Source organism: Epinephelus fuscoguttatus, linkage group LG6 (assembly GCF_011397635.1).
Source record: "Epinephelus fuscoguttatus linkage group LG6, E.fuscoguttatus.final_Chr_v1".
Lineage (NCBI taxonomy): Eukaryota > Metazoa > Chordata > Actinopteri > Perciformes > Serranidae > Epinephelus > Epinephelus fuscoguttatus.
The window spans coordinates 33,169,356-33,431,190 of record NC_064757.1 but is presented as its reverse complement, the minus strand read 5'-3'; the positions used below and the strand labels follow the sequence as shown (position 1 = coordinate 33,431,190).

At 40.9% G+C, this 261,835-nt stretch overlaps 13 protein-coding genes across 20 annotated transcripts; 5 read left to right on the top strand and 8 right to left on the bottom strand.

Annotated features, from left to right (window-relative positions):
- Positions 1 to 3,258: 3,258 nt before the first annotated feature.
- Positions 3,259 to 25,926, bottom strand: mccc2 (methylcrotonyl-CoA carboxylase subunit 2). Its single transcript, XM_049579257.1, has 17 exons — positions 25,711 to 25,926; positions 23,700 to 23,766; positions 23,115 to 23,199; positions 22,714 to 22,815; positions 22,340 to 22,467; positions 21,807 to 21,919; positions 20,600 to 20,713; positions 20,257 to 20,321; positions 18,664 to 18,763; positions 18,468 to 18,563; positions 14,981 to 15,053; positions 14,793 to 14,869; positions 12,893 to 12,959; positions 10,550 to 10,706; positions 9,545 to 9,659; positions 5,955 to 6,040; positions 3,259 to 3,997 (listed from the first exon to the last, which is right to left on the bottom strand). Exons 1-17 carry the CDS (start codon positions 25,840 to 25,842, stop codon positions 3,880 to 3,882), a joined length of 1,695 nt encoding a protein of 564 aa, XP_049435214.1. The 5' UTR covers positions 25,843 to 25,926; the 3' UTR covers positions 3,259 to 3,879.
- An 18,164-nt stretch (positions 25,927 to 44,090) lies between these two features.
- LOC125890692 (transducin-like enhancer protein 4) lies at positions 44,091 to 103,480 on the bottom strand. Of its 3 annotated transcripts, none has more exons than XM_049579448.1 (20): positions 102,951 to 103,480; positions 102,492 to 102,589; positions 100,703 to 100,766; positions 100,519 to 100,563; positions 81,018 to 81,080; positions 74,838 to 74,912; positions 72,386 to 72,587; positions 69,209 to 69,225; positions 59,417 to 59,539; positions 57,068 to 57,121; positions 56,815 to 56,967; positions 56,207 to 56,339; positions 55,377 to 55,564; positions 54,114 to 54,190; positions 53,728 to 53,977; positions 53,318 to 53,565; positions 51,261 to 51,408; positions 48,920 to 49,070; positions 46,660 to 46,736; positions 44,091 to 46,175 (listed from the first exon to the last, which is right to left on the bottom strand). In XM_049579448.1, the coding sequence occupies exons 1-20, from the start codon at positions 102,993 to 102,995 to the stop codon at positions 46,068 to 46,070; spliced, it is 2,319 nt and encodes a 772-aa protein (XP_049435405.1). In that variant the 5' UTR covers positions 102,996 to 103,480; the 3' UTR covers positions 44,091 to 46,067. The 3 variants fall into 3 exon arrangements, with proteins under 3 accessions (XP_049435405.1, XP_049435406.1, XP_049435407.1); XM_049579449.1 differs by having other exon boundaries at positions 72,386 to 72,584; XM_049579450.1 differs by having other exon boundaries at positions 102,492 to 102,577.
- A 40,557-nt stretch (positions 103,481 to 144,037) lies between these two features.
- On the bottom strand, positions 144,038 to 155,688 carry psat1 (phosphoserine aminotransferase 1). Its single transcript, XM_049578700.1, has 9 exons — positions 155,494 to 155,688; positions 151,607 to 151,667; positions 150,895 to 150,964; positions 149,814 to 150,019; positions 148,168 to 148,340; positions 147,762 to 147,931; positions 146,766 to 146,894; positions 145,239 to 145,376; positions 144,038 to 145,049 (listed from the first exon to the last, which is right to left on the bottom strand). Exons 1-9 carry the CDS (start codon positions 155,548 to 155,550, stop codon positions 144,947 to 144,949), a joined length of 1,107 nt encoding a protein of 368 aa, XP_049434657.1. The 5' UTR covers positions 155,551 to 155,688; the 3' UTR covers positions 144,038 to 144,946.
- A 4,281-nt stretch (positions 155,689 to 159,969) lies between these two features.
- kiss1rb (KISS1 receptor b) lies at positions 159,970 to 165,829 on the bottom strand. Its single transcript, XM_049578712.1, has 6 exons — positions 165,610 to 165,829; positions 163,306 to 163,430; positions 162,861 to 162,996; positions 160,790 to 161,028; positions 160,551 to 160,703; positions 159,970 to 160,394 (listed from the first exon to the last, which is right to left on the bottom strand). Exons 1-6 carry the CDS (start codon positions 165,827 to 165,829, stop codon positions 160,158 to 160,160), a joined length of 1,110 nt encoding a protein of 369 aa, XP_049434669.1. The 3' UTR covers positions 159,970 to 160,157.
- A 4,532-nt stretch (positions 165,830 to 170,361) lies between these two features.
- On the bottom strand, positions 170,362 to 175,807 carry isca1 (iron-sulfur cluster assembly 1). The gene is made up of 4 exons (XM_049579047.1): positions 175,692 to 175,807; positions 173,230 to 173,283; positions 172,662 to 172,767; positions 170,362 to 171,391 (listed from the first exon to the last, which is right to left on the bottom strand). Exons 1-4 carry the CDS (start codon positions 175,770 to 175,772, stop codon positions 171,243 to 171,245), a joined length of 390 nt encoding a protein of 129 aa, XP_049435004.1. The 5' UTR covers positions 175,773 to 175,807; the 3' UTR covers positions 170,362 to 171,242.
- Positions 175,808 to 176,373: 566 nt separating this feature from the next.
- On the bottom strand, positions 176,374 to 192,228 carry tut7 (terminal uridylyl transferase 7). Its single transcript, XM_049579025.1, has 29 exons — positions 192,082 to 192,228; positions 190,670 to 191,105; positions 190,114 to 190,268; positions 189,723 to 189,839; positions 189,395 to 189,572; positions 189,194 to 189,282; positions 188,760 to 188,811; positions 188,553 to 188,622; positions 188,218 to 188,344; positions 187,972 to 188,091; positions 187,740 to 187,862; positions 186,671 to 186,848; positions 185,651 to 186,348; positions 185,290 to 185,440; positions 182,940 to 183,026; positions 182,696 to 182,796; positions 182,402 to 182,459; positions 181,801 to 181,904; positions 181,625 to 181,714; positions 181,404 to 181,517; positions 181,190 to 181,267; positions 180,290 to 180,467; positions 179,906 to 179,953; positions 179,702 to 179,793; positions 179,497 to 179,612; positions 179,203 to 179,393; positions 178,981 to 179,054; positions 178,823 to 178,889; positions 176,374 to 178,078 (listed from the first exon to the last, which is right to left on the bottom strand). The coding sequence occupies exons 2-29, from the start codon at positions 191,085 to 191,087 to the stop codon at positions 178,020 to 178,022; spliced, it is 3,933 nt and encodes a 1,310-aa protein (XP_049434982.1). The 5' UTR covers positions 191,088 to 191,105; positions 192,082 to 192,228; the 3' UTR covers positions 176,374 to 178,019.
- Positions 192,229 to 193,527: 1,299 nt separating this feature from the next.
- Positions 193,528 to 195,626, top strand: LOC125890412 (cyclin-O). Its single transcript, XM_049579035.1, has 3 exons — positions 193,528 to 194,020; positions 194,753 to 194,938; positions 195,024 to 195,626. Exons 1-3 carry the CDS (start codon positions 193,667 to 193,669, stop codon positions 195,624 to 195,626), a joined length of 1,143 nt encoding a protein of 380 aa, XP_049434992.1. The 5' UTR covers positions 193,528 to 193,666.
- Positions 195,627 to 197,179: 1,553 nt separating this feature from the next.
- Positions 197,180 to 200,421, top strand: LOC125890413 (multicilin). 2 transcript variants are annotated; one of them, XM_049579036.1, is made up of 7 exons: positions 197,180 to 197,276; positions 197,354 to 197,423; positions 197,533 to 197,612; positions 198,094 to 198,154; positions 198,287 to 198,513; positions 199,466 to 199,576; positions 199,672 to 200,421. In XM_049579036.1, exons 1-7 carry the CDS (start codon positions 197,187 to 197,189, stop codon positions 200,110 to 200,112), a joined length of 1,080 nt encoding a protein of 359 aa, XP_049434993.1. In that variant the 5' UTR covers positions 197,180 to 197,186; the 3' UTR covers positions 200,113 to 200,421. The 2 variants fall into 2 exon arrangements, with proteins under 2 accessions (XP_049434993.1, XP_049434994.1); XM_049579037.1 differs by lacking the exons at positions 197,180 to 197,276; positions 197,354 to 197,423; positions 197,533 to 197,612 and adding an exon at positions 197,950 to 198,012.
- Positions 200,422 to 202,428: 2,007 nt separating this feature from the next.
- Positions 202,429 to 221,382, top strand: LOC125890409 (cell division cycle protein 20 homolog B-like). The gene is made up of 13 exons (XM_049579033.1): positions 202,429 to 202,527; positions 204,402 to 204,670; positions 205,008 to 205,067; positions 213,900 to 214,122; positions 214,936 to 215,024; positions 215,507 to 215,558; positions 215,641 to 215,757; positions 216,727 to 216,944; positions 217,101 to 217,192; positions 217,412 to 217,640; positions 219,295 to 219,420; positions 219,504 to 219,627; positions 220,410 to 221,382. Exons 3-13 carry the CDS (start codon positions 205,014 to 205,016, stop codon positions 220,505 to 220,507), a joined length of 1,422 nt encoding a protein of 473 aa, XP_049434990.1. The 5' UTR covers positions 202,429 to 202,527; positions 204,402 to 204,670; positions 205,008 to 205,013; the 3' UTR covers positions 220,508 to 221,382.
- gpx8 (glutathione peroxidase 8 (putative)) lies at positions 207,827 to 212,403 on the bottom strand. Its single transcript, XM_049579044.1, has 3 exons — positions 212,145 to 212,403; positions 211,722 to 211,983; positions 207,827 to 208,460 (listed from the first exon to the last, which is right to left on the bottom strand). The coding sequence occupies exons 1-3, from the start codon at positions 212,349 to 212,351 to the stop codon at positions 208,297 to 208,299; spliced, it is 633 nt and encodes a 210-aa protein (XP_049435001.1). The 5' UTR covers positions 212,352 to 212,403; the 3' UTR covers positions 207,827 to 208,296.
- A 2,900-nt stretch (positions 221,383 to 224,282) lies between the features above and the next one.
- LOC125890415 (uncharacterized) lies at positions 224,283 to 230,667 on the top strand. Its single transcript, XM_049579040.1, has 5 exons — positions 224,283 to 224,397; positions 225,738 to 226,106; positions 226,682 to 226,990; positions 227,611 to 227,718; positions 227,825 to 230,667. Exons 1-5 carry the CDS (start codon positions 224,352 to 224,354, stop codon positions 227,923 to 227,925), a joined length of 933 nt encoding a protein of 310 aa, XP_049434997.1. The 5' UTR covers positions 224,283 to 224,351; the 3' UTR covers positions 227,926 to 230,667.
- A 1,540-nt stretch (positions 230,668 to 232,207) lies between these two features.
- LOC125890416 (granzyme A-like) lies at positions 232,208 to 244,976 on the top strand. 5 transcript variants are annotated; one of them, XR_007449554.1, is made up of 6 exons: positions 232,208 to 232,494; positions 232,687 to 232,822; positions 233,949 to 234,087; positions 234,795 to 235,070; positions 235,166 to 235,917; positions 244,111 to 244,976. XR_007449554.1 is itself a non-coding variant. In XM_049579042.1 (5 exons), exons 1-5 carry the CDS (start codon positions 232,431 to 232,433, stop codon positions 243,518 to 243,520), a joined length of 777 nt encoding a protein of 258 aa, XP_049434999.1. In that variant the 5' UTR covers positions 232,209 to 232,430; the 3' UTR covers positions 243,521 to 244,976. The 5 variants fall into 5 exon arrangements, 2 of the variants coding, with proteins under 2 accessions (XP_049434999.1, XP_049434998.1); XR_007449553.1 differs by having other exon boundaries at positions 235,166 to 236,061; positions 244,255 to 244,976; XR_007449552.1 differs by having other exon boundaries at positions 235,166 to 236,468; positions 244,715 to 244,976.
- A 6,730-nt stretch (positions 244,977 to 251,706) lies between these two features.
- On the bottom strand, positions 251,707 to 260,447 carry areg (amphiregulin). The gene is made up of 6 exons (XM_049579043.1): positions 260,295 to 260,447; positions 259,357 to 259,533; positions 258,157 to 258,379; positions 257,811 to 257,981; positions 255,767 to 255,880; positions 251,707 to 252,024 (listed from the first exon to the last, which is right to left on the bottom strand). The coding sequence occupies exons 1-5, from the start codon at positions 260,329 to 260,331 to the stop codon at positions 255,787 to 255,789; spliced, it is 702 nt and encodes a 233-aa protein (XP_049435000.1). The 5' UTR covers positions 260,332 to 260,447; the 3' UTR covers positions 251,707 to 252,024; positions 255,767 to 255,786.
- Positions 260,448 to 261,835: the final 1,388 nt, after the last annotated feature.

Genomic DNA, 261,835 nt, shown 5'->3' with positions numbered 1-261,835 from the left:
GCTGACACATAGAGACAGACAACCATTCACAGTCACATTCACACCAACGGACAATTTAGAGTCACCAATTAACCTGCATGTCTTTGGACTGTGGGAGGAAGCTGGAGTACCCGGAGAAAACCCACGCTGACACGTGGAGAACATGCAAACTCCGCACAGAAAGGCTTCCACACCCACGATCAAACCAGGCACCTGCTTGCTATGAGGTGATGTGCTAACCACCACACCACTGTGCCTTGATGCCACTAAATGCCCCTAAATCTTACACACTGTTCCTTTAAGTAATGTCACTATGCTCAATACTATACTGTGTATTCCTGTCTGTTTAGCAAAACAAGAGTAATACACATTTGTTTATGAACAGCCCATATAACATATAGTTCTTATTTGGTGTTTTAACAATGCTCATGGCCTTTTATTTTCAATATTTCATCACCTTCATCAAATATTCCACTCCAGTTTGCAGCCAATTGTTCCACGGGTCAGTAATGATATTAACACTGTTGCACTGTACTGAAAACAAGAGTGAATTCAAATGACTAAATTTCTATTATTAAGTCTGATTCAAATTGAAAAACAAGGCATATCTTTTCTTCCTAAATTAATGCACAATTAGTTCTCCTGGACTTTGAATAATTAATTTTAAGCCTCTCTCTCACGTTCAGCTGGGGATTGCAGACTCATTGGGGGGAAAAAATGAATTTTTCACCAGTGTCCCCATCAGACAATAAACCATTCCCCTCCAGGAGCTGGACATTAAGACTGACTCAGTCATGATTATTTTTAGGCTGTGGGGTGACTTCAACATGAGTCATAACTGTCCAAGCAGATCTGTCAGCAGAGTGAGCGAGCTCCTGAATCAGGTTGGCTATAATTTATTTGACATAAATGAATCATTAAAGTGAATTGTTGGCACTGAACTACGGACAAATGTCGAGCAGGTTGAGAATGATACATAGGCTGAGTTTCACTTTTTGACAAATTTATTGCTGACCTCCAACTAACCCGACTCACAACACACATTTTTTGGGGAGTAAATTAGTTCGCAGTTAAGTCGCCCTAACTGCCTGGAGTGTTTTCCACAACGACTGCCTACAGAACAGTCGGCTATAAATTCATCTCTGTATTTCAGTGAATGTTTGAGGAGTAAACAGCCACAATGAGCCACCTAACAGGAGCCTGCTTTGCTCTTTGCAGACTGACAGGAACGTTTTGATACTTTATTGATCTGAAATGGGGAAAATGTTCGACTTGTCCTCCACAGGAAGGTCAGCGAGAAAGAATCCATATTCAAGTCAAAGAGTCTGTATTTTGTTGTTTGCCTTAACAAGAAGAAGACGCAGTTTACACCGTTTCAGACAGTCATTCATTCGGATCCTATCTGGAACTACAAAGCACATGAAGCACATTTCAGGGACCAAGTAAGAAGAAATGAGGCGGATTATGAGAAAACTTGTAAGATGCGTGGAACACTACATTCCCGTCACTTTGATGAGGACACGAAACAGCACTGCAAGAATGTTGATAGCATATAGTTGGCTGCAGTCAAAGTTTGCTCTGAAGTTTCCTTCAAAGTTGTATAGATTGTCAGATGCCCTGGATACCACGACCCACGCGTAGCAATCCATCGTGTACAGCTGGCCTCGCCATTAAATGCAGCAATCATCAGCTCAGCTAGAATACAACTCCACTGTGTCTGATTGAAGCGGCCTGGTGTGTCCTTCTTTGGCTGTAGACACTATTTGTCCCTATAATGCAGTGGCACTTTAAAGATACACAGCGTTGATGCAACAGGGACACAGTATGGGTTTCTAAGGGGAAAAGTCTTGTGGTGCTCTGAGGGTTAGTGCCAGGTTTAACACTTGACCCTCTTGAATCGAGACTTTATGCATTTGGGGTTTTAGTCCTAATACCAGCTGGCACATTTGTTAATTTCTTATAAGGAGGAAGAATGGCAGGTTAACAACAAGGGCACATTTTGGTCATTTTGCTAACAAGGAGGATAATGGGATTTTGCTAACAAGCGGGATGAAGTCCCTCCTCACCCCCCCCCTCAAATCACCTAATGCCTAAGACATCCAAGTTTGGACACACTGACTGCACATAGCTGTTAATGAGAGCATCTGTCTCTGTGTCTGGCAACCTGATTGCCATTTAATCCAGTGCATGCTGGAGAGGGCTGTCATCCTCTAGGTTGTGAATGTTGTGAAGCGTACAACCTCAAAGCCAAAATACCTGACATCAAATCAAAAGTTTGCTAGATAGTGTGACAAGACAAAAGGACGCCCTCGTCCTTCTGTAAAAAGGAGGCCACCCAGTGAGTGATTACTACTGCAATTAAGAGCGGCCACAGTCAGAGAGAAAGGTTAGGCCATAAATCTTGAGTTGAATTATAAATCTTTATAAACACCCCTGATTGCTCGACATGCTACGTTTCTGCCGCCTGTTTCTTTTATAATGTAGCTTAAAAACTGTGACACAACACTGAGAAAAGACTTTTCTGAATCAGAGGAGCTCAGTCTCTTTGGCCAGTTTTTCCTACTTCAATAAAATCCAAACTTTTAAAACTGGTTCATGCTGTTTGGTAATGATCCCAGTCACATTTGGTGGAACAAGATGAAGCATTACTAGCGAACCAGTTTTAAAAACTGGTGGTAGGAGGTGGTGGAGGATGTGTGTGTGTGTGTGTGGGTGGCGGGCACACACACACGCACACTCACACACACTCATGCACATCATGGACCGAGCTATTTCTGCCTTTCCCTAAGGTGAGGCTCTTCACAGCCTCAGTGTTCCAGCCACACAGTTATACACAGAGGAGCATGAACGGCTTCAAGTTAAGCATTTTACCCAGCTGGCTTCATAGGAAGGCATTCAAACATTCAAATCCACTGCTGCACCTAATCCCCGGCCACTAAAAGTCCTATAGAGGGGGGAGAAAAATGGAACTTGTTGCCAAAGTGAACTCAGATGGTCTATACCAATATGTGAGCACACCAACTGTGTGCAGCATGTTCAGTTAAAGAGATAAATGGACAAAATGGAAAAGAGGGAAGGAGGGAAGGACGGGGTGGCCAGCTGGTAAAGTTAAGCACTCTTCCTCAGTGGCTCAGCTTCGGTACACAGCACACTCTGCCTGCAGCATGCGATCTGTAAAACTACATCCTATTCCCGCCTGCTATAACACAATATTTGCCCAATTATTAACATGAAAAGCAAACGTAAGGCGAGCTCAGAAGGCATAATAAACCCAACCAGTGTCTCTTGACAAGAGATTTTACTCAAAGTGTGCATACAGAGATAATTGCATGGAGCTTGGACATTTAAAAACTGTATGTTTTTCCTCACACCAGCTCCTCTGGGAACACCAGAACACCTTTATGTTATCTAAATGGCATTTAGTTTGAAAAAGGTTGCTTCTATCATCCCATTGTGGCCAATCAGATATTTATAGCTAAACAGCGCCCCCTTATGAAGACTGTTTTAGTCTGACACTCCTCTATCAGGGACTGAGAACAAAAAGATAGCAACTTGTGGTTTTTCATATTCTTTAAATTCATCATTTACAGGATTAGATTTAAAAAATCCGACTACTACCGTAAAGAAAGGAAACAGCTGGGTACAGTTTGCATTTACACCGGAATAGTAACAGTTAAGGCACAGCTCATTAGTGGAAATATCCCACAACAACAGCACACCATCCAATCACTTCCCCATTGATCCGAGGTTGTGTGATTCTACTTCAGTGATTTTTCTTCTTTTTTTCAGGGTTTGTTGCTCTAAATCTGGTGACACAAGTAAAACTACAAAGACTACTGTAAGTACAGTACATGTCCAACTGTGACAGGCAGATCTGCACCTGTGCAAGCTACACGAGCATTACATCCTGAACACTCCAAAGCGTGTCTTCTGCATTGGTGCATTCAGCGCTGCACTGAGGCTCAGTCCCAAAACCATACGTGTGTCGGCTGGATCAATAATCCCGTCATCCCAGAGTCTGTGGAGAAAAAAAAAAAGACACCACATTATTAAAGTGCACATTACACAGCTTCTTGAGGTACTTGTGACACTTGTAGAGGTTTTAAAAAGGATTCTGTATCTTTTTTTTTTTTTTTTTTTAACTCTGCAAGGTTAAAATTTTCTCTCTATTATCAGTTACCATAATTGTGACACTGGCATATTATTTTAATGGCTATAATCTTTCACTCAAATATTTTTTGCAGCTTCTTTGTAAGAAATACCAGAGGATGTGAAGTTGACGTCACAGTGTGTAAAGTGTAGGGCTGCCCCCTAATAGTCGACCAAATGTTCATTGGTCGCTTAGTCACAGAAAAAAACAACCACCCAAAAAAACAAATGTGAAACTCTATTAGGAGCTGCGCCTTGTCAAAGCAAATCAAAACCTATCTGACTGGACCAGGTGGGAATTTTGTTTGAAAGGACAGACACAGGAAGTGTCCACAATCTGCAGTCAGACAGGAGTCAGGCTAATTTCCAGGGCTGGTACCTGCGGTTATTCCACAGGCTAGTTAATAACATGTCAGGCAGGAAATCCAAAGTGTGGGATCATTTTGAGAAGGTGAAGGACGAACCCAAGGTGATATGTAAACTCATCTTCATTGGTCGACTACAAACGTGACACATCATCTGAAACATGGAAGTAGCTACATGCCCATTAGCCCACAGCGTCATTAACAGGCGGCTCGCTCAGTGTGTGACGTGCACTTGGAGATAAAATACAGGCCTATATTAATGAAGCTTCATTAGTACAGTTTTGTATTTCTCTGTAATGTAGCACAGTGTTAACAATGTTACTGATACTATTCTTTCTCACACCTTCAACTCAAACCATTGTGTTGCCCTGCCCAAAATATATCATTTAATAATTGAATTAATATCGTAAACATGCGGGGGACTAGTCGACTAATGGCCCTAAATAACGACTACTCGTTGACTAGAAAAACTCTTAGTTGGTGGCAGCCCTAGTAAAATGTTTCAAACTGGGTGCCATCTTCAAAGGATGCACTGTGTTACCTGTGCCTGCTACTGTAGGTCAAGCTACGGTATTTGGCCAAACTAGTCACGATGAACAACATAAATCCATATAATTTGGCGGCCCAGTGCTGGATTGCAGACCCTGATGCACTATCTCCACTCACAAACCCGGACATTGTAAACTGTCTTGTTTTCATACTGAGTGCACACACTTTGGTAATAGAGATAACAGAGCACCAAAAGGATGGCACCCCCATCCCACACAGCATGACATACCTTGACATCCTCTACAGTCACTGTTTTACAACCAAACTACCTTCTCTGAAAAAAAATGTATCACAAATCCTTTGATTTGGTTTATTTATTTTAACAATTTTCATATAGGACATCTTGGCATTTTGTCTTTTTAAAATCCTTTTCATCTTATCTGCTTTGTGAATCTTGATTATTCTCTTTTTAGTTCATCGAAATCATTGTAAGTCTGTGTTGTGTGTTCTGAAACCTCTTTGTCGTACACAATATGCTGGCTAGGACACTACTGTAAAAAAAAAAAAAAAGTGAGGCCCTAATCCGTTAAATAAAAACATCTACCTGATGTTTAAAATTTGAATAGTTTCCCTGCACTGCAACTTAAACACACTATTTTCCAACATGGTGCATTTTTTGTTTGTAAGAATAGGATATCTAATGGAGTAGAAATACACTTTAAACACGTCACAGCATCACCTCTCATGCATGAACAGTCTTTCTTATGACATGGAAAAGCTGGATAACATGATGTATTGAAATGATTTAAAAATAAATTTGAAGCAAATGCTGATGGCCTGTTGCACCTCTGCACAACATTGTTATTCCACAAAGAACATTTCTCTTGGTGGTTTAACTGCGGTGACTTACTGACATTGAGTCAGTGCTGTTGAGAGAGACACACAGCTTGATGTGTCATGACCAAAGCTCACCTAGCACTGGAGTAGTACGGACTGCCTTCCTCTTCAAACCGCTGCACTATTGGTTTCTTCATGGCGGCCTCTTGTTCTGCTGTGAACTGTGAACGCATTGTTAAAACAAAGGTATTAGCTCCATAGGTCTGCCAAAGGTATCTGCTGAAAGGTAAAAAAAAAAAAAAAAAAAAAAGTTTACAGTCGTGTGCATTTAAATGCAGAATTAGGCAATAAGGACCTCTGTGCCAAAGCATTTTCAAGGCTGTCTGAATTGTACACGGCACAGAGGAAAGCAGAGCTGAAACCACATTTCAGCATTTCATTTGCCATGGGAGTTAGTTTCCTTGGCTTGGATCCTTGTGGAAATTATAAAAAATAATGAAAACACAGAGTCAATGCTGAAAAGCTTTTCAGTGCTTTTAGTCCATCCTCACTGACATAAATGGGGGCGACTACTGTGAACATTATAAAATATTATAATTCAACAGCAACTGCAGCCTCCAAAATAACCCAGAAAATTGAATCAAGACGTTTCTAAAAACAGGTCACCAAACTGAACATAATAATTGTCACTAAGTTTTAATTCATTGCAAGGCTGTTGGATCAGACTACATTAGTTATAGCTACAAGGAATAAAACTGGCAACTGGGTGCAGACTGTATGTTGGTTGAAGACAACATTTTCCAAGTTCTAATCCTGTTTCACTCTATATATTATCTAGGGATGCACCGAAATAAAAATTTGTGGCCGAAGCCGAAGCCGAATAAAATTAATCGCTTGGCCGAATACCGAGTACTGAATAGCGTTGTTTAGTTTCATTAGTTTTTGCAGATGAACCCCCTCCAGATTAGTGTTGTCATGGTCCCAAAATTGGGACCCACGGTACGATATCAATGAAAATACCATGGTTCTGAGTAGTATCACGATACCACAGCGAAAATGAGGCAGATGTGCCTTTTGTCATTTATAAAAAGATAAATCACTTTTCTATAATACATCAATGACATTTCAATGGAATAAATTACTTATTGGCTTATTCATACTTCAAAAACAGCATCAATGAGTGATTAACATAGGGGGGATGAAAATAAAATAAATAAATAAACTAAAAATCAACCAGCCACCCTCCTCCCCTGACAAGTAAAGAACAGTCCCTCCATAAGTAAAGAACAGTCCCTAAAGTGCGGTGAGGTTTGTGGACCGTTACCTGCCACAAAGAGAGAAATGTGAACGGCTCATTTGTCCTCTGACACATCACATACCTATGTGCCGCCACGGCTCGGCTGTTCAGGTACTACTGGACAGTCATGACGCCAAGAAGAGGACATTACTGGAGCTGGACTTCTCCGTCGCCAGTAAGCCTTATCTTGCACCGCGAAGCACTATGGCCGCCATATTTGACAGGAATATGTATTCCTGTCTGTGTCTGTGACCTCCGTTCAACCCACAACTGGCGGGACTCGCCTTTTGTTTCTGCTGCTGGTTGAAATCTGTACTCACACAGTGTGCTGAATGATTTATTTTGCTTGCACAAAACTATTTTTAGTCGCAAATGCGAGTGTGTTGACGGATGGAGTATAATATCGCCACACTGCCGACATTTTACTCCGTCCGTCACCACACGCTGTTTGATTGCGTTATCAAAACACGGCGCTATTATTCGGCCTTGCTTTTAACTTATTGCAGCGAATACCGAATGTGTGTTTTTTTGCAATATTTGGCCGAATATATTAGGTTACTGAATATTCGGTGCATCCCTAATATTATCCAGATATCTCCTGTTATACGGCAAACATGGGTCACTAAATTTCATGCCGGCGAGCAACACCAACAATGGCGGCGTCCACAGGATCATGGGGGGGCGTGCTGTGTTTGGACCCAGGCCCTGGAGGCAGATCTGATTCAACACTGGGAAGAATATCCATGCCTTTATGATGTGTCGTCTCCAAGTTAAAATACGTAGTTTGGTGAAGTCACCGCGTTATCTGGGACTCTGGCGGCGAGGGCTCAGTGGAGAAATCTTGTGGTGTGTACACACAGGTCGTAACGCAGTTGGCGAGACTCCCGATGACAGAAACACACGTCGCCAGGTATGAACACTCAAAAGATTACGATAGTCTCTGCGACCCAGAATCGGGGTGAAAATCATGTAATGATTGAACTAGCCTGTAGGGACGCACTGATACCACTTTTTTTCAGACCAAGTAAAAGTACAAGTACTTACATTTGGGTAACTAATACCATTACAGTTCTATCAATGACTTTGAAAACATGTTTCATTTTCACCCCTCAGCGGGGTAAACCAATAGCAAAGCCCGCTACAGGGCTGTCGAACATGTATGTATAGGAGTGTTTATCTTTACTTATAGTGCAGCTATGTTTAAGATAAGATAAGATAAGATAAGATAAGATAAGATAAGATAAACCTTTATTGTCTGTCACATGTAACAGAAATTCGTCTTTGGCAAGCTCTGAAATAAAACAGACAAGAACACACAAAACACAATAGACATTGTGTGTCACAAATCTGGGGAGGAGGGAGGAGATTAAGGAAAGCAACAGGGACTTTAAAGGCTACACATGTTAAATACTAGCTCACCCTATGTTCTATGCAGTTACTTTATAAATGAGGTAAGCTTAAATAACTCAAGGGCAAGGGCTACACACATACTGCAGCTACATCCAGTAACTTATTACTATTTTTTTGTGAGGTGGCGACAGCTGGGAATCTTATATTTCCGCTCTAGTAACATAACACTGAGAAGACATCAAAATCCTATATTATCTACAACTGACAGCAGCTGGCCATGAAGAGCATCGCACTGGGTAACAGCTTTTGTTATTTTTACCGCCCATTGGTTGTCACTTCTCCAAGGTTTGCTGCAAACTTCATTGTTGCTGTTTTCCGCTAGCATTAGCAAACTCCTTGAACTCTGTGTCATGTTGGTTCTTTAGATGTTTTATCAAATCGTGTTAAAGGAACTATTTTTCACTCGTCCTCATGGCAATTTAAAACAGCATAGTTTGCCACTGCTTTACTTTGGTTATTATCACTCAATGGCAGGCTGCCGTACAGTGGTACTGTGAGCTGCTGTATTTACACATTTTACAAGTACAATTACATGAGGGGTGTGTGGGTGGAGGCCAGAAGTATTTTTCTGCAGTATTCGCTAAGCCAAGCCGTGTCTACATCAAAAAAGACTACATTTGAAATGCATTTAAAAAGGGAACTAATGATTGGTTTAATTTTTGGTCTATTTAATGCCACCTATTGTTAAACCATCTTACACATCGCTGATTGAAACGCCTGCCATCAGGGCACTGATGTCAGGTTTCATTCTGAAGCTATTAATGCACTCTTAATACACCCATAACAGCATACCTGACAAAATTTAATTATAGCCGTTTGATGACTGCACTATTCAGGATAAGTCATCACTGTAACACTTAACACTGATATAATTTTATCCTTGTATAAGTGCCATGTCAAACCATTACTGAAAGAAAAGTGTCTTTCATAATGTTTATGAGTTTGGCAGCAAATCCACAAAAGCTAATTTGAGCCTTTCCAGTGAAGCACAGACGGGATGATTAATGCGAATCGTTACCTCCTTCCCCTCGCGTGCCCTCTGGTCCTTGGTGATGGTGGCCAGGACAGTGGCTGCCTGCTCGCCGCCCATTACAGAGATACGGGAATTTGGCCACATGTACAGGAATCGAGGGCTGTGAGCAGGAAAAGAGGGAAGTGTCAATTTGCTCCAGTTTGCTGAGCCAGAGGAGTCAGCTGAATCACAGAATCAACTGAAACCTGCATTAATGAAGATCTAATATTCCATTAATAGTGTAATAATCTGATGACAGCCAGAGGAAAACATGATTTATGAGACCTTAGGCTGGGAAAAAGTACCACTTAGGGAATACTAAATAATTCAAAAAGGCCAACCATAGGTGAGCATGAATTTTCCAAAACGCTAAATCGTCTGTGTTTAAATGTAACATGAACTATTTCTTTAAACAAAAAGGAGAAAAGCCTGAATGAGACATAAGGTTATGTTTTATTAAATCAGACAATAAGCTTGTGTCTGAATTTTTCTATTTTATAATAACAGGTAAGAATATGCACACAATGCAGAGGCACACATCCCGTTTACTGGTCTTCATGTGGTACGACTGGATATGTGAGAAAAGCTGCATAAAGCCTTTTGTAGATCTAGACACTATCGCATTATTCTCTGCATCTCATTGTTCCTATGGAAGCAGTACTGTTGGGGGACACTGTGGATGGATGAAGAGGCGAGGAGTTCATAGTCAGTGTCAGAAACCTAATTAAAATGGATGTTTTATTCTTAAATGTGTTTTTAGCATTGAAAAGGTTTAAATCTAAAAGCTTCCGCTGTTACAAAAGGCCACTTCCACCTGAATGTAAAAATCCAATGGCATCTGATGCATATTATTTTACATACTCAACAGTATGCGCAGTACGCTTAATACATGAACAATTCAGACACAATTATCTTCATGATTATGTATTAGGCCTTGGCCGGGCTTCTATTTTGTTCATTCGTGATGCTACCTGTGCTGTCTTATTTTACTTTTCATTAACTTCTTCATACCTGTAGGCTCTGCCGCACATGCCGTAGTTTCCTGCACCATAGGAGCCACCAATGATAACAGTAATCTTGGGTACATTGGCACAGGCAACTGCAGTTACCATCTTAGCTCCATCCTTGGCAATTCCTCCTGCTTCATATTCTCTACCAACCATGAAGCCTAAAATAAAGACGAAGGGGAGAGATTACAAATAAAAACTGGGTTGACTCTGTGTGGTAAATAATAAATGATCAATGACAAACAGCAAGAACTGGAAAAAAATGTTGAAGAATAATGTACACATCTTGTCACATCTGAATATAAACTGTGATATCATCACTTTGTCTTTAATCACACTTGACTTGAGTGAGTGATTACCAGCTTATATTAAATACAAGGTTCATTAGGTGCCTTAAGCCCTATTCGCACGAGACTAGTATTACCAGGGGATCTCATGTGATTTAGAAATTAACCCCACACGTCTGTGTCGTACGGCACATTTTACAAGGGATAAGCTAAGTTTTATTTTACTTAAATCCACCGACATTAACCAGTCATTTGTAACTCCACTCTACACAACACGAAAACGCTACACAGCACCACATGTGACGTACAACGTTAATTGTCTCTTTTTTTTTCATTTTTAATGTGGTTAAACAAACAGAACCGATTCTGCCACACGTTGTCATATCATCCATCTCACTGTCTTCTTAGTTTTTGCTCTCCTAAATGATTTGAGCGTGTTCTTTCTGCATACAGGCGAGATGAGCCTCCTGCACCCAAAATGCTGTCAAAACCTTTATTTATAATTGCTAATGCAGCCTTTCAGTTGTTTATTGGCAAAAATCGATGTCTGCATCCATAAATATGTCATCATTGGTGTATTATCACCTCCACTAATAATCTGACTTATTCTCATAAAGGAGAATTTTGGATTTGTTTGTACATTGGGCAGGTAAGTTGTTTGGGGGGTTCCATAACGTTTCGCCATCTTAAAAGTACATCCGCCAGCAAGGGACATATATCACTCCTTCTTTGGCGTTTTCGTTGACAGCCCGGCCAGCGCTGCGTGACTGAGAAACCGAAGGAGAGGAGCAAGAGGCGCTTTGCTACTACCCCGGCCGGCACTACTGCAGCATCACAAAGTACCACTCTTTGAGCATAATGCAGGATCATGCATATGCAGCATCATGGGAGATGGAATCCTCGTCGCCGAGAAAGCACAAGAAATATGGAGACGTTGGTGAATCCTTGATGTTCTTTCAAATTCCCGTACCAGTTGAAGGGCATTCTTCCCAAATGGACTGGCAACATGTCAGAACGACCATCGTTAAACAGAGGAGGTGGCCTGCGACACGACTTATCTCCCACCTACAATGCAGTCTTGGGATCTCTCTCCAGATGACTTAACACCTAATCAGGCCTGGTCCCATCTTACCCCACATTACGGCCAGGCGGGTCAACGACTCACATGAGACCTTAACGACTCTATAAGGGTTCACGTCCACACAGAGTTTAAAGCCTGCGACTCCACACCAGTCATTTAGAACTGAAGACGCTTCTGGGATGAGAGGTGAAACGTCTTCAAGAAACTCAAGCAAGTGCAGTTGCACGTATGATAATGCAGCCTCCATATTTCTTGACCGAGACAGAGGCATGAAGAAAACAAAAACCTAAATACGACCCCGTATCACAGAGAAGCTAATTTGCACAGGACTCACACTATCACATGACCTCTGCGTTTGGTAAAATATGGTAGGTAATTTGCGGCGGCGACCTCCGCAATTATTACAAATCACGTGAGGTCCCCAGGTAATACTAGTCCAGGCTCAAGATCCCAATAAAAGCCACAAAATTAACATGATGTTTTCAGTTACTTAAAGGTGGAGCCAGTGATTCCTCAGAGAGCTTGTTGATGAAAATACACCCCTCCTGTCAGTGCTTCCATCAGCCACCCTGTCAGTCCTGCTGCCTTTCTCTTTATGGCGTTTCCCTTGTCCTTTACATGAGCAGCCCTCCTATTGCTAACTGGCTTTCGTCGTGCTCTGTATCTCACTCTGAGCCACTTTCTTTGTTTCCCATTTACAGAGCTAGAGTTGTCTATGAACACCAGATATTTTTCATTGCACACACACAGCGGACAGCTAGTGGACCATAAGGAGATATTTGCTGAATTTGACAATAAGTGTACAGGATTAGGATGGCTTACTGCACCTACTTAAATCATAATAAACACCCTTCATTATTGTTTTCACTCTTCGCCGAGGCGATGGAGTAAAAGAAAGAGAAAATAAACACACCACAACAGAAGACAATCTGAGATGTCAATAATCCCCAAACCTCAGATATTAAGAATTCCCACTGACCTGTTATGTTTTGGAGGAAAAGAAGTGGAATGTTTCTTTGGCAGCATAATTCGATGAAATGCGTTCCCTGGAAAGGAATTCAAATATTCAGTCAATCCATTAAAGTCCCACTGCAAAAGAACAACTGCCCAGAGGACACAAACACAGAAATGTACTATCACTACTTTTAAATTAAATGACAGGATGGGAATGATATATTTTTCTTGGCACCTTAACATTTAGCAGAATTAGAACTTGTTCCAAGAGAAACAGACTGTGTTCAAAGGACACAAGTGTACATGCTGAACTGCTGCCTGGGCTGTTGCTATACCTATATATCTATACTGTCTGGATCACACCTGGAATTTGTGCTTCCACAAGAAACTTCTGAAGAAGCTGTGGGCTGATCTGAAAAGCCAAATTAAACTAAGTATAAAATTGAGAGCTGCTTCATGTTCATCAGACCATTCAGTTAGTGTGTGTCCTGTGAGCAGTTTGTCAGCATCCTCATCTGAGTTGAGACCAGTCAGGACAGAAATTTATCAACTTGGGAGGGAGGTCATCCGGCTTCACACTGGCTTTGTACTCGCTAGATTTTACTTTGAATACGAAAGAGCTGAATGGCCTTCAGCCTCGCCAGAAAAAAATGCACCGAACAACAAAAAGCTGCCAAGAGCTATTGCACAGGAAAACAAGCACAAAAGACTGTGCACTGTGCGGAGACACCTCATTTCCATATACTTTGTATTGCTGAATTACTCAGGTGTTTTCTTTATTTTGGCAGTTACCTCTGCTGGCTTTCTTTCAGTGAAGCTTCCTGTCTTGCATTAAAAAGCGTAAACACAAGTTAGAGACAGCGTGAAAGACGGCTGCCTATTAGAAACTGTCACTTGGTGAAAAATGATTCATCAGTTTGCTCCCAAATGTGCACACAACAACAGAAATCTAATCATTTCTCTGTTACCTCTCCCTTTCACAAACACCTGGGGAAAAGCTTTTAACAATTTAACAGTTAGCATAATAGAAGCCTGGGCATGTCTTAAGTGATGACAGCGTGTCTCAAAAATGCATCTCAAAATGCAGGTGCTGTATTGATTTTTCTTGGATGTGCTCTCTGAGCCTGTCTGTTCCACATCTGTGTCTGTCTGAAGCACTGTGTCAGTCCCTTTCATCTGCGATTACACTGATGAGAAAACCAATGCTCATATCGCCATATTGAGACCTCACAAAAAATGGATCAAAGAAAGGGTTTTTTTTTCTGGTCAAGCTTGTAATCTAATTCAAAAGGTATTTGAAAAACACATTAGTCTATAAGCACAAATTCAGTTTCTAATCTTTCCTAAGCCCGTGTAAAGTTCAGATGTTCATGGCAGACTGGCTTGCAAATTAAGTGAATTATACTGAATGAAAATTATGATTGTCCCTTGTCCATGGTTTCTAAATGCTATGTTATTACAATGCCATTCATCAGAGCACTCCCGAGATGGTCCAGACAAGTACAATTTGAGAGCTTATCGTATGAGAGAAACTCGTCGCCTTGACTGTGAAAGGTCAGTACGAACCATTTGTTGTAAGCAGCAAATCTCTGTGGAGAATACTTTCTGAAGTGCTTCAGTATTAACTTAAAGTCCTTGACATTTAGAGAGACACATTGCTAGTACAGTGTTTACTCCTTTGAAAATTCCACAAGATCATGAGGCTTAGCTTTTTACACTTTACACAGGTGTTGCTTGTTTGTTCACAATATTGCAGGATCAAAGCCGTACCATGAGCCTGAACGTTCTGAGAAGCCAGAGGCAAATCTTTGCTTTTCTAATAACACTGTGAAGATGCTGGAGATAGTTTTAAAAATCATGTTTATTCTTCAGAGAATTTTTTTACTCTACCGTTTAAGTCATCTCCAGGTACGAAGGATATTTACCTTTTTTGCAGACTCTGAAAACAAGACTCCATTGTTGCCGATGATTCCGACAGGGTAACCAAATATTCTTGAAAATCCTGAACAGGTACATATTGAGAGTCAAATGTTAACAACGTAATGAAAAATTTACCATAATTTAAGCAAATTTTTTCAGGTTGTAAATATGGAAAAAGATGTATTTCACAAACCTGTAACAAGGGTGTCTCCATAGAAAGCTTTGAACTCGTCGAATTTACTGCCATCTACAATTCTGGCGATGACCTGCAATCAAGGGAATAGAGGAAAATTATGAAAGCTAACATTAGACTTTAGACAGGAAATGGCAAAGACATGCAAAACAAGGTTGCAGTGTTATTTTGTTTGTTTTTAGCTCTATATTCTACGAAAGCGTATTGCATTCACCTGACAAATAAAAAAAGCCCTGTTTTTCCGAGTAATTTTTTCTGTTTTTTGGAGTAATTTATTTATTTTTCTGTTTTTTGGTGTATTTTTTTTTTCTGTTTTTCTGAGTAGTATTTTCTGTTTTTCTGAGTAATTTTTTTCCCTGTTTTTCTGTGGTAATTTTTTCCTGTATTTCGTGGTAATTTTTTTTCCTGAACGAGGAGACGAGATACTTCATTTGTCAGCTAAGGTAATTACGTGCCTTACCCTTATTGATTCCGTAGCTGAAACTGTCTAGGAGCAGGAGCATGGATGCAAAATACATCCATGAGCAGGAGTCACCATGGATGCAGGGGTCACTTGCAAGTGCCAGGTGGGAGCTTCTCGCGAGATTTTGAACTATCTCGTCTCCTCGTTCAGGAAAAAAAATTACCACGAAAAACAGAAAAAAATTACCACAAAAAAAAAGAAGAAAAAAAAATACCACGAAAAACAGGAGAAAAATTACTCAGAAAAACAGAAAAAATGATACCAAAAAACAGGAAAATAAATAAATTACTCTGAAAAACAGAAAAAATTACTCAGAAAAACAGGGCTTTTTTTTATTTATCAAGTGAATGCAATACACTTCTGTAATATTCTGACATGTTCCAGGATAAACGCCTTTGCACATTGAGTCTTCTGTTTCTTTTCGTTTATTTAATCTGTTATCCGAAAACAATCTTACTCCCAACAACCTTGCACACCGTGTCTTGTAGGTTTTACTGATCTATTTGTGGCAAAAATCGCGAAACGAGACAAAATGTAAAGATACATTTGCTTCCATGATTCTATCCAGTAGGATACCTCCCTCTGTTTCACGACTCTATGCTGGCATCTTCCATTTACCACTGCTTGTAAAGGGGCTGAGCTGTCCTCCCTCTCTATCTCCACATGGTCACTCTCCCTCTCTGTGTGCAGTCTACATCCTCTTCCTTGTCATCATCCATCTGATTTTTTTACTGTCGGACATATTAAAGTAAGCTAATGCGGATGTTTCCTGCTGCCACTTTTTTTTCTCACTGTTTCTTGGTCAAATAATTCTCTAAATATGAAAAAAAACACACAGAAAATTGAACCTATTTCATAAAGTTTAGTGGTAGACAATTATTTAATTGTCAATTAGTCTGTCAATTGTATTCTCTTTTAATTGATTAGTTGTGTAGTTTAAAAATTGTAAGAAAATGGTCAAAAATGTCAATTGTGTATCTCAAAGTCGAAGGTGATGTCCTCAAATGTCTCGTTTTGTTCACAACCCACAGATATTCAGTTACTGTCATAGAGGAGTAACGGGCTGGCATCAGAGAGTTTTTACCTTTTTTTCCTTAAAAATTTACTCAAGCCATTCAATTATCAAATTAGTTGGCGATTAATTTAATGGCTGACAGCTAATCCAGTAACCGTTGCAGCTCTATGGGGTTACCAGACATTTTCATGGGCAAAATTTTAAAACCTTTTTCAAGGATGTATCATAAAATTTCCACGAACACGAACATTGCTCCATCTCCAAAATGTTGTACAATTTAAAAGTAATGGCAGGGCATAGCAAAGGTAGGGAATTTATGACCCTATGTGTTAAATTATGATGTCAATCATTATTTTTCTATTTATCAAACATGTCAGATTCAAAGTCTATTCAAACATAACACCTTCTAGCTGACATATATGGAGGGAGTGACAGAACATGGGGAGAAAATGAAGAAACATATGCCATGGTAAAACATCACACACTGGTGCATCTTAGAACTATATGCTACGTCGACAGCTACAGAAAATAAATTCACATTGTGTTACATTATGTGGAAGTTTATCGATGGAAGATTATTGTGAATATTCATTTCATTTCATTCACACAACAAAATTCCATGACTTTTCAAGGTTTTCCATGACTGTGGGAATCCTGTCTATAGCCCCAAGTCCATTCATTCTTACTGAAGATGTAACTTCTTTTAAATATGCCACAAATATATAGTTTATTTAAAAAAAAAAAAAGCTCAGTAATTTCCTCTAACAGCTGGGCACTGCCATCTTTAGCAAATGTTATTCAAGCACAGGTTCATTCATTCATTTTCCGTAACTGCTTATCCTGTTAGGGGTGGTGGGGGTCTGGAGCCTATCCCAGCTGACATTAGGCGAGAAACGGGGTACACCCCGGACAGGTCACCAGACAATGGTAACCACTGCTCCACCGTGCTGCCTCAAACAGAAGTTACTAGTGTATTTGTTGTCAGCCACGTTTTTGGTGGTAGTGAGTATTTACAGTAGCAGGAGGGCGTGCGTTCAATTAACTCAATATAAACTACAATGCCTGTGTTCATGGTGTTGAAGGAACACATCGCCCAGTGTAACAGTGTGGTGCACTGATGTGTATATAATAGCTTTTGTATCTGATGTATCTGGCTACAGGCAATACTTGTTAGTAGGATTAATTCATTGTTGGTTTTGGTCTTTTTGTAGGAACTGTTTCCAAAAACAAAACTACACAAAATCACCAGACTCTTACTTTAAACAACTTTTACTGCAGTGATTTACCTTAAGTGATTTAGGGGCGCCCTGTGTTGAAAAGCCTATTACTGTTTAAAAACTCCTGTAAAGAGGGAGCAGCCGCTTGATCTTGTTTCCTAAATGGACTGCCAATACTGTTCTACACTACAAACAGTTTGACATCTCTGGAGTTAGCAGTAATTCTTGCTCCTGGGTCTACATCAAGAATCAAAGGCACAGGCTTTAAACCAAATGAGAACATCTGGCAAGCACTGCCACAGAGAGCAAAAAACTGAGTGATTGATGCCTGCTGTCCATTATCGACCCAGCTGCTGACAGAGAGATCTGACAGCTAAATATTGTTTACAGTGCAGTCTGGACCTGTAAACGCCAGGTTTGTTTGTACTTTTCATAAATCCTTAGCATAAAAGAGAGGTGTGAAGTGTGTATATGTTCTATGAATATTGTTTTCTAGTGGTAATATTAAAACAAATCAATTTAATCAATGACAGTGCTTTGCTAAATACACATTAGACAAATAGCATTGTGGCAAAGTTATAGATAAAGATGACTGAATGGAGTTAAGGAATCACTTTGAATGAAACATGTTGTAGCTTATTAATAAACCCCTCATCATTTCATTAAAAATAATCTAGATTTGAGTGTTGCTATGTTTGTGTGGAAATATATAAAGCATTTTTTCTTGAAGTTAAACCTGTAACTTTGTTTTCTTGCCCCTTTGAGACAATGTGGAGGAAACTGAGCAACTACCTCTCTGACATCAAAGTTGCGTTTCAAGTTATCTCCGACTATGCCATAGAGTTCATCCGCAGGGTAGAGCGGGGCTTCAGTAGGCTCTGTGGTGACCTGAAAAACACAAAAGACTCCGCATCAACAGAAAGCACAGACAGCTTAACACGGCAGGCCATTAAAGGTAATTTTTGATAACTGTCGTAATTGGACTGACCTCAATATTTTTCTTGTAGTTGAGGCTCCTCACAGCCTTTCTTGCTAAATGGAGCGCATGGTTGTCATCTAAAGCGTAGTGGTCTGTCACACCGGATTTTCTGTAAAATAAGCAACAAATCGATCACTGTGACATCAGTACGGCACATAAATCATTACTTAGAAAAATAATGACACTGATAAGAGTGTGTGATGCATTTCATCAATGTCAACAGCATATAATCATGTGACAAAGCAGAGCCTGTCCTGATCTCCCTGGGGCCCAGCTACCTGACCACTGAGATATGTAAACTGTAAACCACACAGTCACACTTGACACCCCCCCCCCCGGTGCTCCCACTACAATCCTCCCGCATTTAAAACAGTTTCCTCCATCTGTCAATTTACGAATAAGCAGACATATACAAAGGAGAGTAAGGTCTAAAAAAACATGTTTATTCCACATTTTCAAACATAAAATACTCTTTATAATGTGGCTTGGCTGAATACTCAGTGGTTATTATTTCCTGAGAGATGTGCATCCACATTGCACATTATGCCCAGATAGTCAACATTCAAAATTCAATATTTAGTCTGTGCTAATCCATTGCTTTCTATTTTACTTTAGTCCTTATTTTTCCAAAAACCACAGCATTCAAATCTGTAAATGTGGACCGCTGACCGTTTCTGACAGTTCGTTGAGCTATAAAAAATACTGAGATCTAGGCTGCAGATGACGAAAAGAGTAATCTCTGCACACTGACTTCAAACCACAATTTTATTCAAATCAGCAACTTTTCGATCCCAGTCGGGTCTTCTCGTGTCAGAAACATTTTGACCTGAGACAAATATGAATTTGAATTATTCTTCTCATCAGTGCTGCTTTTCAATAGCCCCTAAATGTGAAGTGCACACAATTACACTCCTTTTGAAGTGAAAAACTAATCGCAACTACTGTATTAGCTATGACTTACAATTCAAAAAGGAGAACCTACTCTGTGTGTAAACCCGGCTTGTAAATGGCACCACTGGAAAATATTTGTACCACTTTTTTGTCATGATTTATCAAGAATGTTGATCTAACTCATACCCCTTTACCACCAAAATTAGCGCATGTGCACAGGTTTTTTTTGAACACCTAAAACCCGTTAAAAATCAACTTTCCTTTCCCATTGCCATGAGATAAGAGTCTTGTACACGGCTCTGCTGCAGACGAGTATGCCTTTCTCTTTTTGTTTTTTTTTTCTGGTATATCATGTTCTATGTCACGGACAGTCTGGAAAACAGGTTAGCAAACAGAAGAAAGCAGCATGGAGGCTGGTGACATGCAACAGTCATTATTTCTTTTTATAGATCTCTTACTTATTCAGTGTCCCAAGCATTACATTCCCATCACTGCAAATTGGAGCCAGAGCTGATAAATACCTGTTACTACTTCAGAGTCATTTAACCCGGGTGTGAATGCTGATTGTAACCTTTCCCATCACATACAAAAGTCAGATGTTACTAGGTGTTACTAATGATGTTTTAGTTGGTGAACAGCATTTCTCTAAAGGCAGAAAGATGAGGAAAAAACCCATACATGCTACATATGAAAAATAATGTTGTTTCATACTTGCAGTGAAGATCAGCACCACCAAGGTCCTCTGCAGAAACCTCCTCCCCAGTGGCAGCTTTGACCTATAAATACAACAGCACACTGACTCTTAAACAAGCACAAACAACAAACACAGTGCCAGTGAAGCATTTTCAAGAAATGTCTGCTACCTGGCCACTATTCCCTGTGCAGCTTTAACAAAATAGCTAGTTGTAAGTTATTTCTTGTGCTTAATTTAAGATGTTGGAAAAACCTATATATAGTTTGCAAAGCATCAATCCACTGACAGGATTCTGAGCCAAATTGATGCTCCAACTTTCATCCTATTCTCACACAATGTAACAACAAAGATATATCCTACCAATGGAGGTCCTCCGAGGAAAATGGTTCCTTGCTTTCGCACAATGATGCTCTCATCTGCCATGGCAGGTACATACGCTCCTCCAGCAGTGCAGGAGCCCATCACAACAGCAATCTGAAAGGGTCAAGAGAAAATCTAATCACAACAATGCTCATCCAAGACTGGCAAGACACGGAAATTCTGATATCAAATGAATGGCTGATTTCTATGCAATAAATATGAAATTTACTCTAAGGAAAACTTAGCTTCAAGAAAGTTTATAGCTTCACACTTGATTACACTGGTAGCAATTCAGATTTAGTATTGATTTTACACTCTGTCCTGGCTCTGTCCTGACGTGGCCTTTTCAATAAAGGATTAAATTGTCAATATGATTAACAACAATGTAATGGGCACTGGCAAGTGGACTCGGAAATTTGTCATACAGCAATCTAGTGGCAAATGTGGCGGTGGTACAAAATAGGGATGGGGAAAACCTTAATGGAAAAAATGCCACAGAAGAAAAAACCCTCAAATACTATGCAATTTTAATCATTAGGAGACAATATTACTATTAATTAATGAATAAATGAGCATTCTGTTAACTGAAGTTATATAAACTAATGTTGTCACAACAGTGGAATCAATAGAGACTGTAACCATTGACAACAAGAGAGCAAAAAAAGTGCCATTGGTACTGACGTACCGATACAAATCAGTATTAAAACCATTTCAAACAGTCAGCACTGATATGTATCAGTAACACAGTATTATTGACAACACTACACTAGTTCAGCCGTGTTTATAACTGCTGGGTCTACTGGAGAGAGGTGAGAGCAGGACCTGACTCTACAGCACCCGTGGCATTTATCAGCTCTCACACAAACTGACTTCTCTTTGTTCTGTTTCTAAACACAAGGATGTCTCTTCTTCACTAGTCAATGGCAAGATAGATTTTAGTCGCTTCCAGACAATGAAAAGATGAACAACCTACAGCAGTGCAGTTCATTTAAATTTACCACCTCTGCTCTCTCTAATACAGTTTTTCAGTCAACCTGTCTGCCTCTAAGAACTGATTCATGAATCAATGCAAGGTTGTTTTTTCAAATACAACAAACTCCAGACAACAATAGACCACAGTAAAAGATAGAGAGCTATCTTAGCTGGAGTGTCAGCTTGCTATGTGTGTTATATAATCAGTGTGAAACGCACTGTTACTAAGCATCACCTGTGCTATTCCCTCTGAGGACAGCCTGGCCTGGTTGAAGAAAATGCGTCCAAAGTGATCTCTGTCTGGAAAGACTTCAGCCTGTCTGGGGAGATTGGCACCGCCCGAATCCACTAAAGGAGTCAAGAACATCAGAATATTTAGGAAACTCAGTGATTAATATTAACATCTGGCCTCTGGCTGTATTACAGACACACAGTCTCCTCTTTTATGATGCACTGCAGCCTGAAAGCCTCACCAAGGGCGTTCTTGAGTGTCCCAAGTCTACACTAAAGAAAAAACACCCAAACAAACAAACACAAAAAACATTACAGATTTTTCCCACAAGGCTATTTAACTTTGAAACAGCTGCAGAGGAGACCGGGCTGATCAAGTGATTGAATTTAATAAATAACGGTGACAAAACCACTTTTCTCGAGCATGACTTTTATGCTGTTAAGTTTAATTCTAGCAGTTAACGTTTTCATTTTTCCCTTTTTGTAAGTAACGTTTTTTTTGTTCCACCAAACTCTTACAAATACAAAAACACTCACCTAAGTAAATGCACGGCAAGTGGTTCTGCTGGGCGATCTCCTGTGCACGAAGGTGTTTCTTCACAGTAACTGGGAAGTACGTTCCACCTTTGACAGTAGCATCATTTGCAACAATAACACACTCCACCCTATGAGAAATAAAGAAAACATTGAAATTTACACCTGGGGTACTCGAGGGAAATCAAATTAAACAAAAAGCTAATTGCAAGTGAGAGTGGTGAAATTAACACCCCATGTAATTATCATAGGCTTGTATATTTGAATATTTTGCATCTAGTTTAGGATTTTGTTATTCTGGATATAAAGGTGCAGAGACAGTAGCTTAAAAAAATCTTTATTTTGTAGAAAAATATCTGCCTGTTCGTAGCACTTACCCTGAAATCCGCCCAATCCCGGTAAGTATACCGCCTGCTGGGACTTCCTCTTTTCCATACAGCTCATATGCGGCAAACTGAGAGAACTCCAAGAAAGGCGTCCTGCAAGAAAATGTTCAATTTAAAACAACCTATTTGCAATTGAGATGTCCCAAGTTTTGAGTATGAAAGCATGATGTCTGTTGTTTTTCAGGGATCTACGGTTAACAGTAAGATGACAGCAATGCTATCCTTCTTCCCTTGTTCTCTGAAATATGTACAGCAACAGATATTAAAACTACCTGTGCCATAGTTTTTGTAATGACATCAAACCTACAGAGAACTACAGATGTTTTACATCTAGTCTGCTGGGGATGAGCCAACCATGAATTTTGAAACAAAGATGTAAGATGATACTGTACCCTGGATCCAGCAGCCTGTCTATACGCTCTCTAGGCAGCAGTTTCCCACGAGAAGTGTGAAGTCTTCTGGCTTTCTCTCCCCCACCTGTATTAATAAAAATTAACAGCATGTTATCAAATAATTTGGCAAAACTTTGGATGGTCCAGTGTTGATTTTCAACTGATTAGCACGTGTCTAAGTTTAGGTGCTTATCCAAACTTTAAACCTATGCTACACATTTAGTATGTATGCACCATTTTACTCTCTGTTATATAAACTGTCATGAAACTCACTGTGGCTTCGCACTGTAATCTACTAAAACTAGATGAGTATCCACACTGAAATATCTACTGTAAATAAAAGTGTGATTGGCAATGTGTACGAGTTTTTAAAGATTTTAACCTAGGCCCTTAAAACCTTATCTACAGGTGGACCCTGAGCAGTTTCTTTAGGACAGACAGGGGTAAGTAAATGTGTTTTATCAACGCTTTCATCACTCATATGGACTCAACTTTGGCACTTGCAATGTTGGAATGAAAACATGTGTGATGTGAATTTGCAATAAGTTTGGTGTAGTGCGTTATCCGGCATATGCTTACACCTACCCAATTTAATCTTCTCTGTCCGGCTTTGCAGTTCATCAACAAGAACTTTCATTCGCTCATAATTCTCCTAAAAAACAAGAAAAACAAACACAGACATTTGTGTTGTTTGTCATGTTGTATAATTTCAACTGATGACAGTATTTTTCCTATTACAAAACAGGGCAAGTCGTGATTATGGAGCTAATTAAATGGTTAAAGTCGGCTCTTAGACCATTTACCCCTTCAACACAAATTGCACCTCTCAAGAGAAAATGAAAAAGGTCAAGAACATATCTTCAACAACACTGAATTAATGTGCGACATGATCACTTAATAAGCATGCTTATGTTGGTGTATTTTATCTCATCTTTCTGCAAGCTAGAAATATTAAGAAAATGTGCCTGTGGTGCCATCAAGTGATATTTTTTGGTGTTGCATCAGTGAGGATGAATGAGAACACCATGTACCAACAGTTACACTCAAGGGTGAAGATTTAATTTCAACATTGAGGGTAACACATATGAGACAGGGGATTTGGGGTCCTCTGCCAGAGAATTTTCAGCAGCAAACAATTAATTCCTTGCTTTCTGATGAATTTTTATACACTAATTTGTGCATTTTCTACATGAGTGGTTCTCAAATGGTGTGCTGCAACAATCCAGGTGTGCCATGGGATACTGTGATAGCCACACATTATTATTGCAATATTCAACTGGGCCTATACAAAAAGCCATGAATGCTTTTTTAATTGACAGTGCCAGTTAGTTGTGCCCACACATTTCCTAATACTCTAGCTAAAAAAATGCCATTTAATTTAGTTTAATAAACCTTCACGGGGAACCTATTCGTTGTCGTTCGCAATTTATAAGTGTGTGACACATCAAAAGCCCTGACTGGCAGCCAGTGAGAGATGATGAGAAAGCCGTGTGTGTGACAATGGACTACTTTATTGTACGGAGTAAATTACAACAAAGCACTTGTGAAGACGACCTACCACCTTATTTTTATTGTCTTATGTAACACATGTTACACAAGCTATTGTGCACAGGTATAGATACAGGTGTGCCTTGAGATTTTGGCTTGCCCCTTGGTGTGCACAAAAAGTTTAAAAACAACTGCTCTACATCAACTTATAATGTAAAAGTCTTTGATTATGTCAAAGTAAAACTCCTCTGCTCCTTTTATGTTTTTATCAAGGACACAAATGCAAATGTTGTAAAATCTACACCTGTGGTTACACTGATGCACCTTATGACCAACTTTATTAAATTATAACTTCAACCTGACAGTCATAAGCATTAAAACCTTTACCAATAATAAAGAAAAAGTATTCCTAATTTGCATTTTCTCCTACATTGGTTTGGAAACTTTCCACATTTTAATAATGCTTCCTGGTATATTTTGGTGTTAGGTATTGTTTATGGTAGATTTGACCCTTTATGTAAGTTATGTCACTTCCTATCAGATAAACTGTTGGGCAGAGACCCTGCTGCTTGCCACTCTAGTATCCATACAACAGGGATGCACTGTTTGCACTGTATACAGTCCCACTGCAGAAGTCTCAACTGTAAAAATGAGGATTACTTGAGAAGCAAAGACTTGAGGCTAGGGTGCATATAGTGTTATTTTACTCCATCAAACAGACTTGGTGGAATAAATAACCAACAGGACCTAGAGTCGCATATAGACCTGTCTTGACATGTGTCAAACTACTGAAAGGCAGGATAAATGGTGCATATTAAGTGCAGCTGTGTGACTGGTGTGATGATGCTAAGACCTTAGCTGAGCACCACGACAGCTCAAGGTTTTGACCTCTTCTTATCAGTAAACTAGTTATAATTCACCTCTGCGTCTTTAATGAACTAACAGTTAAATAAACTAGAGTTTCAATCATTGTCAACATGAGCTGACCTCAGCGTGGTTTTAAACGTGCCTGTCAGCTGTGTAGGTGAATAGTTGACGCTGACATTAGCAGCTTGAACAGTTGTAACTTACAGTCTGGCTAGCTAACGTTAGCAACATGCTACCTTACCTGATATTCAGAGGACTGTTTATCAGGCTGAGACCCGAGTCGAGCGACTTTATCGGCGTAGTAAGACCGTGTGCAAGCCGTAGGTAGACTCCTGCAACGAAGCAACCACGGTCTGACCGTCTGGAGAAGCATTTTGATGCTCGCGTCTATCTAAACGTTCAATTTGTTGCAGCTAGCTTGCTAGCTAACCTAGCAGTGATCTTCTTCTGTGGTTACCGTTAGTGGGACTGAAGCTCTACATCGCCACCTGCTGCTTATGGAAACTGTCTACATGTGCTCAACATATGTACCAAAGCTATCATTACGATGGAAATCTTTGACAATATATTCTTAATTCAAGGTCCATTTTCAAGTTTTTTCTTCCTGGAGCTTTCAGCTGCATCTCATGAAGGAATGTTTAATTTTTGATCTTATTCTGTTCTTGTATATCCTATTGATGTATATATTGTAGTTAAATGTCACACTTACAACCTCAGCACAGTGACGAAATATATTTTATTTTGTTGTATTTTATTTTAATCTGTTTTATTTTACTTTATTTTATCTATTTCATGTTTATTTATTATTTATTTTTTTAACATTTTAATATCTTAAGATATTAGCAGTATAATGCACATTCTACTTTTATTTTATTCAATTTTATTTTTATTTTATTTTATTTTATTTTGTTTTATTTTATTTTATGTATATATTTGTTTTTATTGCTTTATATTTACATACTTTTATTTCATACTCCTATTCTTACTTCTTATAATTCCCTGTTCTTTACATCGGAGTGACTTTAACGAATCACAATTTCCCCTCAGGGATCAATACAGTATTTCTGATTCTGATTCTGATGAATAGTAAGTGGACCTTGAGTGAAGATTATTGTGTCAAAATACCATTCCCAAGGTTGAGAATCAACCCTACTTAAATATGTAAGACCTAAACACATTACCTTGTATAGAAATACACTTAAATATAAATCTATCCATAGCATGTGTGCCAAAATGTTTCTTACATAAAAAAAACCCCAAAACAATTACAATTTTCTTGATCAATTAAAATGTGGTGTTTTTAAAGCATTTTATAGATAAAATGGTTAATTTCATGCCAAAATAAATAAACTGATAAATAAATAGATAAAAAGAATCAAACAAACAAACAAAAATAACAAGATGTCAAACCATAGATGAATGTGTTAAACCAAGAGAAAAGAGATCATCAGGTCCATGCTGCCATCATGTGAAATTTTACAAGTATTACACCCATAAGATCAGAGCATTATTTGAGAGTGTGTGTGAGAGAGAGCAACCCCACATTAAAGAAACGTAACGTTTGTCAAGGTCAATTCTTGTCGAAGGCCACAAAAGAAATCTAGAAAAGAAAAAAAAAAACCTGAATGTGACTTATTTGAAAGCAGGCAGATTTTTCTTTTTCGACCCATCACAGGTGGACATTTTGATCATCAGCATTTATCTTAGGAATAAAGCCGTACAGAGGATTCAATCACAAGTGTCTCTAAACACATGTTACAGTAGTGAAACAGATGCAGAGAAAAGGCCTTTTTTGAAATGGGAACTAAAGTTGGTTTTAAGTGGGAATCAGAGTTAGCCTAAAAGCTTCACAACACATCCCTTCTGACCCGAGTGCTTTATACGAGCTAGAGTACATTTGGCAGAGTATAGGCTGAAGAGCATTCAAACCAAGAGCTTTTAGTTCATTTAGTTTTAAGAGGCCTTTCTCCTCCAACGCTTCCACCTATTCCGTCGGCATGCATAGAAATGTCCATGACCTCCACTCAAATGGCTGCTCCTGTTTTCTTAGGAAATATACAATCCTCCACTCTCTGTGCGAACTTAAACCCTCTCACTCATCCAGCTCTCTCTACTTTGCCGTGACCCTTGAACCCATCTCACTGCTGCAGCGCTGAAGTGACAGAATAGATGTAGAGGCATGAAAAGCCTCTTAAAAGTTAAAAAAAAAAATTAATAAATAACATATTTTGATGACTGGAAGTGGAGTGCAGGAAAGTGGTTGAAAAGCACACATGGGTTGGATGGAACAGAAAGGAAGAACTGGGTATCATTTGGTCATGAAAATTGTGGAAAATCATAGGGTCAAGCTCGGGCCACTACAGGATTTTGCCAAAATGTTTTTTTTTTTTCTTTTTTTAATTTTGTTTTGAATAAGGACAAATATCAAACCTTAAAACCTTTTTTGGTATTACTATACTATTTCTACTATGTCTATTTCTTTTGATCGGATGGTTCCTGACTTAAATCTAAATTTTGCCAGCTATAAAGAGTATTTTATTCAGGCGTAGTTTTCGTAGGGCTGCTTTTGTTGAGACAACATTTAACCTTTGAGTTAGAAAAAAGTGTGTGTAGTGTGTGAAAAAACATGTTAGTATTTCTCAAGGTAAAGTTCAGAAAAAGTCATATTATAGTACCAAAAATAGGCACTGATATGGAAGAGTTTTAAAAGATCCCCTCTACTCAAAATGTGTTTTTCTAATGTTTATGTCTCCTAAAATGTCAGACCTTGACTTTACTGACTTGTATCTGTGTTGTTCTTGTATCACTAAAGAGGTGTTTTCACGTTCCTCTACTAAAGTGGGTGCTTGTCTATGCACTTCCATAAAAATCTGAGATTCAAACATACGCCAGGCTAGATTATGTGCAGTAAAAAGTAAACCAATCGCTGTCTGATACAGAAAACATATGATGGGCAGAGGCATCTGAGACCTCCAGTGCAGAGGAGAGCAGAGATTGCATCAGCACAGTGAGAGTTTGGACAGCTTACATGGCAATGTGTGCAGTTTCTGTATATTTAATATTAATAATAGCAGACTATTTTTGATATAGCTTATTTTAAAACGTGTCTGGAGCGTAACTTCACACAATATAAAGTCTTAGTTTTAGAGTGAATTAAAGTTAAAGGACCACTCCACCAACATTATACATGAAGGTCAATCTACTCATCATGAGGAGTACAACTCAGCCTGTGAAATCTGCTATGTAATCCCTTTTGTGGCTCTGGAGGAAGCTTTCTAAAGTCTGGGCAAAATAACCCCAATGATGTCATAAGAGTTTCCTAGGACTGGGTTTGCAAACGACACTATTTTAACAGCTCAACCATGTGTTACAAGCAGGGGGTGTGTAGTCTGACAGACACGGGAATTTGCAAACAATGCTGTGTTCCACTTAACCTCACAAGCTGAGGCTAAGAATGGCATGAGTTGACCACATTTCACTACAACTAGTTGGGAACCAGGATGTTGTTAGCAATATCAGTTCTAGCCAGGTTAGCCACTGTTAGCAAAACCAGTTGATATCAACACATTATGCTGTGTTTTGAACATACAAACACGATGGCAGCAAGTTCACATATAGAAGTTGGACAATACTGTGTTGAGGCACAAATAAGTGAACAGTCTTAGTAAACAGTATACTGTTGGTGTGCAGACCAACCACCTTGGCTTTTGAGGTCGGAGTTGGTGAGGTTCCCCCGACTTCAGGGGGCATTCCAGTTGAAACATCCCTTGGGAACTCGGAAATTCTGCCTTAACAGTGCAAGAGGAACACACCAGAAGGGTCCGATGAATGATGCTGGTCACTTGCATTATGAGAAATGTAGGATCCAGGGTCTTTGGGAGCACAGTCTCAATCTGAAGTCTTTGAGATGTGATACTTACGTAGTGACTTGTAGCGTCAGAAACCAACAAAACAGGGTGTCCTTTAACATGGGCGTGATACCCAGTCGGAAACACGGCGGGATAAGGACACAAGTTAAGGTGTCCTGTAAGATTAAGCCAAACCCTGTTCTTTTTCCTAAACCCAACCACGTGCTTTTGTTTCTCAGACCAAACCATGTGCATTTGTTGCTGAAGAATATAAAACGTCAAATTGCGTTGCTGTACCGACGTAGTGCTTTTATTTTGAAAGAGACTGTATGTAAATGTTATATTTACTGTGAAAACTGAAGTGTATTTTGAAAGACAACAATGCATGTAACAGGCAGAACTTGACATGGTGTCCCAGACAGTCAACAACCAATGCATCCAGGGTACCTGCACATCGTATTTGGATGTGGAAAGTGTATGACCTAACGTTGATATGTGACGAGGTTGGAGTGAAAATGTGTTGATGCTACCCACTTGCATTATGAGCAATGTAGGATCCAGGGTTTTTAGGGATCTTGACTCTTACTATGAACTGAAAGTAAGCCTCTGGCAAGTCTCCAAACTTTATGGGAGTGCGCAATATAAATATAAAATCAATGAAGTGCCCCTTTAATCCAATCTTTAAAAACATTTTAAATCTTTTAAATCTTCAAAAGACGTACACCTTTCACCGAAGGTACTCTTTAAAAAATGAAACTTGTTGCAACAGCATCGATTGCTGTATAAGCTGAACTGCACACAGAAAAGCTACTTCTGAAGGCAATGTTCAAGTGTCGCTCACACACACACACATACACACACACACATACATCCATACACAGTGACAGATTCCTCCCCTGTCTTTATACAAGCTGAGCTGAAATCTCTCATCCTTCCCTTTCTGAAAAGAGATAATGATGCTCGTTTCACAGCTCAAAGAAGTCATTAATGTGTGACACAGCCTTGAATGTGGGATATCAAAGCACCGCAGAGTGCACCCCCCTCCCGCCCACTAACGGACACAACCTCGTTAAGACGGCGGAGACATGAATTAATCATTAGTCCACCCTGTAATAGGGCAGGAAATTGTTAGCAGCATCAGTTGTTGTGAGAAATGTCCCTTTGAATCGCTCAAAAGTATAAAGCTCCTTACAAATCTTTCATCTCATTAAAGGATCACCATCACATTTACTCCAGCAGATAAGCCGATGGACGCGATCCCTCCTATCCTACCATCACCTAGCCTCTTTCACAGATGTGATGAGAATGGCAAGGTGAGAAATGGGAGGAGAAATTAGTAAGTCAGATATGACAAGGACAGATTTGTGTGAGTTCAAATGCAATACAAGGCTGGAAAAAAGAATCCTGTGAGCCGTATAGCTGTGATATAATCCCATTAAAAATACACTAAAGTACATCCTGAATACATAGCATAAACTGTCCCTGCACAAAGGGAACAAAACTCTATTCACATGAATTCCCCTTTCACAGGTCTCTCCCTCCAAGTGTGCCGAGACACATTTTTGCAGCACTGAGAGCATCATTTTTTATTTCCTTTATATTTTTAGTGGGGGCAGGGACTGACAGAAATGAACTTTCATCCTAGTGTTGCACTAATGTGAAAAGGTGGGCTGAAATGTTAGCACTGTGACAAAGTGTTCCTTTCTAATGCCATGCTATAAAATGCCACGCTGAGTTATTGTCTTGCACGTTGCTCCTCTGTGTGGAAAAATCCTGCTGGTGCATAATAGTCTTAGGTTTCTATTACTTTATTACTGTTTGAGAGCAGAGTTTGTCTGATCCTGGGTTATAAGGTAATGTCTTGTACTTGGCAGAAGTTATTAGGTTGCCTGCAGTGCGCCCGTGTTCACAGCTAATACTTAGGAGTAATAAAGGGGGATAAAATCCACCCATTATTGGCGGTCAGATGTTACAGCAATTCATCTGCGTTCATTATTTAAGTGAAAAAATCCTGACAGTTTCAGAGGTAATTGTCCCTTTTGTGCAGACTGTGTCTTCAGAGGGAATAAAGGAGTACAGACACACAGCGGCGTGTCCACCACCATCCCCTGGGATTTTTGTGTATGCCATCAGAAGACTGACCAATGTTCAGCTGAGGTTTTATGATCAAAGCGCAGTAGCTACTGGAAAAGGGGTGGTGTTGTTCACTAACCTCCCCATTCCTGTTATCAGGTGTTGAGGTTTTGTTACAAAAAAAAAAATCTCCTAGCAACCACGGCTAGTGCTGTGCCAGAAGAAAGAGCACTTTTGTAGAGCGGTTTAATCTGAAGAAAGCTCTGAAATCACTTTTGATTGAGCATTAACTGGTAATGAAAGAGCATCTGATACGGTTCATGTTGGATGCTGCTGTAATTTGTGGTGTATTTTTTCTGATTAGCCCTTTGGTACTGCATACTCTGAATGACACATTTCAGAGTATTTGATTTTAATCACATTATTCTGGGCTGTTTTTGCACATTTGTAAATAAAGTTTTGCAGTGAGCTGTCAAGAAAAACATCGTCTTCTTTGTTTTTAGCTACGTTAGCTCCGGCTTTAGGTATTGGCAGGCTAATATCTGTCTGGCAGTCAGTTAGTCCTCCACTTTGGTCCAGACTGAAATATCTTAGCGACTGATGAATGACATGAAATTTTGTATGTACATATAAGTTTTCCAGTGGAGGGAGTCTGCTGACTTTTCCTCTAGCGCCAACATGAGGTTGATTTTGATGGTTCAACAAATACTGGATTGATTGCATAGACTGTATAATACAGATGGATGACATGACCGCTTCCAAAAAATTAAGCCAAACATTGCAATCGCCCCCTGGTGGCTGGCTGCAAAAACACAAAGTACATGTAAAATAAATTCTTCCCAAAGATGGGTTCTATCGTTTTATGAAGTTCTTATCACACTCACAAACGTTCAGGTGTTAATTTTTGTGATAAATTTGGTTATTTAGTTGCTATAAAAAGGGGGATTGACGTCATGATTGACAGCTGTTAGTGTAATTTGGTGTGCTCACAATCAGTGGCACTGCTTGCGATTGGTTGGATGGTTGGATGGTTGGTTGGATGGTTGTATTGGCGGGAACTCGATACAATGGAGAACGCTAATGTCCAAACTCTGGCTCCAAATGAAGTCACCAGGGGCAAGATGGCAGCAGCTGTATCCAGGATATTTAGGCTTTATTTTTGTACAGTGGGAGGAAGTGGAAGTGCATTGTCCATCTTTAAATACAGTCACTGATGGGTTGCCAAGACATTTGGTGCATGTTTTTTTTTTCTCAGGAAGAACTGTAGCATAATCAAATTGGGGATCCCTTAGATTTGTGTACAGCACCATCACTGGGTTACATTTGTTATATGTCCAGTGCTTTGGATTATGATAAAATACCTACAAAACTAATAACATTCCCATTAGCCCCAGGAGTACTTTCTGTTTAGTGCTAATTACCTCCGCCAAGGAGGTTATGTTTTCGCCCGTGTTGGTCTGTTTGTCTGCAAAATAACTCAAAAAGTTTTGAACGGATTTTGATGAAAATGCTAGCATGCTAACATTTGAAACTAAGGTGGCAAACATGGTAAATCAACATGGTAGCATTGTTATTGCCATTCATGTACACATGCTAACATTAGCAGTCAGCCAAAATATTGATAAAAAAAAATATGTGTTAATAAAAATTCTACAACAGGCAACCATACAACAGTGCCCGAAATAATCATTAGCAAATGTGATCAAAATAATAAATAAACGTAACAAATTGCCATTAGGCCAATTATTAGTACTGGTTTAGATTTACGGTGTACTGCAATTCTGCGCATGGTCCAAATGGTGTTGCTGTACTCCAGCAGAACACATTTCATGGGCGTATTCAACTAACGCTAATGCCTTTATTATGTTATATCTGTCAGATTGTTTAGACAGTAGTAGCTTTCATTCATCTGTAAAGAATACTGCATAGTTGTACTTGGTCATGATAAACTATAAAATACAGGCAGAATTGGAAATGAGTTTTCAAATTTTGAATGTTTTTCTAGGGGGGGCAGATTTGGTCCCACCCAGTGTCGACTCCATGGCTATGGTCTTGGCAGCATGTAAGTACGGCCTCAGAAAGCCTCAGAGTGGCTGATGTTTAATGCTTTTGCTGTGAACTGTGTACGAAAGTAGAGCTTCACATACTTTGTTTTGAACTGCAGTAAATATTCACTCTGTTGCATCTATGATCCTCTTCAGGAGACTCAAAAGTGTGCTGTCAGTGCTCTTAAAGTGAATTCATTAAGAGCGATTCTCACTGAGCTCTGAAGTTAGTAGAGTAGTATTGTAATGGTTCTGTAAAGTGGCACTTTGCAAACATTATGCCAGCAGACTGTCAGGGCGCTAACGTGGTCATGAAGGTTTTTGGGAGGACAGAAAACGAGACAGTTGCGGTCACAAAAACAATATCTAAGTGTGCAGTGTTGTTGAGAAGTATTTTCTATCTTTGCAGCTTTATGAGCTAAATCTACCAGCAGTGTGATGCAACACATGCGAGCTAAAGCCATCTATTGTGTGGCCTGTTTGTTTAATCCAACTTCTATGTCTGTCAGGAAAGTGGGCAATTTGCAAGCTGCAAGTGCTCTTGATATAAAATGTTGAAGGAGGGTTGGCTCATTCCCACATTGCATCCCCACCTTTCCTCCTTCTCTCCCACTTTGGGTTGTTTGAAGTGCCGCTTGGAGAGCTGTAACACGAGTATCATTCACTGTAATGGTGGAGCGTCCTCCTCCACAGCCCTCACTTAGATCACTTAATCCACTTCAGCAGTCCAGCGCTGTGCTCTGCGTGAACACAGCACGTTCACAATAGGAGGTTAGACTGGGACTTGCGTTGACCTGTCAGCTTGCACTAAAATGCCACACTAAAACACTTGAAACCCTTGTTTCCCAGCTCACTTAGTATGGATGTGGAGTATGCCTGCCACACAACTACGAGTCAAAATGCAGAGCTTTTTGGGCAAAAAAGTTGGTCACAAAATATTCTAAAGAGGACATAGAAGATTCATTGTGATATTAGTGTTTTCTGTATCATTCATGACTGATGTTAGGGTAAAATGGGGGAAAATTACTCCCTTATGAACAAATTTAGCCAACTATAAAATCAAAAAATATTTGGAGATGCATAAATCGATGCACTGTTGAAAGAAATACATTTATAGAGTAGCCAATTTTGTTGTAAATAGCATAAATGAAATGAAAAATCATGGAAAATGAAATGAATATGAAAATCTTAATAAGGGGCCTGGGGCAAGAAGCCCTCAAGCTTAAAACAAACTATATGTACTATATAACAGTGTATCCCAAATTTGTGCTTGTGTTTCCATCCATCCATCCATCCATCCATCCATCCATCCATCCATCCATCTCCCCAGCAATACTCTCCAGCTCCTTCTGGGGGACCCCAAGATGTTCCCAGGCCAGATGAGATATGTAGTTCCTCCAGCATGTTCTGGGTCTGGGTCCTCCCGAAAGTGGGACGAGCCCGGAACACCTCTAACGGCGGCACCCAAGAGGCATCCTGATCAGATGCCCAAACCACCTCAACTGACCCCTTTCAACGGGTAGGAGCAGGGGCTCTACCCTGAGCTCCCTCCGGATGTCCGAGCCCCTTTCCCTATCTCTAAGGCTGAGCCCAGCCACCCCACGGAAGAAACTCGTTTGCCGCTTGTATCTGCGATCTCATTCTTTCGGTCACTACCCAGAGCTCATGACCATAGGTGAGGGTTGGGACATGGATGGATGGACCAGTAAATAAGCCTCGCCTTCTGGCTGAGCTCCCGCTTCGCCACGAGGGCACAGCGCCGGCATCACTGCAGAAGCCGAACCAAACCGCCGATCCATCTCACGCTCCAGACCTCACCAGGTATGGGGACACCAAGGCCCCTCCCTGGAGCCAGACCTGGGAGGGAAGCTCACCATCAAGCATCTGGGTCAGCCTGAATAGATAACATGGAGCCGTCGCCCTGTGGGCCCGACACCCGCAGGGACAGGATTCAGGGTTCGTTGCATTGTGTGTTGGGTGGCAGGCAGGGGTGGGCCCCCAGATATGCTGATCCCTGGCTCCACGGCTTGTAGACAACGTAAAAAAACCCACTCACCTGAGTAAATATTGGCGTTGTATGTTTATGCAAACCACAAATATGTTATATTTGTACCTTATTACGTAGCAGATATGTTGAAACTTAAGTTTCAACAACATTGTGGTTAACATGTGGTTATTTTTGGCACAAAAACCACTTGGTTGTGACGAGGAAAAGATCATGTTTTGCTTTAAAACACCTGGTTTTAAACTAAGGCTGAAAATGGCACCAATGTATTACTAAAAAACAACCACTTTTGTTGTTTGTTGGTCCCAAACAGTGGTCTGCAGCTTGGCAGCTTAAACATACAAATGTAATGTATCCATGGATGCAGAAATATACAATGCCAGCACTGCCTTCTAGCAACTGGGCTGAGAAAATAGTTGTTCTAAACTGCCAGTAAAGTCACTGGAATAAACCCAATAGCCTTTGCAGATACAATGTGGACACTTTATGTTTAAGCTTCAGCTTTGTGCCTATGCGTACAGAGGACTCAGAGGCAGGTTTAGGAGTTCAAAAGTAGGTTTGGGCAGCTAGATTTAGTGCTAAGTCCAGAGCTAAAAAGTAAACAAATCAAAGGACAAAGCAGAAGTTCTTGTTCTGGTTGTTTTGCCACAAGACAGTGTTGCAAGTTTATTTCAAGGCTAGAGAGCCGTAACCTTTCATGCAAAATTAATGTCTGCTGCGGAGCAGGCTGTAGCCAGTGTAATTGTGTGGTACTAGTACTGGATTGTCAAGGAAACCATTAGAATATTAATGCCCTGGGCATGCACAGAAAGACGCAGGTTGATAATGAGACCGTTAACAGGTTGCCAAACACAAATGTGTGAGCTGAGGGATGAAATATGTGGAGCAGCGGACAAGTCAAGTGTTGTGTCGTGAAAATTTAATGTCTTTTTGCAGGAGGGAAGGGGTCTGTTGCCGCTGACTGTGGGTTAACTTGTGTTGTAAGTCCATCTGCACCCGCAGTCTATTTTTCATTTCTGCTATGAAGTATCAAATACCATAGATACACACTGCAACACCACAGAGGAAAAACAAGGTCATCTTCCTCAACTGGGCGAGTAGAGAGGAGTCAGAATATACTTTCAAACTAAATGTTATTCAGTTAAACATGGAACACAAGCTGCCTGTCCCATGCACAGAATGGGAGATAACTCAATATATTTACTTGTACTTTACTTGAGTAAATCATGCTACTCTCTCTCTCCTCCATTAAATTCATTTATTCAGATGCACTGTTGCACTGTTGAGTAGTTAATTTACTGATTCTGATTAATAATATAAAATATACTAAACAAATATATTATGATGTATTATGACAGGTTAAGATAAGAATTAATTGAACTCAAGAGTTAAATTTAAAAGCCATACCAGCAGTATGTAACATAGGCCTACCTAAAAAAATAGCTTTACTACCTGCAACATTAAAGTGATGTTTATAGATTAATGCATCAATAATTATAATTCAATATTATAATAGATGTGATGCTGAAATGGGCCATTCTGCAAACTGAGTACTTTGACTTTTGGCCATTTATGTGTATTTTGATGCTAATACTTTTGTACTTCTACTGAGGATACATGACCAGGTCAATAGCTTATCATCTGATAATTGGAAATTTATATTATCATTTATTATTTTCAATAATGACATTACAGCCAATAAACAGAGCTGATAAAACAAAGCCAAACTGCTTTTATCTACTTAATTGGTGCAGCATCTACACTGCCAATTATCACAAAGAAGAAGAAGAGTAAGCGCAGCATGCTGATTAAAGAGCCAAACATGTTGGGGCCAGTTTGGACAATTTTCACAGTTTTAGAGGAAGACAACATAACTGTGCCGCTGACCTGATCCCTTTCTGTTACTCCCATTACCCTGGTTAAACACCTGGTTAGCACGAGCTAATGCAGAAGCAACACTGAGCTGCTAAACAGTCCCAACAAACAACACTGACAACTAAACAGCTTCACTCTGCCATTCAACCTGTTAATAACAATTTGATAATATCCACCATGTGATGTGGTTAAACCTGTTCATCTCACAGTGAATAGAGATGGAGAGAGAGTGGATCAAGGAGGGGCTACGGGAATCAGTACGCTGCGTGTAGCTCTACAATAAAATCAAAGTGTACCCATTTTAATAGTTAAAAAACAAAGGGAAAATCAAATTTTGGCAGGTCAGTGTTGATACGGTGGCTGTCACAAATAAATGAACATATGGGAAACACAAGGCTTTTTCTATATTGAGGGATGCACTTACTTCAATTAACATGAGTATAATGTGTTGACATGTCTGATTTGATAGATTATGTCAAAGCATTTAAATTTAAATCTATGTTTATGAAGTATTTTGATGCACTGTAGTAAAATGAAAAATGAACATTCCAAAAGTCAGAAATGTCTCGTTTTGTGGTGGTAACAGTCATGATGTGAGTTAGATTTGGTTTGAGGTATGGAATATTAAATCATCCACCTTTGCACTACACCATAGCCTTTCTCACCCTTGGGTGTGCATAAACTACAGGTTACGAACTTCTTTTTAAAATACAGAAATGTGAAATTAGCGTTTATCTTATCAATATTGGCCATGAGAAGTAGATAATGACTGGTTATCACATCGGCTGAAAACAAAAATCCATATTGTAGATGACTTTTACTTGGAACAAAGAATTTATACCCCTTAGTTATTGCTACTTTTATTTAAAGGTCCAGTGTGTAGGATTTAGGGGGGATACTGGCAGAAATAAAAATAATATTCATAGCTTTATTTTCATTAGTTTATATCACCTGAAACTAAGAATGTTGGTTCTACAATAGCCCAGAAAGGACAAACCAAACACTGTCTCCAGGACAGGACCATTCATGTTTTGCACTGACCACTGTAGTTCTCCAACTGATGGGAAAATTTTTAGTGGGTTGCAATCTGCAACCTCACCACTAGATGCCACTAAACACCCCACACTAGACCTTTAAGTGAAGAATTTCTTCCACTACTGGACTTACTTTTCTTCTACATCTGGACAAAGAATCATTACTGCAGAACTTCTCAGAAAGTCTCAGACAAAATACTCCACACAATAATTTAATAAAATCAACCACAGACTAGAAAAAAGAGAGCAAAGGCATTTTGTATTGAAGAGGAAAGAAAAAAACTCAATTAGCAACAGGAAGTTTCTTTCCACTGTAAGCTTGAATTATTACATGTTTACAGTCAGTTTATAACACCTTCATGAGTTCAGTCAAGCTAAATGCTCTACACATCATTATTGTACGTAACATCATTTCTGTATCAGGTCATGTTAGCCAGCTAACTTAGATGAGACGAGTAACATTGAGGTTTGACTCTTGACGTAAGTATAACCAAAGTGTATTTCATATCTTTCCATTATGAATGAGGGTGAAGGTTGCACAGTCGCTATTTAGTACAGAAGGTACAGATTTTATGACTTCAATTCAAGAGCAGAAAATGCAGCTAAGCAGTCAGTGGCAGTGAGGTGAACGAATCAACATTTGAATCTGAGAGCGTAGCTGACTGCGGCAAACACAGAAATGTTTCAGGTTTAGAGAGAAAGCACAGAGTAAGGCAAACACTGTGAACAAACCAATATCATGACCAGTCCTTCAGAATGTACAGTGTCACTCTGCGTGTGTGTCTGTCAAAGAAATTACAAAAATATCAGAGTAATATCTTACATAGGGTCCCTCCTGTATCAAACTCATTACACTTTTTCTCACAAGAGGTGGCTTTGCTGCAAAATGTCCCTTTGTATTCACACCAGTGCAGTTATTTTCAGTAGTTTCTTCAACTCAACTGTCTGTCTGTGTCACAGCCATAAAATAACTTTAATGTTTGCAGAGAAAATAAAAAGAAGAAATAAATGTCCATCTTTAAATCAGCTTCTCCTTGGCATTTAACTGAAAAAAAAATTCTTTATGGTGAAATAGTGTCAAGCATTGAGCAAATTCACAATGTGTCCTTTAATTCATTCATGTATAAGGCATTCAGAACTGACAGAGGGTGCCCTTGAAAAAGGTAAGCAAAAAGAAAAATGGTATTGAGCCAGATAAATAGGTTGCAGGCTTCATGACACCGATGATAACATAATAACGTGCTATTCTGATGCTGAAATGAGTTTAATCCCATCAACAGTAAAAGCCAGAACCTCTCTCTGTTGATTGCTTCTTTCTTTTCCTTCTTAAATTTGTAGGTTGAGAATGTTTTTGCAATTAAAGGGTCTAGAAGTGTTATTTTATATATCAATCAGTCTCAAAATAACCTTGAAGTGAAGCAAAATGATGGATCCCGCAAGGGGTATGACCTGATGCTTAACCAAGACGTTACATAATTATGTCTAAGAATGAGCCTTCAAAATACAGAAACCTTGAGAGGCATGTGGCAAAACACGTGGTGGTCCATTTTCTAGGTCTGATCTAAGCTGTTTTCTCTCTTGTGTTTGTGACTTAGGCTCGGACTGGGAAAAAAAAAAAAAGGTTTTGCCAGGATAATCTTTTTAAGTCCCTCATTTATTTATTTAATCCGTGAAACAGGTGGATTTTTTTTTTGTCAGGTAATTGTCTTTCTTTCAGCAGGTGGAAATTTGTCTTTCTGAAAGTGTTTCACTGTAGCATTACTCATTTCTGCTAAAAGAGGCTAATTGCACCACAACCGCATGTTCTGAAGAGGACTGAAAGCATTAATATTTTCTTCTAGGTGACTTTTAGTTTCTCTGTGCACTCTAAACACAAGATACATATTACTGTGTGTGAGCAAGTTATGTAACATTACTGGCATGTAGGGCTGCCCCTTACAAAACGTTTTCCGAGTTGGCCAATAGTCGTCATTTCGGGCCATTAGTCGACTAATCACCTGCATGTTTACGATATTAATTTAATTATTAAATGATATATTTTGGGCAGGGCAACACAATGGTTTGAGTTGAAGGTGTGAGAAAGAATAGTATCAGTAACATTGTTAACACTGTGCTACATTACAGAGAAATACAAAACCCTACTAATGAACCTTCATTAATATAGGCCTATATTTTATCTACAAGTGCACGTCACACACTGAGTGAGCCGCCTGTTAATGACGCTGTGGGCTAATGGGCATGTAGCTACTGACATGTTTCAGATGATACGTCATGTTTGTAGTCGACCAATGAAGATGAGTTTACATATCACCTTGGGTTCGTCCTTCACCTTCTCAAAATGATCCCACACTTTGGATTTCCTGCCCGACATGTTATTAACTAGCCTGTGGAATAACCGCAGGTACCAGCCCTGGAAATTAGCCTGACTCCTGTCTGACTGCAGATTATGGACACTTCCTGTGTCTGTCCTTTCAAATTAAATTCCCACATGGTCCAGTCATATTGGTTTTGATTTATTTTTGACATGGTGCAGCTCCTAATTGAGATTCACGTTTTCTGTGACTAAGCGACCAATGAAATCTTGCCTACTAATGACCTTTCTGGTCGACTAACGTTTGGTCGACTATTAGGGTGCAGCCCTAACGGCATGTCTTTCTTTTGGCTAGATATATTTTAACCAGCACCGATCTGCAGTTAGCACTGGCTGTACGGATGGTTGTCATTAGCCTGCTAGCTAGCGAGTGAAAAAAAAGAAAAAAAAAAAAAGAATTGTTCATGACTAACCAACAGCTGCAACCTAGGTTAAGTCAACTGCATACCTAACTTTAGTTTATGGTGGTCATAGAGCACTTCAACCCCCTATGATTGGAATGTTTTACCAACAGCGATTTTATTTTAAAAAGGTAGAATAGCGGTCTGGTCAAAAGAAAGAAATGATGGTAATGTTTTGAGTATTACAACAACAAAGACTTAAGAAAATAATCTAATATACACTTATTTCCACCTGTTTTCAGAAGAATACAGAACTAAGATAGAGTATACTGGCAATACCTTTTTTCTAACCTGTTCTTAAGTCATAAACACAGAAGAGAAAACAATTTAGATCAGACATAACAAATGGATCCTGACTCTCAGGGCCCCTGTACCAGAGAGTGAAGTTTAGTTATTAAGTTTAAAACGGTTGTTTAGGTTAATATGAGGGGAGAATGATGGAGGTTACGTGGTCACAGAATCTAACAGGGACTTACATCTCTGCCAATAACTACTGATGCACTGTGTTTTTGGATGCATGTGTTCTGTAGGTGAGTGTCATTTGGGTAGGTGGTTGTAGATAAGCTGCAAAAAATGCAACAGCAACAAGAACAAAGCTTGAAAGTAGAAAGAAAAAGTACAGTCCTTATGGTTGGTGGCACCGTGCCTCAAACAGTCAGACTCAAACAGCAGTAGCCATGAATAGTGTATTTCACATGCACATGTTCAGGAAAGCAGGCGACACAAAGAGGAGTTTGGTCCTGATTACTTCAAAATGGACGACAGACAATTGATACAAACCAGACTGGATAATCTGGGTGACCGTCTGTGGTCATATGCTCATGACTGATCTTTTTTGATTAAAATCCATCCTTGAATGTTGCACTCAAAAACAGTAATTTTCAAAAAAAAAACACTCCAACAACAGAGTCCACCACGTTTCATCACTGTGTAGTTTAACACTCAGCCGAATGAAATGGAGTCAGAAGCGCAGCAGCATAAAGGCACTGTGTTATTTCTACAAGCCAACAGAAGTAAATCCAAGAGAAATCACGAGCGTATCGCTGACAGCTTGTTTTTCAGAGAGGTGTCCAAAAGGTCCAAAAAAAGAGAGGGGAAAAAATCCAGGCAGGAAATGGAGGGCTGGTTGACCTCCAAACACCAATCAAACAGTTTTACTGAAGTCTGTCAGACAGAATCCTGTGAGCATCCAGAGGAGTCTGAACTGAGGGGGCAGAACCAAGAGCAAAGGTCACACAGCAGTGAGGGCACAGAGGGCAATCTTGTTAGTTTGTTTGTTCAATGCCCACAGGGTCACAACACACAAACACACACACACACGCGCACAAACAGACTGAACTCACACTCATACCTCAGTCAACATTATGAGAGTTGTGAAAGAAAATAAGAATGTTGAATAATACACACGCAGTGCAAGTAGAAAATAAATATTAAAGGCAGGCTAATAAATGCAATCTGCATTCAAAGGAATATTTTAACATTTTGGGAATCATGACTATTTGCCAAGAGTTAGATGAGAAGTTTGATACCACTCTCATATCTGAATTGTAAATCAAAGCCCAACTACACCAAGCAGCTATTTAGCCAGTCCCTCCAGGATGTTGTGATTAACTCAAAGTGAATCAATGCCCATAAATTCGGTGCGACCTTGACATTTTGTCAGATCACTGCAACTTTACTGTGAGTTCAGTCAGACAACTCACGTTTTAAATGTTTATTTCAACAGCAGAACATAGTTAGAGTTTGGCATCTAGACGTCTGCCTCATCGCTCCCCACAGTTATGTTTTCATGAGACACTGGGGAGCCATGATTAAATATTCCCCCCTTAGCCAGAGCCTGCAGGTGAATGCTGGGGTGGAGGTGGTGCTGAAAGTACTGATGCAGGGCAGCAGCCGCATAGACAATGCAAAGAAAGCAGCATAAATAGACTGCCAAATTGGAAGGGAGTGTATGGACACTGACATATGACGTGTGTATGAATCAGTGCAGTTTGAGTTGACAGTTTGAGCTAGTGTGCAGGCGTCGCTCCATTTTGACTCTTTAAAACAGGTAAAGTCTCCTTTCACTGTAGCGCTGCACGCAGCAAATTGATCCACACTGTCTCTCTGTTGATTATGAGACTGCTGCTGCAGGAGTGTGAGCTCTGTGCCTGGGACAGAGTCACACACACAGTGACAGGGCTAACGGTTAGCATCATACAGCTAATGTTACCCAATGGTTATAAGCAGGTTTAATGACAGAGTTGAGCCGTTTTGGTGTCGGTGTGAGATTGTTGGGATTCTTTAATGGCCGAGTGTTGGATCTTACCCACTGCTGCTGTGTTAGCTCAAGCTAGCCTGGCCAAGAGAGCAGATGGAGAGCTGCATAGGGCGCGAGCCTTCAACGCTGCTTCAAATGGCAACAACAACTGATCATCAGCAATCAGCTTTCAGCCCCCATCCAATCCCCCTCACATCACAAAAAGATGCTAATTCTTCTAGGAAACACTTAAGACTCATAATTATACTGACTAAATCTGAGACAGCATAGTAACTATTTTTGCAATTTTTATTTGCCCTTGCATGTCTTTGCCAAAAATAAGGCCTAAAAACATGTATCACGCTGCCGTGAAATGAGGCATTATAGACCAAAACAATCCCCAAAACAGCCCACGAAATCCTGGAGGAACTGTTTAGTTTAGCTTAGCTTAGCTTAGCTTAGCATAAAGACTGAAAACAAGGGGAAACAGCTAGTCTGGCATGTCCAAAGGTAAAAAAAAAAAAAAAAAGACTGCTTACCAGCTCCTCTACAGTTCACTAATTAACTATTGTAGCTCATCTTGTTTCTTCAATAGCTATGATCAGCATGCATTTTTTCATGAATGAAAATTTGATGTTTTTCACATGTTGAAGCTGATTTTACTGATTTAGACAAACATATTGAACATAAAGTGTCTTAAAATTTAAAAAAAAAAAAAAAAGGAGGCAAATTTGGTATGAGGTATTAACATGCAGTGCCTGAAGGCAAGAATGAGACAGAACCAAAAAATAAAAAATGACAATACTGCATTTAGGGCTCGCATAAATAAGAGCTGAGCAGCTTGCTCATGACTGATCAAAACAATCACTGTTATGAAAATATCTACAGGAAGTTGAGGCTGAATAAATCCTGGGATATAATTGACGAATGTTTGTGGTGTGCATCTACAGAAATAAACGCTGTACACCTCACAGATGTAATTGATAACATAAATGGTGGTGGCAGTAATATTGGATGTGGAATAAGGTTGGAAGCTGAACAGACGACAACAAGGTCAAGTTTGAAGAGAAACTTTTCCCATGATATTTACATTAAAGGTCCAGTGTATAGGATTTAAGAGGATATATCGGCAGAAATGGAATATAATATAATAAGTATGTTTTCTTTAGTTCATAATCATCTGAAAATAAGAATCATTGTGTTTTTGTAACCTTAGAATGAGCTGTTTATATCTACATAGGGAGCGGGTTCATGGAGTCCACCATGTTGCACCGCCATGTTTCTACAGAGGCCCAGAACGGAGGCATCTAACACTGGCTCTAGATAGGGCCATCATCGTTTTAGCGTTGGCCACTGTAGTTGGCAGCCTCTCTGTAATGAGCAGTGTTGGAAAAACACTGATTTTTTTTAACATGAAAGTTGTTATATATAAATAAAGACTTGATGGGAGAAACTTTGACCCATGCCTACGAATATTTTGGACATGTAAAATTGGCGATGCAGTTGGTGAGGTGGAAGCCTGACTGCAGAAATTGTTGAGTATTTTTTGGCGCACGCCATTTTTGGCTTTTGTCCGTATGCACATTTTAAGTATTGCTCCTACGCGACGTTTTATAAATGAGACCCAAGGTCCGTTTGTTCCCAAAAGGAAGAGACCTCTGCAGATAATGCAGCTCTAGGTAAAAAAAATTTCTCAACGTCTGGATCTTACGTTATCAGAGATATCAGAGGTGCTAGGCTAGTCCGTCTCCAGTGAACCAAACAGTATGTGAGAAACACTGATTTGTAACATGAAACTGCTTTATTCAGTGTTTTTACCGGTTTAAATCAGCAAGTACGTTTGTTTTGGAAAGAAAGAGACCTCTGCAGATAATTCAGCTCCTGTTAAAAAACTCCCGAACATCTGGATCAGAAAAAAGGTGAGCACACATTAGCAGTTGCAGTTAGCTAGCAGCCAGACTGTGATCTGCCATACAGTGTCAAAGAAACACTGATTTGTAACTTAAAACTGCTTTATTCAGTGTTTTTAACAGTTTAAAACAACTGCTAAGTTTGTTTTGGAGAGGAAGAGACCTCTGCGGATAATTCGGCTTCCGGTAAAAACCTCCTGAACAATTAACACTGTAGGAATTCTAACCAGGAGAAGTTTCAACTGGTTGCAATCTGCAATCCTCACCACTAGATGCCACAAAATCCCCCTAAATTTTATACACTGCTCCTTTAACCCAACAGCAACCCTCTCAAGTGTTACTATTTTTAGTTAAGCATGTTCATGTTGTGCTAAATCTGTTGTCAGAGCAGATAATCTGGTGTCAGCTGGGAATGATCTGGCCCTGCGTCTTTTTGGGCCTTCAGGTACAAAGTACAAAGGCAAGTATATTCTTTTCATGCAAATGTGTTGGTAAACAATGAAGCCTAAAAGTGTAAAGGAATGTTTTCAATCCAACGCTATAACAACAGCAGCCTCTCCAGATTCAGTGCATTCAGACATTCATCCTCACAACAACAAAAAGACACTCAAAAAAAAATCTCTGTGCTTGGTTCTGCTTGTTTGTTTTGATCCACGGCCATCTAAAAGGTCAAAAGGTCTCTGTCCAGGAAAGACTCAGTCTGTTCGATTAGTTCCATTCAAATCCATTTTATACACATTAAAAATTGTACATGGAGACACGGCAAAGTGCCTAGATGGAAGGATGGTCTCGCCCTCCTAGTAGTTGACCTCGTAGACAGTCGCTTTCTTATCTCCTGAGCCCGTCACTATGTACTTATCATCTATGGAGATGTCACAGCTCAGCACTGAGGACGACTCCTTTGACTGTAAGGGGAATAAAAGATGTGTGAAAATATGAAAAGTGCACTTGAGAGTGAAGAAAAAGGCAAGAAGGGATGAAGGCCATGTACATGACAGACAGGTGCTGAACAAAGATATGATTTATTTTTCTGTCCAGTCCACAATATCTGCAAAGAGTAGAGTGCAAGGTCTCACTCAGCTTCCACTGCAACTTCATTTTTTCTTTTCAAGACCCTGACAAAGGCGTCTCGTTGAAATGTTTGTGTCCTTGATATAAAGTGACTTACTTTTTAAGATTTCTGATTTCGTTGTAATCAACACCTTCACTGTGAGTTTCACTTTTTTTTATTGACCATCTTCCACACAAAAGCTGAAAGATGTTTGATGTCTTGCTCAAAGATATTTCCATAAACCTACAACCTCCTGGCTATTTCACTGCGCTGTACTTGGCCTCTCAGCTGCCTGTCAGCCATGTTTATGTTCTCGTGGTACGTTCCTCCACACTTACCTGGAATATGCTGGCTCCATACGGGGTTCTCCATGCGTTGAGCAGATTGTCTTTTCCTGTGCTCACAAACCACTTCCCTGCAGAGAATGGCAGAGTACATTAGGCCACAATCAAGAAAAAATATTTGCCCCGGATCTTTAACAGGTCTCAATTACCTGAGCGTTAACGTCCGGGCCACACCGCCTACATCTATCTGTGTGACAGCTACCTCACTGGACTGCTGCAGCTTGCACATATGTGGCATTCACACAGACAGCTGTGTTGCTGCGCGGCTGCCTGCAAGTCCTGTCTTTCTACAGTGAGACTGCCTTTGATAATGGCCATTACTAATAAAAGTGTTGAAGAGGAAGTGTTGAGTTAAAGATTAAATATAGATCTCTTTCATGTCTGTGAGATATTTTATAGATATAGACTTTGAAACTGTGGTGAAATGTAATGTTGCTGGTATACAACAGGTTGTTTTAACTGCACACACCATCCAGACATTAACAGCAAGATTCTCAATCTCTAGATGAGCGCAGCCAGATCCAGATTTAAGGCCTCAACACGTTACGCAAATATTATGCAGCGACAAAGCAGCTTTTTTTTGGGGGGGGGCAGAATGAAGTCCATTTTTCTGAGCTTTCTCACTGCAAATAAAGGCATCAACCTTGCACAATGTAGTACAAAATCATGACTATGGAGGACCTGTTGATTGTACAGTATGTTTCTTTGCCCCCTTTATTACATGACAAATCATTGTTACAAATTATTACATGACAGTGTTAATTTTGACAGCTATTTTAGATTTAGTCTTAGCCTAATCTTGGGACGAAAATGCTGATTAGTTTTAGTCACATTTAAGTCATTTTTATCCTTCATAGTTTTAGTCTAGTTTTATTGATGAAAACTAAAAGCATTTTAGTCGAGGAAAATCCATGACATTTTAGTCGGGGCTCAGATGTGAAGTCTGGCGGCTGGTGGCTGCTTGCTCTGCTGCCATTTAGCGGCTAACACTGCTCCAGTGTGAGTGGTTTTTTTTCTGTCTAGACATCCAGGTGCAGACTATTTACTGGAGTTTACCAGCCTGTCGCTCCTGCTGCATTTGAAGTTAATAACAAGCACGGCGTTTTCGGCTTTCAATATCTCGTCACATCTTGTTTCAGCAATGAAAATGAAGCATACATTTCATCTTTCCGTCTTTTCATCTTTCAGTTTTTATAATCAAGATCTATTTTTAGCTCATCATCGTCTTCTTTTCGTCATGGAAGTTATTGACGAAACATTTTCATCATAGTTTTCGTCAGCAAAATTAACACTGTGATATGACATCTTAAAATATGTCCAGATTGGCCATCAGCTCCTATAGGCCCGTTTCCACCACAGGAACTTCGGGGTAATTTTACGGGGCCGGGGTTGTTGGTGTGTGTCTCCACTGCAGGAACCACCCCCGAAGGACAGAGTTCTGGAACTTTTACAGGGGCTAAACAAGTCCCTGCCTCGGAGTAGGTACTCAGAACAGCCCCGAGAAACTCCTGGCTGGGGCTTGGGGGTTACTTGGTGCTGATTGGATATACTCAAGGTGGGATGTGACGTTTTGTAAATAACAACATGGTTATCGTAGTTTAGCTAGGCTAACAGTTAGCTGTTAGCAGTGTCTGTAATAACTCAATAAACAGTCTGTGAAAAAAATATTTTTTCCAGCGAATATCTTAGTTACAACATGATTGAGCTAGCAAAGCAGTTTTGTGTTGCTATGTGTGGTATTTATTCAGTTTTGGGAAATCACGATGTCTAGAAAGCATCAGCTGACAGGGACAGCATCTATTTACTCCTGCAGATAAGTCACACTGGTGCTTCACGCTAAGACTTGCTGTCTGATCCAGAAGTCTTAATTTTCACCACTAACCAGTCATTATTGGTTTGGATTTTTACGTCTTGGTCCAGCATGATTTCTGGCTGTACAAAGCCTTCCTCTGAAAATGGCCTTCATTTACATTGTAAATTATTGTAATCACATCTCCTACACAAACCTGCCACGTTTAGTCACATTTCCATATCCTTTACTTTCCATGTCGCACTATAAACATGCTACAAATTGTAATTTTCTCTGCATAGTATCACTCAATGTAGTCAGAGCTAAAGCAATGGTTCACACTCGAGTCAATTTCCCAAGACTTGGTACACACTGTACATTAATTTCCTTCCTTTACAACCGCAAAAACACTAATAGGAACACGACTGCAGAGAAAATTGTCCACATAGTTTTGTTTTTTCTTACCACAGTGAGCAAATCTGAGTGAGAGCACGCAGCTTTCATGCAGGTGGAGCTGGTACTTGTCAGGTTTGGTGACATGAAGGACCTCCACATTATTGTTCTCCATCCCCACTGCTAGCCACTCGCCCGTCGGACAGTATCCAAGTGAAAAGATCTGCAACCAAACCAAAACTTAGTTAGTTAGTTATACCTTGTATAGTTTATAATAATATAATAAATAATCATCTCTTATAGTAGTCCACTCCTGATTTTTTTTTAGTGCATGAACGTGTTTGTGTCTGTGGGTGGCCAGTGATATTAACATATCCATGGATGCTGGCAAACGTCCACTGTATGCTTTTCTACACCATCATGAGCATTTCATACTAATCTGTCAAAGCAGGTGGCAGTTTCAGCTTCTAAAATCGTTTTAAGTATGCATCATATCCTGTCTGCAGGAGTGCTGAGAAAAAGCAGGTATGCATCATGAAATGAGGTGGGTGAATGATTCAGTCAGCTCTTATTTTTGGAGCCAATCACAACAACATTTTTTAGATCACGCTGACACCTGATGCCTTGATAAACACAGCTGGATTTTTTTCTTCACTAATTCGCTGATGTTGAACTTGGAGGTGGAGGGGTTAGAACAGATATTACTGGATAACATTAGCACCCTATTGGCCATGTCTCTCCCTGTCTGCCCTGCTCTCTTTAATGCACACTCACCTCCTCCTGAGCACACTGAGATTGTGAAATTGGTCTTTTCTGGAAAATGGCAGTAATGGTCTATTATTGCTGCTCTTCTCCTCACCTAAAAAAAACTAAATTCTAACTGCCAGTGTTATTAGCGTTAAAGGTATGTGAGCGCAGGGCAGAAAACCAGAGCTCAGTCCCAGCCTTCATAGTGGGTTAAATGTTTTGAACTGAGCTTGTACAGTAAATTAATACAATAAAGCAAAGCCCGAGAGTGTAATCACACAAACTGCAAATGGCTGTGACTTGTACCGAGATGCACAATTTTCAGCATTCTGTCAATTCGACTTAAACCACCAAATAATGAAAATAAAAAGCAGTGCAGAACCAAACTTACACGCAACTTGCACTTGCAATCTAGTTCCACTCTACTGCTACACAAACTGTGATCCATGCAGACATTCAAAGGGACAGTTCACCCCGAAATCAAAAATATATATTTCATTCTAACCTTTCGTACTACTTATCAATGTAAATTGTTTTGGTGTGAGCTGCTGATTTTTGGAGATATCAGCCGTAGAGATGTCTGCCTTCTCTCTAATATACTGGAACTAGATGCCACTCAGTTTGTGGTGCTCAAAGCACCAAGAAAATAAATTTGAAAAACTCAACAGCAATGTCTCTTGACAGAAATCATGACCCAGTTACTCAAGATAATCCAGTTGTTGTGGGCAGTTTTATGCAGGAGCTATTTTTTTTTATACCGAACTACACCTGCCAACTGTATCACTGCGCTGAAGATGGTGTGCATCTACTGCTAGCTCACCTAGCACCACTGAGCTAGCTAACTTCACAGCTCAGCCGAGGAGGACGCCATTAATGTTTACATCTCATGCTGTCATGAGCATGAGTCTCTTGTCCATGAGTAGATGCACACTTCCTTCTCTAGAGTGATATGGTTGGTGGGTGTACTTCAGTAAAAAGAAAACAGTCCCTCAGCTGAGGAGGACGCCATTAATGTTTACATGTCATGTAGGGAATGTTTTCTTTTTACCCAAGTACACCCACCAACCATATCACTCTAGAGAAGGAAGTGTGCATCTACTCATGGACAAGAGACTCATGCTCATGACAGCGTGAGATGTAAACATTAATGGCGTCCTCCTCGGCTGAGCTGTGATGTTAGCTATCTCAGTGACGCTAGGTGAGCTAGCAGTAGATGCATGCTTTCTTCTGCATGGTGATATGGTTGCCGGGTGTGGTTTGGTAGAAAGAATATTGTTCCTACATGAAACAGCTCACAACAAGGTCTGTGGATTATCTGAGGAACTGGGTCATGATTTCTGGAAAGGGACATTGCTGTTGAGTTTTTCAAATGAATTTTTCTGATGCTTTGAGCACCACAAGCCGAGTGCCCTCTAGTTCCATTATATTCCAAAGAAGACAGACATCTCTACAGCCGATATCTCCAACAAAGACTAATAAATAGCACAACAGGTAAGAGGGAAAATTTGCACTTTTAATTTGGGGGTGAACTGCCCCTTTAGCATTCATGCAGTGGCATGAGCAGCTCATCAGCTGGTTTAAGTGTTGGAGCTCCTCTAACAGTGGTGGATGTGGTTGCAGCGCTGATAGAAAAGATGTGTTTGTGTGTAAAAACTGTCTGGTGTACCTGGGAGGTGAAGTCGTGCTGCTGAAGCTGTCGGCCCTCTCTCAGGTCCCAGGACCGCACGGTGTTGTCCAGGCCTCCAGTCCACAGCTTGGTCCCATCATTAGAGATGTCTATACAGCTGGCTCCGTCTGTGTGACCCTGGAACTGCCTGCAGAAAAACACAGAGTCAGACAAGCCCATATCCAACAGTAGAGCATTTATCATCAAATCAAAGGACACATGAATATTTGTATCTTTTCTTTGAGAGAAGCTGTTTGGTTGACACCGGCTCAGTCAAAGACTGTTTTAAGGTAAACTTGCAGGAATTTTGGAGTAGTGAGAATGCAAGACTGATTAGCAGTGATTAAGTGATTAACACATTAGCCTCGGGAGAACTTATCACTGATACTGTGAGATGATAATGTGACGGGTTTAATTTAAACCTACACACTGTCTGGCAGTGATTACACAGGGGTGAGAAACACTGCTCTCAGTCTGCAAGGACCATTATCCTCCTGAGACCATGTGTCCTCATATGAGGACATCACATTTTGGGTTTACTGCACCTTATACGTCATTCTGCTTCATTTAGACTTGTTTTCCTCATTTGTGGACACTTTTCTGTGCCATCTAGTGGTAGTAAGACCACAATACACTAATCCATGTAAAAACAAGATGGCCGCCATCTCTGCCAAGTCAGTCTGCAGCTGATCCCGACACAAAAGAAGACAAGGTCCAAAACCTGATCACATTTTATGGTTGAAACTTGTTTATTTATGATTAATAAAGTTTGCAGTTTAAAATGCCAACATATTTTTGTACCTATTTCAGCAACAGTAACCAGCTTAGAGCCTGTCTAGAAAGTAAATATTTGAAGACACTGGGACTTTTGTATTGTCTCACTGGAAGACATTGGGATGAAGTCTCGTTTGAGGGCATTGGGACTTTATTATAGTCTCGTTTGAGGACATTGGGACTTTATTAGTGTCTCGTTTGAGGACATTTGGATGTGGTCTCGTTTGAGGACACTGGGACTTAATTATTGTCTCGTTTGAGGATATTGAGACTTAATTATTGTCACATTTGAGGACAATGGGATATAGTCTCGTTTGAGGATATTGAAACTTTATTGTCAACTTATTTGAGGACATTGGGTTGTACTCTCGTTTAAGGACACTGGGACTTCACTGTCGTCTCATTTGAGGACATTGAGACTTTATTGTCGTCTTATTTGAGGACATTGGGATGTAGTCTCGTTTGAGGACATTGGGACTTTATTGTCGTCTCCTTTGAAGACATTGGGACTTTCTTATTGTCTCATTAGAAGACACTGGGATGAAGTCTCATTTGAGGACACCGAGACTTTATTAGTGTCTTGCTTGAGGACATTTGGATTTGGTCTCGTTTCAGGACACTCAGACTTTATTGTCATCTCATTTGAGAACATTGGGACTTTGCTGTAGTCTCATTTGAGGACATTGGGACTTTGCTGTAGTCTCATTTGAGGACACTGGGACTTTACTATTGTCTCGTTTGAGGACACTGAGACTTTATTGTCGTCTTATTTGAGGACATTGGGATGTAGTCTTATTTGAGGACATTGGGACTTTACTGTCATCTAATTTGAGGACATTGGGACTTTATTGTTTCGTTGGAGGACACTGGGATTTTATTATCATCTTATTTGAGGACATTGGGACTTTATTGTCGTCTCGTTTGAGGACACTGGGACTTTATTATCCTAGAAAATGTTTAGTTTTTATGCTAGTTATATCCTACTCATCCCAGATAGCTAGGAGAAATTAAAAATGCATATCAAACAAAAGTTCAGGTCTCAGGAGAATAGAGTGACACGTCAGACAGTGACCCGAAATGACACACAGCCACTCAAATTAGCCTAACCTCCAATATAACTGTAAACTCTTAAGTTTGTTAGATGGCATTAGTTGTTGTAGGCATTTTGTGTTTAATTGTATCAGGTTCCGACAACTACTTTTAGGTTGGTGAGACATTCAAAATTCGGTTTATCATCCAGCACTCATCAAAACCCTCTCATATCACCCTCCCCAGCTCCATACCTAACCAGAGTCTGGTTGTGAAGATCCCACACAGCTATGTTTCCATCAGAGCAGCAGGAGAAGCAGACCTTGGAGTCGGGGCTGATGGCCAGAGCGTAACACGCAGGTGCTGATGAAGTTAGTTCAGCCTTGATTCGTGGAGTCGGTGTAGCCAAATCCCAGATTGACAAAGTACTCGCCTCGCCCCCAACGATGAGAGTACGCCCGTCCGGAAGTAGCCGACAGGAGCGGATGTAGTTATCTCTGTTCTGATGTGACAGAGGCACAGAAGTAATTTTGTACAGTCATTAAAAAAGCATCACTGCATAAACTAGTTGTTGTGAGCAACAACAGGTAAAACAGTGCTAAACATTTTAAGTAAATATCAGGTAACACTGAGGTGTCATGTATGTAAGGTTCACTGCACTCACAAGGCAGTCCAGCTGGGACACCGGGGTCTTGTTTCCCGGGTGACTGATGTCCCACACCTTGACGCAGCCCTTGCCGCCGGTGTAGACATGACGCGTCGGGTTACTGATGGTGACAGCACACACCACCTCCCCGTGGCTGAGAGTATTGATCTGTCGTGCATGGCGCGGGATGCCGGGGCCGATCAGCGCGTCCGGGGGGAAAGGCACAGGCTGCATTTGTCCATCAGCACTCACATGAAAGGAGTAGGCTCTAGAGAAAAGAGAAGGGTCATGTGGAGGAATGAAGGGCGGAGGGAGAAGAGAGGTGAGAGTGTGGGTAAAGGTGTGCAAATGTGACAAAGAAGATGAGATAAATGGTGATTTAACAGACTGGAAGGGAAACATACGGTTTTCCACCCGGAATGCCAGACAGGTTGGGAGGAAGGCCAGGGACACGTATGTGATGGTGAGGATCAAATCCAACCTACAGAATATGAGAAAGCGTTTAAAATACAACTCAACCATAAACAAAGTACACAAGAACTAGAGCTGCTGGTTGCTGGTATTATGATGATTATCAGTGTCTCTGTTACTCAGCAGAAAAGTCTTCACAAAGCCAGTCTGCTTGCATGCTGCATGTTTGAATTAATCTTTAAAACAAGAAATGACCTGGCTTTTGCAGTTTGCATATTATGCGTCCTGAATGCTGTTTTCTGTATTAGGTGCACTCTAAGCTACAAAGCCTTCACACTATGAGCAGGCAAAAAGATGTCTAGGCCTCTAGGATAGTGCCAAGCTACATAAAAGTTTTATTTTTAGACAACTACGTTATAAACGTTTTTTCAACTAGGGCTGCAACTAACAATTATTTTCACTATTGATTAATCTGCCGATTTTTTTTTCACGATTAACTGATTCATCATTTAGTCTACAAAACGTCAAGAAAATGTGAAAAATGCTCATTAACATTTTCCAGAGCCCAAAGTAACATCTTCAAATTGCTTCTTTTGTCCAACCAACAGTCAAACCCCAAAGAATCTTCATTTACTTTCGTAAATGATGAAGAAAAGCAGCAAATTCTCATATTTAAGAGGCAGGAAGAAGCAAATATTGGACACTGTGGCTTGAAAAATGACTGCAACGATTAATCGATAATAAAATTAGTTGCAGATTGATTTTCTTTCCATCGACTAAACGACTTATCGCTGCAGCTCTAGTTTCAAGAGCATCTAAATGACAACAATTACGATGCAGATAACTGAAATTGAGTCACTGAAATGCTGTTGGTTATATGTACGCCAGACTTCTTAAGGAAAGTTTCTTTTTTTACCCAAATTTGCTCCCTTAGTTTTAAAGTTTTTCAGCCTGCAATTCAACTATTTTAGGATTTTTTTTAAAACTTTGTGCCCTGATCACATATATGGTATCCACAGCTGTAAATCCAGTCATAAAAATCACATCTAAAATAATCCTAATAATCCTAAGTGGCAACAGCAGGCAGATTATTAGAATGATTAAACAACACACTGCATGATATTCTTTTGTTTTGCCCTGACTGACTGTTTTTGTTTTCTATAAGAGAAGCTTGAAGTTAATTCCACACCAGACTGAGTGTGTTGGTTTGTATGTGTACATATACAATGTGAATGCATTTGTGTGTGTTTGGGTACCACTTGTGTGCGTCCGTATGCTGCCACCGCAGCAGCAGCCACCGCGCTCATCTGTGGAGAAATGTTATGCAGGCCGGTGTAGGCTGCTCCGGCTCCGCTCAGCTCTCCGTTCATACCCGGGTGGGGGACCATCCCAAATGGACTGGGGTACGAACAGGGCACTGCCAACGGTGTGCGGAGACCAGGAGCTGCAAGACAAACCACTGTCTGACACAAGCTGTGACATCTGGATCTGAGTTTAGACGCCCTGTTTTATCTCTGTAGCAATGTTTTTGAGAAGCAAGTTTTTGGTTTTAAAAAGCATCTATGTCAGTCAAACTTCTGAGTCATATCCATTATCTTACTGACTACTTCTGCATGCAAAAAATGTTTCTCTTTCATAATGTTTAAAATTAGACGTGTTTCACCTTTGGAACACAGATGTAGGCTTTTCTTTTGGGCATGCATCTCAACCTGAGCCTCGCAAATTCTCAGCGAGTTGTGTTTTGTGTATAGTGCATCCTGACAACGCACACAGTTGATCGTATACAGGCAAGAGGCTGTCTATCGCAAACTGTGGCAAAAGCCTCAGTTGAGACGCATATTCCTAATGCACTGTATACATCTCCAAAAAAAGCTCCTAAAACCTGAATATTATAAACACATCCAAAATGTCTTAATGGGAAATTGCTGCATTCAAAATAAGGCCTAATTCAGAATATCCAAACAAAATATGCTGTTTACATTACCTGTAGTAAATCTGAATATTGTCATATTTGGAATAATATGGAAATTTTAGTGTGCATGTAAACAGTCATTGAGAAGTTTTATGTTCTGTTTGCAACACTCACCCAGCGTCTCTACTCCTGGTGGTTTCCCAGGTGCAGACCTCAGGCTCGGGGTGGTGGTGCTGCTGGGTGTCGGGGCGTCAGAGCGGGATGTGGGGGTGCTGGACTTGGACACAGGCGTTGTGGACTTCTCATTCTACAGCACAAAAAAGCAGCTTCAACTCTTAAAACGCTTTAAAAATTAAATAAAATTAAAAGTCTTTAAACACTTGCGTAAACACTGACTTCAGATGAAGCAGATGTCTCTTTGCAGGAGGATTTTAGAGACACAGCCATTTACAAATTTAATAGCAGAGCAGAAACATTTAAATAATACAGGAACGATCCATGCTGTGAGTTTATGACTCATAAAATTGTCCTTTCCTATAAAAATGTATAAAGTGTTAAACGCTCTCTGTAGTTGAAATAATTCTGAGTTTTTCTCTACATTTTGCCCTTTATTTCCATATCACTTCTGGTTTATTATCTTGCATTCATTAACTCTAAACCTTTATTCTCTTCTATACATTTCTTACTATGATGACATTTTTCCGTATGTCTAAAAATAGAAAACTACCCTGAGAAATGATGAAAAAGAATATCAGGGGGCTGTAATTACCCCAATGACTCACCAAATTAATCTCTTTGGATTTGGATGAAGGTGTGCTGCTGGAGGAGGCGATGGAGGACGGACTCAGCGGAGCATCCTTCTTCAATAGGCGGCTCTTGTCCAATCCGTTCTCCCGAGGCGAGTGGGCAGGACTTCCTCTAGGAGACGCGGGATCCTGTGGTGGGTGAGCACAGGCAGAGACGAGAGAGTAAAATGGATTTATTCTTCCTGATCAGGTAACAAAAGGATGCCATGCTGCCTAAACTGTGTCGTACCTCATTGGAGACATCCACGACCAAGTTGTCGTCACTCTTCTCTCCATCACTTTCCTGCGAGGACACATAGAAGCAATTTTTGTCACAATTTTCTCTGAAATAACTTGAAACTGACAAAAGTTATCAGCCTTAACAACAATATCTTGTCTCATAAGCTTTTAGAGGAAATCACTGTAATCAAATGTTTACTGTAGCTCTTAATGAGACTTCAGCACCTGCACCTTTATCAGTAGTTTGGCTCACTCTTCCTGAGCAAACTGCTCCTGCTGTCTCAGGTTTGATGGGTGCCCTCTCCAGACGGCAAGCTTCAGCTCTTTTCATAGATGTTTAATAGGATTCAGATCAGGGCTAATATAAAGCCACTTTAGAAGAGTCAAGTGTTTTCTCCTTATCCATTCTTGGGTGCTTTTAGCTGTGTGTTTTGGGTCATTATCTGTGGACCCATGACCATAGACTGTATAAAATAATGGGCGTAGCTACTGTGAAGTCACGCAGTGGTTTTTGGACTCACATTTTGGCATTTCGGATGACGCCATCTTGGTTTATAGAGCCAGAAGTGGCCATATTTGGACAAGAGGGTGGAGCCGTAGAGGAGTGTGGTGTGGATCTGACTCACAGACTAGTGAAACCTGGCAGACAGCCTGTCACTTTAAAGGGATAGTGCACCCAACATGAAAATCCACCCATTATCTACTCACCTATATGCCAATGGAGACTCAGGTAAAGTTTTTAGAGTCCTCACAACACCCTCACACATGTGAACGCAGTGCACAGAGAGGCAGTTAGAGCTACAGGCTACAATGAGGCTAAAAACAAATGACGTTTTTCCAAACAACTTTTTATGTCGGAGCTTCAGGACACTTGGATCACTACGGACGAGCAGTATGGAAATATTTTGTGGTTTCAATTATGTGTTTTTGGACATTTGAATCTGGGGCGCCATAAGCCTCCATTAGGTGGAGTTGTGTTGCTAACCCCTCTCTCCTTGGATCTCCGCAAGGGATGTGAGGACTCTAAAACTGCACCCGAGCCTCCATCGGCATATGGGTGAGTAGATAATGGCTGAATTTTTATTTTGGGTGCACTACCCCTTAAGCTTTAACAAGTTGTAAATGGGTGAGTTACGTATGAATTCATCCCCATACAGTTCTCACGCATGTTCACATTAGCTATAGAGACCAAAACTGTTTTTTTGTACTAGGCCGTCAACATGCTTGGCCATTTTAACATGGGGGTCTATGAGGACTGACTTGCTTCTGGAGCCAGCCTCAAGTGGCCATTCGATGAACTGCAGTTTTTGTCACTTCTGTGTTGGCTTCATTTTTAAGCCCCAGAGATTGCTGGTTGCCCATGACCTTTGACTGAATCAGAGCTTCTTCCATGAAGCCCACTTATGCTATAAAAGCGACAAATGGTGTGATCAGAAACTGACGCACCTTGACCTTGGAGTTCAGTCTGTATCTCTGCCAGTTATCCTTGGCTCTTTTTCTACCATTCGCATTATCCTTCTGTTCAACGTAGGATCAATTATCCTCTTGTGGCTTCGCTGAGGCAGGCTGGCTACAGTTCCATGGACCTGAAAAACCTCTTAATGATATTTGCAGCTGTTGTCACAGGAACATCAGTCTGCTTGGAGATGGTCGTCTTGTTGCCTTCATCTTTACTGTATCATGAAGCGTTATTTCAATGAGCTGTAAGGGTACCAATAACTTTGAACACATCTGTATTTAACTGAATTCTCCATCACTAAAAATACAGATAATCAGTGCTTTTATCAAATTCAATATCCCATTTATTTTACACATACAGTCATAAAAAGGCCAATCATAAAATCAAGGTTTTAATTAATGCTCTAAAAGAAGGCTGTGAAGGCGATTTTAATCATTCCTCTGGCATTACTCCTTTTGTATTTTTGCATGTTTTTAATTATCAGATAGAAGTGGTCGAATGGTTCCGTTGTGTAGCGTCCAGATGGCTCGTCTGGCTGCAGAACAAGTCATAAACTGCAACAAGCTGAGTTCAAATCCCAGCTAAGACCTTTGACACGTCAGGTCTCACTCTCACTGCGTTGTCCAAAAACAGAAAGTGTGGGTTTGAGATAATGTCACATACTGTCTGTCAGGCACTGTGGATGTTATATTAGGGAGCTGGCATTCCTCTTTTTCCTCTAAAATGTTGAATATTTGAGCCCAGACTGAATTTTGACCAAAAGTGTAGCCACTGTAGTTCTGATCCCAAAACAATCAAGTTATGAACCTCTACTTTTCCATCATCTTACCCCAGGAATAACAAGTTAAAATAAAAAATATACTTATCAAGTCAGAAAAAGTTAAATTTATGTTGACTCACATAGCGTGTAGAGGCCAGCTCCTTATCATCTGTCTTCTGTTTCTTGCTGTCGGAGGAGTAATCGCTTGAACTCCTGTGCTTCTCTCGGGTCCGGAAACTGGCAGAGGGAGACACAGACGAGCTCTGGAAGAAACAAGCACGAGCATACTTAAAGGGAGATGGAAAGATATTCTCCATTTTAAAAAATATGAGTGTCTAAAAATGTCTATGGACTGAGGAGTCTCTTTTGTCTGTTGTGTGTATCTTTTACTGTGACATGTGGACAATGCTGCAAACTGACAAAGTGCTGGTAAGATTAACACAGGTAAAAGTTTTATTAAGAATACACTACTTCAGTTGAATAAAGAATCACTCACATGAGAATACGGACTTTGAGAGCCACTGACTATTTTTTAATTCAATGTTTTTAGTAGCCACATGAATTGCATGGCTCAAGGTATGTCAATGTCAGTGTGTATCTGTGTCCTCCCCTTTGCTCCAGACAGAAATAACACAACAACTTGTCAAACGGATTGCCATGAAATTATGTATAGACATTCATGATTCCCAGATAATGAATCCTGATGACTTAAGCGACCCTGTGACTTTAATTTAGCTCCACTATGAGGTTAACTTTTGTGGTTTTGAGTGAGATATCTTCACAGGTATTGGATGGCCTACTATTAAATTTGGTACACATGTTTAACCCCCTTTAAGATTAAATTTAAATAACTTAAGTGATTCCTTAACTTTTCATCTAGTGCCATTATTCGACCACAATTTTACTTTGTCCATTTTTTGGCAAGTTTTCACACACCAACAAATTAAACTAAAGCCACTTTAACACTGCCTGTTCAAGGTGGGAATATCACGCCTTTACGCAGCCTTGCTGTTCTGTATATGAGGTACGATTGCGGAATTAGGGGACAGAGTTGTCTCGCCTTTAAGCCACTAAAAGAAGTAACAATAGCACCCAAACAAGCTCTGTATAAACGGGACAGCAGGCAGGATGGGAGCATAGGCGCACAGCTATGACATTTTGACAACGTTTTATGCATGCAACCCATCCGGAGAGATTTTAGAAGTAGCTGATAGCAGTTAGCGGCTAACTCAAAGAGGAAAAGCAGTGGCCAAAAATGTCTGCATTTTTTGTGAATAAAAAGCATTATAACGTTTACATTTCTCAACCGACTGCAATGTTTTATGTTCAAGAGTTTATGATCATGTCTTTGAGGATCTGTGGCAGCCAGCAGGAAACATTTTATTAGCAGCAAAAAATAAGGGGAGTGGAAGTCATGTTCATGTTTTTCTTTTTGATATATTCAAAGTTATATTCCTTAAGATTATTTTGTTTTCCAGAAAGCCTCGACAATATTTACCTTATATATTAAGTCCAGCGTTCCTGCACAGGATTCTAATTGCTACAGCTTTACTGTTGGTAATTCACTGAATTCACTAAAACTAGTGAAGTGTCCACTCAAAACAAGCCTGTTTTGAATGGGCTGATTGCTCATCCTGTGGTATTACTGCTCAACTTCAGCATCAACTTCAACTCCACACTGCATTACCTGAGTAACACACTTGGGCCCCAAACAGCTCTAGATATATTATGATGTTCAGTAATAAAAAAAACATTAGATTGTGTTGCTACTCAAATTCACTGTACCCTGAAATAACATACAAACAGCCCCCAGAGCACTTAAAAATATGCAACTCAGTGGTATACTAAATACTTACTGTGTACTTCTACGTGCACTTCAGAGGAAAACATTATACTACTACAAACCTGATTTGCAAATCTGATTCAATAAAACATTCAATACATTCAATAAAATACAGTAAAAAAACAACACAACAATATTTTAACAGTTGCCCTTTGAACTACTCTCTACCACAGAAAAAGTCCCACTGAAAACAGTTGACAGCGTGTTCTGTAAACTTCCTGAGTAACAGGGGCACTGACATTTAAGCAAGCAGCGAAATCCATTAACGAAACCCCTCCACCTCCTTTGTATTACTGAGTGAAGGTAGATATATCATAAAATTAGAGCAAATAAATCACAATAGAAGAAGTAAGCAAGGAAATAACTTTTTATATTTGTAGCCTGGGTAAACCAACCCTTTAATACTCAAAATTTGATTGCATTTAGTGCTGTCAATAAAAGGAAACTGAGTGTAGGGTCTGTTCAGGTGAAATCATTACCTATGTCAATAAACACAGGTATATATTAGGTCTACTTTATAGCTTACAATTTAAAGATATCCAATGAGGAATCCTACCGAAAGACATAGTTAAAGAAGTGAAACATCCTCTCTGAGTGGATCCCTGAAGTGGCTCTTAAATGGCTACACTTTCCTTTCTAAAGACCACGTTAGGTTAAAGGAAAATTACTGACATCTTATGCTCAGGACAGGGTGCAAAGCACAAATACAACTTAAACGCTACAAATCCTCTGAGTGTGTCAAGACTTTTACTTTGAGCTAAATTAGGACCAATAGCACGCAGCCAGACAGCAACGCAAACAGCGCAAACTCAACTCAACGGCTGGATTTCAACACCACTTTAAAGAACTCTTCTTGTCAAAACCATTTCACTTTGACTGTATCACACAATAGCAAAGCAGCGCTACATCCTTGACAGTCTGACTGCACCATCGTGGCTTGAACTTCGCTGCATTATATTTGAAATGTGGAGGGGGGGGAAGCAGAGGGGGGGAGTTGCTCCATTGATGTCTCTCTTTTGTTAATCAAATATGGCATCCTTTAAATACCATTACTGAAGGATTAATCCTCTTTGAGAAGCAAAGATCAAAATAAGGTCAGCTAAACATTTCCCCTCTTGCTCAGCCTGTCCCTGCTGATCGCTCCCTCCCTCTCATTGGGAGGCTCTCCTTACCCGGCACACGACGGACAGAGAGAAGAAAAATAAAGCAGGACCTTTAACTCGACCTTTCCACTAACTCACGCTTGTAACCTTTCCACTGCCCTTTGCCGTGCTGCAAGTGTTGATGACAAAGATTCTGTGGGGGAGGAGTGACGGTCGGCATGTGTGTGTCTGTGTGTGTGGGTCAGTGTGGTCGGGCAGCACTTGTACCTGTTTACACTTTAGTGCTCCGTATGTGCAAACAATGTTGAGATGTCAGTGTGTATACAGGTGTCTCTTCTTGAGTGAGACAGAGCAGGTTGAGCTCCCCCCCCCGTCTCTGTCTCTCTTTGCAGACTGATTAGATTAATTAGCCTGCAAATTAGCTCTTTGAAAAACATCAAGGCAAATTAATTTTTGCTGCAGAGACAAATGAAGGCTCCGCCGGCAGTACAAGCACGGTGAGTGTTAAGAGCCGTGTGGCGTGACTGGGTGAAAGTATTAATTTACCAGCACATCATAATTATATTTGCCTCCCTGTTTCAAATTGATTCTTCAAGTCGTGATAATGATACCTGTAACCTTCACTGTTTTGCTCTGTTTCAGTTCCGCAAAAAGTTTGACATCTCTCCTGTAATGAAACGCCCAGAGTGAATAAACTTCTCTTAATTAATGTTGTTCAAAGGACAGTTCACCCCAACATCAGAAATGCATATTCTTCCTCTTACCTGTGAGGATATTTATCAATCTAGATTGTTTTGGTGTGAGTCGCTGAGTGTTGGAGATATCTGGCGTAGAGATGTCTGCCTTCTCACGAATATAATGGAACTAGATGGCACTCGGCTTGTGGTGCTCAAAGCGCCAAAAAAACACATTTGAAAAATTCAACAGCAATGTCTCTTTCCAGAAATCATGACCCAGTTACTCAAGATAATCCACGCACTGTCTTGTGAGCATTTTTATGTTGGAACTGTTTTCTTTCTACCGAAATACACCCACCTACCGTATCACAGTGGAGAAGGGAGTGTGCATCTACATGTGTAGCAGAGTCTGTAATGTATGTAATTCCACTTGCTATTATTGCTATAATGTGATTAGTCTGAGTGGGCGGAAGTTTGCTGCAGAGATCAGCCTCTCATTGGGCGGAACGAGCCACCCGCTGAAGTCCCGCCCTACCACCTCCGGTTGCAGTTTTCAACACGTCCTTTACTAACTTTTGCGGTGTTTGATTTTGCGGGGATGTAGATGTGATAGTCATGCACTTATGTAGTTATGTGGTTACACCAGTTATTGGCTCAAGGGCACCCTCTCTCAGAGGTGGTAGGTTAATGCCACTGCAGGCGTTAAAACATTGCCAGTCGTGCCCGAGGTGAGTAGTTGAGCACAGCACTGTGTACAAATATTGTGTATTAATGTCCATATGTCCACCATATGAACATACATGCCCTGTGTGGTATGGAAATGGGACTGGAATAAGTTACAAGTGGGTTGCTGTACTTTTTAAGTGATGAAATGTTCAAATAACGGCATACTGTTCCTGTTTAGATACATATGTTTGTATTATTGTAGTCGTATTAATAATTTGTTGTCAGTAAACGCCACTACAGGCGTTAAAAACGTTGCCAGTTCATGAGAGACGTGCCTGAGCGTGCTTTGTGTGAGCTGCCTGTTACGAGCCAACTGTAAGACTGACCAGTACATATTCTGTTCCTGTTCAGAGAATGGCGGCATTAAAAGGACGACGAGCCTCCTCATTATTGTCCACGTAACGCAGATTCAAAGGGTTGTTTACCAGCATTTACAGCGAGGCCTAACTGAGGACAGTTAGACATGGATGAAAGGCTTGTGCTTGTGAGATGTAAGCGTTGATGGCATTCCTCGGCTGAGCTGCAATGTTAGCTAGCTCAGTGGTGCTAGGTGAGCTAGTTGTAGAAGCATGCTTCATTCTGCACAGTGACACTGTTGGCTGGTGTAGTTTGGTATAAAGAAAATAGTTCCTACATAAAACTGCTTACAACATTTTGGCTGGTGGACAGGTGGGCACCTTAACACCTTTTATCTGCACACTCTCACCACACCAAGGTGACACAGAGCTAGTTGAAAATCAGCAAAGTATCCATTTAAGGTCCTTGCTCAGGGGCCCCTCAGTTGCAATGCTTTTCCACTTTCCGCGTTCACTCAGATTTATCCCGCCAGTCTGGAGACTGAACTGGCACAAACTCACATTTCAACCCTTTCTGCTACAGTACCACTGCTCCCTAGATTTCTTTAAAAAACCTCAACTTTTGTGCCAATGTGCTTAAAGTGCTCAGAAAAAATGTGAAATGTGAACATTTTCATTTTCACTTACATTTACATGCCATCAGGGCAAGACAAAAACAGCTTCTGAATGGACCTGGCAGTGTGGGGTTTTCTTAAAAACACGATAATTTGTATGTATTCACAGCAAATTTAGCTAATTATACAGCATGTTAAATGGACGCAGTATTGACAGCGCCATTACTCTAGATTAAATCTTCACTTCGTTTCATTTCCACTGTTCCTCTTTCTTTTTTTCCTCCCTTAACCAAGACATCACTAGTTTGTCACCACTATTTGGAAATACTGTATTTCATTCTCTTTGTTTCTGCGCTTCCTTTGCTCACTAAAACGTCAGCTCCGTTCACACCAAAAAACCCTTTTCAACTTTAGGTTCAAGTCAGTTGGTTCACTCAATAACCTCCGATCCTTCTGTCCAACTCAATTTGTTTCTTATTCTGCAGCCAGCACAGCATGGAGGGCCACGCTGTACACTGTATAGAGGTTTTAAAAAGAGCATCCCGGCATGAACAAAGAAACTGACTGCAGCTTACCAGTGTAGAAAAACGGGACAAAAAAATACAAAAAAGAAGTGTGATGGCCACTGCAGCAGTCGCGCTAATGACAAGCTGCAGCATGTTTACTTTGAACAAGTGATTCATTTGAAAAGGTCATTCTAACACTGAAAACGGCCTCATTGGCAATTCATTCTCACCTTTTTTCCTAAACATACAGTACATAATCAAGGATGTTAACTTTATTAAAGAGAGGTTTTACCTTGAGGGATCATAACTAAGGCCATTGCTTTTTCAGAGAAAATCTCTTTTAATTGCAACTACTCCAAACACGTCTCCTTTCATCACATAGTGGACTGGAAAGCGAACAAATACACATACAAAAAAGAAAAAAAAATAATGGCATTGACAACTGAACTAACAATTAGCTTCATTAGATAAGTGTGTTTGACAGGCCTGAGGAGGTGAAGTCCTTGAACACACCACGACTACACAATAGACCGTCTTTATTGGCAAAAAAAAAAAAAAAAAAAGTATGCAGACAGACACACATGTATGTCTGCACCCACATACCTTTATCAGTGCGCAAGGTGCTAACGCCAAGGACATTAAGGCACAGATGTTCATGCAATTCAGACACACTGTACCCCGTGGACTGTTGCCAAGGCAACTGTAGACCACTGACAAGGGGCTTATTGGTTTCATGAAGTGACTGTTGGCTGTGTGTTCTCACAGGGCGCTAATAAAAGGCATTCATCATTCTGGTCCCTCTATCTTTACCACTGATTTCTGACGACCTCACACACACACACACACACACACACACACACACAAAATGCACACTGCTAATCGCTCCCATCATGGTGCCGACAGCTGTGTGTGTGTGTGTGTGGAGGAGGATATCCTACATGGGGGGCAGGAGATAACATATTAAACATTCCTCCTGTCTCCACCTCCTCCAAAACCACCAGAGAACACCCACAACCTGCTAAACACATTCATGTGTATGTGTGTGTGTGTGTGTGTGTGTGTGTGTGTGTGTGTGTGTCCGTGTCTGTGTGAGCGAGCGAGCTGCCGGAATAAAGAAATGCTAATCTGCTCATTGAGTATTCAACAAACCAAATGTTTGCCTTGGGAAAAAAAGCTCAGCTTAAGGGACTAATTACTACAAGTGCTGGATGTAATGTTGCTCTGTTGAACTGAATCTTTTTGCCCCCTCCTTCCTTCACTAGTCAGACATGTGCTTTTTTTCTTTTTGTCTCTTTTTCACGCGCTTCTTCTTTCTTCCTCTCTGCCTCCATTTGCACAAATCAGAATGTTTTAAATACGTATTTTGTTGTTTTTTACAGTCTATGTGGAGATACATAAATGTAGAATGTGCAGAATGTTTTGATGACTGAGTGCCAATTTAGGGAGCCAGGATATGATTGAGGGCCGCACAGGAAAAGCGCACACATTAAATAAATATCTTTTCCATCTAAATTCCACATTAAACTGCCTAGATGCACTGAAATCGCTGACATTAGCTAACGTCTCGAGCTTTATAAATAGAAGATAATTTTTGGTGTCACTAGTTGACATGCAACCAGTAGCTTTCTACAATGTCATTTTTAACCTTACAGATGCTTCGCCAGTGTCCAGACCTCTGAATCCGCCCATTCAACTGAGTTCGAGTTGACGGCTTCATCTGCTATCCTTACATAAAACAATGGTGTCCTGGTTTAAATAAAAAACAACCAATAAGTGCAGTGGGGGGACTTGATAAGCCAATCAACATCAGAGGTGGGACTAACGCCATTGCCAAGCATTGACAGGCGTTGTCAAGCAGTGCGCTTAAACCAATGACGAGTAATAACGACAATGGCGAGCGCTATAAACAAGATAGAGGCTGCTATCAAGGCTGTTCTAAATCAACATGTCTGCTCAGTATCGCCCAACATCGTTTTTACTTCCCTCAGCTCCACTCTTAAAATCCCTGCAAAACAAGTACAGTGGCATAGCTACGCATCATTCAGTACGTTTACATGCAGCTTGATAAAATCAAATTATTGGCTTAGTCCGACTGAAACTGGACTTTTAAATGAATGTAAACAGCGTAGTCCGACTGAAATTGGACTCTCCGTAGCTCGACTAACACACCTAGATAATTAGTTTAAAAATCAAACTATTGCTGCATGTATCCACTTAGTCCGACTGGAGTCGGACGTGGCGTTCTGCACATGCTCAATTTTTTCTTTCACAGGCTTTCACCCGGAAGAAGAAGATGACGTAGCAACAGTGCAGTAACTTCCGGAAAAACAAACACCATGGCGACAGAGAAGCAGAGGACACACTTATGGACAGATGAGGAAACTACATCCATGTTCTGACAGCTAAAGGAGCGAAACATTTTGAAGTTTATGGATGGTAGGAAAACGTGAAATGCAGATTTATTTTAAAACGTTTCTGAACCTGAACTAGTTAAATACGCACCATATTGAAAAGGACACAATGCCGCCTATCAAGGCGGAGTCAGATGTACTTGGTCAGAAATTCGATTTTCTCTTCTGCATGTATACTCAGACAAGACGAGAAGTCCGACTTGACTGATTAGCCGAGCTATGAGATTAGCTCGACTACTGTAAACATACCGATTGTGGACCCTAAATGTACATTGTTCTCTATTGACTGGTTAAACTGGACGCAATGTCAGACTGAAGATTTGGCAATTATGTTTGAAACAGACAAAACAGATGCTTGCTAGATGGGTGAAGTTCACGCAGTAACAGAGTAGTGTATTAAATGTAGGCGATTAAAAGTTCAGGGGCAGCACAAAAGGTGTCTGAGGGCCCCCACTGGCCTACTGGTCGACTCTGAGAAACTATGAATTAGTGTAGTGGCTCCTTAAACTTTTGACACCACGGACCACCTCAGAAAATATGACCCTCTCCGGGATCATCACTATGACAAACATTAACATACAGTAGCACAGGCCTACGCGATTCAGGATCAGACAGCTCACACAGGAAGCTGGTTTATCCCTAATCAGAAGATTATTCATTGCTAACCGTTGTCGGCCAAACTGTACAAAGGGTTAGCACTAGAACTGGCACTGTGCCAATATTTATCATACACCACGAGTGGCAAGCCTTCATCAGGTGTTGAGACTTCAGTGGCGCTGCTTAAGTAGCCACTAGCACTTGGGTTCAGTCGATTGTCATCCACTTCAACAGGGCAGCTCAAAATATTCTCCTCCTGATCCACACTTCTTTTCCTGATAGTTCCCTTTTGTAGCCATGACTGCAGTGTTTTTAAGCAATTTATCTTGACTCAGTGCGCTATCTTGCCATCACAGTTTAGCTCACGACTTATGTGCATGCTACGTTCACACTACAAAGCAGAGGGTGCTTGCTTACCACCTGTGGTAAACTTACCAGTGGTCTTGTGGCTCAGAGGACACTGATGGTCTGATAGGGAAATTATGCTCTTAGATTCTGATCATTAAATCATATTTAAGTCATGAGCCACATTTATATTTAAAAAAATGTGTGTTAAAATGTGAAAATTAAATATGTTTCTATATCTACATACATAAAGTATATGTAATATTAAACATCTCTGTTAAACATAGAATTGTCCTCCACTAAAAACTGCTCTAGTTTCATGTTTAAATAAAACCTGAACATGCTGCACATTATCATAGAAACATTACAGTCATTTACACTGTAACTATATAACAAACAAGTTGACAACAATATTCAAATAAATGTGGCAAAGTATATGCCAATAAATTAATAGCATATCTTATCAATCAGAGCATGTTTCAGGTTTTGAGCTAATTTTTCCTTCATAGTCACTTCACTCACTTCATGTTCTTTGCATATGATATCAAATATTATCTCCGGCCACTAGCAGGCGTGTTGCGAATAAAAATGAATGAAGAAACATGGTTAGGAATGTTGATGGTAGGAGAAGAAACTGCTGGCCAAATATCTGAATGTTTGTCTGTATTGCAGTTGTGTCACCTTAAGGTATTATTATTATTATTTTTTTTTTTTTTTTTTTATCTTTATCGTGCTTGGTTGAGTGAGAAAAAAATGAGACAGTACAGCAGGAACACATCAGTATGTAACAGAGAGAATGAATGGAATTACTTACCTTGACCGAGTCCCTGTCTGAGGAGGCGGAGGGCAGGAGACAGGGAAAAAAAAAAGACTAATTAAGGCGTTTAATGTCTCAGCAACAAGCACAATCGTTCATGAGCAAAGGTAGAGACAAAGAGAAACAGACAGATAATTAAAAATTTGTGCGTACACACACACACACACACACACACACACACACACACACACACACATACACATGAGGAAAGAGAGAGCAGTACGTCTAATGATGGATTGCCATTGTTACTGATTCTCGTGCCTGATGATCACATTACCTGAGCTATCATTACTGCCAGCTAAAGCTAAAATTACATAACTCAGAATGTTCCTGTTTATTCTGCCTACTAACCTACAGCATGTCAAGTAAAATGTACTGCCGGGAAACAAAGCAGAGATAAACGATTACACTGGCTGACTGTACTCTGTCAGTACAAACACCCTGTTTGCATAAAGACAAATGTATGAAACACTGCAGCAGCTGCTGGTGCAACAACAAGCAGTCTGAAAGTTTAAAGATGGCCGTCAATCAGCTCTCTCCTGAAAAATGTTGCTGAAGGCTTATCAAAACCAGTAAGAGGTTAAAAGTAGGGTTGCAAAGGTACGAGATTTTTTTAATAGTATTACACTATTATTATTATTATTATTATTATTATTATTATTATCAATTACAGTGGCCCTTAAAGGAATGAACATACTCTGAAACTAGAGGTGGTCCATATCATCTCGCTCACAATAATACCAGTATTATTTTAAATATATGAAAAATTCATACCGTGATACTCGCGATATTTCGGCTTGTTGACATTTTTACATCCCTGTTACCCATGGCAACAACGAGCATGCCTGAAAGCGAAACTATTAAAGACTCTGCAGTGGTTCCAAAAAGAGGAGCAGCTTCAGTAGTGTGGAATAAACTGTGGCGCCCTGAATGTTGTATGAACAGTCCCGGACTTCTCAGACTCTTTTAGCGAGTTTTAGCGAGGGAACTCAGTCAGCGGCTCCTCTGGCAGCAGCACAGCGTCTCTCCCTCTCCTTTCTCACAGTGTGCACACAGGAGTCAGTGTTATCGAGTGATTTTGTCATAAACCTTTGGTAATGTAAACCTGCGTGCTGCTCGTGGCTTGACAAAAAACTACAGGTGTGAATGTACGATAGATATGGTGACATAGCCTGTCACAGGTTACAGCGTGATGATTAGAGGAGAAATGGCAGAGCATAAAGGTCCAGGTGGAAAAAAAACAACTCAATCATTTAGGATTTTGCTAAAAGAAGGAAATCCCCTGTTGATTTATATAGATCCCAGGGGACTTTTTTGTATTTGGGAGCTGTTTAAATGTGTAATTTGTGGTAGATTTTATCTTGCTGATCTATTAATATTGTATACAGAATCTGAATCTCACTCTGAGTTACTGTTGTTGGTCACAAACTAAAGAAATGAGAGATCATTTTCATTTAGTTTTTTCTGAATATCTGAAGGCAAACTGTAAAACTATATCACTTGTTTTGTTGTAATTCTATTTTCTTAAATTAATAATAATTTATTTATTTATGTATTTCTTTTTTTTTTGCTAATTTGTCATATGATCAGTCACACAGCCATCACTGAAACCATTTTTTCAAAAAATGGAAGTATGTGAAAAAAGTCTGACGGGAAGCGGAGGAGGAAACGAGATGTGTAGGTGAGATTTTCCATCGTGCTGGCTTTTTTCTTCCCCGATATCATAGATATGCAAATGCACATGGCATGGTAACTGTCAATTTTCATACCACAGTATACAGTGAAACGGGTATACCATTGCAACCCTAGCTGCAAGATGACATTAGGTTACATTTGTTGTAGTTTCTTCCTCTGAGCAGAGAGAAAATACACTTTCTGTGATTATCAGGCCTGATTACATTAGACAAGCCAGCAGCCTGAATGTGCATACTATGTACACATGATCAGCTGTTTGTATTTATTGCTAATTTCTCTGAAAGTAAACATATTTCTCCTGAAAATGTTGTCTGAAAAGTTGCTGGATTTGTAAATTAAGAAGCACAGGGGGTCAAAATGACATTGTATTTGGCAACAATGTAAAAAAAAAAAAAGGAAACAGCATGCATTAGAATAATAACATGCATTTAAAAAGACAAATAAAGAAAGCTCATATTTCCTACATACTGTCCACGCTGATTCGCAGGAACTCAAGTGAAGGAATCAGATTGTTATTGATCGCTCCTAATGGGGATAAGTATTACCTGAGTTAGCAGCTGTTTGCTTTACTGCAGCTACAGGGCAAGGTTAACTGCTCGACTGCACTGTAAAAACCCTCACAGTCGTGCTGCAACAGAGTAATTAAGAGCTGGCGCACACTGTTTCCACACACACACACACACACACACACACAAACACAGTCTCTATGTACTGTAATTAAATGCTTGAGCTGAAAGTCAGCTCGCAGAAGAATTAGAGGCGTTCTGCGTGTACAGAAGAAAAGAGGCATCATGGTGGGTGTGTATCGCTCTCTATTAGGCCAATTAAAACGGCATAATGACAAATCAGTTTTTAATTGCTTTAACTGCTGTTCATTCAGAGTACCAACAATTAAGCATCAGCCAGTGCAAGTGCTGGTATAATTCATAACTTTGACTGAATATTCCAGACATGTAAAATTAGTTTGGGATCATTAACTGAACAAAAGATAAAAGCATCACTATTTATGTCTATTAAACACATTTAGCATCTGGTTATGAATGACATAAAACAGCGAAGTTTGTGTCATTTGCATCAAAGCTTGACATGTTATATTGGGTTGTCTGTTTTTTTAAATACTTCAGATAAATAAAATTATATCTTAGCTCGGTATATATATGTAGGTATAATCTGTCAGTGGAAACCTCAACGATAAAAAAGTTAAAATGAAGCATTGATAATTTATATATCCCCTTCTCATGTATTTACATCATAAGAAGAAACAGTAAAGTAGAATGAAACTCTCGATTGTAATAAATAACAATGGAGGAGGAAGTAATCTCACAAAAACAAACTTCACATTGTGGCTGTTTAACACATAAACAACCAGTAATGCACGCTTAGATTTATTGCAGACATAAAGACGCCAAAAACTGCCCACACATGTACATAAACACATCCACACCTACTGTACACACACACATGCAGAGCAGGCCTTACCTCTCGGGTGTTCGCTGTTGTTGTCGTGGTGTTTCCTCTCGTCTTTGAGCGGCAGCTGGTGGCTCAGAGCAGACGACAGAGCCAGCAGGCTGGCAGTACCGGCCCCGGGAGGCAGCGGGGGCTGGAGGCCCGCTGGGTGTGGCGTGAGCGGGACGGGGATGGCGTGGCCGTGGGAGAGGTGCTGAGCCTGGAGCTGCTGCTGCTGAATCACACACAGGAGTCATGATTAGTGTGATGCTGGATTTTGACAAACCAGATGCTGGGATGGGAAGACAGGAGGGACAAAATAAGAGCTGGGAAAGGAAAGAAGCATTTGGAGCACCAAATCGTGACTGAACATCTGGAGCCTGACCAGGACTGGATATTAGAGATAATACAAATACTTTAAATCATACTCAATTTATTTTAAAGTCTCTGGGTACCTTAATATACGGCAGGTGTGTCAGAGGAAAGCACAACGTGAATAAAAATGAAAAAGCTCTCACTTACTGCTGGTATATTTTACTTTTATGATGTGAATAAATAAAAAAATATCAGCAGTATAGCACAAGCAGTGTGTAGGAGGTGAGCTTTTTTTAGCAACCTAAAAAAAAGAAAAAAGAAAATAAATAAAAATTATATTATCACCCAATTTTTTTTTAATAATTTATTTATTTATTGCTGTTATTGTTGTTTTTTTGAATAATAGGAAATTAACATTTCTTAGGCCCCCTTTAAGGGTAACGGCATTATTTTTCAACCTGGACCTTAATTTCTTCATGTTTTTTGTGACTAATGAGAAATAGGTTGCACTGTAACCACTCAGGGCATGTTTGCAGCATCAGTCTATGTCCACCAAAAGTGCCCGTTTTGCCACAGGCTCAGATTGTTATCCTACGTGTCTGGCAACATTATGAAAGAATCCCTACAGAGATAGACCCTCTTGCTGAAAAGTAAAATCCTTTTTGTTTAACTAGAAACAGCCCCAAAATCACCATAGCCAAACCCACCAGACTCCATTCAAATAAAGAGTAATTTTAGCGTGTATAGAGACAACATATTTTCACATCTAACTGAGTAAATTAGGAGTTTATTTCTACCAACCCAAAGTTGGTGATTGGTAGAAAAATGGAAAGATGACCCAAGATGGTTTTTTTTGGGTTTTATTCCGTTTCTGTCGACTCTGAATATAGCGTGTTTTGCGATAATAAAATGACTGTTTATTTAAATGGAGTCTGGTGGGTTTAGCAGTAGTGATTTCACGCTTGTTTTTGGTCAAACAAAAATGATCTTGCTCTTTAACAAAAATGACTATCTCTGTAGGGATCCTTTCCATAATGTTGTCAGACACTTGGAATAATAATCTGCGCCCATCAGTGGCAAAAACAAGCACTTCTAGTGGACATAAATGGAAATGCCTCTCACTCAGTGATGAACCCATTTTAAAAACTGTTGTTTCCATCAGTCACTTTGAAACAAAAACATGGGAAAATTGGGTCCAGGTTGAAAAATACAAAAGTTACCCTTTAAATGTAACAAGATTTGTTCGTGGCAGGACATTTTGCATTTAACTGTTCAGTGCCCTCTGGTGGACAAACTAGTGACACCGTGTCCAAATTACCCCAAAGTCATTCTCGCAACCCATCAGCTGTATTCGGCGATACAGCCTCTGGGGGCAGACCCCTGATTTTTTGGCATTCCGGTTTGATTTGGGCAGAGGAGGCGAATTTCCGTTTCCGACTTCCGTTTATATATAAGTAAATATGCTGAACCATTGTGATGGATTCAGAGTTTGCAGTGACGCCAATTATGTTCCGCCTCGTTTGTTCACCGCACAGGCCGTTTAACCTGGCAACAACTGCAGCCGGTTCTATCGTGATTGGTCACACGAACTACAAACAGCCTACAACCGGAAACCAGGGCTCTTCCGCTCTTCTTCCGGAGGCAAGATCTCTGCGGTTTACCTACAGATTCTACATTCAGTGAATGTAGAATCTGTAGACTACCCCAAAGTAAATACGTATCTACTCTGTACTGCGATTCCTTGTTACTCGTCTGTCAATTTATAAGCTGATACTCCTGATGATGATGATGATGATAACCCTGTCTGATGATATTTGCTTTGCTGATATAAATGACTGCAGAAAGCAATAAATAGGTGCTTTTGGGATTGTAGAGTGTACATTGTAAATCTCAATAGAAAAAAGCTGACCCAGGATTATAACATGAAAAATGTACTGGCCAGTTTACGTAACGTTGGTGTAAACTGGTCGTGTTGTCCATTCATCTCTTTCTCTTCAAGAATAAGCAACTAACTGGTTCACTCACTGCATTAGTAATTAGTGCTTAGTTCCAGGATCATCTTAAAAATTCTCTTTGTCTGTTACTCTCTCTGAACATTTTCCTCTGTTAGATCTGTATTACAGCATCTCCTGTTATTGTGTGTGTATGTGTGTGTGTGCAATACACCCACTCCTATGATGGCGTTGAGTTCAGCCATGGTGACCTGCTTGGCCCGCTCCACTGCCTGCACCACCTGCTGCTGATGCTGAGCAAGAGACAGACAGACAGACAGAGTCGATCAGAGAAAGTGAGATATCAAAACAGCAGCTGAGGCAGAGAAAAAAAAAGACCTGTTAAATACAGACATCTGGATTTTTAAATAGGGATTATGATAGTTATAACCTCTGTGGACAAACAGAAGGAACAACAAAAACAAATGAATTCCTCCTACACAGCTCTCTGGTATAAATGAAAATAACACTTTCCACACCTCCCATCAAACTGATACTGTTTCCATCTACATCCATCACTCAGCTTCTCCTATCAGACTGGAATCACAGCTAAATGGCAGCTGTCAGTCAGTCGCACTGTAACATTACACAGCCTGACATTCAGTTATCAATCAACACTGCACTGATAATAAAACCTGACAAACTGTTGTACATCTCATTAAACCAGCCATAATGCTCAGTAACAGAGGGAGCTACAGGATCTAACTGTGCCTTGAACCAGATCTACTTTAAATTCTATCAGACAAAAAGATACACCTCAGAGGCGCTTTTTACACACGCCCTTATGCTACGTTACCGTTCTGTATAAAAGGTACAATCCCAGAGTGGGGAGACAGAGTTGTCTCACTTCTAAGCTGGGAATGAAGGTAGCAATAGCAGTGAAATGGTGGGACAGCCAGCAGGACGGGATCATGGGCAGCACGACTATGACATTTTAATGACATACTATGCATGCAACCCACCGTGAGAGATTTAAAAAGTAGCAGGTAGCAGTTAGCAGCTAACTCACAGAAGAGGAACAGAAGCTGAAAATGTCTGCAAACTGGAAAAAAACTGAGGTCCACGAGCTCCTTACCCTCCGAGCAGAGGGCCAGATCGGCCGCCATATAACAGGGAAGATAAATGATTGTTATATGGATTGTTATCACACTATCACACTAGAAGCCAACGCTGTTGTGTTACACCTCACGCCCGTCACGCCTCTTTTGATTCTACGATTCCAGCATGCTGTCTAAAATCACACACAGGAGTGGCATGACGCGCCGTTGTTTGGAAATGCAAACAAATGCAACAGCAGTATGTCGAGGAGACATCATAGCGGCCCTACAGCATGATATTTGTGTAGAAAGGGCTTGAGTCATCACTGCTGTTTGCTCTTTATTTGGAGAACAAGTGCCCCTCCTCACAACGTGATTCATACCGTGTGTTCATTAAATGAATAGTGTGTAAGATTAAGAGGGATTTAGTAGCATCTAGTGGTGAGGACTGCAGACTGCAACTAGCTGAAACTTCTCTAGGTTAGAATTACTTCAACGTTCACTGTTCAGGAGGTTTTTACAAGTTGCTGGATAATGCGTAGAGGTCTCTTCCTCTCCAAAACCAAAAAAACCTGCAGTGATTTAAACAGTTAAAAAGAGTGAATAAAGCAGTTTGACGTCACGAATCAGTGTTTCTCTGACACTGTTTAGCTCGTCGCAGACAGGCTGCCAGCCAAGCATCTGCAAATGTGTGCTCACCTATTTTTTTCTGATAACGTTAGTTCCGGACATTTGTGAGGTTTTTAGCGCAGGCTGAATTATCCGCAGAGGTCTCCTCCTCTCCAACATGAATGGACTCTGGGATTTTAAACCAGTGATAACACCGGATAAAGAAGTTTTATGCTAAAAATCAGTGTCTTTCCAACGCTCTTATCGAACAGGAGCTACTAACTACGGTGGCTGACATGAAAATGTGAATGGCCCTGTCTAGAGCCAGTGTTTAGTTTGTCTGTTTTGGGCTGCTGTAAAAACATGGCAGTGCAATATGGCAATCTCCATAGATTTGGACCCTCCTTATGTAGCTATAAATGACTCATTCTTGAGTAACAAAACACAATTCTTACTTTTAGGTGATTACACACTAAAGAAAACATACTTATTGTATTATTTTCAACTTCTGCCAATGCATCCTCCTAAATCCTACACACTGGACCTTTAAAAGTCGGCCAATAGAAAAAATGAGCTGCTAATTAGTGTGTGCTAGCTGGTCGAGCGTGACTTGCACAGGCCAGTAAATCCCATCTTTGGGGAGCAGAATTTTTGAAAACCAAACAAGTGGAGGTCCAAGGGGACGGTTCATGATCTGTGTTTGCTAATGTATCCAAGATGTACTGCAGCGCAAGTGGCCAAACATACTGATATAAACACCTCCAATATCTTATGGAGATTTCCTGTGTATATGCATATAATTATGCACTCTTTGCTGTAGATAAAGTTTCACTTTTGGGATGGTGAAACATTTCCCATCCATGCATTTTTCACTTAACGTGGTTATGGCACAGCTGCCATGACCACAAATTCTTTGCAATTCTGTTTTTTTATTTTTTGCCCACACATCTCAAAAAGGTGTAGCTGCAAAAACATCAACACAGAGAGAAAGAGACATATTTGTAGAGAGAAAGAGAAAGATACCCAGAGAGACAGACAGCTCACAGGGCAAAGTCATCCAAAGGGTAGAGAGCGAGAAAGACAGATCCAGCCGGTGAGAGGGAGAGCAGCAAAGATTCATCCAGGAGTGCCAAACATCAAAGTAGAGATGAAAGAGCTCATCCGGTGTGGAAATGAACCTGACCATCGAGTTCAGCTGCACCTCTGCACACTGAGTCTAACCTGCCTGAACGTGACTCACACACGTGAAGAGATCCATCGGTCTGATGAATATGGGCAAACAGCTTCTAAACCATTGTTATCAATTAGCCTAATAATTATAGACCTGTGATGAACATCAGATCCTCAATAACTGACAATTAACTTTGACATTTCAGGCACTTTCATTTCATTATATTTAGAGTTTCTGTTATACTGATACCTGAGGCAGAAACAAATATCTAAAACACTGCTTTGTTGGCTGCACAGATTTATTACAACACTGTTCGGCAACAGCTGAGGGAGTTGGGCACAAATTACTTCAACTCAAATGCAAAGAAAAATAAAACAGAGAGCAATTTCATCCATACAAAAATTGGCAAGTATTTGTCACATTAAACAGACAAAAGAATTAAATTTATTCCATCAGTTTTGCTAAATTATGCAATATTTAATTCGGTGTTACTTCGGTAACTGCAGTGTTTCCCCTAAGATTTTCTCCCAGGGTGACGACAGTTACATTTAAAGTTTTTTAAGACCTGTTCAAGACACCTGTCAACCAAATTTAGGACAGATTTTTGGACAAATTGTTTTACTTATTCTATCATTGTAGGTAAGCATTGCAGGCAAGTAGTATACATGTGGTCTTGTGTTGTGTAGGATTATGTTAAAGTGAGTTCAGTCAATCTCCATTTTGCCAGCAGGTAATATGAAGTAAAATGACAGTATTGTAGTTGTAACATTAGAAATGTGGACTTTTACATAGAAAGGCTTCACTCATTTTCAAAAAAAAAATGAACGAAAAATGGATAAATTAAATAAGATATTTGCAAAAGTTACAACCCCACCTATTCAAATTTAAGCCTATTCAATGACTTTTAAGGCCTCATGGTTGTAACATTGAATTTAAGACATTTGAAGACTTTTTAAGAACCTGTTCTCCAGCAGCGCTGCTGAAGTGCTTCAGTTTTATTTTGCGTCGCAAGAAGATATTTAGCTCGTCCACTGACATGAGAAGGGCTTTAGACACGTATTTGCAAACAGCTCTAGATATCCAGTTACGATTAAAAATAAGCTTCCCACACCCTGTATGCTGTTACAATTGCTCCTGCACGTGGGGGCAAATATGACATTTAACATCTAGTGTTTCAATCAATATTGTGACTCCAACAATGCTTGTAAAAACAACTGATGACTGTTAACAAGGAGAACACAGATACAAGTTACACACATAAAACATGTATCCAAATAGTTCAAGAGGTTTCTGAATAATGACATCAAAACCAAAAATTTGTACAAATTCCCCCCTGTCTCCCCTATTTAACCTGCATTTCAAGTCTTAGAGACAAAACAACCCAAGTCCTGTACTGGTATACCTAAAGATGGCATGTGGGTTGTACCGCTGCTAAATACATACAGGAGAAACACTGAACTGAGTTTTGAACACCAAAACCTTACTTGAAAAAATTCCATTACTTTCTGAGTACAAACGTGTGTCTATGATATTGAATTTTTTGCCGATACCCGTAACGCCGATATATATTTATTTGGCCAATAACGGATACCGATATCAATGTATCCACTTTTTTCCCTACTTAATTTTAGTGATCATCAAGTGTCCTCTACAGTGAAACTGACATCATATTCTGCATGCATACTCTTATCGTGATGGCCCACCAGCAGATGGAGACATGAAATACAACACTTTTCAAAGTATGTAATATTCATTCATTGTGCAACATAAGAAAAAGCGTGTTGGCCGATTCTGACAGCCCATTTTAAACCCAATATATGCCGATGACATGCCGATATTTTCTTGCATCCCTAGTGTACAAAAACCCTTTTTCCTCTTTCTTGGAAGGAAAAAAGGACAAACATTAACATTATATAATAACCTACAGGAAGCGCTTTATATGTTTTTCAAATTCCTGATTTAGGTCAAGATTTGTCTGATCAAAAATCGTGCTTAACAAGACTGTGACCCAGGGTTCAGTAAATTTAGTTACTTGACAGTTTTGATACTGTTAAGGCCACATTTCTGTTGCTAGATATTAAAGGAATACTTCAGCTCCCAAATGATCACATGTATATCACGCAACCCACGTTGCCTTGGATTTGGGAAGAAAACTTTGTTTTTCTGGCATTCCTTGAACGTTGAACGAAGAATCCAAAAACTGATAAAATTCTTATTGAATTGAAGTAAAGGGAGTCAGCTTTTAACAACTGCAAAGCTATATCAAAACATCTGTTTCAGAACTCTCATACACCTTGTGCTGTGTAATCTAAGTCTCATTTATCCAGTTTAATGCTCAGTTCTACCAAAAACATGCATTTTACAGCCCGTTATTACATCAATTCATCAAGAACGTTCGCCTTTTTTGGATTCGTCGTTCAATATAAGTAAAGTTTTCCTCAGAAATTTAGGTAACATGGGATTAATACTTGACATAATACTAATTTGGCAGATGAAATATTCCTTTAAGGTTTAAGACCAACCCTGTCTATATAGGCACTATTATTCTGTATGTATCAGGCATTATTCTGATAAGCAAGTATCGCAACTGACACATCATCCTATTACTGGCAACAATCATCTTTTCAAAGAAATTTCAAACTGTGCCAGACAATGACAGAAATGAAAATAAAAGCAAACACATGCACACACAGAGCTGGTGTGATTTGCTGCACAATAATAATATGATTGTTGTTACATTTCATATGCACACCCAGTGAACGAGGCTGTGCATCAAAACAAAGCAGTAAAATCCGTTTCCTCTCCCTGCCTCCCCTCTCTGCGGGCCTCAGGGCTGTGTAGCAGCGCCACAGTCTAATGCCATTATTCCTAATCCACCCTAAACCCTCCTAATCCATGGCTAATCTGGAGGAGAGCTTTGGAGTCCACACTCACTCCTTCCTGCTGTTCCCACCCCTCAACACACACACACACACACACGCACACACACACACACACACACACACATGCACACACTTTCACCTCCTCCAGAGAAAGGATTTACCAGCTAAAAACACACACACACACACACACACACACACACACACATACACACACACACACACACACACACCTAAAGATTCCATAATCAACACACTGTATAAAACACACCCACTACTGTACGTGCACACATTTACAGTGTATTTTGTGTGCGTGCAGGTGGAAAAATACACACACATACACAAAATGAACTCAAACACAAAGGAATTTTCTCACACACACACTCAGCCGCTGGCTCCTGCATATGTTAGTGGGAGACATTTAATAAGTTCAGAGCATATCTGCCTATCCCGAGCAGGGGGGATTAGCCCAGGATAATCTGTGTGTGTACATGGCTGTGTGCATGCGCGTGTGTGTGTCCGTATCTGTCTGTTTTGCCTCACAATCCACCACACACTTCTCCTCCTTCCATGGGTCCTATCTGTCTCCCTCCCTGCGTCTCCCTCTCTCGCTCTCTCCCACCTCCGTCTTAACTCGCAGCGACAGGCATTTTAGAGTCTTACCTCTTGAGAGAGGAAGGGGATGACTTGGGCGCAGATTGCGTTCAGCCGTTTGACGATCTCCGCCTGCAAGACAGAGAGGTGGGCGCAGACAACACAATCATCTTCAAATTCACCAACAGACAAGAAGGCGTCATCCTCGTCACACAGCCTACAAATGCTCATATCAAGTCAGTGTAATGTGTGTTGAATTAAAGTAATAGCCCACATTATTTTCACATAATGGCCTGTAATGTGAAACAATCATAATTTGATGCATTCTCATTGGTTGAAAGCTTTTACAGTTGCTGTTAGGAACACTGTCTGGTCACGTTTTATGAGGAAGGAAATACACTCGACACGTTCGTTAAACCTCAAGGATACACACAATGTGTTTTAATGAGTAACACTGAGTGTAAACATAACTTTTTGTTTGTGTACAAGAAAACTCCACCGGGCCCCTTTGAGTTGAACATTTTAATGAAAAAAATAAGAACTGGGAGGATAAAATGAGCAGCGATGGCCATGAAAAGAGCAAAACTACCAGAGCTTAAACTTCATCTGCAGAAAAATGCAAGATAAAAGACTTAAAATACCGCCCACACTGTGTGTTTTAAAGACCAACTTGCGGCACAGTAATGAGCGCTTAGCACCATGCTCTCTTAAACTTTATTATTGAGTGATTACTGTAAGGCAGAAAGTATAGGGCAAGAAGTTTGACGAGAGAGAAACTATTTAGAGTTGAACAAAACAAGTAGGTGATTTCATGTCAAACAGGTAGTGACTTAGTAACGTTTTCCAACCTGTATAACCTTATCAGGTTAAGATACTACTAACAATAATTAGACAATAAATCAATTAGTCGATGGACAGAAAATGAATCTGAACCTATTCTGACAATAGATTGTTAAAGTTATTCATCAAACACAAATGCCAAATATCTGGATCTGCCTCTCAGATGTGATATATGCTGACAAAATAAGCAAAATGAAGACATACACTTGTTACTACCAGATAGAGTTGCAGCGATACACCATTTTCAAGGTATACCATGGTTATCATACCGTGTACATCTGCTTATCTACGATATCTGCGAAAAAACTGGACGTAAATCTCACCTTTATTTTAGTTATTTTCAAAAAGAAGACATTTTACACATACTTCCACTAACAAAATGGTTTCAAGCTTCAATCATAGTAATAAAACATTTGTTAAACCAACAATAACCCTTCTGTTTTCATTCCTTTAAAGCTCATTCTGACTGATGATGATGATGATAAATTCTTTAATACCATGATAACAGGAGACCGCAAAATTTCTGAGACGGTTATCGTACCGTGAAAATCTCATACTGTTGCAACCCTACTACTAGATTATATATTTAAAGATGAAACAATAAATTATCACTAAAAAAAAACTATCAATAAATGAATCAATAGTGACAACAATCATAAGTCGCTGCCCCTGTTAGTGATTTAATGTCATGAAGATTAAGAAAGACAATCCTAGAAATATTTCACCTACAAAATGACTCTGTCTATATTAATTAGTCATGTCGTGTTACCTTAATTTGTGGAATAAACTTTTTTTCCCGTACATATTGATTGATTGGTGTTCCAGCAGCCAAAGTATATCAAGAAAAACTGAAAATTAAACTAATCTATGCTGTCTTCAAATAAGTGTCCAGTACTAAGTATTTTTAGCGAATGTGCATGTGTTTGGGAAGTACTGAGCATACGAGTAAATGAATAATAAGACTTAGATAATACTCCATTTGTAAATGGATGTTTTGCTGTTGTCAAATGTGGTCCTCAGTCATTCAATATATCAATGTTTTATTTGTTTTCCATAAAGTTATGCAAGAAAAACGATGTTTTCTTTACAAATTCAAGGTATCACAGCATGACTAATTGATTTAGAAATGGTCATTTTGTGGGTAGTGTATTCCTTTAAGTTAAAGGTTACCCAATCACGCTTTTCAAAATTTTTGGTCAGTGAACACAGACGTCAAACAAATGAACTCCGACTCGAAAGTCACAGGTTTTTAAGAGACGCCAGCTGGTAGCTTTGTAACAATCTTTAGTTATTCAACATACATAAAACACAAGCTCACTGAGATCACTAGTTGTCTAAAAAAAACTGTCCCATAAGTTACAAGCAGAAGTTATCAGTTAACTCACTAAAACGAAAAACTGCTGCCTGCTATAAATATCATGTCGTCTTTAGTGTCATTTGTGCCAAGATGACTTCCTGTGCACCCTGCTGCTGTTGAAACCGTTCCTGACAACATAATGGAATAAAATGTCGGCTCAGCAAAAGCCAGAAACAGAGAACAATGGGGTTTCAAACACAGAGCGTCAAGATATATCTACTTTTTCATTCCCCCCATTCTCCCTCCTTTCTTAAAACCTGGCGCCTGCGTCTGTTACCCACAACGCAACCTGACCACTGACAATTCAGTCAGACATTCAGCTGTGTTATTCTAGTTACAGCTAATTTAGTCTCGAGTCATTATAAATAGTAGCATCAGTCTAAAAAAACACAGGATTGGGCTGTACCACTTATCCTTCAGTATCTCTGGAAAGTTATTCTGCTGCTGCACTCACTGAACATCAATCAACATCAGCCTAATGGATGATTTGTAAATGTAAACCCAGGATTTGGCCCTCTTGAGAATTTGGAGGAGTACAGAGAGAGGAGTCCACTTGAGCACACAGCCGAAGGTAAACGTGAGATTTTTGTCGATCTAATCAGCTAAATTAAGAGCCAACTACTGAAAAGATAAATCCAGCAAGTCCAACACAAATGCAGAAGAAGCTACACGTCAAGTGCTTGTTTCATGTATATAACCTTGACAGAGGTGAACTTTGCTCTGGTATCAGTGGTAACAGAAGCCCCTGGAGGCCATGAGAGCAAACCTGCAGACACACACACTGATACAAGCCCTTCAGACAGACGCACAAGCAACACTGCAGCAGGACGGTACACACAAACACAACCGTGTGCACACAGGCTCAGGCAAATACACACCTCCACAGCCTTCTCTGTATTCATCAGATGTTTTTACTGAACCCAAGGGTTGGCTTTTAAAGATTATACAGCACTCTCTCTCTCTCTTCACATCAGGTAGGATTTTTTTTTTTTGAACAGGAAATTGCCTGATCCACTGTCCCAAAGGGAGTGCTAGTAGTGCAACTCAAATCCAAACACAAACTCGGAAAAAAGACAAAGACTCACACAAAACACACATTAAACAGCACACGGGGCTAAACATTACTTTCTTTATTTGTAGGACTAAATACGAACAACTAGATAACAAAGTCTTCTCTCAAGAGAGGTCACGTGACCTGCAAGTACAATTGTCAGAAGACTCTGGGGCTCTCTCTTGGTACCACCGATTTCACAAATAATTTGACTTCTAAAACTTACAGCAGTATTATCCTCGGTCATTTGAACTATATAAGCCGTTAAACAACAGGAAACTGTTTGACTTGACTGAAATACCATCGACAAAGCCATAACAACAGCACTGCAACTACTGATGTTAGCAGAGAAGAAGCCATCTCCTTAGCCCCAGCTAAACAGCAAGATCACCTAGAAGCAGCTGTCATTCATGGCACAGTAATGCATGAAAGAATCTCCCAAAAAATGTTGTTGCCGTGGACACTGATCAGGGTTTGGTATCTAAAGTCAATAGAGTACAAGGACCATAAAAAGCCAAGCATCTCAGCAACGCCTCAGGGATACAGAAAACGTTTACCCCTGTTCGAGGACCAAATGTCACATCTGGTGAATTGCGGCAAGGACAGGAGGAGGACTCAAACACAGACAAATACACTTCAGGTGTGCAGGTAGGATTAAGGGAAATTTACTCAAGGCAAAGGTCAGGAACACGCTCACAGGTTGGCAACAGGATGGCAGTCCGGACAAACAAAATCAAGACAGGTGAGCAGGTCAGGACCAGGCAACAAGGAAAAGCAGAAATAGTTCAGGTCAATGTATCGTCATACACATAACATAAAGTTACAGAGGTTAGGTTTAAGAAAGGAAACATGGTGAAGGGCTTCTCTTAAAAGTTTACTCAAAGTCCACAGAGTTCTGAACACTGGTCTCCTGGGAAAGTCTGGTGTTTTGTGACCCATCCAACACCCAAACCTGCTACCTTTTCAGACCGGTTCCTTCTTTACTCCCATGAGCACATTGGTCACGTAATTGCAGCCTTTCCAAATATGTGAGTTACACATGAATTCATGGCTCATGATAACAAAGGATATGTACTAATTTTGGTGCGTTACTTTTTGTAGGAAAATGTGCAACAGAGCATGAGAACAGCCTGTTCAGGTAATTGTTCAGATGGCTGGAAAGTGAAGGCATAAGCATCACTGACAGTCTTGCAGGGAATTATTGCGAGAGGGGCCGATGAAGGGAAGAGGTGACAGGTGAGTGGGTAGGCGGGAAAGGGGTTATTGAAAGTGGGAGGCAGGTGACTGGGACAGGTGAAAAGGTCTGAGGGCATCTGGTGGACAGCGTAAGGATCACCATTTCTTCAGGTAATGCGTCCTGAAATTACACCATTACTTAAACCAAAAGTATTGAGACAGACAGAGCACATGAGATTTACACAGACTGTATAAGACTTATGGACGTAGCCAGCATGACATCACCAATTAGTTTGTGGACTTCCATTTTGAAGCCTTGAGTTCGACATTCTGGCCGTCTCCATCTTCAATTTTACGAGCTAGAAGTAACCATATTTAGACAAGAGGGTGTAGCTGGATCTGACTGAGAAGCCAAGGACTTTATCAGCAGACAGCCTGTCACTCAAAGCGACCCCACCCTTAATTATGTGTAACTTTAAGCCTTGATAAAATGTAAATGGGTGAGTTAAATAAAACGTAATCCCCATACAGTTGTCATAAGTGTTGAAATTAGCTTGTACCAGGCTGTAAACATGTTTATTTCTGTTGTAAAGTAGGGCACGTCCATGAGGACTGACTCGTTCTTGGAGGCAGCCTCAAGTGGTCATTCAAGGATCTACAGTTTTTGGCTCTTCCTCTGCCCTGGATTTCTCAAACCTTTTGAAAGTTTGGACATTTCAAAACCCAGGCATTCACAATGCCTATTTTCCACATTTCATTAGTCATTTTCAAGAGCTGACTATTTTTGTTGTCTGGGGAAATACACAACACCTGTAAATCCAGGGATCCAGGACTTTCCTTGACTCAATACAACCCCCTATTAAAGGTTTGGTTTCAGGGAGGATTCGGGAGTTACGCAACACCTTTTAAATGTATTACTAAGATTTGTACACATCATCTGGTTTTGACTCAGACAGATGTAATATTTTTTGAAAGGGATGAACCTTTTGCCTCCTGAGAACCAGATGAATCTATGAGCTCATGTTATAGTTGCTCTCTGGTCCCCCTCCTGTTAAGACAGATTTCCAGCCAGCCTGGCCCAGATCAGATTGATCACCACTGTTTATCTAATATGGGGCGTGTTTGAGACAATGACTGACAACTTATGAAGCATTTGAGCTTTACACAAAATACCTAATGATTTCATTTTTGGCTCACACACCCTTGCGTAATACTATGGCGAGCATAAATGTACCTGAATAGAGAGGGGCGCTGTTGAGCAATTGACTAAAACAACCAAGATGGGTGCAGCTGACGTGGAACTTTCTGGTAAGTACTATTTTCAAACTCTAACTGCAAAAACACTCGTTCACAGACATATTGATGCTACACAATCAAAGCTCATCTCTGCACTCTAGTCTTTAACATTTGTTGGTGGCTCAGCACTATGGCATAATTTTCATTGCTCTAATTGGTTGTAGGTCTATCTAATTGCATCCAGAGGTGCCACTGATAACGTTCCTTGAGCTGAGAGGTTTCAGACTAACTTGCATTTGCAATTTGGTATGGAGATGACAGGCTAATGGATCTAACCGCTTTACAAGAGCAGCAAGCAGCAGATTTGGGCTCCCTAATGTTTCTACAGGAACTAAAAACTGCATTGAGCAGAACTTCAGGAGGGAAATCTTCAGGCCTTGACAGGATCGCATGCAAAGTATTTTTGCGCTTTTGGGACCTTCTTTGACCTGTACTTTTGAGCTCCATTAATTTTCTGTTAATCAACTAATCAATCTATTGTTTAAACTTGGTTAATTGTTTTCACGCACTTTACAAGACACCAGCTATCACCTGAACATTTCAAAGTGCCAAGAGTAGCAAGGATCTGTCTTTACACTAAATGCAAAACAAATATTATTTATAACTAGAAAAGGGCACATAGTAGACTGCAGATCTCCACCAGGGGGCGCCCCAGCTAATCACAGCCACTTGATACAATTCTGTTCACACAGAACCACCAAGCGTGTTTCAGAAGCATCCCAGAAGCTGATTAAATTACGCGCCTTATCAACTTTTGACAGAGCTGCAGTACGTTGCACATATCAGATTGAATTCTCCTGCTAATAGACATAATATGTAGCCTGGAAATCCAGACCCAAATCTAGAAAGATTTAGGGTCTGGCCATGAGTAATGAAAATGGCCCAACTCGAGGGGAGGCACCAAGCATGCATTTGAAAGTATCACTGCACGCAATTGGATAACACTATAACCAATCAGAACAATACACGGGGTGACGTATCCAGAGCACTACCAGCGGAGCTAACTGGTAGTTTAGACTCTTGCCGTATGCGGTCGGCAAAACAGCAAAAACGTCCTTCTTGCAAAGGAAAGATTCGAGCGCCGTCTTCTGTTCCTCTTTTAGAGAAATAGCCAAGTCTAACTCGTTATTGCAGCGGCCAAAGCCGTTTCAAACAACTGGTGTTCATCCGTAGCCATCTTGCAGTGTTTACTGACTGATTCCAGACTTCGTCGTCACAGCTCTGTCGTCATCTGTTTAGCTTGCCTCTGGCCCGCCTATATCAGATACAGCGATGTGATTGGTGCAGCTCGGCTCCAAGGGCATGGGTAATGAGCATCATTACTGAATGCCAGAGTGACTCGCTGAGCAAATTCAAATTGTGCTCTCGCGAGAACTCTGGATTTCCAGGGTACATAATATGTGAAATAAAGATACAATATAATTATTGGTAAAGATGTATTTTCAATAACTAAAATGCAGCCACAGCTCTGTGATCTATGTGATCCATTTTATCATTTGACGCATTCATAACTGGATTTTTTAAACAGTATTAACCTTGTCTGTACACAACACAAGAACAAATTAGTTCATAATAAAAAATAAAATAGGCCAGACAAAGAAACCATTTTACCACCTAGCCTACTTAACTACTACTACTACTTTAGTAACACTAATATCAAGGAAAAAAACACAAATCAGAAAATTCAAGTGGGCAATATGCTACACTTCTGAAATGCTCCCACTACAGTATAGCTTCCTACAGCAGACGGAACAAAACCGGGTCACAGTCGGACCACAGTGCAGCTACAACTGGTGAAAATGTCCCTTCCGGTTCCTTTACAGTCATGACAGCAATAACAAAAACAGTTGGCTTATTCATCTGATAAGACTTGTTGTTTTTAACCAGGCCGATTTCAGGAAAACTTGCTGCCACTACTGGCCAGTTAAGAGAAGTGAGGAGTCAGCAGCCAGTGATAGTATAAAACAGTGAATAAACCAGGTTTTTCGACAACTGTGAATCAGTTTGTGTACACACAAACTATGAGGCTGATCAGCCCAGTAGTTTGCAAGATTAGCTGCAGACAGATGGATACAAATGCACGCACACAGACACAGACACAACGAAATGCATGATCTTCTTGGGGCTTATGCCTGATAAAGATAAAATGCATTTCCAGCTATATTTTCAGCACAAGCAGTGCTTTATGAATAAAATTTATTCTTATACACTATGTTTAATACTTTGGACGTGTTCATTGTTTACGGACCAACAATCCAGGGCTTAAAGTTGACTTTAACATGTCTGATTTTATCTTTCCTGAGGCAAAATATGAATCCTCTGCCAAAGAAGTTGCACCAGCTCAGGTGAGCATTTTGCCGGTTGAGAGCAGATACTTCAGAATAAAGGTCTAGCAGACATGTTCAACCAGACAGCAGACAGACAGAAAAAAATACTGCAGAACATTTCAAGCTGAGTCTTATTCACTCCGCAGACATCTGCAGTCATTCTCAAAGATTTGAGGGGTAATGCACTGAAGAGGTTCCACTGAGTACTTTGATTCATTCAGTGTTCACACTTGATGATCCACTTACTGACAACAATGTCAGAAAATACCCTAAAACATCTTCGACATCCAAGGGCTCTCATTCTTTCTGATGATGCGTTGTCATCACTGAGTGTTGTGCTGAGCTTTTAAGGCAAGACTTCACAGGCAACAAGTGAAGATCTTAAAAATATCTTCTGTAACACACAGGATGAGCACAAGCTATCATTAGAGTTAGGGAACCATTTAGTGTCAAGCAGATGGGGAACTCGAGGGAGGGTTGCGGTTCAACTTACCTGTGATTAACACAGCGCTGCAGCCGCTCGCGCTCCCACAGACAACCTAAAACACTGACATTTTCATTTTATATTTAACGTTTATCCAGGGAAGACTTGCTGTGCACACATGCCCTTTTTCAGCTTGGTTCTGCTTCAGATTCATACACACCGGGGATCTGCCCGGTACATATTAGCCTCTGAGATACTCCACTACTAGATGGTTGGGGTTTAAGTGCCTTGCTCAAGGGCACCTTAATGTTATGTGCTGAGGGCAAAGGAGGCCACGCTCAGTGTTTGCACCTTAAGAAGGGAATGAATAAAAGAGCTGCTTCCTCTGGTCTAGCATTAGGATGTGGATGTTCAAGGACGCAGTGAATGGACAGCGGACAGCAGCAGAGGTGAAGGTCAGCCTGTATGAGATATGACATCTGCTTGGACATAAAATCCCTGCTAGGCAATGCCACAACTGATACAACATCACCTATAGTGAATGGACTGCATGTATATAGAGCCTTTCTGCTGAAGTAGACAAAGTGTTTTACAGTTTGCTTTTAATTCACACACACATTCACACAATACTGTTGGTGGAGCTGCCATGCAGGGCACTGGCCTGCCCATTAGGTGCAACTTGGAGTGTCTTGCTCAAGGACACTTTGACATGTGGACAAGAGGGGCTGGAGATCGAACCAACAACCTTGTGATTAAAGGACAGCCCACTTTTCCTCCTGAGCCACAGCCACTCCAAAATTTGGCTCTATAAGTGGGGCTAGGATCCAATTCAAATGAATATCCCGATGTAACAGAACGCAATTTCCAAACAGCAAAAGCTGCAATTTTTTTCATGCTACACGATCGAACCAACAAGTGGGTTGGAAATACCTGGTCCTGTGGACTTTATGTGCACACACGCTGCCCTATATGCTCAAAATGACATATGTGAACACAACCAAATCGCCAGAAAAAAATGTTTGTATTGTATGTTTTTACATACTATGGATAGGTCACATTTGTATGTTGTTTTGTAGTGGATACGTGGTTAAGTTTAGGGGCAAAGATCACTTGGATATGGTTAGAAAAACATCACGTTTTGGCTCAATAAACACACATTTGGTGGCACAAGAGCTGTTGGAAACGCAGGGACAGGTTGGTGAATAACACCCTGGTTAGGTGGCTCAGACACCTCTGAGGAAAGCTGTGATGTGCTGGTGAAAAACAGCCAGGATTTCTGCCCCATACACTGGTGGAAACGTTGACGAGGGTGGACAAAAAACAACCGGTGTTCCTGGTTTCGAACTCTGCAGCTCAGAAGGCATCACGCCTAGGTGACATACCATCCACCATTCCCTCCACTTCCTGATGACAAAAGTCAGCTTATATATTACAACACTTTAGAAAGTTGGTATGATACGTATGAAACATGCAAATGTGATGTATTCATGTTTTGCAGAAAGGTGTAATGCAAACTGTTTCTTCTGACGATTGGGCTGATGAATGAGAGTAGTTGAAGAAAACAAGTTGTAAAACACCATATGCAAGCTGTGATGCTTGCAGTAGTACCATGTGAAAATGGCCAGGGCTGATTTTAAGTCAGTACACATGTTATATATACCATAGTTGTAAGAGCAGCATAATGTGTGCATAGCAAGTGTGTGGTTGAGCGAGCAAGAGACGCTGGATGCCCTCAGAGCAGACAGGTGTTGGCGATCAGAACAGATAACAAATTAGCTGTAAAGCTGTCAAGAGGTAGCAAATGAACAGTGTAGGTTTCAATGTGTTCATGAGTAAATGCTGCAGCTCATCAGGATCAGGTAAAGTTCTTGCTTTCCAAACTGTTGGGTAAAGTGAGGGGGGTTGGCCCAGCATCAACATCCAGACCACAGTCTGGAACCTGAAGCAGGAACAATTACAACACGTTTACAACAAGGCTTTGAGTTATCTAAATATTTCAGAGGGGTAGAGCCATTGTCAGTGTGCACTTTAGTTTTGTTACAATACTGCTACTGACATGAAATGAGCAATATTCATATTTATTTTTCAGGAACGATAATAATAATACAGATAAGAAAGAAGATGGAGGAAGACAGGGAAAAACTGTAATGGCAAGATTGGTCTACAAATTGCAATTAGATTATTTTCCCATATCGTTCAGCTCAACACTTTCTTATCCCAAGTCATCACATATTGCTGCTTTGTCCGTAGCCTTTCATATCTGCTAGGTACTAGGCACTAGGTATCCTTCTGCATCTGCTGTTGACATTCCAGGACACACTGCCACTGCTGGGACATCATCACATGGTTGGGTTAAAGCAACTAAAGCACTTGATTGGGTTTAGGTAACTAAAGCACATGGTTAGGTTTAGGAAGAAAACATCTTAGTTTAGCACTTGGGAAGCAAACACTTGGCTCCTGTGTGAAAGTCCGAGGTTTGTTGGACCCATGCGCCTCACCTCCTGCCCGCCCCATAGAGACTTTCCAGCTCCTTATATTACAGTCTTACCAGCAGCGTTTCAACCTGATGACGTCCAGCAGCATATCATACCGGTGCAGCAGGTGGCATCACAGCCAACCTGCAGCATATCATAATAATTCAAAAGATCTAGTCCGGCCAAGTTACATCCTGATGTCGCCTAGCTGCATACCACCGCCAAGAAAGGTGGCTTTTGGCATCAGGTGTCTGACTCTCAAATCACTAACAAAGTGGCGGTATTAGACAACTTTAGAGTGAGAATGGGCTGTTCAGCCCTATCTACTGTATAAGCATTATTATTAATAATTTTGCAGTATTTAGGGGCCTTATTAGAGAATAGGGAGCTTGAGGAGAGAGATTAATCAATTTGCATTCATATAACACCCAACCCATGATATAACTGTGACAAAAATTCATGCAAACTCACAGCTCACTCTGATAGTTTAAACAGCTGTAGTATCTGCTAATTAGTTCTTACATCATACAGATATGAATGAAAACTGTCTGACACATAGTTTATAGACACATAGTTTTCTCAATGGTAGCATTTAGTCACTTAAAGGGCCAGTGTGTAATATTTGGCATGGTTTATTGTCAATCTGAATCTGAATATTCTACCCATTAATATGTTTATACAAGTGTATAATCGCTATAAATCGCTATAATTATGCTTTTATATATATATATATATAGCAAGAGCCTTGCTTTAGAGAGGTCACCATCTTGCGCCGCCATGTATGTACGGCAGACCGAGCGGACAATCCAGCCAGCCAGAGAACGCGTTTCGCATGTATAAATAAACCAACGAAGACAGCGGAAGGAAGGAAGAAGGAGGAGGAAACAGCAGAGAGTGTTAGTAGTTCGTCGACAGAGAGTAGTGAAAAGTTTTTTTTAGTTATAAAGTTTGCGAATGGACCACACTTACCACGCAACAGGAGGGAAAGAACCCGAACCGTCATCTGCGAGGAAAAGAAGACGTAACTTCACTCCTTGTGATGCACTCTCTGCGGCGCTTTTCCTCCTGATGATATATCTCCCCAACGATGGTAGCAGTAGCACCGAATCCCATTCTGTGCATTCAGCCTCTCTTCTCGCCCGCTCAGCATCAAACACATGGAGTTCCTCATCTGTATGCTCCGGCTCAAACAGGTATGGCTCTGGGTCTGTGTCCGCTACAAGAAACTCTTCAAAATCGCGTTCAAAGTCGTCCATTGCAGCTACTATAGTCCGGAGATATTGCTAGGCTAAGTAAACAGCTGAACTCTGTTTACAGGCTACGCTGTCAGTCAGTGTGCAGACTGGAGATTGAGCAGAGAGGGGAGGGGGTCCCCACTCAGTATGGTAAACAAGTATGTGTGTATGAAGTGTGTCTGTTACGCTAGAATAGTCAGAGTTTGGGACGGAGTCTCTTACCCCCTGGAGTGTTACCGGAGTTTTTGGAGTGCTCAAATAAACTGGCCTTTTTCCCGAACGCTCCTCTGGTCTCCTGCTCGTGAGGGATTCATTACAATATCGTAACATGGTTTAGATTTCTAAATAAATATTCACCTCATCGCTAGATAGACCTACTCCTGAAAAACTCGTGCGCAAGGCTTTTTGTCCCTACGAGGCCACCGTCATTTACCCGACGGGAGGGGTGAGCGAGTGAGCCCTGCAATCTAGAATTTGACCACTGATGTCACTGTTTTCAACCCATTTTACACACTGGCCCTTTAATTGATTAGTCATTAAACAGCTATTTTGATAATGGATGAATAAATAATGTAATACATATAAAGAAGATATATATGTATAAAAGATAAAAATAATTTTGAATTTTTAAAGTAAAAAGATCTTTGTTACTATTTGGGATTTTTTTTTTTTACTGGACCAAGCAATTAATGAATAAATCAAGCAAATATTAAACAGATTAATAACTAATGAAAATAATCATTAGTTGCAACCCTAATGTACTTTTTAGCAAATAGGTTAAAACTTGCTGAACCCCTGATGTAGTACTTTAAAACTGCAATGTTTTTATCTTGAAAGATTGTCAGACAAACACAGTAGTGTAAAAAAAATAAGGACTGATGCAGATCTCCACTACCAACTCTGCAAGCTGCACCTGCAATCGATTCGTTTTGAAGAGTTGACCCTGAGATGTTGGCACAGAAAAGGAAACAAAAGCACTGGAGCAGAAAGGGAAATGGAGATGCTTTTCCACGAGGCAACACAACCAATTTCAGGTGACATTTTACATCAATGGCAGACAATCGTGACTGTCGGCCAGAGTGCAGGGGGATGTCAGCCTGTTTGGCCAACACGTCTGTTCACACTACAGAAACCAAAGCGAAAAAGCAGGGCTCCTTTTTTTCCTCAAAGAGTGTCCTGTGGTTTGGTGAAACCTAGAGATTTTTTTTTCCTGAATAAATAACAAGAAACGACTTGCCAGAGAGTCCTCTAAGGTTAGGACTCAAACTCAGGTCGATCCATGGAGCTTATTGCCAGATTAGAGGACTCTGTGGTCACATAAAGCCCAATAACCTCTGAGGCGAGATCATGCACGCCGAATTTATCTTTGACCCTCTGTGTGAGTCGCTGGAGAAAATGTTCCTCCGGTTGAAAACAGAAAAAACAAGAACAGTCAGCAGTAGCTGCACAACATCAAGCTTCTTCTTTCATGGTTCGCCCCTTGTGATCAGATCAACAACATGCACTAAATGCTGTGATCGGTCTGAGCCACTGACTTTTAAGGGCTACTGCAAAAATTGCCTCTGAATATGCTTTCATTATTTACCTGAGAGCACCTACTTGCTATCTCTTAGCTTCTTGGATTACCGTATACTCTTTGCGATAACAGAATGGCGAGCCAGCACAGCACAACAACACACCAGCAATGACCACTTATCGCTGCAGATGTTGCTCAAACCAACGAAAAAAAACAGCTCAAACACTCCCACTTTAACTCCTAACAACAAAGAAATTAGATCAGGCTGGAGCCCTGGAGTCAGATTGGGTCAGATAGAAGATCAAATGTCCATCTCCCCTGTGGAGCTTTGTAAGCACCACATCAGCACCACTTTTCACCACCAGCTAATACACCTAATGGACCCCACCATATAAAGGCTGTACTCCCTTGTGACTGTAAGTGTGCGTGCGTGTGTGTGTCTGAGAGAGTGGGTGTGTAAAAGACAGAGCGAGATAGGTAGGGAGGGACAGAGGGGGAAAACAAAGGGCGTCATACAGAGAGGCTGCAAACAGCTCACCCTGCAAAATTAGTGCTTAGTGTAAATGATGCGGCTCTTAAGTATTTTTGCACCTGATTAAAATTTAAAATAAATCCTCTCTTCCTCCTGACAGGTTTAGTCGAGGTGAAACACTTTCTTGATTGACTATAAGCAGGAGTGCATTCAGACTTGACATAAATATATAAAATAAATATGCCAGCGGTTTCTGTTAGCTTCTAATTACTTTAAAAAGTGAATGGCCAAATGTCACAATTGCGTATGTCTATAAGGGCTCAGACGCATGCCACTTTTTTTGCACCCTTAATTCCATTGTTGTCAATTTAGATGTGTGTAAGGTGTGCTCGAAAGTGAGAGCAATGCTGCCGTGGTGCATAAGCAGTCTCAAATGTATATTTTTTAGGTGCAACCTAAGATCAAAGTTGAACTTTTTAGAATGCAGCTGCACAAGCCAAAAGCAACCAACACAGCTGGCGGGTATCTTTCCTTTCTGCCATAAATATCAGTCTGTAAACATGGAGAAGTTGGTCACTTTAGTGCAGAGCTACCCAAAGGTTTACATCTGTCCCATTGACAATATTTTTATATATTTAAAAGACAATGTCTGGAAGAAGATCAGCACCAAACTCTGGATTTCTGATCAGTAGGCTGTGAGATGGTGCTCGTTATGGTCGTTTTGCAATGTCAGGTGCAACCTGCCTTTAAAGTTGGCACAAGAGGAGCATTCAGCACCCAACCTCATGTTTTTTCAGGCAGTAAAAGACGGCATGTGTGTGAGCACATAGTTATGATCAAATTTACAACCTGCGAGCTGCAATTTGCAACAAAAGATCATTTCCTCTGCTGTTGATTCTTGTCTCATTTCACCGATCAAAACAAACACTATGGACCTTTGTCACAGCTGATACTTTAACCTGTCATAGTCGGAAAAGCACAGGTGTTTTTAATGACAATATTGTAACACTAACTAACAGTGAGCAGGCATGCACAATAAGAGGACCCTGAAATCACAGCAGCTAAATGGAATTCAGCCATTGTTAATTTCATTATTTACACCTGTGCCATGTCAAAATTTCCTCCGTGAAAAAGGCCTATACATGCGACCCATCAGCAAGAAATTATCTGCAACAGTCATTTGCAAAGTGTGCTGCTGTCACTGTTTGTGATCTGTGTGTAGAATCTCAACATTCAATATTTTACAATTATTAGAAATTAGACTGAAGGCAACCAGCAGGGACCCTAGGAAATCACTGTACACTGCCAAAATAGGCCGTCATGTAACCCTCCTGTAAAACTGCAATATGTCATTTTAAAGTGCAGTTTATACTCGCCATAATGTCCCCTGCGTGAGCTTCACACTAGAAAATGACATAATCACCTGTTTCACATTGAGCACAGAGACTCCGAAAGTTGTCGTAGCACTTGGTCGTGCACCTCTGAATTTTTGTAACTAGGCTTGCTGCAGTTCAACTCAACAGGGATGCCTTCAAGGAAAGACTGCCCGGGCAGGTTTGCATGGACAGACATCTCTACGACTCTTCATTGAGAGACCACAGGTGCAGACAAATGGCTTTGAATTATTGGAAAGAAACAGCCACCACGCTGGGGAACTAAGAGGCTATTTGCCGCAGGGCATGGAAGAACGAGAGAGATCACGGTAAGACCTAAAAAAAACCGACCTCATGGAAAGAGTGGCAACCCGAGGGGACACAAAGCGATACGAAATAATTTTGAGTTGGAAGAAACCTACAGTTATAATTACAGAACTCAAATGCAATGTTCGGTGGTACATCAGTGTTTTTCAAATGTTGCCTGGCAGCTTACTTTTCAGGTAATGTTCTTCTAGTATCCCTCGCTGGTTTTTTGCATATCCAGAGAATATTTTGTTTGTTCGCCGCCTGGCATTTTGGAGCACATTCATGCAAGCTTGTGACTCACGGGCCATCTACGGAGGCCTGCGCCAAGGTGTCTCACACCAGTATAATCTAGCCAGTCTTTATGATAAGCTAAGCTAACTGCCTGCTGGCTGTGGCCTTAAATCTACTTGACAGATACAGGATTGCTTTCAATCTTCTAATCTTATTCTCGGCAAAAAAAAGAGTATTTCCCAAAATGTCGTACTGTTTCTCAGTTTTCTCAAGGCTGCTTTTCACGATCTTGTGACCACCTGGGCGAGCAGGCTCCTCCTGATGGCTGTTCCATCAGTGTGTGAGAGCATGAGATGGTCACGGGGTAGCAGGTGGCACCAGGTAAGGCAGCCTTGGCCACCAGTGTGTGAATGGGTGATTGTGATGTAGTGTAAAAGCGCTTTGAGTGGTCAGAAGATTAAAAAGGCGCTACACAAGTGCAGCCCATTTACTATTTGTGGGCTCCTGGCCCCGAGATCAGAGAGCAACAGAATGCACTGTCTCTGTTACAGTGTCACCAGCCTGCCACCATGTTCACCCTGAACAGAAGTTAAATTTAAAGTAAAAGCTAAATTTGAAGGATATTGAGATGTTTTATGTGAAAGTTTATGTTTGTAAACCATCAGAAAATATGAAGAAATAATTACAGCACGGTCTTATTTACTGTAATTCAGAGGTTTCAGTGTGCTTTTAATCTTGCTCTAAATACATTTTCTGAAAGTAAGACGTTATGTGACCAAAATCCTCAAAATGAAACAAATGCCCCCCCATCCGCTGCAGTAGAATGAGTTGTCAGACCTGGTTGGTAACACTGCCACTCTTCAGTATCAAAACGTCTTATTACTTCCTTCTTTCACCACTTTCTCCTCCCGCCTCCTTCCCCATGGCTCGCTTGCTTTATTTCTCTTTCAGCCTCGCTAATTTGCAATTGATTAGCTGTCCTCTCGCAGCTCAGTCCCATGCTCTACACCCCTCGTGCCCTCCTCCCGCCACATCCCTCCTCCCCACCTCCCCGCCCGTCCTCTCCTCCATCTATGAGTCAATTTCTCTTTAACGAGGGCACCAGAGCCCTTCTCTGTAAATAAAACAGAGCCTATAGCCCAAAATCAATGGGCCTATTACCCCCAGAAAATGCTAAACAAGCAGTATTAGCAATTCGCTTGGTAGCAGAGGCCGACTACCTTAATGGGACTGATGCTCACCCCCGACAACATCAGCCCCACCACCACCACCTTCCCCCCCCACTCTTCAATCTCGGCATCCACTCAACGAGCCACACACGTAGTATCGTCATATCGAATGCCCTGAATAGAAGGCACACATTAACGCCCATGCACGCTGGTGTACACAGTCTGCACATCGGAATCATTTGCTTCCACATCTCACACACACACACACACACACACAGGCTGCTGGCAGAAATTAGGGATTCACTCTCCAAAACTGTTTCCTGACAGAAATCATTGGGCACCACACAGAGCCACAGGCCACATTTTACCTCTTTTTATTTATTCTCCTTTTCCACCAATAAACACACACACACACACACACACACACACACACACACACAGAGCAGAAGCAGCAGCAGACAGCAGGATTTATAGTAGAAACCCTGTATTTCATCAGACAAGTCTGATTAGTGTGCCAGTAAAAAGCTGCATGTGTGTGCAACAGTCACACACAGAAATACACACAGACACACTACAACCAAAACAAATGCAAAGACTAACACACACACAAGTAAAGGTCTACAATATACGAGAACACACATGTACGCATACACACAGGGCGCACAAATACACGAGCAGCACACACTGAACTAAATAAACAACTACAGTGTGCATACAGACAAATACACACGGACCCACACACATGCTAAGTAAACATGTACAGTATACATACAGGCTGTTATACAGATCCACCGCCCCTCACACACACACACACACACACACACACACACACGCAGCAAAGTAAACACACAGCATAGATACACACAAACAGAAAATCATACACACAGCGAGACAAAGGCCAAGCATTTATCACATCCTCTCGTACTCACAAACACACACATTGGCACACGTGCTACACACACCATTTCTCTGGAAATGAACGTGTAGCTGGTTAGCTGTGGCCCATTTAGCCTGGCAGCTGATGTGTGGTTAACACAGACATTTATGCTAATGACCCTCCGCGTTTAAAAAAAGCCAGCAGTAATGTAAAGGCTCGTTAAAGGCCAAATCCTTGTTCACTCCAGTCATTTTTCAGCCCATTTTCTCGTTCAATTAAACTGATGAAATCATTATTCACACACGGAATTACTATTCAACCTCACAAGGCAAGCGAGCTGCTCATTTTTTCACCCCTGTAAATCACATTTCCATTTTGAAATGTAGCACCTTTAATGTACATTCTGGGATGATTCTGCTTTGATACTGGCCCCAGTTTGTGTCTCTCATGATCTAACATTACATTCAAGTCACAGCTAAGCATCCCGTTTTCCTAAAAAAATAATTACCCGCCGATCTTTGAAAAAGCCAGAAGGTTGTTTGATAAAACTGACCGCTGTGCTGAAGGTATTTCCAGAATCTTCAAAGACTCCTCAAACCGTGTGGATGAAAAAATGATTCTGTATGTTGCACTTCTCAAGTTGCGACTGTATTTCCTGATACAGACAGCTGGAAATGGCTCTTTTTGTAAAACACAGGGAAAATATTTCTGCATTACATTGCATTAATATACAAAGCATAAGAAAGAAACATCAAATATACACCAATACTGATTATACAGTTTCTAACTTTGGGGTCATGTTGTGCAAATAGATGCCAGGAGATGTGTCATTTCTGGCTGCCATCTTCATTTGGTGATGATAAACCTTATCAATTAGTTTTTATCCAGATGTTTAGAGGAGTGGAAATACCTTTCAACAAAGTGGTGAGTTTTTTAAACATCACCAGGTACATATTTTTAGGGATGGTTAGCTCTATAGCTCGAATGCTGTACATGACAGGCCCAAACTGTGGGACTAACACTAAAAAATCCCTAGCAGAGAAATTGTTTACCTACGACAGGTGAGGAGGTTATTATAAATAAATATGATAAATTAAATTGTGAGTATTCTTACAAGTTTGTACGTACAAAGCGTGGGGCCTCGAAAAACATGGCGGGACATTTTAAAACCTGTTTTAAAATTCAAAACTGCCATCAAGTGACAGCAGTGTGGCCTTTTCTGTGTTCACCTTTTAGCACTGGTAGTAATAAATAAATCATTTTCAAATGTACCTTAAAAGATTTTGCAAAATTCAGCAGCAACTACAGATTTGAAAAAAACAACAATTGAAACTAAAAACTCGTGTTAATCTTATCCACCATCTGCATTTCTTCGACACCTGCTCCAGTGTGATTTCAAACAGTTTTACATCTTTTTTACATCTGAGTGAAAACCTTTCCTACCTGCTTGTGCATCTCGATGTTCAGTCCGTACGACATCTCATAGTACTGAAAAGAAAAAAGATCAAAGCAAGGTCAAACAAACGTGTTCTCTCTCTGTTCCTCTTTTTGCACACACCCCAAAAATACTGATGCACTCATGCACACACACACACACACACGCACACACATGGTCAACGAGACTCACCATGACATAGTGTCTTTGCATCTCAGTTTTCTCACTGGCCAGTTTCTCACACTCCAATTTCAGACTGCGAGGCAGAAGAAAAATGTTATGTTAGTGTGTACCATGATCAAACACACACACACACACAGAAAAATCATTTATGACTTTAGATCATGACACTTTACATAATTCACAAAATGAGACTTTGAACAAAATAAATTAGAGGTGTCATCTGCTGAGCATCTAAGTGACTACATCCTGTTACTTTAAATTTGCATTTCTAAATCTGAGTGCAGAAAGTAAAAAGAAAAAAAATAGTAACTTGGATCACACCAGTTTCCCCCTGCAGACACAGACACTTACTCAGCAGGTGCAGTGCAGTAATTAATGGATCAATAAACGACCACACAAACCTCATCATATATTCTTTACAGCGTGAGTGGATGCCCCAAACTGCACCATCAACAAAAAAGCAACCATATAATGAGGATCCATTTTACAACTGTGGTTACACAAAAGCTTAACTCTTTCAAATACTGTCTGTTACTGGAAAGCCTCATTACGACAGCACACTTTTGCTCATGTAATTTATGAGAAGTCTGGCAGGTAAAGGTAGGATGCTGATGTGCGGACAGACAGAGACTGAATGTGAACCAGCTGTAGAATTTTGGCACAGCCAGATTAAACGTGCGACTCATTACTGCCTTAACATAAGCTTTAATTTGAGCTTGATGATGATGATTTTTTGCCATCAGCCCAGAAGGTTGGAGAGTTTACTCAGCGAGCAGTTCAGACAATATGGATGCCAATAAGCTTTTTCAAATATCCAAAATGATATTACATGTCACAGGAGATCTGATAATTAAGTCAAAGAAAGTTTCAGAATACATTTTACTTTCTTCTAAATCAAGCTTCAAACAAAAAAATCTCCAAAGAACTGATGTGTATTCAGTGTGTGTGTATCTGACCGACCCTTACTTCCTTTTTCCCACCAAATCAGTGTCTCCCTGCACTTTGGATTTCACACATATGCAGCAGTTTGATCACAGCATCATGCATGCAGCACAAACTGTCCTCGGTTCAGCTCATTCAGCTCCGGGATTGGCCAGCAAACTGGACCGCTAGTTCATCTCACCAGGTGATTGGGCCATAATTACGAGGAGGCCAGAGGTGGGCGATTATTATGCATTGGTATCGTGCTTATGGTTCTGCCCCCAAGCAATGTATTTCACACTTCATCATGTCGGGTGAAAAAGTATTTCACGCCACTTGCGTTTCGCAAAGAGAGACGTGCATACCAAGGTTGATAGGGTTTACCTGCGGTTGGTCACCAGCGATAGATGGACCTGAGACAAATGTACTAGCATGTTCAGAGGGGTCTAAGGAGGATTTGGGAAAATGGGATCTCCAGATTTATGTTTACCTCAAACTAACTGTTTTATTCCTCAATCAAATCCTAAACAAAAATCAGTCTCTGTCTTGTGTTTCATGTCATTGCATCATGCATTTTCAGAAACATTTTGGTCACACTGTATGTGACAGTGCAAGGAAGGTCAACATCACAGCAATGACCTTTTTTCTCCTCACATTATCTGTTTGGTTTCAGTTTATTTTCATTATCGATCAATCTACTGTTTATTTTCTCAAATAAATGGTTTGAAAACGACTCTTAAGATAATTAATTGACCAATCATTGCAGCTTTTGGACCCAGAAAAACACAGATCAGATTTGCAATCACTCCTTTTTGTCACTGTTTTGCTGATGAGCAGATGTTTCCATGTTTATGCCATGCACCATCCACACTCTCACCTGTGGTACTGGGCTTGCAGGAAGTGGAACTCCTCCTTGATCCGGTCGCAAGACTCGGTGACAGTGAACTTTAACGGCTGCCCCGGCTGGTGGGGGACCTCGACCCAAACCAAACAGCGTGTGAAGGAGGGGAAGAGAGGAAGAACTGAGCCACCAAAGTTCAGTGTCACCATACACATACACACACACACACACACACACACACACACATGCAAGACTGTAGATGACAATAGGCCTCTCTGATAGGGATGGCCTTTTGGTTTCACTCAGTCTCTTTACACGTTAACCCACGCATACTCACAGACACACACACAGCTGCAGCAGTTTGACAATGAGCGCAATTGTCCGTGCGAGCGCGCAGTGGCACGGAAACTTGATCTAAACTGATTACGCATCAGGCGCGCGGCTGTTAATCTGCGCTGTTTTGACACACTGCCTCGGCTGCTGCTCTCTACTTACCGGATGCCGTGCCGGGGGGTACATCTTGCTCAGATCTCGAATCATTAAAAATGAATTGCAAAGTTCATCCACATAAACACGAAAACCAAATGTGTGAGCACGGATCTTTCCCCGTGCGTAAAAAGGTCAGTCAGTGGTGGTTTTGCGGGTTATGTGCAGGTTCCGTGGAGAGTGGGAACATCCTCGGACCTCTGTCTGGCCGTCATTCTTTTAGACACTATCTCAAAAGTCCATTCAGTGTGGTAACAAAAGCAGGAGTTGTCTCAGTCTTCTCCAAAAAAAAATCTCCAGCGCGTTATTCTACACGCACAAAGCTTAATCTTCTCCTCAAACTAACAGCGTCTCCTCTATTTTCTCTGATTTTCCCTACAAAGCATCGACTTTTGACACCTCATGACCTTGCTTGTCCGCGACTCAGCTTCTCCGCGGCGTCCCGTCGTCACGCATTTATCGGTTAATTTCCTCCAGCCTCCGTTAATGTTCACATCCTCACACGGCACCGGCGGACCGAGCACCTCACCGACTGTAGCAGCCTGCCACTGCGAAGCCAAATTTAGAAGCAACCAGTCGTAGGAGCGCAATTACATATTCACAACAATTATAAGAGCCCGTAGCGTGACGTCGGGACGTGTAGTTTAATTCATATTAGTCGATAATAAGCACTACAGATGTGCGTCTGCTGCAAAGAACTACAACTTCCCGGCTCCTCCGCGAAGCCCCTGAAGCCAATGGTGTGTGGTCTGAAGGAGGAGCGACCATTAAAGACAGCCAATGGCGACAGATGAGAGCACACACCGCGCTCCATCGTCCTGCCAATCACCCACATGTCGTCCAATCACCTCCAACAGGATGCAATTTATGCAGACTCCCCACGTGGGGGCCTCGGTCTGCTACTAAAAGATGTCACAGGGATTAATCTGGAAACTATCTGTTGACTTATGTGTTTTTTTATAGAGACTTCCAGGCGGAGGCGAACATATGGCCCCTAGGTGTCTCGTGTTTTTCCTGTTTTTTAATTGAATCGCCTAATAAAACAGTCTGCTATTATGTCCACAGATTGCACTCACAGCCCTGCAATTAAATTCTCACTGAGCTCCCTTGTAGGTACCTCTGCCTGCTTGTGTAGGATTTAAATCATATAGGGGGAGACAAAATAATGTACACACTTAATTAACTTCAATTTGAATCATTATTATTACTGCTACAAAGGTGGGTTAGATTAGGCTTTCTCAGCCCCCTTTTATATAATGTCTCTCGGACATGTTGGTTTTTCTAGATTGTCCCTGTTGCCATAAAGAGTTTTTTCTGTCTTTTGACTGATGCACCTGTAGTTTGGAAACAGTGGAAGAATACTCTGATCTATAACTAAAGGAAAAGCAGCAATACCACTGTGTAGAAACACTGGTGCAAGTGAAAGGTCTGCATTCAAAACTCTACCAATGTAAAAGTAAAAAAGTATAGCATCAAAATATGCTTAGAGTATTACAATTACTGATTACAGTAAATACATCACTTTATTTTTTTGCAGCTTGTAAAGGTGGGGCTAATTCTATTTACTCTACATACTGGTGGGCAGTTTGTGAATTTCCATCCATGGTTTGGATCAACTGAGTCTTATCTTCATTTATAATATAATTTAATTTATAATTTGTTGATTGTATTTTGTATTAATAATTTAGAATCTGCACAGTGGCGACCCCAAAGGAGGCCAGGGGGACCATGGCCCTCTGGTACAATTGCAGCAATTGTACAACTACAATTGTATGTAGGGCCCATGTGAGTAGTAAATGGGCTGAAAAATAGGCCCTGGATTGTTTCCATAATGGCCCCATGTCATTATGGAACCCACAAGAGTGGGTTTACCTAAGTGAGTCCCAGATAAGGTGTCCATTTTGGGCCCATACACAGTTGCAACCCAGGTAGCCCAAGCATAACCATGTGGAGCCCACTTGGGTAAACCCACCCATGTGGGCAATTAGCATGGGGTCAGTTTGGAACTCATGGACAGTCCCATATAGGGCCCAATTTTCAGCCCATTTAGTTCCCACATGGCTCCCACTGGGTCCCGCTGTGGCATGCTCATTTTTAAGCTAGCTATTGGTACCAATCATGTTAGAGAAGGTGGGTAAATAACACTCCAAAGCTCAGCTACATTTTGGCGAGGGAAAAATGGTGACTTTCAAAGACATCCGTTTGAACTCTCACCTCAAGATATCTGGATGAAAATGGGTTCTATAGATACCAGTGAGTCTCTTCTATACTCGATTAGGCTTGAAGTGTTTTGCTCCTAACGATCACTGTACTCTTTTAAATTAAAGCTGTATATTTTTCTTTTTAAGAAAAAGGACAATTGAAAGAACAAGAACAACAATAAGTCACCTGAGTACATCAGTATGCGGTTCCTTTACTCTTCATACTGGCATAGTTTTCAACTAACCTATGTTCTTGAACAGCGTAATCAAATTCCTGAAATTCAGTTATGAAGAAGAAGATAGTCTATACTTTATTAATCCCCAAGGTGAGATTCAATTTTTCACTCTGTTGTCACATACACACAGGACTGAAACACACACACGCACAACCAGGACCTATACATGTATTTAATGGAGAGGTGTCAGAGGAAGGGGGCTGCATTGGACAGGTGCCCCGAGTGGTTGGGGTTTGGTGCCTTGCTCAGGGGCGCTTCGGTAGTGCCCAGGAGGTGAACTGGCACCTCTTTAGCTACCAGTGCATGCTCCATATTTGGTGTGGGCAGGGACATGAACTGGTGACTGTCCAGTTCCCTACCCAAGTCCCTATGGAGTGAGCTACTCCCGCCCATTACCGTCTTTAGGAGGCTGTAGCGTGCTCACTTTTTAAGCTAGTCACTGGTACCAATCGTGTCAATGTAGCTTGTAGGGAAGGTGGCTAAATAACACTCAAAAGTTAGGGTGCATTTAATCAAGGGCAAATCGGCGATTTTCAAAGGAGTCCCTTTCAACTCTCACCTAAATATGTCTAACTGAAAATGAGTTCTATGGCTACCAATGACCTAAATGAAGTTGAATGAAGTTTAAAGTTGTAGAAAATAGAAATAGGTCCAAGTCATGCAAAATGACTTAAATGAGCGTAAGAATCAACCTTCATAAGATGTTTGCCCTTTTGTCTGCAATCCAATTTAGACACCTATTGAAATACAGTCTATTATAACTCTCTACCTCTTCCTCACACACAGTGTGAGGCAGAGAGTGCATGCAGTATGTCAGCCTACATTTGCAGCTGTGAGTAGATGTTTAGTGTGGGTAGATGAAACGCGCTGTTGCTGGGTCAGCAGCTCGCTTAACTACTGCGTTCAGTCATTTAGCTGCACTAACTGACTGTGTCAAAAATCTTAATCATCTTCTGCTGCATTACGTTTCACATTCCTCCTCTCTTTCTCTGAATTCGTTATCACCTCTAATAGCTACATTTAGAATCAGATCTGTTTTCTTATGTGTCTAATTGTGTCGTAAAGCCGCTGTGCTGCTTTAACACGATGAAAGAAGACTTCTATCACTGCTACGTCTCTTATTTTCTCTACCTCAAAGACACACAGGCGTACAAATGGTTATCCACAATGTGACACCACATCAATCCTCTCTCCCCGGGTCAGTGTGTCTGCTTGTGTCTCTCTGTCTTTCCTGTTGTCTCTGCCTCTCCCTCATACATACAAGGGATTGTGCACACTGCCTCAGCCATTCAAATACACATCTCTATCTACCACACATACAAACTAATATCTCAGGTAAGCACAGAGCCTATAGTGACCTGCTGTCGTCTGCGTGAATCCACTAAGGCTCAGAAAAGGTAATATCATGCCCTCCCTCTTTCCCCTCCACGGGCTGAGCTGTGATGTGGGCGAGCAGGGGAGGTGCAGAGGTGAGGGAGGGGGGCAGGTGAGGAGGAATAAACAGATTTATTTGCCTGCGCCCCTCTCTGATTATTTTGCCCCTGCCTTTTGTTCCAGACCTTATGAAACCCAAATGTCAAGTGAGGCGAGGGCCTCATATCGAGCCCTGTCAATCACATCCCTCTGCGCACCTGAAGCCCTGACGCCGGATTATTGGCTTCAACACAAGGGCTGCCTCTGCCGCCCGCCACGATGCCTCAGACGATTCAACAGCCAAGTTTTTTTTTTTTCTAAAGAGGAACTTCATTTGGCAGCTGATGCGCAGGAGATTGCACAGGAGCAGATTTTGAGGGTAGATGGGTAGCGAGCTGGATGTGTGTGTGTGTCTATGGGGGGGCCGGGTGGCTTATCGAGGGAGGGGGGGATTAAGGAGGAGGAGGTGGGCTTGACGTGGGTGGAGGTGGGGAGTGGGTGGCGAGAAACCCCGGCCTTAACATCTTGCTCAGTGCACTGATCCCGACTAGCTATCAGGACCTGTACATATGTCTCTTAATCTCACTGCAGCTCCAGTCCCCTCTCCTTTCACTCACTCACACACACACACAAAATACACACACATATCTGCTTATATCTCATGTTATACCCCCCCACTATTACTAACTATAACACACGCACACACACATAGCCCACTGGTCATAGTATTTCCCTCTGTCAGGTTTTTAAAAGAGTACTCCACCTATTTAGCATTGCATTTCTACAACAATGTCCAACACATTCTCACTCCGACCTCGTAACATATTGACGTGCTTGGTAATGGACTTTCCAAGTCCAAATACAACATGCAAGGTACCCTGGGTGCGTTCGTTGTTGACCGCTCTGTGACACTGTGTTGAGTTCTGCCTGTTACATGCATTGTCTTCTTTCAAGATACACTTCTGTTTTCACAGGAAATCTAACATTTACATAGGTCTCTTTGAAAATAAATGCACTATGTCAGTACAACACCATAAAATGACATTTTCTTTCCTTCAATGACAAACCTGGTTGGGTTTAGGCAACAAAAACAGGTGGTTAGGTTTAGGAAAAAGAACAGGGTTTGGCTTTAGAATCTTTTGGGACGCAAATAGCGCTCTCTCAGGTGAAGGTTGGTGTTTGTGTTTGTGTTGGTGTCTGAAAGGATCTTATCTTATCTGCACTCTTCTCTTTTAAAGTTCATTTTATAATGATTATTTATGTTTTTATTTTGTATTGTGATTTTAATGCATTTTCTTGTTCTGTAAAGCACTTTGAATTATTTTGTGTACGAATTGTGCTCTACAGATAAACTTGCCTTGCCTTGCCTTGTCTTTGTTAGACCAATCCACCACCACCACCACCACCTCGTTGGTTTCTGATCCCGCAACTTACTGCCCATGTGCCAGATTTCGATGACTTAGGGGTGAGACTGGGCTCCAATGTCAGATAAAGGGAAAAAAAACTGATACAGCAGAACCAGAAAACGTTCAAATCCTACACATTTGCTCAAACACCATGGATGCTGTCAATATCTTTCAAAGCCTTTGGATGGTCTAATATGTTTGGGGATAGAAACTGAATAATTGAATATTTTTGCCATGGTCATTGACCAGTTCAGCAGAAAGCTGCGATTGTTGTTAGTTGTTATGGTGACAACTCACTCTCAGTTTAAGAACTCTGGCTGCGATCGAATGGTCCTTTCTGCTCAGGAAGGTTCCTAACTGTGTGAAATGACCCTGAAGTATCTGAGCGTCTGCCATGATAAGGTCTGTTTGAATTGCCTTAATATTAAGGAAAGGTGCTTCAGTGCTTCCTTTATAATCTCCTTTAGCGTAGACTATCCTTTACAAAAGGAAAGGAGATAATGCCATCCCACAATGCCTTGCAGCAGCAACATTTAATGTGACATGCCATACCTGCAGTTCTTTGGGAAATCAACTATTTTGTGACACTATCCACAACCTGTATGACTCATAACAACTTAAAGTCACATCATCTGTTAATCTGCACCCCTCTAATTTGTATAACATCTTTACTTCATTTACCTGTCTCTGATTGAGGTCATCAGAACATGCTACTACCACAATAAATGTGGTTAAAAGTATGGTTGTATCCTCTGGAATATCTTTTCCTGCCTCCTAAATGCACTGCAAATGTGCACATCGTGTTGGTAACTTATTCTGAGCAGTAGCTTTATTTGTCAGGACACAGGGAGTTGCTCAGTGGACAGCCGAGAGGCAGAGAAGGATAAACAGCATGCAGACTCACATCTAACTCAGTGAACTAAGGGTTTATTTCAGCCAAAACAGTGTCTGTGATTGTTGGAACAGTGAAAGGAACTAAGAGGTTTTGGTGAGTTTTATTTTGTTTCTGTCAAATTTAAGTGTGTTTTATGATGAGTTAATGAGGCAGTTCAGCTAACGTTAATCTTAGTTGGGTGAAAGTAAGAAACCTTGATTGGTGTACTTTTTCTATTTAATGAGGAAAACAGGTCCTTTTCTTTTATAAGTTTATTTCAATTTCAATTTCAATGTTATATCAATAGGATTCATATGAAGGCTGTGAAATCTCTGCTCCAACACATCTCCCAGGAGAAACTACGAGGCGGGATAACACAAAAGTTCACTAACAAGTTACTTTCCTCAGTTAGTAACACTGTAACATAAATCCAGCAATTCTCAGTTCCTTTCTAGCAGCATGGCAGGGGAGATAGAAAACAAAAGACATCTCTCCCTGCTTTCAACTACTCCAATGCTCGTTTGGTGAGTTCACAACTTGTTGGTTTGATTATACAGAAGTTTATATGGAAGTGAACCTGCTACAACCGTCACTATGGCAATGGTACATACAAATGGCCGCCATTTTGATTTCAATGGGATTTTAATCTCTACTATTCTAAATGGATGATTAAAAAAATAAACTTAAGTTGTCAGCATTGCAGTAAACTTAACATTTTTTTGTAAACTCGCTATCCAACTTATTTTCAAACATGGAAGTAAATAGTGATCAACTTCCTTGTTTTTGTGTGTGACTTCCGGTCCGCTGCTTTCCCTCACCGGAGCTAACGGTGCAAGCTAATTTTTTTCAATTGTTTATGTTAGTCAATCAGTTAGTTAGTTAGTTAGTCTGTGTATTTTATATAGATAACTGTGTCCATGTTTCCGTTACCGGTAATTGCCGGAAAAATAATTCCCTCTAAACGCGAATAAATCGCACGTCAATCAAAAACTGTGAACCAAAAAAAGCACAATCTATCCCGAGTGAGACAACTGCTTGATCCCCGTCTCCAGTGTACCAGCAGAGAACCTGCAGAACCAAATCAGCGAAAAACACACCAGGCTACACAGCCTCTCTACCTGAGCAGCTGAAGCTGCGGCTCACACCCTCGACACACAGACATACAGATGGTGCTTCTGCATACCAGCCAAACGTGTACGCAACTGTGAGAAATAAATATGTGAGGTGCACGCTGCTTTTCTATCTTTGTTTTTCTTTTCTTTCTTTCTTTCTTTCTTTCTTTCTGTCCGCGACATACACTCCTAACACAGGACGAGTTGTTTTTATTGACTGAGTTGATTATTAAGCCATAGTGATGTGCGGATCGGCTCTGACAGCACCAGAATCAGCATGTATGCATCAACCATCCAGCCGTTACAACATGATTGAGCTAGCAAAGCAATTTTGTGTTGCTATGTGTGGTATTTATTCAGTTTTGGGAAATCACGATGTCTAGAAAGCATCAGTGGCTGCAGCTGACAGGGACAGCTAACAGCAGCAGCAAAGCTAACATCAGGACGTCATCTGTTAAAAGCCTCCCGTTGTCGGATACGACATGAAACTACTCCAGTTAGCTCAATCATGTTTTAACTAAGACATCCACTGGAAAAAATATTTTTTCACGGACCGTTTGAGTTACAGACACCACTAATGGCTAACAGCTGACAGCTAACGGTTAGCCTAGCTAATCTACAATAACCATGTTATTAATTACAAAACGTGCACACAGAAATAGTAATGTTTGTTCAATCATTGTGTTTATAGACTTTACAAACATCAGATTAGTCTAAACGGTGATATAGTGACGTGAAAAATGTGAGATATCTAGCCAAACTCAACAAGGTAAACAACAAGGTGATTCCCATTTACACAGTGGTCAAAAGTGCTGGACCGGAAGTGTCGCACAAAAAAACGGAAGCTGGCTGTGTTCTGTTTTGCCTCCGTGTTTACGTGAAAAATAAGGTGGATAGCCTTTACCATTTTCTTGTTGTTACCGTTGTTCCTACGACATCAGACAAGCTAAAACAGTTACCCGTCCAGCCTTTTGATTGGTTTGAATGATAACCACACTGGTACAGCAAGGTTCACATTCTACAGATGGATTTAGGGCTGCACATATTTATCCAAAAGCATACATACACAACATCTTATCAATTATGCTACATAAGTATGTGGTGGTATTTAACAGCAACGTCAACTGTGTTACATGTATGCACACTGCAGTTTTAATGAACCCTTCACAAACATAAATAATTTCCACTTTGTTCTCATCATATCCCCTGAGATGTTATTTTTTTCTGTCTTAAGTTGACATACATATACATGAGCATATATTGTATACACACAATTAGATTGAAATATGTTCTGTTTTCTTTTAACATAAATAACAGTAATAACTAAAAACACAAGTATATATAATAAAGTACAAACCTATCATCTCTAATCCCTGCTGAGATGTTGTTATTATCACATCACATCGCTATATGTTGATCAAATGCTGCTCTGTCTCACAAGTTTTAAATGCCACGTACATCCGTACATGCCAATTAAACTTTGAAGCACTATTAAATATAGAAATCACACACACACACACATCAGGGTATGACAAGGCAAGTATATTTTTAAAGCTCATTGTAGGTGCAAAGACAGTTCAGAGGGCTTTACGTATATGAGAAATACAACACCTGATGCAAATTTAAAGGATGGAAAACATTTCAAAATAAATTAAAATGATAAAAGGTGACTTCAGAATGTGGACGCTCTTCTTGCTGTGGCAATGAAGCTGCAGGCTCCTGCTGTTGTCCTAAAGGTCAGCAGAGTTACAGAGGTATATTTACTATACAGCAAACACAGTGGTATTGTCCTTTCACACCCGCATCGTCTTCTGGGTGTATTGAAAAATATTAAAGCACCTGTCTGTCATTGTCTGTGTGTGTGTGTGTGTGTGTGTGTGTGTGTGTGTGTGTGTGTGTGTTGGAGGTTAACTGTCTAACTAATCATACTTCAGTGAGCACTAACCACTGGTCCGTGTTCTTAAATCTCCTGTCCTTACAGCAAGCCGCATCTAATCTCCCATGCTCGCCCCTTTAACACGTCATTAATCCCCGGCGGCCGCCCCTTTGAACAGGGAGCTTGTGTGAAGGGATAACCAGGCCTCCTCAGACATAGAGACAGAGAGGCGGAGGCAGCGCTGGATTTACTCCGCTACCAGCAGGTTAATCCTGCCTCCGCACAGAGTGAGCAAGGGGAGGTTGTGTGTGTGTGTGTGTGTGTGTGTGTGTGTGTGTACGTCTTTACTGGAGACAGTTAAGGATCGGCTCCATCACGGTAACGACTCTGGGGGAACATCAGCATCTGGTGCTCAAAGTCATCCAGTCCCCCAAAAGGAACGTACAGATTGCTGCCATTTCTTTATTAGATTACAAATGGATGGATGCAAGTGTTTGTGCTGATAAAAACCAAAATAGCATGCAGCAACCAGATGACAAACAGACTGGGACGCTGAAGGCAGGAAAAGGGAGACAGACCTGGATGAAGAACAATTAATTAACAGGGAAGTGGTGAACGGCTAAAAAGAAGAAATCCTGAGGGCCTAAATAATGCAGCGAGCTAATCAGAGCTACAACATCCCAAAATGTACATGACACCACTTTATGGCAGACATTGTAGAAAAAAGTATTGTAAGTAACACTTTACTTTAAGTCCCTCTATTCAGTATCTACAAGCAGTATAAACATTGAATAAATGTTGACAACAAACTAGACTGTATTGATGAGCAGGCACAAGGACATTTATTAAAAGGTACAGTATAACTTCTTCTATGACGAGAACTTTTATATTATGTGTTTACGTATGAGCTTCCACTTATAGATGCCCACAGGAGGAGTATATGAAGAATATGAATAGCCAACATTATTAAACATATATATCTGTTAACAGGCCCACCACAGAATGGCTGTGCCCACAAAAAAGGTCCATGAATGGGCCCTCCTTAAATCTGCTTTACTCATATCAACGCATGTCCATGCCCTCTTTCTTCTAGTTTAGATCAGTAGATTACTCAGATAATGGTCATGTGACCGCCGATCACCCGCAGGTTTTGTTTTTTGTTTTGTTTTTTCTGTCGAGTAGGTTTTCATTATGACACTAACCCTGTCTCTTTCCCAACTTGTCAAATACTAATGTTTGGTCAGTGGTCCCAGGCGTGAGATACCCCTTAGGGTGGCGAAATTTTTGACAACACATTCTCACTCCGACCTCGTCAGATATTGACATTTATACATGGACCTTTCACGTACAGAGATGACGTGACGTGGTGCATTGGTTGTTCTGGGACACCATGTCAAGTTCTGCTTGTGACATGCATTGTCTTCTTTCAAAATACACTTCCGTTTTCACAGGAAATTTACCGTTTACATACAGTCGCTTTCGAAAGAAACGCGCTACGTTGGTACAACAACGCCAACTGACATATTTTTTTCCTCCAACAACTAATGCACGTGGTTGGGTTTAGGAAAAAAGAGCAGGGTTTGGCTGTAGAATCTTACAGGACACTCTCCTGGTGAAAGTCAGTGTTTGTTGGACACATTCACCAAAAACTCAGACTTGACTCAGGCTCTTGTCCTGCCATGTTTCCCCCGACAGCCCCGAGCCCCTTTAAGCTATAGTGGCGACTAGCCGCATATCGTCGACGTTAAAGGATGCCTTTTGTCGTCAGTGTCTGACTAAGCGCCAGATTTCAACGACTTCGGAATGAAGTTGTTTTTGACACTTTAAGCTGCCATAGTATTAGTAGTAGTAAAGTGTGAGAAAGTCCACATAGGGTCGGTGGGAGGCAAGATGGATCGGTCAAACAAACTTGTGACTTTCACCCAGGAGACTGACCTAGAATCATTTAGATAACAGCATAGTGTAAAAGCATATATAGTAAAATCCTTAGGTTTTAAGTTTATTTGAAAAGAGATTGCATGCATTTAATTAGTGACATTTTTTAATTGTCACTTAATAAGCAATGAAAAATACAATGTTTATAGTTGTTATTTCAATAAGCAATGATTAATAGTTTGGTTTTAAATAAAAATGTTTTTATCATTGCTTATATTTGGATAAACATGATTTTTACTGGTCTCCATGGACCCCCTAGCAGCTGGGGCCCAAAAAGCTTTCCCTTTTTCCCTCTTTTATGGGCAGACCTGTTTGCTGACAGCTATGTTATTATATGTTGGGAACCATTTAATAAAAGTTTATGTACCTTACTGCTTATAAATGTTACATAAGGGAGACTTGAAAATACAAATAAATAGTGAAAATTTTGAACTTTTATACATCTTATAATTGTACTAAGAGGCATCAGTCCACCTCAACTCACCTATGCTTGCTCCATTGTAGCAAATCAATTCCTTAAATGCGTGTTTAAATAACTGAGTGTGTGACATTTGTAAATGTAATAACTGCTCAGTTTAGTGTATCACATTCACAAGGCGACACTGAGGCTGCTAACTTTTCTTTCTAATATAAAAAGTCCTTTGTCTGCCGTGCAGTCTCGGATATGCAGTCGGACTTTTAACATTCTGTCTCCTCTTCAGTCTAAAAGACTAATCAGCCACTCTGCAGGGCTCTGGCTGCTAACCAGGACTAATTCTGCCTCCTGCTGGCTGGTGACACACACTGGGACAGCCATGATTGGCTGTTTAGCGCCAGGGGGTACACCTCTGATTGTCTGCTTAGCATATTTTCTCCCCTCATTCTGATGGCACATACTCGCTCTTATCCTCATTGCATGGCACAAAGCAATGGAAACATGGAAGTTATAGATGTGTGTGTGTGTGTGTATGTGTGTGTGTGTGTGTGTGTGTGTGTGTGTGCAAGTGTATGCCACAAGAGTGTGTTTGGGAAAACAAAAAAAAATTCATCGCCAAGCTAACCCTCCCTCCTCCCCTTTCCTCTCTCGTTTATTGTTCCCCCTCTCTCTTTTTTTTCTTCCTCTCTTCCGGCGCGGCACAGATCAGATAGAATGTCACCTCTACAAACTGCCGCGAGCTAATTAGCTGTTAGCCATGTTTGTGTTCTTGACTGATGACAGGATCATTTACTCTGGTCTCCAGCTGGCTCTGTTTGTCGGAGCCATCTCATTAGCATGGCAAATTAGTCCCACTCAGTCAGGGTTCTGCCTCGCCCAATGGGAAGTGATTGGAATGCAAATCAATCAAGAGGGCGGGGAAATGGAAATCACTAAATTGTGGAGAACAGGCCAGAATGAGAATGTTGTGTAAACTTTTATTTTGGAGGAGATAAAAAAAATATATATAAAAAAAAACAAGTCAGCTTGTTTGCTGGAAATTAGAGACAAAAGTGGAAAAGGTCAAGACTGAGCCAATTTGGGATGGATTTGTTACCAGCAGAGGCATCCGAGGGAAAAAACATTCAAGGGCGATGCCTTGCACTGTTGCATGTGATTGTTATTAGTCTGAGGAAATCGACTGTAAACTGTAGGAACATAACTCTGAATTTGTGAGTTTAATTCCCCTAAAAGCTCAGCTTCATTCCCAATACCAAAGCCCAGATTTAATCAACAGCAGCCATTCATCAAATCTGTGCCAGGCCAACCAGGTACAGTATGACTCTGAATTAAATCAAATGAACCAGACCTGGGGAAGAAATAAAAATATATCAATAAACAAACAAGGTTCAGCATATTAACAAGGAGCATTGCCTGGCAAAGGAACCTTGTTTGTCATCATTGCTTCGTAATTCTGCTAAGTGAGCCGTTAATACTTTCCCGGCGTAAAACAATCTCTTTAATTTAATATTCTGTCATCAGGTTTTCCCCCTCATCAGCAGGAAGTTATTGATCACTCTCAGGGCTGCTTTCACAACAAGACAGCTGCAATTTTCTCTGCGTGTCATTCAAATCAGTCAGTGCATTTACATTTCCCTGCTCGTATAGCCGTGACTTACCATTTGACTGAAGTGGAGGAAAGTTTGCGGAAAGCATATAGCACATGTAGGAACCTACACTTTTTTTTTTCCCGCCCAGTACAGAACAATAGATGAGCGAGCCACTGGGGTTTACTAGGTACATTTATGTTGTTAGAGGTGCAGGAGGTCTCTGTCTCGCTCTCTCTTTTCTGTGTGTGTTTTACTCCTTCAAGTCAATCTCTGTGAAGCTGCCGCTATCTCCAGTTTCATTTGTCGACAGGTCTGGCAGCAAGGAGGGAGGGGAGGGAAGGAGGAGGGGGGTGGCGGTGGAGAGAAGGATGGAGGTGGAGAGAAGGAGGGGGAGCAGTAATGTAAGAAAATTGGAGGATTAGACGGCGAGCCCTCTTCCTGTCTGCTGCAACCCCCCCTCCTCCTCCGCCTCCTCCTCCTCTCCTTCCTCCTTCTCATGCCTCCATCCAACCCTCAGACTATAATAACACAGCCTGACATACTGACGACCAGCCCCCCCCCCCTCCCCCCTCTCTCCGTTATCCCTAACAGATCTGTCATACCTCCTCTTTCCCCCTGGCTTTCTCCTCTTTTTTACAGATCTGAATCCCGGACTTTCTCCCTCTTACTTCATCTTTTTCAGTTAAAAGCAGGATTACACTCTATTTGCGTCTCTCTCAGCCTTACCCTATCTTTCTCACTGTCATTCTCAATTACTCTGCTCCCCTCCTGCCATCATCAGCTTCTCTAATCTTTGCCAAGACCTGATCCATGCTATAAAGTAATGTGCGAGATCTCTATATCTAAGTTTGAGGCAGATTTCCATTGTCACTGTGTTTTTGCATGCCGGGGAACAAAGTGTAGAGATGTGGCGCTGACACGACACAAGGCAAAGAGGTAGTAGTAGTGGCGGTAGTGGTGGTGGTGGAGGTGGGTTGGTTGGAGGGGGTGAGCAATGAGTGGGAGTTTCAGAGTGTACGTGGAGGGGTCTGAAAGGGCCTAAATGGATCTGCGATTGGACTCTCTGAGGTCGTCATCAGCCCAGATTGGAGGCCATTAGGGCCTATTTAAAAGAATTACTTCCAGGATGCAATCAAAAACCCTGATAGGTAATCAATGGCAACTAGATCAGGGCACAAAGGCAGTCCATGTGTCTCAATCAGCCACCATTCAGCAGGACAGGGAGATCAGTACTGGCCAGAGACTGCATTCACTTTCTGGAGTGCATGCATGCACACACGCTGCACGTAATATACAATACCTGAGATGCATGTACGCATGCATGCACACTGTTAAAAAAGCGTACAATCATTTGGACAATACTATGCATTGCTAGAATATTCACACACACACACCCACGCACACACACGACAGTAAGTTGATCTGCAGATGGACATGTTATTCTGATCTGCTCCCAGACAGTGATTTATCAGGAGGCACATAATGCCTCCAACACCACCCCCTGAGCTTTAAAAGAAGAATTACAGGACATAAAGGAGAGAGATGGAAAGCGCGATGGATGGAGAAAGAGAGAGCACAAAAAAATGAGAGGGAAGGAGGGAGGAGTAATGGGGGAATAGGTAAGAGCGAAGGCAGGGAGGAGGTTGTGGACAGACAGGTTGATTTATTAGAACCTTCTAGTTAACGGAGCTCCTCTACACATGCACACACACACACACACACCTGCAGCATCCAGTCAGAGTGATGAGTGGGGAGAGGTTGGTAATGCTGCTCAATGATGCGTGTGGCGTTTAGTTCAGTCTGAGTGCGCCCGTTTCTCCAGCCATGCAGGCTCACAATATGCCCCGGCAGGCGGACAAAGAGAGAGACAGAGAGATGGAGGGAGGAAAGAGACGAGAGAGAAAGAGCACCAAGGCCACAAATTGGGTCAATATGCCTCATTCATAAACAGAGCAGAACCCTCAAAGTACCCCCGGCACGCAGAGGGGCAAAATTAGCACCCACATCTGAGCTGCAGGGACTTCAGGGTGCACGCAAACATGCACACATACATATGCAAACAGAGACAGTTGCTCGAGAATGTGCAATAACTCAATTTATTAGGTTATATACACCAGCGCATATAAATGCAGAAACACATATACCAATAGGAACAATAATAGTCCTGACATGATAAAACACCATCAAGAAGGGGATATGAAACACACCGCACTCCCTGCAATAAGATTACAGGCTATCAGCCCTCAGTAGATTTGCCAGCGGGAGTCCCCAGTATAATAAAATCAGATTAAAGGACAATCATATTTATTTCTAGTATATACAATATATCAAGGTTGCTCAGTAGCTCTTATTGTGATAGGCTGTGAAAAGGCGAGCCTCTGTGTACTCTCCTTCTTCTAAGTTGACGTTAGGCTGTGTTTAATGAGCTTCAGGTGTCAAGGAGTCGGGAATGTAACAGGATATGTTGGCAAGGCTTATTGATTTATTGTTTTTCAAAGAAGTTTTTGTACTTTTGTTATTGCCTGGCTGTCACCGGTAATGTCATTTCAGAATCATTTCAGGTGAATAAAAGTTGAGGGACGGTGTGTAAATGTGAGCGGGTGATTGCTCTGCAGCTGAATAAAATATTAGAGAATAAGATGACTTGGATAGGTTAATGTGGCTGCTGACACATAAACAGGTCTCCTGCACTGGTGTGTGAGCACATGCAGAGATTATGATTTATAGGGATTCAGAATCAGAACAGAGGCATGGGAGTAAATAATTAACTTAATTAGTTTTACTTTAATTATTACCACCAGTGAAACCAATATTGCCAGTTCTGCTTCTGCTACAACTACCAACACTAATACCTTACATAGGTGCAGATAACAAATCATAGTAAAGTGCTCATATGAGGAAATAAATCACCACAAGTGTTGGCTTTGGTCGCCTATGCTTTTTTTGCTTTGTGTACAGTTGTACTTCATGGATAAATGTTACTGAGTAAAATGATTTTTGGCGCAGATGCTCTGCAGTAGGTGGTCAAACAGTCCGTGCAGGTGTCCTTCCTCATTAATTAAAACCTCAGAAGGTTACATTTGCAGGAGATATACACAAACCAAAGGGATACTTTACATAGCTGTGAGCTCGTAACCCAAAGGCTCTCTTTATAGATGTATTATAAAATCTGTAAAACAAGATGTGTTAACCTGTAGTAAATTCAATAAAATGATCGACAATGTACTGTGATGCAGATAATGTCAGGGTTTCTGATCCTACTGATAAAGGGTTTATTGCATACATGCAAGACAAACATCCTGTTATTTTGGTTTTACAGTTACTGTTGTTTTTAGCTGCAACTAGCAGCTCTATAGCTCGTTCTATCGGTTAATTGATTTGTCAATTGGTGCACATACTTCCCCACCCTTTGGTGGTCACAGTTTTTGCCTAGGAGCCTGAAATTTGGCATGGATGTCTCAGCTATTGCAAATTCAGTTTTTTTTTTTCTTTTGGACTAGACTAGACAAGACAAAGACTAGACAAAGTTAGCAACTGGCTGGTGAAGATAGTGGAGCCTTTAGCAGTGAAAGATGCTGATCAAGAGTTGATGGAAACCAAAATGCAGTGAAAGGAGAGTGAATATTGGACTTGCATTGGCTGGGTGGGAAGACCAAGCTGAAAAATGAAGCCAATGTGGAAGTGCCAAAAAAATGCAGTTCCTTTAATGACCACTTGAGGCTGCCTCCAGAAGCAAGTCAATCCCCACAGACCCCCATGTTAAGATGCCCAACTTTATAGCAGAAATTCATCACATTTGTATGGGGGTGAATTTTTACACAACTCAGTCATTCATTTTAAGGCTTATAGTTATTCATAATTAAGGGTGGGGCCATTTGAGTGCCACTGCTCTACCCTTCCATCCATATATGGTCACTTCTGGCTCCAAAAAACCAAGATGGCAATGGCGGGAATGCCAAACTCAAGGCTTCAAAATGGCAGTCCGCAAACCAATGGGTGACATCACCCTAGCTACACTGATTATTTTATACAGTCAATGGGGACGACACACAACTCATAATGCTAATGTTGCTCTGTATTTGCTGGATGTGTAAACTGTTGCACTGTATGTACTTTAAACAGATCATATGTCAGTGTTGTGTTTGCAGCTTGATTCTGCTGCTCCCAAGTGGTCAAACACTAGTTCATGCAACTTTAAAGGTTACAGAAAACATAAGAGTTGTGTGATGCTATGCAAACAACTGAATAGTAATTAAAGTCACTAGGCATCAACAAATGCTACATATGAGACATACTAATACAATTAAGAAATGTGTGTTTGTCTTGTAAATTCAAGAAGACCTTTACATAAACAGAAATGATGTTGTCTTGTTTGAGAGTTAAGTTCGTTTGACTTTTTAATTGTTTTAACTTTAAATGCCAGAGTGATTGCTCATGTGGCGAGGAGACTGAACACAAAAGCCACTAGACTCAACATAAACTAAAAAACAGAGGGTCACTTGAACTGTACAAAACTGAAAGTCTAAATTACTGCAAATGAAATAAACACACTGACTAATGTCTAAAATCTGGCATGCACACAAAAATTTGCCTTTTCATTTATTGTCCACAGTTTAGCTACAGTAAAGCTCTCCCATCAGGCAGAAGAACAGGCAGTATTAATGCAGTGTTAGTTCATCACTCTCACTGCAGTGTTTGAGGTCACTTTGCACCACAGCATACACTTAATTTGCTACCTGTCTCTTCGCTGAGGATCTCTTTTCCCTCTATACTTTTGCCTCCACTGAATAAAAAGGGTCCATGCACTCTGCACCCAGCCAGCTCTGTGCTTATGCAACCAGCTGTTTGTCTGCTTCGCTCATCCTGTCCAGGGAAAGCAACTGTCTAAACAGCACTTGTATTATTGGACCGTAGAGGTTGTTATCGGAGCCTGATAATACAAAGAAGGTTAGGAGCCCAAATAGATTTGACTGATTCCATCAGAGGTAGGGCTGCTTCTTGTGCATTTATTAAGGTTGTTAAAAGAAGGTATATGTCTGTAGTGACTGCAGCGTCCTCCGATATCTTTGTCAGATTTTACTGTCTGGATAAAGGCTGGTTATAGTGTGTTCTCTGTTCAGCCTCATGAGGAGAGACCATAATCTTTTTAAGCTGTGTGTACCACCATTACAAATGCTTCAGTAGAAATGTCAAACAAACTGAACGCTAAATGCAATACTAATTTGTTGCACTTTGTAACGCCAAAGGGAGAGATCGGATTTTTTAAAATGGGGTTGTATGAGGCACTCGTTAGTGTATGAGCTAAAATAGATGTACGCCCCCAGATTGGAGAAGTAGACAGGAGTACCAACGTGGAAGCAAAGCAATGCACTGCCGAGGGAGGCATCAGCAAAACGTATTTTAGGCACCTTAAAAAAAGGCTCACCTAACACAATAAATATCAGGTTAAATTAACACTATAGTTACAATATTTTCACCATGTTACCTTGCTTTTGGAAAGCCCTTCCTGACAGGGAACTGAAGCCATTATCTATGCTCTCTTTAAAGCTACCAGGCTCCTTTGACAAAAACTTAACTCTCGAAACACGGGAGCTGCTGGTCTACCACTGCCTTGACTGGTTGGTTTGTTTGCGTTATTGCTTGACTTTGATGAATCTGAACGAACCCTTAAAAACATCAAAGAAGAATAGGTGATCACTTTTAACAACTGCAAAACTAACCCTTCAAAATTAAAACATTCCTTAACAAACTCTCACACAACTCGTGCAGTATAATCCGGCAGCCAGATGCATAAACGATGTGTACGCATAAAAAACAAACGTATGGCTTTTCTCACACATAAACTGGTATAAAGGAAGAATGAACGGTGAGAATGTGCATACCTAACACATTCTTCAGACCACGCATACGCAAGGTTTCAGTTGAGATAGATGCAGATGATATGATGCAGGGATAACACTGTTTATAGATTGTTTTCCAAGTTCAGTGATTGTTCTATTATTTTTGCAGGCTGCTCGTCATTAAAATATTAATCAAAGGCACATTTATTAAGTTCATTTTGAATTATTTATGAGTGATGATGAATTTCATCATAATTTTTATTCACATTCATCTCCCAGGTTCGTGATTGTCTAATGTTATTCTGTGAAGTACTTTGTGAAGTCAGTTTCAAAAGGCACTCCATGAATTAATCACTGATAATCCTTCTGACATTTAATAATAATGATGATTGAGATTTTACCGCAGAAATGTGATGAATTACTGGTACAGATGCTACAAATTGCCACAGCTGTGTGTGTTGACAGCTGCTCTGGCACCTCTGGAGGCCCTCGCCGATGCAACACAGTTGGTGAACTGCACATTCTATCTTACTGACAGGTTTAATGTTTAAGGGTGTTTCTACATCCATTTATGGCGGACTGTGGGTGTGGAAATGAGGCTTGTGCATGTGTGCCTGCTTCCACAATGATTAGGATTTAAAAACAGACCACTTAGTAGCTCAGTGATTAGAGCGGGTGTCCCATGTACAAGGGCAGTGTCCTTGCTGCAGCAGCCCTGGGTTCCATTCAAGCCGGTGGCCCTTTGCTGCATGTCATATGTCACCCCGTCTCTCCGTTTTTTGCACTTAAGTCTGTCCTGTCAAAGGTATCAGGCAAGAAATTAAACGAAAAGTTAACCTTATTTGTGCTCTTTTCCAAGCCAACAGACTCAACTTACAAATCCAGTAATTTTACCTCACTGAACATGGGAGCTGCTGGTCTACCACTTCCTCTGTTTGTAGTTTGTTTGTGTTATTTTGTGACTTTGGTGTTTTACAGGGTTAGTTTGGATTCACCAAAGTCACGCATTAACACAGACAAACTACAGATAGAGGCAGTGGTAGACCAGCAGCTCCCATGTTCAGCGAGGTAAAATTACTGGTTTTGTCAATGGAGTCTGGGAATGACAAGAGCACAGATAAGTTTCACTGTCAGTTCTGTTTGCTGTCAGGAAGGGCTGTCTGTTTGGGAAGTACTGAGCATACAACTCAGACTTGGATCATACTGCATGAATTGTGAGAGAGTTTGTTACAAATGTTTTGATGTAGTTTTACTGTTGTTAAACGTGGACCCAAGGATTTTCTCCATTTTTGAATTCATTCTGCACCTGAGAGATGAAAGAAAAACAAAGTTGACTGAATTCAACAAAACACAGGTTGAGTAATTGATATACAAATGGTCATTTAGGGTATGAAGTATTCCTTTAAAAGAGGCAAAAGTGTATCTTTTTTTCTTGCTCAACTCACCTCCTTTTTACAAAGAATGAGAAACAAAAGGTTACCGTATTAATCTTAAAATATTCAACCTCTATCCAAGCCTGCATTTATATTTGTAGTGCACTTTTTTAAGCTCCAGGAAATTGCAACTGTGCCTAATTATTCTCAAATAACAGCCTAAAATGCAGAACTGTGAGGCTCAGACTTTTTAGCGCTCCTCTCGCCCACACGACTAGATGTCCCTTTCCTCTGCCTAAATGCCACACAATTATGAGTAGCTCTCGGCTTGGCAGGCCAAGATGGTTGGGGGTTGTTGAGGAGTGAGATTGCATGCGTGAGTGCACAAGCGTCTGTGTGTTTGTGCTGTGTGTACATTTGTGTGAACAGAGAAGTCATTTTATTTACCCACCTTGGTGTTAGGGGTGGCCATCGCCCGCCCAGCTAAATGCCATGCAAATGCTGCCGCTGCCGTCAAGCTGCCAATCACAATGCTTTTGGCATTCACGGCATGCCGCAGGAGCATTTACAGCGTCTGTGATCTTTACTAAATGAGAAATAACCCTAGCCTGTCCAAGCTGGCCGCGACGTTTAAACAACGCTATCCCCAAATTCCCACTGGAAAAATGCTGTGAAGTGAAGACATCGTATTGTGTCAGAGGAATGATAAAGAAAACAAAGGGGGTGGAGGGGAGGTGGGTAGATGTGTGGGTGGTAAGGGAGGTGTCTTACTCCCATAGTACAGCCTCATTATGATGATGTGATTTGCTGGAATGGCAGCAGCGCCTCTCGTCACTAATACCAGCTCCCCTGAGCCACGAAACAGCGCTTTATTAAACTTTATGAAAGGCTTAGCTGTCCAATTTATGAGCCTGCCTGCTGAGGACATGAGCGTGCAGAGACAGAGGAAACACTGCAGCACTACATCAGATGAGATTACACAGAACAAAAAGTTTTACCCCTGACAGTACTTTTTCCTCTCGCTTTATTCTGAGATGCAAACACAAGACATTGTGTTAGATTGTTCTTACAAGAAGTGAAGGAATCAGATCAGCTCGCTAACTAAAAGACATTCCCATCAGCATGCATCCATGGAAAGAATCAAAAGTCAACCTTTAATTAAAACTTTTTGATATGCTTTTATAGAATTAGAATGATGAGACAAAAAAAATATATGCCTCGAAGTCAGGCTGATTTACAGAACTAGGTTATCTTCATTTGTTTATTCCAGTAATGTGTTGAAAACCGGCCTTAAAACTAAACTACAACTTTTACGATAGGCGGATTTATAAAAAAATATATATAACAGGTTGTAAAACTACACAGCCATCAATAAATATAAATTAAAGGCCACATTTGGTTTTTATCCTAAATCTCCAATTTGATTACAAGATGTGAAATAGAGGGTTGGTGTGAAGGAACATGATTTATTCATAGACTGTCTAAAATGATGGACATAGTTACTGTGATGTCACCCATTGGTTTGTGGCCTCCCATGTTGAAGCCTTAAAGTCAACATTTCAGCCACCGTTGTGATTTTTTAAAGCCAGAAGTGACCAAATTTTTCAGTCTCTGAGTCAGTTGACATAGCCCTCCTCTAATTATATGTAACTTCAAGCCTCAATAAAATGTAAATGGGTATGTTATATAAAAAAAAATTAAGCCCTGCACAGTTGTCATGAATGTTGAAATTAGCTATAGGAACCAAAACAGTTTTTTGTACCAGGCTGTAAACATGTTTATTTCTGCTGTAAAGATGGATTATTTAACATGGGGGTCTGTAGGGATTGACTCAATCTTGGAGCCAGCCTCAAGTGGCCATTAGAGGAACTGCAGTTTTAAGCACTTTCGTGTTAGCGTATTTTTCAGCCTTGGAGGTTTTCCACTTGATTTAATGTTAGATCCATGTTATATTTTTTGGATGTTTGAAGTAGAAACTATTAGCAGTTGTATTACCCAAATGTTGCTGTGTTTGCGATCTAGAAATTAGCCCAAACAAGACAATTTAAAATTTGCCTTCATTCAGAAGGCTCAATCTACATATCCGACCCCTCTATTGCACATTCTAGCCTTGGAGTAGGCTGTCCCGATTCTTGTTAGGTAAAGTCTTGCACCAAAATGGCCCTCTAAACAGAGGTCTTTCAGAAGTACTGAGTGTTATGAGAAATCGCCTTGTGAGTCACTGGCATGATGGCTGCACAACCAACAAAAGAAACCCACAAATGTAAGTATTTCCCTCCTTAATAAATATTTTAAAAGTTTGATCAATCAATCAATTTTATTTATAAAGACCAATATCACAAATCTCAATTTGCCTCACAGGGCTTTACAGCATACGACATCCCTCTGTCCTTAGGACCCTCACAGCAGATAAGGAAATCTCCCCCAAAAAACCCTTTAACAGGGGTAAAAGAACAGTAGAAACCTCAGGAAGAGCAACTGAGGAGGGATCCCTCTTCCAGGACGGACAGATGTGCAATAGATACAGAACAGATCAACATGATAAATTAACAGTATGATGAGAATTGTATATTCTTAGTTTAACAGTACTTCAATATACTGTGGTTCTTTTTTTTTTATAACAAGCATAATGAAAAAAAAGTCTCGATAGCTAACTAGCTAGCTAGCATAAGTTACATTGTGATTGCTGATTTATGCATGACAGTCCCGCAAGAAAAATCGCCACAGCCGTTAATGTCATCAGTGACTACCGATGAGGTTTCTTGAAGGATTGTCCCACACGGGAAGGTTCTGATCAACCTGTAACTCTTTTCAAAAGGGCCAAAAGGGCACTTGAAAACAAGGGGTAGGGGGTAAAAATAAGAAATGGGATTGGGCCAGAAAGTGTACAAACAATTATGAAATGCTGCAGAGACAAAAAACATATTTGAATCCCATGGAGTAAACAGATACAAACAGTTTGCTGTCATCAACATAACAATTACAAAAAAAATACAGTTATTATAAATGCAACAGGAAGGGGACCCAATGCAGAACCCTGAGGAACCCAGCATTTCACCTCAGACTGTCAGTCCAACTGTCAGTCCGCTGAGTAGAGGGTGGACACATTTCATGAAATGCCAATAAGCAACCATCAAAGCTGCACTGTGAGTCTATCTCAGATACACAGATGCAAGTTTTATTTTAGCTTTCTCTGGAGGTCCTTGCCCACTGCTTATTTAGTTTCTTAGAATTTAGCTTAATGTATTCTTAAAGCTGTTCGGTTTTTACAACAAGTGGGAGTTTACAGGTTTCAAAGCTTCATAACACCATTATTTTCAAAGTATGATAACTCTCTATTATCCTCTCTTACACACCTGAGAAATAAAGATGGTGATGTATAGTTATGATAAGATGAGGCTGATAACATTAGCTCTGTGCTCTTATGAATGATGTATCTGGACTTGCAGAATTGTCTGATATCAACGTTATGTTGGGTGAGTGAATTGATAGTTTACTGTATGGTGATAATGAATTAGAGTATCCGTTCTGATACTCTGCACTGCGGCTGCAAAGACTACTCATGACAGTCATGATTATACACAAAAATAGTGCCCACAGAGCTGTGTGCACCTCGCTCAATCCACCACTGGTGGCAAAAAAGGCCTCATTAACTCCTGTGTCTTTGCTGACATTCTGTTATCACACACTGACAGACACACACAGATAAACACGTGCATTAAATATTCACTAAAGTGTTTGTGTTGGCAGAGAGACAGCCGGGCAAACACACACATTCATGCACTCACTTGCACACACATGAACACAGATCCCCAGGCAGCAATTAGTCGTGCCCCATAAGAGCCCCTCCACCCCACCACCACCCCCCATGGCACTAAACTGTAGGTGCAAATTTAAATTTGTCTGAATGCACTGACACTGGTCTCTCATCATACATGAACATGTCAGGGTCACACAGAGGCAGAGACAGATACGATTTTTTTTTTTCCTCAAGAAGAGATTCATTTTCTGTGTGTTGAGAGCTGGCAAACAGGGTCCGATTAATCACACAACTGAGTTTATGGTGAAGATACAAACTGGAAAGGGGAATGGAAGATTTTAGATACATTTAGAGGAATAATTTGGTCATTTTATAAAATAATTTAGACATCCTGTTCATACTATAGTATGCATATTATATGTAATCAAAATTAGCACAATACTCTTCAAGATAGAAAAAATGCTCAAGCTCATTGTCAACTACAGTATTAAAGGACACAAACCTTTGAGAGCTGCAAAGTTTATAACTTATGTTATCTAATCATTTCAGTAGTTACCCAAGGTGAATTTTACTTTCATGCCAGCTATTACTTTTGAAGGTCTATAGCAACAAAGTGCCACCCTCGTCTTTCATACACTTCTGATTTAAAGGTGATGATCTCAAGACAAATATCAGCTGTGTTAAAGTAAAGAAAGAAGAATGGAACACATTGAGTGATGTTCAGAGTTTAACTGATAAGACGCACCAAAGAATATTTACCAGGAATCCACAGATACGTTACATTTGCACATCATTATGCAGTGGATACGCTGAAACTTAACATTTCAATGATGCTGTGGTCAATGTGTGGTTTGATTTAGGTACAAAAAGATTGTGTTTTGGTTTTAAGAAATGGTTTTGGGGTTACAATCCCAGTAGGAAAACAGCAATGTCTCGGTAACTAACAACTACTTTTCATGCCTAAAAAGCTGCTGGAAACACAGGAATGACTTGATCAATCACAACTCGTTTTGTTGTTGGTCTCGAATAGTGGTCTGCAGCTTGGCAGACATTGGTCGGCCCAGGTGACACACCATCCACCATACCCTCCGCCTCCAGATGGCAAAGTCAACTCATATATTAGGTCACTTTAAAAACAGAATGATTTGTATGAAATGTGCAAATGTAACATTATTTGTGGCTTACAGAAATATATACACTTTCTTCTGATGACTGAGCTGTTAATATACAGTTTTTTTAGTTTAGAGCCTAAATTAGGTTACAGAGAAGAAATCTCAGTGGTCACCTGAGGAACTGATTAATTGCATTTTTGTTTATACAGTAAATGTTATTAACTGCAATCCTAAACAAATCTAAAGAAGCTTTATTCTATGAATCTGCAATTTACCTGGGTGAATATTTATTCATTGTTTGGTTTTTATTGGTCACTTTATTCTCCCTAAATGTAGACAACTTTAACACCATTGTATATTCAGGTATAACCTACTGCACACTGACTAAAAGACCCTTTCAGTTACACAGGCAACTAATTAAATTAATGAATTTACTGCAAGCACTCTCTAGCCCCACTACTATTATGGCCATAGCTCTTTCCAGAAAACTGCATGAAAATTTAAAAGGAAATTATGTTAAAATGGTATATTCCTACAATAAAGTTTTAAATACTTAAACAGAGTTAACTGACTCCAAAGTCAGAAATAATATTCTCATGCCACTGAAAATTTAAAAAAAAAAAAAAAGTATATATTTTGTGACTAAACCCACTCGAGCTCTTCAGTAACCTGATTATTAATTATATTAAGGCATATGACAGGCATAAAATTCAACCCCATCACCATAAAAAATGTTGTCGTTGTAGATTCTGCACATCAATGTTTGTTACATTTGTACATTTCATATGTTTAATTTGTAGGTTTCATATGTAGTGGATATGTTGAAACGTAACACTTTAGTTTTCAAATTTATGTTGGGACAACGCTGTGGTCAACATGTGGTTAGGTTAAGGCACAAAAAACACTTGGAAGGGTTAGGAAAACATGTTTTGGCTTGAAATACCTGGTTTTGTCTCCACAAACACGGCTGGAAATGTCAGTGGTCTTGGATACTGGTCTGCTGTTCATGCGGGGTCATCCCTATGTTTCCAGTTTCCCGGGTTCTATGTTCCCCATTTAACCCTGCAAAAAAAGCTTCTATGTTCCCCGCTTACACAAAAAGGGTTCTATGTTTCCCACTTGGTTGAGTGGGCAACATAGAACCCGGGAAACATAGAACCTTTTTTGTGTAAGCGGGGAACATAGAACCTTTTTTGCAGGGTTAACTGGGGAACATAGAACCCGGGAAACATAGAACCCTGGAAACATAGATACGCTCCCGTTCACGCCATCCGCCATCCCCTCCTTCTAATGATGTAATCTTAACTAGCCTTCATCACTTTAGAAATGTTGACCTGAATGAAACATACAAACGCAACATACCCATGGTTTGAAGAAACATACAATGCCAACATTTTATTTATTTTATTTTATAATTTTCTTTTTTAAGAAACCATTTTTATGTGATAGCAATGAGATAATTGACTCCAAGAGGTTGTGGCAAAGTCTTATTGGTTGAGGTTAAAAGTATAAACGCCTTCAGTCAGCTGAGTGAGTAGGAAGTGGGAAAGGAAAACTCTTCATAAACAGAGTAAGTATGAAGATTTTGCTGTTCTTAATTTCCATCAGGAGAGACTAACTGAAAGTCGATCTTAAAGAGTGATTAAGAAATCACGTTATTTGATAATGTACGAAATAGAAAAAAATAAAGAAATATGTGAGGAGTCTTTGGCACTTAAACCCATCATGGCATCACATGGGGTCTAATCCATTTCAATTTAGGAAGAAGTTAAAAGAGTTAGAGAAACCTGGTTATCACTAGTAAATTTCTGTTAAACACAATTATGTATCCATGTAAACCCTCTGGACACAAACATCAACCAGATGTTTGCATGACAAACCCAGGACAGGAAATGTTCCCCAGTAACAGCATCAAATATGTGGAGTAATCAGATTCATCACCTAATTTCTTGCATAACCTGATTCATCACAGTAATCAAATTTTGCACACGCAGTCAGTGACTCAGCTAAACCATTAATAAAAAACCAAACCCACAGTGATTCCATCCACCTGAATAAGTTAAGCACACTTGTACCACAGTGGCGCTGAGTGAATGAGTGCCAGCAGTGGCAAAATGACAACGTAACACTAAAATCAATGGCACTCTGCTGCTAATGAATGACAAGGCTAATTGCGGGAACGGCTTGTTGCTCTTTGGTTTAGATAAATACTCCGACAAGTGAAGTGCTTTAATTATCCCCAGTGTGTTTGTGCCTGAGCGCCGCCGCTTCACTCGAGATGCCTGCCGAATGAGACAAGCTAATTAAGAGTGATTTCCCCGCTCCCCACTCATTAATAACACAACAGCAATTAAGAGGAGCTAGCGGAACATGGTGCATTTGGTGCTAATAAGATTAGCCTCATGGAGCAATGAGTTTACGAGAGAGACAGAGACGCACACAGACAGGGGAAGGTGAAGCTGGGAAAGAGATTCAATTGAGAGAGAAAGATATTAGGAGGTGTTGAAAGGGAGTAGAGAGATAGTGTGGCTGTAAAGAATTGAGAATGAAGAGAAATGAGACAAGAGGAGGAAAGGAGGCAGAACAAAAAGGTGGTAGGAAGGAAAAGACAAATGAAGTTGAATGAGGAAGAGAAGTATGAGGAAGGTGCAGAGAAGGAGGAAGAAAGAGACGGAAAAGAGAGAAATAATGCTTTGGATTCAGACAGCCTATTTTTTTCATTTCCCTGCATGAATCACCAGATTGGCCTTTAAATGAGCTGTTGCATAAAGGACATTCAGTTTCATGAGCTCCCTGAATAATAGCAGAGGCAGGGAAGAGACCATGCACCTCTGATCGTGACAGCGTTTAATTACCAACAATACTTGAGCCTGTGTGAGAGAGATTATGGAGGTAATAAACAAATTCAGGATGGAGAAGAAAATGCAGTATGTAGGTTATGTTTACACTCAGGCACCAGTTCATCACATATGGGTACGACAATAAGTACACGGGACATTAACATGGTGAATTAGATCATCCTACAGTGAGTCACATGGCTGTGGTTTACTATAAAAAGCAGGCCAACAAGCTTCAAGGGGTTCCTGTACTTCTAAATTAAGTAATAGGATGAGCTAAATTAGGGGCCTGAGTAATTTGAAGCAGGACACAACTGCTGATGTTAGGCAGTTTAACTTCAAAGTCCACAGCCATGATAACGTCTCTGTGAGGCTGCGGGGCTTTGAGCTAAATGCTAATGTTAGCATGCTAACGTGTTCCAAAATAACAATGCTAACATGCAGTAGAAGATGTTGCGTCAGTCAGTGCAGGATTACACAGGCGTAGTTTTCTTTCTTTTACATGTCAGAACCTGTCAGGAAAACTAAGTAGGCATCAGTAAGGTGTGAGAGGATGAAACAGGCCTATCTCATTGTAAAGACAGCAATCAACAGTAAGATTAAGCTACATTACAGATGCGGCAGATACTGTAGTAGCGTTAGCATTAGATGAGAAAGAGGCCACCTCAGGCCAGGTAAGGGAGAGTTCAGCATGTGCCTGATAGCTACGCTTTAGAGCTTGTGAAGTTCAAAAGTTCCAACAGTTACTCAATACAATAATCCAGTGTTATAAAGTACTTTGTTTAATTTTATTGTGTGTTTAAAATTATAATCGTCTTCACTATGAAAGATGTTCAATTTTGCCTGTTCTGAGCTGCAGGACAGAGCCTCACGTGTTTAAGTTTAAGTTTTCGTTTTTAAGTTTATTCACTTTATTAATCCCCCTGAGGGGAAATTCAATGTTTTCACTCTTGCTTGGCAATTACACACAGGTCTGAAAGACACACACATGCACAAACAGGACCTATACATGCACAAAGTGGAGAGATCTCAGAGTGAGGGGGCTGCCCTTTGGTCAGGCGCCCCGAGCGGTTGGGGGGTTTGGTGCCTTGCTCAAGGGCACCTCGGCAGTGCCCAGGAGGTGAACTGTCACCTCTCCAGCCACCAGTCCACGCTCCATATTTTTGGTCTGGACGGGGACTCAAACAGGCGACCCTCCGGTTCCCAACCCAAGTCTGGACTGAGCTACTGCCGCCCGTTATGTTATGGTGCTGCTTACACGACACCGAAATGGCTCGACTCAGTCATTAAACCCGGTAATAATTGTTGGGTAATGTTAGTAATGTTAGCTGTGTGATGCTAGCCCTGCGCCATCCCTGTCCCTGTGTAAACAGAAAGAGAGAGGGGCAAGAAGGGGCTGAGCGGATCAGTAGGCCTACGCTGTGCGCAGCTCTAAAATGAAATGAGATTTTACCCATCTTAGATGGTCAAATTGCTGTAAAGTTGTGGTGACTGGACAAAATTGCAACGTCGCGCAGAACTGGCTGAATTTGTTGAAATCACAACATTGTGAAATTCTGGAGGGACTGCTATGTTAGCATTTAGCTGGCTATGAGGGGGAGAATGACCCAAAATGTTTTCTCAAAAAGCCTCGAACTTAGGTTTTTAAAATACCGTCAAATTTGTGTCATATGAATAATCCCCTAAAGAGGTCTAATATAACTGAGTAAATGTTCTTCTGTTGGCCTAATATTCAATTCAGAGTACTGAAGACCTTGGACACTTATTGGCATTGTTGGGGATCCTTGATTTTCAATTACAGCAGATTATAATGGCATGGATTTAAACGTAGCAGATTTGTTGGCATTAACTCTGACAACTCTACTCCAGCGTACTGTAACAAAAATAGGTTTCAAGATTAGCAATGCAATTTAAACCAAATTCCTACCCTGCCTATGTTAACTTAAAAATAATAACATCAGAAATGTGCCTGTTTTTAGGTGGCAGGAGTGAAAATTAGTCATCCTCAACATTTGTTGTGTTATAGCCTTAGAATGATGAAGACAGTTGGAGAACAAATTAATACAAAAAAGGATGTTTGTACAGGATGATTTATGCCTTGACATCTATCATGTGTTTACCAAATGATGTACACATTTTTAGGCATTTTATAATCTTAAATGGTGAGAAACAAAAGCGCAAATAGCTTCTGTAAATGACAGACACCGAGACGGACAACTCAACTACAACCTGCTGTACATGTTTGACTTACAATTGCATGTTGTTTGTTTCACGTTTCTTTGCTATGTAATAAACTGTCAATTTAATGAGTAGTGTCCAAAAGTGTTTTTGTTGCAGATGAGCTCACTACATAGAACTCCCTATGTAGTGAGTAGGGAGTTGTGAATGAGTAAATGGTTTTGGCCTATCTGTATCGAATGCTGCAGCAGCTCACTCAAATAACCTAAACTATTTGTCAGCCTCTTGATGGACTGAGAGGAGCAGTCAGGGAATTACCAAAATTAGGACTCATCATCGGGACACTGTGAAAGCCTGTGCAAAATGTCATGGGAATCCATCCAATCGCTGTTGACCTACCAAAAGAAATACCCAAGTGGTGGATCCATAAAGCGCCTGACATTACCATGATGCTAGAAATGCTAAAAAATAATTTCAGCACCTCGGCAAATAAAACCAAGTGCAAAAAATAATTTTGGGTGAACTCATCCTTTCATATTTCAAAACCACACTTACAGTCTAAACTTAAAATGACAGTGGTTCTCTGTGCACGTTGCTTGTGTGATTTCCAACTTTGCACTTTGTAATTAAAGCACATGTCTGTGTTTTGTGCTGACGCTGACCTTGTGGCTCTGTTGAACAAACTAGCTCATATACAGTATGCAGACATTCTCGGGTACTTTTCCTGCCTGTTGCATCTTTGAAAACAAACTGAAACAAAAGAGTCTAGTCAGTGTGTTCATGAATATAAACCTTGGAACAAAAGATTCAAAACAAAGGACTATCCTAGACTGAATTTTTATGCTGTCCATGATTGCTGCATCCAAGTTTATTGTGCTCTTGGTTCTGGAGGAGCTTGTTTGACCAAGTTAAAGCTGCGTTCATTATTATTTTTATATTAAAATCAATTGATGCAGGTTTAATGATTGATTCACCAGGGAGCTACTTAACAATAAAACAGAAATACATACATGTTGAATAATTGATCTGTACCAGTTATGATGTCAAACAGGTACACTTACTGCACATGAAGTCACCATATTCCACTTTAAAGCTATGCATTTTCCTATGGGGCCTCTGTATGCAGCCGTTTCGTGGAAAAGTGTACTCACTGCTCTGTAGCACACACTGAGCGGTTCCAGGTAAAAGGAATAAACTAGTTCAAGGATAAATTCTGAATTGAGTGATCTTCTTTGAGCAGACAGTATATACAGTATCTATAGAAAACAGACCCAGCGGCAATGCAAACTGTGTGTGTGTCTGAAATAGACTGTATAAAGGATGTCAGTCACAGTAACTTTTCATGCTGCAAGCATGGAGCTCTTGACAAGAGACTCAATCAGCAGCACTAAAGCCTGCCTCTGCCTCCTCTGCCTCTGCCACCCTACTTTTGTGTCGACTAATCTCCTCTGTAGGATGTAGAGGAGCCATTTGATATTGTCTTCCCCGGTGTTTTTCATTATCACCGTCTTACTGCAGCCTGCCGGTGGCATTACCTCGACATTAGTGGGCTTGACAGGACGAGAATCACCACACAATCCTGTCACAACCTCCCATCTCGGCTGTAACCCTACTCGCATTTCAAAGCCCCTCTGCCTCTTCTTATTTTTCACTTGCTTATTTTTTTTTTTTTCCTGCTTTGAGGCGGATCTACGGCAGGGTCATGGACAATATTTTTGGGGAAATTGCTGAGAGGTTAGGCTGTTTGCTGGAATCCAAATTGCATTTAGACAGAGAGTAGAGTATAAAGAACTTGTCATAGAGACACAAGAGCAAAATATCCATTGCAAAGGTTGAATACAACATACAGCGCTATAGCATTGCCTCACATCTCCTTCACGAATCCCCCTCCTCTCACATCTGGAGGAGTTGCTGAAATTAGCTCAATTTCACCACTAACGAAGATTCTTTCCCAAACATTACCTGTTTTTTCTTCACTGTCATAAACTCACATTGCACAGTCCATTTCACAGCCACAAGCACAAACAGCAGCAAGGTTTGTTCAACGCAGTCATGCACTTGCAAACATGCACAAATTGTTGACAGGCTTGTTCCAATTAATGCATGACTGCTATCAATTATTGCACCCTCCTGTGTCTGTTGTAGCCCACAGCAGATTTTTTTTTTTTTAAATGAACAAAATTCTACAGTTTCATCATCAGCACTTCTAATGAGCAATCTTACATCAGTCAAAGAGATGGATTTTATTCTTCCCATCCCTTCTTGTATTCATGTCTTGTTACAGTTCCTTCTCCAGTTTTAGTTAGATGGGCTTTAAAGGTCTCTGTTTTGAGACCTGATCAGCTTTTTACTCCTGACACGAACACAGAAACAGAGATATTGGAAGAAAGATCTCACACTATCATTTTGCATCATTTGCTGTACCTCACCTGCCTCGGGCAACCGTGGATCTCACCGTATGTCAGCCTAAACTTGAGGTCCCAACCCAACCACATTGAGATTTATCTCCCAAGGTTAGCGTAACAGCATATCTACCCAGATTTTTCTTTTCTAAGCCTGACTAGCAAGAGTGTCCTTTAACCTGCCTATCCTTATGGTTGCTAGAATCTTAAATCACTCCACAATGAGTCAGTCCACCACTTTGGGTCAAGGTGAAATAGTTTATCAATTTGGATAGCCATGAAATTGTGTACAGTCATTCATGGTGTCCAGAAGATGATTCATACCAATTTTGATGATCCTCTGACTTTTCCTCGAGCGCCACCATGAGATCAGCGTTTATGGCTTTGAGTAAAATATCTCCACAACTCTTGGCTGGATTTTCAGATTTTTCTTTTTGTATAGACATTCATGTTCCTCTCAAGATACACTGTGGTGATCCCCTGAAATCACAACCAGCAACTGTGGTTTATGACTGTATATCTGTTAAATCAATGAAAGCCTCAGCTGTACCTTTGTGCCAAATAGCAAATGTTAGCACGCTAAGACATTATGCTAAGATGATGGACCTGGTAAACACTATCTTGGCTTAACACTAACATATTAACATTGTTACTGCATAAATAAAGAAAGTGGACGTAGACACCGTAAAGCCGTTTTGAAGACTACTTTTTGAAGCCTTGCGTTTGGCATTTTGACTGTCTCCGTGTTTGTTTGTTTGTTTGTTTGTTTGTTTGTTTTTTTGCTTTTTTCTTTGAGCCAGAAGTGACCATATATGGACGAATAGGGTGGAACTGCGAGCGAGAGGCGAATCTAACTGAGAACCAACTTATCAATCACAAGGTAGCCACAACCTAAATCATACCTTGCTTTATTGTCTATTTTAATCTACAAGACACCTTAATTTACAAAATCAAGACTTGAAAGTCGCAGTTGAGACCATAAACCTATCAGGAAAATCTTTACTGAGGTAATAAATACAGTGACAAATGGGGTCATTTTCTCATAGACGTCTATACAATTTGTGCTCTTTTTACAACCTGTGGAGTCGCCCTCTGCTGGCCATTAGAAAGAATGCAGGTTTAAGGCAGCATTTTCTTCACTTTCAGACCTGAACATGTCCCCTCAGATGTGCTTTGTTTCTTACCACCAAATAGGAAATGGACTGCACTTGTATAGCGCCTTTCTAGTCTTTCAACCACTCAAAGCACTTTTACACTACATGTCACACTCACCCATTCACTGGCCGTGGCTACCATACAGGGTACCAATGGAACAGCCACCGGGAGCAATTTGGGTTTCGGTATCTTGCCCAAGGATACTTCGACATGCGGACTAGAGGAGCTGGGGATTGAACCACTGATTCTCCAATTGGTTGACAACCTGCTCTACCTCCAAGCCACAGCGACCCCAGTGCTAGCCTACTAAGACCCTAAGCTAGGATGATAAATATAAAAACACTATTCACGTTTAAGGGCGCAGTCACACATGAGCGAATGCACGGAAGTGACCATCGCCCACTGAGGCAATACACAGAAAGCTAGCTTGCAGGCTAATGTTAGCCGGCTTGCTAATAAATACAGCAAAATATGATGTTAATATGGTACATTTTCCATTTTCTTAAATTTCATACCTGTCTTTCGACTCACTGCCAGCCGGGCAGCATCTCTAATTTGGGGCAGTTTGTATTTTTCATGGCCAATATCATACAGTACCAGTTGGTTAGATGTGGAAACAATTAACGTTTCCTCCACACATACTTGTTTGCTACTGGTTGAAGCTGTAACTTTGCTGGTCAAAACTCACCAAAGTTGAACACCAGGAGAAGCGAAGATGTGAATTTGCTTTGCCACCGGAAGGAAATTTTTTACTCGCCCTTCTGCTCACACTGAATAGAAGTGAACGAGAGGTGTTCAGTACCCTCATGTGTGTCCGTACCCTAACACCAACTTGTTAACGCCATTATGATGAGCATGTTAACATAACCCAAAGCACCTCTGCGTCTAAGTTCAGCCTTACAAAGCCACTAGCTCCACAGTTGTTGTACACCTTGATCCGAAGACAAGGTGTCACCAATTTTCAAGTTGCCATCTTGGACATCATCACAATAGACATCCTCTACTGTTCTGAAGCGCCATGGCTATCAGATGCTTAGATAAACTAGGAGCTGAGGTAAAAACATTATGGAAATAAGCGTAAATAGTATACCTGTGTCAAAGTGCAGTTATGTTAATACAGAAAACCTCTGGTCTTGGAATACAAAAGATGAGCCGCTAAGTTAAGCTACAACCTAAAGATGGAAGTAAAAGAGATCAAATGTGTGCTAATGTCCATGTGGCTCCAAAAGGGGGGCGACTACTTCCTGCTGGAAGCATGAAGCCTTTCAAGGCCTCCATACAAAACGACCATGCACAACGACAAACTGCTGCTGAAAGGTTTGAGTCTTATAAAGCTGCAGATATGAATGTAAAGAAAATGATGAGGTGGTCTCTTATCACACTGACAGAAAACTCATCTGACTTAAAGCAATACCTCACTCTGGAAGAACATTTTTACCTTTCAGCACACAACCCTCCGCAGCAGGTCCAACATCTCCTGCTCTGGGGAGCCACAGTCAACACCAGCATTCAGACTTTCTCCCCTGCTCTTGGTATTGATATTTGCTAACAGCCAAAATTACTTTTTGGAAAGAATCATCCGGGATGTTATATAAAATAATAACTCCTGGATCAACTTTACCTTGTGTTTCATTACATTTCAAAATGAAAGTAAGAAAATAGCTAGTCGCTTTTTTCTTCTTTTTTTTTGTACTGAAAAGGAGTCAGTTTCAGAGGTGACACTTTATGATCACCCACCATCAGGTAGTTTTCAAGAGGCATATTAAATCGATGAGGGGAAAAAAAAGAGCTTAATGGGAAATATCACTTAAAGGATCTCGCTTCTCCGAAAGTGGCCTGCAACATAATACAGATGCTGAGCCTGAAAACGTTTTGAGAGGCTACAAGGTCAATAGTTCAATTCCCACTTATACCACCCATACAGCCATTCATGCACTGATAGATTTGTAAAGGATGAAAGAGAAAAGCAACGACAAAACGGTGCATCTCATGCTCTATTAACTTCATGCCTGGTACACACTAATAGCCTTTTTACACAAGTCTGCATCAGCAGAGTTTTTCCTCTTATTCACCTGAAATAAGCAGCTCCTGGAAAGTGAATTGTAGCATATTCCTTACAACATGCTTCTCTGTGTCTAATATGGATATTTTTTCAGCACTTGACATTTATTTTTAAAGGCATAAAATTTGCTAAAGATGGATAGACAGTGAATTACAATCATGCCGAGCATTGTTTTTTCGCTGAAACATTATTGAGCAGAGATGTGTATTTTATTTTCAGAGAGGATGCTGATTTTGTTCTTGAGTTGAGAACCCTTCACATGTTGTCGTGAGCTGACCTTATCAGAGGAAACCACACGAATCTGTGTGTGTGTGTGTGTGTGTGTGTGTGTGTGTGTGTGTGTGTGTGTGTGTGTGTGTGTGTGCGTGTGTGTGCATGTGCGTGTGTAGGCGTGAAAGCAAGAATACAATATGAGTAAATTTTGTTTTCTGAAGTGACTCATTATCAGCAACCAGATGTTTCATACACGCTTTGTTTGTCATTCTTGTGTATCTATCACCACATCACATATTGGACACTATTATTATTCTATCATTATATATTATCTACCTTATGTGTCAGTCTATGTATGTATATGCTTTGACAACATGATTTAATCCAAATTGCATGCCAGTAATTGAATGCGGTGGGCGACACCAAGAATTACCATGAGGGGAGTCAGACCCGATTTGATTGCCTCTACCTTTGCAAACACACGTTTCTTGTTGAACACTTCCACCTAGAGGTCATTTGCAGCAAAAACAATTTTATTATTCTAGTTTCATTTTTGTTCAAGCTTGTTTGCAGCACGTGGCTCAGGCTCTCAGAGACTTTGCCAAGGAACCAGAGACCTCTCAGGTCATCTGGGACAGGTCTGCTTTGTTTCTCCAGAGTTAAAACTAGCAGCGATTAGTTTTTCACGGATCTGAAACAACTCTCAGTTCTTTTAAATCAAGGCTGAAGACTTTTCTGTTTGCTGCTGCCTTGTATTAAATCAAACATTTATTAATTTCTTACATTACACTGCAACTTTTATTCTTGTACATTATTAGTATTAGCTTGGTCTTACTGCAACTTCTGTAGCTCTTTAATGTTGTTTTTAACTGTATGTAAATGTACTTTTATAAGGTGTTCCTTCTGCACCATGTCTCAATGCTTTTGATGTTTAATGTAACGCACTTTGTGTTGCCTTGTTACTGAAATGTGCTGTTGAATAAACTTGCCTTGCCGGAATATTCTGGCATCCTATGGGTTTCGAGTTGGTGGTGGAGTCATTGTCCTTTATTCAAAAACCGTTTATAAAAACATACTTGGCTGAAGACAGAGGCACCTACGATTAAGGACTTGAGTGGATGTAGGCTAATACATGATGTATATGTGATGGAGAAGTCCACTTTTTCTTCCAGATTGGAACTGGAAAAAAATGTATAGACTTAGGGAGAACTGGACTGAGTACGTATTGTCAAGCAGGTTGGACTTCATATGAGAAAATGTGTAAACTGAAGAATCCTTTGGTTTGTTGCATTCATTTGAAATGTTCTATAAGTTGTCCGCATGTGTTGTGCATGAGAGGAGGAGGAAAAGGACAAAGATTAATTTTTTATTTATTTACTTTTCCATATTTTTTGCAGTTTTATTAGCTCATTTTTGCTTATTTTAGTGTTTTTATTGCCCTTTTTCCTTTGTTTCCTTTTCTTTCTTTGCTATTCTGTCTAGAATGACTGATGGAAGAGGTGTAGACAGATAGAGGTATCAAGTGTAGACATGGATCTGTAAATGCACAGAAGAACAAATAAGCAAGGATACACCCATGTGGATGTAAGGTACTTAAGTATAGTATAGTTTAGTATAGTACCCTTTACTATATGTATCTATGTGGGTATGTGTGTATATGTATTTTTCAGCTCATTGTTTGTTTTTTGTTCTGATATAAAAACAAATGTAAATAAGATACTTTCATTTTTCTTGATTTTAATAGACATTTTTATCATATCTTACTTTAATTTGTTTTGACCTACATTATTCAGGTTCAGCTTATTTATTAATTTACTTACCTATGATTTGATTATATGATCTGCCTTATGTAAAAGAGTGCTCTTTAAATAAATCATCATGTTTGTTTATTATTATAATGTTTCAGATAAATACCAGCTACAGTGTATGCAGGCAGTTAGAACAAATATTTGCATATATTTTAGATATACATACCTATACAGACACTCGTTGGTGGATCCCATCGCCCGAGTACGTCTTCTTTGAGGGCCTCTTTAATTCAGCCAACACCACCCCATACCAGGGTTCCAACACCTTCCCAAACATCAAATTCAATGACTTTAAGGACTTTACAGGCCCCGTTCCCTCAAATTCAAGGACCCGACACGGCATTGTTTAAGACAAGAATAAAGGTTACTTGACAGCGGGCTTTACAGAAGCTCCAGGGGAACAATAAAAAGAGAAAGAGTCTTGAATGTGTTAACACTTCTCAATTGTGCCGTTACAGTGCAGGCAGACAATGTGGTCTCTTGCCCTCTCTAACAAAGCACAGCAGAACAATATATTGTGTAAGTTGGGCAATAGAGACAAACTTATTTCTGAATTGAGGAGCGATTCTTACACAAAATATAGAAATTCAAGCACTTTAAATGACCTTTGTCTACTTCAAGGCCTCATTTTTTTCCTTTAAGTTCAGAAACTTTAAAAGGATTTCAAGAACCCATGGGAACCCTGCCATATGATCCTCACCCTCCTCTGCTGGAAAAAAGTTACAATGGCAGGAGAGGACAAAATTCTCACTTTAACAATAGACATGCTCTCTGACAGACAATTTAAATATGACAAAAACACCTCTATAAAAGATAAAATTGAACTACATTACTGTCCTCTACCACAATAGCAGGAATACAATTATTATTTTCGTCTCTTTCCTGTTTTGCTTCTTCTCCAGGGAGGTCAAAGGTCAGGGTCAGACAGACTCACGGCTCCTGGAGCTGATACGGCTGTGGTATCTTGCTGAAGAACAGCCTCAGCAGGGTGAAGGCAGCGGGGAACTGGCCTCTGGACATCCAGATGGAGGACGGTCTCTCTCACCATGAAGCCGTCCTGCCGCCCTGCTGGTGTTATGTAGACCTGGTCACTCCTACATACTGAGCTGTTTTTGCTGTCAGCGGGCAGTGAAGTAGGGGACTGCTTAACCTCGCTGGCAACACACTAACTGTGCTTGTAAAGTAGTTGTGCTGCATATTATTATTTAAAGTAACTTAATAACAGGCTAAAAGATATTTTTCACAGCCGTGTATTGATGAAAGTTTCCGGTCTGTTACACCACACACAGCATCACTAATGGGTGTGGTCAGAAGTGTGCTTAGGGGAGAGTTACTGTCCCAACCGAGGGAGTTCAAGTATCTCAGGGTCTTGTTCATGAGTGAGGGTAGAATGGAGCGTGAGATGGATTGGCAGTTTGGTCGGCTCTGCAGTGATGCCAGCACTGATGAGCCAGAAGGCAAAGCTTTTGATTTACTGGTCCATCTCCGTCCCAACCCTTACCTATGGTCATGAGCTCTGGGCAGTGACCGAAAGAATGAGGTCGCAGATACAAGCGGCCAATATGAGTTTCCTCCGTGGGGTGGCTGGGCTCAGCCTTAGAGATAGGGTAAGGAGCTCAGACATCTGGAGGGAGCTCGGAGTAAAGCCACTGCTCCTTCGTGTCGTAAGGGGTCAGTTGAGGTGGTTCGGGCATCTGATCAGGATGCCTCCTGGGCGCCTCCTGTTAGAGGTGTTTCAGGCACGTCCCACTGGTAGGAGGCCCCGGGGCAGACCCAGAACACACTGGAGGGATTACACATCTCATCTGGCCTGGGAACTGGGAACGCCTTGGGGTCCCCAGGAGAAGCTGGAAAGCGTTGCTGGGGAGATGGATGTCTGGGGTGCTTTGCTTGGCCTGCTGCCTTCGCAACAGATAAGCAGATGAAAATGGATGGATGGATGGATGGATGGATGGAGAAGTGTGCTCTTGTAACCTCATCTATCAGTGATGTGATGTGATCAGATGTACTCATACAGAGATCAGCTGCTAGGATTGTTTTTTAAAAGGCTGCAATGATTCTGAGTCCAGGCAGGGTCGATATGCAAATTAGAGTTACTAGGAACACAACTTTGTTCCACCCACACCACAACAAAACTAGACTTATTGATTTATATTATCAGTAAGCTCTTCACATTTCCATTCACCTCCACTATATTGGGGTGGAGGCAGACACTGATATCTAAAAACCTGCTCAGTTAATAATATTTGCAGTTTGATATGGCAACAAATTTGACCAATGTTAGCAACAGTAACAAGCTAAGATGCTGTTAATTAGGAAGTACTTGTGTGAAGATGCTGGGAGTCGGGACTTAGTTATCGTTGACAAGGTTTCCTTTTTTATACTTTTATATCGGTCCTACTGATCCCAGATAGCTAGGAGAAATTAAAAATGCATATCAAACAAAAGTTCAGGTCTCAGGAGGATATTAACCATGTAACCACTTCAGCAAATCAAATCGGTGAGGCTGAACTTATACAGCACTGAGTCAATTTTCTAACAGTATCTGAAATCCGAATATCCTTAATAAAATCCCTCATTAAATCAGAACCAGGCCGGCATCACGCAGCTCAATTTGGTTGTGTAACACTGCTCCTCTGCTCTCAGAATGAGAAATTATCGCTCATTAGTCGTGTTTCAATTCAGCTGTCAAGAGAAATTTAAGCACTTTTGAAATGTTGCAAAAAAGAAATGCAAATCAGACGCGTTTCCATCAACAGGTTTGGAACAAGGTTATTATAGTTCACTAGAGCTGAACATTTTAGTTAACTGAAATGAAAATAAAAAGTAGACTTTAGGAAAAAAGGAAAGTATTGGAAACAATATTGTGCACTTACAAAAGTGACTGAAATAAAATATCTAAGTTTTAGTGTTTGTCAATTTGTTCACATCTGTTAGAACAACAAGCATGATGAAGCACTGATGCACATGGGATGTCTACATGACTGTGAGCACACTGCTGAGGCTCTGCGGCGGTATTCCTGCCTGCATATCCACACTTGGGAAGCCGACCGCCATCCACTCTGTGCAATACACTGACCGTGGATAAGTACGTCACACAACCCCACCTCAAAACATCCAACCTGTCCCCTTGAGTGTAGAGCCACTCACCGGATTGTTGGCAAGCTTTCCCCAAAACATATGTAGTGTGGCACCAGTGAAGAAGGCAATTGACTCAATTAAAAAGTGCGTTGTTTATTGTAATACCTATTCTGAATTTCTTAGACAAATACCCCATCAAAACTAATACTGACACTGAGTAAACATTTTTAAATAATAAAAACTAAACTGAATCAAGCGGCCTTTCTCTGAAAACTAACTGAAACTAAACTGAATTATAAAACAAAATAAGAAACAAAATGAAAATAAAAACTACAGAATAAAGCGAATAAACAAGGCTATGAGATGTGTAGTTTCGTCAGAAAATGGCAGTATAGGCCAGTGGTTCTTAAATGGTGTGCTGTGAGACTTTGTAATAACCACACATTATTATTACAAAATTCAACTGGGCCAATACAAAAAGTTATGAATGAATGTGAGTTAAATGTCTGCTACATCAGAAATCACTTGGCGAAAGCGTTTCTATATCCCATTTATTGTTCAAACTCTTTTTCGACTGATGTAAAAACCACCTCAGGGCAAACGTGAAAACTTTTTTGTGCAGTTCAGGAAGTTTTATCGAATTTTGCCGCTTCCATGCAGCATTTTTAACGCAATACTTCAAAATCCACATAAAATACTTTCATGGAAACATGATGCCGACTGATATTGGTTTTAAATGGTTTTAAATGATGTAGTTTATAATGTGATTTATAGTAAAAGGCACTCAAGACAAAAAAAATATGCTGTGAAACTTACTTTACTGGAATGTAAATATATTTTCAACAAGTAACAAGACTTACCTACAGTATGTACATTAAAGCACTGTTAGTCAACAAATTAATTAAAATAATAATTCTAAGAAACACACATGTATTTTAAGACATTACTGGCAGCAGTAGTGGTTAAAGCTGATTAGGAACAATGACCAGGTTTTACAAAATCTGTGCCTAACGGTGCACCTTCAGGATCCAACATGGACCTCAGCTAGAAGTACCAGAGTTTTATTTTAAGTACTGAGTAGTAAAATGCCACTGTGTGAGATCAGCTGACTGAGAGACTGGCCTGTTTTATTGGTGCTCTTTCAGGAACTCTTTCATATAGGTGGCCAGGGTCTCAGTGTCCTCCAGTGTTACAGCGTTGTACAGAGAGGCACGAATTCCTCCAACTGACCTGCAGGGGGAGACAGAACGTCATGTCTGAGGTCTACACACAGAAAGGTAAAGTTAACATCTAACTTATGTCGAACTTAATCTAACCTTACATATGAAAAAAAGACATCAGTAATGTCTTCAGTAACCTACAAAATCTAGCAATAAAGACAGTATTAATGCAATGACAGGAGGCATGTGTCTGACTAACCTGTGTCCTTTCAGAGATATCATTCCACGTTCGACCGCACCGGCCAGAAATTCTTTTTCCAAGGCTTCGTCTCCTTCTTTCTTCCCCACACGAAACGGTATGTTCATACGGCTGCGACAGTTCACATCTACGGGACACCTAGACAGGTGGACACAGCGGTAAGTAGTTAGAAGTTTAATTTTTCACTTCATTAGTTACATTTATTTATTTATTTAACCTTTATTTAACTAAGAAGTGCCATTGAGATTGAGGGTCTAATTTTAGATCTTTTTGGAGATTGTTCCATGTCCATGGTGCAGAGTAGGAGAATACGGTTTCCCCCCAGATCTGTTTAAACCCAGGGTACATTCAAAAGCGGTCACTTGGAGGAGCATAGCTGGTAACTACCAGAGCAGACACACAGAGCGGAGCAGAGGTCGATAAAAAATATACCAGTGCTGTTGTCTGCAAGTGGTCAATGATGTCCAACACACCAAATCATAAAGAGTGCAGTGATGAGTAAGTGACTTTGCATTTGTAATGAAACATAGAGATGCACTGTACAGTGAATCAAGGTGATGTAAAATGAAGGAGGTTGAATGCATATATGTCACCATTATCAATCATAGACAGAAAGGTTTTAAATGTTACTGTCATTGTATACTAATTGACCTCAAGTTTGGTCAAATAGCCAAACTAAAAAGTAGTATACTTTGTAATGTGTTGTTTTCCATGCATATGTATTACATACGTGGCATTCCCTCTGAATATCAAAAAAAGCCACTAATGAGCTGTAGGTACAGTAATTTAAGTCTGATGCGAATGACAGGAGATATAATCTAGTTTAAAACTTTAATTACACTCAGTTACAAGGTAGAAAACTATGTGCTCCTCTGCCTAATGCAGCTCCTTGCTCAACTAAGGAGCCATCAGTGGCCCAGCACAGCAAACAACAAAACATGCAACCCACAATAAAAACATTTTTAACAATTGTTGCATGAGTGATATTTAAAAATTTAAGTAACAGAATCAGACAATGTCACATGTAACAACTCTTGTGTTGGTAAGTTTATTCAAGTGTGCACAGGCATCTATTTTAGAGACGCTGGTGGAGGAGATGAAGTTGTTTGGGTGTGGTGTGATAACAATCACAAATCAATGTGCAAATTGATTTCACAAACAAAGAACCAGATGAACCTGAACTAAAAATAAACAGGGAGGTGAAGCATCGCAGCGTCTTTGAGCTGGATGGAAAGTGATACTGTAAAGCATTTATACAACACACCTCATTAAGTGACACATAAAGGTCATATAGTTTGCATAACTGCATAGTATCTCAATTACTCAAAATATAAGGTGACTAAAAATGGCAAACATATTTTCAATTTCGACCTGGTTCCAGCCTCACAACCACTTTTGATATTTAGCGTTGAACCCTGATTATGTTACGAGAGAGAGCTCTTATTTTGAAGGCAACTTGCCGGGGGCCAAAATACACAGCAAAAACACCAAGACAATGTCAGCACTTTGAAGTATTGTGATACTCACTCATAGAAGCCATTAGAGCCGTTGATGATGTCATAGATCATGGAAGACTTCTGCTTGTTGAGCCTCTCCATGGCAGCACTGCCTCCATTGTTCTTGATCCACTCCAGAACCAGACCCATGATGTAGATACTGAACCCACAAAATTAAATAATGAATGATGTTTTACATAATTGTGAACTGTTTTTTAATATCTGTGAAAGGAATCGTTCAATGATTTGGAAAATACACTTATTTGCTTTCTTGCAGAGAGTTAGATGAGAAAATTGAATCATGTGTGTATGTTACATACAAAGCAGCAGCCGGTTAGCTTAGCTTAGCTTAGCATACAGTAAAGCCTGGAAACAGCTAGCCTGGGTCTGTCCAGAGGTAACTCTCACTGTTTGAAATGCTATCTCATTTGTTTCCTCCATCCAAAAATCAAAATATAAAAACAAGTTGTGGTTTTACAGGGTGCTGCTCTGAAATCTTGTCCTCTCTGAAGTTGCCAGGCAACCACTGGAGACTCCAGGAAGTAACAAATCACAGCCCAGAAGCAGTTTGGCGCACGAACCCGAAAAAAACAACATCATTGACATATGATGAGTTAATTAGTGAGCTTTAGATGTGCCGCTGATTTTTTAGCTTTGGACTGAGCCAGTAGCTGTTTCCAGTCGTTATGCTAAGCTAAGCTAACCAGCTGCTGGTTGTAGCTTCATATTTAAAAGACAAACATGAGAGTGGCATCAATGTTCTCATCCAACTCTCTGCAAGAAAACAAATGAGCACATTTCCCGTAATGCTGACATATGCCTTTAAACTTGTGTGGTGAAAAAAGCAGCCGGTAATTTCAGGAGACACAGAAATGAGTAAAAAGTTCATCTTGGTTTTTCTAAAAATGTGACACATGTACATTTTACAAATGCATTTTTCTCAGCTGACATACAGACTATACAGATAATTCTCAATCTGTAGGAAACATGGAAGGTTCTAATGACAAAAGCAGAGGTGAGTCTGTACCTGAAACACGGCGGCGTGTTGTAAAGTGAGTTATTTTCAGCCTGCACCTTGTAGTCCAGGACAATGGGACACTCTTTGAGCGCGTGGCCTATCAAGTCCTCTCGCACGATGACCACAGTGACCCCAGCACAGCCCACGTTCTTCTGAGCTCCGGCATAAATCAGCCCAAACTACAGAATGCAAGAAATATGACTTTATTAATCCATGCCATTGACTTGTGGCACAAAAACTGCTGAATTTGTATCTAAGTCAAATATGGGTGCTTACATGGGTGCTACTCCCTTATCACTTAGGGATAATAAATGTTTTCCTGACTTGTGATATGAATAATATGGAAATCTGGGGGACAAGGTGCACAAAAGCAAAAGGGGTTAAACATTTTATTCAGTATCATTCTTGTCCTCACCTTCGATACATCCACAGGTCGAGACAGGAAGTTGGAGGACATGTCGCTGACGAGGACCACCCCGTTTGTTTCAGGTATGAAGTTATACTCCACGCCGTGGACCGTCTCGTTGCAGCAGTAGTACACATAGGAGGCTGAGGGGTTCAGGGTCCAGCTGCTGGGGTCGGGGATTTCTGAAGGGAGCAAAGACAGAACATTGTTAAACAAGAGCTACATGGTTAAACCGGTTTCTTTGGTGATTTGTAAAGCCTTCTTTCAGAGGTATTTTGTCTCCAGTGGCCAGAGTGACACAAAGAGTGACAATGTTCTAACAAATAATTTCCCTGATGCTTACATGAAGTTTAAACTTAGACTAGTCGACTAGTCTAAATGTAAGAGATCATTCAGAAAACAGTCAAAGTGAGCACAATCAAAAAAGTATTGTGTATATTTTAAGAGCCATTTGAAATCGTTAAACACATATTTCGCTAACAAAATTCTATTTCAAATGCCGCTGAGATGTGTGGCGCTTTGCACTGTGCATTATCCTAAAAAACATGACAACAAGTCAATAAATAGAAGCTAAGAAATGAGATTTACAGTGTATTTAACTTCCTAACTCATCTCCATTTTAAAAACACACACTCACAGGTTAAGTCTCTCATGCATGAGTATGCACGCAAATCGACACACACACACACACATGTTGAGGCTTCTCAGGATCTTCCATGTGCCCAAAAGCACGTCTCTTTCAGCCTGGAGAGAAGACATTCAGCCAGTGCCAGTGTGTGTAAGGCTCAGACCTACTTTCCACGTTGAACGTCTGCTGACAGCTCAATGGTTCCATCCATTGAGTCTGAGAGCGCATGTGTGTGTTTGTTCTTGGCTTTGTGTGTGAAAAGAAAGAGCGAGGCAGCTGATGATGATCAGAGCCACTGCTGAGTCTCACATCCCGATCCAACCTGCTCCAGTTTTCCTCCAAACTAAGTTTAACCAACTAGTATTTCTGGTAACAAGTAGCGAGGGGTAGGAACATTTAATGGACTAGTAGACTGACTGCAACCACCCCTAGCAAACACCAGATGTGCCTGTTGACTTTCTGTCTGAAGAGCCACATGTTCAGACAAAAATGCAGGTTGAAAAGACTGAAGAAATGAGCCATTCAGAGCACAGAAGGCTCAATATATTTTGATTTTGTATCATGTTTCTTTTAATCCATACTGTTAATGAAAGTAATTTACATTTAATTCCAAAAACACTGTAAAACTGGCTCCAGACATTAGAATAAACAAGAACCCCACTGAAAACCCCAAATCAGACGCAACCATGTGGAAAAGGCTGCTCGCATACCAGAGTCTTTTATTGGTCGTCTGCTCTATTGTTTATTACCTAACAGCCTGGGCACACGGCCAGGTTCTGCACAGGGACTGTCCTCATATAGCAGGAGCGTCAATAACCAACTCAAAAGAGCTGAAACTATTTTTTGATGTGGTGATTAAAATTTAATTTAAAAATGAAAGAAGAAATTAGGAACTTGCTAAACCTCCATTTTGGGACTAAACCTTGTCACTGGTACATGCTTGCTACTTTTTGTTTGTGGCAGTTGTGGCAAAAGAAAATTATTATTAATCTGCCTCTGCATTAACACAACATGCACACACACTTACTGGTGTAACTGTCCAGCTTTGGGTGGACAATGTTGACTTTGCCATACTTCGCCGCCTCTTGTGCTGCTTTTGCCGACCACGTGCCGGTCACCAGGTAATCTGCGCACCTGTCCTCTTTAAGACCAATCAGGTTGAGGGGGACAGCGCTGAACTGTCCAGTCCCACCGCCCTGCAGGAACATCACCTTGTAGTTGTCTGGGATGTTTCTGTGAAGACAAAAGTTTTCTGTGTTAAAACAGTGTAGAGACGTTACACTGATCCTACCTTCAACAGACACATATATCCGTATCTGACACACTGGTGTGGATGAAATGTCACAATTAAAACAGCTACATCTTCGTTTCTCTATAGTTTATCTTTATGGTGCATTCAATGTAAATGGTAAAATAACTGTTAGTATAAACCATGGGTTGGCAACTTGCAGCTCTGGAGCCACATGCGGCTCTTTAGCCCCTCTCCAGTGGCTTCCCGAGGCTTTGACCAAAAATAGGCCACATGAAAATAATTCACATCCATTTTTTAACATTTTAATTTTCGAATGTCATTGTTGTTGGCCAAACACATGGTTTGTAAAGTGACAAACTTCTTGAAAGTTTGCAAAGACTGGAGCATGTTTCAACTCCTCCTGATCAATCTGACGTTAGTAACTGTGGTGAAACACGCCTACTTCACAAGCAAACACAAGCCAACCCTACCCTGAACCATTCTGGCACTCATTAGCAGTCTGAGACATAAACAATGTCAGCAAAGAGGGACAGGACTTGGAGGAAGATAAAAGGGAATGTGCAGATGATAATTGATGTGGCAATAGTATTATCTCCATCATTCTACTTGTCTATAAATCATAATTCACTCAGACATTCTTCTGTATGTCTGGGTGTGCAGGTTTTTTTGTCCCGCTATATGGTGATGATCAAATAAAAAGACGTCGCCCCAGAAGTCCTGGGTAGAATGGTGCCATCTGTTTCCATGACATGTATATTGTGAGAAAATATTTGACACCCTTGTTTGGAAGGACAGCGGAGTGAAGCAGGAGGATAAAACAGTTGTAGTCATGTGAAACAACAAAAGCAGCACTTACAACAACTCTCGCAGGAGACCCTCTGTCTTGTTGAGGATTTTGCCGAAGTCTCCTGATCGGTGACTCATCTCTGGTTTGAACAGAATCACAAACAGTTGAATTTAATCTCACCGTCACTGGCATTTACTCACCTTTCAGCACATTTCAGTTATGTCTGATTAACACATTTAACGCTGACGCACATCTGTGGGACAGATTCCAGTGAGGAAGCAGCGTTCAGCTGTGATGGCTGATAACAGTGTTGATGTGCTGCCTTGATTAGATCAATGAAGTTATCATGAATCTGACACAGTTTTACAGGGTGTCAGAAATATGTGAAGTAAATATCTTCCAAGGTCACTGTCTTTTTATGAACCATTCCTCCTCGGTGGTTGAACAGGAAACAAAGAGGAACTTCTATACTAAAAATGTTGGGGCATATCTATTTGATTTGGTAAATTCAGACAGCTGAAGACTCATATTAGCTGCAGATAAACTTTGGATCAACAATGTTGCACACAGCGAGGACTGTGTGGACGTTGTCCCTGATCACTTCCATTAAAAGCACATTATGAAGGGATCTCTTAATGTCCAGTATTCATGAAAAGAAGGTATACTTGAGTTAATGAGTTAAGATCTTTCGTAACATGTATATGTACTGATCGTGTCTGGAATAAAGTAGTTTCGTCTCATTATAACTTAAAAACTTTAACTCATCAGTAGTTCTACTCACCAAGAACGCTAATACCGAGGCCGCTGTAGCTGAGGAGCTCCTTCTGTGCTTGTAGCAGCACCTGCAATATAAAGCACCGCATGTAAGTATTTCTCCACAACTTAAAGAGGCAATTCACCCTAAAATCAATTATACATATTTTCCCTTTTACTTGTAGTGTTGTTTATCAGTCTAGATTGTTTTGGTGTGAGCTGCCAAGTGTTGGAGATATCAGCTGTAGAGATGTGTGCCCTCTCTCTAATATAATGGAACTAGATGGCACTCGGCTTATGGTGCTCAAAGAGCTAAAAAAATACATTAAAAAATAAACAGCAGTGGCTACGGTTACACGATGGCTTCTCTTTCAGAATGAAATAAATCTGAATGAAATCATTCGGAATTAAAGTCTTTCCAGGTAGTTTACATGGGAAATATTCATTCCGAATGAGGGTTTACATGGGAGATCAGTTTAATCGCCTTTATTTGGGTCTGTGCAAGGTTTGGGGCAGGGAAGGTTTCTGATTGGATAGGGGGCGGGGTGGATGTTACGCGTTTACGTTTATCGGAAGAAAACATTGTAGTCCTCGCTCCGGATAACAAGATGCTTGACGACGCCGTTCTTAATGCCTTTTTCGGCCGTGTTTTGCTTATATTCTTGAAGCAGCAGTACGACAACAACCTTGTTCTTCTAATGCTTCATCTGTTGAGCAGGAGAAGGGAGGTAAAAGAGCGTGCTGTGGCGAATGGAAACCGGTGAGTGCAACGAGTCCGACTGCTTTATCTCAACCCGTTGCTATGCGGCCCGTTGCTATGTGTGCGATACACGTCACCACACCAGAAGGGCAAGGAAACGAGCATGCGCAGAAAGACCGGAATGAACTTAAAGAGGAATGAGTGTATACATGCACACAAAATTCTTTCATTCAGAATGACAAACGGAATAAACCACCCCCTTTAATCGGATTTAATTTTCAATCAGAATGACCGTTTACATGACCACTTTTAATCGGAATGGCCTTTCATTCCAATTAAAAGTGGAATTAAACTGTCCATGTAAACGTACTGAATGTCTCTTTCCAGAAATCATGACCTGGTCACTGAAGATAATCCATGTACCCACTGAGGTCAGCCGATCAGCTGCGGCTTGTGGTCCCAAAAAGCTGTTTGAAAACGAGTGACCAAGCCTTCTCGGTAGCTGCCCCTACGCTATGGAATGACCTGCCTGCTCATGTCAAAATGGCCCCACTGTAGAATCTTTTAAGTCCCGCCTCAAGACCAACTTGTTTTCCTTTGCATTTGATTCTGGTTGACAAGTAGACCAACCTGTCTCTGTGTCTTTTTATCCCTTGAGCTTGCTGTACAGTCTGTATCGCTTCTGTATCTATGACCTGTATATTTCATATGTGTATTTCTGTATAGTCCCATGTGGATATTCTGTATATTCTTATTCTTATGTATATTCTTATGTGGATTTCTGTACATTTCTGTATATGCTTATGTGTATTTTTGTGCAGCACTTTGGTAACTTCGTGTTTTTGAAATGTGCTATATAAATAAAATGAACTGGACTGGAGGGTGCGCAGTTTCATGTAGGAACTATTTTCTTGCTACCGAACTACACCCACCAACCGTATCACCATGCAGAGGGAGGCAGACATGGCTCACCTAGCACCACTGAGCTAGCTAACATTACAGCTCAGCCGAGGAGGACACCATTAATGCTTACATCTGTACCTTTACGAGCACAGGCCTCTTGTCCATGAGTAGATGCACGCTTCCTTCTTTGCAGTGATAGTTGGTGGGTGTAGCTCGGTGGAGAGAAAATAGTTTCTACTTAAAACAGCTCAAAACAAGGTCTGTGGATTATCTTGAGTAACCAGGTCATGATTTCTGGAAAGAGACATTGCTGTTGCTAATGTCTTTGCAGGGCTGTTTCAAGACACTCTGGGGGCCCTAGGCAAGAGGCACCTATTGACTTATTCATACTTCAAAAACAGCATCAATAAGTGATTAACATGGGGGGATCAAAATAAAATAAATAAATAAAATAAAAATCAACCAGCCACCCTCCTCCCCTGACAAGTAAAGAACAGTCCCTCCATAAGTAAAGAACAGTCCCTAAAGTGCGGTGAGGTTTGTGGGCCGTTACCTGCCACAAAGACCTAATGTGAACGGCTCGTTTCTCCTCTGACACATCACACCTGTGTGCCACCACGGCTCAGCTGTTCAGGTATTTCTGGGCAGCCATGAAATCAACAAAGAGGAAATTATTGGACCTGGAGCCGGACTTCCCCGTCACCGGTAAGCCTTATCTTGCGGCGTATTTGACAGGGATACGGTGTCTGTGACCCCCGTTCAACCCACAACTGGCAGGATTCGCCTTTCGTTTCTGCTGCTGATTGAAATCTGTACTTGCATAGCGTGCTGAATGATTTGTTTTGCTTGAGCAAAAGGGTGAGTGTCCATGCACCGTTCACTTTGAACTTATCCCACAGTAGTGGCACTGTGAGGTACCGTAGTACTACGGTACTCCAACAATGCTAGCGCGAGTGGCAACCAATCATGCAGGACATGGTCTCAATTTGCGTGACGCGTGAAAAGAGACAAATGCTGTGCAGTCCCGCACAGTGCGGGACGTCTGGTCACCCTATTTAGCCACTCGCAAGCAGCAGCTAGTAGGGGGCCCATTAGGGGGGATTCCAACGTGTTGTCGTTGTTGCAGTTGTCTATAGGGGATCCATCATATTGTCATTGATATGGACCAATGTCAGCTGTCTCTGGGGGCCCCCTTCCAGCTCGGGGCCCTAGGCAATTGCCTAGTTTGCCTGTCCGGTTGCGACGGCCCTGTGTCTTTGAGCACCACAAGCCAAGTGCAATCTAGGTCCATTATATTTAAGAGAAGGCAGACATCTCTACAGCTGATACCTTCAACTCTCTGCAATATACACCAAAACTATCTAGACTGATAAACAGCAACAGGTAAGAAGAAAAATGAGTATTTTTGATTTGGGGGTGAACTGTTTCTTTAAAACTGTATCAGACATGATGATGATCTGTGAAATTACATTAGATATAAGTCAAGTCAAGTCCAAAACTCAGAAGCAAACTAAAGGAGATGAAGTGTTTGGTCTTTGTCAGTAACCAAAGTGGTGCACATTAGGTCTGACAGTCGGGGACATTTTAATATCACTGTAAATTAGTGCTTAATGCTTTATCCAAATAAAGGCAATTCAGATTGTTATTTGATGTGTTAAAAGATTTGAGATGTCCATTGTGCATTGCTGTACATTTTTCTAAATTTTTGTTTGCTTCAGTGCTCGGTTGTTATTGGTGTTGTTTTTAATGGTACTTTGATTACCAAAGAGTCTCAGCAGTTCATAACCTCAGAAACTATGCTGAATGGAAAGGACCAAACACACAAGTGACTTCACAGACCTGAATATAGCTGAGTTTAGCAGAAGCCTACCAAACTCAAATATACACTGAGACTGTGTAAATGTTTGTTTTCCCCTAAAACATGTTTGATAAGTGCTTTGATTTATTTCTCTGACACGTTAGGATGTTTTTGTGCCATCTAGAGGTTTGGTCTGCTGCTGCCAGGGCGGCACAAAGGAGCAGGTTTCCACATGAATCAATGAGGCTGATGCAACTCAACACTCAGTTTTCAGCCGGAGCGGAAACAAACAAGCGGCAAAGCGACAGCAGCCACAATCATTATGTCACATAACTGCCTGCGCGTCTCTGACATTAGCAGGACTCAACACTGGCGACAGATTTACAGTCAGTGTGTTAATGCAGACTGTTAAATGTTGCATTAAATAACACAGTCAGCTCGTCTGTTACAGCTTGTTCTCGCTTTATTATCGTTACACAAGCAAAGTGATGCAGATCTGAGGGTCTGGACTCACGGATTGGGGCAGTTTAGCAGGTCCGGCTCCAAAGTTGATGGTTTGTTTCTGCTCCATGGTGTCAGAGAGATTTCCTGGATGTTTGATACGGCGGTGTGGATGGCTGACTCCTCTCAGACGCGGCTGTGCTTCTGCTCTCCTCCTGTGCTCGGCGGCGTGGATGCCAATTATCCGGCAGAGTGTGAAATGTTGCGTTCAAGTGCGCCTCGTAAACTCGTGTTGTCGGTTCACAAGATGGACTTCACAAGTCATTTTTGGCTTCTAACCTCTCCTGCTCAATATTTTCACTTTTAATTTTTCTCTGGTATTTTTTTAATACATGTATGTGCAAATAAATAAACTTAACTACATTACAAGAAAAAAAAAAAACTTTAATCATACATAAGTTAGACATGGTGCACATATGATACTGTGACATAGAAGTAGTTTTTTTTTTTTTTTTTTACAGAGATGTAAATAAGAAAACAAACAGAACTGAAACAAATGTTAAGCCTAATTTATATTTTTCATTTTTTGTTATTAAAAACACATCAGCAGTGACAGATTAGGGGAGCTACAGTAACAACACACTACAGACCAGTGATACGCAACAAGCGGCCGCTACAGGGTGCTGGGTGGCCCTCCACCAATTTTCTAATTCACAATTAAAAAAAAAAGAGGAGTCCTATTGAGAATTTTTTCATACTGTTAATGTAAAGTAAGGTGCCAGGGTGCATAAAAAGCATAAAAAATAGAACTTGTTAATCAAAAAAGTTCCAGGAGAGGATCCCTTGGACCCCAGACAGAAGTTAGCCATGAATTCAGGCTAAGTCCCAAATGTCCTCAAATCCTAGAGGCATCCCAGTACACCTGGCCTGTGAGCAAATTTGCAAATCCTAGGGCTGTTTCATAGTCGACGCATGCAACGCAAGCAAGCAATGCAAGCGATGCGAGCAACGCACTTCCTTTCATAGTCAACACATTGAATGCAAGTGACGCGGGCGACACTTGAAATGCAATACATCGCTCGTGCAATAGGGGGTAGCAGAGTCACCGGTACATTCCGGCTATCTAGTACTGCTGTAGCTAGCTAGTACTGCTATTTCATTAGAGTGCAGGGCACTAGAAGTGTCATACAAATGGGGGTGTGCCCATACGAGTTTGCAAAGTTTTTCCTCCTCACCTGCCATATTTCATACCTGCTTCTTCTGTGAATAACAAAAAGTGGTTAATTTCAAGTACGTCGCTTGCATTATCACCCCCGCTGGGAACGCATGGTATTACACACGTCGCTGCGTCGCGTATCAAAAAAATGGACAACACATTTTGAGACGCAAGTACGCATCGTGGCGGCCAGTGTGTCTCGATGCGTCCCAATGCGTTCGCGTCTGCATGCCTTTGCGTTGACTATAAAACGGCCCTTAGGATGGCGAAGGAATAGCCCGCCTTACTCTGTCTATGACCGGCTTACCCTAACCTTAATCACTCCCACTACTACTACCTAAACCTAACAATCGAACCAATGAAAACAACAAATACTAGCCAGACATAGGGAGAGAAGGGCAGGTCATTCCTTCACCATTTTAGGATTTGCAAATTTGCAGTGTGTGTGGGGCTTTTGTAACTGCCCCTGGTCACCTGTCATTTTGCAAAAATGGACCCCAGGCAAAGCAACGTGAGCATCCCTGCTATAGACAGGATCATCAGATTTACTGGCCAAGTATGTTAGAGTTTGGGCCTCTATCAAACAATGGCTAAAAGACAGACACCAATAGGTCACAAAAGAGGCCAAATAAACCACATGCTACACAGGTCAGAACATCTGCACTAACCTGTTGGGGAGTCACAGGGCTTAAACTGCTGTCAAGCTGATAAGTCTGTCTTATGATAGTAGTCAGATGACCATAGAGAGCCTAAATAGAAACAGTATTCTTTTTTCTAGCTGCAGTCATTCCTAATGTTCATACTGGCCATTAAAAGATCACTTTCCAGTGACAGTGATGGGGGACAAAATCAAGCTATTCCAAAGTTCATCAGCAAATTTAGAGTATATGAGTCTACAATGTTGAGCTGCAATGGAAAATCACTATAATTTTGAAATATACCTCCATGATTTATCTAATTCACAGTGTTCAAGCCCTTTAGTTGCTTCAGATAAACTTTGGATTACACCCTTGCCTAAAATGTGACCTGTGGATTTTGTCCGGTAAAGGGTTAATCACCAGTATAATCATGAGTAATTATTACAGCAGGAAAAACCTGTTTCATTGTTCATGTTGGCTCCTGGCTGCTGTTTCAACAAACACCGTGAACCTGTCCTTTAACCCTGTTCTACCCAGGTGATAATCAAGGCTGGTGCCGGGGCTGTGGCGTTGTGATTTATTCCTGCATGTGCACTCGGTGGAAATCTTTTTTTTTTCGGCATCACCTGAAGGCAGCACAAGCACCCAAATTCCTCGCCAGCCTTTCTATTGGCTGGTGTCACATGTGTGTCCGGTAGACGGCTGTCATTGGTGGATTTCGATTTAGATGTGGACTGATTGGCTCCAATGTCACGCCACAAAAATGTGAGCGCGCGCCAGACACGCACGAGTCAGACAGACAGAGGTTTAATTATTACCAAACAGCTTTTCATTATAAAGCGTTAAGATCACAGTAAATGTGGTGTCATGAAAGAGTGTTTAATAAACTGCAACCCCCAAGAAAAACTATTTTAAAATATGTGCATGTTGTTTACAGTCTCCCATTGTTGAAATGAAAACAAGATCCCTCCTACAAGTAATTTAGGAAATATACTGCAGCAATAACCTCTGACTGTTCTTTCACAATGTCACTAATAAATCAGTGGGTCCTGCAGGAATTTGGACATTTCAAAATCAGTGCTGCTGTGAAGATACAGGTTGTGTCTTTAGGTTCGGGGGAGAGAATGGATCTCTGGGTAATCACAGAGGCTCTGAGAGGAGCAGGAAAATACCATGTGTTTGAGGGAACTAAACAAAACCACAATAAGTGAAACCACACTATTGACATCATTTTTTTTTCTTTTTTGAAAAAGTTCATTTCATGTATATTCTAGTGTACAAGTGAAACACTGCATCCTACTGCACACATTACCATCATGTACAAGTGATAATAATCTTTCCAAGGTGAAGAACATACAAAACAAAAGTGATACAAATAAAAAATAAGCATATACATATACCTACAGCAACGTATACACTTAAACACATATATACCTGTGTGCATGCAGACATGTACACATGGCTGCAAATACACACACTCCCACACTCACAATAAGTCTATCAACTGTCAGGAAAGACCATTCTGTAAGTTTTCAGACGAGATTTAAAGATGTGAACAGAGTCAGCTGATGTGATGCTCGGTGGGAGGTTGTTCCAAAGACATGGAGCAAGAACTGAAAAGGCTCCATCACCCTTTGTCTTTAACCTGGACTCTGGAACAGTTAGAAGACCCAGACTTGTAGACCAGAGGGGCCTGTTTGGACTTGTATGTGCTTAAAGGCACTTTAAAATGGAGTCTAAAAGAGACTGGAAGCTACAATAGGTGTGATGTGTGAGGATCATTTTGTTTTGGCCAAATGGTCAAGGACAAATTACCTGTATAAGTGTGCAGACTCACAGACACAAAGCATGTTTTAGGGATTTAGAGGAAAAGGAACTGTATCCAGCTGTTGTGCACGTTTCTCTCAACATGCACAAGTGGTCGTGTATGCATGCTATTCCTCTTTTTACAAGCCGCCTGTTCACACAGGATGCTGCTGCTACAGATGTTAAATTGAGTTAAACCTCAATAGTATCCTGTTTCTAGAGGGGCATGCATGTGTAACCACGCTGTACAAAGATGAAGCTCCACTAATGTGTCCCAGAACAAACCTCAGTCCAGAAAAACCTGTTGATAGTCAAACAAAATGCTGGACACACTGAGAGAGGAACATGACCTGATACAAGAAACAGGTGACGATACGTTGACCTTTGAAATCGTTAACAGAACAAGGGTGATGCTGATTTACCAAAAGATAGAAAAATTGATTTAAATACGTTTTTTAGTCTCTTCATTTGATGTGACTGCATCACTGGAGCTAAACAAATACAGGCTTGCCTTTGGTATTCCTTCCCAATATCCAATTCAATCTTTAGGCCAACAGATTTCACAGTTTCAGTTGGTATTGTAGCTAAATCTAATATTATTTTTGTAATTTCTGTACAATTTGATTTGTATAAACAGCTACATCAAACTGTATGTCATATGTAATGTATGCATACAAATATGAGGTTTAAATATAAATATGTCTAATACACAAACGCTGATCATGTCATACTGCTGAGTTAGGGTACTGGCACTTTTCTGGTCCAGTTCAGGCACTGCTGACATCCAGTAAACTGATTGCATGAGTTCAGCTAAATTAGAAATGTGTGACTAAGACAGTTGTGTTTCAGAGGCTTGTGAGGGTCACGAGAGGCTCCTGATTGGTCTGTCCTTTTAAAAAGGTTACATGACAGAGAGTGCTCTCACTGTGTGTCACTTACTGGTGTTCTTACTTTCTATATTGAGCCTGCATTGTGCCAGATCAGTGTGTACATGCACATGCACACTGCTGCTCTCATCTCCAGAACAAACCATAAATAAACAATGAGCGCACAGTGTCCGAATACCCAGCGTGGCCTTTAGGACCCAGATGAAAGAAAGTGCATCTCTGCTTCTCCTTTGGGTGCCTGACGATCCATCTCTCCCGCGTCCTCTGCGTCCATGTTTCCCACCCTGACTCTCCCCCTCGTGCGCCACAGAAACACGGCGGGGAAGGCGTGCTTGAAGGCCTTCCTGAAGTTGTTGCCCATGAAGGCGTAAACGAAAGGGTTGACGGAGGAGTTGGAGTAAGACATGCAGTGACCCCAAATCTTCACCTGAAAAAGATGAAGTGGACTTAGATGAAAGGGATCAATCATCAGAGTCAGAGTTTTTGAAGCGAGAGCATCGGTTTCTGTCACCACAGTCCTGTCATACACTATCAGTGCACAGATGCCTAGCTACAGCATCAAACACTATGGAGAGTAAATCACCTTGTATAGAATGTAACTGCGGAAGCCAAAAGCTTGCAGGAGGATGCAGACCTGGATGGGGCCCCAGCAGATGAGGAACAGGGCCACCATTACTACCACCATCCTGGAGACTCGCGCCCGCACTGATGCTGCTCGCTCTGCTTGAGCCTGAAGCTGGAATTAAGGAGCTTTAAATACATTCTGTTCTCTATGGATTTAATGATAGTAAAGTAAAACAGCAACTCCATGATTCCTCTTACCTGGTAGCTGCTGTCGATGGGATTCACACTAGACTGCCCCATGCGCTTGAGCATGAAGGCGTAACAGGCGGTGATAGTGAGCAGGGGCAGCAGGTAGACGGCCAGGAAGCTGTAGATGATGAAGGCTCTCTGGAGGCAGGCCGAGGGGAAGACCTCGCTGCAGTACGTCTGAGGGCCGAACCAGTATCCTGCCTCCAGGCGCTGGTACACAGCTACAGGGATCGACAGAAGTAAGGAGCCTGGAGAGGACAGAGGACATGAGTGTGTGACTCGGAGCATGATGTTCATAATGAGTTTATTGCCACTAAATGCTGGCTACAAAACAAAAAACAGAGCATGTGGACAGCAACTGGAAAATCCCCAATTGTAAAGTGTAATTCAGGGAGCCAGCGCATCACTGTAGGCCACACAGGTTCAGGGCGTGCAACATCATCCACTTTCACCAAGCAGTCCCACACAAGCTCTTCTTCACTTTCCCTCATGCATTCTATGCTTAGCAATTTTGTGAGTTACCACTTTCACTACTTTTCACGAGACTTGTGAAGACTTGGGTCTCGTTGAAACTGTTCCTTACGCTGTTGCCATGAACCTTTATCCCTTTATACGTCCCTAGTCCTCAGCCATATGTTGTTGTGTTTTGTCATGGTGCCTGTTGTGACAACCCTCCTCCCATACTCTAGATGGCTCTCTTGCTGGTTCTTGTCTGCTGTGTTGCAGGAGCTGAGAGGAGGGTCTATGGCTGATTGAGCCACACCTGGATCCGGTGTGTGCTGCAGTATAAATAGTCGTCAGTCTTGATCTCTGTTGGCCTGCGGACAGCTCTGGCTTTTTTCTTTTGTTTCCCACACACACACACACACACACACACACACACCCCCGCTGCCACATACCCAGTGCCCACACATGCACCTCATCACTGATTTGTGACGATACACGTTGTATTGTTTGATTAAACTTGTGTTTTTACAAATAAATTATCATTTTTGTCAGCCAGCTTGTTTGTTTCCCGTTGTCATAGCTTTTGAGCAGGGCTGTGACACTGTTCTATCGCATTTCCACATTAAACTGCAGAGTTGTCCACCAAAATTAATAACTTTATGCACTAGCATTGATGACAGAACTTTAATTCCTGCGACACTCACAAGGTGCCACCAGTTGTCAAGCAACCACAAGCTTTCTACTACAAGTCGTTTTTCCTCACCTGATAGACGCTTGTCATGGTGGCCGCAGTTTGACACAGTAGCCGAGTAGTGTATTAAATGTAAGCTATTGACTGTGAGAGTGCTGAAATGGGCTGTGGATGATTAAAATATGATGCATTCAGGACCTGCACGAGGTGATTCTGAGGACCGCCATTGGCCCATGGAACGCACTTTGAGCAACTATGCATTAAGGAGATATTAAACTTCAACAAGAATAAGTAAAAGGGAAAATTTCTGTGATTGGCAGGTATCTCAGCCTATCACACTGAGCTATGGTGGCTTCTGCTTGCATGTACAAGCTACATCCATGCTCTATTCTGTTGACAAGACTCGAATTAAATGACGCCAGACAATCGACAAGGTGGTGACAAGGACTAAACCTAAATTCAAAGCTTCAATATGTTCTTTACGTCTTTCTTTTTCTGTACAGTTTCTATTTTAACTGCAACAAAGGCCAAAAAAGCCAGTGTTTTCTAAAGCTCTCATTGCAGAAGGGCTTATGAATACAGAAGCCATCGAAAAAACACAAAAACGGGAATGGCCCTGTCTAAAGCCAGTGTTTGGTTTGTCCATTCTGGAATACTGTAGAAACATTGTAGAATCCATAGATACAGACTTGGTCCCTGTGTAGATATAAACAGCTCATTGTAAGGTAACAAAAACACAACAGTTCTTATTTTCAGCAGATTATATACTAAAGAAAATATCCTTACTATATTATATTCCATTCCTGCTAATATGTCCCCCTAAATCCTACACACTGGACCTTTAATGCAGTGACTAACTAAGATCAAAGTGAGGGGGTTTGAAAGGTAAACAGAAGCTTGTGCGTGTGTGTGTGTGTGTGTGTGTGTGTGTGTGTGTGATACCTATCCAGATAGACACAGAGACGGCCAGAGCCATGCGTGGAGTGCGGTGTCGCAGTGACTGCAGAGGATATACGGTCACGTAGCAGCGGTCCACACTCATGGCTGACAGAGTGATACATGTTGCCTGAGCAGTTACCTGAAACATGAGGAAGACAAGGAAGCTTGGACTCTGTTTGACACCTCATACTTTTCATTTTCATTTTCACTTTTGTCTTCTCTGGTACATTTTCAAGTTATTGGGTTTTTTTGCACTATTTGAGAAGCTGTACATATAAAACTTTATTCTGCACATAATATCATTAATGCTACGTCTTGTGGGCATTTTTAAAAATATTATTGCAGCACTATATCATTGAGTTTCAGTCACCATGCCATGACAGTACTCGCACCATGGTCTCCAGCAGTTTCAGGCCTGTGTAATTATGTGTTTATGTGTGTATCTCACTTGTTGGAGGTAGTTCACCAGTCGGCACATAAACTCTCCAAAGATCCAGCTGGGCAGTGGGTACAGTGTGGCAGTGAAGGGCACGCAGCAGACCAGAAACAAGATGTCAGTCGTCGCCAGGTTTACTGGAAGAGAGCAAATAAGTGATTCCTCAACACAGAAATGTAATTCAAGACATGTCGAGGCGAGATGCATTCAAAGTGTCCAAAACACCATAAATGACAGCATTAATAGCAACAGCACATCTAGATGCTGAGGTTTTGCCTTTCAGAATTTCCCAACTAACCTGTGTTGACACTTTCAGCGTGGTCCATCCATTCATAATTTTAAAGGTTTTTTACTGACATTCACCAACATTATTGGATTAACTGGTGAAATAAAGTAAACTATTTAAGAGGACAGGAGCAACTAGAGCAGCAGTGTTGATGATTTTAATGAGTATTGATAAAGGTTGTGTAAAACTTAATATTAAGCTCCATACGTAAAAACTGACTCAGATCTGTAGTAAGAAGTAGGTTCGTTAAAATATACTCCAACTATTGCAAGTAGTCCTAAGGTTTCTACCATCTTTTTCCCCGTTAATGGTTTTTTGGGGAGGGAGTTTTTCCTTATCCACTGTGAGGGTCCAAACCACAGAGGGATGTCGTATGCTGTAAAGCCCTCTGAGGCAAACTGTGATTTGTGATATTGGCTTTTATAAATACAGTTGAATTGAATTTAATTTAATTACTTTATTATATTTTTAAAGGGGATGTATGTGATGATGGTAATGTTACATGACAGAACTGTTAAATTAAGAACACATCGAGGCTAAAAGGCCACCAAGTGCATTAAAGTTTAGTGTGTACATACAGATTTGTCCATTCTGAGCTACTGTAGAAACACCATGGAAAAGGGCCAGGTAACAAAAACACAACAACTCTTATTTGCAGGTGATTATACACTAATGAAAACAAAGTTATTAATATCATATTCCATTCCTGTCGATAGGTGCCTTTAAATCCTACACACTGGATATTTAACAAATACTCAAAAAAGTACATGTACACAAAAACAACAGTAATAATAATACATGTAATTTGTTGCTCCGAACCCTTTGTCCTCATTTTGTTTGTGTCAAGGACACACATGCATGTGGGTGACATGATACACAGTCCTACCGATGGTGTCACACTGTTCCTTTTATCAACATGTGGCCGTAAGCTGCCAAAGATAAGCTGCAATGTGCCAGCAAAGGCAGGGAAGAGAAGGACTGCTGTAGGTAAACATGGATGTAAACAATTAGGGATTCAAAATATTTAAAAATCAGTTTTGCAAATGGGGGCGGCACGGTGGTGTGGTGGTTAGCACTCTCGCCTCACAGCAAGAGGGTTGCCGGTTCGATCCCGGGCGTGGGAGCCCTTCTGTGCGGAGTTTGCATGTTCTCCCCGTGTCAGCGTGGGTTCTCGCCGGGCACTCCGGCTTCCTCCCACAGTCCAAAGACATGCAGATTGGGGACTAGGTTAATTGATAACTCTAAATTGTCCGTAGGTGTGAATGTGAGCGTGAATGGTTGTCTGTCTCTATGTGTCAGCCCTGTGATAGTCTGGCGATAGTCTGGCGACCTGTCCTCTCGCCCGATGTCAGCTGGGATAGGCTCCAGCCCCCCCGCGACCCTCAAGAGGATGAAGCGGTTAGAAGAAGAGTTTTGCAAATGTTTCATGAGGAAGAAAATGCACTCAACACATTTATTTAAAAAAATCCAAATAATGTGTTTTGGTGGCTCACACTGGATGCAGACATAACTGTTGCTTGTTGACAAGAAAACTCCACATGGCAGCTTTAAACTGATTTATTCTGTCCTGCAGAAAGAGTCCTCTCATCTGTTCTCCCTTTGGGCTTTGCAAAGTAACAATTTCCTTTGAGATTTCCTGTTTGTGCTCTATAACTCCTGTGTGGGGGAATCCTACTTCCAATATTTCTTTCACTGGACACGCTGAAAAAACTACTGAAAACTGCTTAACTGGGAACTGGCCCACTGTAGGGTGTCCGCTAAGAACTTCACCACAGATGTTTAGTCATATACAGATTAATAACAAGTTGACTATGATGTTGTATGTGGTTCTGAAATGTAAGCAACTTATAAACAATGTAAAGGCCTATATTAATAGGCATCAGTATGATTACACATTACACAGGCCAAAGACTCCCTAGGCAAAAGATAGACGTGTTACCACTAACATCATCACAGAGATTCTATGTTGTAGCCACCAGCATAGAGGATACCAAAAAACAGCTGGTTTTACTGCACTTCAGAAACGTTACCTATGTAAAAGTTGGTGACAGTCTTCATCTGCTGGTGCTTGGTGACCACATGGATGACCAGTGAGTTCCCGACGAGACCAACCAGCATGATGAAGCCGAAGAAAGTGGGGACCAGCCAGGCGTCGACCAGCACCGGTGGCCCTTGGTCCTCCAAAGCTGCGGACACGTTGCACACAGACCCACAGTCTGGACTGTGATTGGCTGTAGGTTCCTGTACCATCTTCACAAATCAGAGCCAAAAATATTTTATGGTCCGTGAGGAACATATTTAAAATGGTAGTATGTCAGCTAATGTTTCTGCAGTGTCTGTCTCTCTAACAACATTTAAATGTAACACAAAAAATTACATCTAAGTGTAAAGAATTCAAACATTTAATCATTTTAAATAAGCTTTTTTCTGTATAAGCATCTCTTACCTGTGCTGTATCTGTTTCCTTCAGCAGTGTTCCTCTCTCTGCTCTGTAAAGCAAGCTTTAGTCCTGTGTCGATCAGTGATGGGCTGCTGTTCGGTTCTCTGCAGGTCTGAGATGAAAGCACTGTTATAGACCACCATAACTGGGGAGGGGAGGGGGAGTTTGGAGGAGACAGGAGTCACTTTAATTTGTGAGCGTTTATGTGAGAGCGAGAAAGAGACACTGAGGTAGCAGGAGCTTTTAAACTACATCTCCATCATTGACTGTAATTACCCAGGACCGGATGTCCTGTGAAATGACTGCAGCTGGATTCAAATACAGTTCAAATACATCCAGAAGTGGCAGTGGATGTTAACTTCAGCTCATCCTGCATCTGAACTCAGTGCGGCTGAACCAAGTCTGAAAGAGCAGAGCCTGAAATGTCACCAAAGAAATATAATTTTGGATGTCACAAATGTCACTTTTTCTTTTGCGTTCTCTGCTGATTAAAGTCTGTCTGATGAAATCATTTCTTACATCAATAAACTGTGTTGTCGAGCAGAATTCTCCAAATGACTTTCACATGTAACGAGGTCAATGATGCAATCAGAGCAAGATCTGATTCTCAGATAATAGGTGTCACATGCTCTCCAAACTCTTATCACAGTCTGAAGTTATTCCACCAAATTGCATTTTATCAATAGTATGTAATAACAATTAATACACTAGGAAATCATAATGAGTGACACCTCCCTGTAAACTAAAATGAAAACAGATGAGCCACAGAGGCAGCCAGGGGTCGTGGTGACAGTACAGCTTGATCTCCTGCACATCAGAGCAGTTTTTAAAGCTGTCATTATCCTCCATGGCCTTTGCTGCAAAGTAACAAGTGGCAGACAGAGCCAAGTGCACAGCGTGACACGGGTGGAGATTAAGTGTTCAAGTACAGTGGTGACGATTGTTGTTTTTGCAGCAGTTGTTTGGCAGGTTGTCCCGGCCGTCGGACATGTAAAACTCTTCTCTCTTCTTGAAGAAGAAGAAGTGCAGAATCAGGAAGGAGGAAACCGGGCTGCTTTAAAACAGACACATTGGAGTGATCAGCCCCAAGTGAAGAAAAAACATTCATTCATTTATTATCTGTAACCACTTATCCATCTCAGGGTTGTAGGGGAACTGAGGACAGCTGATATTAGGCAAGAGACGCATTCACCATGGACAGGCTGCCAGACTATCACAGGGCTGACGAACAATTATGCATGCTAACATTTATACCTATGTGCAATTTGGTCACCAATTAACCTGCATGTCTTTGGACTGTGGGGGGAAGACGGAGCCCCAGGAGAAAACCCACGCTGACACGGGGAGAACATGCAAACTCCACACAGTTTATTAAACCCGACAGTTCCTGCAGCAACGTTCTGCCAAAAAAGGTAAAAATACGTCTATATATATCCATTCATCCATCCATTTTTATCCGCTTATCCAGGACAGGGTTACGGGGGCAGCAGGCCAAGCAAAGCACCCCAGACATCCCTCTCCCCAGAAACACTTTCCAGCTCCTCCTGTCCAAAGTGTTCCCAGGTCAGATGAGATATGTAATCCCTCCAGTGTGTTCTGGGTCTACTCCGGAGCCTCCTACCAGTGGGACGTGCCCGAAACACTTCTGATGGGAGGCGCCCAGGAGGCATCCTGATCAGATTCCCGAACCACCCCAACTGACCCCTTTCGATGCAAAGGAGCAGCAGCTCTACTCTGAGCTCCCTCCGGATGTCCAAGCTCTCTAAGGCTGAGCCCAGTCACCCCATGGAGGAAACTCATGTCGGCAGCTTGTGTCCGTGATCTCATTCTTTCGGACACTACCCAGAGCTCATGACCATAGGTGAGGGTTGGGACGTAGATGGACCAGTAAATCGAAAGCTTTGACTTCTGGCTCAGCTTCCTCTTCACCACAACGGTCCAGCGCAGCACCCACATCACTGCAGACACCGCACCAAACAGCTCTTAGTTTGTGGTTTCTAATATTTATCATGTGTAACTAACTTCTTGTTCGTCCTTGTCTTTGTCGGTGCTGCAGCAATGATCAGTCTTAAATACACAAGTGCAATGTAAAAATAACAACTGTCAAACTCTCTTTGCTGGTTTCAATTTGATTTTATCCTCTTTGTGTCTTTTGCTTTAACTAAGTGGTACAGACTTGGGTTTTGATTAATCATGGTGAGCAGTTTTCCCAGCCGTCTGAGAGTTCCTTGGGACTCCAGATTTCTTTGAGGCACCTAAATACAGCTTCCTCTGGAGGTCTGTTAGGTCCTCAAAGAACCAGTCAGTGGTGGGCCCTGGATCAGGAACGAGCATCTCAATAATTAAATGACTTACTGTTAATTTACTGATCGTTCAAAAACACTGTGATTTCTTTTTCTTTTCTATGCTCCATACAGGGTAAGAACAGAAGGTGTCATGATCAACTTAACAAGCTTTGTTCGCAGTGATCTTCAAACTGTTATTATGTGATGAAAAGAAAATGATGTCTCAGTATTACTATGGTTACATCCTCTTTTCACATTCCGTTCATTTACACCTGGTTCTTGTGACCTTAAAAATCATTCAGTTGAGAGGAAACATAAAAAGTGAAGACCTTAACAAAGCAGTTTCCAGATCACAGACAAGTTCCCTCATTATCCAGAAAATTATCTCCTTTATGTCCTTTATGACTCACCACATGTCAGAACACAGGGTCAGTTACGAAACAGCTCTCCTGCAGCTACAGCGTCATTAACGGGCACTTACTGTGACATTTACTGTTGAATGGGGCAGAAATCTGTGGCAAGACATGGGCGTCATTCTTTTTCTATGTTTTGCTTTTTTGTTAAAATTTAGTCATTTAAATCTTTACCAAAAAAAAGTAGTTAGTTTCAGCTTAGTTGTGTGGACGAAGATCAATAAAAAATTTATTTGTATTTGTGAATGTAATGAGTAATTTTTTCTTTTTACCAGTCTGGGGAAACTGCTCAGGCAGCGTCCTTCGAGGTTCACAGTGCTGTTTGGCCCAAGCCTGCACACCCAGGATGTGTGGATGCATCATGTGCTCTTTAAGCTGTTGTCTAATAGAGGAGGCTGAGTCAGAAAGCTGCATCTTAGACTTTGCTACCAGGAGGGCAGGGTTTGGGGATGGTGAACTAGGCTGCAGCTGTCCCTCCTGGCATGAGGCCACAGCAGTGATGATGGGGGCAGAAACAGGTCCTGAGGCAAGTAATCTTTCTCTTAAAGTCTCTCTTGGACAGCTGGCTGATGTTTACAGGGAGGACGGCTCTAGATCTAAAGGTCCCTCTGGTGTTAGAAGTGCCCCTCCTTGAGTTCTTTAAGGTGGAGAAGGTGGTGCTGATGTTTTCAGGGGTCAGTAGGTAGTGATCTGATCTCAGCCAAAGAATTTAAATGGGTGGTTGTGGATATTTTTAACACTTGGCCTTATTTTCTTTGTAAACATAGTGTACTTCATGGCACAAATTGCCAAAATAAAATTAAAAAGGAAGCTCAGGACACAGATATGCAAACACACAGGAGCAAGATACAAAGACTTTGTGATGGTTTTGCATCTCTTTCTAGTCGTTCAGCATCTTTTTTTGTGGGTTTGTAATCCTTTGTAGCCATTCAGTGTCTCTTTGTGGTCATTTTGAGTCTACTCCTTCATGTGGGGTTAATTTAATAGTTGACATTTGCAAGTGAAGGCTAGGGGCCCCTCTGGACCCCTTTAAGTGATCCATCCACTGTATACTGTGCTACCAGTATCATTTCTCGATGCCTAGCCCCTATATACTGCATGCCAAAACAGAAGGCAGACAAAGTTGGCAAATATAGTGAAGCTTTTAGCTGCTAAGGACCCAGATATTTTCCTCTGGAGCAAGTGGAGTCTTAATAATAGTTAAATGCAAAGTGATAACTAGACTACAATGCATCAGATGTAGTGCTGCTTAATCCCTTAACTCCAAACTAATGCTGACAGTTAGTCAGCTGCTGCTGTAAATGGGTAGATATTTGCTCATCAGCATGTTCATCAGCTTTGGTAATAATAATTATGGCTGTATATGTTCTGTGCTGCTGCATTAAAACCATAAACGAGGGATGATTAAAATAAATCTTTAGAAATAACTGAACCTTCTCCTCCTCTGCCTGGATACAGTCACCATAAAAGTGATGTCAACTTCAAAATTTCAGTGACACAGAATCCATCTGGTTCTCACAAATGAGCCATCTCCATGACAACTAGTCTAAGTTTATCAGTTCAGTCATAATGTACCAATCACCCTGGCACACCCACAGTCAAACTGTTGAACACAAAACAGTGGCCGCACAATTTCATATCCTTGGATTTATCTATTTATTATTTCGTATGTACACGGACATATTGCACAGTACAAACACAAAGTCCTGGCTTTGATCAAAGCAAAAAGAAACACAGACCTCATGTATTCTTGTGTGAGGAATACTTGTTTTGTGCGTTATGAATTTTTTTTTTGTGCGTTTGTGTGGTTCAAGGGAGATATACATTCTTTATATTTACACACAGAGATAAATATACACTTTACAAACTAATAAAGCAGTTTCAAGACACTCACACTCGTCCACTTCTGCATACTGCGGGGTACATGACACTGGGTGATGGGACACTGTCTTACAGTGTGTTAGTCAAACAGGTGATGTTGGCCTGTAGATTTTGGTGGACAGATTTAAATTTAAAAAACAGATAACTAATACACATGGGCAACTCCCACCTTCACTGTGCATGTCCTTGGGCCATGCTGTACTATTTCCTGCTGCATACAAGTCATGGTGAAATTAGACTGGATCTCTAAATATAATGAACGTAAAAGTGTAAAATGGCAGCTAGTCAAAAAATTAAAAAACATCTTGCCTTTAAGGTCCTTCTTATTTTTAGATGCAGAGCAGAGTAAAAAAAGCAGTTGTCTAAATTGAGGTATGTGAACCTAAAATCAACATGTTGAGATAGTTGTGACTACACCGATTGTATTAAAACCTTCCTGTTAGTATGAATATGCATACGTGGGTTTTACGTGTGTGTATGCAAGTGGTCCGCAGGAGGAGCAGTGGTAGTAACGCAGGCACGTCCACATCTCAGAGATTTCCTGATGCCTGACATCCTCGTCAACATCCAGTCTCTCAGTCTTTATGGGAGGGACAGGGTTTGGAGTGAGAGGAGGGGTGGGGGAGGCAATGGCTCCATGATGCTCAGATGTTGAAGCTTTCTCCACAACCACATGTGCCCTTAATATTAGGGTTGTTGAAGACAAATTCACTGGACAGCTTCGACTCCACAAAGTCCATCTCAGTTCCCAGAAGGGTCAGCTGAGCCTTCTTCTCTATGAACACTCTTACACCTGCAAGACAGTAACAGTAGAGCTATCACTCAAAGTTTAACCTTCATGTCAATACTCAGCCAGAATGTTCTGGGTTTATATGTCACCAGCAAAACAGCTCTTATGGTCTACTCAGACTAAATGAGGACAAATCATACATCAATCAACCCAATCTATGTCTTTGAGCCCATCCACACTGAATCTGAAAACTTAATATTTTGCAGTGCAGGGTTTCTTTTCCTGCAGCTGTTTTGAATTTTGAGACTATCAAATGCTCATAAAAAAAAAAAAAGCCCGGAAATAAAATGATCGACTGATCACGTGGGCAAAAGAATTATCTTCTAATTCTGTTCATACTGTCATACAATATGGATATTGATCAACTGATCCATTTGGTCTCACAAAATAGTGTTCTCTTTGACAAACAGACAAAATCATAAAGCCCAGTTCAGACCAATAATTTGCATTTTGGAACATTTTTGCCTGTTTGTCACTACAACAAATGCAACTGTTGCCAGTATCTCACTATCACTACCATCATTCATATTTTACGAAGCTACAAAATATATTTAGCCACAAACTAAGCCTGAAAAGCTGAAAAACAAAGTGGAGGTACAGAGAGTTGTTGCACAGAGATGATACACTGTCTCATCTAGTTGCATTGGTGTGAACTGGCAGGTTATTAGAACGTTGCACAATGCATTGCAAGTAGTTGCATGTTTCAACTCGTCTCATCGTGGATCTTTGGTCTGAGCTGGGCTTTAGATAACGACCATGAAGGCTGAGGAATCTGAAGACGGCATCTGATGAGGTGTAGCAACTGAACTGGCTTGTGCTGGTGATTAGCAATAGCTACAAAAGAGGCCGAATGTCAACGATCAGCTGTTGCTGTCACTCGATGCAGCGCTGAAGGACTGTCTCTGTGAGCCACTCTTCTGCTCTCTCTGTCCAGATAGCACAAGCTAGCACAGCAGGCCGTGGTGTGCAAGGTTTAAACACAAAAAATCATTATAAAATATTTTGGATTTTTGTTATGATATTTCCCGTCATCCCTGGTGTGAAAAGGCCTTTTAACTCCACAAAAATATATTTTTAATTAAAGCCACTAAGTGTGGAACTTGAACTTTTCCATCTTTAGCACCCCCGAATGGTTTTAAGAAAACAGTATCAGCAATGAATGCTTTGAATCATTCTCAAACCTTGATGTATTTGATCTTTGTTCTGCCTGTCTTCACTCAAATGTTCAAAATCTTTTAGTAAAAGGAAAACACAAAAATAAGACAAGGCTTACCATCCTGCATCACTTCCTCATCAGATTTGCCTTTTTCCGTGGCGTAGTCCAGTGTGTAAGTCATGCCATTGCAACCGCGTGTTCTCACTCCAACCTTCAAACCGATCTATAAAGAGCCAGACCGACATTACCATCCAGTGTCATTTACCTCTTCAACAACCACTACTTGACTGTTTCATCAGTTTTTAATGCCATGCTCAAAGGCGGACTGAAAAAAAAAAAAAAACAGCCATCACTGAGAGGGCGTAATATTATTTAAAAATTGATATAACCACACAGTCACAGTAAGTAAATGTGTAGAGTATGTAGAGTTGCACCTGTTTGAACACATGAAAAGTGCCACAAACTGTTCTGTAACAGACGAAAAAGGAGCTAGAGGGAGAAGTTCAAACCAAGCTCACTTTCTCAGCTCTGGACAGCCGGCCAATCACTGCATGAAATGGGTGTTACACAATTGCTGAGACTGAAAACAATACTGCACCCTGCTGCCATTACACAGGATGTGGCGAGGCACTGTCTGTTTGATGATATGATGTTTCAGTGAATGTTGATTTTGTCATTTACTCACATATTCCGGCTTGTCCTGCAACAAAAACCTGATCTTGTTCACAGCTGCTGGAGTCTGAAGAAAAGACAACAGAAGATAAAAACTGTTACTTTATACATTGGATTCAGTGTATTTAGCAAAACTGACTGTTTCGAACATACTGAGCAAATGAATGAGGGTAAAGAAACAGCCTTTGGAGCTAGTTTATGTTTCTATGACTGAAGTTTCTATTGCACGGGCGACCACTTCATCTGCTCTGAAATTACCAAGTACCTACAGTATAATGAAATAGCCTGCACTCCTGTAGCTCGTGCTGTAATTGAATGTGCGTAGATGCAGGAAACATGGAGCACAGTGTTTGGAGCTCTTATGTGCTGGCATTTAGGAGACTCAGGTGCACCACATTAGCCACATGGTGCTAATCCCTTAAAGCCGGTGTGCTCATCTCTATGTGTTAAATTGCTGATGCCAAATGTACAGTGCACCCTAATTGTGTCACAGCCTGGAGTTGTCTCATCACTATAATGTCAACTAAGCGAAATGATAACTCCTAAACTTGGCCTTTAGGTCACAGAGTGTTGCAGGGACGATGTTTTCTTTGTAAGCCATTCTGGAAGTTAGCATCATCCTGGTTTCCTTGACAAAAAGTCTATGATATATTTCCATTGGATTTTGGATTATTGCAGAAAATAAGCTCTGTGGCAAACAAAAGTGTTCGTGTTTGGCATGATGGCATTTAACATCCCAGACAACCTCTGTAATCTCATTTAGCCATCTGTTAGCAGCTGCCTTTTTTAAGACAAATAAAACTTTTACATTTTACAAGTGGTGTATTTACTGATGTAATTTATGTTGAAGAACAAAATTTGAAAATGTCTTATGGTTATGTTAACCACAGACCTTCCTTCAGGCATCTAACCCAAAACCAATACAGAAAACCCACAGATTTCGAGACAAGGGAACAGGAAGTAAAAAATGCTGAGTCATTTCCAGGTTTTAGGGCTCACTACCGCAACACTCTGTTGTCGAGTGTACAGTTCATAGCAACGCATGTATTTTGCACTGGGTTTTAATTTCTTAATCATTTCGATCTTAGTTAATAAAGGCTAATGGCTAAACACACAACTCCTGCAGCTTATTAATAGGTTACATCAAATTTAATGCATCATTTGGCAACATTCTGTCTCATCATCCTTTACCTATTACAGATTAAGACAGTAACTACAACAGAACCATTTAATGACACATCATAGTTGCCTTAGTGTTGAGTGACCTCACACTGCTGAACATTTACTTCAGCTTGCTACCTTTATCAGTTCAGACCACCACACACACACACACACACACACACACACACACACACACGTTATCTCGCAGCAGCACCATTAGCAGAGTACATCAAACTGGTATTGACATTTTTATCCCGCCCATAATAACAAACCATGCCTCTGCTGAAGCAACACTGAGGGTGTATTTCATGACAGTTACCGTTACATTCATACTTTTCCATTAACTACTGATTATTCTCTGGTATGTTTACTCTATTAGACATTTGCCAGTGAAGAGAGGCTTAGGATTACGGGAGAGATTGATGTCACAAATAAGAGTTGTTGAGTTAGTTGACAAATGCGTCATGTTTCTCCACTCAATAACAAATATTTTTCTTTCATTTGTCAGCCATCATGTGGTTTATATCCAAGACCTCTGGCTCACTGAGACACCACCCCCTTATTTCTAAAACCTTGTGTTGTTGATGTCAAAAAGGTTCAGAAAGTATGTAAACTGCTAACTTAACTATGGAGCTTATTTCATGCACACTGCCCTTGTATTGCGATTCTGCAAAAACTGTTTCTATAAATTATTTGCAAATCAAATGGGTGATCCACCGATTTTCAACATAAAAGGTGAGTTTACTAGCCACAAAGAGAGAAACACTGTTTGTGAAAACAGATGTATAATGTCAGAAGGTTTAAAGGTTATATTCTATGATGGAGAAACGAATAGATGCTTTCAAAGTTGTGACAGAGGGCTAACTTAACGTGTACGGCTTGAAACTCTTGTCGGTATTGTGTTAAACTGTTAATGCGCAGTTAACTGTCGCTGTTACCGAACAGATCAGGCGATGGCATTTTGTTACCAAACAGCTTAGCTTAGCAATTAGCATTGGATAGCATCAGTTCAGCCCAGGGCAATTATCGTCTTGCGACCGACAGCTGTCACAGACGCCCTTGCATGCACATCGGTCAATAACTTTACAAGCTCACCAATACGATTAAAACTAATGCTACAGGAAAGCTACGCAAAAGTAGAAACCATTTATAACTACGCACAACGTTAAAGTCACAGACGGTTAGCTAGCTTAGCTAACTTTGGATCACTGGCTAACGGACGCCGGGTATGAAGGGCGCAGTTTGTGTGCTAACACTCCTGAATGGGCGGAAAAAATGTTTTACGTTCATTTATAACCACAGTTTATTACTTACCAGTGTCAGTGCGGCTCTTGTGGGCAGAATCTTTCTTTTGCTGACCGCTCGGACGGTCGCTCGCACCAAGGAGGCAGACATGTTGCTTCAGTTAAAAATCAAAACATTGAATTGCGCAAGCGCGTAAACAACGGTAGTAGCCCCAGTTTCCTTGTCGATGATTGGCTAATATCATGAGTGACGGGTGCGGCAGCCAATGGGATCACAGATAAAATTAAGAGGACACACAAAGGCTCTGGAATGTACTGCTGCTGTGTACCCTACAGGTAATGTTACAACACAGTGTTGTACTTTTAAATAGATAATAAATTAATATAAAACTAATTATTTTTAAAAATTTATCACAACTGAAGGTCCACTCAACACCTTTTCCCAGCGCTTTCAATCCACTGTGCTACTTTTTGTGTTACGTTTTTTTCTTGTATTGATTTTACTAAAAACATGACATCCAGTGACCATGGTGGACTAATTTTCCATCCCTATCTTTATGATCTACTTATTACTCACTTTTAATTACACAATCCGAGTTTAGTTTCTAATAAAATACTTAATAAATAGTGCAGTTGTTGTGTTTACTGGCTACTGTATTAGCTCAGATGTGTTAAGCAAATACAGAGGAAAAAAATGTTCAAGTCAAACACCCAGGAAACACTGTTTTGAAAACAAAATATTTTCAAAGAAATATTCCACACTTAGATTTGAGTTCAGTTTAATGAATTCTTTGAGACACAAAATGGATTGCAAGCCAACCTTTACTGGCATGAACGGGGTTTCCTTAATTACAAACTAAACCTCCCATTTGAGTCCAACAAAAGAAATGCAGTAAAGCTGGCATTAAAACAAAGCTACTTTAAAACAAGAAATTGGATTACAATACCATCAACAACACATTTCTTTTAATAAAATTCAGCCATATTAGGACAACAATAAAGCAAATCCATCTTCAAAGTTGAATGATAAGCAGGTCTTTGAGACATTAACTAGCAGCAACATAATTAAAGGGCGTGTACCCTCACACAGTGCAGCTACCAATCTGTGGCACCAATACAACAAAATTAAGCCTTGGTGGCAAATAAATACATTTATTTCTTCACTGAACTAACTGAGATTATCTCTAGTTTAAGAGTAAGTGAACACAGTGTTTGCAGCAGTGTACACCATCAGCTGGACCAGATATTTTGTTGTTGTTTTTTTAACTTCACCACTGAGTGTAAGCATGAAACGTTTTGTCAAACTTCCTGAACTACAGTATATGTTCTTCTTGCACTATAGTTACAACACTTCCTAGCATGTGTGGAGACACATACAGGTCAGGGTTAGCAGTTTCACTGTCCTTCAGTTCACACTTAACAAAGGCAGTTGGGGGGCAACATATATCTATGAAACAGGAGTGGATCAGCAGTCTCAAAAAATAAAACTATGATCCTGAAAAAATATCTACAGGGTAGTTTCTCTAACACAGAGACACAAACACGTAGACATACTGTAGGTAGAGCTGCTCTCAAGGCTGAAGGAGAGATGGACTAATGGACGTCAGTGCAGAGGACAAATCAAACAGGATTTAAAACAAATTCCATAAAAAAATAAGATCCTGGCCATTACATACACTGCCATTCAAAAGCTTTTGAGCAACCTTTTTCCTATTTTGGGGGGTTAAATCTCAAGAAATATAACTGGAAATTCATCCTAAAAACCTTGTAATCATAAAATAAGGAGTAACTGAACTGATAAATGACTTCTTGGCTTGATGATCTCAAGTCACTTTAGGTCTAAGACAACAACCTATCACTTGTCTTAGAGCTGTAGCAATGCTTACAAACACCAGACTGTCAGGACAGTGTAGCCAATACAGTGTCAGAAAGTGTTAGCATCAAGTATAAGACAAATATAAAGTATGTCGTCTGTAAAATATGCCTTTTTATGGCAAATGAAGCAATTAACTATTATTCCTGTACCAAACACTTCTCAATTACTCACATAGTCTAAGAGATTTCACACTGACATTGTTTGTAATGTAATGAGTATAAAAAAACTTGACTGGCAGTGTAGGTAAACAAAGACATGAGGTGCATGCGTAATGGCTTCTCTTGTTAAAATGAAAGCTTTAAAAAGCTCCTCTTACAAGGAGAGCTTTAGGAGGGGGAGAAAAAAAAAAACACATAAAAAGGCCCTATTTGGCTTCAAGTCGAGGCGTCCTGGCTTTGGCTTTTAACGGGCTCCCATTGGCCCGACAGTTCCATTCAGATTCAATGGTTTCTGGACTTTGGGTTGCTGCCTGCCTGGACAAGAGTAGAACCTTGTGGTTTGTGTAGCCACAGCTGCTGCTGCTCATTCCACCGGGCTCTTCCTGTGACCAGAGCGACCCAAATTTCGGCAGGCTAAGCTACCTAAAACAAACCAGAATGCAATTGTCAAAAATCATTCCAAAACCCGCACGGACACAGGTTTATAATGTTAAAACTGCTCTTATGAGGCTAAATGTCAAATAGGGCAAACTGCCCCATTCTGATAAACTGAGCGCTGTATTTGTTTTGTTTGCTGCTTTATTTGCACAAAACCATTTCAGGTTACAAGTACGATCAATCACAGAACATGCTCTTGGACTATAATGAAAACAACAGAAAAAAACAGGAGCAAAATGCTAAACTTTAGCCCAAACATCAGCAAGCGTGCAATCCAGAGTCCACAGACAGATGGATGAACCTGAACCTGCTGCAAACATGAACATGTCTGGCTCTCATTCTCTCTCCTCACCAATCCTACAACAAGACAGTTGACCCAAAATACAAAACACTGTCAACTATTTTTACGGAGACTAATTCTACTGTACAGAGTATATGAATTATAGACAAGTTTTGGCTCAAACAGGTTGTTGGGGTCGGGCATATGGGGAAAAATAATTCAATCATAGGGAGAGCTGCATTCTTAGTGGCAGAAAAAAAAAGTTTGTTTTTATGATAGGTGAGGTGGAGTATGTTAAATCACCTATAATTCAAGACAATTGAAAGTACATTTCTAAATCAATCAAATTAGCTATACAGTGACACTGACAATTAGTTACTGTCACAATGAAAGGTTGACCGCCTAAGGATTTACAATTAAAGCAAAATAAGTACAGTGAATCTACATACCTGCTTGTGGACTTAATATCACATTTTGTTGCTTTCTCTTCTTCTTTTCTTCTTGTATCGGTGAACCCTAAAAAAGGGAGATAATCAGTGTAGCAGTGTACATAAGCCGTCTACCATAGTGTCAGTAATATTTTTCATTGGCTGTCACAAGATTATACCTGTCTCTCCTTTTCTCTCAAATTCCTCAAGTGGACTGAAGAGGGAGAAGAAAAGCCCTCCATCTTCACATTACCTAGCAAATGACAAATAAAATGGAGCAAGAAGTCAGTCGCTTTCTTTGAATCTTTATGAATTATATCAATGCATAATCTTGTATTTTATATTTTCATGCATAAGAAAGTAAAGGAAACTTCTAATAAAATAATAAACTTGGTGTGAACCTGCAGGGTTTCTGTACAGCTGGCAGTCCTTTTTGATGTGGGCACTTGACCCACACAGGTAGCAGCAGCGCACCTCCAGTGCATCTCTTTTCCTCCAGTGCTCGCTCTTATGTCTGACCTGATCCTCTGCTGCATCCATTTTGTCTCGCAGGTGCTCTGGCCTTCTATCCGAGTCCCGTCTGTGTTTGGACCTGGGCCAAAAATATAATCCACAATATGTAGCTCCACACATGGTGCAGATAAACAATTATAAACACTGCAACAAATTCAGATATGCTTTGTGATTATACCCACTTCTTACGCATGGGGCAGTCTTTCATGAAGTGGCCGATCTTGCCACAGATGCGGCAGCAGCGATCGTTAGGAGCCACCTCTCCCTCAGTAAGGACTTCAGGATCAAAGAAATATTCCTGAGACAGATAAAGACAATTTATGATTTGAATGCTTCTATAATTCCACTTTAATAAGGAAATGTTATGTTTAGAGAGCGAACACTAACCATCAGACTGGGGTACACGGGAGGGAAGATTTTGACTGGTGTTCCAAATACTTTTCTGCCGTTGATGAAAGCCTTCATGATGAAGTTGGTCACTGTTTAAATGACAAAAAAAGGACAAGAAAATAAATTAGAAAAGACACCAGGGACAAAGGCAACAAGACAGCCGAAGATACAAACAGACAGATAATAAAATAATAATCATACTTTTCCTGGACAGACCAGCACCGAGATTATGATTCAGGTCAAATGGATCTGGAATATAAACAGATCAGAGAAAGCAGCACAAATTAACAATGAAAAATATGTCAGAGCTGCCACACAGTCAATTTGACTCAGAAAACAATCTTACAGTACTAGTCATTGACACTGATGTGAATTTAATGAACTGAATGGAGCATGTAATAGGGATTCCCAAAGTGTTGTTTGATAAATAACCATCTGCTGCATCTACCTAGTGGAACAATACTTATGCTTCTGTATTTTATTTATTATTATTATTATTATTATTATTATTATTATATTATATTTTATTTTCTGTCATTCATTTATTGTAGGAGTCTGGACCCTGAGTTTGTCACACAAGCTGACCTTCAATGACAATGTATTTGGACGTCCACTGCTTGTTGAATGTGGTGAGGCGGTTGTGCAGACGGATACAGACAACATGCTCTCTGAAGTCGAATTCTTCGGTATAAAAGCGGAGAAGGCCGAGCCACAGCTCCCCCACCGTCTCAGTATTCTTCCCAAACTGCGGCAATCGACTGGGCTGCAGGTAGAAGAAGGGAATATCCACGTGTTATCAAAACCCAGTTTTCACCACACGCTTTCGGTATGGTACCTTTGGAACCAAAAGTAACCCTTCAGACATGGTGCCTAGACACTAGCGTTGTTGTCACTCACTGCTCCGTCGAGCACTAAATGTATTTCTTCATTACCCGTGACACAGATGGAAGTCTGCACCTCGTTTATCATCCACAGAACCAGGGTTGCATTTTCAGAGCAAAATAAAACAGGCTGCAGTGAGAGTCTCTCTACATGAGATATCTAAAAAAACATAGCAGGTTTGTGCATTTAGTCCTTCTAAGGCAAGCTCAGGGGTTTAGTGTTGCCAGAGTCTTACAGGAACAACACTCCGAACTATGAACAGTGGGTACGTGAGCCTCAAAACCAGTCACAACTCAGCCCTAAGCAGAGTGCACATCAGCTATTGGTCAATCAACAGGCTGCAGTGTTCACAGCTCCACCTTTTAGTACCAGATCTATGTGCTAGGTACTCCAACAGAGGTGGGACCAAAAATGGGGACGGTACAGAACTGGTCCATTGGTACCATCCACAACTTTTCACAGTGGAAACAGAAAAAAAGCATACCGATCTGAACCGAACAGTACTCAGTGGAAACAGGGCTTAAGACATGGTCTGACATGCGTCTCCGCTTAACTGTTCACAGGGGCACTCAGACAGAATATGTCAAAATACAAAATACTCACAAGTGCTTTTAAATCGTCAAAAAAGTACACGTTCCAGCCATCGACTAGCACCTCCGGCTTCTTCTTTCCATCATGTATCTGCAACAAACAACAGTTGTGTGAAGTTGAACATTTGCAGATTCTTGGCAAATTTAGAATTTACAATAAAATATAGTTTCTGGGTTGGTTTCATACTGAAACAAAGTTTGAACCTTGAACAAAATATTATCTGTACCTCTTGCAACACAGGGATAACTGGCGGGTCTCTCTGCTGGAGAAAGTACAGCACCATAAGGGTGTAAGCGTAGGACGAGAGGCTGCCACGTGAAGCGTCCCCAATGTCACACATCTGTAATTGGACAAAAATAAATATAATGTAACACAACAGGCATTATAATAATATTATATGACACTGGAGACACACTAAGACACCTTGAGTGTGTAAAGCACACTGACCTTGGCAAAAACCTTCATGACGTAACAGAGGATCTTCACTCTCCTGTCAATGGCAGCATACGAAGCTAGCAGATGTGTGTTGTGCAGGGCCTGAAAAGAAAAACGTTTGTCTTAAGGCATGACAATATAAGTTATTCAATAGCAAATATGAGATTTAATAAAACAGAAAGCCCTACCAGAGTGTTGTACAGGCTAATGTCTCCTTCCAGGCCGGTGCGAATATGGTAGAACTTCACGATCGGTACTTTCGCTGTTGTGATGGGCAGGATGTTCTTCAGACCTGTCGACAGGATGCAGATGTGTGAACAGATTAACCAGATGCATTGACATTTTGTGTTTCAAAAATTCTTATTCTGTATTTTACTTGCGATTAATTATTTTACTTTATTTATCCTTTATCAAACCAAAAAGGTCCCACTGACATACAATATCTCTTCTGCCAGGGAGTCCTGGTTAAAATGGGCAACAAAATAAACCATTTCGTATATCAAGTATAAACAGGAAAAGACAACATCACAAAACTAGAATTAAAGCCTTGCAGTTATACACCTGTGCGAACTAGTTAAGTTGCAATTCCAGTTTACATCCATGTCTGTGATTACACATATCCCCCCCCCCCCAGCACCACCGAAGACCTTCACAATCACCACAATTTCAAGATTAGTGTCACCGAACGGTATCTGACCAAATGTCGCCCCCTTCTGGGAGGTAGAGAGTGTCGTTTGCAGCACAGATTGTGATCTTAAATAAATAAAAGTGCCTTGACTTATTACTGACCCTGGTGCTTCTTCAGGAGCCTCGCCAAGCTTTCAATAATAGTGATGCAGTCTAAATCCTGGGGAAGAAATTCATGACCCAAGTTAGAAATGTATGGGTTAGAGATCAAAATAAATCTCAATGACAAGTCAGTATTATCAATAGCTACAAATACCTCATAATTTAATTTAATTTAATTTTATCTAAACTTCAATGATTGTGGCAGAAACACCACGCACCAAATTACCAAAATGCTGAGTTTAAATGAAAATGAAATATCAGTACGATGCAGTAAAAGTTCAAATGATAACTTACATCCATGGTGTCCTGCCCCTCCAGAACCATACAGATGTCTAGGTCACTCTGTCTGAAGCCAAAGCCATTTTTTGATGATCCAAACAGCTGTAGTCGAGCTCCTGTCCAGCAAAAAGACACGATTTGTCAATTTCACCATAAATTTGCATTCTAACATGGCCAAGTCAAATCAATGCAATATCATGCTAGTTCAAGTTTGAAAAATGAAACGGTGCTAAACAGTGAAGATGGTGGTTTACTTCACCAGCAAACTGTCGTCTGACAAAGGTCTCCAGGTCCTGAAGGATGTGTTCTCTTACACCCACTTCCAGTTCGTCTGGCGCGAAGTCAGCTAAAAAGGAAACGGACTCATCAGATCTCAGTCTGTGTCACGAACTGCTTTGTGGTTTTGTTTTTGCCATCTAAACTCGCTCATTTCTTTTGCATATTTTTGACAGCAAGAGAAGTTTTGTATGTCTTTTTTTACACTTTAGAAACATTTTCAGTCTTATATAGAAAAAAAAGGCAACTGAATAAGAAGGCAGGACTTTGGTTGGGTTCTGTGGCCATGATTGGTTGTTTGTTGATTGATGTTTGTCCCATCAGCCATGTGCAGCTAAGGCGATGCCACATGGTGCAGCTCTGTTGATTTTCAATTAAGAGAGTGTCAGCAGCAGGCAGAGAAAAGTCACCATGGATAGCTTGACTTTGGGACTTCAGTAGCTGGATTTTATTGGTGAGCAGTCCATTGCGTGCATACAACAACATACTGTACATTCTTTATTTGTCTCAGAACCACACCCATCTACCACCTTGCACACCCTCAATATGTGGCAGCAATAAAGGGTACGTCCCAAGACCCTTAAAATTACTGCTAACCACCTAACCTAGCCACCTTACCTAACTGTTTAGTCCCTCCCACTTAGGAAAACATTTAAGGAGTCAGGAGTTAGGAGTGAGGAGCGAGGATTGCTGATTGCTGATAAGAGACATGAGACAACCTTACTCTGAAGCGTCACGTAAAGCGACGTCCTATTCTGGTGACGGCGGCACGGCTGGATCTGCTGCATAACGGAGCCAGTGTTTGGCGTACATCCCAAGTCACAGTATATTCGCTGATCAAAGCCATAACCACCACCCCCCCACCCCCCGCCGTCATGACTTTGGTCACACAGTTTTGCATGTATTACCATTGTTATTGAGTCATTTGCCGAAGTTTGTGGCAATTAAAGAACGGTCTGTAGCCCTGCCACTGTCACTGTGATGAGCATCATTATCATTATTATTATTATCACTGTTATTAAATCCACTCGCCATCATTCAACAAGTCAGCTGCTGAGTGAGTAAGACATATCAGACCTGTCAGTCTACCTCAATCAATCAATTTTATTTATAAAGACCCTCACAGCTGATCAGGAAAAACTCCCCAAAAAACCCCTTTAACGGGGAAAAAACGGTAGAAACCTCAGGAAGAGCATGAGGAGGGATCCCTCTTCCAGGACGAGGACGGACAGACGTGCAATAGATGTCGTACAGAACAGATCAACATAATAAATTAACAGTAATCCGTATGACACAATGAGACAGAAAGAGAGACAAAGAGACAGACAGAGAGAGATGCAGGACAGATGGTAATGACAGTAGCTTACAACAACATTAATGAAAGTAATAATAATAATTAATATTAATATTAATAATTAATATTACCTACAACCTATTAAACATTATTCCACTCACATGACATGCAGGACAATTAATGATGGGCAAATGTGTTTGGGTATGTGTGTGTGCACGTGGTGTTATATCACTCGAGCAGCTGCACATTTAACAGCCACGCATCACAGACTGTCCGCTGAACAACGCAACGGGTTGTGAATGAAATAAACTTAGGCTAATTACAACATGACAGTCTTGCACGAAATATCATTAACGTTACTCTTTGTAGTCACGTAGGCATGTGAATTACAGCGTTTCATTGCAGAGAATGCATGTAACGGGTACACTTGCGCTGTTTCTCCGCTATCTCATTCAAATGAGACAGACGAAGGGGGCGGGTATTTATATGTCAGGGCCTCAAGCTGAAAAAGACTTCCTGTTAGGAACCTCTTGTGTTACCTTACTCATCGCACCTAACAGATCCCTCCTAACGCCTAACGCTAACTCCTTACTGGCAGATAAGAGACATGAGACGGTCTTAAAGATGGCGGAGCTCGAACGACTTCCGGTTCAAGTAAGGAGTTAGCAGTATTAAATAAGAGACTTGGGACGTACCCAAAGAAATCATTCCAAGTGTGTGGTTTAAGGCCTCAACTAAGAAACGGCCCTATCGCGGTCCCACTTTCTACATCATCACTGACAGCACTTGGGACATGAACAATGTTGTTTATGCTATGATTGGATCTCACAGTGCACACCTACTCATGAACAGGTGGCCTTCAATAAGTGAAAACGAGCAATTTACAACAAGGCTGTGCAGTTAGTTTGCTGAATCTGACTCAGAGCACTCAAATTTTCAAAAAAAAAACAACATTCCTGCATAAGCCTCACTGTTCATGAAATATGTTTATGCAACATGAAAAAAACTAAACTTATTTATGGAATTTCATGATACTCACTGTAGCACTGCTCACAGACTTTGTTTAGGACATTGAGAAACTCTGGCGTCATCGGGGGCAAAGGATCCAGCTCTACTTTCTTGAAATCTTCCGGACAGTCTTTCTTCAGATGTCCATCGCGTTTGCACAAGCTGCACACCACCATGTGTGACTGAGACAGATTGAAAGTAGTTTAATTTAGATGACGTCCACAAGCTTATTTGCCACGTTACATGTTTAACTTCCAGTCACCTACGACCCAAATGATCAAAGACGCAAAACTGATTTAAAATGTTCACTTAAGTTTTACATTTGTCATTTGTTGACTTACACATTAAGACAAACTGCATGTAAAGTGACACTAACATGAGGCGACACTCACCTTGCCTCTGGTGAAAGCTTGCTTGGTGAACTCATAAGAACGAATCTTCTGTGGTTGGGTTTTATTTTCTGGACTCTCATCCTTAATTGTATCCTCACAATGTGGAGGCGACAGACTCACAGGCGCCAGCTCCAACTCTTCCTCCTCTTCCTCATCCATTGAAGCAGGTGTGTCCAAATCTGGACCCTCCTCATCAGACAAAAGCTCCTCCCCTGAGATCTCATCCACTGGGAAAATCTCCTCATCCTCTGTGGTGAAGCTGTCTAAGTGTTGTCTGTTATGTGTATCCACATCAATGTCCTCGTCCTCCTCATCCTCAGACAGACTGCTTTTGCCCGGGTCCACTTTTTCCTTCTCTCGCTCTTCGTCTGAGTCACTGTATTCTTCAACCTCCTCCTCTTCCTCAATAATGCAATCAGAGTCTTCAGGACCGTTTTCTACAACTTTAGGTTGACTTGCATGCTGTGACTGAATGCTGAGCTGACCAAAATCTGCTAAGCACGCAATGTCTTCACACAAAGCCTCGGCGTTTGTTCCTTGAGTGGGTCCACGCTGGGCCTTCGTCTTGTGATTAGCAGTTGGCGTGTTGACTGGCAGTGCAAAGTACTTGTATGTAGTTTTGAGGCAGTGGAGGATGTATTCATACATTTGCTGGCTGTTGACTGTGCGCGCCACATTTCTCTTCACAGCAAAGGGGTCTGAACACAGACACACAGATATTAGTTAAAACATGTAAGAGTTCTTAATTTGTAATCAACAGAGAAGAAGATGACGTTCATCATTTAACAAGCAAATATACTCATTAGCAAATCTAGTGTCAGGTAGCATTTGTCAGTATTAACATTTCATTAATGGCTGCGACAGAACTAAACTGCGAACACTGAATTACAAAAGTGGCATTTCATTTCTTTGCTGCTTGTTTATTTCAACCTGGGAATCAGCAAAGGTCCATGAGTGACTTTCCCAGTACCCAAAAGTAAAACCTTCAAATTCAAGCTTTAAAACGAGAAAGCTTCTGACCCTCCACAGCGATGCGTTTCTTTGGCCAGTCTTTCATCTCTCGGGAGAGGACAGCACTGGTCCGCACGCTGATTACATTGTCAGCCAAGTTGAACTCCAGCGAGTAGAAGCGAAGCATTTCCACCCAGAGAAGCCCGACTTCCACGGGCGGGTGAGGGCTCTGAAACACCAGCGATACCTACAGGGAACACATTAGACAACATGAACTTTCAGGATCAAAAGCATGTTTAACTTTTCTTTTCCCTAATTAAAAGGGTGAGTCAGCAATTCTGGAGAAAGATTGCTGATATTTCTTTTCAGCAAGTAAGATATTTCAATTTCAAGTTGACAAGGTAATATCGCTGATGTTAGTTGTTTTATTGCTATCATGGTGTCGCTCCATTCCACATGGGTGAGGATATAAAGCGGGAGAGTAGCTGGTGTAGTGTTGTGCAGCTCAGTCCGAGCAGTTTTCTTACTTTCCCATTTACAGAGCCAGGGCTGTTTATGAACAGTTTTTTCTTCAGCGCATAAACAGGACGGATAGCTATCAGACCGTGAAAAGATACTTCACCGGATTGAACAATGAATTTGACAAGTGTATTGGATTAGAATTGCTGACTGCATCTGTAAACATAAAGACGATCAATCTCTTCTTCAAGAACTAATTTTTGGGCTTCGGTTGCCTCCCAATGTAGTTTGAGGGATAAAACATGACATCTATATATTAACTTTACTTTGACAAAAATAATCTGTTCACTAAGATTATCACCTATAGTACCAGAAGGGTTACAGGTCTCTGTAGGTTCTTTTTTCAGTTACTGTGATGGATAAACAAAGATCTACAAACAGCACATTCTTCCCCATTAAAGGGTTTTTTGGGGAGTTTTTTCCTTATCCACTGTGAGGGTCCAATGATAAAGGGATGTCATATGCTGTCAAACCCTCTGAGGCTAATTGTGATATTAGATGAAATTGAACTTAATTAATTTCATCATAAAAACTATATATAAACATATCAAACTTCCAAAAAACAAAGAACTAACACACTCCTCTCAGACAAAAAAAAAACATGTGTCTTTGTGATTACCTTTCCCTTTATGCCATCTGTTGGCTGTTCTTTGGAGGAAGGAGTGTAAGCCCAGTGTACATGTCCATCCTCTGTATGTGTGAGATTGAAGTCTGACAGTCTGCTGAGTGAAAACACCTTAATCTGAAAACAGATCAGATGATTAGATTAGTTTCTGTTGAAAACAAATGACAAATACTAAAATTAATTCTCTGTATTTTCTTTCAGGCTCAAGCTGACAAGAAACACACACCTCTTGTTTCAGGTAGGTAGGCAAGAGGGGCTCTTTGCGCTGCTGTAAGAAGTAGATAACCATGAGGGCAAAGACGTACGGTGGCAGCCCACCCTCCTCTGCACGGTCGATCTCACAGATCTAAACCAGAAGCAGAAACACAAGAATTAAATGTGATGTTTTACACAATAAATGTAAGCATGAGCAGCTTTTACTGGTTGCCTGTCTAATGTAAGCAACAGGTCAGGGTCTCAACTGGACACATACCTGGGCCCAGCGTCTGAGGCCCAAAACCAGTGGGAGGAGGAGATGCTCCCGACTGGACAGAGCAGAAAGATAGGAGGTGGTCTGGAATGCGTTTTCATTCCCTGCGCTCACTTTGCAGATCAGGCCACTGTTAAGAAAAACAGTTTCAGTTTCTGTTTACTGCTCTTAGTGCGTTTGGAAATGTAACCCCTTTCTTTAAAAAAAAAACAAAAAAAAAAACACTCTGGCTGTTTCATAATTGCTTAATGATCAATGACTCCAGAGTTTCTATAAATATAGAGTCTGATTAATTAAAATCAGACAAACAAATAATCCAGCGACTGAAAAACGCCCACCTCTTTTTCTCTTTGCAGATGACCACAGGCACCCTGGCGTGAAAATCCGCTTCCATATCAACAAAGAGAGCTGAGAACACAACAAGACAAGTTACATTTAAAACTTCCATGACAGTCTAGCACATTGTTAACTTTCCTATGGTGGCTTTTTTTTTTTTTTTTAAACAAAGGAAAGTCTTGCAGTTAGATGAATAAAAGGTGACTCACGGCTCACAGAGAGGCTCTCCTTGACCAACAACAAGACGTCGGGCTGATGCATCTGTGAATACATTCCATTTCAAAACCTTTATACAACATAAATACAATATAAAAAAAAGACATGAATGTGGCATGTCTCACAAAACACGACTTCCACAAAACAGTAACCTTCAAAGATGATTAAAAAATGCCAACAACAATAGCACAACTTTCCCTTCCTCTACTGCTTTCTCTAGATTGCCACACATATGATGTGATTGAATATCTAACACTAATATTAACTATGTTGAACCTCAAATGTCTTATCAAACTGGACTAATAAAAGCTGTATCTTTTCCTGAGAGTTGTAGGAGCGTTTTTGAAAATGTGACCACACCCAATTAAAAACAAACAAAACAAAAAATACAGTATTCACACTATCGAACTCACACTGGGCTACTCACGTGAGGTGGATACTGAATGTCAATGTTGACATCAGAATCCTTAAATCCAAACTTAGTGCAAGATGATCCATAGAGCCTGAGGTTGATCTCTACAAGTAAGAGAAAGAGGGAGGAAATAATGTTATTCACATTAACAGAACCAACAGCCCTTCAAAGAAGTATCACCACGCCTCTGTTCTTAAATGTCCCTGGGTGACTTACCAGGCAGGACGGACAGAAGGAGATCTTGCATCATAGAGACAACATTTTGTCTCGTCTCAACATCCTGGTCATTCAAGCCATGATCCCGAACAACAGCCTCCAGTGCCGCAGTCACTGTACTGATCTGCTCCAGACCAGGAGGCAGAATCTCAGTCAGCATCACCTGCTCTTGCCTCTCCTATAAACACAAACAAGCAAACAAATCAGTTTTTAATACATTAAAAAGTACAACTTCACAGTGACAGTATGATAGCATCATCTGTCTACAAAAGTTTAATTATAAATCATAATCATAAATAATGAGTTGCATAATGTGATCATTTCTCACCCTGGCTCTCTTCTTGTGCCGCTTGTCTCTGATATGTCTGTAAGCGTCAGACACGGACTCCAGCAGAACATCACACAGAGTGCAGGTGTAAGGTGCACCGGTGTTGTTGTGGGACTTCTGAACCCGTTTCAAAAAGGAGGAAAGTACATCAGACATCAGACAAAAGCTGCAATAATTATACCATCTTGTTCTTGCCTCAACTATACCTCATAAACATCAAACACTGCATCACTGAAACAACTCTAATTAGAGAAAGAATGCCTTATCAGGGTAAACTGACCTAAAGAGATTCATCAAAGCAAATTAGGGGTGCAGCTATTTTTATATTTGATTACTCTGCAGTTCTAAAGCATATATAGACAATTTGGGCTACCACAATGGGAGCCTGTACCCTCTTCGTGCTGTAGATCTCATCTCTGTTAAGCCGCCTCTCTGCTTGCCGTAGGCTGCGCAGCTCTTTGGCTGAGAGTGTGGACTCTTCAATCACAGGGCCCCTGTTCTCTTCAGCATAAGCTTTATTCTTGTTCCTGTGTCTCCGTCTCCTCCCTTTGGAGAGAAGAAATACAGGTGTCAAAAATGTGTTGAATGTGTTTTAGAGGAGAAAGTTAATCAGTGATGTGTTTATGTCGTGGGCGATGGAGTACAGGCAGTTCTTACGGTCAGATTCAAGATAGATTTTAACAGAGTACATGTGTACAAGTGTCTCCTATTTTTACATTACAATTATTTAGTTGACTCTTTTGTCCAAAGCGACTGATAATAAGTGTGATACGTGCACACAACTATGTGGGCACAACCCCAAGAGTGCAAGAATCAAGTAAGTACATCAACTTTTTAAAGATGTCCATTGAGACCGCTGCATTAGGCAGACTGCCTTTTTCTATTATAAGGGGCTAATCTTAAAAGTGTTCATCCCTTTTCCCAGAGTCTGATTTCCCAATCCTCACCTGATTTATGAGCACCGCCATCACTGTCCTCTCTCCTCCCCTGCTCCCTGTCCTCCCTTGGACTTTCTCCCTGGGTACTCCTCCTCCAATGCTGCGGCGGCTGCAAGCGCTCTCTCCAGTTATCTTCTCGACTCCCACCGATGTTCTCAGGACCCGAGAACCACCGCAGGTCATCCTTTTGCGAGGGGCTGTGTCCACCTCTGAATCCACCAGGGGAGTAGCTCAGAGGCCCCAGCCCTCCCTTCTTGGGACTGGCTCGGTAGGGTCCTCCCTGGTTCTTGCCCTGCTGACCTCCCTCTGATCTATAGTTCTGTCCTCTGCCCTGGTCCTGGATCCTCCAGCTTTCTGCCCTGTCTGCTCCCGCTCCCCTCTCCCAGCCGCCTTGCCTCGCCCGGTATGACCTGCCCGAATTTTCCATGGTTCACTTGTGTTGTAACTGCAGGATGAAATGACCAGTTAATATGAAAATAGTCCTTGTGCAATCAAAACATCCTGGACACACAATGTATGTCAACAGAATTGTCTATTAAATGCTTTACTTTGTTAGCTGGCCTTACTTTGGAGAAGCAGTATGCCATTTGTGTTTCCTTTTTCCATTTCTTTGTGCAGAAGCCTTTCTTGGCTGCAACTGCTCATCATGTAATTTAGACCAGACTGTTGCACAACTTTGCAGCTGAATAAAACACAGCTACAGTGTGGACTCAATGTGTGAGTTGAGCATACAGAGATCTGGCGATTATTGTGCCATTTTCGCCCTCTCCAACACTGTTGTCTGCCTTAACTCCGGTTAACCGTTAACAGACTTTTATTAGCTGTCAACTTCGACAGTAATGTTACTTAACCGAAAATCTGAGCTCAGTGGAAAAGCTGAGGTTAACACTGGCGCTACTCGTCTTACCAAACATATCACTAACTAATATAGGCATCACCGCGAGGTTAATTGAGGAGACTGTTTACACAAATGTAACGTTACCCAACGACTCAAGTTACCTGGCTACCTGTAACGTTAGCTAACCAACCCAACGTTCGCTGACTTTAAGAGCTTGTTATTGCATGCTGTTAGCGTTAGCTAGCTTCCTAGCTAATGCAGTCTCCTCTGCCTGTATCGTTACTTCCTCCTCTTCCGAGTTAACTACGTTTAACTTTACCACACACGCAGCCGACACACCGTCAGCATAACCGTGTTAGCCTTCTAATTTGTTAGCGAACTTACCACATATAGCCCAACCAGCTAGCGTTTCTGTTAGCTTAGCGAGGACACATAACAGCTAGCTAACCAGCTAGCAACAGCTAGCGTTACTGTTTATTTCATAGTTTTTGTGACGCGGCTCAACCTGCAGCTGCAGCTTAACAGCCAGCAGTGAAATGTCAGTGATAATTATCCACAAAGAAGAGCAGAGTCATTGAAATACCTTCAGTAGGGGTGCAGAGGGCATTCTTGGAGCCTTGTTCAGGTCTGACTTGGCATGATCGCTCCTCTCGCACTGGAGTTTGAAAGATGACGTACGGGCTGTCTGTTTTGTAGTCGTCAGCGTTTAAGTTCCGCCCACCGCAAAGTCAGGACAGGTCCCTCTGGTTATTAATGTTACACAGATTTTAACTGTATAAAATATTATATAGTGCTAAACATGATACATCACTGTGAGCTGCATCTATGCTGCGTTTAAAGTCAGTTGAAAAAACTTGCAAAACTAAAACTGGAGATGAAGTTATGTCATTGTTATGGATAAAGGATGACATAACCTCAGCCTACACCCATCTCAGCTATTTTACCCCACTGTTTTGCAACCTTCCTTGACATTGCATGATGATAATGATTATAACAATAATGATTATAAAACATTTTAGTAGAAAAATAACAGGGGATGCCCTCACCTCACGAAAAAATAAAGTTAGGGATTTATTTCAGAAACAAGTGCTGTTTCTCCTTTGAGGCCAGGAAAAGACTGGTTGCTGGATTATGGTGATTTGTTGTACATGAACTGCTCATTGTTTGCACATGCTAGATACTGCATATCATAGTGCACTGACATTTGTGACCTCTCTTCCTTGTTTGACCTATCCTGTGCTCAGTCACTGGTATTTGCCCATTCATAAAGCCATACTGGGTAAACTCCCTTCATACATTTGTACTTTGACTGAACAGAGATCTGACTGTAGCTACAGTCTGAGATCTCAAGGTTTAATTGTGTTTTGACTGAGCTGGCTGCTCCTCACACTTAATCTTCAAAAAGATTTGAAACTACATGAACTGGTGTCTCTGCCTGATTTTAAAGCTCTCCTAAGTACAAGATGAATGAGTCGGTTGGGTCTTGTCATTGTGCATATAAGTGCTCTAATATTTCTTCATGTTACTGTGTATCTTTTATGGGGGTTTTTAATTTATTCTGTGGTTGTTTGGCTGCAAATTTTTGTGTGCTGATCTCAACGGGACCTAACTGGTTAAATATGGGTTAATTAAATAAAAATACGATAAAATAATAATGCATTTAAATACATCACTTTGAACACCATTTAACAGTTTTTTAGGTGCAGCTACAATCACATTAGGCACATGTGGTTTTCAGTTATTTTATTGTGAAAGCAAACAGCAGCTTCACATGCAATAGGCTAAAACAACACTTGACGAATTCACACATTCACATATACAGGCCTGTGTGTTTTGTGGATGTAAAGCAGATTGAAATTAGTGTTTTCCAGGCTACTTTTCACATGTAAAGCTTTTCAGGCACATTCTTTTTGTAAGGATTTATTATTTTCTTTAGCGAAACAATAGGCAGCAAAATATAGCCTGACATATGGTTCAAGGTTTCGGATAATTAATTCCTACTTGGGACAAGTAATTGTTTGGCCTCGGTTGCCGGGGCAACGGGAGAAAGGTGCGCTGTAGGAGCGGGGACGACCCCGGGAAAACTGACGTGGGCCCAACCAGACGGAACTCCCCTCCTCACCATCCAGGAGACTGCTGCCGCTGCTGCTGCTGCTGCTGCTGCGGAGATGGTGTCATTTGTGACCGGTGAATGTGGCACCGAGACTGTATACAAACGGAGACGGACAACCGGCGCATCTCCTCCAACAGAAGCGCGCACACCGACCCAGCAGCGGCAGACTGCCCGGTACAGGAAGCAGACACTCATGTCCAAGTTGAGTGACTCCGGTTTTGAGGAAGACTTGGGATCCTCCCCGATTTCAACCTCGGCTCGGTTAGATGCGTCCCCGCTCCGGTCAGACGAGCCTCCTGCAGGACAGCTCTCCAGCTGGTACCTGCAGTACGGTGACATCGGGTTCAAGATCCAGAGGGAGAAAGAAGCGCAGTTTCATCCCTGCAAAAGCTTGGCCCGACAGCCACAAGTAAGACACTTAATGCAGTGTTAAGTCAGGTTCAGTGTAGTCAGATGGACTAAATTGAAACCACAGAATAGAGATATGTTTCTGCATCTATTTGTGGTTTTAATGTATTTTTGTAAAAATAAAAATCCTCTACTAATTTATGTTTTTAGTGGGGAGGACAAAGGCACGTGTTCCTCATTCATTTTGCGAGGACATGTCCCCTGCATTCCCCCCTGAAATCAGTACCCATGCACACACTTTTGAAACAAAACCCAACTTCCTGGAAATACACAACATGTGTAACTATTTTCATATAAATTGGGTCACTTATCTGCTCATTTTTAACACACTGTCGACCAAAAATGCTTTTCAAATTTTACACAACTTAAGAAAGCAGCATCTGAAATCTAAAAATATTAGCATTGACAAGTAGCCCATAGGTAACATTGCCTGCTGGTGCTTCAAGACACAGCCAATATTTCAGAATAGTTAGATTTTCTGGTACAGTTTATAGTTTAATGATTTATTGTGGCACCAGTATGACCTTTTGAATCTAATCATATGGTTTTCACTATCTCAGTATATCTGCATGTTTTCAATAAAATGACTTGGAAATAAAAAATGCAATAGCAGGCTACACAAAATGTTTCATATTTCTATATGTGCCTACAGAGGACAATTACATGCCATCTTTTTTCCTCTATTACCAGCTATCTGCTGCTTATACTAACGCAGTCTTTGTTTTCCTTGCAGCTGACTCCAGAGGCACGGTGTAAGCTCATCAGCTGGCTCATCCCTGTGCACAAACATTTCCGTCTGTCCTTTGAGTGTTGCTGCCTGGCAGTGAACATCATGGACAGGTTTATGGCATCCACGCCGGTAGCTGCCGACTGCTTCCAGCTACTGGGTGTAACTGCGCTCCTGCTGGCCAGTAAACAGGTGCATCTTTGAGTAACAGTGCTCGAGGAACAGATTGTGTCTTTGGGATTTCATTGAACTCATTCCCTTTCTCTGTGTCACCCAGGTGGAGGTTTGCTCGCCGCGGATCAGCCATCTCTTGTCATTGTGCTGCGATGCCTTCAACAAGGAGCAGCTCTGCAACCTGGAGTGTCTCATCCTCCTGCGTCTCAACTTCCGCCTCGCTGCACCCACCCTCGCGTTTTTCCTGGACTATTACACTAACTGCAGTGAGGCTGCGCAGCTTGAGACTGAGAACACAGGTGGTGACAGGTTTGCAGTTATGAATCCAGACACAAAAAGATCCGGGCAGTGCAGCAACCTCGCACGAAAGGTGTGCGAGCTGAGTCTGGCAGACTATGCTTTCAACAAATACCCACCATCTCTGACTGCTCGCTGTGCACTGAGGCTTGCCAGTGAGTTACTGGAAACTGAAGAAGGGCTTGTTGAGCATGTACCCATCCAGTCACAGGACGACCAGCGGATGGTGGATGAACTATGTGTCCAACCATCTGGGAGCGCTGAGGTGGACTCTTTGGCAGCGAAGAGCCACTTCCTGTCTGTGAATCATGGCAGCTACAACCACAATCTGGTCCAGGAATGTAAAGACAATCTGAAGCTGTTGGTGTCATTAAATCAGGAGACACTGGAAGTGATGTCAACCATGTGACTATGAATGTGTCACCATTCAGATTTTAGCAAAATGCCAAATTGCCCTCCACTCTGGGGGGTTGATTCTTGGGGTTATTTAAAGGTGATGTTCTGTTTATGCAAACCTCATATATACCTCATAGACACTCAGCTGACTGTGGTCACTGAGTGTTTTACAGCTTAGCACAATAGTTTTATTTATTTTCTATTGAAAGTAGGTTATTGTTTATCAATGAAGTATATTAATATATTCTGTTTATTTCAATTAATTCTAAATCAAAGTCTTTATTTACTGTGTATGCACTGACTTGCTGCAAGTTTACAAGATATGTTACTGTTGCAACCTCTTTAATGAAGGACCTGGGAAATGTGCTGTAATTTTTTGATTTGTTTAAATTATAAAATAAATGATTAGAAAATGAATTTGTGTTTGTCTCTGAATGGATGATAAAATATAACACCATGATTCAAACCCAGCTGATGTTTGATGAAAAACCACAAGCCCAGTCATATGAAATAAGTGAAAGAGATAGGATGACATGATCACATGAATTATGCAAAATGCACCACCTACAGTTTAATATTGGCAACTTTATCTGAAATAAGTGGTCATATTCTGCTAAACTCAAATGACTGCTCTGTAAGTTTGATGAATAGTAGACAACAGGAGCCACTTCTTTCAAACTGGCATAGATCTAAGTGAAGGCTCTCCAAAGGGATAATAGCAGAAATAAATACTTTTCAGTATGAGGGATTTTAGTGGCTTTTATTGTAGCTGTGTGTCTGGAAGTCAGTTTATCCACAACCTTACTTCCCTTTGCTTCACTATTTGTAACTGACCTCTGCCAACACAGCCTGGTCAATTGAGGGTCTTCCTCTGCTAATCCATTACGCGTGGCATCTCAGCCTGCTGACACAGTGTCGACCACACAGGTGCATTCAGCGTTAAGGGTCAACTAGGCTTACTCTTGTTTGTTTACTAATCGAGGCATTTGTCACCAGTGTTTGCTGAGCTGTCTGCTGTAATTGCCCTTTTCCTTTTCCACTTCGCTTTAAATGTGGCAACAGGCCTTGACCTAATTTGGATAGGGTATGGGTTATATTTTACGCACAGCTGGGTAGAAATTACGCACCGAATGATGTGGATATGAAACAAAACATTATAGTCTCGACTATGCAAACAGGCTGGTCTGCCTCATGAAGTGCTGTCAAGGCAAAAGCCAAAGTGATTTTATAAAACAGACATGGTTGGAAGAAGTCATGCCGGGCCATGCGCCTCTGGCATGGCGCAGGGAATATTTAGCTGCAGGCAGAGGGGAGGGCAGGTCTGACGCAGAGAGCACCTGCTGTAATGGCGCCGTTATGCGCGGTACCACTTTACACTTCAGCCCAGAAAACCGTTAGACTGCACCAATTTAATCTCCGAGGACGCTGTCTCTCCCTGGAGACCAAATAAGTGCATTTGATTGGGCCAAAACTACGAGGCCGCGGCATGGAGAGACACAAACCGGGAGAATTTCCTCTATATCAGCTCTACTTCAAATCATGGTCCTTCAGTGTTGCAGCCAGAGCTGTGCTGATGAAGATGCAAAGAGACAGGAAGGTGTTTGGCACTGTCTGCCCCAACCACATGGGCCAACAGGGTAGCAGAGCTGCAGGAAACAAAAAGGTATGGCATATTTCTCTTTATGGCAATGCACACAGTACAGCTCTGTATGGTGACGCTAATAGACTTTCTACTTGCAGGGTAAGCTGGTGCCAAGAAGCAGCAGTCCAGTCAGTGTGTACGCTGAGCTCCCCTGCATCATCGAACAAGGTATGCGCATCGCTGACAAACGTCATGCACGCCTTTACGCATAACAATATAAAGACAGCATGTGTAGAAATGAACTGAATCGTACAGACACATTTTGTTTGTGTTACAGCTTTTTCAACGATTGCATGGGATGATTTGGAAGACTGTGCGTCTGTGGTGAGAAGGGAGAGCGACTCCCTCGGCTCCCAGGTGAGGAAAAACATCATCAACATCAGAAAAACATCTTGTTCCTACTAAGAGATCTCAGGTTTTTGTGACAAACGACTGTTCATGTGAATCAACGCATTTCCAACAATTTATATCTCCCAGAAAAGAGATGATATGGTGGCTGATCTGCACCACTACAAGGCTGTTAATGTTTGACACGATGTGCTGGAATTCCACACGAATGAGACTGTAGTTTGCTCATGACACGCAGGCTACCGCTAATTGGCTGGACCTCCCAAGTTTTATGCACAAGATGACTCTTTGGCACAGCTCACCGTGCGCAAAAAACACATTACGCGACGGCACGCTCACTGAAATGACTACCCAGACATGTTCTGCCATAATGCCACATTACCCTGCTTGGTCGTGGTGGGACTTTCAGGTCTGGGGCTGTTGTGATTTCTTTGTTGGCTGAGTTTTTAGTACGTATATGTCTTTAATCGTTCATCTTACTCGCCCACAGGTGAATGAATCTGATGTAGATGACCAAGACTTTGGAGATTATGCGCTGGATTTCATGGCAGGTGAGTAAAGCAAATCACATTGTTGCTGCAGCTATTGTAGTCATAACTTCGTCACCATCTTTTTAACGTTGAGACAATCCTCAAAACTAAGACATGCTGATTGAAGCCCTGGGTATTTGTCTCCTCTGTCAGATTCTCCTGCCACACTGGAGAGCAGTCTGTCTCCAGCTGAACTGGTACCATTTCAGGGATGTGTCATACCCCCTCTCACCCCTCAGCAGTACTTCTCTTCAGAGGACAGTCTGGTTCACTCTTCCACAGAAGCAGGTAACCCATCTGCCCAAGAGGGAGCTCCATGGAAGGGCATCGCCCAGTGCCAAGGCAGGGTGCTGAGAGACTCCATGAAAGTCAATAACCAGGTGAATCCTTACTGTGAGATTTATTTCCTTTTTTTGTATCTGGACTTGATGATGTTGGTGCACGTGAAAAGGCAATGTTTGTATGTGATTTGTGTTATAATACATCTGAATTATGCAATGGCAAGATTATTTTAAAGTTACACAAGAAACCCCAAAGCCTTGCTAATGACCCTAATTTTTTGGTTGTGTCATGACTTTATATCTCTAAAATGATGCTGAGAAAAAGACCTGAAAGTTTTTGTTTTGCTTTGTTTTTTCATTAGTGAACCCAGTGGGCAGTGGCGCCCCCAGAACTTTTTTACTGGGGTGGCCAGATGGGGCTACTGAAAATCTTGGTGTGGCACACCAAAACCAAAAGCCATAACTGAATTTTAGGAACTCTATTTTGCTGTTGGAGTGTACAGGCTAGTTGAAAATGATGTCCAAATGATAGTTAAAAGACTACATACTGATAAACTGCAACAGATATTGTCTAATGTGCATGGATTAATAGTGATTCAGTTGTGTATGGGTACCCATAGAGCCCATTTTTATTCAGATACCTTGAGGTGAGAAGTCAAGAGACTGGTTTGAAGATTGCCATGCCAGTTTTTCCCTCGCCAAAATTTAGCCTAACTTTGGAGCCCCCTTCCCCACAAGCTAGTATGACATGGTTGGTACCAGTACATGCCCTAGGTTGTCTAGTTGTCTAATTGTTAAGGCCACAGCCACTTTAAGACAATAATGTCAGCTTCCAATTATCTTTGCTGGGGAGGTGGCAACAATTGCCCCCCTTGGAGGTGCCACTTAAAAAGATGTGTCCTGGATAGTTTGTGTAAACCAGTATAAAACATCATTTAAAGTGGAGTTTCATATTCCTACAGTATATAAACACAAAGATGCACATACATTGGTTATGCCAAGGTAAAGGAAAGAACTCTTAAGTGTGAGCAATGTGTCCTTTTGTCTGCAGCTGCATGAGACTCTACACCGGAAACAGGAAGAGATCGACTCCCTTCAGGACAGAAACCTTCACCTCAGGCAGCTGGCCAGCCGTGCAAAGCACCTGGCCTCAGTCCTTGAAGTGAGTACAGTGATGACATTTTCATCCTGGATACAATATATAACCTCTTACACATGACTGACCATAAATTAACCTTTGCCCCTGTTGGTCTTCAGAAACTGATGACAGTCCGAGACCCAAATGTGAGAGAACCAGTGATGCCTTGTGGCGATAAAACCTCACTGAGTCCTTGTAAGAGGCAGCGGCTGGATGAAAGTTATGAAACAGAGTCTTCTGACTCAGTGGAGGACATGCTGAGGGACGTCAGCACACGCTGCAATGCTGTCCTGCACAGCGCTGCAACTGGAACAAGACTACAGCAGGAATCAGAGACTATACGCATGTACGGTGCATTCGCAGGCCTACAGACTTGTATATCCAAAGATAGCAGTGTGACAGCAGATGGAGCAGAGCCTGAGGAGAGTGTCTCATCCTTCAGGACTTCTATCAGAGAACACTGCACCATAAGGACTCAGGTGTTTCCTCATGGACGTGCCTTCACCACGAGGACTCAGCAGGGAGGATACCGGTTCCGCTGGGTTCCCGACCACAGCTGAAACCACTGTTACCACATGTAAAATTGGAGCCATTAGTGCTAATTACTGATATGAAGGAAGTGTGGGTGGGCACTGACTGTTAATGCCTAACTTATAATCTATATTGAGAGCTGTAAATGATTACATGATGTCTTCCTCAGGTAGCTTGTAAGCTAATCAGTCAGAGGTGGTGTCTGACAAAGGAAATGATACTGCCACAGCTTTTGTGTTCATTGTGTTTCTGTTTACATGCCTGAAAATGTAATGATATATTGCCAAACAATGAAGTAATGCCATGTTTATTTTCACACCTCACAGTAGGTTTTGTGTCAGAAAGTTCGGAATAAAAATTGTTTGATAAGGATGACTTTAAGGGCTTTTTTTATTATGGAAGGAGGACTCGTGATGTTTACACAAGTGGAAAGAAACTGTTTTCAACGTGAACTTTCTTTCTTTGAGCAGTGAAACAAATGTGACCCCGTGACCTCCTTTAACACAGGTACTTCCTTCCCTTTTGTCCCTGTGACTGTGTGGTCTGAAAAAGTGAACTGAGTCATGATGCATTGCAGTCAACATCTTTGTGTATATACGTCTGTTTGGAAATTGGTTTTCTTTCCAGATTGCAAGACTTACTGCTCTTCTAAACCATGCAGGTTACACCTCAGTTGCTTTGTGAAAAAAGTCACATTCTCCCCAAAACTTCTAAATCATATTTTTTAAAACTTGGATTGAAAAAAAGGAGGAAATCAAGATAAACCTATCTTAAAAGGATGTGACCTCTTGACCTTTCAGTATCTGTGATGTAATCTTTCTTCAACATCACCTTAAGGGCTTTAGCTGTAAAAAGTAGGCTTGCGTGAGGCGGACTGGTCGACAGGACAATGTCAAACCTCAGGTCAGACACCTGTTTAAACTGCCCAAACCTGGGCCTGTTTACCTAAGAGCAGTGAAGGCAGCACTGCAGCATCGAGGGCTGGGGACACTTGCTGCTCTCACAACACAACAACACAAACAAAGATAAGGACCTGATAAAGAGATAGAGGTCTGATAAACACAGGCTGGGCACTTCATTTTAAGATCTATCTATCTATCTATCTATCTATCTATCTATCTCTATTAACTTAGAGAGCTATGTGCTCTCTGGGGGAGCTCGGCAAGTTATCCAATGTCACATGAACCCCAAAACATGTTGTATCATTATCATGTCACAACAACAAAAGTCCTCTGGTGCCCACTCAACTACCTCTATACTGAGAGGAGTGTATGAGGAGAGAAAGAACATGGAAAACCAACAAGTCCGTGTCAGTGATTGTGAAGCTTTCAAGCTCTATTTAGTAAAAATTTGTACTGGGTGAAGGTAAATTATAATGTTCTCATGCAACACATTCTCACTCCAACCTCGTCACATATTGACGTTAGTCCAGATACGGCGTGCAGAGTCGGTGTTTGTTTGTTTTGACCTTGTACCGCAGCGCTTCCCCCCTGACGCCGTCAGGTGCCGTTAAACTATATTGCCAACTGGTCGCATTTCATGCCGACGTTAAAGGATGTCTTTATTTGTTGGTTTCAGACACTACAAGTCACTGGCCAAGCGCTGGATTTTGTTGACTTCAGAGTGAGCTCTCTCGTTATGTGTTCATGGTGGGGGCCGCCAGGGGGAGGCTCACCTTGGTCATCAAATGTGCTAGGGCCGCCACTGGAAACAGGTAGTTTGGGGGTCCTTCCTCAAGAAAATTTTGAGCAACAAACAATTGGTTTCCTGCCTTCTAGCAATTATTGGTGGAAGTATTGTTTAATTTGTCAAATATAAAAGTTACCTACTACTTTTATGTTTTTATTTGTATATAGTTTTGTATCATTAATCTGTATCTGCAAAGCAAGTGCTACCTGATATTAAAGCAGGATATATGGAGTAAAAAGTAGCCTGCAGTATTTCCGTAGAAGAAGACAAAGTAGCAGAAAATGGGAATACTCAAGTAAAGAACAAGTAATAGTTGCCTACATGAGTAACTCCACTGACTCCACTTGCTCCACAGATTTGATCAGTTAACACTTTAACTTCCTGCTGCCAACGTAAATCAGTCAGGACGCTCCTTAAAATAACCGCACAAACCTTCACACCCAAACGCGCCTTCAGCCACTTTTACTGCAAACAAATCCGTTTGTCAGTGGCCAGCAGCGCCGTAGAGAGCGGCCACAGAGGGCGAAGCTTTGTTTAAGCTGGTTGTGACACATTTGACCGGTTAAGCTACCGCCAAACTGCGGGGGACAATGCGGGAGGGGAAAGGAAAATACACACACAATGAGTTTCTAAGGTGACTAAAGCCAAACCTGGAGGGAGGCTGCAAACCAGACACAGTCCCGCGGGAAAAAGAAAAATCATTCACTTTTTTCCTGAAGAGGAGGGATGCTGATGTGGTGCAACTAGGCCTCTGGGTAAATATAACTTAAACACAGTGAGGACTTAATGTCAGCCTTCTGCGCAATTACGCATATTGTGAAGCAAGCAATTCGTGCGCAAAGTTGGGGTTTGAGTGTTATTTTGTGAATGTGAGATGGAGAACACCTACATTTACCTTCATTAATGGATTCAACTGATCACTAATTATCACAAATTGAATATAAACATTGCTTTTCAAAGATCAGAAGATATAATAGGTATCTTGATGAGTGTGGAGAAACTTAAGTCTATGATATGAATACAGGGCCTCATGGCTGCATGCTGAGGGAGCTCTGATGGAGCTGCTCACACTCAGCATGTGTCTGCTGCTGCGTGTCATTGAGAGCACGCACCTGTCGCACAGTTTCCAGGCTCGAGCTTCGGGTGTGAGCGCATATGGAAGTGGCAGGTGGCGAGAACGTGCGCAGCTCGCGCCGTTCAGCCCTCTTAGCGCCAGAACAGCTCATCATCAAAACGGCATGGCCCGCGGACACTCGGCCTCCTCCCGCAAAACCAGGCTGTTAAACAGAAGTTACATGAAGGCCATATTCCTGCACTGTTAGAGCAGTTACAAGTTTATCCCAAAAATATTTATTTATTTTTTTTGTTAATATTATTTAATGTTTTATTGTCAAAATAGTACACAATGAAATTGTCATTATCATTATTTTATTTCAGTTTAGTTGTTTATTAAAATATTTTACTTAACAAATAACATATTTTGCATAAACCACAGAATCTTAATTTCGATGTAGTTGTTTAATAAAATGTTACACTTAATAAATAAAACATTAAGAAATATATATTTTGCATAGAATCCAAAATATTTCATGGTATATTTTGTTTGTTTGTTTCAGTTTGGTTGTTTATTAAATATTTACTTAACAAATAAAATAACATATTTTGCATAAACCATAGACTCTTTCAATTTATTTAAATCTTAATTTCAATGTCGTTGTTTATTAAAATGTTATACTTAATAAAATATTAAAATATATATTTTTCACACACCAAAATCTTTCACATTATCATTATTATTATTTGTTTCAGTTTAGTTTGTTATTAAAATATTTACTTTACAAATAAAAAAATATTTTTGCTATAAACTATAGAATCTTTCATTTTATTTAAATGTTAATTTTAATGTAGTTGTTTATTAAAATATTTTTCTCCATAAATAAAATATTAAAAAAAAACATTCATACACTCAAAAATCGTTCATGTTATTAGATTATTTTTTCCCCAGTTTAGTGATTAATTTAAATATTATAATTACCATTACCATTAAATTATAATTACCATTACCATTACATTATTAAAATAAAATTAATGTTGCGACCTATTTTTGGATAAACTGTGGAACCTGTAACTGCTAGAAGGGCTATATTTATGTTCTTTATTTATATGTTTACATCTTGTAGGCAATAATCTGACAAAAATAAAAAATAAAACAAAACAAAAACAATAATAGGATTCACTGTTACTATGATAATATCAGCCTGAACAATTTATTATTGTGTCTGTGTTGTCATTATTATGTTTTGAGGGGGGGAAAAATAAGCGTATATATTGATTCTTATTTTATTTTAAATGTTTTAACACGATTCCTTGCTTTAAATGGCCACATACCATCTTCGTCTTTTCTATTAACAATAGGGCTGTCTAATCATCATCTTAATCTTAATCTAAATAGTATTTTCCGTAGCCAAACGAGGCTGAGTCTGACAGTTAAATGATGGATTGTGTTTGGACACTAAAGAAATAAAAGTCTGTCCTTGTCAGGGTCATTAACTGATAACATGTTGCCGCCTCCACCTTTACAACATTACCGCGTTGCTCATTTTTTTAATGCGTTATTTGTTTCCAGTAGAAACCAGGACGCGGAGGGAAACAGGGAATCCCTCAACAAAAACACTTAACTTAAAAAAAAAAATCTCAAACCTACCGGCCAATCGCAGAGCAGAGGACGGTGCTTCCCGCTCCACCGTCCGCCGGGGGACAGTATTTAGGAGCGGAGCCCGGCCAGGGGAGACAGACAACAGGTGCACCGGGCATGAGCGGGTCCTCAGACCGGCGGAGAGGGAAGAGAAGTGATGGAAACTGAACATGAAACTAACAGGTGGTGATTCAAATGACTAGGTGAGTAATTCATATATAATAATATTGAAAGTAGCCTGTTGGGTGTTTCCTTATCACATATGACCTGTTGCTGCTGCTTCCAGGCAACCAAACGCTAAACACATGGCTGTGTCTGTTTGATACAACACCTACTGCAATAAGTGGCTGAATGTAATTTATTTTACAGTTAGATTTTGATCAAAATACAACTATTTATTGTGATTTATCATAACATTAATACAACAATCCCCAACTTTCTGAATAATCATTTGAAAACAGAGATTCCAGTCTGTAAGGAAGTTGTTTTAGATGATTATGAGCATCACTTTGACTAAAGTCTGTTTGTTTTCATCACCAGGACAATATGAGGAGAATGCTGAGAGACTTTGTAGGAAAGAGAAGATGCTGCCCCTTCAAGGTAAGAGGGGAAATAAAGGGAAAACCTGCATTACAACCATCTGTACCTAACTGTACTGGCTGCATCCTCTGAGCTGGTGGTGACAGCGTGGCAGTGTCGTGCTGCTGGCTGTGCTATCTGATTTACAGCTGTCAGCTGCACTCCTCACTGCTGCTACCCACTGACCTGAGACAGCCCGCTGACTCCAGTCTCGTAACTTGACTCACATGTTAAATAAAAAGTCAGCAGTTGAATAAAGTCGGGGAGAGGAATGAATGACGAAAAATTAAGTTACATTCAGCACAATGAAAAATATTCAGCTCAACACCAGTTTAACAGTCAAATCCATTCATTTGCATTTACGATGACGATGAGTTGTGGCTGGTTGGGAGGCAGTGTAATGTTAGCTGATGGTTCTGTTGCCAGCTCACACTGCTCTGCTACCTTAACAGCCACATTTGGCTATACATTTATTCCCTGGATGCTCAGACTCATGCACATTTAGACGATGTTGGTGAATCAGAAGATACTACAGGATTCTGAGATATTTAAAAACTTTGCACAGGAGGGGACGAACTTTATTCTGAAGTAGAGGCTGAAAAATGTAGAATATCTCCCAGTGTTACAGGTTGTTTTTCAGCTCTCTTATTGTGGGTGGCTGGTAGGCAGTGTCTTGTTAGCTGGTGGATTCTGTGTGTGCCAGCTTACCTGCTGCTGCCCTCCAACTGTCCATTCAAATCCACGCCAGTAAGCCAGAAACAGCATGTTGGGTTTCAGAACTCCTGTTTTTTTGCAATCATTCATTTATTTTCAAAATATTCAGACTGAGAGGTGAGCAAAGACGCTGAAATAACTGTTGTTACCTGTCAAATATCAAAATCAAAAATAGAATATTAGCACCAAAATGCATTTGTGTTGCACTACTTGCATGTTGGCATCAGCATTCTATACACTTTGTTGTTTAAAGGTTTAGTTGTATGAAAGGATGTAAGTGAGGGGTGAAGATGGAAGAGGGATGTCTTCGGTTAGGCTGGTCTGGGAGAATGTACTGCAGATTGGGCAGAGCAAGACTCAGTGTGGGGGGTTCTGTCTCAGGCGTTTTTCCACCTGAGCTGATTACAGACCCCCAGACGGTACCTAGAATGAGACATGGGAGAGGTATACACTAGACTGGATAAGAAGAGATGAGGGGAAAAGGGAAGAGAGGATGAAGGAATGTGGGTAGGGATAAGCAGAGGAAAGGATGGGGTTGGGTTAAAGTGTGGAGGATGATGGATGAAGGGAAGGGAATGGGAGAGAAACAGCAGGATGGGTTGACCAGGTACAAGTAGGCTTGGCAGGCAATCAGAGGTGTGGTTGAGGTGTGGCCCTGCTCCTGAACCTAAGTTAACAAATTAACTTCATATCAAATACAGACTCAAATTAGTTATCAACATTTTGCCTCAGAGATGTTCCAGTACCATTTTTGCCCTCCTGATACCGTTTCCAATACCTGAACTTTCATATTGGCCAATATCGAGTACTGATCCGATACCACTGTGTTCAAAAAGATACAATTTTAACAGCTATATACAAACCCTGGAGCTAGCTTGCATTCTGTACATATTGCCTTTTTACTGGTGGGACTTTCCAGAAATCTTATTTTTGGAGAAATGAAAGTGATTCCAGAGAGAAGCAGACAGAGGGGTCTCCAGTCTGTGTTTGAAGGATATATCCAGGATGTCAAACTGACTCAGCAGCAACAACAGGTTAAAAAGACAAAGATAGTTAGAAGCTAAAGCCGAACTATAGGCTACAGATCACAGTGTAAAAGTGAACCACCACATCACTGCTGATCGCCACATAAGACAATGAATATAAAGAGAAACCTCGCTGATATAGAACCAGCTGTGTGGCATCGCAGTGTGTGCAGATGAACAGTGTTTGGCTTCGCCCCAGTGCCACCACCTGCAGTTGGACCTCTGCCGTCGGACCGTCGGGGATCTCCGGGGGAAGTCAAACAATGTTCATCTGCTCACAATGTGATGACACAGCTGGTTGAATTTCAGCAAAGTTTCCCTGCTTCCCTTCACTGGTTCCTGTACAGCAGGGTCGGTCTTTGTTTCACTGTTATAATCATTAAAAAGCAAAAGCAGCATGTGTATACATTCAGTAGGCTATATCTTCAGTAGCTAGCTAGCTAACCCTACACTTTTCAGGGTTTGATTTTGGTTTTGGAACAGGGAAGAAACATATATCTTTTTCCAACCTCTCCAGGTAACGAGTATTATTAACACACGACGTGCCCCAGGCACAACATTTAGCTCCAAATCCACAAAACCAGCCTGAAAATGAAGGAAATCTGAAACTATTGCATTAGAGTCAATGGAGCACAGCTGTGTTGTTGTCGGACCCTGGTCTGAGCCGGTCCAATGCTACGTTATGATTGGTCAGTCTGCATCCAGGGGCAGGACTTAGCCAAGGGTCAGTTCTTCTACACCACTCTAAACAATAGTTGCCAGTGGCGACACAGTGTAACTTACTGTGTATGTTTTAAAGCTGTAAGGAAGAACTGATATCTGGGAAAACTGTCATTTTATTTGGGTGTGAAACTACTTTAAAATTTATGAATAAATTACGTGGCATCGGATCGGTGCTTAGTACTCACCAGTACCCGATCCAGCCTTTTAAGCAGTGTCGGCGGCCTTTCCGATTCTGTTATCGGTATTGAAACAACTCTATTTTTCTTGATTTTAAAAACATGATTGGGACAAAAGATCCTGAACTCATTCGCTAAATCAAATTACTATGAAATTATTTTATTGTTGAACGGATGTTTCACAATTTGAAGGGCTCAAATTAGTCAAAATGGGCTAAAAATGCTTCACCAAAAGAAATCGATTTAATGAAAACATCCGAACGAGATGGTAAAAGATACAGACTAAGCCAAACTGTACATCTGTAAAAATCCAACACTGCAATGGCTAAACAATCCTTCAGCTGCAGCAGTGGTCATTATCAGGAATGTTCATTATGATTGTTGCTGTTAACCACAGGATGGTCCCCACACACACACACACAGACAGACAAACACACACACACACTCTGACTCGTCTTGAATGACTCAAAGTGAATCTTCTCATCCTGCTTGTTTCTGGAGACGTCACCCAACCACACTCACTGCAGCAGCTCAGAGTTCAGTCATTCCTTGCTGTCAAAGCACAGGAAACACCGACACACCACACACAGATGTGTCCAGCATCCATCTCCATCATAGCTCCACCCGTTTCTTCAGGATGATTTCTCGCACCAACGCTGTGACCTCTTGTCGAACGCTCTGCATGGGCTCGTCTGCTCGCCAGAACCGCACCACTTTCCCCTCTGGGTTCACCAGAAACTTCCAGAAGTTCCACTTGGGAATCTTCTGCACAGAATCTGAAACACAGCACATTAGCATGCACTCATTAAAGCTAAGTTGGTAACTTTTATTAAAAGAAATATGCTATATTTGTTGACACTGTCATACAGCCTACTCTTTTGCCTTCTAGCATTTCTAACGGCTGAGGGGTCTTTAACGCAGCTATCATGTCAAACTTCTTTTGAGGTCAAAGTTCTGTTACTGCATTGTTTATTTCTCTCAAATATTTTCAGAAACACTTAAGTGTACTGTTGAGCTGAAAAAAATGAAAGGTGGTCCAGCCATTGCCGGTAGTACTTTAATCGACCATTTCCAGCATGGCAGCCAAGTCATAAAGTTTCCCCTTTTACAGCTAAACAGTACACTAAAATATCTTGATATATATTTGATTAGCCCTGCCTAAAGAGTTTGACTGTACGTGAACAGTGACTGACACAATTGACAGCTGCTTTAAAGACTCTGATTGGTTGTTTTCTGTTTGCAATAGTGAATTCTAACAAACGCCATTAGACACAGCAGGAGAAGGGACACAGCCTTTCTGTCTCATGTACTGCTTTCACAATATAATGACAGTTTCAGCAACTATGACAAAAAAAAACATTTTAATAAAAGTTGCAAAACGTAGCTTTGATGGTGCATCTTACAACCTAAATTCACTGACAATGCTCTGCTTGTCCTCACGTCCAGAGCTTCTTATGAATCAACTTGTAAATAACAATTATTGTTCCATTCTTACAGTATCTCATATAAGTGAGTACACCCCTCCCATTTTTGGAAATATTTTATTATATCTTGTCATGGGACAACACTATAGAAATGACACTTTGATATAACTTAAAGTAGTCAGTGTACAGCTTGTATAGTAGCATAGATTTACCTTCGTCTGAAAAGTACTCAAAACACAGCCATCAACATCTAAACAGCTGGCAACATAAGTGAGTACACCCCACGATGAACATGTCCAAATTGTGCCTAAAGTGTCAATATTTTGTGTGCCAGCCATTATTATCTAGCACTGCCTTAAATCTTTTGGGCATGGAATTCCCCAGAGCTCACAGGTTGCTTCAGGAATCCTCTCCCACTCCTCCATGATGACATCATGGAGCAGATGGATGTGAAGACACCTTGCGCCTCTTCATCCTTCAGCTTGAAGATGCCCCACAGGTGCACAGGTGAGTTTAGGGCTGGATACATACTTGGCCAGTCCATCACCTTCACCTTCAGCTTCCTCAGCAAGGCAGTTGTCATCTACTAGGTGTGTTTTGGGTCATTATCATGTTGGAAAACTGCACTGCAGCTCAGTTTCTGAAGAGGGGTGATCATGCTCTGCTTGGAATTGATGTTTCCCTAAATGAACCGAGCTCCCCAGAGCCGGCAGCACTCATGCAGCCCCAAACCATGATGCTGCCACCACTATACTTGACTGTAAGCAAGGGACAGTTGTCTTGGTGCTCTTTCAGCATGTGTGGCAACTTGGTGAAGAGCACCAAGACAACTGTCCCTTGCCTACAGTGAAGTATAGTGGTGGCGGCAGCATCATGGTTTGGGGCTGCATGAGTGCTGCCGGCCTGGACATGTTCACTGTGGGGTGTACTCACTTATGTTGCCAGCTGTTTTGATGTTGATGGCTGTGTTTTGAGTACTTTTCAGACGAAGGTAAATCTATACTACTATACAAGCTGTACACTGACTACTTTAAGTTATATCAAAGTGTCATTTCTATAGTGTTGTCCCATGACAAGATATAATGAAATATTTCCAAAAATGGGAGGGGTGTACTCACTTATGTGAGATACTGTATGTCTGCCTAGTCTCATACAGCCAGACTTATCTCGTGGTGTTGTCTAACTGACTCAATTACATTTTTAGGTGGTTGCAAAAATATCAGGTGATGTCATTGTTTAGTTATGACTTATAACTCTGCATAATAAATAATTCCCCTTTTGGATTTCTTTAATGACAGTGATTGATATAGGTAATATATATATATCAATTTACAGTCTGTCGAGATATAGTACTTTTAACTAGTACTGGGAAAGTATTTTGATGACATGACCAGGTGTTCCTGAAAATTTAACACAGTGGAAAATCTAGATAGCTCATCACATTGTTGCAAAAATATTGACTACAATATAAACTGTCTGACAAATGATGTTATGTATCATCTAGGGTTGCAGCAGTATGCTGGTTTCACGGTTCATAGTGGTATGGAAATTGATGGTTAACAGACTGTGTACATTTGCTTATATGGCATTGAAAAAAGTGGAACTGGGCAGAGAATCTTACCTGCGCATGCTCCATTCCTCCTCAACAACCTGTCACACATTTTACTTCTATCTTTAAAAAATGGTTTGAAGTTTCAGTGATAATAAAGCATCTGTTCAACCAAAAAACTTCTCTTTTTTTATTCCTTTAACGGTCATTTAACTGATAATGTTAATTATATAACTTTATTGTATCATATTCCATGATACCATGAAACCTTGATATTTTCTGAGATGGTTATCATACCCTGAAAATCTCATACTGTTGCAGCCCTAGTGTCATGACACTAACATTCACACTTAATATGACCACAGTTCAGACAGAAGGATAGAAAACTCTTAAACTTTACATTTCTGAAGTCACGTTAACACTATTATCAAAAATTGATTATTTCTGCAGAGCTGTAAGGTGCAACATTAAGATGTCACGCCATAAGTAGGTACTTCAGAATCACTAACAGGTATAAACCCAAATTTAAACCAAGGCAGGCATTAATAAATACCAGATTTTCCATTTCAATTACATTAGGAGTTCACAGACTATGTTCTCCAAATGTTCTTCCAGATGCATGTCTATAAATATAAGTTGAACCTTTTCATTTTGCTTCTGAGGAAGCATAATTATGTATTTTGTATGCAAAGACTTTTTCATTATAAACGGAATAATATAGGCTAAGTAAGAAAAGAAAACTTGGCATCTGTGCTTTATATGCAGAGATTGGCCTCTAATAAAGATTAGACAGTGAACTGATTTGAAATTTGACGGATTACTTGATCTTAAAATTGATCTTTAGCTGCGGCCCTGTAGAAAAGTGTGGTGCAGTGAAAGCTAGGTTCAGAGTGTACTTCCTGTCAGACAGCTGCCTAAGTTTAGCCATAAATCACCCAGCCATAATTTTATCACAAAAGTAATGCAAATACAGACTGATCATAGTGCTGGGGTACTTTCCCTGCATGTTTTTGTGTTCTTAGTGCGCCATGGTGCACATCAGACAGGGGTGGTTAGGTGCTGACCTGTGAGGAACTTGAAGGCAGGGTCAGCCTCTGAGCCCATTATTTTGATTCTGCTGAAGAAGGGGAAGGTGACGCCATAGGTGGACTTGGCGAAAGCCTCGATGTCCCGGCTGTTCCCTTTCTCCGTGTCCCCGAACTGACCGCAGGGGAAGGCCAGGACGTTGAAGTGAGAGGTGCCCAGCTCCCGGTGCAGCTCCTGCAGAGACAAGTAGTTCGCCTCCGTCTGCTCGCTGTGACTCGCCACGTTTACAACCAAAGACGCCTGCACAGGAGAGGGAAACACAGGGTGTGATTACTTCTAAAATACTACAATAAAAACGTCTCATGTATTAAAACACAAAGTCAGCTGACGATGGATAAGCTGGACAGAGTTTGCACAGATTTCTCCTCATGCTGACAGGACTGGTGATGATGTGGACTTACTTTTCCTCGGTACTTCTCCAGAGACACCGACCTCCCCTTCGCGTCTTTCGCCTCGAAAGAATAAAAATCTGTTGGCTTTCTGGGCTTCATCAGCTGAGTCTGCAGGAGGAACAAACACCCGACACCCACTGTCATGCTCAGCAGCACCCCTAACTTCTTCGCTTTAGGGTTGGAGGACTTGGTAGGGTAGCCCCCTAAGGCCTCCATCTTGGAGGAGGAAGAAGGAGCTGAGGACGGAGCAGGGGCTCCTGGAGGAAGTTTCTGGGCGGATCAGTGGAAAACAGCTCAGTAAAGTTAGGGAACATTATGACAGGAAGCCTGGTGCTACTTCCTTTGAGACAAGGAGAACATTTAGAGCAGGGGTGTCAAACTCATTTCAGTTCAGGGGCGACATGCAGCCCAGTTTGGACCAGTAAAACCACTGCGTAATACCCCTTTTAAGTGTGAAGAAGTTCATTCTGAAAACGTCCATCTATTTACAAAACAAATGATGAACAGCCTGCAATATCCACAGAAACATTATGGCAAATTCAACAGTATGTCTCATTTTTTTCACATTCACTCAGTCTACCACTCACTGTCATTACATGTGACTTTTTCCATACTTTTCCATTAAAGTTGAAGCTATTGAAGAAGCATGTTAAATCATCCCCTGCCTTACAAACCATTTACAGTCTGAAGTCTTGTCAGTGCCTCGACACCAGTATTCCACCCATATTGTTTTAAGACAAAAGTCTGACACAGATTCTTTTGTATCGAAGCTGCTGGTTGACATGTTTTTGCACAGTGTTCAATATCTTTAGATATGACCACAGTAAGTATTCATTGTTATTTCAGAGAGCTGTATTGTGGTCATTTCACATTAAGTATCTACTCACCGTTCACACTGTTCCTGAAAACTCTCAGTCTTCGCAAGTGCATCAATATTAGATGTGCAAAGTCATCTCGTGGGCCAGATTGGACCCTTTGGCAGGCCAGTTCTGGCCCCTGGGCTGTATGTTTGACACGCCTGATTTGGAGTTTGCACTGCGAGAGCCTTGGCCTGTTTACTGGGAAAATCTGCACTTTGGTATCTACAGTTATATTAATAAAAACTCAAAGAATTTAAAGAAAGAAAGTATTTATAAATCCAAATTTAGCCATTTAAACCTTTATTTAAGTGTTTGAAAGTGAAACTAAACAGTACATTGAGCCTGTTTTAACAACAAAAACATTTTTTTAAGTTTATTAAGTCTTTAAAATTTAAAGATTCGTCCTGGCTCTGACATTGTTGTGTTTGTATGAAGATTTCATGTTTCAAAGCCTGAGCCCTGCAGTTCCTCCCTGTTGTGTAAGCCTTCTATGTCTTCAAGCGCCAATGCTTCAGAGCACAGAGAAGTATTTCAGATGAACACGTAGTATTTTCCAGATGATGTTAAACCCTTTTTACCTTGAGTATAATTTCTAAGATAAATTTTGAACATGTTTGCTGTTGTGTTTTTAAATATGGAGTGAGAAAGCATGTTTGATCAGTGTTAAAGGTCATCAGGGGCGTAAATATAGACAGTGCAGGCAGTGTGGTTGGATTGGGGGCCCGTGGGGTGGGGGGTAAAGTTGGGAGAAGATCAGGCATCATAGGTACATTAACAGCAGCCAACGTGCACTCAAACTGTCCACACCAGCCTAATATAAACAGATAAATAAATGAATATTAAAAAAAAGTAGTATATATTCAGAATGACAAATAATTTTCTTTTTTGCTTTCTGTCTCCTCAGGCACAAAACAACGCCCACTACGCCTCCTACAAGCGGTTCAGGAGGAGGATCATCCGGCGGAGCAGCAGTGATAGAGATGGTCCTGCAGCCAGTACACCTCTGGCCACTGGGCGGCAGCATGAGCCCAGCTTTGAGTTTGATACAGTCTGTCAGAGGCTGGAGCTGGATTCTCCACCGAGACACCATGAGACAGCACAGAAAGTCCTGAATGGACACAGTCAAGGTATTTAAAACATCACACCACCTCATTGAAGAATGAAGACCTGCCTGTCTGTGATATTCATCAAACACCCACCACACACACCATCAAAGACAGTTATCGGAGGGGAATTGCCCAAACTTTCTTTAAATTACTTTGCTATTTTTGAGAAATACAGGCCTGCACGCAAACATGATTTTAAAGTTTTAATCACTTCATTTAAAAAATGTTTTGGTCTTTGCCACAATCCTACTGTAGGCCTCAATAAACCGACTGCCTTAAGTTCCACCTATAGGCTATGTTAGAGGATGAAAATGGCTTTTTACAGGGTATAGGCTTCATTGTTTTTATGATTAATATAAAACACTGCAATAATGCTACAAAATGCTTGTGTAATTTATATGTCAATATATTGACAGCATGCTTCAGATGTTACAGGGGTCAGTGTTGCATGTCACAGCTGAGCAAGCAGCTGTAAATACCATGCCTGACACCATATTTCATGGCTGATTGTTAAAACAATATCAGTTTTTATTAGAATAAATGAAAACAGACTGATAAATCACCAGCAGAATCTGTTTAATCTCCTAAAATAGTATCAACATTGAATCTGTCATCAGTCAAAATGTCAGATTTATTTTTGTTTTGTTGTTAGAATACATTTAATTAGTACATGTACTCCATTACCAAACAACTGCAGGTAACATCAGGGCTACAAACCCTCATGCATCCACTCTTTGTGATCATCAGCATTATGTGCAGCTGTCTCACTGTGTGGATTCATCACAGCACTGTTTTGTGATGTCATGTTTTCTGAGATATCATCTCTTCTTCTAGTGTTGGTGGGAGGAGCGTCCCACTGTGGGGCCATCACACCACCAAACACACCTCATACCTTCACTGCCTCAGGAATTGCCCCAGAACAGGTTTGTTTAAGGAACTTGTACCTGTGCCACTGATTTTTTTTTCTTTGTTTTTTTTTGCCTGCACTAAAACAAAAGACGTTTCAGTATCAAGATCAAGATCAAGATTAACTTTGTTGCCCTACAGAGAGGTAAATTCATCTTGGGCCCTGCACCCATACTGCAGCCATAGAAATAAAACATACAACATAGTACATAAACAAATCAACATTATAGGTTTTATAGTAGGTTTTACACTTCCTGGTGCAGGCTGTCTATTACATGATCATGATCATATCAGTGATAATGTTGAAAAGTGTTCGACAAGACCAGGTACAAAACATAACCCAGTTATACCCACATGTACAGTACAGCTAGAACAGAGATAACACCAGCAAAATACTATACGTGAAACATGGCATGACTCTATCAGAAAAAGATGTGTTTGAAAAATGAATATAAACATCACGTAAAGACTAAATCTTAAGAGAACATTTTTATTGCAGGGGTGGGTGTGGAGAGCTGCCGTTCAAGAACCTGGAAATGGTCAACAGGCTGGTACAGCATGAATGTTTCTCCTTTACTACATTCTTACAGTGCTTTGTGTAACTGTGTTTTATGTAATATTTTTCCATTGCAGGCTCTGATGAGAGAAGACATGCTTTGCAGCCGTTTGCTGTTCTGGAAGAAGCTTCTGTGAGTCTGCAGGGAAAGTCAGTGGTGAAGCTGGCAGCACCGTCGCTGCTGGACGACTACTGTAAGAGAAGATAAAAATACTGCAACAGAAAACTGAGTCTATGTTCTTTTTCTGTGTCTGTGTTTGAACGGACAAGGCTGGTGTTATTCTGGGTTTCTTATTGTTGGGTTTGTTTTTTTTGCGTTTTTTTCTTTTGGTCAACAAATCTCAACCAAGACTGACTCTCAATACTTTTCGCTCTATCCATCCTTTCTGTGAAACTCCGCCTGAAGCCCAGAGTTTTCATGTTACTAAAATACTTGGAAATGTTCTAAAACAGCTGGACACTGTTTCTAGCAAACGCTTTTTAAACAGGAGGAAATTGCTTGATTACAAGTCCTCTGTATTTTTTATGAATTTGTGGGTTTAGGCACTTAAGGGAAAGTTTAAATTCTAAAACTTTATATTGGATGGATATTTTATGAGCTTATTTCAATATTTTTTGAACTGACTTTGACAGACAAATTTGACTACTCTTAGGCCGATTAAACAATAAAAAATAAAGCCACAAACAGAAAAGTGTCACTGTGAAGAAGGCTTTGAAACAGGATTTAGAGCTGCATGTTGGGAAATAAAAATATAATGAAACCATTACCTGAATAAACAATATATATATGCACTGAAAAAAGAAAAAGGGAAAAATTAAGAGACTTTATTTTTAGTTTTTGGGAAAAATTAACTGATGGTGGTGGGGTGTGTGTTGGTGTCTTCTGTACTAAGCTTTAAGGAATCATCCAGAAGGTCCCACTATTTTTTTCTGACTTCATAAGGTCACATGACCCCGCTGTTGAAAGAAAACAAACATCTCAGACTGTTGTTTTGATTAATAAACACATCATGTGTGGCAGAGCATGCTTCTATTATTCTGTAAAGTCTCATTGTGTTGTCAGTACTTGACTCAGTGTCGCCTCTGTAGCCCTTCTCTCTCTCTCTCTCTCTCTCTCTCTCTCTCTCTCTCTCTCTCTCTCTCTTCCATCTCTCCCCATTCAGACACTTACCTTCTCGACTGCAGTTGTAATGGTATGGTTGCATTAGCACTGGGCTCTTCTGTTTACCTCTGGAATTCAGAAACTGGTGCTTTGGTGGGATATTTGCACCCGAGTCCACAACCTGCACGAGTACACCATCAGACTCAGTCCATCTCGTGTCTGAGCTGGAGCAGAGATGGCAGAACTCTCTGCGTTGGGACCAGGCGAGGGGAGATACAGGTAAATGCTCTGCAGCTTAAAGTAAATGAGAACAAAGAGGGTGGAAACTGATTCATACAGGCTGTGGTATGGGGTGCCTGTGTGAGGGGAAGGGTAACACCTAGTTGAATCAGCAGGATGACTGTTTGTGGTGTGTCTCTCTTTTTGACTTTGTAGCTGTGGGATGTTGAACACCAGAATATGAGATGTCTGCCCCCACACATGTCTGTGGTCGGAGCGCTTTCCTGGAAGCAGCAGTTACTCAGCAGGTGTGTGTTCCCTCGACACAAAATGAGGGTTATGAAGTATTTCAATATCATACTTAACTCTGTAAACTTCATGAAAGCAGGAATAACATCTACAGATCTATACTGGTTTAATGCTTTAGCAAAAGGAAATATAGCTGGGGTAAAAACGGCACCACATTAGTATGAATATGAAGTGTATAGTACTCATTGAGGGTAATGATAGTTTCCACCATCTTACAGTGGCTCTGTTCTCGGACGTATCCATCACCTTGACCCTCGGGCTCAAACAGCTCTGGTGGGCACAGCTGTCCAGAAGGAGGCAATCTGCAGCCTTCAGTGGTCACCAGGAGACGACTGGCTCGCCAGTGGCTCCACAGAAGGCCTCCTCTGTGTATGGAATAGTGACATCGCAGGGCTCACAAGGTCACATCAGCCAATCACTGTCATGAAACAGCCCAGTGCTGTTAAGGTCAGTGTATAGTGTATACTCCATGATTGGAAATCATGAAGTAATCATTTATATAACTCAGCTACTAAATCCATTCAAATGTGGTATCTTCAGGTAACTTCTGTCTCCAAAAATCCAAGATGGCGACGGTCAAAATGTCAGACTCAAGGCTTTAAAACAGGAGTTCACAAACCAATGGGTGATGTCACAGTGGCTACATCCATAGTTTAATACATTCATCCATCCATTTTCTGTAGCAGCTTATCCTATTAAGGGTTGGGCGTGGGCTGGAGCCGATCCTAGCTGAGGTACACCCTGGACAGGTTGCCAGACTATCACAGGACTGACAGACAGACAACCTTTCATGCTGACTAGTGCCAACGGTGCGGGACACACCGCAAAAACTAGGGTGACAGACGCTCACTGACAGCCCAACATTGGCCTCCTGGTGTGTCAGCACCTAACCTGCATGTGTTTGTCCTGTGGGAGGAAGCCAGAGAACCCAACAGGAAGAACATGCTAAGTCCACGCAGTAGGGCCAGTGGTGTAGTGGAGGGTATACTCAGGTTTACACGGTATACCCACTTGTTTTTCTATCCAGTTACAGTAAACCCACTGATCAGCTATAAAGCCATTGTACTATATAGGTGAGTATGCCTACTTCCTCATCGGTAACCTACCTATCTACCTAGCAGTACACCCACCTCATCAACCACTGAGTAGGGCCCCTGCCAACCAGCAGGTTCAGACCCAGAACTCTCTTGCTGTGAGGCGACATTAAATACAGTCTAAGTGAAATAGAGAGGGAAGACCCTCTGTTGGATGTGTACGATTCGCAGAGGCTAAGAGTCTACAGCCACACCAGCTGTGGTGGTGTGCTCTGTCTTGATTTGAGCTAATTGATTGAGCTAATGTCAGTGTGCTAACATGCTCAAAATGACACTATTAACATGCTGATGTTTATAGAGTTATATTTGCCATGTTCACCTTCTTACAGTAGCTTGTTAGCATGCTAATGTTCGATCATGAAGTATTAGACTAACTGAAATTTTGATATGAAAGTGGTGCCAGCCGAAAACGCACTCACTACAATTCACCCTGAGAGGAACATGAGCGTCTGCACCAAATCTCATGGCAATCCATCCAGTAGTTGTTAACATACCTCAGTGGTTGATGATGGACAGCTCCCACACCTAAGCACATTTACGTTTCCTAGCAGGGTAAAGGCACGACCCACCCTACTCTACCTTACTCTGCCTCTGACTGGCTTACCCTGACGTTCTTGCCCTAACCATAACCAATCTCACTCCTCTTGCCTAAACCAAACCAATCCAACCAACAAAGATAAGGAATACTAGCCAGTCAGAGGGAGAATAATATCTGCAAAGGAACACCTTCATCATTCATAACGGGATGACACAGTTGAGTCATATGTTGCAAACAACTGTGTGTTCTGGTGTATGGCTTGATGATGACTAGTTGTAGCTTGTGCAAACATGAGCGTCACTTCACTGGTTGGTATAGTGAAAGATTTAGCCTAGCTGTTGTTATTCTACAGAGGTTTTAATAATACTGTTAGTTGATCCTGCAGCTATTCACTGGGCGGTCCGTTTAAACCACCACACAATCCGCTGACCATTGTGTGCTTTTGTGTCCATTGTGTTTGTGTTTTTAGGCAATGGGATGGTGTCCATGGCAGAGAAAGATGATCGCCACAGGAGGTGGATGGAAAGATGGAGAACTGAGAATCTGGGACTCAGATTTGGGGACTTGTGTGACCTCTGCCAACACAAACTCACAGGTGCTTAAGGCTCAAAGTTTAGCAGAGATATTTCCACTGTGTATAAAAATCAAGCAGACTATTCATAATGACTCCTATTGCAGATCTGTTCTCTGAGATGGACTGAGAGGAAGAGATATCTGGTCACAGGTCATGGCCTTCCTCATCACCAAGTCAACTGCTGGTCCTGGGACTTACCCTCCCTCAGCCCCATCTGCCAGCTCACAGGTGAGAGGAGCTAAAATATGATGTACAACTACAGCCCTCAATACATAGGAATAAATTAACTGCATGATTATATGCTAAGCAATACAGCAGCATCAGTGTGAGAGTTGGAAACTTGCTGAGACATTTAATACACATATTGTGCTGACTCATTCATGTCCTGGACTTCTAGTGAATGTGAAACTATGAATTAAACACATCACTACATTTGGTGTGTCACAGTTTCCTGAGGTATTGCGAATTGTTGGGGGCAAAGACAGATGTACATGTGAGAAACAGCCTTTAAAAATTCTACAAAGATCACTTCAAATATGTGAATGAGTTGAAAAATGTTCAGTAACAGTGTTATTTATTTAAAGATTCAAAGACTGCAGTTGTGTCAGTCTGATCTTGTGTCCATCTCGGCCGCTTTCTGATCGGGAAGATATGTTCTTTTGTTCTGACAGTGAGTATCTGTTAGGCGGTTGTGGTTGCTAGGAGAACTTTGATTTGTAATGTCCTATTTTTTGTATTGCTTCCTGATTTACTGTTGAGTAAGTGCACTGAAATGGGCAGGTTGCCAAAACTTTGTATTTTGATGTGATGCTCATTATAATATGTGAGTGAAACTAGACGGAGAGCATCATGGTCCGGTGTTTTTGACGTCTCAATGTGAAATCTTTGTCAAAGTTAGTACTTCTTTGTTACTCTATCATAGTGGTGAAATTAACCATTGACTCACCTCTGTTTAATAAGGGGTAGAAGTTATTTAACATCAACGTTTAATCACGTTGTTTCATTTTCAGGTCATTCTAATCGAGTCCTGCACTTGGCCTTGAACCCCGACGGCACTCAGATTTTCTCTGCTGGAGCTGACCAGCAGTTTCTCATCTGGGACACGTAATTATCAATTTCACTGAACATTGTGGGTGAAAGCTCTTGACCTGTGTAACAACCGTGTTCACATACAAGTGGCTTATTTTCTTGGTAATGTCACTGCTTAGAGAATGCACATTTCCTCTCTGCTTCTCTGAACTAACCACAATGAGAAGCAACAAACCACAATCAAAGTGGGCAAAGATTTAAAGGTTAAATGCATTATCAAGACGTGACGGAACCTTTTTGTTTTGTTTTAGTTTTGTTTTACTGCTAATAAGGTTATTTTGTGATGATTTGAAAAGGGACAACAGGATTTTCATGTGAAAATAGTACAGAAAATACCTCAAGTTACAAACAGAAGTGTCATCCTCCAGTCACACACGGCTCAGAGTGACTCTGGCATCAACATTAAAAGACTGTGGGGACATCGGTGAAAAATTGTGCTAATGACAATAATTATGTAATTTCTGTAGCACCTTGAAAGCATCAGGCAGAGGGTGTTTTTTCAGTACAAAGGGAGCGACACTCATGCGTCACACCCTCCCAATTTGGCGATCCATTTTGAGCTGCAAAATCTTCCCAGCTCTCCCTTTGCATTGTCTATGCCGCTGCTGCCCTGCATCACTACTGCTGCTCGCTCTCGACCTCCACCCCAGCGTCCACCTGCACATTTAATCATCACTCCCAAGTTTCTCATGTAAACATACCTGCAGGGAGTGATGAGGTCGGAATCTAGATGCCAAACTCTTACTATGTTCTGCTGTTGAAATAAATGTTTTTCATAACCAGTGGAAAGAAGCAAGACTTTGTGTTCAGGCTCAGGAGAATGTTTTCTCATTGCTGTAGAAGGTTTGATTTTGCAAGAAGCTCACTTTGGAAACAAATAATGTGCACGTTGGACTTATTAACACTTATTTATTTATTCATGTAACTTAATAATTGTAATAAATGTAAAATGTAAAATTAATAAATGTAATTAATGTTTTGTTTCATGTATGTTATGCTGTAACCTCCTGAGATATGTAACACTGTAAATATTGCCATATATGTCCCTGATATAATGCCAGTTCCCATGGTGAGTTCAGTGTACCCAGGCTGCCACTACTTGATTTTATCTAAGTTTCTGTGTAACATGTCAGTAGATGCAGAATGACGTCTTCCTGGCAGACTTATGTGTCGAAAGATGTCTCGCCTGCAAATATGTGACCAGACTAGACTTCAGACTTCGCAGAAGACTTTGTGCAAAAGTGTCTGTGGTGAAGACTTCCTTTAAACAATTAAAAGAAAAAAAGAAATATAAAGCAAGACCCCCGCTGAAGGTCACACTTCACTCAGTTAAAATGTTCACAGGCACAGAGGTGTGGCTGAGTTGGTGTAAGGTGAGGTTTGTCACCACCAACGTGTGATTCTCAGAGACTATACCACCATACTTTCCATCAGGGTAGAGACTGGTGATCAGATGCAGAGTTAATAACGTAAAAAATAAACGTTTAAGAAAACGCATTATTACAGTAGACAACACAAAATTAAAACACAGATATGTAACAGTAAAAGGTACAGCACAGTGTGTAGTCTGGCTAGTCCGTAGCCCCAAGGCTGGTGAGTGTTTTGTAATCTTGTTGGCATATATAGATAATTACATGCCAGTAAGTTATAAAACTGTGGTGAAAAGTTTCCTGGATCCATCATTTCTACTTCTGAATTGCTAGTAAGTGAAAGCTCGCTGGTTCTTTTTGCAGTACCTCTATTGGGGGCATTTGATTGATTGATTTTCCTTTAGTGTAACCATCAAGTCTAAATTTCAATTTGTCTAATATTTAGGGTTCTAATAAATCTTTCGATTTACTGGTCCATCTACATCCCATCCCTCACCTATGGTCATGAGCTCTGGGTAGTGACTGAAAGAATGAGGTTGCAGATACAAGCAGCCGAAATGAGTTTCCTTCATGGGGTAGCTGGGCTCAGCCTTTGAGATAGGGTGAGGAGCTCAGACATCCAGAGGGAGCTCGGAGTAGAGCCGCTGCTCCCCCTTGCATCAAAAGGGGTCAGTTAAGGTGGTTCGGCATCTGATCAGGATGCTTCCTGGGTGCCTTCTGTTAGAGGTGTCCCGCTAGTAGGAGGCCCTGGGGTAGACCCAGAACACGCTGGAGGGATTACATATCTCATCTGGCCTGGGAACGCCTTGGGGTCCCCCAGGAGGAGCTGGAAAGCGTTGCCGGGTAGAGGGACATCTGTAATGCTTTGCTCAGCCTGTTGCCCTCGTTAACCCAGCTTTGGATAAGCAGTTAGAAATGAATGGATGAATAAAATACTGACACTTGACATTCCCATCAGCCTCGGCTTTACTTTCTGTTTGCTAGGCTACTAATTAGCAAATGTTAGAATGCTATAAAGCAAAACTAAGGTGGTGAACATGGAAGACATTATACCTGCTAAGTATTAGCATGTTAGCATGCTGACCATTGTGTACAGACTCATAGAGCAGCTAGCATGGCCATAAAGTCGTGTTACATTTTTAAGAGCAGTGGGGTTTCTTTAAGTATTTTTATATATTGGTTTCCCCCGGGGTGGGGGAGCCCCTTTGTGTAGAGTTTGCATGTTCTCTCCGTGTCAACATGGGTTTTCTCCAGGTACTCCATCTTCTTCCCACAGTCCAAAGACATGCAGGTTAATTGGTGACTCTAAATTGTCCGTAGGTGTGAATGTGAGTGTGAATAGTTGTCTGTCTCTATGTGTCAGCCCTGTGATAGTCTGGTGACCTGTCCAGGGTGTACCCCACCTCTCCCAGTGTCAGCTGGGATAAGCTCCAGCCCCCTGCGACCTCTAACAGGATGAGCAGTTACGAAAATGATTGAACAAATAAATGGTTTGTTTTATGCTGTTATTAGAGAGATTAAAATGGAGTGATGACAGGACACAAGGGAAGAGAGAAAGGGAGAACATGTTGGCTTGTCCTTAGTTGATGCCTTAAAGTCTAAACCACCAGGCTGCTGTGGTGCCACACTGTGTCAATCTTTAACAGCTGTTTGTAAGTGCTGATGCTTTGCACTTTACACTGAATGTAAACCTTTTTAAGTCCAACTCTAAATCTAGTTCTCCATTGCATAGAGTCCTTACTGCTATTGTTTACGACCTTAAATGTCACAAAGGCCCAACAAGTTAATTATTCAGACCCTTACCCACTGATATAGGCTAGGCTGCCTGTGATAGCCTACTTTCTCTTTCACATTAAAACCAGTTTTCTAGTGTTCATCTGAGGAAACAAAGCAGAGGCTAAGCTCACCCACACTTTATTTTCCTTAAATATTTCTTCTTCTTTCTTTCTTCTTCATGTATTTTTAGAGGCTGTGGATTGTTCTTTAGTAACTCATTATAAGATTAAAGGTCAAAGGTACACAGTACACAGAAACTTCGAGATTGCCAGTGCTTAAAATAGACTTCAGGGAGGAGCCACATATCGTTATTTTTAGCACCTCACATAAAAGCTGATCACCTTTCTCCTGGTGTTCAGTTTCATTGTTGAGCCCATTCAAACACCAAACTACACAATAAGCTGTTTTATGTTTACCACTATTATGAGAAAGTTTTTTAAGTGGTGCAACAGTTTAGGGATACCCAAGCAGGTTGTAAATGTGTGTATGGAATTACAATATAGTGGTGACATCAGAGAATCGTTGCGAGGTAATGAAGTTAAAAACTTCCTGAAACAGGTGAGCACACAACATGGGCACTCCCACTTTCTCCACCTCTTGCATCACCCCATAGTGTGAGCCTGTTTTATAAACATCCCAAGGCAGATGAGAGGGAAAGAGGATGTGTTACGTTTTGCAGAACACATTCTCTCCAAAAGAAAGCAAGGATTTTACTGTATGTTTGCCTATGAGACGCAGATTCTGCAGCAACTGGCTCTTCTGGGTAACTGTTGTAACTTTGGTCAAACTTTGACATTGCATTTTATAAGCTGTTTGTAGTTTGAATTACTTAGTTCAGGATTTTACAAGATTATTAAATACAATGACAAATTGTAACAGCTGGCAGTTGATATAATTTTGTTATGTCTAATAAGTTAGAGCCATGCTTGTCGTCATTTTGCATCTCTTTGTAATTGTTTTGTGTGTAATTCTGCTTTTTGTGTCTCTTTGTTGTTTTTGTGTTCTTTTGTGGTCGTTTTGTGTCTTTGTGGTTATTTTGCATCTCTTTGTTATTGTTTTGTGTCTCTTTGTAGTTGTTTTGTGTCTCTTTCTGGCTGTTTTGCATCTCTTAGAGTTTGTTTTCCATCTTTGTAGTTGTTTTGCATCTTCATTTTGCATGTTTGTAGTCATTTTTGCATCTCTTTGTAATTGTTTTGTGTGTCTTTGTTGTTTTTTTTTTATGTTTTTTGTGGTTGTTTTGCAGCTCTTTGTTGTTGTTTTGTGTCTCTTTGTTGTTGTTTAGTGTCTCTTTCTGGCTGCTTTGCATCTTTTTGTTGTCTTTTTGTGTGTATTTTTGCTTTTTGTGTCTCTGTTGTTTTATTATGTCTTTTTGTTGTCGTTTTGTGTCTTTGTGGTTATTTTGCATCTTTTTGTTGTTTTGCATCTCTTTGTTGTTGTTTTGTTTCTCTTTGTAGTTGTTCTGCATCTCTTTGTTGTTGTTTGTTTTGTGTCTCTTTCTGGCTGTTTTGCATCTTTTTGTTGTCTTTTTGTGTGTCTTTGTGGCCAGTTAGTGCCTCTTTGTAGTTTTTTTTTGCATCTCTTTGTTTAGCATCTTTTTGCTGTTGTTTTGCATCTCTTTTGTCGTAGTAGTCGTAGTTTTCTTTGTAGAGTAGATTTGTGTCACGTTATAGTTGTTTTAAATCTCTTAGTAGTTGCTTTACATCTTCGTTGTTGTTTTGTGTCTCTTTGTGATAGTTATTTTCCCTTTTGAAAAACTGCAGCAGAACTAATATTTAACTCACACTGGAGATGGAGAGAGCCTGTGCCAAACTTCTTGTTATTACAGCTTAAAGCAGAGCGATCCTATTGTTCTGATTTAAATGCTTTTACAGATTTTACTGTATTTTTATGAAATATTATTGTAGCCTAAGTATGATATGAGGGAAATAATTAACAAAAACAACAGTTCTATTGGATTTGTTGGCCAGTACTTAATGTTAAAGGACTGATTGTGGTCAAAGGCCCATTCAGCTGTCCATGCACAGGTGCACAGCCATGAAATCAGGCCAGAAACACAGTTAATAACTCAACTATTCTCCCCTCTCTTAATATCCCCTGCCTCAGTGGTGTGCCATGACTTAGCTGTGGGCCAGGCCATCTCCCACCACTTCCTGGTGCAGAGACCTACGTCCTGGTTCAAAGCCCGGGAGTACTGTCGAAAGCATTATGTCGACCTCGCTGTCCTGAGCACAGAAGAGCAATACTTCACTCTCCTCAATGCCACTGCTGCAAGCAAAATGAGCTTTTGGCTTGGCCTGCAGCGTCAGAGTGTGTCCAGCGGCTGGAAGTGGGTGGACGGGGAGGAGCTGAGCTATGAAGACTGGTACAAGATAAACTATGTAGGCCGCTGTGCAAGTTTGGAGGCGATGCTGAAGAAAGACAAGAAACTGCTGGCACGCTACTGTGACGAGCTGCACATGTTTGTCTGTCAGGGTGAGTTAGGCTTCCTGGTTGTACGATTCAGACAGTGGTGCCATTCATTATGTGATGGTATGTGACACCTTGTTTTTTCCTGCTTTTACCTGTCAACCATTATTGATAGAAAAGGGACAGTAGTTCTCACAGAAGCCATTTTGGCATGTCACATTAGGACGTGTAAATAAAAATATCAATAATGGTTGAGTTTCATTTGGCTGCTTCAGTTTCAGGTTTCCTGTATAACATTCAATGTCATAGCCTACTGGACTACATAATATTATAATATTAAAAAACACATAGGAATGCAAAAGATATCCGAATAAAAGAAGATAGTAAGAGCATAGAAAAAAAAGTTACTGATCTGGCTTCATATAGCCACTATAATAACATTAGATTCCTGCGATACTGAATCTTAAAGTAGCCGTACCCTAACCCCAACCACTCATCTCTGTGATGTTCAGTGTCCTACTGTAAGACCTAACTCCAACAACAAGTGGGGAAACAATTGTCCAGGAAACAGACTCCACCACAAGATTACAGGTGTAGGCTGGCCTAAAACTTTTCTCTGACTTGTTCACTCTGACTCACAGGTCCAGTTTCTCCGCAGCTAGTGAGGGTGGACTCAGTGGGCTCTGATCGAGTGATTCTCAGCTGGAACGTCTCAGCATTTATGCAGATGACACCACACTACTACAATGTGACGACATGCACCAACACATGTGAATCGCTCCTTGTCCCATACACCAATGGCTCTGGCTTTATGAACATCAGCATCTCCAACCTGACTTCAGCCACTGAGTACTTCATTGAGATTTTGGCTTTTATTGTTCGGCCTGACAGTGTCACTGATGGAAACGTGACCCTTCAAAGTCACCCAACAGCCTTACAAGTCAAAACAGGTACAAAGGACTCAAATGTAATTCATGTGCTGTGAATTTTGTGTTGCTTTAGGTTTCTTACATAACAATAATAAACACTTTTGGTAATCCATTCATGGGATAATCGGCAATATTCCTTTATTGCAACATCTCAAGGCAGTTGAATCGAACGCAACTGGACTTGGTTTTGTCTTAGAAGACGTTTCACCACCAAGAGGCTTCATCAGTTCATGCTTGTCTGACTAGGCTGGAACTAGTCTGACAAACTGGTGTGGAAGCACCCAGGTATTTAACCTCTGGGGAGGTCTTCACAAGGCCAATGATGTCACTGGTTTGTTAGTGCTCCAATGGTGTGTCAACAAGTTCTAAGACAAAACCAAGTCCAGTTGCATTCAATTCAACTGCCTTGAGATAACTATGACCTGGATGAATGAGAATATCCACAGGCCTTTATTGCAACAAAATGGGTATGGCCTTCTACAATTGGAAGATGGGGAAGAAATAGAGACTCGCTAAAGTAAAATAATGAAAAAATAAACAATTAAATAGTGTTATTAGTCCTACTAAAAACCACCACCACCCAAAACAATCTTAAAAAATGATGGTCTACATGATGCAACATTGTCTTTTCTCTTTCACAGTGGACTCTATTGGGAGGCAGCACAAAGTCATCATCATCATCCTGAAGCTGTTAAAGCTCGTATCTCTGGCTCCTCCACTCTGGGTTTTCTATCAAATCCTGAAAAAAGGCAAGTCTCCCCAATCATATAAAAAATGAATACATAACATACTCCTCATAATACACAGACATGTGAAATATTTATCCTCCACATGTCATTCTTTATCCTTCCCCAGGTGATTTCAAAGAGTCAGATCATGACGTCTTACATGTGGAGCTCTCAACTGAGGAAACAATTGTTGATCTGATCCCTGAGAAAACCAGAGCAGTTGGGTAGGAAGGGAAAAAATAGAAACATGCCTGAGATCGGGGTCCAGGTGACAGAATATTGACATAAAAATGATCCATGAGTCCTATTCATCTTTTGCTTCATTGCTCCATCCTGCTCCATTTTTGCATAAACCAATCTCAGTATTTCCACTAGAATAATTTACCCTGCTGATGTTGTTTAGCTTCTTAGACGCAGAGCCTAGAGGCAGGGTTCACCCTGGACAGGCACCAGACTATCACAGGGCTGACCAATAGATCACACTCACATTCACACCTATGGTCAAGTTAGCATCACCAATTAACCTGCATGTTTTTGGATTGTGGGAGGAAGCCGGAGTGCGCGGAGAAAGCCCACGCTGACACAGGTGGAACATGCAAACTCCACACATAAGGGCTACCCCACACCAGCGGTTATGAAAAACAAATCAATGACTTTTAACGTCCCAGTTCCTGTACTCATCTAACCAATTAGAGCCTTGTTTTGAGATCTGTATTCGTTCACCTTGTTTTGTAGGAACAGGGGTGTCGATGCAAATTTAAAACTCCTGCAGCTGCTTCAGAGTAAAAAAAAAAACTTTCAGCTACACCTTTGAGAGCTCACTTGTTGCACAGAGGCACTACTGAAAGTTGATATGAATCAAAATTTGGATGTTTTTGCATGTTTTGTTTTTGTGGATTAGTTTTAAAACTTTATAGAACAAACTTTACAGCATGCATGCTATACAACAACTAAACACTTAAAATCTTATAACATTCATGTGGCCATAGTGAAACATGTGGGCCTAATTAAATGATAACGGTCTGTTCCTTTACCGTTTCTGTACAGAAACACAGTAAGTGCTGATTTTGATCAGTTTCTTAATGCCTATGACATGGATCAAGATCAACAGAGATGTGAACGTGGGTTACCCACAATATCCAAAGTTATACAACTAAGAAAACTGCTATTTTCTCGATAAATTTTATGTATTTTATGTCCGTTTTTGGAGCTAGTTCTGATAAGCAACTATGATGTTTAACTGTACACAACCTGTGATGGTCCCCCATGTTTATTTACTATATCCATGGAAAGCAGTCAGTAGAAATTTTAGGGTATTTTTGTGTCATATTTTTAAAATAGTATAGGCTGAGCATGGAGCAATAGAGCAAATGATCTTCAGTGGACACGTGGATGATTGCAGTATCACAACATATCCTCACAAAAGGTTTGTATGATATCTAATGAATTAGCGCCCCCACAAATTACATTACATACTTAATGTTAAGTTACACAGATTATGATTAGGGAAGTAAAGTTTCTTTGGTTAGATTTAGGAAAAGAAACATGTTGACTGCCTAGAATAACACCAAATTCACCTGGTTGGTCTCACACCTGTCTCCTGGAGGAAAAACCTGTTGTATGACCCATCCACCACCCCAACCTGCATACTTATGCAGACGACTTATTTCTTTACTTCCGTCAGCGTGTTGGTCATGTGATTGCAGATTTCCAAAGTATTACTAGCTCATGTTTGATTGGAATATATAAAAATTTTGGTGCAGTACTTTTCATAGCTACACAGTACATATGAACAGTGTTGACGTAGAAGGTTTACTTAAAGCTGGGAAACAATGTGTGATCTGCCTTTTAAGGCTCTCCTTTCTGTTAAGATTAAGTTGATCTGTACAACAGAAGTGATTCGAAATATATTCTCTAAATATAATGTAATTGTTAAACTGTAGGTGGCAGTGGTGTAACGTCATGTGACTGCTGCTGAGAAAGAATGCATGCTGTTCACATACAAACTGAATCAGCAGCAAGAAGTAGTATAAGCTTCTTTGTTTTGTTTTTTTTTACTGTTTTTTCTTTTGTTTGTTTGTTTGTTTGTCTGTTTTCATTTTTGTTTGGTCTTTTGGATCCATAATATGACAACTAAAACCTCTCTCAGGGATTATCCACTTAGTTTATTTCAAAGGGCACAAGGTCAGTAAATGTGAATTGGTCCAGAGCTAGCTAAAGGTAAAGTTCATCTGGCCTCCCTGGTCTGATGTTACAAAGGACCCTAAACGTGATCTAAATCCTTAAGAACATTATTTCAATGAAATTATATATGAGAATATTGTAGTTCAAAATTAAATTTCAAAGAAAGCATTAACGTGAATGTGGCAGCAAATTCTAATAGTATTAGTTATGGCATTTAGCTTTATTTTTATTGTTGCACTTTTATGCTTTTATCAACTTTTTGTTTTTATTTGTTTTGTTATTGTTGTTTTTTCAGTATTTTTTTAAACAATATCTAAAATTTTGGCCTCTAACCACATGCTGATCAAATCAGATTATCAGTGTTTATTATCATCATCAGGCCTTTGCTGATATTCATTCATTTGGATGTTTTGGAGCCAAAGCAAAAATTCACATTTCAAACAAGACTATTAAAATTTACAGTATTGTGACACAAAAAGAAATAATTCTCAGCTTTGAAAGCTAAATCTAAAGCACATAGTGATGTGACAGCAATGAACATGTTTATGTTTATATAAACAAAGTATTTGTGACAACAAATCTTGCCATTCTCATGTGCCTCGCACCTTTATCTTTAACTTTTTAAGATCTATGGTGCATTTAGGATAATATATAACATATAACATATGTTTTGGGTATTGGACAGTATTGTATTCTACAGTAGAAATGTATTGTGTAAGCAACTTGTTGCTATCTTCGGTAGCTACTCGTGTAACTAAGTGTCAGATGAATAAATATATACTATAAGATGGTTGGCATGATTATTTTTTTTCATATTTGACAAATACTTAAAGCAAAAGACTCACATTTTGGGAAAGATGCTTCTTTGTTTGCTGGTGGAGAGTTAGTTGAACAGAATAATGTCATTCTTATGTCTGTATGATGAAGCTACAGCTAGATATCTTAGCTTAGCTCAGCTTAGCATAAAGACTGGAAAGAGGGGGAAACAGCTAGCCTTGCTCTGTCTGAAGCTGGTGAAATAGACATCAAAGATGTTTTGCTACAAGTAGGAACTGCAGGAGCTGCACAGGATATGGTGTTTTAAGTTTCTTCTCATGATGGTATCTCGTGGTGGTTAGAGCATCCATTTGCAGCAACAGCAGGTATCTTAAGGTCACAAGCCTTTTGCCCCTTAGCCTGTACCCCTTGCCTGAATGGGGCAGCGAAGACTGATTAGCCTTCATCTGCAGAAGGGTTCCAACTGTGGGCTCTCATCAACCACAACCATCTTGAGCTGGTCTTGACTACCAAGGTTATCTCCCTGCCGGCTTACTTCAGATGTTTGGGCTCCTCAGGAGGCACCCTCAGATGAATGAACCACCTCAACTGGCCCATATTAATGCAAGGGAGCAGCAGCTCTACTCCAGATGTCTGTGCTCCTCACTCTATCTCAAGGCTGACCCCAATCACTCTACAGAGGAAACTTGTATCGTGAGCTCATTCTTTCAGTCTCTACCTAAAGCTCATGATGATAGGTGAGGGTTGGAACATACAGTAGATAGACTAGTTAATCAAAAGCTTTTCCTTCCACCTCAGCTCCCTCTTCACCACAACAGGCTGACATAAAGCCGGCATCACTGCTAATACCACACCAAACTGCCTGTCCATCTCACTCTCCATTCTACCCTCACTCATAAACAATACCCCAAGGTATTTGAACTCCTTCGCTTGAGGGGAGCAAATCTCTCCTAACCCTGAGGGACCAATCCACCGTTTTACAGCTGGGAACCCCTCAGACTTGGAGGTGCTGACTTCCTGACTGTTTCACACTCAGGTGCAATCTGCCCTAGTACGTGCTGGAGATCACGATGTGATAAAACAAACAGAACCACATCATCTGCAAAGAGCAGAAATGCAATAATGAGGTCCTTTCATCCACTGCACCTTAACATCCTGACTATAAATATACCAAAAAGATTTGGCTTTAGGGACAACCCTGGTGGAGGCCTGCACCAACATGAAAACATTCATGTTGGTTATACAAAGACTGGGTGGCTTGTAGCAACGACCCCAGTACGCCATATTCCTGCTGCTCTTCTTTCTGTCCTTGTATTTTTTAAATTTAAAAATCATTCACCTCCACCAGCCTGGTGCCACCTCAACAAATATCTTCCACTTGCTCATGAATTCCTCTGAATCATTATATGAAGTTATTAACACATATTCATTAGTGTAGCTGAAAGGTTTGACAACAGCCTCCAGTTTTAGCTGTTTCACACTGGGCCCACCCGCAGTGAACCGTCTGCACACTGATCATGTGACCTGCTTCACACCACAGCCTGTCAGTGAAATGGTACTAATGACTGGGAAATGACAAAGAAATGCAACCACAAGGCTTCTACATTACGATAAATTGCATTTATTCTCATGTCATACTTGCATCTATTCTGCTGACGCATGCATTTCCACGGTCAGACCACATCCTCGAGCTCAACACATAAAGATGAGTGTGTGCATCGGGGTGGGTTTCAGAGCATTCACCATCACATCAAAGAGAGAGATCAGAAGAAATGTTCTGCCTGAGGGGTTTCACTGTTTTTATCTCTTGTGTTGTCCTCCTCATTGTCCAGCCCAGTGAGTAATCTATTTTATATATCCCAGTCATTTACATCTGATGTCATTTTTATTCATGGAAACATACAGAAAGTAATGCTACTTTCAATATTACAGTGCAGCCAGGGATGTGTTTTATTTGGATGACCACTTACTGACTAATTCCTCTACTCTTTTGTTAAACTGATTAACAGAGTGTGTGTTGTGTTTTAGGTCATGGTTCTGAGATTATTGGTGGGAAAGAAGTGCAGCCCCACTCGATGCCTTTCATGGCTCTGATGGCGAATCCGATCTGTGGAGGGACACTGATCCATCCAAAATGGGTCCTGACTGCCGCCCACTGTGTTGGGTAAGAACAAGACACATACATTTGAAAAATTGTCAAATCTCATGATATGCACAGAAACTAATTTTAATTTTTACTGATGAAAGCTATTATCCACGGGGTTTGAATTTTATGAAATAAAGGTAACCTAATCAGAGACAAAAGCATGTGAAACATATATTGGTGAGACTGTGTTGCATACTCACATGTGTCGAACTAATTTATTCTTGTTTTGAGGTGAGTATATGTCAGTACACCACAGTGGTTTCTGCACTGAGTCATTGTAGGGGGCTGCATCTAGATTATCTGAATGATAAAGGAACAATAACGAACCAAGAGTGTTTCGATCCTAGTACTATTATTGAGATTTAGCTTAGCAAAATGTATTCTGATAGAACTAATTAAAGTGCATGATGGACAGACTTCTGGCAAGGAAGAAAGCAAAAATGTCACTTCGAGAAACCACAAAGGACACAGGATGTGCTCTTGAGCCTTGTGACATTTGTATCTGCACTTAGGGTGAACTTTAACTTGATTTTTCACTTGCACAACAGGATATAAGAGCGATGCCAGCTACGATTCAGATAATGTTATTTTAGTAAACTTCAACCTTGCATCTTTTGTCACTAGTTTCCTCCATACTTCTCGTAGCAAAACAAGCAAAAGATCAAGTTCGAGAGCCACTGCCATCCTGTATGTGACTTTCTGAACAAGTCCATGTCGTCACTGTTGCCATTTTTGTAGAAAATACTCCTTTTAAAGCCTATTAGCCTATTATTTTTTGTTGCACAACCAAAAAGATCAGACCAAAGGAGTCAGAGACTGCAGCAAAAAATGTAGTGTGAAAATAAACATTACATTTTACATCAGCCCACACCCATGTGTCAATTTTGACACTTTCAGTAACCACCACACCATCATATCACCTCTGTTTGAAGACACACTCTCCATTTAACTACCACTGAAGTCCCAGTGCCTAGTTATACTGGAGAAAAGAAGCCATATCCCGACCTTATTATATGTCGTATTTGATGATGCACATGTAAAGATGCAACTGTGATAAAGCAATCATTTTATCATTATTTATGCACTCCTAGCAGATTCAACTTTAGGGCATGTGAACTAATAAAAATGTTTCTTGCTCTTGCAGCATTAAGAAGGTGTTACTGGGGGTACACTCCATTAAAGAAAAGGAAAAGGACTCCAGGCAGGTCATCAGTGTTAAGAGCCATTATCCTCATCCCTGCTTTGATGAAAAAGAAAAGGTCAATGACCTCATGCTGCTCAAGGTAAGGCGAAGCAAAGATGCAACAATCTGCAAAATAGATCTGCTGCAACAGTCTGTAGCTGAAAGTTGTTTTTTTTACCCATAACAATAAAAAATGTTTCAAGAAGCACAGTACATTTAAGGAAGGTGGAAACAAGAAGGCTGGTGGATTCTGACAACAGAAGGAAGACTCAAATGCAGACAAAACATTCCAGGCAAGAAGGTACGATGAGGGGCAATCATGAAAGCTTAAAATAGTATAGGCTTAGAAGTAGGGCAAAGGACTGCAGACTGCAGTCCAAACAGTCAAACGAATCCAGGAAGGGCATGACAAATGAGCAGGCCAAAAAACAGGAATACAGCAGTTTCAGGTGCGTAGAGAGCAAAAACATAGGCATGGAAAAGGGCTGGTTATATACTGTGGGGCTAATGAGGGAACGTGGAAACAGGTTAGCAGGTGAATGAGAGAGTCAGGTGACTGGGACTGGTGGTAAAGTCTGAGGGCATCTGGTGGACGGATGGAGAATGGCAAGTCCAGAGAGTTTCCAGGGAATGCATGGGCCTGGGTGAGGTAAAAGCGCCTGGAGACAGTGAGAAAATAAAAATAACTGCGGCAGACATTGTGACAGGCATTCGTGAAAACCTTCTTTCCCTGTGCTGTGACAAGTGCTAAAGGCAAAACACAGACAGTCAGCATCAAAACACAATGTTTCCTTTCTTAAATTTCAGCTTGCCAAACCGGCGAAGCAAACCAAGACGGTGAAATGTCTCCCGTTGGGTAACACCGTCAAAGAACCAGCAGCTGGCAGCAGCTGTCTGGTGGCTGGATGGGGGAAAACAAACAACGTTGCCAAGAAAGCTTCAGATGTCCTGATGTCTGCCAACGTGACTGTGATCGACAGAGTGAAGTGCAACTCTCCTGAATATTACAATTTTGACCCTGTTATCACCAAAGGCATGATATGTGCTGGTTCAGATGGTAAAAAACAGGTTGACGCCTGTAAGGTGAGTACACTTTGAATTTTTGTGTCAAGGAAGAAGCCACCTTAACTGCTATGTGTGTCTAAAAATGACAAGTTGTGTGTTTGTACTCTCACCAGGGGGATTCCGGAGGACCACTGTTATGCAACGGAGCGCTCGTCGGTGTCACTTCTTTTGGAAAGGGGTGTGGCCAGATTAAAAAGCCTGGAGTGTACTCATTTATCTCAGAGAGTCAACTCAACTGGATGAAAAAGACGATGAAGAAGTCTGAAATGGAATGAGACTTTCTTGTTTGTTACTCTGTATAAAGCTTGTCTATCTTTGTACTTTTTGCTACGTTCACTTTATCTTAAAGGGAAATTTCGGTTTATTTCAACCCGTCTCCTATTGTCCTAAATTTGTTAAAATGTAACCACACTTTGGAAAGCAGAGCTAAATGGTAAACAAACATGGCAGCACACTGGTAAGGTAAGACAACACGTTTACATGTCGTTTTCTATATGTTCTCTTACATTTATCCTAACGATATGAAGCGGTCTTTGTGGAGAAAAAGCTTGTTTAGTGGACTAACTTTGCACTTGAAGGTTTCCTGTTCACTTATTATTGAACAGGTCTGACGCTACTATGTGCCCTGGCTGTATCTAGGCTAATAGCTAACATGCTAACTATTATTTCTATGTCACTAGTCACTTGAAGCAAATTTAGGACGATAGAAGACAGGTTGAAATAAACCGAAACACCATATAGAAAAAGAGAATCGCATCATAGAATTTTTTTTTAAAGCTGTACATCCGCAGGCCAGTCCCCAGAAGATGATGTTGGCAATGTACGTTTCTGCGAACCACAAATACGGTAATCTTGTCATCGTGAGGTTGAGGGGATGGTAGATGGTGTGTTTTAGACGAGACACCTGCTAAGCTGCAGACCACTGTTCGAAACCAACAAACAGCGAAACCATGTGTGGTTTACCAAGTCATTGCTGTTTTTCCAGCTGCTTTTTAGGCTCCAAATGTGGGTGCTGTCTAAGGATCTGTCACTGTGTTTCAAGTACCTTTTTAGGCATGAAAGTGGCTGTTTTTCATCAAGATCTCGTTGCTTTTCCTGCTGGGATAGTGTCAGAATAGCAATGATATTTTCCCACCACAACCAAGGCTTTTTTTGGCCTAACCCGAACCACACACTAACCTCAGCATTGTTGAAACGTAAAGTTTGAGCGTATCCACTATTTAATAACACGTTAATTTAACGTATCAGTGGTTTACAGACTCATTCAATGCCAGCATTTTTTCTGTCTTTTTCTGGGGTGACACCAAAGAGCTAAGATGAAAGCAAAGAATCAAACAAACCGCTTCACCACTTCCTTCATCAAACGCTTTAACTGACATTGAGGCTTCAGCTTTGTGGAAAGATTTTATGCTAAAGGTTAATTCTTGGGCACATTATTCCTCATTATTGATTCATATTGTTACTGCATGAAACCTTCAAATAAATGACATTTTCTACTATCTTTAAGGTAGATACATATTTCTGTCTTTTTGTATGACTCTGTCTCTCATTGCATTTTCATGACAGTGGCTAGAGCACAGTAATTTCACACCTTCATGGCATCACAGATTTGTGTTTCAGTTCTCTGGTTTCAAGTCGTGAGAGCAGCGTCCAAATTAAAAACCTTTGATGTCTCATAAACATGACAGAGCGTTTTCTTTTTTTGACTTTCTCCTCTGTAGGTCATGTGACTGTAGATGAAACTAAAATGCTTCATGCATGTCAGTAATGTCAATGCAGAGAACATTAAAGGGATAGTGCACCCAAAAATGAAAATTCAGACATTAGGCCTATCTACTCACCCATATGCCGACGGAGGCCCTGGTGAAGTTTTAGAGTCCGGTGATGCATGGTCTCTGAAGAGCATTAAGGCCCATTTATGCTCCCTTTATGTATGAAAATGTATACGTCCGTTTCACACGATGTTACCGTCACTGCCCACATACTTCCATGCGCCCTTTACGTTGGCATGGATGTTAACCAATATATCCACCAGGAGACAGTCCAGCGTCAAAAGTTTATGACAACAGCAAACTCAAAAACAGACATGGCGACTGTGGAGGAGATATTGATAATGTACCTCTTGCATAAAAGACAAAAACAGAGGCAGCGTTGTAGGAGGCGGTGGTCAGTGAGGCTGTTAAATACATCGCGACTGGAGGACGGAGAATTCTTTTCTCTAGTACTGCTGATGAGAGAAATTGAATTGTTATTTCTTCTTCGTGTCTCACTAGAGCTATTTATCGGGTAGTGACAACAACACTGCTCCCACGGTTCCCAGTGGTACTGCTCCGTTTGGCCCGTATCTGTAAGCTTTATGGAAACGTGCAGAAATACGGACGAAATGAATGCGGAGCACGGACAGAAGGCTCCATCCGTATCTGTATCCGTATCCGTATTTAACGTTGAGCATAAATGGGCCTATAGTCTCGTCAGTACTGATGTCCAGATTCTCAAGTGGAGGCATAATTCCCAGTCTGAGCAGCAGAGACTTTCCACATCCGTTGGCATTGCTTTGCATTTGAAACCACTACACCACCAGGTTTCCAGTGCTCGACTCCGGTATTCTGTGGCTGGCTGAGACTCATGAGCTGCCTGCTTCATCCAGTAGTCTGAGTTCCGTCCGTATACTCGGGCTCAAACAAATACGGCTCAACAAAGAAATGCTGTTCCTCCTCAGTTTCAAAGTCTTCAGACATGTTGGGCTGCCTTTTGCGAAAAGACCGTAGTGCAAATTATCTTTTAGCACTGTGGTTACCGTTGTCCCTCCCTGAGGTGCACGTGTCACGTGATGTAAACACAGGTAAGCAAAGCTCATGCTCTCACTGGTCTCGCGCAAGCGCACACATGTGAGCGCGGAGCACAGAGAAGCAGTCAGAGCTACAGGCTACAGTGAGGCTAAAAACAGAGTTCACATGACGTTTTTCCAAACAACTTTTTATGTCAGGGCTGCAGCACACTTGGATCACTACGGATGAGCAGTATGGAGATACTTTGTGGATTCAATTTTGTGTTCTTGGACGTTAGTCTGGAGCGCTGTCTGCCATTAGGTGTGCTAGCCGCTCCCCCCGCCGATCTCCGCAAGGGGTTTGAGGACTCTAAAACTTCACCAGGGCCTCCATCGGCATATGGGTGAGTAGATAATGGCTGAATTTTCATTTTTGGGTGCACTATCCCTTTAAGCTCTGAACCATAAGGAGAAAAAAAAGATCTTGCTGATGGTGTACTTGCTCAGATCACAAGAGACAAATTCACACGTCGTCTTTAAAGACCCCTGACAGGAAACGTGCAACATGTCACACAAGTGTTGCAAAAGTGCCTTTAATCAAATACTGAAGGAGACATTAACAGTGAACACACATCAAACACATTCAAAGGAAATGTTTGCCGTTGTAATCAAATCTGGCACAGTAACATTTTTGGAGGAATTATTCATCAGCTTCTTTGTCTCTTATCTTAAATATTGCTGTTCTCTTTCATTACTGTGTGCTAAAGGAACCCATTTGTCTCTGCAATATTTGCTCCCCACTTTAAATTTTTGTGGGCTTTTCCTGTCACACAGAATTCAGCTTAGACTGCCAGTTACATCTACTGTACACATGCAGTCCTCACGACCTGGGACTTATTGTAAATGTGGCATTGATGCTCAGTTTTCATGCTGCATCACTAGGTGGTGCTCTCTGCTGGAGTTGAGGAGCAGTAATACAGAGAGGAGATGTCACTCAGATTAGAGTCGAGATTATTTCACTTTACAGAACTGAAAATAACTTTAATCAAAAAACCTAGCTCTGATAATAACAGATAATAGAAAATGTCATGTTTATTGTTTGTTTGTTTTAGCTTTGTTACATGAATACCTGGTCTTCCTGAAATCCACATTTATAATAGTTCAGTAAAAATGGTACACATGAGACAAAACTGACAATATAGCTTCAAAACATATCCATTACAAAAACATGGCTGTACATCTGTGGTTTCCAACCCTTAGCTTTGGGATCCCTGAAGAGGTAAAATGGCCCATTAATTCACAAGTTGGGACAAGGAAGCAAAGGTTAGAGGAAAGTCTGAAAAGATCAACACAAATTTGTGAAGCAGAAAGATTTTCTTTGTAATTTTCCTATCCTGTTCATGACCTGCAGAAGGGTTCCAACTGTGGGCTCTCATCAACAACAACCATCTTGAGCTGGTTTCGACTCCCAAGGTTATCTCCCTGCTGGCTTACTTCAGATGTCTGGGCTCCTCAGGAGGCATCCTCAGATGGACGAACCACCTCAACTGGCCCATATTAATGCAAGGGAGCAGCAGCTCTACTCCAGATGTCTGTGCTCCTCACTCTATCTCAAGGCTGACCCCAATCACTCTACAGAGTAAACTCATTTTGGTTCCTTGTTAAGGGAGCTCATTCTTTCAGTCTCTACCTAAAGCTCATGATGATAGGTGAGGGTTGGAACATACAGTAGATAGACTAGTTAATCAAAAGCTTTTCCTTCCACCTCAGCTCCCTCTTCACCACAACAGGCTGACATAAAGCCGGCATCACTGCTAATACCACACCAAACTGCCTGTCCATCTCACTCTCCATTCTACCCTCACTCACTCTAAACAAGACCCCAAGATATCTGAACTCCTTCGCTTGAGGGGAGCAAGTCTCTCCTAACCCTGAGGGACCAATCCACCGTTTTACAGCTGCGAACCCCTCAGACTTGGAGGTGCTGACTTCCTGACTGTTTCACACTCAGCTGCAAATCGCCCTAGTACGTGCTGGAGATCACGATGTGATAAAACAAACAGAACCACATCATCTGCAAAGAGCAGAAATGCAATAATGAGGTCCTCTCATCCACTGCACCTTAACATCCTGACTATAAATATACCAAAAAGATTTGGCTTTAGGGACAACCCTGGTGGAGGCCTGCACCAACATGAAAACATTCATGTTGGTTATACAAAGACTGGGTGGCTTGTAGCAACGACCCCAGTACCCCATATTCCTGCTGCTCTTCTTTCTGTCCTTGTATTTTTTAAATTTAAAAATCATTCACCTCCACCAGCCTGGTGCCACCTCAACAAATATCTTCCACTTGCTCATGAATTCCTCTGAATCATTATGAAGTTATTAACACATATTCATTAGTGTAGCTGAAAGGTTTGACAACAGCCTCCAGTTTTAGCTGTTTCACACTGGGCCCACCCGCAGTGAACCGTCTGCACACTGATCATGTGACCTGCTTCACACCACAGCCTGTCAGTGAAATGGTACTAATGACTGGGAAATGACAAAAAAATGCAACCACAAGGCTTCTACATTACGATAAATTGCATTTATTCTCATGTCATACTTGCATCTATTCTGCTGACGCATGCATTTCCACGGTCAGACCACATCCTCGAGCTCAACACATAAAGATGAGTGTGTGCATCGGGGTGGGTTTCAGAGCATTCACCATCACATCAAAGAGAGAGATCAGAAGAAATGTTCTGCCTGAGGGGTTTCACTGTTTTTATCTCTTGTGTTGTCCTCCTCATTGTCCAGCCCAGTGAGTAATCTATTTTATATATCCCAGTCATTTACATCTGATGTCATTATTATTCATGTAAACATACAGAAAGTAATGCTACTTTCAATATTACAGTGCAGCCAGGGATGTGTTTTATTTGGATGACCACTTACTGACTAATTCCTCTACTCTTTTGTTAAACTGATTAACAGAGTGTGTGTTGTGTTTTAGGTCATGGTTCTGAGATTATTGGTGGGAAAGAAGTGCAGCCCCACTCGATGCCTTTCATGGCTCTGATGGCGAATCCGATCTGTGGAGGGACACTGATCCATCCAAAATGGGTCCTGACTGCCGCCCACTGTGTTGGGTAAGAACAAGATACATACATTTTACTGATGAAAGCTATTATCCACGGGGTTGGAATTTTATGAAATAAAGGTAACCTAATCAGAGACAAAAGCATGTGAAACATATATTGGTGAGACTGTGTTGCATACTCACATGTGTCAAACTAATTTATTCTTGTTTTGAGGTGAGTATATGTCAGTACACCACAGTGGTTTCTGCACTGAGTCATTGTAGGGGGCTGCATCTAGATTATCTGAATGATAAAGGAACAATAACGAACCAAGAGTGTTTCGATCCTAGTACTATTATCGAGATTTAGCTTAACAAAATGTATTCTGATAGAACTAATTAAAGTGCATGATGGACAGACTTCTGGCAGGGAAGAAAGCAAAAATGTCACTTCGAGAAACCACAAAGGACACAGGATGTGCTCTTGAGCCTTGTGAGATTTGTATCTGCACTTAAGGTGAACTTTAATTTGATTTTTCACTTGCACAACAGGATATAAGAGCGATGCCAGCTACGATTCAGATAATGTTATTTTAGTAAAATTCCAACTTGCATGTTTTGTCACTAGTTTCCTTGATATTTCTCGTAGCAAAACAAGCAACACTTTCAGTAACCACCCTAACACCACACCATCATATCACCTCTGTTTGAAGACAAACTCTCCATTTAACTACCACTGAAGTCCCAGTGCCTAGTTATACTGGAGAAAAGAAGCCATATCCCGACCTTATTATATGTCGTATTTGATGATGCACATGTAAAGATGCAACTGTGATAAAGCAATCATTTTATCATTATTTATGCACTCCTAGCAGATTCAACTTTAGGGCATGTGAACTAATAAAAATGTTTCTTGCTCTTGCAGCATTAAGAAGGTGTTACTGGGGGTACACTCCATTAAAGAAAAGGAAAAGGACTCCAGGCAGGTCATCAGTGTTAAGAGCCATTATCCTCATCCCTGCTTTGATGAAAAAGAAAAGGTCAATGACCTCATGCTGCTCAAGGTAAGGCGAAGCAAAGATGCAGCAATCTGCAATCTAGGAAGTTTATTCAAGACTGAGAAACATATATGGAGCAATTTGTTTGAAGTTAATATCTAAGATTGTTTAAAGATGCCAGACTGCACATCAAATTTAATCCAAGTCAAATCATTGTCAATGCAAAGGCAGGCAGCTGCATATCTTAAATGCTTACTGGCATTTTTCTCCAAATATAGACAACATCCAAAATCAGGTCAAAGTGATTCAACTTGAACAAACCAGCCTTGTAATGATAGATCTGCTGCAACAGTCTATAGCTGAGAGTTGTTTTTTTACCCATAACAATAAAAAATGTTTCAAGAAGCACAGTACATTTAGGGAAGGTGGAAACATTTTCAAGCACTCATGGGCTTCTAAATGCACATTATATGTCTGACAAGCAAAAAGAAAGGTACAAAAGATTTAAAAAAGAAAGAAACAAGAAGGCTGGTGGATTCTGACAACAAAAGGAAGACTCAAATGCAGACAAAACACACCAGGCAAGCAGGTGTAATGAAGGGAAATTTACTGAAAGCTTAAGACAATATAGGCTTAGAAGTAGGGAAAATGATTGCAGTCCAAACAGTCAAACACACCCTGGAGGGGCTCGACAAGTAAGCAGGCCAAAAAAACGAGGAACAGGTAACAGGGAAAACCAGGAATACATCAGGTTCAGGTGGGTAGAAAGCAAAAACATGAGTGGAAATGGACTAGTTATATACTGTGGGGCTGATGAGGGAAAGTGGAAACAGGTTAGCAGGTGAATGAGAGAGTCAGGTGACTGGGACTGGTGGTAAAGTCTGGTGGACGGATGGAGAATGGCAAGTCCAGAGAGTTTCCAGGGAATGCATGGGCCTGGGTGAGGTAAAAGCGCCTGGAGACAGTGAGAAAATAAAAATAACTGCGGCAGACATTGTGACAGGCATTCGTGAAAACCTTCTTTCCCTGTGCTGTGACAAGTGCTAAAGGCAAAACACAGACAGTCAGCATCAAAACACAATGTTTCCTTTCTTAAATTTCAGCTTGCCAAACCGGCGAAGCAAACCAAGACGGTGAAATGTCTCCCGTTGGGTAACACCGTCAAAGAACCAGCAGCTGGCAGCAGCTGTCTGGTGGCTGGATGGGGGAAAACAAACAACGTTGCCAAGAAAGCTTCAGATGTCCTGATGTCTGCCAACGTGACTGTGATCGACAGAGTGAAGTGCAACTCTCCTGAATATTACAATTTTGACCCTGTTATCACCAAAGGCATGATATGTGCTGGTTCAGATGGTAAAAAACAGGTTGACGCCTGTAAGGTGAGTACACTTTGAATTTTTGTGTCAAGGAAGAAGCCACCTTAACTGCTATGTGTGTCTAAAAATGACAAGTTGTGTGTTTGTACTCTCACCAGGGGGATTCCGGAGGACCACTGTTATGCAACGGAGCGCTCGTCGGTGTCACTTCTTTTGGAAAGGGGTGTGGCCAGATTAAAAAGCCTGGAGTGTACTCGTTTCTCTCAGAGAGTCAACTCAACTGGATGAAAAAGACGATGAAGAAGTCTGAAATGGAATGAGACTTTCTTGTTTGTTACTCTGTATAAAGCTTGTCTATCTTTGTACTTTTTGCTACGTTCACTTTATCTTAAAGGGAAATTTCGGTTTATTTCAACCCGTCTCCTATTGTCCTAAATTTGTTAAAACGTAACCACACTTTGGAAAGCAGAGCTAAATGGTAAACAAACATGGCAGCACACTGGTAAGGTAAGACAACACGTTTACATGTCGTTTTCTATATGTTCTCTTACATTTATCCTAACGATATGAAGCGGTCTTTGTGGAGAAAAAGCTTGTTTAGTGGACTAACTTTGCACTTGAAGGTTTCCTGTTCACTTATTATTGAACAGGTCTGACGCTACTATGTGCCCTGGCTGTATCTAGGCTAATAGCTAACATGCTAACTATTATTTCTATGTCACTAGTCACTTGAAGCAAATTTAGGACGATAGGAGACAGGTTGAAATAAACCGAAACACCATATAGAAAAAGAGAATCGCATCATAGAATTTTTTTTTAAAGCTGTACATCCGCAGGCCAGTCCCCAGAAGATGATGTTGGCAATGTACGTTTCTGCGAACCACAAATACGGTAATCTTGTGATCGTGAGGTTGAGGGGATGGTAGATGGTGTGTTTTAGACGAGACGCCTGCTAAGCTGCAGACCACTGTTCGAAACCAACAAACAGCGAAACCATGTGTGGTTTACCAAGTCATTGCTGTTTTTCCAGCTGCTTTTTAGGCTCCAAATGCAGGTGCTGTTTAAGGATCTGTCACTGTGTTTCAAGTACCGTTTTAGGCATGAAAGTGGCTGTTTTTCACCAAGACCTCACTGCTTTTCCTGCTGGGATAGTGTCAGAAAAAGCGGTTGTTTTCTGTAGAGACATTGCTGCTTTTCTAGATGAGATTGTGCCCCCAAACATGATATTTTCCCACCACAACCAAGACTTTTTGTGGCCTAAACCTAACCACACACTAACCTCAGCATTGTTGAAACGTAAAGTTTGAGCGTATCTACTATTTAATAACACGTTAATTTAACGTATCAATGGTTTGCAGACTCATTCAATGTCAGCATTTTTTGTCTTTTTCTGGGGTGACACCAAAGAGCTAAGATGAAAGCAAAGAATCAAACAAACCGCTTCACCACTTCCTTCATCAAACACTTTAACTGACATTGAGGCTTCAGCTTTGTGGAAAGATTTTATGCTAAAGGTTCATTCTTGGGCACATTATTCCTCATTATTGATTCATATTGTTACTGCATGAAACCTTCAAATAAATGACATTTTCTACTATCTTTAAGGTAGATACATATTTCTATCTTTCATTCTTTTTATGGCTGTCGCATTTTCATGACAGTGGCTAGAGTACAGTAATTTCACACCTTCATGGCATCACAGATTTGTGTTTCAGTTCTCTGGTTTCAAGTCGTGAGAGCAGCGTCCAAATTAAAAACCTTTGATGTCTCAGTAAACATGACAGAGTGTTTTCTTTTTTTGTCTTTCTCCTCCGTAGGTCACGTGACTGTAGATTCAATGCAGAGAACATTATGTTCTGAATCATAAGGTGGAAAAAAAAAGATCTTGCTGATGGTGTACTTGCTCAGACCACAAGAGACAAATTCACACATCGTCTTTAAAGACCCCCGACAGGAAACGTGCAACATGCCACACAAGTGTTGCAAAAGTGCCTTTAATCAAATGCTGAAGGAGACGTTAACAGTGAACACACATCAGACACATTCAAAGGAAATGTTTGCCATTGTAATCAAATCTGGCACAGTAACATATTTGGAGGAATTATTCATCAGCTTCTTTGTCTCTTATCTTAAATATTGCTGTTCTCTTTCATTACTGTGTGCTAAAGGAACCCATTTGTCTCTGCAATATTTGCTCCCCACTTTAAATTCTTGTGGGCTTTTCCTGTCACACAGAATTCAGCTTAGACTGCCAGTTACATCTACTGTACACATGCAGTCCTCACGACCTGGGACTTATTGTAAATGTGGCACTGATGCTCAGTTTTCATGCTGCATCACTAGGTGGTGCTCTCTGCTGGAGTTGAGGAGCAGTAATACAGAGAGGAGATGTCACTCAGATTAGAGTCGAGATTATTTCACTTTACAGAACTGAAAATAACTTTAATAATTAAAAAACCTAGCTCTGACAGTAACATATAATAGAAAATGCCATGTTTATTGTTTGTTTGTTTTTTATCTTAAGTAGCTTTGTTACATGAATACCTGGTCTTCCTGAAATCCACATTTACAATAGTTCAGTAAAAATGGTACACATGAGACAAAACTGACAACATAGCTGTACATCTGTGGTTTCCAACCCTTAACTCTGGGATCCCTGAAGAGGTAAAATGGCCCATTAATTCACAAGTTGGGACAAGGAAGCAAAGGTTAGAGGAAAGTCTGAAAAGATCAACACAAATTTGTGAAGCAGAAAGATTTTCTTTATAAATTTCCTATCCTGTTCATGACTTCAGAACCTTTCAGGTTTATCTTGTGGGCCTTTGTGGGAGTCCCACATGTGTAAAACATTGCTCTACATATCATGATTTTGGAGAAAATTTTGGCTAGTAATCAGTCAAAAAAATCAACTTAAGAAGGTCTTTATAATATTCAGAGCATATCTATGACTCAGAGGTTTTCTAAAAGTGGAGGTGGCTGAGTCAGTGGCTAGCTAGATTTTCCGTGAAGCGCTGGCCACTTGATTTCGGCGGCCATGTTAAATGATTGAGCAGTAACAGGAGGTTTTTGGTTTTTTTTTAGCAAATGTTGTTTCCACCTCTATTAATGGTTTGAATATTGTGTACAGTTCTTTTAACCTCAAATAAAAGCAGGACTATAGCTCTTTCCATCATTATTACATCTCTTAAGATCAAAACCAGTCCTATTTTGTTTCATACACCATTTCTTGTCAAACATTAGGGATGTCCCAATCACATTTTTTTTGCATCCGATCCAATACAGAGTCTTTTATTTTGAAGCTGAGTCCAATACCGAGTCCGATCCGATACTTTGCAAAGCATTAAGAAAGAAACAAAAAAGAATGCATCCAAGTTGTCCCATAAGGTTTGTTTATCTTGGCTGTGATCTTTTTGGCTTTATCATGGTCCTGGGGAAATTTCTATTTCCTTTTCAAAGCCTCTGCCAATGTCAATTGGTTCTGTGGCTTTTTACTTGCTGCCTCGAACTCGGCATGCTATGATGAATGTTTCCTTTGCAGATGGCATATCAAATTGGTTGTGTTGAAATGAACTCTGTCTTTTCCCCCTCGCAAACCGCTAGACTTGCACATTTTACAAGTGGCTGTTGTACTGCCTTCGCCTTCCAATGTATAAAAGTTCGATATTGCTGACATTTTGCTACCGTTACTAGCTGCCCATCTGCCTGCCAAACGTAAATACACTCATTTATGGCAGGCCCTGTCATATGAGATGAGCGTGTTAACGTTGGGCAGGCGGGGGAGTGACGTACAGACAGATAACTTGTTGTTTTGGCATGGACAGCCAGCATGCTAATGGCAGCGAAAATGTCAGCAGTTTGGAAGTATTATACATTCAGGGTTCCTATGTAAGTATGGAAAGTATGGAAAAGTATGGAAATAAATTTGATCAATTTCCAGATATTAAAAAATAGAATAATTAGGTATTTCCAAAAATAATTTAATCAATCCGGATCATGTTTTATGCCGGGCCAAGCACAGTTTGTGTGAGAGCAAACGTCTCAGAAAACATACCGCCCCTTTTACCTGATTGACAAGTGGTATGTCCAGTCCGCTGCCCCATGACCCTCCTCCAGCCCCCCAGGTATCAAGCTTCACTCCAACACTGCACCTTCGACAAGAAGACGAGTTTCACGTGGTTCACAATGGGTAGATGCAAGTTTTTGGAGGGATGGCTTGACAATACCGTATATAAATACTGGTTGGCCAAGGATTCCCAATTCACACACAGAGCTAGATGCAAGCTTTGTGTGAAATCGTTTGACATCGCCAACATGGGGGAGAAGGAAAAACCACCGACCTCTCGTTACTGCATCGCTTGCACCCAGAGTCCCAACCTTTTTGCCTCAGCCCAGACATTGAACTTACCTGAGTTTTTATTTGCATGCCATTATGGTACTTGGCTACAATCGCCTGTTAACAATAATGAAATATGATGTGGAATATGATACACTGATATATTTACTCAGATGTCGCATATTCTGATAAAATGTCAAGAAGTCTGGAAATTAGGGTATGGAAAAGTATGGAATTTTGAAATTCCAAATGTGTAGGAACCCTGTACATTGGAAAGCAGAGGCAACAATGAACAACATAGATGAAAAACCTGGCCATTTTTGTTGTTTTGATTCCTCTGATCTTTTATTACAGATTCCGATTTTGTAAAAATAACGTCATCGGCGCCAATACCCGATCCAAGGATCATCAGGACGTGATGAGAGGGACATCCCTCTCAAACATCTTACTTACTTTCTGCCTATAGTCTGAGTGATAAATGAAGAAAAATACACATGTACTTGGAAGCCTACTTCTCTTCAGAACTGGGTGGGATTCATGCTTATTAGTCCTCATTACATGATACTAAATTAAAAAAGGAACAAAGAGTTTGTCATGCTCAGTGAGGCTTTGACATGCTAACACGTCTTACTGTAGCATGTAAGCAATGTGACATGTACTAAACAGCACTAAAAACAATTTACAGCTGAGGTTGATGGCAATGTTATAAGTTTGGCTGGTATTTGTAAAACGAAAAATTAAAAATTTTAACTAATAATGCTGCCAGAGGAAAGTTATCACTTTATCCTGAGGAGACCGTGACTCTTGATTCCAAATTTCCTGATAATTCACTCAAAATCACAAATGTGAGCCTCATGGACGCACTACGGGAAAAGTCAGGAGATCACCAAGGTCCGTAGGATTCATCCTCTGAGGACCATGAACAAGTGTTGAAGGTTTCACAGCAAACCATCCAATAGTTGTTGAGATATTTTAGTCTGGAACAAAGTAGTGGGCCGACTGACTGTGCCATCCGTAAAGCACGCTGCTGCTGCGTGACAACCTGTGTTATCTTGCTGAAATAGAATTGTGTGTGTGTGTGTGTGTGTGGGACGTCACAACTAGAAAAAATACTTACCTTGGCAGCTAACCTGCTCTCTTGTGAGGGTGAAGAAAAAAATGTTACCACACCCAGGAAATTCCAGCATGTCCTTTATTTGAGCTCTAAGTGAATTATCACTGACCAACCATCTGCCCGTTTGTTTACTCTGTTTCCATGGTCACCAACAAAGGCTCACGGGCCCACCTCGGTGCCACCGAAACTATCAAAGCTCACCACACCCTTATTAGCGGATTTTGTCGAATGCATGAATGCACGGCTGTTTATGAATGTTTTTGGTGTGTTTAAAAAGCCATTTCTGCCATGGAGATCACACACACACACACACACACACACACACACACACACACACAAGAGTAAATGTTTACCTGGGCTTGCATCACCTGTGTGTGTTGGATGAGCTGCCCACCTTGCCTCACCTTTCCCTCACTTACTCATGACGTGATGACACACACACACACACACACACACACACACACACACACACACACACTCATTGAGTGAAATCTTGTTTTATAAAGGTGACTGGAAACTGTTTTATCCTGGCAGGTGAGTCAGAGTCAAAATTTTTTAAGAGCTAGTCTGACATTTTGGAAAATACACTCAAAGTTTTGGCATAGCTGGTTAGCTTAGCTTAGCATAAAGACCGGACACAGGGAGAAACATCTAACCTGGCTCTGACAGATGTTCACAAAATCCACCTACCAGCACCTCTTAAGGTCACTTATCAATCAATTATATCTCATACAAAAACTAAAGTGTAACTGGGCAATGCTTTTTGATTGGTTTCACACTATTCCACTGATTCATAGTTGGCGGTAGTGTGCCAAAATATGCTGCAATACAAAAGCAAAATCAGTGAAGAAGATGACAGCAAGTAAGTAAACATGGACGTGAACAATTCTACATTTTAAATACTTTAAAATCATCTTCTCAAATGTTTTAAGAGGAAGGACATGCAATCAAATGTTTTTTTAAGAACTGTTTAACACACAATGTGTTTTGGTAAGTTACATACAATAAATTAACATATCCTCATAGAAAGGTTTGTATATGAGATCCTATGAAAATGTACACACAACAGTTAGTATGATATCCTGAGAATTAGCACCCCACGAATGACGTGAATGTCCACTCATGTTATTAACATAAAGTTTCAGAGGTTAGGTTTAGGAAAAGAAATATGCTGAGGACGTACCTTAAATGACTCAAAGTTGATACGGTTCTGAACATGCATCTCCAGGAACATCTGTGTTTTTGGGACCCATCCACCACCCCAACCTGCCTCCTTACAAAACCACTTGGATGGCTTCCCTGTTTACTTCCGTCAGCGCATTGGTCATATGATTGTAACCTTAGGTGCATTTCTTTTCGTATTAAAATATACGAACAGCATAAATGTATACATAACATTTGGTTGATTACAGAAAAAATAACTCCACAGTGCAGCTCTAAATTCTAAAGGTGTGAAATGTTTGCAGATTTGAAGCCAGGACCTGAACTGATCGGAGTTTGGAGATGATGTGGAGCTGATGGATTTGAAGGCTACAATGTTCATTTTTGTCATTTCATCCAAATTCAAATGCTAGAATTATATCTATATCTCTTGGGCCCTGTCTACATGTACGCAGATATTTTTAAAAACTGATATTTTTCCCCCTCCTTTTTAAAAAATTCTGTCCCAATGACCTCATTAAAACTCATGCAGTGAAATGATATCCAAACCCTTATTACAGTGGTTGCCAGCTGGTGGGTCATGGTCCAAAAGTGGGTTGCGTTTCCATTCTGAATGGACCGCAAGTGACTTTACATGTGTCAAGTTTGTAAAAAAAACACACTTTATTTTGGAGTACAGTGAATTTCCCGCACAGAGTTTTCATTTTGAAGTGCTGTTTCTTGCTGTGGAGTGACTGACTAATGGACAGTTACTTGACAGAGACAGCAAAGTAGCTCAACGACATGGCCAAACGCATGACTAAGGAGAAATCTGGATCCCGTGGCTGGACCAGTTGGGGACCACTGCTTTATTAGACACTAATTGCAATCGGAAAGTTCCCAAGGATACCACAGATGTCACCAAAATTTGAGGAAACATGTCAAATAATGCACAAGACATCTAGACAGACATCTTATACAATCTACAAACTACTACTTTGAAATTTGCATATACATACATACGTCACTGCGATAAGTGTATGCCTGTTTGTCCACTGGTGATTTAATAATGTATGTAAATCATAAACTTGACTTTAATGAGACCTGCTAGCTATTTTGGGGATGAATATTTCTCTACTTACAACTCTCACACAGCTCCAATAATAGAGTCAAGTCATACTTCAAACTGCAGAGACATTAAAGAGCAGGCAGAAGTTTGTTTGGATAGCAACTCTCTTCTTTGAAGGTCAGCGTTAAGCTTGAAATCCAGTTATCTTCTTTTATGGCATTTTCTCTCTTTGTGCTGTGCATTAACAAGCCTGTGTCTCCCTGCGTTTAAGTGCTGCCCTCTTTGTGTCTATTCTATACCTCTTTTGTCCTGAACCTTCTAATCATGATCAAGCCTTCTGTTTGTATTTGTGTTGGGAGACATCTTACAAGTTACCTGGGCATTCCCAAAATAGCTCAGAGCCATTGCACCTGTGTGAAAGCATGTCATCTACCTATTCACAAAGCTTTGGACGTCACTCCACTGCTGAAAACACTGCAGTGCCATGGCACCACAGTGGTTGGTGTAATGACAGTGTAGAGTTTAAGAATATGCATTTTCTTCTTTAAGAATAAGATGATTTATTTTGCAGGAGTCAAACGTGGAGACAACATAAATTCTGCTTGTCACACACACACACACACACATAAAAAGACCTTCCAGCTTCTCATTCTTTTGTGTTGCTCTCCTGATTCTCTGAATTCCTGGCTGATGTCACACAGAGCCTCCCTCAGGGTTATTCTCGTCTGCTCAATCTGTGTTTGGCTAAAAGGCCGAAGTGTTTGTGTGAGCAGGCCACAGAGGTATGGGGTGCATCCACCGATGGGAATGTAAACACAAAACCCGTGCATAAATAAATAACTCTTGCACGTAACACTGAGACACTTTATTGGTGATCAAATTCCATCCCTTTTCCAGAGTGAGATGAAGAGCGTTTCTCTGACCTATAACAACAGCAGTGCAATAAATAAAACCAAACCGCACATATTTTGCACATAACAGACATCATAACAAGTCCAACATACAAACATTCATACAGTTGTTAGCAATAAATAATCACACTAAATAAATTACATTCTAACAAATTCTTGACGGTGTGTTTTAGACACAGCATCTAATGAAGCAGTCTACTGCCTTCTCAGGTCCTCAGACTCCTCTGGTCTGCTTCGTCTTCCAATTGTGCAGCTGGCTGAGGAGAGATGGAGAGAAATTATAAGTCAATAAATACATTAACACAGAAACAACATGTATTTTATGTAGAGGCAAAACTATTTTCTATCAACATTGCTATTAAAAACAGCTTAAAGGACAGTGGCACATCCAGAAATTTTTCGAAGTCCAGATGGGGCAAGGAAAATCTTGGGTAAGCACCAGTGGTGGCCCCAGGAGGGGGCCAGGGGGGCCATGGCCACCCTGATACAATTGCTTAACTCTCATATTGACATAGTTTTCAACTAGTTGAAACTTTTCAACTAGTTTTGTGAACTAGTCTACTACAACAGTGTTATAGAAATCCTGAAATTCAGTTGTGACTTTTGGTTCTGGGACACCACCCCAAGATTTTCAGTGGCTCCATCTGGCCTCCCTGATAAACCACCCCACCACTAGGTGGCACCAAAACCAAAAGTCAGAACATGAATTACAGGAATTCAATTATGCTGTTGTAATATATAGTCTGGTTGAAATCTACAGGAATATGAGAGGTTTTGTAGTTCACAGTCAGTGTTACTCATTATCTGATACGCAGATAATTAGCATAGACTAATACCATACAGTTAACATTTTGAGTTCCACAACAACCTTTTCCTTGAAAAGACAAATATACAGCTTAAATTTAAAGGAGTATATTTATTGTAAGGAACACAACTGGCAACAAATCTTTGCAAGTTAAAAATTAAAGCCTCCAGTTATATTTGATTTTTTTTTTCTGTTTTTGAGGGGGGACAGTGGGCCACTCCCAGCCACCCCTTAGCAGTGCCACTGCTACACAGTTATGTTACAGTGCCAATCATTTAGGCCAGTGGTTCCCAACAGATGGGTTGCAGTCAAAAAGTGGGTCATGGGTCCATTCTGAATGTGTCAAGTTCATAAAAAGCACACTTAATTTTGGAGTACAGTGATTTCCCGGCACCAAGCTTTTCTTTCCACGTATTTCCTTCTGTAGAGTGAGTGACTAATGGACAATTACTGAACAAGGACAGCTAACTACCTCAACAACATGGCCAAAAGCAAGTCTGATGCTGAATAAATTAAACTGTGTGGACCTTGAACTAATGACTAAGGAGAAATCTGGACCCCGTGGCTGGACCAGTTGGGAACTACTGGTTTAGGCTATATATGTGGATTTAGTCTGTATATTTTTTGGTTGCCACCTCAAAGATGGTCAGGACTAAGTAAAATCACTTATACAGATAGTTTTTAAAGCCACTAAACACAGATTCTTTTTGTGATTGTTGCACCTTAAAAGCAATTTTATTGGAATAAATTTGTGTTTGTAGAAAAATCCACAGTTTACAGACAAACTTCCTCAATCATCTTAGACCTACAGTACTCGCTGCAGATGAACATTACCATTTGGCAGTGTGTACTTTTAGCTCCAAATAAATAACCTGGTGGTTGCTGCAATATCATTGATTTCCCATGTCTTAGCAATTGATTTTGGTGAGTACAGTCTTATCAAAACTGATAGATATGATAGCTAAAGTCATATTTATTACATTTATCAAACTATTCAGTTCTGCAAACCACTCTGCATAATGAATCTACTCAGTAAGTGAGACTGTAACCTGCGGCGCTGCATTCTAGAGCCAACAATTTAAAAGTTAAAAGAAAAGGTTTTACAGTTACAGTTACAGTATGGAGTGTAAATGCTACACGGGTTTCAGCTCTTCAGTCTGTACTGTATGTGTGAGACAGGCTTGATGTTCTCAGGGTGCACACTGAGTGACGTGCAGCCTCGAGGAGAATGCTGCACGGCCGCATTGTTTGTCTCCAGGATAAAGTTTCTATGTGAACACGTGAGGTCTGCGTGTGTGCGTGTGTGTTGCTCAGTGAGCTCCGACCTCATGTAAGCAGAGCAATTAAGGTGTTACATCAGGGTCATCGCGTGTAGAGTCAGTGTGTCAGTGTGCTGTTATTGTTTGGACACACGGGTGAATGTGATCAAGTGTGTGGCTTTTCTTTACGCTGGTATGCAGTGCAGAGATGGGACAGGCCGAGACACCCCCCAGGCTAATCCAGACTAATTCCTTTAGCGGGGATTCCTCTGTGCGTGATGCAACTCGCTGTGTTCAATAACAACAACAGGCGTACGGGCTTTTCTGTCACTCTCTCAGCCCACTCCTTCCTGTTTGGCTTAAGGCTCACGTGAGTAGAGGCCTGACACCGCCCTCTGAGGACTTAAGCAAGACTTTTTTGAAGAAATACATCACCAAAATATACACCACTGGAAATACAGGTGCGCCTGATTGCATGTCCTTCTCACAGCATCACCATATTGTTTGCACAAGCAGCACTAACGCAGCATCACCATGACTTGGTTTTCATCTGGTCCCAGCAGTGCTGCAGGGATGGAGTTTAGGTGTAGGCCAGCCTGAGAGTGAACTTCGCCCTGGCTCCCTTGACAAAAAGTCAACGGGATTTTTCCATTGGATTTAGGATTACGCAGAAAATCAGCTCTGTGGCAAGCAAAGATTATGACACTTACACGTTTGTTCAGGCAGATAACCTCCACAAAATGAACACCACTTTTATGATTTTTGAAGCTTAAATGTAATCGCCAGAGGTAAAAACTATACTAGACTGTATTTTTAACAGGTGTTTATGCATTTATTCATTTAGCAGAGTTTTGTTTTATAGACATGTCTAATAATTGTTTTGCGACCTTGCTTGAACCCAAGCATTTGCGATACTTTGATAAATTATGGTTGATCACCGTCACACAGTTACCTGATATATCTTATCACCAGTTATCATCAGGCTAAGAGCAGTCTGTAAATAACTAACTTGCTAATGGCCGACTGTTTGATCTACAGGCAGAGATTTAATTGGAGGCAACAGTCTGATGCTGTTATTGTAGTAGAACAACTGAGTTGCTGGTAGAAAATGTTGGCATTGTACGTTTCTGCATACCACGAATATGCTACATTTGCATGTTTTATACATATCATATCAAATCAACGTGTCTACAGTGATGTACTGTATGAGCTGACTTTGTTGTTGTGAGGTGGAGGGGACGGTAGATGGTGTGTCACTTTGGCAAGATGGCTGCCAAGGAGCAGACTAAAGCAGAACACTGTTCAAGACAAACAAACAAACAAAATAAAGAATGTGTTTAAGGGAGTCGTTTCTGTCAGCGAGGATAGTACCACGAAAAGCCATTGTTTCTTACGGAGACATTGCTGCTTTTCCTACTGACACTGCAGCACTAACACTGGTATTGTAAGGCAAAATGTGATCTTTTCCTAACCATAATCAAGCAGATTTTGTGCCTAAACCTAACCACAAGTTAACCACAGCATTGTTGAAACAGATTTCCAATGTATCTGTTGCATAATGACAAATGTAGCAGAAACGTGGCAGAAACGTAAAATGCCAATGTTATTTTCTGGCAGTTGGGTTGAGTAGTTAGCTTGTTGGCCAGACATGCTAATATTTGCAGCTTACGTTAGAGCAGACAAATACACTGTTTAAATACTCCGTTACTCTTGTATTTTTGGTTTTGGAGATGGTGAAAAAGGGGAATCACCATCCAAACACTATTTTAACACGAGAAATCCAAAGCTTGACAGCTTTACGGTTGCTAGGCTCGCAAACTGTCAATCAAAGTTTTCATGTTGTTGGTGCTGAGATGTTTATGAATGGAAAACCATTAGAGTTTAGTGGATTTGATGCATAACTCAGTATGAATTAAGGACCTCAGTGACACCTACCTCATCGTAACTCGACGCCCTCACACCACAACGTCCCCGATGGGTTTCTGTAGCTTCTCCTGCTCCGTCCCAGTTCCCAGGTAGGATGCCAAGAAATTTTTATGTGATCTGTAACTACAAAAGACATTCAATATGAGTATAAAAGCCAAGTAGGCTATAATTCTCATGATTATCATATGATCTCAGTAAAAGTTGTTTTGAAAGGCAGAAGTGCAGAGCCAGTTGCACAGCTTTGATCCTGTCTAGACAAAAAATGAAATTCAAGGCGTGTTCTTATTATTTTATGGCAGTAATTTCTATGGATTGCACCTTATGAAGGGCGACGATCATTAAAATTCTTACATGATTTTCTCTGGAGGGAGTTTCGCTCTCACAGTAACAAGTTCTGTTTTCTCTTTACCTCTCCCTCTTAAGTACTTCAGCTGCTTGTGACTGTAAAGAAGCGGACTATTGACTTTGTCCCAGATTCCAACAATAGCTGTTATTTGGTTACACATTGATAAGGAACTGTGATTATTCAGTAGATGACTTGTCATACCATTACGGAAAGCAACAGATGGCAGTTTAAAATAAAGAGTGAGTAACACATACGTTTGTCGACGTGACACAATTTACGGTGAAATGAAAAGTCGACAATAAAAGTAAGAATGAGACATGAAAGCTGTGGAAGTCATCGAGTCCAGCCTGTGAAGGTGGTGAGCAATAGCTGTATGGTGTGGGTGTGTTCGGGTGTGTTAATGTGCTTTTGATGTGTCAGTGTGTTCGAATGCCAAGAAGTGTTTATGGGCAGGATGTGCAGACTGTAATGTGTGTAATGTTGAGATCCGCAGGGGTGTGGGTGGTTGCTCTTGTGCATTTTTGCTTAAAGCTTCCAGTTTTAAAGAATAAAATAGAAGAGAGGGGCTTTATTACTGAACTACTGGCATCAGGTCTTATCTCTTTATATCTCCAGCTATTGTGAAAAATGATACCAAAGCAGGAGAGAAAAGCAGGTCACACCGATAACCAGTATCTTGTGATCTGGTGTAGATGGTGTTGTGAGTAAAAAAATTTGAACATCCACACTGCACATAGCATGCAAACCAGTCCTTGTGTTCATGGTGCTTTATACAAAAAAAAAATAGATGAGACAGCCAAAACCGTTTCTTGACAAAATTTAAGGCAAAGTGACTTCTGTATGTTTTCATGCCAATTTCAGAGCTTTAGGCAAGGTTTTTCTTTGCTTTTTTTTTTGTCTTTTTTTGTGTTTGTTTGTGTGCTTTGTTGCCTTTTCATGACAGGATAATTGTAAAGCGTCAAAGGGGGAGAGAGAAAGGGGACAGCATGCAGCAAGGGGCCATGGGGTGGAATTGAATCTGCGGCTGCTGCAGCAAGGACCCTGTTTTGCACAGTTTACAGTCAAGTTTTGCCGATTTTTTAGGATAATATTTTGAATATTGGTTATTTTGGTCAGGATAACTGAGACATGAAATTCTAAAATGCTTCCATACCTAATACAGAAACCCTCAAAATATGACTTAAAATGAAGTGGGAAAGTTAAGTGGAAGTGTAAAATAAGTAACACATTTTAAATTATTTGATTTACTGATGGTGGTTGAAGGAAAAGTACGATCTTGGTATGTGTTTGTGTGTGTTTTTTGTTTTGTTTTTGTTTTTTACAAATGATTATTAAACAATATAATTTATTGATGTATTCAGTTATATTTTGACTTGTCTAACAACCTTTCACTACATTTCATCAGTTTCATTCTGAAATTTTTCCCCTTATCTTCCCGCTTTATCTAAAGTAACTGGCAAAACTCCCATGTGTACACTATGCTTATCAGTGCCACCTTTGTTAGCCTAGGCTGGGTTTAGACTTCCACTGAGGTTCACATGAATCAACATCTTTGCACCTGTGATTGAGGAGTTTGTACCAATTCAATCACATGATCCCTCACTGGCTTCCTATCTACAGACACCGATGTTTCTTCTGAGAGCCAGCGGATGATTCCCCTGCATTACAAGCCTCAAGTGCAGAGCTGCGAGCCAGTGGCATACTTACTGAGCGCAGGTCATGAGCAGGATGGCGGTGCAGCTGATGACCGACAGGACCACGGCGATGATCACTAAGACCGTCTGCACCAGCTCGGTGTTGTTGATCTGATCGGACTTGGTTTTAATGGTCCCCAGAGTTTGGATCCCACAGCGCTCCCCATCGTAACCCTTCATGCATCTGCAGAGGGAAGAGTTAACATAACAATGTGAGGTTATGAGGTTCAAAGAGGTTTAAACTTGGTGCACACATAAATGTATATATTTGCTTTTAGGATGGATTTCATTTTGCACTACCCATGGAGTTCATAATCACATGCATACAAACAAACAAAGGGAAGTGATGCTTGACTCACATGCACACTGGCTCCTGAAGGCCCTCTATGAACTTGCAGTAACCATGGATGCAGTAGGTCAGGTGGGTGGAGGTGCAGGGATCCTCTGTGGTGCTGAGAGTCGACGTGTCAGTGAAGAAAGTGTGTGCAGGGTTGAGAGGAGTCGTGCTTTTGCTCCTGTGCCTGTTCTTCCTCTTGCCTTTGCCCTTTCTTTTCTTCTTCTCATCTTTACCGGGATGTAACTCTGTAGGAGGAGAAACCGGTGGTGAAACTGTAGCTGAGGTTTCGTTTTTGTTTAAACTTAAAGGAGTTTCTGGGCCGAATGTTCGGATCATTTTACAAGATGAATATTCAGGCATTACTAGAGTCTTCCATGCACTCTCAAAACTAACAACCTTGGATGTTATCAGTCTTTACTTTTGTGACAGTGAAACAAAATTTACAAAAGATTTATGAGTCAAGAAAAAAGTTACATGACCAACAAAGCCATCCTGAAAACTGTATCTATCATTGACTGAATTTAAAGTCTGTTTATGGGGAAAACATTTTTTTCTGCACTTCTTTAAAGATTTTTTTTCAGTCTTACATCCTCATCCATGGAGTTGCCATGTTACACCAACATGTTTCTACAGTGGCCCAGAATGGACAAACTAAATACTGGCTCTAAATAGGGCCAGTCATGTTTTCAGGTCAGCTACCGTAGTTAGCAGCCCCTCACTGACGAGCAGCGTCGGAAAAACTAATTTTCTTTAACGTGAAAGTGCTTTAGTCAGTGTTTTTAATGGTTTAAATCACAGGTCCATTTGTTTTGGAGAGGAAGAGACCTCCACGGCGAATGCGGCAACCGGTAAAAACTTCCTGAACAATTAACGCTAAAGGATTTCCAACTAGGAGAAGTTGCAATCTGTAATCCTCACTGCAACATTCTACTGAATCCCCTGGATGGACACTGGACCTTTAAGAATCTTTTCTTGTACAAGTTTTTTTATTTTGTACTTTTCTAAAAGAATGTCTTGACAACTTTCGCCAAACTGGTCGCATTATGCAGAAGGTACAGATTATCGTCAGCCAATTTTGTTTCTTCATTTCTCTGTTGCACTCAGAAACATAACACTTAAGATTTAGCTATTCTATAAACAGTGTCATACAAGCTTCAACCCAAAATAATCGGCATTTCAAGGGAAATAAAGAACCTCAAAGTCAAGAAGAAAAGACTCATACCTAATATGTTGATATTTTCAGTGTCTCCTCCTGAAACATCCTCGTCTACTTCCAGCTCGTCATCGTCACTCAGCGAACTCGGGAGGCCCTCCCCGGAGGCCGGACCCCCGGTCACTCCGGCTAGTTCACCGGAGAACGTGGCCTCAGATCCCTGAGCACCTAGAGCACCGGAGACTACTGTAAAACACACAGATAAAGAGAATAATGCATGAGATCAAATGGCAATGATAAGCAGTAAAAAGCAATTAGGGTCAAAGTTTAAGTCATGTGATGCAGTTTAATGTGGGTTCATATGTCTACGCCCAGTACGTAGGAGCATGAAGGAGCATGTTCTCTCAAACCAAGACTTGAACCTGTCGCAATGAAGAGATAAAATCAATTAAGCCTATCCAGAACGTTCATTTTTCTTCTTTAAAAGACAGAAATAGACATTTATTCTTCTTCTGTGGTGACCTGGAACTTAAGGTTGCCTAGTTACTTGCTATAAGCATTGTATTATATAATCTTGGCCCATTTACAGCTGACTCATCCATTCATCTTAAAATATTGGTAGCTTTTAAATTAGACACTCTATCCACACTGAAACCAGTACAACCAGTCCACATCCAGGACGGCACTGTACTTGAACACATCGTTCACACCAATCAAGAACAATGATGAATCAGGCTCAATCAAAGGCTAATTAAGTATCTGAAGTATGTTGACCTTTTCACAGAGAGCCACACTTGTGACACAAATTATTCTCCCTAAAATGCCTGAATATTTCTCTCCTGCCTGACAAGTCCTCACTCGCAGAGATATTTCTTCCTTCCTTCCTTCACCCCCCCCCCCCCCTCTCCCTGTTCTCATACCTTTTTACATTTTTCTCCATTTCTTTGATTCACCCTCTCTGCACACACACACACACACACACACACAGAAAACAAGTCCAGACTTACCAAAGCACAGGAGACAGGTGAGGACGAGAGGGTTCATATCCCAGGAAGAGTGTTGTGTGTATGACGGTCCTGCGCTAATCTGTGTGTGCAAGTGTGTGTTGGAGTGTGTGTTTCTCCCCTGCTGATAGAGAATGTGCTTTGCTCTCTTTACCTCCGCTGGGTGCAGCTTTTATAGAACAACGCCTGCCTCTCAACTCCAAGGAGAGGGTGTGTGTGTGTGTGTGTGTGTGTGTGTGTGTGTGTGCACGTGCGTGTCCGTCTCAGAAAAAGCAAGAGGCTCATGTAATCAAGCTGTGTGTGTTTTGTGTGTGTGTCTAATGATTAATCTGCCCCAGGCAACACATTTTGCACCTCATGTTCTCAAACATGACAAGGCTTATGTCGGGGAATTATAAGTCTGAACGAGATTGAGACACAAAACAGTTTGATGTATTCTGACTTGTTCCTCGTCACCATTCCAAAACACACACACAAATGTTCTTTCCTGCTTCTTTAACTGTTATTGCTTCCGCTCGCTCCCTTTATGGTCACGAATTAGGCCATAATTACAGCGTCAATCCATTAGTGACAAACATACTAACACGCTCATAACACTGTTACTAGGTGAAAACCTTGTGCCAACTTCCCAAATACTGAAAAAGGGCTAATTCTAAAGCTTCTTTTACTTTATTTTGGGATCTTCCAAAGTGTTATTGGACAGTTTGATGCGTTTAAGTTGTTGAAAACATGAAAATCAGCCAACAAAATCAATCAAAAAAATGATGTAATGTTCTTGGTAACAATACACACACTTGTGTTTGTAATAAACTGAAACCAGGAGCCAGTAAAACGCCTGCACTTTACACCAGGTACAAAGATGGTCACTATAAAGAAAATAGTGAAGGCGATAACAAAGATCATAAAATATGTTTTTATGATTTCAGTCAGTATCATGGACAGATATGGGCAAACGGTGAGAAGCAGGTCTAAAGATGGTCATGATAAACAAATAGAAGCAAATTCACATCAGAATTTTGCATTTTTTTCCCCGAGATTAGATTTTTTTTTAACATAAACCGTCTTTTTATTGTGCTTTTAACAGTGAACAGCAGTGTTTTATTTCTATTTTTATAGAAAAATAGAGTTGCTGGTTAAAAACGCTAAATCTGTCAATATCCCATGTACTGTATGTTTTGTACTGTTCAGTGGGGTGTCTTTTTGTGTGTGTATGTGTGTGGTTTGATTAAATGATGTTACTATTTCAGTACACAGTCACAAAGAGGAGACCTTAAGGCTTGGGTGGGGATGCTGCACAGATGGGTGTGTTGGTAATGTTGTTGTGTCTGCACACTGAGGCTATCCCATCACCCGTGCTATGGCGGAATCCTTCAAAACCAGCGAGGAATGTTGGGAACTCTCATTCCTCTGCCTCAACAATGACCTGGAGCTCCTGACTCATTTTGTTTATAACGGCTGTGGAATCAAATTGTTTGGATTATGCGTAATGGCATTGAGGACATGTGATATCAACGTGTGGAAAGTCTGACACAAGCCTGGAGCGA

Bases quoted from the DNA above. Each gene is read 5' to 3' on its own strand.
- LOC125890413 (XM_049579036.1), top strand. From the start codon at position 197,187: ATGAAGATGCAAAGAGACAGGAAGGTGTTTGGCACTGTCTGCCCCAAC. The intron at 197,424-197,532 runs GTATGCGCATCG...TTTGTGTTACAG, and splicing joins CCCCTGCATCATCGAACAAG to CTTTTTCAACGATTGCATGG. The intron at 197,613-198,093 runs GTGAGGAAAAAC...ACTCGCCCACAG, and splicing joins GCGACTCCCTCGGCTCCCAG to GTGAATGAATCTGATGTAGA.
- psat1 (XM_049578700.1), bottom strand. From the start codon at position 155,550: ATGGAGCAGAAACAAACCATCAACTTTGGAGCCGGACCTGCTAAACTG. The intron at 151,668-155,493 runs GTGAGTCCAGAC...TTTATATTGCAG, and splicing joins CTGCTAAACTGCCCCAATCC to GTGCTGCTACAAGCACAGAA. The intron at 145,050-145,238 runs GTTAGTCAGACA...CTCCCCCTGCAG, and splicing joins ATATCTCTGAAAGGACACAG to GTCAGTTGGAGGAATTCGTG.
- LOC125890692 (XM_049579448.1), bottom strand. From the start codon at position 102,995: ATGATTCGAGATCTGAGCAAGATGTACCCCCCGGCACGGCATCCG. The intron at 55,565-56,206 runs GTGAGTGTTGCA...TTTGTCTTGCAG, and splicing joins ACCAGGAGTAGAGACGCTGG to CTCCTGGTCTCCGCACACCG. The intron at 53,978-54,113 runs GTATGTTTCCCT...TCTTTTCTCTAG, and splicing joins GGCATTCCGGGTGGAAAACC to AGCCTACTCCTTTCATGTGA.
- gpx8 (XM_049579044.1), bottom strand. From the start codon at position 212,351: ATGGAGGCCTTAGGGGGCTACCCTACCAAGTCCTCCAACCCTAAAGCG. The intron at 211,984-212,144 runs GTAAGTCCACAT...TCTCCTGTGCAG, and splicing joins TGGAGAAGTACCGAGGAAAA to GCGTCTTTGGTTGTAAACGT. The intron at 208,461-211,721 runs GTCAGCACCTAA...GCTGTGTTTCAG, and splicing joins TGCCTTCAAGTTCCTCACAG to ATTCTGTGCAGAAGATTCCC.
- isca1 (XM_049579047.1), bottom strand. From the start codon at position 175,772: ATGTCTGCCTCCTTGGTGCGAGCGACCGTCCGAGCGGTCAGCAAAAGA. The intron at 173,284-175,691 runs GTAAGTAATAAA...TCTTTTCTTCAG, and splicing joins CAAGAGCCGCACTGACACTG to ACTCCAGCAGCTGTGAACAA. The intron at 172,768-173,229 runs GTGAGTAAATGA...GGCTCTTTATAG, and splicing joins TGCAGGACAAGCCGGAATAT to ATCGGTTTGAAGGTTGGAGT.
- LOC125890416 (XM_049579042.1), top strand. From the start codon at position 232,431: ATGTTCTGCCTGAGGGGTTTCACTGTTTTTATCTCTTGTGTTGTCCTC. The intron at 232,495-240,820 runs GTGAGTAATCTA...GTTGTGTTTTAG, and splicing joins CCTCCTCATTGTCCAGCCCA to GTCATGGTTCTGAGATTATT. The intron at 241,951-242,987 runs GTAAGGCGAAGC...CTTAAATTTCAG, and splicing joins ATGACCTCATGCTGCTCAAG to CTTGCCAAACCGGCGAAGCA.
- kiss1rb (XM_049578712.1), bottom strand. From the start codon at position 165,829: ATGGTACAGGAACCTACAGCCAATCACAGTCCAGACTGTGGGTCTGTG. The intron at 162,997-163,305 runs GTGAGATACACA...CTCATGTTTCAG, and splicing joins TGGTGAACTACCTCCAACAA to GTAACTGCTCAGGCAACATG. The intron at 160,395-160,550 runs GTGATTTACTCT...CATCTTTTTCAG, and splicing joins GCAGTTACATTCTATACAAG to GTGAAGATTTGGGGTCACTG.
- LOC125890415 (XM_049579040.1), top strand. From the start codon at position 224,352: ATGTTTGCCTATGAGACGCAGATTCTGCAGCAACTGGCTCTTCTGG. The intron at 224,398-225,737 runs GTAACTGTTGTA...CCCCTGCCTCAG, and splicing joins GCAGCAACTGGCTCTTCTGG to TGGTGTGCCATGACTTAGCT. The intron at 226,107-226,681 runs GTGAGTTAGGCT...TCTGACTCACAG, and splicing joins GCACATGTTTGTCTGTCAGG to GTCCAGTTTCTCCGCAGCTA.
- LOC125890409 (XM_049579033.1), top strand. From the start codon at position 205,014: ATGAGGAGAATGCTGAGAGACTTTGTAGGAAAGAGAAGATGCTGCCCC. The intron at 205,068-213,899 runs GTAAGAGGGGAA...CTGTCTCCTCAG, and splicing joins GAAGATGCTGCCCCTTCAAG to GCACAAAACAACGCCCACTA. The intron at 217,193-217,411 runs GTGTGTGTTCCC...ACCATCTTACAG, and splicing joins AAGCAGCAGTTACTCAGCAG to TGGCTCTGTTCTCGGACGTA.
- tut7 (XM_049579025.1), bottom strand. From the start codon at position 191,087: ATGGAAAATTCGGGCAGGTCATACCGGGCGAGGCAAGGCGGCTGGGAG. The intron at 183,027-185,289 runs GTGAGTATCATG...TTTCCTTTTTAG, and splicing joins AGTCTGTGAGCAGTGCTACA to CTGACTTCGCGCCAGACGAA. The intron at 182,797-182,939 runs GTGAAGTAAACC...TTTGCTGGACAG, and splicing joins TGTCAGACGACAGTTTGCTG to GAGCTCGACTACAGCTGTTT.
- LOC125890412 (XM_049579035.1), top strand. From the start codon at position 193,667: ATGGTGTCATTTGTGACCGGTGAATGTGGCACCGAGACTGTATACAAA. The intron at 194,021-194,752 runs GTAAGACACTTA...TTTTCCTTGCAG, and splicing joins GCTTGGCCCGACAGCCACAA to CTGACTCCAGAGGCACGGTG. The intron at 194,939-195,023 runs GTGCATCTTTGA...TGTGTCACCCAG, and splicing joins TCCTGCTGGCCAGTAAACAG to GTGGAGGTTTGCTCGCCGCG.
- areg (XM_049579043.1), bottom strand. From the start codon at position 260,331: ATGAACCCTCTCGTCCTCACCTGTCTCCTGTGCTTTG. The intron at 259,534-260,294 runs GTAAGTCTGGAC...TGTGTTTTACAG, and splicing joins CACCTGTCTCCTGTGCTTTG to TAGTCTCCGGTGCTCTAGGT. The intron at 257,982-258,156 runs GTGAGTCAAGCA...TTCCCTCTGCAG, and splicing joins CTTCAGGAGCCAGTGTGCAT to ATGCATGAAGGGTTACGATG.
- mccc2 (XM_049579257.1), bottom strand. From the start codon at position 25,842: ATGCTTCTCCAGACGGTCAGACCGTGGTTGCTTCGTTGCAGGAGTCTA. The intron at 18,564-18,663 runs GTCAGTCCAATT...TGTGTTTTTCAG, and splicing joins ACTACAAGAAAAATATTGAG to GTCACCACAGAGCCTACTGA. The intron at 6,041-9,544 runs GTAACGATTCGC...ATGCGTTCACAG, and splicing joins GGGCACGCGAGGGGAAGGAG to TTCACAGCAGAACAAGAGGC.